The sequence below is a fragment of the Bombyx mori genome, chromosome 10, assembly GCF_030269925.1.
Source record: "Bombyx mori chromosome 10, ASM3026992v2".
NCBI classification, from domain to species: Eukaryota; Metazoa; Arthropoda; class Insecta; order Lepidoptera; family Bombycidae; genus Bombyx; species Bombyx mori.
In genome coordinates, this window is record NC_085116.1 from 4,662,853 (window position 1) to 4,891,136 (window position 228,284).

The 228,284-nt window shown below is 38.0% G+C and overlaps 3 protein-coding genes and 3 long non-coding RNA genes across 12 annotated transcripts; 3 read left to right on the forward strand and 3 right to left on the reverse strand.

Annotated features, from left to right (window-relative positions):
- Nucleotides 1-11,798: 11,798 nt before the first annotated feature.
- On the forward strand, nt 11,799-38,998 carry LOC101736241 (uncharacterized). Its single transcript, XM_004930355.5, has 5 exons — nt 11,799-12,249; nt 12,743-12,842; nt 12,971-14,049; nt 24,748-24,927; nt 38,275-38,998. Exons 1-5 carry the CDS (start codon nt 12,105-12,107, stop codon nt 38,643-38,645), a joined length of 1,875 nt encoding a protein of 624 aa, XP_004930412.1. The 5' UTR covers nt 11,799-12,104; the 3' UTR covers nt 38,646-38,998.
- Nucleotides 38,999-68,631: 29,633 nt separating this feature from the next.
- On the reverse strand, nt 68,632-227,902 carry LOC101738626 (leucine-rich repeat-containing protein let-4). Of its 4 annotated transcripts, XM_038013236.2 has the most exons (12): nt 227,670-227,902; nt 151,171-151,216; nt 91,205-91,307; nt 87,039-87,222; nt 85,953-86,121; nt 78,711-78,820; nt 77,569-77,681; nt 76,574-76,710; nt 75,847-75,999; nt 74,405-74,585; nt 73,306-73,445; nt 68,632-72,163 (listed from the first exon to the last, which is right to left on the reverse strand). In XM_038013236.2, exons 4-12 carry the CDS (start codon nt 87,210-87,212, stop codon nt 71,901-71,903), a joined length of 1,440 nt encoding a protein of 479 aa, XP_037869164.1. In that variant the 5' UTR covers nt 87,213-87,222; nt 91,205-91,307; nt 151,171-151,216; nt 227,670-227,902; the 3' UTR covers nt 68,632-71,900. The 4 variants fall into 4 exon arrangements, with proteins under 4 accessions (XP_037869164.1, XP_037869166.1, XP_037869165.1 ...); XM_038013238.2 differs by lacking the exon at nt 91,205-91,307 and having other exon boundaries at nt 227,670-227,901; XM_038013237.2 differs by lacking the exons at nt 151,171-151,216; nt 227,670-227,902 and adding an exon at nt 94,715-95,114.
- Nucleotides 79,711-83,084, reverse strand: LOC134199482 (uncharacterized). 2 transcript variants are annotated; one of them, XR_009973991.1, is made up of 4 exons: nt 81,883-81,990; nt 81,635-81,706; nt 81,058-81,178; nt 79,711-80,966 (listed from the first exon to the last, which is right to left on the reverse strand). It is a non-coding gene; the product is annotated as an uncharacterized LOC134199482 (long non-coding RNA). The 2 variants fall into 2 exon arrangements; XR_009973990.1 differs by having other exon boundaries at nt 81,635-83,084.
- LOC134199484 (uncharacterized) lies at nt 83,117-92,182 on the forward strand. 2 transcript variants are annotated; one of them, XR_009973994.1, is made up of 5 exons: nt 83,117-83,313; nt 88,343-88,466; nt 88,568-88,689; nt 90,671-90,752; nt 91,149-92,182. It is a non-coding gene; the product is annotated as an uncharacterized LOC134199484 (long non-coding RNA). The 2 variants fall into 2 exon arrangements; XR_009973993.1 differs by having other exon boundaries at nt 83,118-83,313; nt 91,225-92,182.
- Nucleotides 95,225-101,155, forward strand: LOC134199483 (uncharacterized). Its single transcript, XR_009973992.1, has 2 exons — nt 95,225-96,665; nt 97,155-101,155. It is a non-coding gene; the product is annotated as an uncharacterized LOC134199483 (long non-coding RNA).
- Nucleotides 190,998-196,064, reverse strand: LOC110386073 (piggyBac transposable element-derived protein 4-like). Of its 2 annotated transcripts, XM_038013233.2 has the most exons (7): nt 195,700-196,064; nt 194,992-195,162; nt 194,427-194,513; nt 194,249-194,323; nt 194,025-194,168; nt 193,863-193,933; nt 190,998-193,671 (listed from the first exon to the last, which is right to left on the reverse strand). In XM_038013233.2, the coding sequence occupies exons 1-7, from the start codon at nt 195,705-195,707 to the stop codon at nt 191,924-191,926; spliced, it is 2,304 nt and encodes a 767-aa protein (XP_037869161.1). In that variant the 5' UTR covers nt 195,708-196,064; the 3' UTR covers nt 190,998-191,923. The 2 variants fall into 2 exon arrangements, with proteins under 2 accessions (XP_037869161.1, XP_037869162.1); XM_038013234.2 differs by lacking the exon at nt 194,992-195,162 and having other exon boundaries at nt 195,700-196,063.
- Nucleotides 227,903-228,284: the final 382 nt, after the last annotated feature.

The window sequence follows — 228,284 nt, forward strand, 5'->3', positions numbered from 1 at the left end:
ATTACTTTTAAACTTAATCCTTATTTTTATTTTATGGTAGTATAGTTATATTTATTTTAGTTTATTTTATATATTTATTTATTTATTTTATTATAATAGTATAGTTATAGTTATATTATTCTGTTATATTTAATTTGTATACAATGGAATGTATTGATGATTCGTTTCTTTCTGCTAATGATTCTATGCTGTCATCTGATAACGATAGTTATTGTTCACTTCCCGATTCCCTTGGAGACTGTATACGGCAGACGTTTGATAAATCATCTGACTGCCTTTTAAATGTATGTCACATTAATGCTCAAAGTATACCAAGTCACTACAATGACTTATTCATTACTTTCACTAACACTAACGTTCATGCTGTCTTGATTTCTGAGAGTTGGCTTAAGCCTCATTTACCTTCTGCTATCTACCCTCTCGATGGCTTTACTTTAATACGGAATGATCGTATCGATGCCCGAGGGGGCGGCGTTGCTATATATCTCCGCAGTAACATTTCTTATAAAACAATAGCTTGCTCGTCTGCTGATTCTTCTACACCTGTGGAATATCTCTTTCTTGAAATTTCTATGAAGGGAGCAAAAATTGTTCTCGGTGTCGTATACTGTCCCCCCAACGTCGACTACTTCTCCAGTCTCGAGACGATTCTGGAATCTTTAGGGTCAGATTATTCACATCACATTATCATGGGAGATTTCAACACCAACTTCATAGCTCCTTTATCCTCTCGTTCCCGTAAACTTCAGGAAATCATTAGGTCTACTGGTCTTCATGTCTTGCCTCTACAGGCTACTCATCACAACATTAATGGCGATGATACTTGGCTAGACCTAATGCTGACCTCCACTCCTACCTCTGTACCCACTCACGGTCAATATCCTGCTCCTGGTTTTTCCCATCACGACCTCATCTTTTTATCCTATACGATTAAACCTCCTAAACCACAGCCCAGGGTTTTGTCCATGCGTAGTTTTGGTCGTATGAATAAGGAAAATCTATGCAAAGACGCTTCTAAAGTGGACTGGGACCAACTAATATCTTCACCCTCGGTAGATGAAAAGGTTCACATATTCAATGAGGTTGTCCTTGGGCTTTACAACACTCATGCGCCTATCAGAAAAGTTAAACTGAAACGCCCACCAGCTCCTTGGATGACTGAAGGTATTCGGATGGCTATGAGGCGCCGGGATCGGGCTTTTCGAAAATTTAGGAGGAATCGGTGTAATGATAACTGGACTAAATTTAAAGTGTCGAGGAACCGGTGCAATCAGATGATGCGTAACGCTAAACGACGCCACATTCTAGAAAACATAAATTCCGCTTCGCCTGCCGATATTTGGAAATTCCTTGGAACTCTGGGTATTGGCAGACAGCGTCACTCTGATTTTCAGGCGACGATAAGTTTGAATGACATCAACTTTCATTTCTCCTCTGCTACACCACTAAATAATCAAACGAAATGTCGCACCTTGAACTACCTGAATGGTTTGTCTCGACTTAATGTTGACTCCTTTGAATTTTCTTCGGTTGCTGTGGATGAGATCAAAAATATTATCCTGTCCATAAAATCGAACGCCGTGGGTTGTGACAATATAAGTCGCCGTATGATCGTCACAATCCTGGATCATCTTCTGCCAGCAATATGGCACATCACAAATTTTTCCCTATCATCAGGCACTTTTCCTTCATTGTGGCGTAAGGCTTATGTTCTTCCTTTACCTAAAATTCCTAACCCTTCCCTTCCAAATCACTTCAGGCCCATATCTATTCTTCCCTTTCTATCCAAGGTGATAGAGGCCTGCGTACACAAACAATTGTCGCAGTTTATTTTCCGGAACAACCTATTGAGCCCTTACCAGTCTGGCTTCCGACCAGGTCACTCCACCGTTTCCGCTCTCCTTAAAGTGGTTGGCGACATTAGGACAGGTATGCAAGACACTAAAGTCACAGTACTGGTACTAATTGATTTTTCAAATGCGTTCAATGCCGTCAATCACGATATCCTCCTATCTATTTTGTCCTATATTATGATCTCTCCTACAGCACTGGAATGGTTTTCATCATATCTTCGGGGACGCCAGCAGTGTACTCGTATTGATGACACCTCTTCAAGTTGGTGTAGTGTCAACTCTGGCGTACCCCAGGGCGGTATTTTGTCTCCATTATTATTTTCTATTTTTATAAATTTCTTAACACATAATCTTCAGTGTGCGTATCATCTGTATGCTGATGACTTGCAGCTTTATAGACAGACGACTGTGGAGTCTATTTCTCAGGCAATAAACCAGTTAAATAAGGATCTGGACTACATATGCAGTTGGTCAACTAAGTTTGGCTTAACTGTGAATCCAACGAAATGCCAAGCCATTATTGTGGGCAGTCCTCGTATGATCCAACGCTTAACTACTATGTCACTCCCACCTATATTCTATAATGGTACAGCAATTCCCCTAAGTTCCGTGGTTAAGAACCTAGGCCTTTACATAGACTCCACACTCGACTGGAAAGCTCAAGTATCTTACGTTGGACAAAGAACCTCTGGAATTCTTCGTGCTCTGTATCGCCTCAAGAATTTCTTACCATCAGCGACCAAGACTATGCTAGTACAAGCCTTGATCTTCCCTATAATTGATTATGGTGATGTGTGTTATTTTGACCTGAATGCAGACCTTCTTAATAAACTTGATCGTCTTCTTAATAACTGCATTCGATTTATTTTTAATCTTCGTAAATATGATCATATATCTTCCTATCGTGCTCAGCTCAAACTTCTACCGATTCGCCAGCGTCGTAATTTACGTGCACTGACGACTCTTCATTCCTTACTTATGTCTCCCGAACCTCCTTCCTATCTAACTTCCTATTTTCAATATCTTCACTCCAGCCATGAGCGGGCCCTACGTTCTCTCAATAGCCTATTAATTCGTTGTCCCACACACAGTTCTAGTTATGTTCGTAACTCTTTCGTCGTGCAATCTGTTCTGCTATGGAATGCGCTTCCTCTCGAGATCAGGACTATTACTAACCGCTGCACGTTCAAGTTAAGGGTTCGGCGAATGCTGTTGGAAAAGTTAGCGGAATCGTCATGAACTTGATGAAGTTATTTGTTAAGGAAATTTATTAATATATTCCTTTTAATACTGTATAAACTATTATATGTATGTATGTGTGTATATATGTATGTATGTATGTATATGTATATGTGATTTTGTATATATGTAGATATACTTTTTTGTATGTATTCGTTACCTAATATAAATTTCATTGCACCTACCACTTTTACTCTGCACTACCTTTGGTTGACTGGTAGAGAATGCCTTAGGCATTAAGTCCGCCAATGTAAATTTTACATGAAGTGTAATAAATAAAATAAATAAATAAATAAATAAATATATAAATAAATACATATGTTGATTTTAATAATTTAATTGCATTATGACGCAGAGTAAATAATGTTTTTGCACGTGAGTGTACCATGCGCAAACTTACCCCCACTACGTCAACAAATGCTCAAGAAGTTTGCCGGCTATTATACTTGAGATAGATTGTACTTTATTGTAGACTTATGTTTAGAATGATCCTTAATTACTATGTTATTGTGTGAAAATGAAATAATAATAGGATAGTGGTCACTTCCATAACTTAATTTTAATGTTTTCCAGGACAAAGACGGCACCAGAGATGGGGAGGAAATAGATATATCAGGAGCACTAACAATTTGATCAGGACCAGTTCTACGAGTTGGACTTCCAGAATTTAAAATACACAAATTCTGTTCATTAACAAAATCAAGAATTATATCTCCAAATTCATTAGATATTGAGCTTCCCCATGTTTGATGGTGAGCATTAAAATCACCCATTATTATGATTGGTCTAGGAAGATTCAAAATAATAGTTATAAACTCTTTGTAAATCTCTACAGAAGGGTGGGGAATATATACACTAACTATACATATATTATTTACAATGACCGCAATAATGGATAAACCAAAACTATGATCAGGTATATCTACAAGTTTAAAGCTAAGAACACTATTTACAAGAAGAGCAACACCACTGTACCCGTCAATACGATCTTCACGGATACAGGTATATCCTTTGATTTTGAAAGGATATATACTTTTCAACCATGTTTCCTGTAAAGAAACTATGATTGGAGAGTGTTTATTTATTAAGTGAATGAGATCAGACTTTTTACTTAGAATACTTCGACAGTTCCACTGAATCATCTTTTTTATTTGTGGAGCCATTGTATGTTTTGTTTAAAATTTGTCTTATGATATCAGCTGCGTTGGACGGTGTAGCGTTATTAGGAGCAAGTAAATTAATAAGAGCAATAATTATTTCAGCCACAGGAGATTCGGAATTTTCATTAAATTTTAAAGCACAGCCATTAGAAGGAGATGGAGCATCGTAATCTCTTGTAAGATTTCTATGGGCCCTTTGATCAAAACCTTTATCACCTTTAAAGGGAGATCGAGGTTTCATAAAAACTGTTTTTTTATATGACGATGGACTTTTACTGGCAATTACTGGGCTGGGGGCAATAGATTCATGAAACGTTGAATGATTCTTACGATCCGATGGAATTGAAGAAAGAACATCAGCATACGATTTATACACTGGAGGATGAAGTTTACATGCTTCCAAGTATGACACACAACTGTTCGCCATTGTCTGCTTTATGGCCCTTTGTCTTTCAAATTCTGGACATTTCTTATTTATAGCAAAGTGTAAGCCGTTACAAAGACAACAGGAAACATTTTCCTCCTCTACATTACAAGAATCTCCTGTATGATCTTGACCACATTTAAAACAACGCGGTTTCGATCTACACTGAGCTCTAACATGACCGAATCTACGGCAATTAAAACATTGAACTGTAGGATAAATGTATAAATCAACTGGTAATGATGTAAAACACATATATACTCTTTTAGGTAAAACCTGTCCATCAAATGTTATTACCACGGATTCTGTGTCAATAAAAGTTTTATTATCATTTACAGTGATTTTTCTTCTTAATCTCCTAATTTTTAGGATTTTTCCGCAACCTAACGGAACACTGATATTATTAATTATTTCTTCTTCAGACCATTCTGTAGGAATATTTCTAACGATACCCATGCGAGTAACTTGAAAGGTAGGAATGAATGCTCTATATTTATTCTTCTCTAAAATATCTAAATCCATGAAATTGTTAGCCGCATTAAAATTTTCAAATGTTAGTGATAGCCTGTTTCTACCAATTCTCTTAAGACTACCATTAACAATATTTTTAATAGAATAATTTTTCAAAAATTTGCCAAAAGAAATTGGGTGCAAAATGGTATTGTCATTAGATGCCTGTATTTGTTTTTGAATATGAATGACGTAAGGGGCAGCATCCGAGTCACAATATTTATGTCTTCCTATAAATCTAGGAGTGACATCATTACTTTCCATTTGAGTCGGATGATTAGGAAATATATTAGTAGACACTGGATCATGAACAGAGCTATTAATCTTTAAGGCTTTATTAGGACCACTTTCCTCACATTGGCACTGGCAGACGGTGTTGCCTTTCGAGTCACACTTGCTCCTTTTCCTATTGCAGTGTCTACAAATTCTGCGAGATGCACGTTTGCGATTTACAGATGTTTGATGTCCGGAGTAATCGGTATCTACAGTAGAATCGTCATGCTCGACAACAACATTATGCGCCACTGCGGGCACTGACGATAAGTCACATTCGTCATTTACTTGTAAAATATTAAAACTATTAGAAGCAAGAGTCCCCCCGGGATCTCCCGGGGGGTCCATTTTACGAAACAAGGTCAAAAAGACTTACCCGACGACGAAATTAAATACACTAAATAAAGAAAAATTAAATATATAAAAAATATGTACAAACTTATCCTAATCCAACTATACGATAATTAAAAAATTTTTTAAATAAAAAACACGACCGCCAAATTTTATGCTTCCCGCGCTTTTCCGAAATAAAATTATAAAACACCGCATGGAAGATTTTATGACCTGGTAACTAAGACCTTTAAGTCATGTCTTATTTTAATTTATATTCTTATTTTTATGAAAAATGATAATATGGAGTGAAATGAAATGAAGACGATTAATTTGAGACATTAGTCAACTTGGATGAAATTAAAAGAAATGAAATTATATGGGATGAAAATTAAATATAATCTTAGTAAAATGGTGGTCATTTACTGAGATTTTTTCAGTGGACTTTTTGGAGGATCCCGAGAAGCTATGTCCAGCGGCTTTGTTTCATTTTCCCACATTTGTGCACTTTTACAGATATTAAACAGTTAATAAACCACCGTTATTACACATTTAAACCTGAAGAAACACTAAATAAACAAAATAAAACAAATCACACAACTTCACTCCTCGCGTTCCCGTCAAAAAGTCTCCGCATGGAAGATACTGAAGATAGCACATTAGATAGGTAACGTTTGCTTATACTCTAATAAGGGTATCGTATTCTAATGCCGGCCACTGACATGCGCGCAAATAGTCGTACATTGTACGAATGTTTGCGCGCAAATATTCGTACATTGTACGAATGTTTGCGCGCATGTGAAGGGCCGTCAAACATTCATTCGCAAACCTAGCGGCTGTGCAAATGGGTTCGCATACTCAATTTGCGAACCCGTTTGCGCTTCCTCCTACATAGGCGGCACTGAAAATTTCGGGAATTAACGAAGTGACACAACGTTACTATTTAAAAATGTATTTATTGCTTTTCGAAGTATTCTCCGCGAAATTTGACACATTTTTCCATACGATGGAACCAATCATTGAAGCAACCATTCCATTCGGAAGTTGGGGTCTTCAAAATGGCCGTTTTGTAGGCGTCCACAGCTTCTTCAGGTGATGAAAATCTCTGTCCACGCGATTTATTCTTTATTTTAGGGAAAGTATAGAAATCATTAGGGCTTAGGTCGGGGCTTTTTTTTTTTATTGCTTAGATGGTTGGACGAGCTCACAGTCCACCTGGTGTTAAGTGGTTACTGGAGCCCATAGACATCTACAACGTAAATGCGCCACCCACCTTGAGATATAAGTTGTAAGGTCTCAGTATAGTTACAACGGCTGCACCACCCTTCAAACCGAAACGCATTACTGCTTCACGGCAGAAATAGGCAGGGCGGTGGTACCAACCCGCGCGGACTCATAACAGGTCCTCCACCAGTAATTACGCAAATTATAATTTTGCGGGTTTCACTTTTATTACTACACGATATTATTCCTTCACCGTGGAAGTCAATCGTGAACATTTGTTGAGTACGTATTTCAATAGAAAAATTGGTACCCGCCTGCGAGATTCGAACACCGGTGCATCGCTTCAACACGAATGCACCGGACGTCGTATCTTTTAGGCCACGACGGCTGTACGGCGGATGGTCTAATAATTCTATGTTTTCTTGCTCTAAAAACTCTTTTGTTCTGTGCGCGGTGTGAGAACTTGCATTGTCGTGATGGAGGATGATGCGGCGGTTGCAGTTCTCTTTACGGAGTTCAGAAACGACCTGTGGCAAACAAATGCTAGCATACCATTCTGCATTAACCGTTCTTTGTCCCCCAAGAGGAAGTGTCGTAAAATGGCCGGTTTTGGAGACAAACGTGGCCACCATTTTTTTTGCAACACTCCGTGAACGAACAATTTTTGTTGGCTTTAACTCATTTTCGAACACCCAAACTCGTGTGTGGTTTTTGTTTCGGGTTCGTACGCGTATATCCAGGATTCGTCACCTGATACAATGTTGTATACAGCATTTGAGGATCCTGCGTGGAATCTTTCGAGAGTTCTGACGCACCAAGTAACGCGAGCCGCTTTTTGCTCTTCATAGAGCGAATGCGGTATCCATCGGGAAAACAACTTTTTTACACCTAATTGTTCATGCAAGATTATTTGTATTTGACTCATGCCAATGTCTAAAGTTGCCTGAATTTCGCGGTATGTCACATGTCGATCTTCCTCAATCAGCTTACGCACAGCATCAACGTTTTCTTGGGTGACTGCAGTTTTTGGACGACCTTGACGGGGATCATCACTGAGCTTGACACGTCCACGTTGAAACTCAGCAAACCAGCGATAAATTGTGGTTTTGGATGGGGCTTCATCACCAAATGCAGAAATCATCCGGTCAACACACTGTTTTTGTGTTAAACTACTTCGAAAGTCATAATAAATCATCGCTCTTGAATTTTCTCGAGTCAATTCCATTTTCTCAACGACAAAACCTCGTGACAAGACCGAGAATCTTTTTTTAAATAAATAAATGGTATTCGATTTTTAAAACTAAGGAGTTTTCAATTAAAAAGATTTTAATATGACAGGAAAAGTGGAAATATTACATTCCCGATACTTTTAGTGCAGCCCTCGTACACTTGTTTACGAATGTCTCACGAATTTCTCCTCCTTTTTAATTCGTCAATAGAACATTGAAAAGAAAAAGATTTTTGAATTCTTTCCCAGACATCATTAACAGCCATGCTGATTTTATGGGATTTCTTTTGATGAAGATACGCTACACAGTAGACGTCACGAACTATGAAAATGGCGATACGTCCGTTACCTTCGCAATCGTCGTCGCAACTGGGCAAGCGAATGTGTGGGAGACTACGCGAAGGTTCGAGGCTCGCGCGCTTTGATGTCTGTTAAAAAACCGACACAGCTTGGAAAACCACGAATGCAGCGAAAACTTTGCATAATCATTCGCAAATGTCGTCCTACACTTGCGGGTTTGCGTATTCGTGCGCATGTGAGTGAATAATGATTGCTTATGTGTATGCTCTGTGTAGTGCCACCAGCTCTCAAAAACATTTACCTCTAAAGCTAAAATAAAAACACCTAATATTGCAACATTAAAAATTAAAAACCCGTCAAACAAATTTGTTTTTTTATTAATCTTTGTTTTTAAACTCTATGCAAATTTTAATATTCTTCTCGGTTTTTCCTTTAAAATGTTATATTTTGATTTTAAATTACATTGAATATCGTTACCTACCTTTGTATATATAGTGTTTGTTTTTATCTCTGAAGATTTAGTAATTAAAACAACGTAGTATAGAGAGAGACGTGCTTCCACTGTATTTCTAATTAGCACAACTATATTGTAAACATTAGAATCATTTATTTTCATTTAACTATGCATTCTTAGCAACGAAGAGCTGTACTAGGTTTACAACTATGTCATTAGCAGATTCAATTACGTCAGGGTCCAACATAACAAAAAGCTAACAAAAATATTAGTCGTTTAAAGGTTCCTTCTCACTTATTTAGCCCTTAGGTTTGGGGTAAAAACCACTTAGCTGGGAGCCCTAACTTTTTGACAAATAGGGCTGAGGATGTTTGGCTGAAAAGTGAAATTGAAAACTTTGACAATAATAATCATGTGTAATGAATGGACCAAACCAAAGACCAAACGTGTCTACAGTTAAGCCATGGTTTTTGAGAGCTAGGGCTAATTAGATGTTTCGGTCATTATGATCGTAAGAGTCCTTACTGACTGGGATTGGCTCATTAGCCATGGCATTCCATGTTAGCTAAAACATCTTAAGCGAGGAATGAAGTTAAGTACAATAAAATAAAATAAAATCAATGTGTATTGAAGAAATCACTTCGAGTAGGTATAGCATACCTACCAGCCCGCGTGAAGCTGAAATAGCCCCTAAGGCTACCAGTGAATAGGTAGGGAAATATTTTGTTTTTACTGGTGGTGGGGCCTCTTGTGAGTCCGCGCGGGTGGGTACCACCACCCTGCCTGTTTCTGCCGTGAAATGGATGGATTTTAATAAGCACGATCAACGTGCGACAGATGGTGCGCTTGTAGTTTCAAATAGTTCATGTTTATACGCAAGTCACGACAATCAATTTCATTTTTAACTATAATAAACAACAATTATTTTTATTTATTGCTTAGATGGTTGGACGAGCTCACAGCCCACCTGGTGTTAAATGGTTACTGGAGCCCATAGACATCCACATCGTAAATGCGCCACCCACCTTGAGATATAAGTTCTAAGGTCTCAAGTATATTTACAACGGCTGCCCCACCCTTCCAACCGAAGCGCATTACTGCTTCACGGCGGAAATACGCAGGGTGGTGGTACCTACCCGTGCGGACTCACAAGAGGATTCTACTACCAGTAATTACGCAAATTATAATTTTGCAGACTTGATTTTTATTACACGATGTTATTCCTTCACCGTGGAAGTCAATCGAGAACATTTGTTAAGTACGTATTTCATTAGAAAAATTGGTACTTGCCAGCGGGATTCGAACACCGGTGCATCGGTAGATACAAATGCACCGGACGTCTTATCCTTTAGGCTAGACGATTTCAAAACTTCTTTTAATTTAGGTACATACTTCGACTCCTTTTAATTTACATTGTAGGCACGCAGTTATGCGTTCCGATTTAAAGCGTACTACAGTATGCCTCAGTGTGGGTGGCGGCATTCACTTCTGATGTCTATGGGCTCCTGTAACCATTTTACACTATATAGGTGGGCCGTGAGCTCGTTACACCACTCACGCAATAATAAAACAAAATATTCTAAGATTATAAAATTTATTCTAAAGATATTAGTTAAAATGATTTTAATTATTATGCTCATAAAACACATAGTTTAAATGTTTAAAATGTGTCTAGCTTAGTAAATGCCATTGTTTTGAGTTTCTGTGCGTGTGTGTATTTTTTTAGTATTTCCACTTTTTGAATGGTTTGTTACGCCCTGAAGCTTCCGATTATTTGTTTAGATAAATTGTAGGTATTTAATTATCTATTCTATATGACTAGTTTACACACAACCATTGCGCACATCAATGAACTATAAAATATTATCAATTGACCAACCTTGAAAAACCATTTCCCGTAAATAGTATTTAAAAAATTTGAAACGCCTTCGTAGATCAATCCTAAGGAATCAAAATTTGGATTATGAGGTATAGAACAGGATCTCAAGACGTTGAAAATATTTACATATATTTATATTGGCATATTCTTGTTACGTCAATCTCATGGTATATTAACTGTTGCTTTGTGATGTGATGACACTTCATCTTCTTCGTGTTTTCAATAATGAATAAATTGGATATATTTGTACTCAAAGTAAAAAAAAATATCAAAAAAATATCCGTGATCTTATGTTTTGTTCTTAATCAAATATTATTAATCTTGTTCCTTCCAATTACTACAGGTCACTTCAAACAATTTCGTCTAACATAGTTAGGTACTTACGTTTAGCACGCTCGATCACTTTAAGTTTTTAAAGTGAAAAGCTTATCACTAGAGTATCTTTAATGAAATTTGAATTTTTTCAAATACTTTTTATTCCTATTTCGTTCGTTACCGTAAGTTACTGGTGTTTGAATGTAAGTTGAAAGGATTGGTATTCATAGATATTTAGGTATTAGCGCTTGGAAGCTAAATCGTATGTCCCTTTTATTGTTTGAGAATATTTTCCTGAGATTCAACTAGAATATTCAACTTGTATAATCTAGCGTATAGAATTTATCTTCTAGATATCAACAGTCTGGCATCAAATAGATAATTTAAAATTCTGGATACCAAAATTTAAATGTAAAAATTGAGTATATGAAAAATATAAAAGTAAGGTTCGAAGCATTACTTTTATCTTTATCTTAAACAGAATTACACATTCTGAAATTACATTCTCATCCAACAATTTTGTTTTGTGCTCAGCATGTGAGTTATTTTGAAGTATGTGCGTATGTATATGCCGTCGAATGGGAGAATATCATAATTGTTGCACAACATATCGTTACGCAACCTCATAGAGAGAGTTCATTCTTTGCCAATTTGTTTCTGAATACGAGGTCCAATCAGGGCTTCGAATTTTCGCCTCAGGCCTGCAGCATTCGTTGCAAAACAATTACTGTGAACTGACTGACTAGCCACATTACCAGTTACCAGTTGATGGTCGTCTCGCGTCGTCGTGCGCGGCACCGCTGCCCCACTTTACAAGCGCGTTCACAACTTTTTTTGAAAGGTTTCGCCATATAACGTACGTCATTCAAACATGTAAACAGTGACTCGTTACATGCAAGTTAAATTAAATATAAAATGGAGCCGCCGAAAACCGCGATGGAAGTGCACGGTGTGCCAGTGCAGAAACCAAATTACATGCTCATGTCCTTACAAAGGATATTAGTGCTTGTTATTATATTCGCATGCGTTCTAATTGTAGTGCGCTACACACCGATGCCTGGTAATTACGGTTTATGAACTAATTAGCAATACGCCTATGTCACCTTCACACTTTCACACTATTCATGGGACGTGCGTATAAAGCAGAAGTTGTCAACATTGAAAATAATTTCATAATTGAGAAAAGTTTTTTGTAGTACATATCCAATGAACACCACATTGATTGTCAAATAAAGGCGATTACCAAATCAAATATCAATTAAATGTCAATTAGATCAAATATCAATTAAATGTCAATTAGATCAAATATCAATTATCAACATTAACGAAAATGAAATTATATTTATCCGTGTTTTAGCCACGAAAATTTTTTTGTAGGTAAAGTTACGCAAACTAAGACCCTAACGTTGATTTATAAGCTGTCTGTATTTAAAATACACGTAAAGCTTCTGTATCCTTGACCCGGTTAGCAATTGTTACCTTAGAGTAATTACAGGTCATTAATACGAAGGTAAAGGGAAGATATTACTATAATTTTGAAATTTTATTTGCAGAAGAATACTTTGAAAACTGCGACAGAGAATGTCATGAATTAGACTGGCCAATGATTTGTCGTGTGAAACTAGTAATCGAAGTCTACAAAACTCTTAGCAAGTAAGTGTAAAATGTAGATGTAATTTTATTGTGCAACCACGTAACAGTGGCATTTAGAATTAATTGGCTTCGGAATCACTTTTGAGTTTATTTTACGGTTAATTCATAATTGTTATCTTCTTTCACAGATCTTGTGGCAATTGTACTGATAAAGATGGAACAGGAGAGTGTCCGTCCACGTGTATATCCGCAGACGGACGGGAGCGAGGTGTTCTCACAGCGAACCGTGCTTTACCAGCACCAACGCTTCACGTCTGTCACAACGATATCCTCGTAGTCGATGTAGTGCATAGAGCTCCGGCTCATGCGTTATCTATCCATTGGCGCGGTCAACCACAAAAGGAAACGCCCTTTATGGACGGAGCCCCAATGTTGACACAATGCCCGCAACCTGCATATACTACATTTCAATATAAATTCCGAGCATCTGCAGTTGGAACACATATGTACCACGCTCACTCCGCAGCGGACGCTGCTGATGGTCTTGCAGGCGCCCTTGTGGTCCGACAATCTCCTCGTCAAGACCCATTGAGGAAACTGTACGACACTGATGCTTCGGAGCATACAATATATGTTTCCGAATGGGGTCATTCAATGGGACCCTTGGCGGGTATGATGTCGAATGTTCCTAAAGCTGAATCGCTTCTCATAAACGGGAAAGGAAAGACCGTTGAAAATATAGATGCACCGTTAACTAAGTTTTCCGTTGAATATGGAAAGCGGTATAGATTTAGATTAGCATACGGTGGAGGATCGAAGAGTTGTCCTATTCAATTTTCTATTGAAAAACACGTTCTCACTCTGGTCGCTTTAGATGGAAATGGAATAGAACCGGAATATGTTAATTCTATTGAATTAGGTCGAGGGGAGCGTGTTGATTTTATACTAGAAGCCAAAAGAGCTCCGGGCGTATACAAAATGTCCGTTGTGGCGCATCCGGATTGTCAAGATAATTTAAAAGGTGTAGCTGAGTTGGTTTATACAAATAAAGATAAAGCAGTGTTAATTAAAGACATTGACGAGTTAAATAAAGTTTATCGTAAGTTTAGCACAGTGATTAGTGTGCAGTGTGAGGACGAAAGCGTCTTGTGTTTGACAGAGGCTCGTGGCTATGAGCAGATGCCCTCTGAACTGACAAAGACTCCCGACCGGACTCTCTATGTGCCTTTTAATTATTCCACAAGAAGAATATCAGCGAAGCGAGTCGGTAAGTGAAAAAATCTGTTTTGTTTCTTGAAGTTAACGCTTTGCAAATATAATTATTAATTTAGTTGAAAATTTCATAAAATAATTAGTTTTGCAGCTAATTTGAATTTAGGATAAAGTAAGAGGGTATCACGAGCGAACTTGGTGCATTTAGTAATTTTTTTTGCGTGTTAAGGCGTAGAATCACTTTTAAATGTTTATATTAAACAGGAAATTGTAATAAATTTATGATTTTTTCTTTGTGAACATCGAAATGAACAGGTTTCTAAAACTAGTTAAGTGTCGTTATGAAATTATCTTTAAAATCTAAATTATAGGCTGCCCAGTAGTAATTATATGTGAAACGCAAAAGAAAACGTAACAAAACACCCAAACATGATTTCCCGACATCAGAAATACTAAGATGAATCTTTTTTTTGCAAAAATCGTCCTTATCTGATTTCGTGTGTGTTTTTTGTTCTTTTTAATGTCGATAAGTCTATTAGAATCCACTAGTATTTGAAATAAATTAATTTCACACTGAAAGGTTGAAACCATTTTTTTTTGCTTAGATGGGTGGACTAGCTCCCGCCCAGCCCACCCAGTGTCAAGTGGTTACCGGAGCCTATAGACATCTACAACATAAATGCCGCGCCGCCCACCTTGAGATGAGTTCTAAGGTTTCAGTATAGTTACAACAGCTGCCCCACCCCTTAAACCGAAAGGCATTACTGCTTCACGGCAGAAATAGGAAGGGTGGTGGTACCTACCCGTGCGGACTCGCAAGAGGTCCTACCATCAGTAAAAAGCTAGCACAAAAACTCTAGCTTGTTACTTGGAACATTTATTGTAATAATATAGTTTGTAATATTATAGTTTTAGAATAACTTTGTTTATCAAATTATGGCTTTTTTTATGACTTTTCTTGTTAATGCTGCATTTGCTATCGATAACAATGTGTTTAACTACTTTTAAGAAGTAGCGTTCTTAAAACAAAATTCGTAAACCCTTTGCTTAGTCTTTTTTTTATAAATGAAACTAGTTGACCCCGTATATTTCGTAGTGCCTCAATCGAGAAATAAAATACCTAAACTTTTGTATAAAATAAACTTAAAACAAACAAAAAGAATCCGTCCTACGCGGGACACATCAAAGGGAAAACAAAATTGTTATTTTTAATTAATTCCGAGCATTTTCTTAATTATCTACCTTTTAAACCTTCTCTGGACTACCACAAATAATTCAAGATCAAAATTATCCAAATCGGTCCAGCCGTTCTCGAGTTTTAGCGAGACTAACGAACAGCAATTCATTTTTGTATATATAGATACAAAGAGAAAATAGAAAGATTTGTTATATATTGTTGCTAGCAGTTTCAGCTGTTTTTCAAAGTTTATATACTTAGAGCATATAGTTTATAAAATCTTAAGATGCGTTTCTTTTGGTGCTACCTAGTCGTTCGGAATCTAGACTGTCGGTATCACACGAAAGAGGTTGATTAGTTTTTCTTTTTTGATGAATTTCATCGGACCATATCGAGTTATTTTTGCATAGATTCACTGATAAAGACTTATGTAAAGATTGTTTTTTTTTTTTAAATCGTTTCATTATTTCAAGATTACTTCGAGCGAACTTGATTGGGATTCATAAATTTCATTTATAATGTAATTAATCAACGTAGATAACATTTCATAATTAATTAAATTATCGGACTGCTGAATCTATCTACCTTTTCAAACATGTATTTTTTTAATATTCCACATGGCCGATTGTCTAGAAAATCAGATTTACATTAATGTTTTCATACAAAGGTTAGTACTAACAACAGATAGCTAGTTCAAAAACAAGTTTATATATTCAATAGCCTATTCAATAGTCTTTCATAATAATCTCTAGTGTTCGTTAGCAATAGTTATAATGGTTTTTCTGTGATTTAATTTTACAGATTTACTTGTTATTGGTGGTATTGGGATTATCAATCCAATGTTTATATAAAATGTTTATCACCGTCCGTCCGTTCACACGGGATAGAAATGAAACTTTCAGAATGATCCTTGTGAATATGTTTGTTTCATTTAGTATCGCTTTTTCGTTTCATGTAGATTCAAATCACAATAATGCTAAAGATACATGGTATTCGACGATAAAGATACCAGATAAGAAAACAGTTAGATTCTATTAATCAAATAAATATCTTTGAAGATACTGATCTGATTCCCATTGTCAGTAGTCAGGTTCATCAATCACTAGAAAAATGACATGACCAATAAGAAATAATCGATACAAGATATAATAAGATTCATTATAGCTGTTATAAAAATAACTCAAAAGAGTCTTTAAATACAATTTGCTCGAGATTGTTTGACTTAAAAAAAACTTACACGACGGGTATTCGCCTTGACCTTAAAGTTGTTGTATTCTTGCTAATCGGAAATATTCGAATTTTTAAACTGACTCGATAAGCGTCATTAAAAGAAATCGTTTACAAAACGTTAAGATCTTTTCAAAGAAAATCACAGCGTAATTTCTTAATTTGTTTTCTCGTTTTTAAACGTTTCGACCCACTTGGCTTTTTTAACAAAGAAAATTACGATTACCTCTCAGAAAACAATAATGAGCAAAATTTTTTTTCGACTTTGTTTCTTAGAAAACAGCGACGAGCTAACCGATTTGCCAAATTCAAGTAGCAGTACTTGTACAATACTAATGAACCTTAAAAGAAAGTAATGAAATACATTTTTATACGAATCATAAAATCGCGTGAAAGTAAAAAAGAAGAAGTTTGCATTTTGCAACCATTTCGATTTGCATTCCATATCATGTCAAGAAATATATACTTTTTTCCGATATTCCTGAAATATATATACTAAATTTACTTAGACCTAGAATAGCAATCATTCTCTTATCATGAGTGTCGTAAAAAGCATTTAAGGTACATATTTACTGGGCGGCAGCGTTGCCTGGTTATCATACTAGGATGCTGCGATCGTCAGCCGGAATTTGTTGTATTGTACGCCCTGTATTGTAAGCCTGCACGAGGAGGCTCCACTATCTTCGGCCGCAAAGCAGCCATGTGTTCCAGTTTGAAGGCTTAGGATAGCAGCTATGCTGTATAATTCCGAGACGGCCGACGTAGAGTTATCGACTATCGCCTCGTTAACCCATAAGTCGGACGTCCTAGGGGTGGCGCCGTTATTTTGGTTCTACAACCCTACGGTTCTATATGGGTTCTGACCCAGGGCGGAGATCGGACGTCGAGTGAGAGAGTGCAAGGTGAGTCGTTTTGTAGGTAGGGCCATAAAACATCCTTGGGCCCGCGGTTTGGTCTCAACCTCTGTAGATCGTCAAGTCTTACATATCCCGCGCATCGCCTAAGCTCGGAAACTACGAATGAGGTTCGGCGCCCTGCCCAAAAAAAAACCAATGTGCTTTCTACGAGTACCGGTAATCACTTAACAATAATTTATAGTCTTATCTCTAATTATGGCTCCAATTATGTTTTATCCCTATTTCTGTTCTAACATTCGAACCTACAATCCTTGTTGCAAAACAAACAATATAAGCCAATTATTAGGGCTGCCTCGAGTTACACAATGACTTTTGTACGAGCGTGAGCAAAAAAAAACACTCATATCATAACATGCCGCGTTCCGTACCTACAATTATAATAGGACGACAAAAGGGTTTTAGGCAATGGCTTTAGGTGACTTGCATTGTAATTTGATTAATTTATATAACTTGTATTATTTTCGATTGTATTTCAACTCCAATGTTTACAACTACAACTACAGTTCTTATAGCAGAATAAACTTATTTCACGGCACTGTGTACTTAATAATAAAAAAATTATATCACCAAAAAGCGCAACATGTGTACCATATATTTGTTTCTTAGCTCACTAATGCCGACTTCTCGTTATCCAAGATAAGCGTTTCGTTTTGCAAGCTCATTTTTTGCCATTTTACGCAATTCTTTATTACGCTCTGTGCATAAGTTAGTAGTTGTAAGAAAGTGAACTAATCACCGTATGTATATGGTCACGTCCGCGCCGACCGCATGTAATGTTGTCTGATTGCTGCATTTGCGCCGGCATCTCTCGGAAACTTGTTACGTTTCCATTCCAGAGGCGGATCGAGTTTGACCTATAGTTATTTATAATGTAAACTTTCGCAATACTATGCATGTCATACAATAATAATATAATACTAAGTTAATTTCTCGACACCGACGGAAATGTAAACAAATTCTTACTGGTGGTAGGACCTCTTGTGAGTCCGCGCGGATAGGTACCACCACCCTGCCTATTGCTGCCGTGAAGCAGTAATGCGTTTCGATTTGAAGAGTGGGGCAGCCGTTGTAACTATACTGAGACCTACTCATATCTCAAGGTGGGTGGCATTTATGTTGTAGATGTCTATGAACTCCGGTAACCAATTGACACCAGGTGGGCTGTGAAATCGTCCACCCATCTAAGTAATAAAAAAAAAAAATGTACAGTTTGGCGAATCGCTTTATACGAATTGTTTGGTCGTTTTATTTTTGCTTTTTTTACTTTGATGTCTCTATATTCCCAAAATACTAGCACGACGAGCGACGATAGATACACTAAATCCACAAATTCATTGATATCCGATCCGACCTCTATGTCTCCAGGGTATCTCTTCAAGGCCGGTCTTCTAATAATAATATTCATTCAATTCTATTTTTTTAACTTCTCAGTAGCTTAAGTTCGATGATCGATATGTTTGACAAAAATAACAGACTTCAGGGTATTATTTTAAAACAGAACATAGCGTGAAAAACGACGACCAGTGCCGGTGAGTTATGTACGACACAATACACTAAAAATAGCGAAAATCCTTGAATAATATTTTTTTGCGATGCACGCAAAGTAACACAATTACAAATCAAATGACGTGTCGGATCAAGGGGTCGGGGCGTCCGCCCGTTTTCTTCGCTGCAGACAATTCACGAAACTTGACCTTAATTATTGAATATATTAAAACGACAATTTTGATAATTGTTTAGTTTTGCAGTTCTTTTTTTTTATTGCCCCTGTAGGCAGACGAGCACACGGCCCACCTGATGGTGAGTGGTTACCGTCGTCCATGGACTTCAGCAATGCCAAGATCAGAAGCCAAGCCGCTGCCTACCGCGAGCCAAGCCACTTCTCCACTTCTTTAAAACTTTTTTCTATTTTTTCTAGTTTTTCGATTTTCTAATACTCTATTTATTGTGTGTAGTATCGATTAAATTTTTGTAGTAAATGAAAACGTGTTACTGCCAATGTCATGATCGTGCGCCTTTTCGGGTAAAAAGAAACGAAATCGAACGCACGAACTCTACAAAAGTATTGAAGTCTCAGGCTTCTCTATAATGACTAAGCTAAACCCATATCCACTCTAGTAAAATTCCAGCCATGTCTGAGTTAGACTCGCACACGTTTTGTTACGTTTCAGATATCGATACTGGCAAGATATCGGTGCCAGAAATACTTTAAACAATTTTTTAAAATAATTCTATTTACTTTCTTTAGGGTTCCAATTATTTTTAAGATTTTCAGAGCTGTTCATTAACTTTTGTTAGTTAGTTATTTTTAAAACTATAATTTGAAAATATATTATATACTTTTGTAGGAAAACAAAATTACTGATACGTATTATTTAGGATGTGAAGTCTAGAAACAAAGTGAAATTTATTTTCATATAGTTATTTTCATAGAGTCAAATTAACATCGAGGCATAGCTTGGAATCACTGGTGGTTTCTAAAATAGCTCCGGGGCACCTACTTCTGCTATCATTAAAAAAAAAGTGTGTGTGTCCGCTCCGACGCACGACTGGAGTTTACTGGATATAAAAAATTAAACGAAACAATACGAGAAATAGTTCTATATTACGACAACACGATACACTACAGATTATTAACAAATTAACGAGACACAAAACAAACGACTAACAAATATATGAAAATACAATAATGAGAGAAACGCGCGATCAGTACGAGGCTTTGTGGCGGACTGCCGGCGCAGCAGCCCGGCGTCACCTGCGATAACGCGGCCGCGCGTTGGCTCCTGATTGGCGCGCGCACGCATCACGCAATCAGGAGCCAATCAGGCGCATAACGCATTTCGTGTGACATGCTAGTACGATTTTGGTCCCCATAATTTTCATACCCCGGGCCTATATATGTAAATCGATTCTAAAGGAGTAAACTCCAAAAATCAGATACAATTTCTTTCATGCCTAATTTAAAGATTCCATTTCCAATGGATGTATCCAATAGTTTTTGATTAATGAATTTGCGACTCTCAAATATGTGATAACAATGGCCACATTTGCGTTTATTATAAAAGTTGATTTTTTAAGCTAATACATAGCTTTTATCGAGGGCTTTGAGCGCGGCAACCGAATCAAGAAATTCCGTAATGAAAATAAAACCTAACACCCCCCACTCCGCCTAGCTCGCGTTCAACACATTCATACGTTGCGCTTGTATAGTGTTTGTGAATAAGCGCGCGGTGTGACGTCACACTGCATGCGCATCATGAAAAGTCTGCCCATCTCTCTCTCGCGCGGTCTAGCTTATGATTGTGAAGGGGACAGTTAATGTTTTGCTTTTGTTAATGTTTATAAATATAGCGTGGTCTTATTTTATTATTGTTTTAATATTAAATTATTATGGTCTAATTATAATTGTATAAGTTAATAAAAAAATGCAATAGCTTTACCGCGGCAGTCCCCGAGTGCCACACGTGCTTTTTATTTCTAGAAAAATAGACATTCGGAGTATGTAATATTAGATACTAATTGAAAAGTTTACTTGATAAAAAAATGACTTTTAATGAAAGATAATCGACCGATCTATAGCCAATCGCTATCTCCTAATCCGTACGTTAATAGCAGTGAATTGTTTTGTAACGTATTTACAGTTTAAATATTAAATGTGATGTAAATAAGTAAATGTGTACTATATATAATACCTGGGATAATCTGGATTGCGACCAACAAAGTAGAACTTGATTAATTATTACGCTCGAAGTCTCCAAGAGAATATGTTAGCGTTGTTGCATCGTAAAATATAGAGCAAAAGAAAACTTGTCACAGCACTTTAATGCTGTTTTATGGCTTTGCGTGTTAGAATATTTATTGCCGGTTCATGTCTAGGTTTCAAATGGAAATGAGACTGAAAACTATAAAAATGTTTAAGATTGTTCCAAGAAAATCATAAATATCGTAAAACTGATTTCAATACATTCAAACATCATATAGGCTTAGTTAAAAACGATTTTCAAATATCACTGAATTATTCGCTCTCGTTTTCTATGTGATCTTTCTAAAATTTTAAATGTAATGTCAAAGTGATTTATATATATGTACCTACTACAGATTTTTGTACGGCTTTATCTCGCGTTTATTATTTCATTTTATAATTTCCGACTTGAAGTTTCGATTAGTGTACTGTTTCAGGAACCGTTAAGGTGTCATTTTTCGAATTTTTAATGTTATGTTAACTGCCATCTAATGTATAATATATAATATAAAAATAAATTTTACCGTTTCCTTACACACAAAAAGAAGGAATAAATTGTATAATGAGATCAATAAATCCAAGATTAGGCAGTGAGCAGTTTTAATAACAATTTATTCAGGAAATCTAACTATAATATATTAAATTGCTTTCATTTAGTTTACCAGTATTGCAATTTGACGTTTTCTTTTTTAAATTTAACAAAGTATATCCGGATTTAATACTCGTATAATAATATCAAATACTTAACTATATTGCGTTGAAATATTAATGATGGGTATTAATTAAGCGGGCAATAAAAATAAATTTCCCCTTGTATTTTCTGAGATACGTGACCGACAGTAACCACTTTATATTTTATTGCTTAGACGGGTGGACGAGCTCACAGCCCACTCGGTGTTAAGTGGTTACTGGAGCCCATAGACATCTACAACGTAAATGCGCCACCCACCTTGAGATAAAAGTTCTAAGGTCTCAGTACAGTTACAACGACTGCCCCACCCTTCAAACCGAAACGCATTATTGCTTCACGGCAGAAATAGGCGGGGTGGTGGTACCTACCCGTGCGGACTCACTAGAGGCCTACCACCAGTAAGTACGCAAATTTTATTTTTTTGATGATGTTATTCCTTCACCGTGGAAGTCAATCGTGAACATTTGTTAAGTACGTATTTTATTACAAAAAATAATCATACACATTAATTACATTAATTAATGAATTACTTACAATAAGTTACAGCCTATGAGGTAACGAAATCAGCTTTTGTTGTATTGAATTCGCTTCAATGACGACATAATGTAGTGTTGGTAAATTTTAATGGTGATGGCAATTGCTTATTGTCACTTTTACAACATTTATTCGAAATAAATGCCGTCAATTACTTTTTTATTGAATAGGGAGACCAAGCTGTGTCCCAATTTGTCAGGTCATCGCTTATTGACCTCAACAACGCTATAGTCACACATTCAAGCTGCCATTTTTGTTACTCTTTAATATTATTATGTATTTCAGTGTTTTATTGTTATTAAAGATACTCTGAAAAATGATAAGACCGTTACGTAAATACGTCCTTCTTTTTACTCCATTACATTACATCATGATCATCTGCTGGTTGATGTTGTGACGTCATCTATGGTTATTGTTAGCGTTTTGTAGGGCTAGAGCTACGAATAAATAATAATAGAGCTTGGAATTAAGAGATAAACGGATTTAGCTCGCAAATCTAATGCCTCTGGTAATGGTTCAATTGCCGCAGGCTATGTATGTTGTTCCCGACTACGATGTGATCACAACTACGATAAACGTTTGAAGTTATATAACAAAATAATAAATAATTGTAAAAACGTTTGTGATATAGCGAAATAAATAGCTCTATTTATTCAATCAAATCAAATATGGTAGGCAGCGGCTTGGTTCTGTCCCTGGCATTGCTGAAGTCCATGGGCGACGGTAACCACTCACCACCAGGTGGGCCGTATGCTCGTCTGCTGTATATATCCAATAGTTTTTTATTTAGTTTTATCAGTTGATCAGTAGTTTATTAGAGGATTGAATAATGTGAATTCCTCACAAGCATCAAGGCATTTATGGTATAGAAGAAGTATGTGAGCGTTATAGGTGAAATTTTGCCTTGAAAAATTGAGTTACCTCGATGTATGTACGTATGCTCTTACTTTATAATTGTGTAACCTTGTTATAATTCTTTATAACATTAAAATCAGTTATATTAGTAAGTGAAATTGTGAATTGAAAATAATTAAATATTTAGTTCTGTAAATTAAGAAATGTATTATATTTATCTATTGCAAGTAATACAAATAAACATATTGACTTTATTTTATTTTTTTAGACTAGTAAATCTGATATACATATAATACATATCGACGCTTGAAAGGCAAACGTGACTAAGCGACAATAACTGCTTTGTACATATTATATGATAGGCAATAACCATATTCAATGCGCAAAAAATATATATTTCTAGGTCTATTGGAATCATTTCAATCCTACCGCTACTAGCTAGATTCTACTACAGCTGGATTCGTTTAAATAAATTTTGTTTTCAGGTATTTCAACTTTAAATTAGTCTACTGTAAAGTTCACGCATTGTCGCAACGCAACATGCGTTCTATAATGAAATACATATTTGTTGAATTTGCTCGTGCGCGCTCTATCGTACGTTGACCGTATTACCGTTGAAACATTTTCTTTAATGCCAACAAAAAAAAAATTACAAAGCTTTAAAACAAGGAATATGCGCATAAAAACAAATAATAATAAAAACTTTCAAATCAAGTGTAAGCTGAGAATGAAACTATAAAAAATATATATTTCATAATTATACAATAGATTTTTATGGACAGTTATTATCCGTGACCATAAAGCCGAATCCGAAACGAAGGAAATTTCAAAATTAATAGATGTAATAAATGCGAGGTTGTCCATAGAAGTGTTGTAAGTTGAGAATTAAAAAGAAATCAACAAGGTTCATAAAAATATATTTAATAAGGTGTTGTTGTTTTTGTCGCTGAAGATATTTGATGTATTATTCTATAGGCCAATATATATAAGTAATTTTGTACATTTACCATGAATCTCGACATATGACTGTGTTGATACTGATGAGTTTATCACTACCTCATCTCTTCCCGCCTATTTCTGCTGCGATGCAGTAACGCTTTCGATGTGAAGGATGGAACAGCCATTAACACTGGTGGTAGGCCTCTTGTGAGTCCTCTCGGGTAGGTGCCACCACCCCGCCTATTTCTGCCGTGAAGCAGTAATGCGTTTCGCTTTGAAGGGGGGGGGGGAGCCGTTTTGACTTCATATACTGAGACCTTAGAATTTATATCTCAAGGTGGGTGGCGCATTTACGTTGTAGATGTCTATGGGCTCCGGTAACCACTTAACACCAGGTTGCCTGAGGTCGTTCACCTATCTAAGCAATAACAAAAAAAAAACACTATACAATTGAAACTTGACCTCATGTCTCAAAGTGGGTGCCGGCGCTCACGATCTGATGTTTATGGACAACGTTAACCGCCAAACGCACGTTGGACTATGAGTTCGGCGAGTAATTAAACATTTTTGACTTGATGCGCTTAATTCCCGAAATACATAGATTGATAAATGCATGGTCATATTGTACGTTAGTGTTGGGTTTTGTTTTTAACAGAATATTTTTATTTCAGAGAGTTGGGGTCAATCTGACGGTCATCGTTTCACATATCCGGCATCTCCACTGCTCACTCAAGGAGGCGACGTGGGACCCAACACTTTGTGTCCTGAAGGGCCCGGTGAGGGCGACGAATGCGTCCATGTTAAAAATATTCCATTGTATTCTACCGTGGAAATTGTTATGTTTGATCAAGGTAAGCCGGTTCGCAAATTACCATTGTTTTCAGCTGTTTAGGTTGTTCTTTTGATTTCATTGCATAACGGAGTCCATAGACATCAAATTGGAACGCACTATTGCTTCGCGATCAACATAAGCATAATGTATCCACGAAGCTGACTTACAATATGCCCTATTACCGTGTTATTCTATATGTAACAATGATTGAATTCCCTATGAACTAGGTAAATTAGTAAAAATCCTAGTCTGGCTAATGTTAAGTAGAAATGGTCCGTTTAAGTACATATAAAGATGTAGGTATACTTTTTTATTATTATCTAAATTATATTAGTTTTTTTATGTATATACTTGTTCACATAAATTAAATACTTCATATTATATATACTACATAACATCACATAAAAAATATAAGTTTCTCCACAGAATTTCGACAGCTTAGCAAAGTGATTCGTAGTATTTAAATTCAAGTTTTGCGTCATTTAATGAATTTTATTCGTAAAGGCTCATATAAATAAAATGAAAATTATGAGTTAAAATGAAACAATTAAATTACTATAATTAATGTTAAAATATTAATGGCGTTAGAAAGTATGAAAGTATGTTTATTAAAGAAAGTTCTTTTTATATAATTTTAATTCATAAGTATTTTCTGTCCACCGGAATATCATGATATTCTGTAATATAGTACAGTACAGTAATTCTGTACCTATGGTTTTTCTATATGTCTTAACAAAATAATACAGACTAGAGGTCCCGCAGTAGTCGAAATTCGACTATAATTAATTGGAATTGTAAGTTTGCACACTATTATAATTGTATTTTATACTTCTATAATCACAAATTTTGCCAAGACTACACTATAAAAAATATTAACAAAGACAAACAATATTTAATCTATTTGACAACAGACGTCAAGAACAAAAGTTTGACAATAAATAGTATGCATGCGTGTGTGCATCAAATACATGGTATGTAGTATGTGTAATGTTTTCTTTATTGATTTAATGTGTCTTTTATGAATTATTTAAAAAAAATATTAGCATTGTGCACTTCTTCTCTATATTCTCTTATAAGTGTGGAAAATTTCATACTCCTCCGTCCACGCAATTTTCGTAAAAAGGGATACAAAGTTTTTGCTTCACGTATTAATATATAGATATGTAGTACCAATTCGTAATAGCCTGACTGACATATTTCTAGGAACTTTCTTAGTCCAGACCTGCGTTCAATCCGAAAGCAACACTTTCACAATCGATCCAATCATGTAACAGTACGAAAACACTAATTGAGTTATAGCCGTGAAATTAAGAATGAAAAGCATATTTCTATTAATAATTCGGTTACACAAATTACGACCGCAACGATTCCAAGGTCGTTGAATAGTAAATTTATTCATAACCGGTTTTCGATATGGAAATGACCTTGTAAATTGTTTGTTTTGTGTCGAAAGAATTAATTTGATAGTGGCATCGCTTAAAGTAGCAGCTTTGGCAATCCAATTGTTTGGTGAACTCAATGTTTGTTCAAAATAAGGACAAGGTTTTTGGTGCAATGAAAGGGAATTTGTATTGTATACTGACCGGTCTTACATATACTTATATATTAGATGCAAATTTAACTTTACTGGACACCTAAATAAGTATAATTAATTATTAATAATAATAAGTTATTGTAAAATAAAATTTAATTATAAATTATCATTATAAATATTATTATAATGAATATATTAGACTTGTCTCTGGCTTAATAACCGTCGACAAGTTTTATAAATTAAGTAACATAGGATCACCTAGTCCCAAATTAAGATTTACTGTACTGTGGGTACCAGAGACTGATATACATACTTATGTACATTTAAATATATACATTGTTACGCCGGTAAGAGTAACGCCATCTGTCGTCGAATAGTAGAAAAGAATATCAAAAGAACAATATATAGATAGTAAACACCCAGATAAGTCTCAAACAAGTCCTCCCTCCCTCCCCCCAACAATCAAGTCCTGTTCATCACACGAAAGTGTGCCCAATGTAGGAATGGAATCCACGATCCTCAGTGCATCAGTCAGGAGCTCTAACAACTGCACCACCGAGTCGGCCATTAAGTGAAATTACATTTCATTTTTCACTGCATAAAATTTTGGCGACGAACTCACAGGCCATACAATGTTAAGTGGTTACCAAAGCCGCGAGGTGGAAGTATCAACAACGTTGTACCACGTAATCTCTACCTCTCAAATAAAACCAATGGATGCTTCGCTGGTTTTTTTCCCCCCCATCTATGCTGATGGCCTTGAGAGGCTATTTCAGCTTCGCCCTAACGTGTGTAGGGCGAGAAACTCAGTGGGCTGTGTCTATGGGTTAATTCGCTCGTCGAGCCCTTCGTCGCAAGCGACGAGTTCGACGAGGACGATGACCGGTGCTTGTGGTGCCTAAAAGCACCTTTAATGGATTGGGGGGATCCGTAATGACGTGCTTTGAGCGACATCGACTGTTTACCATTCGGGCATTCGCTGCAGAAAAGAACATAATATATGTCCAGTCACGTGAGCTTACACCACGTTCTACAATTCTCATCATTAGGGCAAGAATGTTTCTAAAAAAAGAGGGAATACAGTATGAGTTAAGAATGCAATAGCAGCAGCAGTGAAATGGTCGGAGTCATGTGTTTATATCCCTAGTGAATCACTGCCGAGTAATGATGAAGAAGTATACCTAGTAATCCTTTGATATAATTTTATAGTATAGAATCGTAATATTATTATTTTTATTTTTTATTGCTTAGATATGTGGCCGAGCTCACAGTCCACCTGGTGTTAAGTGGTTACCGGAGCCCATAGACATCTACAACGTAAATGTGCCACCCACCTAGAGATAATTATAAGTTCTAAGGTCTCAAGTACTCGTATAGTTCATTCCGATTTGAGCTACCGACGCGCGTGGACGTGCTCATTGTTCGTTCGATTGCCCGACCTCGGTTCGTGGCACATCTGGCGTCCAAGTGTTTTGTCGGAAGTGACTACCGGTGATAATAGATCATTGTTCGTGGCACATCTGTGGCCCAAGTGTTTCTCGGAATTTGTACCTGCGCCTAATTACAAGGCATTGCCGCCCGGAAACTGTGCAGTGGTTCTATTCACTCTAATTCTATTCTATTTATTCTATTCACTAAAATTTCTAAAATTCCTAGAATCGCTTCGGCCAATTTAGTGTTACCGACGCAGGGGCCTCGCCGCAAGGCGAGCGCGTGTTTAAGTCCCGGGGCAGCCCCCCCTGGGCAGTCCGAAGAAATGGAGTTTTCTCCAACCAACACACTGCTCGCGGAATTCTTAAGCGAGAAATACCCGGCCCTCGAATCAGAATTTTTAGCTTACAAAGCTAAACGCGCCGTGAACTGTTCTGCCGTGCCCGCCGCGCCCGCCGTTTCCGCCACGCCTGCCGTTCCCGCGTCCCCTGCAAGCGCGCGCAAAACTCCCGCGCCGTACACCGCAGCCTCCGTCGCGCCCAGCACACCCGTGTCCCCCATACTGTCGCGAAAAACTCCCGCGTCTACCGCGGCAGCTTCCGTTTTACCTCAGCGATCGTCTGCGGCCTCCGTCGCGTCCGCCGCTCCCGCGCCTTCCTCCTCGTCCTCCGACTCTGACTCGGATATGGAGGTTGACCTCGTTCCCGCCTCATTAACAGATGGATTCACTCTCGTGCAAAAGGGTAAGAAGCGCGCCGCGGAGTCCCGAGCTTCCGCGGCCGCTAAAATAAGCAAAGCCGCGAACGCGTCGCGCCCCCGCCCTCCGACCCCCGTCGCTCCCTGTCCCCGTGCCACGCCGTCGCCGCGCCCGGTGGCACAAACGAGAATTCAGGCCCCTCCTCCGTTGATTCTTCAAGAGAAGGCTGCTTGGGACCGTATCTCCCTGGCCCTTAAGGCCAAAAACATAAATTTTGTCAGTGCCCGTAACCTCGCGAACGGGATACAGATAAAAGTAGCAACACCCGACGACCATAGGGCCCTCTCAAGCTACCTCCGAAAGGAGCGTATAAGTTATCATACGTATACGCTCCAGGAGGAGCGTGAGCTCCGTGCAGTCATACGTGGCATCCCCAAGGAGTTAGATGCCGAGCTCGTAAAGGCCGACCTACTCGAACAAGGCCTACCCGTAAACTCCGTGCACCGCATGCACACAGGACGCGGGAGGGAGCCATACAATATGGTTCTCGTCGCCCTCCAGTCTACCCCCGAGGGTAAGAAAATCTTTAACGTCCGAACTGTCTGTAGGCTTTCCGGAATCACCGTGGAAACCCTTCATAAAAAAGGCACTCCGAGCCAGTGCCACAATTGTCAGTTGTACGGGCATTCTTCCCGTAATTGTCACGCGCGCCCTCGATGCGTCAAGTGTTTGGACGATCACGCCACGACTCTTTGCACTCGCGATCAAAAAACCGCGACGGAACCACCTAGCTGCGTCCTGTGCCGAACACAGGGTCACCCCGCGAATTACCGTGGATGCCCTCGAGCCCCTAAAATAAATCGCCGCGTCGCGCGTCAAAACCGCCTCCGAGCTTCCGGCCCTGACATCAAAGCCACGGCACCCTCTGTGCCGAAGGCTAAGCCTGCCTTCGTGCCGGCGCCGGTGCCCAGCGGCTCGGCCTGGGCTAAACCGTTGCCGTACACGAACACGGCTGTAGCTCCCTCCCCCGCGATTCGTCCCGTCCCCGCGATACGTCCCTCCCCCGTGATTCGTTCTTCCCCCGCGACCAGCACTCCGACCGCGTCCGACAATCTCGCTCTAGCGATCGACTTTTTTCAGTCGATCAATTTTGAGCGTGTTAATGCTTTGGGTGACGCCATTCGCGCCGCCTCCACTGCACAACACTTCATCGCCGTTGTGCAAGAATACGCTGACGTATACGCGTCGTTAAATACGTACGTCCTCCCCTCGCTCCGCCGGTAATCAATGGCGTACATAAGTAGAATAAAGCCCCTATCCGTAACGATAGGATTTTTTAACGCTTACGGTCTCGCAAATCAACGTGATCAGGTTTGTGATTTTTTGCGTGACCATCAAATTGACATCTTTTTGGTGCAGGAGACCCTGCTTAAGCCCGCGCGCCGCGACCCTAAAATCGCGAACTATAACATGGTTAGGAACGACAGGCTCACTGCTCGTGGTGGTGGTACCGTCATTTACTATAGACGAGCCCTGCACTGCGTCCCACTCGACCCCCCCGCGCTTTCTAACATCGAAGCATCAGTATGCCGAATCTCACTGACTGGACACGCGCCGATCGTTATCGCGTCCGTTTATCTTCCACCGGATAAGATCGTTCTAAGCAGTGATATCGAGGCGCTGCTCGGCATGGGAAGCTCTGTCATTCTGGCAGGCGACCTAAATTGTAAACACGTCAGGTGGAACTCACACACCACAACCCCGAATGGCAGGCGGCTTGACGCGTTAGTCGATGATCTCGCCTTCGATATCGTCGCTCCGCTAACCCCGACTCACTACCCGCTAAATATCGCGCATCGCCCGGATATACTCGACATAGCGTTATTAAAAAACGTAACTCTGCGCTTACACTCGATCGAAGTAGTTTCAGAGTTAGATTCAGACCATCGTCCCGTCGTTATGAAGCTCGGTCGCGCTCCCGATTCCGTTCCCGTCACGAGGACTGTGGTGGATTGGCACACGCTGGGCATCAGCTTGACTGAATCTGATCCACCATCGCTCCCGTTGAGCCCGGACTCTACCCCGTCTCCTCAGGATACCGCTGAAGCCATAGACATCTTAACGTCACACATCACCTCGACATTAGATAGGTCATCGAAGCAAGTTGTAGCGGAGGACTTCCTTCACCGCTTCAAATTGCCCGACGATATTAGGGAACTCCTTAGAGCTAAGAACACCTCGATCCGCGCCTACGATAGGTATCCTACCGTGGATAATCGTATTCGAATGCGTGCCCTACAACGCGACGTAAAGTCTCGCATCGCCGAAGTCCGAGATGCCAGATGGTCTGATTTCTTAGAAAGACTCGCGCCCTCCCAAAGGTCTTACTACCGCTTAGCTCGTACTCTCAAATCGGATACGGTAGTAACTATGCCCCCCCTCGTAGGCCCCTCAGGCCGACTCGCGGCGTTCGATGATGACGAAAAAGCAGAGCTGCTGGCCGATACATTGCAAACCCAGTGCACGCCCAGCACTCAATCCGTGGACCCTGTTCATGTAGAATTAGTAGACAGTGAGGTAGAACGCAGAGCCTCCTTGCCACCCTCGGATGCGTTACCACCCGTCACCCCGATGGAAGTTAAAGACTTGATCAAAGACCTACGTCCTCGCAAGGCTCCCGGTTCCGACGGTATATCTAACCGCGTTATTAAACTTCTACCCGTCCAACTCATCGTGATGTTGGCATCTATTTTCAATGCCGCTATGGCGAACTGTATCTTTCCTGCGGTGTGGAAAGAAGCGGACGTTATCGGCATACATAAACCCGATAAACCAAAAAATCATCCGACGAGCTACCGCCCGATTAGCCTCCTCATGTCTCTAGGCAAACTGTATGAGCGTCTGCTCTACAAACGCCTCAGAGACTTCGTCTCATCCAAGGGCATTCTCATCGATGAACAATTCGGATTCCGTACAAATCACTCATGCGTTCAACAGGTGCACCGCCTCACGGAGCACATTCTTGTGGGGCTTAATCGACCAAAACCGTTATACACGGGTGCTCTCTTCTTCGACGTCGCAAAAGCGTTCGACAAAGTCTGGCACAATGGTTTGATTTTCAAACTATTCAACATGGGCGTGCCGGATAGTCTCGTGCTCATCATACGGGACTTCTTGTCGAACCGCTCTTTTCGATATCGAGTCGAGGGAACCCGCTCCTCCCCACGACCTCTCACAGCTGGAGTCCCGCAAGGCTCTGTCCTCTCACCCCTCCTATTTAGCTTATTCGTCAACGATATTCCCCGGTCGCCGCCGACCCATTTAGCTTTATTCGCCGACGACACGACTGTTTACTATTCCAGTAGAAACAAGTCCCTAATCGCGAAGAAGCTTCAGAGCGCAGCCCTAGCCCTAGGACAGTGGTTCCGAAAATGGCGCATAGACATCAACCCAGCGAAAAGTACTGCGGTGCTATTTCAGAGGGGAAGCTCCACACGGATTTCCTCCCGGATTAGGAGGAGGAATCTCACACCCCCGATTACTCTCTTTAGACAACCCATACCCTGGGCTAGGAAGGTCAAGTACCTGGGCGTTACCCTGGATGCATCGATGACATTCCGCCCGCATATAAAATCAGTCCGTGACCGTGCCGCGTTTATTCTCGGTAGACTCTACCCCATGATCTGTAAGCGGAGTAAAATGTCCCTTCGGAACAAGGTGACACTTTACAAAACTTGCATAAGGCCCGTCATGACTTACGCGAGTGTGGTGTTCGCTCACGCGGCCCGCACACACATAGACACCCTCCAATCCCTACAATCCCGCTTTTGCAGGTTAGCTGTCGGGGCTCCGTGGTTCGTGAGGAACGTTGACCTACACGACGACCTGAGCCTCGAATCAATTCGGAAATACATGAAGTCAGCGTCGGAACGATACTTCGATAAGGCTATGCGTCATGATAATCGCCTTATCGTTGCCGCCGCTGACTACTCCCCGAATCCTGATCATGCAGGAGCCAGTCACCGTCGACGCCCTAGACACGTCCTTACGGATCCATCGGATCCAATAACCTTTGCATTAGATGCCTTCAGCTCTAATACTAGGGGCAGGCTTAGGGACCCCGGTAACCGTACTTGTCGAACTCGACAAAGAGGTCGACGTGCAACCTAACCCATGCATCAGCCCGCTGAGTTTCTCGCCGGATCTTCTCAGCGGGTCGCGATTCCGATCCGGTAGTAGATTCATTCGCGAAACAATTGCTCTTGAGTTGTTAGGTCTCCTTCGGAGGCGCTCGGGCGGTTGTTAGCAAATCCCACCCCTCTTGGCTGAGCCTTTGCTCGCCCACCTGTCCTGGTGAAACTGGAAAGGCCTCCGGGCCACCAGTAATCTTTCAATCATAAAAAAAAAAAATAAAAAAAAAAAAAAAAAACTCGTATAGTTAGTATATTATCAGCCTATTTAATAGTGTCAGTGTCGTAATAATAATGACGCTTAATATTTTGACATAATGCCTGATTGTCGTAGTTTTTTTTTTTTTTAGCGAAGTATATTTTATAGGTAGCTTGGATTTCTATTGTAAAATATAAAGATATATTTACAGAAGGCGTTATAACGTGTCCGCGTTGTATGTCCACAAAATTTGAGTAAATCTTGTCTGAGTAAACACTTTAGATTCTTTAATAAACATTCTTCAAACCGCTCAGCTCTTTGTGATGTTTTGGCGTTAATATTTTTTAGGTGATTGATTTTGGGTGATTTTGAAAATCTTTAGTCGATATTTGGAAGTGATAGAGAGTAAAATTTATTGCGGCTTTTAAAAATACGGCTACTCATGGAAATTGATTTAATGTATAATAATTAAAACTCAACGCTCATCATGAGTAAATCAAAAGTTTCCTTGTGAATTTCGAATATGAGGTATTACTTTTTACTTTTAAAGATTCGAAGTTAATATTGGAGACAGTTTAGATCGGTTTGGGGTCAAGATACGTACGTGTCTTTGTGCAAACTACAAAGTTTCTCGGAAGGAAGTTTCTCGGAAACGCTTAATTCTCCATATATTTTTTATTGGTATAAAAGGCATATGACGCATGTGTGACCTGATCGAGAAAGACCGATCGCTTCTTATCACTAAACTAGCGACCCGCCCTCGCTTCGCTTCGGAAACATTAAAACACACAAAAAAAAATTAAAAAAAGTAGCCTATGTTCATCAGGGACAATGTCGGCTTCTAATGGAAAAATAATTTTTCAAATCGGTCCAGTAGTTTCGGAGCCTATTCGAAACAAACAAACAAACAAATCTTTCCTCTTTATAATATTAGTATAGATTCTTCCCAAATACTTGAATCAGAATATTTTGTAAAACGGATCACCTGAACATTTTCATGTGGAAATATTGTTTGGAAACAAAGAGAGGGAGAGGGTGTGATTTATTGTAAATAAAAATGCAAAACATGAAATACAAAAAAGTACAATGGGCGGTCTTATCGTTAAGAGAGATCTCTTTCAGACAACCGTCAGGTAGACAAGAATTAATTCAGGTAATAAATTACCCGCGGTGTACTTATCGATTGTAAATGTATATATGTACAATGATAATTTTGCTACTTTACACATAAAAAAGAATAAACAATTTACATACTGAACTGGAGGTAGTTGTAGATAAGCATGATGATTTTGCTAGGATAGTTGTTGCATAGGACGATGGATGAAGGAAATGTCATTTTATCGCTTGGAATAGACCTTGTGGAATAATATATAAATCATTAATGATAACAACTTGAATCCTCAACCGTATAAATAAATACGAAAATAAAGAATATTTTACTTGCACAATTCGTACTGCAAGGTTGAGTGGGTTCGTAGTATTGGGAGAGTGAATTCAATACGCAATATAAACTGCAATTTGAAGTAATATTTACAGACGAACCCATAATCACTGTTGAAAATTATATACAGTTGAAGATCAATGAAATTGATGCAACTTCAAGTTATTTTAATGTTTGTGAATTCGCACAGACGATGAAAAGTAAATATTTTTAACATCGTGTAGTATAGAAGTTCATTTATGTTTTCAAAATACTCATGTAGACACGTAAATGTAATTGAATGTTCCAATCTTAAGATCTTAAATGAGAAATGAAGACAGTAAATTCTCAGGGTAATGATTTCATTTTCTCTGCCGAAAAAAAAAAGAAAAATGGCTACGCTATCCTTAAAACTAATTTAAGACAAAAAATTCAATTCCATCGTTTGTACTGTACAAAGAAATCCTCCCGTCAAGTCAAAAACATTACTATCAATATGGCATATATTGGCCTTACATATAACCAATATTGAATAACCTTTCACAGTCGATGTTCTTGGCTAAGTAAGATAGATACGAAGATAATTTCTGTTTTCAAATGTATAAAAACTTAGTGAAAACAAATGTAGATGTCAAAAACGTTCGGTATGCAAATAAAAAGGTTTAAATAAAGATAACACGAAACCGCTTTTAAGCAAATCTCGTAAAAATAAAAAGTACTCATTATTAATAAAAGAGTTTTTTTTTACATTACTTTGTCACGCAAAAATGGTTTTCATTTATGTTTATAGCAGAAAAAAAGTAAATTCTTTTATTACAATAAATTTTAAATGAAACAGGAATTTTAATTGAAATACTAATGTATTCATTTTTAGAAGACACTTGATCTTTGAATTTTTCTAATTAAAGTTAACTAGACCATTTAACTTAATCATCTATCTTTACTACTATTATTATTATGAATAGGGATATACATATATGTATATAAGGATCAACTATACAATTTGAAAGCAACCGATTAAAATATGTTAATTTTTATCTCATTGAGCTGACAAGCACGCAGACCACCAGATGGAAAGTGGCCACTGTCGTCCAAGTACACCAGGGCACCGCTGCGCTTAAACAAGCAAGCTCAAGGAAAGTGTCATAATTTATAAGTGTGTAGGGAAGAATAAGACAGCGTTCCATACATGTCTTTCCTTAAGATTGTTTGAAGCAATACAGCTCGTTAATTTTTGAGACGTGTCGTAATTTTCAATAAATATCCATTGTAGAAGTTCTTAGACATATTATGAATAGGAAGCTGTCAATTCTGTCTTGTGAAACTTGATTACTATCTATAATTATTAATCTTTTACATTTACTCTCAGATGATTTAACCTAATTGCTTGTTGACGGATGTGGATGACTTGCAGCAATAGGAATTAATTAAATGCCAGACATCAGTTTTCTTATGTACATGTCGGCCATTTTTATTTTGCATACTAATCACTGATATTAGTTTTGTGATTTAGTATTTCCTTCAGTTTTAGGCAGTCATAGACATAATGAAAAAGAAATTTTCGGTTTAATCTCACATTTTTCGTGAGCACACATGAACTAAGGTGTTATAGGATTATATTAAGTTACAGTGGCTATAAAATAATTTTAAGGTTATATTAATAATACGACATACTAATATAAAGACAGCAAAAAAAAGTGATTAAGCCGTAAAAGTAATTTTAATTACGTTTATTGCTTTTAAAAATGATTTTCTTAAATTTCGAGAAATTTATAATAGTATTCATAGTTCGAAAATTATATTCGCATGTGTCTGCAAGTCTTTGAAAAAAATAGTATCTTTAATTTTTAAATTATTTCATAAATTTGAAACATACAATCACAGATAGTTGTATAAAATGCAAATTTTTGCAGTTCAACCTTTTTTTTTAATGAGTGATTTTTTTAATGTCAAAACATACATTAGTATTTTTATTTATTTGAAATTTTTAAAGTTGAAGACTTAAATTTAATTTTGTACATGTTTGAATCAATTTTACTATATTTTTGAACAGTAGGTACATATTTTGCATATGAGAGTAATTAATAATTAAGATTAGTTTGCATGCATCATCCTCTTCTATTGTTTTTTGTATTTAAATTTTACCAACAACTTTCTCAATACATGTAATGACTATAATCAAAACGTCTAGGCTTTCGTTTTTAGGCATCAATCATTTCGAACGCTCAGATTCTAATCAGTACAACCATTAATTTATGTCTTAGTTTTTGTTAATACATACAAATGAGTCGTCTATTATCAAAGGTGGCAATCTGTGCATTTGGACGAAAATTTTTTATTGATATGTCAATACAGATTTATTTGAATATAATCGTCTCCTTCAAAGAATACGGTTCAAAACCTGCATTAAATAAAGGTTAATAGTTAACCTCTTATTTATCTAAGATGTCGTTCCGAAGAGTTTTGTGACTGCCAATGGAATACAAAGTCAATAATTCGTTTTTCTGATTTACCAATCATCGTCCAAAAGTCAGATTGCCGCCTTTGATAATAGTCGACTCAAATACATGAAAAGAGCTGAGGTAATTTTTTTGAAATGGTTTTTCTTTTAACGCTCTAGAATAATTGCGATTCATCAAGACGCGTTATGTAATGTTACACAACAGTTTTGAATTACGCGTTTAATATATTTAAAATTACATAAAGAGGTTAGGCATTGAGGAGATGTAAGTCTCCTGAAATTTGATCTAGAAAAAGAATATTTTTAGAAATACAGCTTATAAACGTTGAAGATACGTATTAATAGTTAAAATAGCCTATTATTATAACATAACAGCTAATGCTTCTTACTTCTAAAATTAACAACAAGTTTTTAGAGTTAAAATAAATGCATTTAATTTTTTTATAAACTATGCTTCACTAATTTCTCTCTAAGTATGCTGAAAGATCACCGAATGTGGATCAATCAAAAAATTATATTATACAATACAATTAGAACGAAGTTGTTCATGATGAATTTATGTAGTTTTTAAATATCATGATCGTGATATAGATTATGTTAGATTTTAAAATGTTTGACATAGGTTTTTTTTAGCTTTGAACTTGTTTTAACAAATTCATGGATACAAAAAATTAAAATTTCGAATTATTTATTTTCATTTGTACGATAATGATTCACGACAACCTAGGCTAAAGATTTCGAAGTTTAGAAAAAAAACGCGGTACTGAATTGTACACTTTTTTAGATGAAGGAATTTCTGTTGATTCTGTCTTTTTCAGCTTCACCAGAACGACGGTTTAATCAGAGTTACGACTCACGAAAGTCTTAAAGCTTAGTAATAGTAAATGTATAACAACGTTGACACAGTATTACAAAAAAATAACATCTTCTTATTGAAACCGAAGTGGATTTATATTATTTAAAATAGAAAGCAATAGTAAAGGGCCGTATAATGTTGGAGAGGCTTATTGTGATTTGATAGCCGCTAGTGGATATTGGACATCAAGCCCGTAATGGAAATTGAACATTCGACATTAAAACAGCAATAGTTATCATTGTGAAAGCTTTTATGTCACATACTTGAGGGCTAGTTAAATTAGTATTTTAAAGACAAGGAATCGCTTCTGAGAATCGTATTGGAAGTCACATTGAATATAGATGTTTACTGAGTGTTGGATCAGCGCTCTCCAGTAGATTATTCATTTGAGACACAGATGTTCTGTAACATGGACCTGTTTGTGGTTTTCCTTTTATATAATGTCAACTTAAATAATTCACCTATACGATAAAAACATCGTTTAGTATTCCAAGCGAACGTTAAAATTGTACGAGCCGTGAGCTTCCACGAGGGACGCAATTAGGTTTGGATAATGAGGCAATTTCTTTTTATTGCAGGTGGCGAGTCGGACCACATTTTCCATCTGCACGGATACGGTTTCTACGTTACCGGAGTGAGGGAGTTTAACAGGAGTCTGAGTAAGGAAACAGTCATCAAAATGAACGAAGCGAACACGCTATTTATAAACAAGAATCTCATCAGACCCGTATTAAAAGACACTATCGTGATACCTAAATTCGGCGTAGTCGCGTTGCGGTTTAAGGCGGATAATCCGGGGTACTGGATGATGAGGGACGAAAGGTCGACCCACTGGACAAGAGGACTCGATTTCATATTAAAAGTGGGCGAACAAAGCGACTTAGTGCAGGCGCCTCCTGATTTTCCGAAATGTGGTTCATATGTCGGCCCCGAGTATTTTCTAATTTAAATTGTAAGCGTAGATATGCGTAAGACTTCGATGAGATAGTTTTGCTCAACTAATTTATTATTGTGATAATTTTAATGTTATGTAGATTTAATTATTGTTCATTTTGACAGTTGTCGTTTTTAATCTAATCAATCAAGTATGAAGTGTAGTTGTTCCAAGTATGTACTTAAATATCTTGTATTATTCGTGCTTTGCTCAAACTGATTTACGAGTAATTTAATAGTATAGTTTTACAACATTCCTAGAAATATTAAGTGCCGCGCCTTCAATCTAAAATGCTTAATTCAAGCAACAAAGACTGTATACGACATTTAAAAAAAATCTTTACATGTAAATAGATTATTGTTTTCAAATAATTGTTTTACTCATACCCTTTATACACTTTATAACAAAGTTTGTGAATGCGGAAGATTATAAGTTAATTGTATTTAATATTATTCTGATATTGGTTCTAAGTACAAGCTCACGATAAATTTGGTATTAGGAGATATAGGAACTCATAGAGAATACAGCTTAAAATAATTGCTAAATAATAGTATGTAGCTTCTTCGGCTTTCGGGAGTTGTAGACATAGTCGAAACCACAATAGAATTTACGGTTTAATCGGAGATCAAAAAATAAATAATAGCTTAAAAAAACTAACATAATGCGCTTTTATAGAAAATCAGACTAAAAAATAGAAAATAAATCTTAATAAATTTGAATTAAAAATAGTGTAAGAAAAAAAGATTTTTACACTAAAAGCGTGGGGTGCATGGTATCAGTAGCTATAAATATTTTATGAACAGATATGAGTAGAAGGGTTATTTTGATAATATCCTGAAAAGCACCCCACGCTTTTTTTACAATAAAATATTTTTTTCTTACTCTATTTTTAATTCACATTTATTAAGATTTATTTTCTATTTTTTAGTGGGATTGTTTATAAAAGCGTATTTTGTTAGTTTTTTTAAACTATTATTTATTTTTCCTTTTTTTGATGAATTTTAATTTTATCAATTCTTTTTTATGTTAAATTGTCATCGGTCCTTAATAATACCACATTTCGAGCTAATCCGACGTTTTGAAGGGGGTCAAAATCATGTTCAAAGATTCCGTTACAAACATACATACTAACATACATACGTCTGAAGCTAATAAAAGCGTATTAAAAAGAAGCGTAAATATTCAGAAATATTTTTATAGAAAATAAGACGGTAGTTAAACTCAAATGCACGAATGCTGAATAACACCTTAGTCGATCGTGACCAAGAAAACTGTAAAAAAAATCCAAATTTCGGATATAGCATAACGCGAGATTAATCAGTAAAATTATAATCGTTTTAACCGGGATGATCTTTACAGAAATGTAGTCACCGTGGCTCATAGGCATCAAAATATGAATTGGTACTGGTTAATTCTACAACCAATACAAAAAACTCATGGCTGTTTTCAACTTGGGTGTACCTCTAGTTTTGTCGTTATTCAGTTTGAAATCTTGAAGTGCTTGTGAGTTAAATAGTGCGTAATAAATCGATAACGTTTTCGGTGTACGAAGAAATCAAGCAAAAACAAATTGGCTACAATTTCGGCTGTCGTCTGACACTGTGAAAGTGTTCGTCATTGGCTCCGCTATAGCGCCGGCAAAGACGTGGTCAGTACTTTAAGCGATGCCTTTGTTACTGTGACCTCAATAAGCCGAAACTTGTTGCCTCTTTGCGAGACAGCAAGCTTGAGTAATTTTAATATTGTAATAAAGATTTAATCTTCTACAAGCATTTATTGAATTTGGAATTACATCGTAGTTCCGGAATGTGCAAGCAAATATTTTAATAACTGTGTGTGTGTTTAGAAGTCGTCGTGGCCTAAAGGATAAGACGTCCGGTGCATTCGTATCTAGCGATGCACCGGTGTTCGAATCCCGCAGGTGGGTACCAATTTTTCCAATGAAATACGTACTTAACAAATGTTCACGATTGACTTCTACGGTGAAGGGATAACATCGTGCAATAAAAATCAAACCCGCAAAATTATAATTTGCGTAATTACTGGTGGTAGGACCTCTTGTGAGTCCGCACGGGTAGGTACCACCGCCCCGCCTATTTCTGCCGTGAAGCAGTAATGCGTTTCGGTTTGAAGGGTGGGGCGGCCGTTGTGACTATACTGAGACCTTAGAACTATATCTCAAGGTATGTGGCGCATTTTACGTTGTAGATGTCTATGGGCTCCAGTAACCACTTAACGCCAGGTGGGCTGTGAGCTCGTCCACATATCCAAGCGATAAAAAAAACCTGAGGTCGATTGCGGTGAAGTCTCGGCTGTCCTATTAAGAATTTCGCGTGAGAACCATGATTGGTAAAAATGTGGTGAGTATAGGTGGTAGATAGTTTTTTAAATTGATAAGTAGGTAATGTTTCAAATCATTGTCCGGGTTTTCAGATATATTTCATTCCGATAGAGGCACCCGTCACGTGCGGACGTGCTCATCGTCCACTCGATCGCCCGGTCTTTGTTCGCCCGGCTTTTGTTAGCCCGGCCATTGTTCGCGCGGCCTGTGTTTGTGGTACATCTGCCGACTAAGTGCTCTTTCTGGAAGTTTTTATTTGTTTTGTTTCCTTTTGTTGTTTCTGTGTTCGTGGTACATCTGCCGACAAAGTGGTTTCCTGCAAGTATTTATTTGTTTTGTTTCTTTTCGTAATTTCTGTTTTGTTGTGCTTTTTCTTTGTCCTGTAGTAATCGCGCCGCATTGCCACCTGTGTTCAATAGAACCGCTCAGGTCCGAGAAGTTGGGGCCTCGCCGCAAGGCGAGTGTTTTCAAGACCCGGGGCCGCCCCACCTGGGTACTCAGCGATCATGGACGCTGTATTCGCGGAATTCCTCCGACTTCGCCACCCACAGCTCGCCTCGGAGTTTTTGGCCTTCAAGGCCAATCACACTGCGAGCCCTCTCGAGGACTCCGCCGCGCTCGCTGCTCCTGCGTCGCCTGTACCTGCGTGCAGAGCTTCTGCATTGAGCACCGCAGCCTCTGTCATGCCTGCCGCTCCCGTGTCGCCTATACTGGCGAGAAAAGCTGCTGCGTCGTCCGCCGTGACCATCGTTTCAGCTGAGCGATCATCCGCGGCCTCCGTCGCGCCCTCTAAAACACCTACACTTGCTCGTAGGTCGCCTGCACCCGCCTCCTCGTGCTCCGACTCTGACTCGGACATGGAGGTCGACCTCGCCCCCGCCTCATCGACGGATGGATTCACCCTGGTACAGAAGGGTAAGAAGCGTGCCGCGGAGTCTCGAGCTCCCGCGGCCGCTAAAATTAGCAAAGCCGTGAACGCGTCGCGCCCCCGCCCTCAGACTCCCGTTGCGCCCCCAGCCCGTGCCACTCCGTCGCCGCGTCCGGTGGCACAAAATAAAACCCAGACCCCTCCCCCGGTTATCCTTCAGGAGAAGGCAGCTTGGGATCGAGTTTGCCTGGCCCTTAAGGCCAAAAATATAAATTTCACGAATGCCCGTAACCTCGCGAACGGCATTCAAATTAAGGTTCAAACACCCGACGACCATAGGGCCCTCTCTTCTTACCTCCGTAAGGAGCGTATAAGTTTCCATACGTATACGCTCCAGGAGGAGCGCGAACTCCGCGTTGTAATACGCGGAATCCCTAAAGAGTTAGATGTAGAGCTCGTAAAAGCCGACCTGTTAGAACAAGGCCTACCAGTGAATTCTGTGCACCGTATGCACACCGGTCGCGGTAGGGAGCCATATAATATGGTTCTAGTCGCTCTCCAGCCTACCCCCGAGGGTAAGAAAATCTTTAACACACAGACCGTCTGTAGGCTCTCTGGTATCGCTGTCGAAGCCCCCCATAAAAAAGGCACTCCTAGCCAGTGCCATAACTGTCAATTGTACGGGCACTCTTCCCGTAACTGTCACGCGCGCCCCCGATGTGTTAAGTGTTTGGGCGATCACGCCACGGCCCTCTGCGCTCGCGACCAAAAAACCGCGACGGAACCGCCTAGCTGCGTCCTGTGTCGAACACAGGGTCACCCCGCGAATTACCGTGGTTGCCCCCGAGCCCCTAAAATAAATCGCCGCGTCGCCCGCCAAAACCGCCTCCGAGCTTCCGGCCCAGACATCAAAGCCTCGGCACCCTCTGCGTCGCAGGCTAAGCCAGCGTTCGTTCCGGCGGCGGTGCCCAGTGTCTCGGCCTGGGCAAAACCGCTGCCGTACACGAACACGGCTACAACTCCCTCCTCCGCGATTCGTCCCGCTCCCGCGACTCGTCCCTCTCCCGCGACTTGCCCTCCGACCGCGTCCGACAATCTCGCTTTAGCGATCGACTTCTTTCAGTCGATCAACTTTGAGCGCGTTAACGCTTTGGGCGACGCCATTCGCGCTGCCTCCACTGCACAACACTTTATCGCCGTTGTGCAGGAATACGCCGACGTATACGCGTCATTAAATACGTACGTCCTCCCCTCACTCCGCCGGTAATCAATGGCGTATATAAGTAGAATAAAGCCCCTATCCGTAACGATAGGATTTTTTAACGCTTACGGTCTCGCAAATCAACGTGATCAGGTTTCTGACTTTTTGCGTGACCACCAAATTGATATCTTTTTAGTGCAGGAGACCCTACTTAAGCCCGCGCGCCGTGGCCCTAAAATCGCGAACTATAACATGGTCAGGAACGACAGGCTCTCTGCCCGTGGTGGTGGTACCGTCATTTACTATAGAAGAGCCCTGCATTGCGTCCCGCTCGATCCTCCCGCGCTCGCTAATATCGAAGCATCAGTGTGCCGAATCTCACTGACGGGACACGCGCCGATCGTTATCGCGTCCGTTTATCTTCCACCGGATAAGATCGTTCTAAGCAGTGATATCGAGGCGCTGCTCGGTATGGGGAGCTCTGTCATTCTGGCGGGCGACCTAAATTGTAAACACATCAGGTGGAACTCACACACCACAACCCCGAATGGCAGGCGGCTTGACGCGTTAGTCGATGATCTCGCCTTCGATATCGTCGCTCCGCTAACCCCGACTCACTACCCGCTAAATATCGCGCATCGCCCGGATATACTCGACATAGCGTTATTAAAAAACGTAACTCTGCGCTTACACTCGATCGAAGTAGTTTCAGAGTTAGATTCAGACCACCGTCCCGTCGTTATGAAGCTCGGTCGCGCTCCCGATTCCGTTCCCGTCACGAGGACTGTGGTGGATTGGCACACGCTGGGCATCAGCCTGGCTGAATCTGATCCACCATCGCTCCCGTTTAACCCGGACTCTATCCCGTCTCCTCAGGATACCGCTGAAGCCATAGACATCTTAACGTCACACATCACCTCGACATTAGATAGGTCATCGAAACAAGTTGTAGCGGAGGACTTCCTTCACCGCTTCAAATTGTCCGACGATATTAGGGAACTTCTTAGAGCTAAGAACGCCTCGATACGCGCCTACGACAGGTATCCTACCGCGGAAAATCGTATTCGAATGCGTGCCCTACAACGCGACGTAAAGTCTCGCATCGCCGAAGTCCGAGATGCCAGATGGTCTGATTTCTTAGAAGGACTCGCGCCCTCTCAAAGGTCTTACTACCGCTTAGCTCGTACTCTCAAATCGGATACGGTAGTAACTATGCCCCCCCTCGTAGGCCCCTCAGGCCGACTCGCGGCGTTCGATGATGACGAAAAAGCAGAGCTGCTGGCCGATACATTGCAAACCCAGTGCACGCCCAGCACTCAATCCGTGGACCCTGTTCATGTAGAATTAGTAGACAGTGAGGTAGAACGCAGAGCCTCCTTGCCACCCTCTGATGCGTTACCACCCGTCACCCCGATGGAAGTTAAAGACTTGATCAAAGACCTACGTCCTCGCAAGGCTCCCGGTTCCGACGGTATATCCAACCGCGTTATTAAACTTCTACCCGTCCAACTCATCGTGATGTTGGCATCTATTTTCAATGCCGCTATGGCGAACTGTATCTTTCCCGCGGTGTGGAAAGAAGCGGACGTTATCGGCATACATAAACCCGGTAAACCAAAAAATGATCCGACGAGCTACCGCCCGATTAGCCTCCTCATGTCTCTAGGCAAACTGTATGAGCGTCTGCTCTACAAACGCCTCAGAGACTTCGTCTCATCCAAGGGCATTCTTATCGATGAACAATTCGGATTCCGTACAAATCACTCATGCGTTCAACAGGTGCACCGCCTCACGGAGCACATTCTTGTGGGGCTTAATCGACCAAAACCGTTATACACGGGAGCTCTCTTCTTCGACGTCGCAAAAGCGTTCGACAAAGTCTGGCACAATGGTTTGATTTTCAAACTATTCAACATGGGCGTGCCGTATAGTCTCGTGCTCATCATACGGGACTTCTTGTCGAACCGCTCTTTTCGATATCGAGTCGAGGGAACCCGCTCCTCCCCACGACCTCTCACAGCTGGAGTCCCGCAAGGCTCTGTCCTCTCACCCCTCCTATTTAGCTTATTCGTCAACGATATTCCCCGGTCGCCGCCGACCCATTTAGCTTTATTCGCCGACGACACGACTGTTTACTATTCTAGTAGAAATAAGTCCCTAATCGCGAAGAAGCTTCAGAGCGCAGCCCTAGCCCTAGGACAGTGGTTCCGAAAATGGCGCATAGACATCAACCCAGCGAAAAGTACTGCGGTGCTATTTCAGAGGGGAAGCTCCACACGGATTTCCTCCCGGATTAGGAGGAGGAATCTCACACCCCCGATTACTCTCTTTAGACAACCCATACCCTGGGCCAGGAAGGTCAAGTACCTGGGCGTTACCCTGGATGCATCGATGACATTCCGCCCGCATATAAAATCAGTCCGTGACCGTGCCGCGTTTATTCTCGGTAGACTCTACCCCATGATCTGTAAGCGGAGTAAAATGTCCCTTCGGAACAAGGTGACACTTTACAAAACTTGCATAAGGCCCGTCATGACTTACGCGAGTGTGGTGTTCGCTCACGCGGCCCGCACACACATAGACACCCTCCAATCCCTACAATCCCGCTTTTGCAGGTTAGCTGTCGGGGCTCCGTGGTTCGTGAGGAACGTTGACCTACACGACGACCTGGGCCTCGAATCAATTCGGAAATACATGAAGTCAGCGTCGGAACGATACTTCGATAAGGCTATGCGTCATGATAATCGCCTTATCGTTGCCGCCGCTGACTACTCCCCGAATCCTGATCATGCAGGAGCCAGTCACCGTCGACGCCCTAGACACGTCCTTACGGATCCATCAGATCCAATAACCTTTGCATTAGATGCCTTCAGCTCTAATACTAGGGGCAGGCTTAGGGACCCCGGTAACCGTACTCGTCGAACTCGACAAAGAGGTCGACGTGCAACCTAACCCATGCATCAGCCCGCTGAGTTTCTCGCCGGATCTTCTCAGCGGGTCGCGATTCCGATCCGGTAGTAGATTCATTCGCGAAACAATTGCTCTTGAGTTGTTAGGTCTCCTTCGGAGGCGCTCGGGCAGTTGTTAGCAAATCCCACCCCTCTTGGCTGAGCCTTTGCTCGCCCACCTGTCCTGGTGAAACTGGAAAGGCCTTCGGGCCACCAGTAAACTTTCAATCATAAAAAAAAAAAAAAAGATATATTTCACTAAATAGATAACACTTTATTTATTGATGTAAGCGTTATATTTTTCTTTATGTTTCTTATATTGATGTTACTATTGCGGAGTGTAGTTTATTATTTATATCTTTTTAAAATTCCTTATGATTCAAGTGCAAAACATAGAATAAATTATTTTCACAGTTGAAATTCGCCTGCATTATCGTGATTTGTCAAATAATAAAAATGATAGGTTGTATAATTTACAAGTTATTCAAATTGATTAACTTTGCAAAAACAAATAAATTTCAGGTATCTCTTATTAGGAATAACATCATCAGGCTACGTCATCCACTTTTGGACGAAGGTCTCCTCCCCAAAAGGGGTGGGTGCGGTTGCTATAGTCGCCACGCTTGACATGAGAGCAGACGATCATAGTGTGTTGTCATAATACTCCTGGAATACTGCTGTCAATTCTCCGGAGAATCCCGAATACTCAACGGGTGAAGAGTGGGAGATAATACTCTTTTTTGAGGCCGTCACAACATAGCCCGATTAGAAAATTAAATGTAGGTTTTTGAAACAATGCAGTTCTTATTATATTATCATCTTAACTTTTTTTTTTTTTTATTGCTTAGTTGGATGGACGAGCTCACAGCCCACCTGATGATAAGTGGTTACTGGAGCCCATTGAGATATAAGCTCTAAGGTCTCAGTATAGTTACAACGGCTACCCCACCCTTCGAACCGAAACGCATTACTGCTTCACGGCGGAAATAGGCGGAATAATTTTTCTTATTATTCTAAAGTCAATGCTGTCTATGTTTGCTCTATGATTTTTCTGTTCTCTTTTATTTCCCCGATAAGACAATTAAGTAAAACAATCGCTCATTATCAAACACTTTATGTAAGCCCCTAATTTTTCCCTTAAATTAAAATTCAATATTATGAAGATAAATTTAAATTTCGCATTAGCAAAATGAATTTACTAATAACGTAATATAATCCACAATCAGTATTCAAAGGCTTAGCCAACAAATTGACAATTATCGCCTGCTGTTGTAATTAATGCGAGCTCGATTGGATTCAGGCGGTTTGGTAAACCGAGCCTTTCTATGTTTTAGTTCATTTCACAGATCATTTTGTTTGTTCGAATACAGATTTAATATAATTCTAACCATAATTTAGATACAAGTGTGATAGTTTAAAAAAACAAAACAAGTAATTAATTATAAAAACCGAGAAGTTACATCGTTCTTTATTTAAGTAAGCGTAAAGCACATTTTTGCGTTTCTGCTTGAAGACATTATAAAATGTATTTTTTCTTTATTGAACTACGAAATATTTGTTAAATTATTATTAAAGGCCATTGTGAATTCATTTTTTCGCTTAATTTGACATTTTCCATATATAATTAATCATAGTATCTAAAATACTGTCTAACGCCAATAGCTGTTTGTGCCAATAGTGTCTGTTTGACTATTGTCGATTTTTAAAGATTGCTCAATTTGAAAAATTTCGAAATATCCGGTATTGACTAAAATAGCCATGCAAACATTTACTAACACGTTGTCTTTGTAACTAGCTCTCGTTTTGTTTAAATATATACGTATACGCATACAATATATGTTTAAAAGTATTTCGAAACACTCATTTTGTTTCCAATATATTCAGTGTATTTTTTGTTTGGATGGGTGAATGAACTTACAGCCGTTCGATTACTGTCCAACACAAGGTGGGCCCAGTCGTGAAATCATTGAAGTTTCATTCATTCATCATTCAGTGGAGAAGAGATAGTAGTAGAGAAAATTAATCGGAAAAACATCGAATTAGATACTTAAAAAGCTATCACGTTGTAAATTGTTTAATGGATTCAACTTATAATAGAAGACATGCGTATAAGACTAAAATATAGTTAGAGGTCGTTAAACTTTACGATTTCAATGATAATAATGAAAGTAACGAAAAGATAATGTTTAATTACAATAAAATCACCCGAGCGTCAGTCCGAAAAATACATAATGCAGCCATTTGAACAGACATTCAGATTATTACAGCAATACCGCCTTGAGACTTAGCCTTGAGGTTTCTACTGTATTAGCATAATATATAGTGGTGGATCAAGAGGTTCATAGATGTTCTTCATAGAGGTCAACAAATGAGCATTGGCCTTTTTTATTTTCGAAAAAACATTTCGAAGCTATCTGAATACAAATAACCAATTAACAATGAATAATAATTACAAGTATTTTTAATGCATTTGACCTTGCTTGACTTCAAAGACTTCACCCTGGGCTTTATTAAAAAATATACTTTGGCCTGTGTTTTTTATTACTCTGTGTCATTAAATATCAGTTTTGTTGGGGACTTTTTGGCGGGAACGCGAGGAGTGAAGTTGTGTGATTTGTTTTATTTTGTCTATTTAGTGTTTCTTCAGGTTTAAATGTGTAATAACGGTGGTTTATTAATTGTTTAATATCTGTGGAAGTGCACAAATGTGGGAAAATGAAACAAAGCCGCTGGACGTAGCTTCTCGGGATCCTCCAAAAAGTCCACTGAAAAAATCTCAGTAAATGACCAACATTTTACTGATATTATTTTTTATCCAATATCATCTCTTTTCCCTTAGTTTCATCCCTTTTCTTCAAAACACTCTTCTAATTTGAATTCAAAATATAAAGGTTATTACTTGAACACTTTTGAGAATCATCCATCAGTGTAGTGTATAACAATCCGAACATGTTTTCAGAGATATTGTACCCAGTTTGTGGTAAAAATAGAAATTCATTATTAAATGAATGGTTGACATTGATAGAAGGATGAAAAGGGTACCATGTCACAGGCTAGCTTTTTGAGATAACGACTACACTTTCCATTGATGATTAATACCATTGATGATATTGAATTTTATGTTATTGAAAAACGATAACATTTTCGATTAATTATATAAAAATAACTACTGTGGATATTTATAGAAATATTGGAATTAGTTTCCAAAATTCGTTGATATTTAAAAAAAAGAAATCGCAACTCATTTTTTTTAAACAATTGTTTAGATGCACAGATCGAAAACGTATTATTTCGTAGTCTCTTTAACGACACCATGGATTGCAGTTTATAGGAAGCATACAAATACGATTGCAATATTTAGGTTACATTTCTAAGGTTACACATACACATCGAGGGCCGCAATTACTCTACATAAAGTGAAAGGTACACATAATTATATTTCGTTCGAGCGTGAATTTAATCTTTTGTAAGAATGAAATATTTTTCATCAGAACCCTATTATATAACGCTAGATGCAAAGAATTACGTATCGTCCGCTGTTGCAACGAACTCCAAAACGTACTGCCAAATAACAGGGTTGTAACAAAGAAATTATAGGCGTACTATATTTCCAAAAATCCAAATCCGAAATAAATATCAAATAATTAAATTGAGTGATTGACGACTATTTTTAAATTCAGACTTCTTTATGTCTAGGCGAATGGGTCATCTCGTAAAATAATAACAAAAATTCTAATTACTTTCATTGCAGTTCTTATTATTAAGTTTTTTGCAATGGATTGATTGACTTCCACGGTGAAAGAATAACATCGTGTAATAAAAATCAAACCCGCAAAAATTATAATTTACGTAATCACTGGGGGTAGGACCTCTTGAGAGTCCGCACGGGTAGGTACCACCACCCCGCCTATTTCCGCCGTGAAGCAGTAATGCGTTTCGGTTCGAAGGGTGGGGGTAGCCGTTGTAACTATACTGAGACCTTAGAACTTATATCTCGAGGTGGGTGGCACATTTACGTTGTAGATGTCTATGGGCTCCAGTAACCACTTAACACCAGGTGAGCTGTGAGCTCGTCCATCCATCAAAGAGTGCCCTCGAATAACAATGCTATCCTCATTTCGAATACGTAATATTTACGGTACATAATATGGTAACCCTAAAACCAGAACGTGTTTCGTTTAACTTTCACTTAATAAACATACAATTACAACGCGACTTGATTTGTTGGTATTTGTCTTAAGTCGAGTTAAAATGATACTTGATTCGAACAAAAGAATGATAATTAGATGATTAAAAGGTGATTTTTTATGATAGTAGTCTTGTATGGCTGTCGTGGCTGATCTATTGTAATCAAATTGTGAATGCTAGAAGGTTCCTTATGTGTACTAGGATGGTCTCGATCAGGGAGACATTGGAGGAATTGTGAGGCACATCAAATATGCCTCCTTCGATACTACATGACATAACCAATTTGCTAATAGTGTAACGAATAAGAAGAAAATGTTAATGTCGATCTTCATAATGCAATATGAGATGAAAAGATTCAATCGTATTGTATCGTGCTCAATAATAATCCTCTTATGGTCGCTGCCATTAGTTACATCACCTACTCAGACGCCATGGCACTAGGCATGTTATTTCGGATTCTCCCGATCCTTTCTCGAAGATCGATGCCAGGCATCTGCCCGAGAGTTCGAAGTGCAAATTACTTCACGGACGCAACCCATAGATTTTCTCGTCGGATTTTCTCAGTGGTAGGCTTCTCTTACTAGGGCAGATGCTGGCAAACAATCTCAGGCTAAGCCCCGTGAGCTTGCCACCACTCACAGTGAAGCAAAAATAGCCCCTCAAGGCTACCGGCATAAATGTAGGCAAAACAAACAAAAATAATGTTGTATAGTGGCCGTTTCATTTTTCAAAACAAAATTTATGAATAATTAACAGCAGAAATAGGCATGAAGGTCATAAATAATCGTATAACTCACACCACGAGTAATTAAGCAAATTGATAAATTTTAGAAGTTACGCGATGTTATTTATGGTGAGAGTCGTTGATCAACACGTGTCAGGTGCGTATTTATTAAGAAAAGTTGATGTAGGATTTGAGCGCGTCGGCAGTCATTCCAATTTATGACAGTTTAATATAATTTAGACTTCTAGCTCACGGCTCACGACAGCATCGTTAACATTGTCATAGCTATAGGTTCTTGTAATCATAATAATAGAGAAGCCATCAGATCTATCAATTTACAGTAGTAGTTGAGGAATGTCGATCTTCACGACGATCTAAATTTAGAAGCGATACGTATATAAGTATCTAAAGGTAGTATCAGAACGCTACTTCGACAAATCGGCGTGACACCATAACTGCCGCCGCTAATTACATATCCGACCCAGGCGACGGGACAACACAAAGCCGCCGTCGCCCGAAACATGTCTTGGCGGATCCCCGGATAATCTCTCGGTAATTTTAGAGTCCTCAAGCACGGGTCACTGTCCTCGTCGAATTCGTCGATTTCGTAGAGTTTGACGAACGAACTAATCTACAGACACAACCCACTGAGTTTGTCGCTGAATCTTCTTAGTATGTCGCGATTCCGTTCCGACGTTTGATTCTGCGACGCACTGCTTTTGCTAAGGCTGGGGTTAACAAATTCTCTCAGGCTGAGCCTGTGAGCTCACCTACCTGTTCGCTTGAAGCTGGAATAGACCATTAGGCTACCGGCGAATCACAATAGGTATATAATCCGATGATAGTAGTATAATTTATGAAGTGTTCCAATAGTAGATGAAACGTAGCCGAATATGGATTTGAATGTATTTACAGTAGAAAAAAGGAATGTTCTGACACTACCTTCTCGGACGATCGATGGAATATCCGCACAAACTAAAGTGAATTAATCCATTTAGGCAGAATAAGTAATAAGGTAGCATTAGAGATCTTTTAACAATTCTGTAATTGTTTACGAATAAAGTAAAGAATACGAAAAGTTCTCTTATCGCTTCTTACATTAAAATCAAATATTGATGTTAAGCACACATTTCAGTGCCCATTGTAGAAAGCACTCGTTTGAGAATTTATAAATTAAATAACCAAAAAGTTGACATTCAAAGATAATGCTGTATGATTCGATGCAGTTTATTTTATTGGTATAGCTGTACATAAACACAGTAATTTGAAAGTAAAAGGAGGAAAGCATAAAGTTTCTTAAGTTTATTGCCGTTTTTATTACATTCCGACACTACGTTGTACATCCCATTGTGCAAACATCAAAATTTAACCTTTGACATCAAGGAAATATTGCAGCTTACACGACAATGGTTGGATGTTTCGCAATGTATGAAAAAGCCACGTGAAATGTACAGTTGAATGCAGTGGACGCTGTTTATTAAATTCGAATTGAAATTGTAATAACAATAAGGTAAATTATAAATTATTAATCCAGAAGAAGGCCGTTGGGATTGTCAACAAATTCAATCTCATGTATCGTTTGGAACCTCTAGAACTATGGACGGTCTTCGGTTCTCCCTGTGTTATGTGTTCCATGGAAAGTTCTGAGGAATTATTTGTAATAATTTGTATTTGTATTTAATCGTATCTAAGTTTATCTTATATTGTATTTATTTTTCACATGTGTATATAAGTATATATTTTTATGTAAGTTTATTAAGATATAGTATCGTCCAGTTCACTTATTCCTCTCCCTGCAAGGTTGCCTGGAAGAGATCGCTTTCAGCGATAAGGCCGCCATTTATACCACGGACTTTTGTTTTATTAGCTTACTCTGTACATATGGTGTTAAATAAAGAGTTGTATTATATTATTATTATTCTGTTATCTTTTTTCTAACATCACCCCGCACAGCACCGGAGTAGAGTTCATCTATATTACCTAGAATCACAGAAGCGATGCGTTCATCTACAGTCCGCTATGAACGCATTCGACCTAAATCGCATACATAACAGATTTTCATTACCGTCGTCCACCTGATAATAATAAAATAATGTTTTTATTTGTGGTAAATTGTATTGTGATCCCTCATGGGATTTTCAGTTCCATGATTTTATATTTATCAACGTTCTGTTATTGTATTTATTACTTACTATTAACTGCTGACTTAAATATTACTAGTAGGTAATACCATTGAATCCATTAATTTATTTTATTATGTGGTTGTAGAAACGTAATTTAATAAATATTTAAGCAACCATCTGATGATTTAGAAGGTCTTTCATTTATGACATTGATAGTACATCCATTTAGTTTGTTTAGAGAATATATTGTTCTCTTAACAATAGGCTATTAGTTGATTTTTTTTGTCTATTTTACATTTAACACAGTTCTATCACATTTATTTTGTCATAATGCACTTTCTTACAAATTCATATGTTGTACACGCACACGCCGCTTCTTTTTTCACCTAAATATTTGTATGGACTCTTATTAATTTTCTATTAAATTACGAACTTTTACTGACGATCATACTCGTCGTTGCGCGAGTGGTATACCAGTTTTATGAACAAATAATTTAGAAGAGTGCCTTGTCAAGTCGTCAGGCCAGCCGCCGCCATTACGCGTCGTCCAGCAGTGACGTTGAATTCTGCAGCCTGTAAGAAGCTAGCGACGGGTTAGCAGGTATGTCTACTCCTCATAACCTAGCCTCGGCCAAGCCCCTCTTTTCTGCATCTTTAGCGATACTCGCCCCCGCAAAAACTTTCTTCCAAAAATATAGAACCAGCGCACCGCTGTGGTGAAAATTTGTAAAGAGTTTTTCCCACTAAATATAGATTGCATCTCATGTTAATTTGTCTGCTTAAATGCGACTCAGTAAACGGGTCATCCTGCAGATCTAGTATAAAAAAATCCTGTTAATAACATCGTTCGACTCGGAAGAAAGATGAACCAACTGTTGAATTGATTAAAAGCTTCCACCGAAGTTAATCGAATAACAACAAGATCTGAAGGTCCCTTGTCTTTGAGACAAATTGCTTATGTTGTCTCAGAGTTCTGGTATCTGTTGTTTTTGACATCAATTTTTGATGTATCGAGGATGAAAACAACATGACGTTGATAGGAAGATTGCAATGATATATTTGTTTATTGAAAATTAAAGCGTATAGCGCAACAAAGATTTATTTCTTAAGATGTTTGCTTGTGTTGTATAAATCTAATATGTGTAATATAAATACTACGCACACTAGGTCGTGTATTGTTTTCAGTATTTTGATGAATTTTATGTAACACACTATTATGATGCCCAGTTTTAAAATTCCTTGATAATTTCTATGAAAATTCTTCTTCCGTGAAGCAGTAATGCGTTTCGGTTTGAAGGGTGGGGCAGTCGCTGTAACTATTCTGAAACCTTAGAACTTATATCTCAAGGTGGGTGGCGCATTTACGTTGTAGATGTCTATGGGCTCCAGTAACCACTTAACACCAGGTGGGCTGTGAGCTCGTCCAATCAGCTAAGCAATAAAAAAATGCCGATAATCGTACCGTATGACTTCAAGAACTAAGCCGAACTAAGGGCATTTCATTATTTACTTGTCATCAGTCAAGACTAATCTATGCACTAATTTATGTGTATTATCTATGTCTATGCCGATAAGTCATGTATAATACGTACATGATACATGAATAATTGAGAAATCCCGAAACTATATATGCTTTTGCTGAAACCGGATTTGTGAAAGTAGCTGAATTATTAATAGATAATCAAACGGGTATAGATACGAGGAAGCCTTAACATAATAATGCCACTCAAATATGGACCCTTTCCTCGAAGGATTTGGTTTAAAGCACGTTTGATCTTTTCACTTGTTGTCGGAATTGTATTCGTCGTCTACAATGTTTTCGTGTTTTGGGTATCATGTGGTTAAGCCCACGTTCGGTCGAAGGAGCAAAACTAATATTATCCGGAATAAACGCGGCCACCGCTATTGAGTCGTGAGAGCGAAACGTGTTCTGCGATCGCATTTTACTTTTGCCTTGTATGTATTTGATGTTTTTTTTTTCATTCGAATTCGCATCAAGAGAAAATTTACTTGAAATCGTGAATTGAAGTGAATTATTATAAAAATAAGCATCGGGTTTATGAATTGAATGTAGATTGAAATATACATACATATAATATTAAATAATTTCAAAAAATTGTTACGGTTTTCTCTCGGGTTTTTAATTGTTACTAACTGACCCGGCAGACTTTGTGGTGCCTCAATCGATAAATAAAGACCTAATGTTTTGTATAAAATAAATTTAAAAAATCAAAAAGAATCCGTTCGACGGTGGACACATCAAAGGAAAAACAAAATTTTATTTAATTCCGAGCATTTTCATATTTATTTAGGTACCTTTTAAACCTTCCCTGGACTTCTACAAATAATTAAAGACCAAAATTAGCTAAATCGGTCCAGCCGTTCTCGAGTTTTAGCGAGACTAACGAACAGCAATTCATTTTTATATATATAGATTATATTGTTTGCGGCGTTTCGAATACTCCACAATTTTCGTGGTCACGGAGAGCCGTATTAACAAGTTCGTAATGGCAATATAACGCGGGGTTATGCCGTAAAAATAGTTTTAATTTTGTCTATGACCCGTAAAAACCGAAGTAAATACGACATACGAGTATATCATGTGTTACGGGGCCTAGAAGACTTCATCTTTTCTGTATCATCATACTGCGTATTTCTGCTGCCTAGTCATCACAGATCCAACTTCTTATTATTACTTTTGTTCCTACCTAAGCTGGTGGTAACCTAGGGGATTATGCCGGCGAAACTGAGCGAGTAGGTGAGCTCATGGGGCTTTAACTAGAAGACGTTGCTTACACTGGCCCTAGCAAGATCAGTGCTTCGCAGAATCTACCACCGGATCGGAAACGTGACCCACTGAGCCTGTGAAAGCAAAGGAAGGAAGGAAAGAATATTAAATTGTATCCCATAATAACCATCGCAGGTGAGATATCGCCTGCGTATTCCAAGCTGGCAAGCGTTCGTGTAATGATGCTTAAAGGCGATGTTCACTAGATAAGCCGTAAACGCGTTGAAAAAAATGTATTTAATAATTCCATACAATGTGACATTAGAAAGTTTGAGACGATTCTTTTAAATGCAGACAAATATTATTAAAAAAAAAACACTTATCTTCCATGTATGCGTCAAAAATAATTAGCCACATGCAAACTTTGTCTAGACTTCAGTTGTGAGACAATTAACCTAGTTCATGTCACCAGGGGCTTACTGTACGTGTTCCACGCTTAGATTAGACTACTATAAGGTAAGTAGGCACAAAACTAGACTTAATGCTGATGGCTGGTTTGGCCCATGAATATTAGTTTTTGTATTTATTTTATGTTCACTTTGAACTACGTTTTGGGAATCGGAGATAAATTCACAAAAGGTGGCCTGACTTGATGCAGTCAATCAAGTAAGTCCCTTAGGACAAACGCCAGTATGCCGCTGCTACTTTCCGTTCTGAGATATATCTCCCTTTATATTATATTTAAATATATCTGTTTCTGAGAAATATCCAGTGCTGGCCGGCCGGTGGAATCTTTGTCGTATATTGAAATTCATTTAGCAATAATCTCAAAACTTGAAGTGATCTTCATGTAGATCTTAAATAGTGTATCCATTCATTTATTTGTCTCCCTATTAGCTTAATTGAATATACAATTTCGAAAAGGGCACATGTCACATATTTTGTCAAATACGATTTTTCATATACATGTAGTTTCGAGGTTTACCTACACCCATTTTATAATAATTCCAGTAATTTTCAATTGCTAATTAACACTAAAATATATCTCAAAAGTTAATTTTTTAAATTTTACACTGCTTTAGAAAATAGTCAGTTTTATTTTCATTTCCTGAACATTTTACATTTTCAGAGATGTGCCCTTTTCGAAATTGCATATTCAATTATTTTTAAAATGAAAACAATAAAGGCGAGATTATCAACTGAAACGAGAGTTGACGAAAATTTATTCGTAAAGGCGAATTGCTGAAACCAAAGAAGTATTATACTCTAAAATAAATGTGTACTAAGCTGTTAAATCGAAAGTGAATGTCTGTGTTTCAAACATTTCATTCTGAAGATTGCGACGTCTTAATTAGAAATTTACTTTTTTTTGGTCAATCAGATTGCAGATTTGAATTTTTATGGTGACAAAACTGAATAAATATGTAGTTTATTTATGCTTACTACCTAATGTAAATAAATAACATAAAATTATCAGTTCCTTTCCTTCTTTATAACTTTCATAAAAGATTCGTCATCTTGCAATCTTTTCAATTCAAACACTAAGCTCTGGCTATTGACCTTTTGAGCCCCTAATCTGCCGTTCACCTTTATCACAATCGATCAATCTAGTGAGAGGTCGCTCAATACTGCCTTTCGTAAAATGACAAACTATACTGAAATGATCTTTAGTTATTTTCTGGAAACTTCCTTCTTTCTCATTAATCAACAATGTTAAAAATATGAGTATAGATTAAAATGTTATTTTTTTGCGAACACTACTAGCATGTTCGTAAAATAGCTTATTATTTTATATTGTAAATTGTATTGTGTAATAGGCGTGCATCTTTAAGCACAATGTATGTAAACTTAAAACTACTTACAATCTCGGGTTAATATTAGCTATTCGAAATTTACGACGTTTCGGTACCTTAACAGTACCTTATAGTATAGTTAGTCGCAACAAACAAAGTATGTGATGCCAGCATTGTATGTCATATCATGTCAGCATTGTATGTTAACCAGGAATATATAAAAGTTGGCGTTTATTTAAGACATTACGGGATCTCATATATTGGAACGCTAAGGATTTCACCTTGAGAATTTCCTTTGGAGACGCTCGGGCAGCTGTTAGCAAATCCCACCCTTCCTGGCTGAGCCTTTGCGCGCCCACCTGTCCTGGTGAAACTGGAAAGGCCTCCAAGCCACACGTAATGTCTAATTCATAAAAAAAACTTTGAGAGTACAATCGGTGAACATTTTGTGGAGCTGTCTACAATGATGAGAAAAGGTCCATCTAATCTCGAGCATATCATGGCCAGGATTCCAGCCAGGCCATGGCCAGGTTATGCGGTACACGCAGGGCGTTATACTTCCTTTGTGTGTAATTAAGACTACCGGAGTTGACAGACATCGTAACGTAAATGCCATCACGAACTTTGAGACACGTAGTCTATGTCTCAGTTGTATAGTACTTAATCCGGGTTAGACATGTTGTTAATTTTTCGTTGAAGTAATTTATAAAAATGTGTTATAAGCTATTTAATTAGAAGAATTAGTCATCATCCAGCCATCCAGGATTTGAACTTTGAATTTGAATATAGTCGCATAGCGCATGTATCGAAAGCGTTCATCAAGAGTTTAAAAGAGTTCTTTTCGATTAAGAACCAGCCATTCAAGGACCTAAACAACAACGAACTACAAAAAGCCGTTGTCCTCTGTACTGATATTTTTAAATGTTAATTCTGTAAGAGCCGCTAGCTGTGCATATCATAATGCAAATTCGGGTAAGGCATCTGTCCTGTGCCAAGATCTATATTTAAATAGGCAAAGATAAAACAGTTCTGTATGTTTTTCTCCTATATTTGTCAAATGATTTTCTTTTTTTATTATTATAGTTATTGACTAAGTTGATAATGACATCACATAATTTTTTGAAAAAAAGGAAAAGTAAACATTAGTTTTTGCCGCTTTCATAAGAAAAATAAATAAATAAAAAACAAAACAGAAAATGTAGGACACAAAATGAACTGAAATCTAGAGGGGCTATCAATTATAGTCGAATTTTGACACTAGTTATTATACTCATTCAAACCACGCTTAAAACTCGATCGAATGAATTAATCACACAAGTCATTTTTACCGACGCAGCGATATCAACGAAGCCGACATTAGCTTACGTAATTGAAACATAATATAAAACGCAAAACCTAATGTTACTCAACACACATTAGAAACATGTTTTAAAGTCATAATATTTTTTACGGTACAGACTTGCGGTATAGACGATCGGTAACTTTATGTAATAGATTGTAATGATTCGTTATTCCTAAATTGGGTCAGTAAAGATTGAGTCACGTTTGTTGCATTTTGTATCGAGTCATTGCATTATTTTAAATCGCATTAGGTACTGTTGGAAATCAATCGGTTTCAGTCATTGGACTTGAAGTTGACTGACTTCTAGTATTGATGAAATTTTTGTGAAACAATAAAATCATTCTACCATAGGTACTCGTTAGCAGTTTAAGCGCTAAATACATACATCTAAGACTTAATTATCCTAACTTCTACATCTTACTCGGGGCGCTCACTTACATTATTTATAAATTTATCAATGAATATTTTATCGATAAATTTAATGTTTATTTATCGATAAAACTGTGGTTTATGAATAAATTAATTTGGTGATGTGACATTTAGTGATGATGACTATATAATTTCCAATATTTATGTAGAATTGGGATATTGGTAAATAAAACTAAACTGATTTACTGGATTGTAGTTTTACTGTTCAAATACCAAAATTTCCCTGTCATTATAACTAAAATATAATTGACACCTGTTTTACAAATCGCCATTGTATTTTTTCTTCTATATTTTATTATTTCTGCTGCTGCTTCGTGATTTGCATCTACTACTGGATCGGAATCGCGACTCACTGAGAAGGTCCTCCGAGTAACTCAGCGGGCTGAGTTTATCTGATTGGTTTCACGTAAAACTCTTCGATGATTTCGACTAGTACGGTTACCAGGGTCGCTATGCTTGATTCTAGTATTGGTACTGCAGGCGTTTAATAAAAGTGGATCGGGTCTCGATGGGGACTGGTTCTTAATTAAGCCGATTCCGGAAAGTAGTCGGCGGTGGCCACGATGATGCGGCATGATAACCACCCCATCGTAGCTACCAGGGACGTCTTAAACTAGGCTGCGGCCCTTGGGCACACAAGAATTTGAGGCCCTTTTGGCAAGTAAAAAAAAGCGAATTATAATAAAAAATTTTTACTGAGTATGACCATTTATCATAGGTAATCAAATACAGTATGATATAATAATATTAATGATAATGGAATGCTGCTGGTTTTTTGGTTACGATTACGATAATGGTTTCTTTCGGGATTTCTGTTGAGCAAAATATTCCATTATATCTTTAAAGTCAATTTTTTGAAGGATATCACTTTCTGTGCCAATTGACAAATTACTCAGCCGTTCTTGTAACATTGTTGTTCGCAATTCATTTTTTATGCTCTTAAGCTGCGAAAATGACCGCTCTTGACTACAATTGGTAACCAAATTGTCGGTTCTTCGGGGCCCCCTGAGAATGGGGGCCCTGGGCACGGGCCCCGTGTGCCCTTATAGTAAAGACGGTATTGGTAGCCACCACATAAGCATAAGCATAAAATATACGACTTGTTAAATCAACGGTTCCTACAAATGTTTAATAGCAAACATTTACAGATGATGCATTGAAACAACCTACATTCAATTAACGTTATTATTGAATTTAATATTTAAAATCAAATTACAATCAAGTTGTTAATTAAGAATTATTCAAAAGGTCGGCGTTCGTGTAATTAATTACACTGACATTTATTGACGTTTGGTAATTAAGTTAAATAAAAAATTCCGAGATATTTTCATAAATTGACTTCATGTTTTAACAAAATGTTTTTTTTTTTTCAATATTTTTTACGCAGGTAGGTAAAAGAGCTCATGGTCCACCTGGCGTAAGCTACCTTGAGATCGACGTCGAAGCCTCAATTGTTCAGTAAAATGGTTCTTGGCTATCTATTTACAAGTGATAATAAGCAAAGACAAACGATACCATTTTCTTCTCAAATTGTCAATCGATTTTTTATTGCTTAATGGTAGAGCTACGGACGAGGTTTACTGGTAAAAAACAAAATGGAAAATGCAATTCCATATTTTCTTCAAGTAAAATACACCGGCTAAATATCTATAAAGTTTATAGTCATCAACCTCTTTCATTTTGCTCAGTAGTTACAGATGAAATATTTTGGATAGCTTGGAGATTAAAACGTAATGAAATAACAATGCAATATATAACGTTATTCTAAATATTGAGATGTCGTGATTTTAGTCGAATTTTGATCAGCGGGCTATCAGTAAAAGTTAGTGCGATTTTTAAGAGCGTTTTAGTTGTTTACTATGTATTCCTTTTTCACCGGCTATAATGGATAGACCAGCTCACTGTTAACCTGGAGTTCACAGCTATCAGAGCGTGAAAGTCTCTGCGAATCTTCGGACATTAGAATGAATTTTGTTGGAATGACATAAAGTCTATATTTCGTCGTTTATACCAGAACTCATGACTACTTCATGACTGATATGCGAGGTCGCCCAGGCTGTAGGCGCTCGTGTCACTGTCTGTGCTTATAATAGGAACCAAGAAATCAGGTATCAAGGATTTTCATTCGAAAATAGACGAGGGTACAGCTGTACGGACGAATAATTATCATAAAATCATCATTAAGATCTTCTTACCTGAACCGTAATAGACGCCCAATGGGAAATTTCCGAATGAAAGTAACTAGAAATATTACATTAATTTGTTTATAGTCGAACGATTTGTTTATAAATATTCCATTTAAAACAAATTGTTCTTAGAATAGCAGCTATATTTGCAATGTTTTCATTGGGGAAAATTGGTATTCGCCTGCTGCTTCGATTGTGTGTATCTTAAATTACAATGAATACTAAAGCCATGTTGTTTTTGATTAAGGTTTTTAAGACGTTACAATAAGCACGACTTTCACGAAGAAGGAATAGCATCGTCAATGAAAACAGCAATATTAATCAATTTGCGTATTGGACATATTACATCGGCAAGCATCCTGTCTATTTCTGGCACGAGACAGGTGTTCGTCAAGCCAACTAGTGCAAGAAAAACCTCATAACTTTTGACTGGGTGAATCGATTTTGATGATTCTTTTTTTATTAGAAAGCTGACGCTTCCCGTGTGGTGCCATTTCAATTTAGTCTAGTTCTGATAATGGTATCCATGAGAAAACCATATAAGCCTTAAATTTGCATTAAGTTCGTGCGCGACAAATTAACTTAACTAGAGGTCCCGCAGTAGTCGAAATTCGACTATAACTAATTGGAATTGTAAGTTTGTACACTATTATGATTCTATTTTATACTTCTATAATCACAAATTTCGCCAAGACTACACTATAAAAAATATTAACAAAGACAAACAATATTTAATCTATTCTCAATTTGACAACAGACGTCAGTACTAAATAGGCGTAAACAAATTCCGACCGGCGCCCTCTTCTTCGACATCGCGAAGGCGTTCGACAAAGTCTGGCACAACGGTTTAATTTACAAACTGTACAACATGGGAATGCCAGACAGACTCGTGCTCATCATACGAGACTTCTTGTCGAACCGTTCGTTTCGATATCGAGTAGAGGGAACTCGTTTTCGTCCCCGTCAACTGACTGCCGGAGTCCCGCAAGGCTCCGCGCTCTCCCCGTTATTATTTAGTTTGTATATCAATGATATACCCCGGTCTCCGGAGACCCATCTAGCGCTCTTCGCCGATGACACGGCTATCTACTACTCGTGTAGGAAGATGTCGCTGCCTCATCGGCGACTCCAGATCGCAGTAGCCACCATGGGACAGTGGTTCCGGAAGTGGCGAATTGACATCAACCCCACGAAAAGCGCAGCGGTGCTCTTCAAAAGGGGTCGCCCTCCGAACATCACTTCGAGCATCCCACTCCGTAGTAGGCGCGCAAACACCTCCGCCGTTAGTCCCATCACTCTCTTTGGCCAGCCCATACCGTGGGTCTCGAAGGTCAAATACCTAGGCGTCACCCTCGACAGAGGGATGACATTCCGTCCCCATATAAAAACGGTACGCGACCGCGCCGCGTTTATACTAAGACGACTCTATCCAATGCTTTGTAGTCGAAGCAAACTGTCCCTCCGCAATAATGTAACTCTCTACAAAACTTGTATACGCCCCGTCATGACGTATGCAAGCGTAGTGTTCGCTCACTCAGCCCGCACCCACTTGAAATCCCTTCAGGTTATTCAATCACGATTTTGCAGGATAGCCGTCGGAGCGCCATGGTTCCTTAGGAATGTGGATCTCCACGATGACCTGGAGCTCGACTCATTTAGTAAGTATCTACAGTCGGCATCGCTGCGCCATTTTGAGAAGGCGGCACGACATGAGAACCCTCTCATCGTAGCCGCTGGAAATTACATATCCGACCCAGTAGACCGAATGGTAAAACGTCGCCCAAAGCATGTCATTACGGATCCTCCTGATCCATTAACGGTGCTTTTAGGCACCACAAGCACCGGTCACCGTCCTCGTCGAACCCGTCGCTTGCGACGAAGGGCTCGACGAGCGAACTAACCCATAGACACAGCCCACTGAGTTTCTCGCCGGATCTTCTCAGTGGGTCGCGTTTCCGATCCGGTGGTAGATTCTGCAAAGCACTGCTCTTGCTAGGGTCAGTGTTAGCAACTCTCCGGTTGAGCCCCGCGAGCTCACCTACAAACGTTAGGGTGAAGCTGAAATAGCCTCTCAAGGCTATCAGCATAGGCAAAAAAAAAAAAAAAACAACAGACGTCAAGAACAAAAGTTTGACAATAAAAAGTATGCATGCGTGTGTGCGTCAAATACATGGTATGTAGTGTGTGTAATGTTTTCTTTATTGATTTAATGTATCTTTTATGCATTATTTAAAAAAAATATTAGCACATTCTTCTCTATATTCTCTATAGGTGTGGAAAATTTCATACTCCTCCGTCCGCGCAATTTTCGTAAAAAGGGATACAAAGTTTTTGCTTCACGTATTAATATATAGATATCACGCCAACCGATTTCGATGATTATTGTTTTTAATGCATATTATTATAATTTTTTTAGTTTTTCTATTTTAAGTCGGTTTTTGTTAAAGCACGTCTATTTACAATTTTCATATTCGTTCTACTTAATGTATTAACTAGTACTAGTACACGTCGTGATGTTACTCTGGATCCCGTCCCGACGAAATGGCGGCAAAGTAATTTGGTATACAATATTTTATTCAGTGCTCTCTCGTATAGTACAATATGGACGTCTACTGTTGATCTTATTCGGAAATCGATTTTTAAAAAATAGCGTTGAGGATTTTTTTCTCTACTGAATATTCATGTATTTCAAACACGTTTTTGCAATTCAAAAGGAATGAAACAGACACTACTACTATTACTTCTACTGTGTGGTCGATAAACTACAAGTCGTGTTGTCTTTTTTAATCAAGTATAGTAATCAGCCGTTGTAGCTATATTGAGACCTTAGAACTTATATCTCAAGGTGGGTGGCGCATTTACGTTGTGGATGTCTATAGATTCCAGTAGCCGTTTGGCACCGGGTGGGCTACGAGCTCCACTACCCATCTAAGCAAAAATAAAAATAAAAAAAATTATAGTACTACGGCTGCCCCGCCCTCCAAACCGAAACGCATTACTGCTTTACGGCGGAAACGGTCAGGGTGGTGGTACCTACCTGTACGGGTACACTAGTCTCCCTACCACCAGTGATAGCGCAAAATACAACTTTTGTGGGTTTGATTTTCATTACACGATGCTCTTCCAGTAATACGGTCCGGTTTGAAGGGTGTACAACTGTTAAACAATACAATTGAAGTTTTGGGTCTTGTGGTTAATATCAACAGTCACGTTGTGATGTCAATGTACTCTGATAACTATTGAATAGTACGTGAGTGGTGAAGTCCACTTATGTCCACCATCCGGCTTTGGAATGAGCTCCACGGTGTTTCCCGAGAACTATGACATATCCTTCTTCAAACGAGGCTTGTGGAGTTTACTTAACGGTAGGCACCGGCTTGGCTCGGCTCCTGGCATTGCTGAAGTCCATGGGCGACGGTAACCACTCACCATCAGGTGGGCCGTATGCTAGTCTGCCTACAAGGGCAATAAAAAAAAAATTAAAAAAAATTACGGTTGGCAGCGGCTTGGCTCTGCCACTGGTGTTGCTGAAGTCCATGGGCGTTGGTAACCACTCACCATCAGGTAGGCCGTATGCTAGTCTGCCTACAAGGGAAATATAAAAAAAAAACTCGTGGAGCAAAAGAAAATAATCACAAAAAATATTCAATGTAGTAAGTACCAATTTTCCTATATAACTCATTTTAAGTACCAACATATAAAATTGCGGTCTTTGAGCACGGCTTGCACGCTACCGCAGCTCAGAGTCACGCGCGCTTTTGCTGCATTTGTATTTAAAAGAATGCATCCGTGATTTTAACAATTCTATATTTAAATATCAAGTATGTAGAATTATTTTCATGTTTTCTACTAATCCCCACAAGGCTTAATGGATTATCGATTTTTTAATAGCCGTGGCTCATAAATATTTAATGGTCATAACATCACCATTGAATTTATAATATCTACATCGTTAGCTAAGTGCTTCCGTCGTACTTTTCATTAACCAAATTGAATAAGTGTATCTAGTTTTCATTCGTCGGCCAGTCAGTCAAGTGATTTGTTTTTCTTAAGTGGACAAGTGGTTTCATCCCATGTTTTATTAACTGATTAAAAGTTGAATTTCATTACTAACTTAGAGATGCGAATCGAAGCTTTAACCGCATCCGTAAATGATGTACGTAGTTTGAAAACACACAATAACAAAAACATGCTTAAACAGTAAACCGAATTAACGATTGATTTCATATTTTTTAATCTTAATGATACTAGCATATTACTGCTTTACGGCTACATATGTATAAACTCCATGTCTTAGAGCGAAGTTGTAGAATTATTGTATTGTCATCGGTCCTTGATGCGTGTGTAAAAAATGACGTTGAAACAAAAAACAAACATATTTGACGTAACCCTAACGGATGACTGGATCACAGCAGAGACAGACATATGAGTCGTCTATTATCAAAGGTGGCAATCTGTGCATTTGGACAAAAAAATGTTATTGATATGTCAATACAGATTGATTTGAATATAATCGTCTCCTTCAAAGAATACGGTTCAAAATCTGCATTAAATAAAGGTTAATACTTAACCTGTTCCTTATCTAAGATTTCGTTCAGAAGAGTTTTGTGACTGCCAATGGAATACAAAGTCAATAACTCGTTTTTCTGATTTACCAATAATTGTCAAAAAGTCACATTGCCGGCTTTGATAATAGTCGACTCATATACTGGCTGGTTACATGCCCTATACATATTAAGAATTATATGTGTATTCTGCAAATTAAAATAAACCATGGTTTCTGAATTTTCAAATAACTGGGAAAGATTTTATGAGAACCAACGTCTGTTTGAGGAGACAGTCAACTGTCGTAACAGACGTACGACGTTACATACGTAACGTTATTTATTGAATTAGGGGAGACAATTGAGGAGCGAGGCTTAGGAACAAAGATATAAATATAGGAAGAATATAAATATAAAAAAAAACAAAGGAACAAAGATAAAAATATAGATCAGTGTTTGAATAATTGCCAGTAAAGCTACCAAATATTTGACACAGATCATTTTTGGGTTATTTAAGAGTCTTGGCGAGGGACTTTCCTACCAAACCTCTAAATTTACGGAGTGTTTTGTATTCCTCGTAAGAATGGGAATGAAGGAATCGTATTCTTCTTTATGAATAATATTGAGAGCATCGAAATGTATATGGGACAGGTAACTAAATTAAATGGTCTATGCTTGTTCCATTTCGAGTTAATTAAAAACCTGACATTTCAGAAGGATTTTTAAAATTGTTTCCAAGTTTTGTATTCATAAACATAGCGTTTCGCACAAAAGCGGTAGTAACAATAAAAATTACGTAAAACGCAACAACAATAGCCACCTTAAAGCAGTAGAGTTAAGGTACAAATTAAAAATAGCTGGCAGGAGTTTAAGAGTGCTCTGTAGATTGTAGCGTTTTTGCTCAAGTGGCCGCCATTATGTCACAGTCGAGTTTTACCAAAAAAAAGTCTCGGCTACGAGATTTTTTCCTAGCTCTACATTATTTGGGGGAAAACTCTTTTAAGTTGAACAGGATAGAAACTTGTTTATTTTGGATTCCTCGAGAAGATCTTTTTGTAAGTATTATTATAAATTGTGGTTAGTGTGATGACCCCCCCCCCCCCCCTATTTAAATCTCCTACCATATTTACATTACACGACTCCGCTATATTCGAGCTGCTACCGCCACGTCCTCATCACTCTTGCGTAAAAACACTAACCCCAAAGGTGGTAGGACGTTTTTTGAGTCTGAACGGATAGGTACCACCACTCTGTCTATTTCTGCCGTGAAGCAGTAATGCGTTTCGGTTTGAAGGGTGGGGCAGCCGTTGTACTGTAAAAACTGAGACCTTAGAACTCGTATCTTAAGATGAGGGGCGGCATTTACGTTGTTGATATCTATGAGCTCCAGTAACAATTTAACACCAGGTGGGCCATGAGCTCACCCACCAATATAAGCGATTGTTAGAGCATGTTGTAGTAACAGTTCCTAGCACATTTTTAATTCTTTTATTAATCATCATACCATCACCTACCTTGAGACATCACTTATTTCGTACAACGGCTCTTCCACGTTTCAAACCGGACTGCATAATTGTTTTACGCCAAAAATAAGCAGGTTGATGAGAAATTATATAAATCTGTCACGAGGCATTTTCTCAGATTCGTTCAATGAACTTGTATAACAATTATTCTAATTTAACTTCGATATAATGTGTAAAGTTAGGGCGAAATGTGTTGAGTGAACTCATGAACGTTTATCTCCATATTGACTGAACTAATATGAATAGGTTTGTATTTAGATAAGTTTATGCAAAATGTTCACTTTCAGGTACGTCTAATTTTCTTTAGTGAAACCTTGTATATTATGTATGGTCTCATCGTATATGCAAACTGGGTTACGGGTTAAAGTTTTTAGTTTTTACAATAAAAATGTTTTATACAACTGAAATACTAGTGGTAGGACCTCTTGTGTGTCGAAGCAGTAACGCGTTTTGATTTGAAGGGTGGGCCGTCCGTTGTAATTATACTGAGACCTTAGAACTAATATCCCAGTAGGGTGGCGCATTTACGTTGTAGATGTCTTTGGGCACCAGTAACCACTCAACATCAGGTGGACTGTGAGCTCGTCCACCCATTTACTCATCACATTAAACTACAAATTCACATTAAAAACATAAATAATTATATAACAAGATCGAAGCCGTGGCGGTCTTCAAATCTCAAAAAATGTTTTCAATTATTTTTATTTATTACTATCTGACCCGGCAGACTTCGTAGTGCCTCAATCGATAAATAAAAGACCTAAACTTTTGTATAAAATAAACTTAAAACAAACAAAAGTAATCCGTCCGACGCGGGACACATCAAAGGGAAAACAAAATTGTTATTTATATTTAATTCCGAGAAATTTCATATTTATTTACCTTTTAAACCTTCTCTGGACTTCCACAAAAATTCAAGACCAAAATCAGTCAAATTGGTTCAGCCGTTCTCGAGTTTTAGCGAGACAAAACGAACAGCCATTCATTTTTATATATATAGATTACGACATCTAGTATGTATTTATTTTATTATATTTAAGAGTTCAAAATAACACAAGAACAATATTTTTTAAATTTTTATTTAAACATAATTTAAACAAACGGGGTCTTACATAAAAAATTAAATAAACTTAAACGAGTTATAGTTACAATATTTTAATAACAAATGTGACTATAAACACAATTAGATCTTTGGTGCAATGGAGTTAGTAGGATATATTAATATTGCACATTCGGATACACTTAAAGCACACAAATCTAATTATTGCTTATAATATGATGTTTTATTATAACTAATTTATTAATTCCGAACATGGAAATTATTACTACTGCTTGATTAACACCACAGCGCGCTTTGATTATTAAATTTTGATTTAATTATTATATATTATAATATGAATAAACTTTTACTAGCTATAAGTATAGAGTAATGTCATACACACGACGTAAAACAGTAAATGATCAACAGTGAATATCATATAATATACCACACAACGACGATTAAACGCGATTAAAATTACTTAAATTCTATATTGATATGCACGATTTTAGGTCAACGGTGCAGGACTAAGACGTAAATGCGCACCGTCGCCTCGATATGTTTTTTATTGGTTCATTGGGTAATTACCAATTTTAATTTACATTTAAAAAACACGTGTGGCACTCGGGAACTGCCGCGGTAAAGCTATTGCATAGCATTTTTTATCAAGTTATGCAATTATAATTAGACAATAATAATTTAATATTAAAATAATAATAAATAAGACCACGCTATTTTTATAATCATTAACAAAAGCAAAACATTAACTGTCCCCTTCACACTCTTAAGCTAGACCGCGCGAGAGAGAGATGGGCAGACTTTTCATCGTGCGCATGCAGTGCGGCGACGTCCGCCGCGCGCTTATTCACAAAAACTTCACAAGCGCAACGTGTGAATGTGTTGAACGCAAGCTACATGGTAGGCTGAGTGGGGGTGTTAGGTATTATTTTCGTTACGGGATATCTTGACTCGGTCGCCGTGCTCAAAGCCCGAGATAAAAGCTATGCAATAGCAATAATAATAGATTCCAATTTAATCATATTTGAAACGCTCTAGTAAATAATTTATATTAAAAGGTGCTCGAATAATTCTTCGCATCTGATTCTATATTTGCAACGTAATTTATAAATAACCAATATTAAATTAACTTTTTCTTACCTATGCCATTCAATATGGGTTTTATGTAGATATTTTCTTACTTAGGACTGAGTTTGCAATCCCGAATAGTAAGATGTATAATCTTAACTTGCGTCAGATAAATGAAAGCTAGGGCCGAAATAGAATCATATATAAGAATAATATCTAGAATATTATGATATAAGATAAGATTTCAAATACGTTATAGGAATCCCAAATATTATTGATTTTCGAAAAAACGTTCTAGAATAAGATAGATATTCCAGTAATTTGTATTGCAATTAGTACATCCTTCAATATTAATTTACTTCATTAATAATAATTATGAAAGTGCATTAAAATTTAAAGAATTCAAGTGCACGTAGTGAGTATACATTTTAGAATTTTGATCATTTATAATATAAACATTTTAAATACATTTATTTTGAAATGTAATAACGAATGTAAATTGAATATATTAATTCAATCTCGCGTCTACAAACATTCTACATTTCAATTATAATAATTTTACCAATCAATCGTCAAAATGTAAATTTTAAAAATATTCTAATTGTTTACCAATTTTTCAACATTCATATATAATAATAATCTTACATCGTATTTCTTATAATGTATGCTATGAGGCTAAAGGATATGTTTTAGGTTACAATTTATCACTTATTCATTTAAAAATCGAATGAAGTTTGAAAAAGCAATTTTATGCTCAGTTGCTAGCAGTTCTGTGCACTAGAAAGCAAGCTAAAAATTAGTTAACATTTACAACATTAATTGATAAAGCAAAGAAATTATATAAGCTAGTTTAAAGTCACATTTATTATTCTAAAATCGAAATAAGAACTAATATTGAAAGAAGTTGAGAAAAAGGCTTAATTAAAACTAAAGCTTCATGCACTTAATAAACTAAACTATAAAATAACTAAAATCTCTTTGGAATTGCAAAATAAATTAAAATAACAATAACTTAAACAAGAATAAAACGTACATAAAATTTACTAACTTGTTAATACTAGGTTTATTATAACATTTATGAATTTCTATAATATTGAATAATCAAGGTTATGTAACTTTAGGATAAACTGTATATATTATATTATTAATTTGATAGTACAAGAATTATAGAGCGTCTTTCGACTTTAAATTGGGTTTTGATATACGTAAATCCATTAGCGATCGACAGCAAACTGAATATAGCCGAAAGTCGAACTATGAATCTCATATTCAGGGATTTTTGCACTCTCAATGCTTTCAGCATAATTCTTAACACGCAAAAATTTCTTTTAAGAAATTGTTCGCCACCTTACGAGAGGCTAAATAGACATTGTCTGTGAAAGGATTAACCATAGCCACACGACGAACCATTTATTTAATCTTCTAAAAAATCTAAAAGTATTGAGTGTGCAAACGAAAGTACAACATTATCAAACGGGTTATATTATATTTTAATGGCTATTATATATTCCATATAAATATACATAAATATTTAGATGCGTAGATTCATGAAACAATTAATAACGTATTATAATATGAAACAGTCAACATGGTAAATACTCGTAGGCTTACTAATACAATTGAATACATTATACAACGCGGGGTAAACGATAACAAAATATACAAGGATTCTTCTTAGATCTAAAGGGAATTAAGGTTTCAAAATAAAAGGTAAGTAGCTTTGATTGTCGTGATGGTTTTATTAATTTTGGAGAACACAGTTCTATTAATACTATGAATTATCCGAAATTCCAATTCATTAATTAGTTTACTGATGCTGGGTGGTAGATTAATTGAATTTCCAAAAGTTTCCGTTTCAAGCATATCGGTAACATTACCTTAGTAAGGCCAAAACCATTAGCTAATATATTTTACGGTAAAACTAGCTTACCTGACGTTATTATATCGGAAACGTCACTTATCAAGCTACCGTTCCAAAAATGTAAGGCTAATTTTCTTTAAATTTTCAGCCCAAATTTGATATGTATCGTAGTTTGTAACACAAATTCATCACGTTTTTTTTTCTCCTTTAAATTTGAAATGGAACAAATAGTACGAAACACATGAGGGACACGTCGGTTCATCCGGCCACAGCTGACCCGACGTTGTTCCCACACCGAAATAAATAGGACGAACTTAAAATTAGAAATAGTTTTGAGTAATCAAATCTATAGCAATGCAATCGTGACTATACAGATCATGGTGGCCCGGAATTTTTTGAGTGTATCCGCACCCGATGTTCGGCCGTAGGTGGGTTTTCTTTTGCAGCTCATCTTTTCGAGCGGCATTTTAGAGACGCTGTATTCGCGATGCTCGTTGAGCATGGTACATACTGTCCGTTTCTTCTGCATCATCTCATCGTCGCGGTCGCGGAGTCCGGCCAACCAAGCTTCGTACCAAGCCAGCTCACAGTCACAGATCAGAGGATTATCTGTTCGAAGACAAATCAATTGGTTTTCTTTAAATATTTTTTATTTCTTCTCACGGCCCACCGGGTGTTAAGTGGTTACCGGATCTACAACGTTAATGCCGCCATCCATATTGAGGTATGAGTTCTAAGGTCTCAGTATAGTTAAAACGGCTGCCCCACCCTTCAAATCGAAACGCATTACTACTTCAAGGCAGAAATAGGCAGAGTGGTGGTACCTACCTTTGCAGACTCACAAGAGGTCCTACAAAATAAAGCCGCTGCGTTTTCAAACGAAGTATTAATTTTTTTCCCCTCTAGGTATATAAACGTGAGATCTTAACTTGTATAGGCTATTCCACTCTTCGGAGCGGGATGCACGGCTAGTTACTGGTAGAAATGGGCAGGATGGTGGTAACCACCAGTGAGGGCTGGCACTATTGTTTTATACATATGACATTCTTAAAGCACCTCCTTAAGCTATGGTACCTACATACATCTCAGTTTTATCCCGATCCTACCCATTTCTACCCTGAGGAAAAATATTGTTACTATCTTGATGCGAGCGGAATAATTGTCCGGTATCTGTGTGGTTAACTATTTAGCCCTAATTAAATAAAAAACAAGTCAAGTAACCACAATATATTTCATAATGTATACCCGTAATAGGATACTAAAAAAGGCTTATTTGATCATTGGGGCGTTGAAATGAACTTTGGTCATACAAAGTTATACGTACACATAGCTTTCTAAAGTGCGCAAAAATGACAACGGTAATTATAGTAATAATGTCGTAAATCATTTGTTGAAAAGATAAGCGTGCTTTATCCCAACAATGTAGATGGATTTCAAAAAATATATATGTAATGAATGATTGAATGTCAATCTGTCATATGACAATTGATAGTTGTTTAAATAATTTTTCGGTTAATGGACGTTGTGAAATGTGTGTTAAAGAATTATTGAAGAAAGGGCATTAAATGTTGTTTCTTGTTGTTTAGAAGAAACGCAATTTCGTCTTTTCTTATTTAAACACCGTAATTACCATTATATATATTTCATTTAATATAAATTGAAGAAACGTAGTCAACATTCATTTAAAAAGATCATAATATGTTGTAAGAACGATTTACAAAACGGAGAGAAGCTGATTGACTGTTACGTACCCATTATATCCACGACTCGTAATGTATCGAGTATCGGCTCCATTATTTCCTCAGGAATATGCTGTAGTTTATTGTTTTGCAGGTTCAGTGTTTCCAGGGAGTTCAGATTATCGAAGCCCATTGTTGGCAGCTGATGAATCCTGATTAGAAATCACTCCTTATCAATGAATACGTTCATGCATTATGTGAGTATGAATTCCCTTTTTTCCGACATCCAACAAAACAAAGCTGTTTACAAGATCTTCAAATGTTATTGTAACAAAAAGAATGGTCTTTACGAACATAAGCAAAATTCGGCATTGTTAAACTGTTGTTACAAACAAGCCATACAACGAACATTTCAAGTTTAGAGAACAAAAGACCGTTTTTATGTGTGAAATGTACGCGGAAGTGTAAACCTTAGGTATTTTGTTGCTCAGTATATAATGTACACCCCTTTTGTGTATGTAAGGAATGATTACGGAAACAATTCGTTTCTGGTCAATCAAGACGAAATTCGTTGTCTTGAGGGACTCAAACGTTGCGCTCCCCAGAAATTAATCAAAGCTTCATACTGACGGGTTTCCTCGTTGACTTTGAAATATTTATTAGTCGTAAACCGGCAAAGCTTCTCGCACAGAATATGTACCCAAAATGTTGAACAATAACTTGTTGTCGAGGTTTATTTTCGTATTTAGACGAGCTGGATCATATTATTTTTGCCCGTATTTTTAATTCCCGCTTTACCCTAAAGGCCTAGAGAACGGACGGATGGCCGGAATAAAATTATTACCTCGTTTCAAGGATAATTTTACGACAGGGTGTAATTTGTATCTTTTAAGAGCAAAATTAATTACTTGGAACAAACGTTAGGCTAAATCGGTTGATTAGTCTTGTAATCGTGATTTATCGGTACATTATACAATTAGAGTATTAATTTTTTTTTTGTTCACAAAAGTATTTTAATGATTTTAAATTACAAAGATGCTCGATTCATGGCTAATGTTTTTGTTTTTAATTCTTCGAATGTTCATGATGATTTCTTTGATTACAGTTAAAAGTAACATGATATTCAGGTCTGATTGCATGAACAACAGTCTCTTTTTTATTTGATACTTACATATTCTTTTGCATGTTGAGGAACGTGATGGAGTCTCCGTAGCCAGTGAAGGCATCTTCACTGATGTATGTTATGTTGTTGGATCGAAGGTCCAGATGGCGGAGACGATGCAGAGGACGCAGTGCTTCAGAGGGGATCTCATGTAGGCGGTTGTCGCCAAGACGTAAGTATTGCAGATTTTCTGGACAAAACGTAGGGCATACGTAGATTTCCATATAATTTCCAAAAGCATTAGGCAACCGGAAAAGAAGTTTTAAGTAGTGTAAATGATCGATACAATTTCACGACTGGTCAGGTTTTATTCGAGCCTTTTAGACATCAATGCTAATTTCGTTATCTACTTTGAATTCTAAAGTCGAAGATTTCTTAGTTTGAACTAATAACTATCCTATCTTTTAAAATAAAATATTGTGGTGGGAAGCCCCAAGCGGTTTTGTGTCAGAAATAATCCGGTTGATCTTATATCCCTTGGTTCTACTACCCTGCTTACTTCTTACTACGAGTTTTTATTTAAAGGGCGAGACTGTCGTTATGTAATAAAAAACTTTGATCTCATGTCTCCAGAACTAATCTCTTCACATTGAAATGTCTATGATCTCTGGTAAATAATATGTATTTACCAGGAGTAAGATGTCTAGCGTTGGAGAGGAGTCATCTAGTTGTTAACAGCAATAAAATAATCGGTAGGTCGAACAATGAATATTAAGTCTGCCCATTTTTTGACTAATTATTCCCAGTCTTCCTCCGGAAATTCCAAGCTACACATTGGTAGAAAACAACACCGGACTGCAAGGAATGCCGTCTCTTGGCATTAAAGGACAAGATCCAATTCCGGTAGTTGCGCCAAGGCAGTAATTTAGTACTCATTCTATTTTGTAGTCAAAGCCATTTTGATTTTTTGATATATGTACATATCTACTACTTCAGTCCAGATAAAATATCGCTATGGTTGTAGCATTTTAAACTAAATCTACACCTTGCATAGTACTAAATTAGAAACCCCAATATAAAATTATTAAGACCCTCTCTAATCTCAATTTGAAATGAGCCTTGTACTCTTTCATTGGCCTTAACGAATAGTTGAAAAGCTCGTATCATGTTTGATGTTGCGCCTGAAGTGGTAATCTTTTTAAGGCTAATATTGAATTAAGCGAAGCTTGTAAATAAATTTCGTCAATCTAATCATACATTTAAGAATATCTTTCCAAAATAACCTTCTTTCTGAGCTTCCAATGTTGACACTTAAATTTTTTATTAAAATGTCTGGTTCGTGAATTGACCCCAGACTAGATTTTTTTTTGTAACCTACAATATTGTTTGATGTTATTATTATGTTATTTTTATCATGTCAAACAAGGTGATGTACAGCATCCTTATTTTATAATCAGCGCCAAGAAAGTACTAAAATTTCTTTTTTTAACCAGTATTTCAATTAGGCTCACCTTCAAGTCCAGCAAAGGCTTTCTCGTCAATACGTTGAATCAGGTTTCCCTCCAACTCCAGTGAGTTCAAAAACGTAAGGTGCGAAAACACTTGAGCCGGAACTTCGCGAAGCTGGTTATGAGCTAGGCCTAAAGAATCTAGGTTACGTAACCCTGTAAAATTATGTTTTTATCAAAATTGGCTTAAAAACCAGCGGCCAATTTATGTAGATACATTTAAAGTACGTTTATTTCACTTTGTTTTAGGCTGTAGCGTGCAACATTTGGTTGCACTCGGGCGTCATCGGTCGCGATCGGAGTTCCCGAACGCGCAGGTGTCCCGTGACGTCATGCTACGAGATTCGCGCGCGTCGATTTAAGTTTATTGTAAAAACGTAATTTTAGTTTCAATTCGTATCTGGTAGTGCCTAGCGTTGCTTACTCTTTTTAGTTATAACATTGTACACATTATATATATTGTTGAATTGATGTGTTTGACTTTTATATGATCAGAGTAAAATATTCCGCGAAAGCGAAGGACAAATAACAAACCACAACGCCATAAACGATGGTGTGAGATCTTACTTCAAAAGCTAGATCCTAATTGACTATCACAGATTATGTATTTCAAATTGTACTAGCATAATTTAAAAGTAAATTAAATTTACGTAGAGAATATTATACTGATACTTTGCATAATACTTTTTTAAAAATACATGGTTGCCTTCGAAAAGAAAAATCTTATTACCTGCAAAGTCCCCTTCTGAAATAGAAGTAATCCGATTTTCTTGCATTTCAAGTTTTTTCAAATTCTCGAGAAGAGCCAGCGCTTTTTGCGGGACCGCCGTCAATTCATTGCCTCCAAGATTTAATCGCTTAAGCTTCCTAAATAAATTAAGCACACCAATTAATATTAAACGAGGCCCTCTTTTAAAAGCATTTTTTAATATTGCTTTTCTAGAATGTTCTCACTTTTTTTAATCCGAACGCAATCTCAGTAGGTATTATTTTTCTCAATAAATTATAAAGGAACGTTCTAACTTGAGTAAATAGCCTACACATAAATTTTAATGAACATAAAATAGCTAAGCGGTAACGGAATGGATTGCGGAGCAAAACGGTGATTTACATGAACAAAGCGTGTGTAATTTATTCTGGAAGTTTCCGGTGTGCTACCAAACAATAATTTCTGAAGCGATTGAGCAAAGTCCCTGCTATTAGGCACAATATGCAATATTAAAAGTATAATTGGATACTTTCGGATATTGCTATTAAAATTATCTATTTTTCTTTATCTTATCCGAGTTGCTGTATTTAAATTATTTGAAGTTTAGATTTATGAAAATTTATGTTAAATTGATTCAAGATGTTATTCGGGAATAATGACAGAGATATTGGGTTTCATATGTACTGTTGTGTTTTTAGCTGAAAATAAGAATTTGTAACTAAGAGCACGTGTTTATGTACAAATTTTATTATTAAAATATTATGTTGTACTCCTATTTCTGACGATTCGTATCTACCGAATATGAAGCACTGATGTAGCGAAGTAAATCACTGTTTATTTTATTCGCAGAAAAAAAAAAATATTTCAGCTTAATATTTTGCAAATGATCAGTGGTACTAATCACGATCTTTCCACTGATTGTTTGTGATGGTGATTTAGAAATTTCCAAAATCATTCATTGACAGAAATTTTCCGAATAGTTCCAAAAACATCTTTAGAGTTATATCGGTACTTACTTTTCCAATCCTTTGAAAGCCTCGCCATCGACTACCGAAATCCTATTTTCATACAGAGTCAGTATCTCTAGGGTATCAAGTCCGACGAATGCTCTGTTGTGTACCGCGGTCACCTGCATTCAAAAATACCTTTATTTATACCTTTTCCGATTAAAAAAGTTTCAAACCACCGAATACCAAAAACTCTACAGCGAATATACCTAAGATCTCTACAGGTAATCGCCAAAACTTTTGTTTTTAATTTTCAAAGTAATTTTATTATTTTTTTTATTATTTATTTCCCAATTAAATATAAATTAATCTTAAGCAATCAATCAAATGTAATCAAATCTTAGTGTTTTGTTGTTGTTATTAATGCACTGTCGATTGCACCTATAATTGAGGTGACATCTGCCATGAACTTTTGTCAATTTGCCAATGTTTTGTATTGATGATCACTTTGTTGGTGCAACTTAATAAATAAATAAATAAATATGAATTGTTCATAAAAATAAAGGTTGTGTAATTAACAAAATTGTAATGTTAAGTAAATATATAAACTATGTTCACGTTGAGAATAAATTGTAAATTCAATGTTGTGTTTTATTCGAAAGCTAATTTTTATTTTACAGAAAAGCTGCAATACCGCTATCGTGTAGTAAATGATAAAATTATTGATTTAATACATTTTCGTGATTTAAACCGATATTGCTATTAAACTTTAAAGAGATCGTCCGCTTGAGTGCTTCCATAAAGTATAATTTTATTAAATTAATCCATTAGCTTACGAACAACTTTGATATTAGATTCTTAGGTGTATCATAGTTTATTTTTCAACAAGTCTCTTATGGCTAATCCGTTTTTATTTATTACATTAGCAGTAGTATTTTGGAATGTCTAACGGTGTCAATTTTTAGAAGCAGTTAATCGTTCCAAAAGGTGGTCATTAAATTAATTGAATGCTATTCTATCTTGTAATGAGGGAACCTCTTCATTTTTTTCTTATTTAATATGTATAACTTCAGACCCTAGGAACTTTAGACTAAAATTATACTTATATCTAATTCTTGAAAATATTGAAGCGCCCGTCTGGAACGCTATATATAAAAACAATAACAGCATTCCCACTATCGTTTATCTCGTGTATTATAATCGTTATTTACCTTGTTATGATTCATGTTCAGTATGAGCAGGTGGTTGAGATGCGTGAACGAAGATGTCGGTATTGTGGCCAGACTATTCTGGGAGACGTCCAGCTGAGTCAGCTTGTTGCCTGAAAGAAATTATTAATGAATCGATAGCTAGAACTAAGCTTTATTGTGCTTGAGTGCTACGCGAGTTCACGGCTCAGCTTATCCGGGTGGTTATCCGAGCCTATGGGCATCACAACGTGATTATCGCAAACTACCTCAACAAGAGTTTGAATATCGATTATACCTTATAATTTTACTAATTTTAGGATATTTTTTTAAATGAAATTCCTTATGGCGCACAATACACATAATTAATAATAAAATAGTGAAATATATAATATATAATTTTTCGCTATTATTCCCGAAATTTAACTACAATATAAGACTTTATTCACATTTTATGATTCGTTTAATTTGCCGATAAATTTACAATATGGTGGCATTTACGCGCCCATAGTGATCATTACAGCTAGATTACACTCTCAGAGTTAAAAATAAGTATTGGCTAGCAATGTTATTTTTAAACAAAGCGAAACCGAGCTATTGGTATTGGAAAAGCCAGGAATACGGAAATACAATAAAGAGGTCAAGAAAGCTTCGAAGCTTCTTCGTTCAAAACCATTTCAACATCAAAGGTTAAAGGTTGTTTGTCTATTATCATAGATTATACACTTAATATATACGAGATAGATGCGCAACTCTCATTTTTATTTTTGCTTTAGTTAAAGCCCGGTCCAGCAGGCGACGCTACGGTCGATTATTAGTCTCCCTACCCCCCACCAGGTGGCTTTTTTAGTAATTTTAATATTTTTAATAACTCTCTTTATGAAAAAATCTTATCGTTTAGAATCGCTGAAATTCCCGGTAGTACTTATGAGATATTAAGGAATGTTTGATTGTGTTCAGCATTCTAATCGATAAGATCTTTTCATACAGAGAGAAAACAGTTTTTTAAAATAAAAAGCTGTAATTCTCTGTAAGCTATTTAATTTCCCTATATTACAAACAATTTTCTGTTAAAAGATTGTATGAACGTACAATTGTATAAAATTTCGAATAACAATAATTCCTCTAGATTAATCCTACTAGCGTACTTATTAACATTAAATCGAAAGTTATCTAAAAGTTAATTAAGTCTAGATAATCAAATCATTCTATGTCAATTAAGTCATTTGTGCGAAATATAAACATGTCAGCTTTCCATTACAAACATAGTAGACAATTTGAATTAAATTTAATAAATTTGTTTCTTAACGATAGCAGTTCTTGCTTAAAGTTGATCGTGACAGATCATGATCATGATCATCTTGTATGAAAATATTACATCTATAAACACTACCTGTGCTTCGTCATACAATAATTGTCATTTAAACTAGCATTGTAGAGATAATACACACACTAAAGTGAATACTAAATTATTCTTAGCATTCTTATATTTGGTAATACTAGATGAAACAAACAGCAGATTGAAAGAAAATCATCTTAAAGTTAATTACATTCATTACAAACCATTAGTTTGCATTTTGTTACAAAAGAAACTGATGTTCGTTACATGCAAATGAATTATAAACATACACATGCAAACATAAAATGTAAATTTATCTTTTAACCCAAATTAAATGTACATTAATATTATATCTAAATAATAGAAAGGGTTTCGAAAATTTTTATTGGACTCAACAGCAGACGAGCACGCAACCCGGCTCATGATAAGTGGTCACCAGTGCTTATAAAGTTCAGCAGTGCCATAGGGGTTGCTGTCTATCACTTAAGTTTTAATAAATTATTAATATACTCAGTCACAAGCATATTGATTTCACATAATGAAAATGTAAGAAACATAATCATGTTTGGGCATTTTCATTTATATCTGCTCATACAGAAAACACAACTTAGTAAAAATATATTCCACAGTTAATCTAAATAATTGCAAATAATGCTTTTGAAGACCGTTGACTTTTGATCATTAATTAAAATCATCTTCTCGTAGAATTTACAAAAGGTTATTTACAAAAATTTATATCAGTATTTTCATATATTACTAACTTACTAATTATAACTATTCAAACGTAATACTATAAGAACTAAACAACCTATTTTAAAACAAAATTGGCATCAATTTAGTTCTTATGAACTATTTCAATTATTAATTTATAAATTATAAACATATTTAAAAAAAATTAAGATCCTTGAGAGTTCACGTTCCTTGCTGAATCAGTTTCTCTTCTGAAACGGAGAAACAAAGTATCATAAGTATGTAACAAATATTGAAAAAATACGACCATGAAAAATTTAGTGATAATGTAATCATACTTACAAATTAATATATTACATAACACGTTCTGGTTCAAATATAGTGCATCAATCTTTTCATGTTTCAGACATTTTAGTGCTCCTTATAATTTTTCCATAAAATTTTGTCATTATCAAACCTTTGTCTACAAAAATAAAAACATTATTTTATATTGGGTAGAAGGATGAACGTGGTCACAGACCACTTGGTGTAACTTAGTTATCAAACACCAGGAAACAAAACGTGAATGCCATCATCTAACTTTGGATGTGAGATCAATTGTGCTGTATTTTATTTAAACAGGAAAGCATGACTGATTGATCATTCCAAAAAACTAGTTCGGGCCCACTTGACAATAAGCATATAATACGCTGAGTTGCAAAACATAAATACTTCCACCCACTCGAGACAATTTTATTATCTGAGGTGTGTGTGTGATAGTACGAGACTTAATACCGACTGTTTTGATCAAAACTTAACATATATGATAGCTAGGCAGCAGAAATAGGAAGGACCATTAGTTGGTGCTAATTAATTTAATTATATTATGAATAATAATTCTGTTAGCAATTAATATACCAGGAAAATAGTCTAAACTCACCGTTATCAAGGCATCCGAAATAGCATTTCATTTTCGATCTTCGAGGCATGCTGATTTTTAATAATAAACTTTCTGTAAGAAATGAAAATAGTTACACAGGCTTACGAAACGCTAACGAAGAAAAAAGTATTGGAGCCAAGTTATGTCTAAAGAGAATTCGAAACAGAGTTTCTCAATGTCTAATCGTCTAATATTCTCATAAAGCTAAAAGTTGCTCTAAATTAATACTACAACGTAAAATAACTCACACCAAGACCAAAAAAAAACGATTTAAAAAATTAAAGCGTTACGACATTTTGAAAACTCTTTTTTTTTTGAGGTTGTTTTACGGCCCTGGAATTTTGAAAACTTCAAAGCAGTGTTTCCAGTTACGTTTTTTTTTACCACATTTTACCCTAGTTTCTTTTGAATTTATCCCTAAAATTTCCTAAACAACTTTCATAAATCCTTTATATAGAAAGCATAAATAAAATACAGAAAATAAACCACAGCATATTATTTAATGTAGGTATATATAATATAAACGCCCCCAGAAGATCATAGATCTATAGGATTAGAATTTTCAAGGAAGTCGACGCATTGCTTTTATATTCTTTTGCTGCACGCAACCTAACACTGTTCGGTTCTAAAATTGAGCAATTGTTTGCTGGCAAAGTTGGGAACTTTCTATGAAGCAAGCCGTTCAGGGTTTCATTAGAAAGCCTGTTTCTTTTGTCAGTTTTTACATTTGAGAACACTGAATAATCTTTCCACCTCAGTCTTTGAAGAAGGAACTGCTAGCAAAAGTGAAATGACAATTACAAGGTTTTCGTAAATGAAATTACCATGATAATCTTTCATGGTACATGAAGTACCTGTATATTACAATACGAGTAAGTTCTGGTGACATCAACGAAAACAGGTAAATAAAAATTTGGCGGATTTATACTTATTGGGATTCTGGGGAATCCCTAAGAAAAAAGCAGTGGCTTAATCTATGATTTACTTTACTAGAGGGTTACTGTTGAATCAAACCTTCTTTATAGTTTTTATACACAACTCTGTTTTATTCTTTTACTTGTCAACTCGACTTAATGTCATTCTCTCCATAAAATAAAATGTTCATTGTTTTACTTTAATTATCGTTTATTTTAAAATTCACAACAGTTACTAGTATAGGCTTTGCTTTTTACCCAGAAATATCCTAAATCCTGGAATTTTTTAAATTGTCTTTATCATCCAAAATATCAGCTATTTTTCCCTAAAAAAGAGAGAATTCCCTAAAAGTGGAAGCACTGCTTCAAAGTACGCTAACCTTTTTTATTGAGTCAGAACTCGTATCTGCCATCTAGTGAGTTTATTAGTTCATTAAGGCCAAAACGTTTCAAAAATGACCTCGCCGGTTCCTAAAGATGACGCTAGTTGAATGTTCTTTTCCTTTGTATGGGAGTTGCACCCCCCTGTATTATTTAGACTTTTGATTGATCATTGATCATAGATTATACACTTAATATATTCATTGATCATTAAAATATGTGTCACATGTGAATCCTACTAATATGATAAATGTGAAAATTTGTAAAAATATATGGAGTATGTTTTTCACGTAAAACTGCTGAATTGCGGATTTTGATGAAACTTTACAATAACATAGCTTACACATCAGTGTGAATTACCCAAAATAAAACCATAAGTGACAAGTAAGTAGAAAAAAAAATTGCCATCTGCGAACTATTTACCGCATCTAGTAATTAAAGTATACAAGTTTTGTCTTTTACATTAACATCATTTGGAAAAATATTTGAAAGCAACCGAGTGCGCGATATCAGGAAAGATGAAGATAGAAAATTCAATAAGATCAATAATAAATTAAAGTTCCCGAAGCGAAGTGCGGGCGGGTATCTAGTATTTTAATATAAGATCGATCTGAGTCAATTGATCGCAAAAATACAGTCTAGACGAGAGACCGCAAAAAAAATCCGAAATATTTGTGACCCGACTTAAATCTTATGTAAAAAAATTGTTGGTACGGTTTGTAGGTTGGGTAACATTATTATGTGAATGAACGATAAAAGCATTATTAGACTCGGAGTCCTTTGTGAATTCTGAAACATACCTCATAAATGGATAAACATCAGGGTGTTATTTATGACAGCATTTTGATACCAGATCACGCGGGAATTTCGCACTATCGCGTAGCCATTTGTGAAACAATCGTATTTTGGATATTTACGAGATAATAATACGTACGACACTAGAATTTTGATTAAAAATATTTTGAAAACGCTTAATAAACAAACACATTAAATGGAAGACTCAAACACTCTGGAACAGCTATTGGGTAAAAGATAATAAAAGCGCTTTATATGATATAAGAAAATCAATTTTCGAAAGAAGGAAATTTCAGATTAATATTAGAAAAGATCAAGTAGTTTTAAATAGGTTAAGAATAGGTCACTGTAACATTACCCACATCCATCTTATTACAAAAGAAGAAATAAAGAAATGTAGTCGATGTGATAGCAATATATCTATTAAGCATTTACTAATTGAGTGCCCAATGTTTAATACAGAGAGACATAATGCTGCCTTGCCTATGTGTTTGTTTGACTGTTTAAATAATAATGTAAAATGTACTTTAAAATTCCTGAAAATTATAGATTACCATAGATTAATTTAATTATAAGGTTACAGTGGTCGTTAATGACCATTGCTGTTAAAAAGCGACCTTAAATAAATAAATAAATAATAATAAATAAATCTTATTATAATCGGTTCAAGTTGACAAAATCATCAAAATGTGTATACCTACGTTAACGCAGTAGTAATTTTTCAATGCCCTGCTTGAACATATTATTTTACACAAAACATATACTTATACATAGTCAGGTCATAAATTCTGTCACATGTTTAATGTAAAATAATTGAAACAAGTTTATTCATTATGTAACCATTCATATACCAAAATGAACTTAACAAAACATAGATTCTTATGACACTAAAGTTTATTCAAAATGACCTCCGTGATTTTGAATACAGGCCTTCAATCTGCGCGGCCAGTCGTCTATCGCAGCACGAACGAGGTCCATGTCAATATCGGCGGCTGCCTTAATCAAGGATGTCTTGAGTGACTCCAAATTGGGATGAGGCTTTAAGCACGCCTTTTCCTCCAAGTGTTGCCATATCTTGTAATCTAACGGATTCAAATCTGGACTGGAGGAGGGCCAGTCTTCGTGCCGGATGAAGTCGATTTCACGCGCCGCCAGCTAGTCTTGTGTGCTCTTCGCTCTATGAACTGGCGCCGAATCTTGTTGGAATAACCAGTGCCTGTTATTGAACATGGTATGAGAAACAGGTACCACAAGGTTCGTCAGGACTGTATTTTGATACACAACTGCATTCGTTTTTACACCTTTCTCACAAAAATGTACCTCTGTTAAGCCCCAATAAGAAACTCCCAATCATACCATGAGCGAGGATGGAAAATGACCTCGTTGGACACGCGGAATACGGTTGCTCGCTTCTTCATTACTGTGTGCGTACACCTTATCATTTTTTTTGTTGTAGCTCTCTTCTACGGTAAAAATTATTTCATCCGAAAAAAAAAAATTCCCGATATTTTTTTCCCGCGTACCGCTTCAACAAAGCGCGGCATCTCTTCAGTCTCAGGTCCATTAGACGAGCATTCAAACGATTTCCTGTTTTTCTTCGATATGCCCGAAGCCCTAATCTTCATTTAACACCCTTTTCACCGTGGTTCTGCTTAACCCCATCTGAAGGGCTAACAGTTTCTGCTTACGTTTGGGATTTCTTTGAATTCGCGCCTTCACAGCTTTTATCACTGCTGGAATCCTAACAGACCGAGGGCGACCACTTCTTGACCTGTCATCTACACTAGAGTCTTCATTGTATCGTTTGATGGTACGATAAACGAATCTTTTGGCTATATTCAAATTTTTCAGTATGTTAAAAATTTGAATTGGCGCGTAACCGCAACGATGCAACGCAATAACTGCAACACGGTCTTCTTTAAGCGTCCACTCCATATTTAAAAATGAGTAAAATTCTAAATGTATACTATTTTTATTTTCATGAACAATTCGAAATTCGAATTCAATAAACTTTTTTGTGGCCAGCATTCTAAAAGAAAAGTTTTTACTGTGTGACAATACTTATGACCTGACTAGGTATACTAAAAGTCAAAAATAAATTATCGAAAAATAACAGAGTAAATTTTAATCTAAGTAATATGTCATATTTGTCCAACTATGTATGGACGTGTAAATTCGGGGTGATTTCAGTCAGAATTAAAACATTTATGATCAGATTCTAAGCTTACCGATGGAGCTTAGTGAAGAATCCTCGATGACCGCTAGGCTGCTGTTGTGAACAGTGAGATGACGTATATCGAGCCCCAGGAATATGTAAGAGGGCAACTTAGCCAGGTTGTTGTGACGTAGCTTCAGATAAAATATAATCATTGGCTTCGAACGCAGCGTGTTCATTGCCTGAGAATTATTAACAAATTAGTTTTGCAATTTGGTTTATTTTGTGATTTTCATATAGCTCGTACGCCTTAATGTTTTGACGCTACCATTTGAAATGGTAGAACTGAAGTCCCATAATTTTGAATGTTAGCAACATCTGATAATTTGGATAGATCAAATATGGTAGGTTAATTTAAAGGTACATACATGTGTACACGTGACTTTTTTATTTCGGGCCGGGGCCCGAACCTTCTACGAGGTTCTTGGGCGCGTGGGTTTATGTGGGACTTGACGATCTGCTGATGTTGGGAGCAGATCGCGTGCCAAAGGAGCTTTAGGGCCCTACCGCACTAAACGACTCCCCTGCACTATTACACCCGAAGTCCGATCTCCGTCCGGGGTCAAAACCCGGTCAGAGTAGGGGGGTTCCCGCGGTTAATATGTATATATATGTAACTAACTTAACTTTAAGTAGACTTGTGTTTGGTGAGTACATCAAGATCTATTTATTACATTTGTTATGTCCTTCAAGTTTAATCAATTTAGATAGTAAAGTTTGTCTGGAAACAAAACAGCAAAGGCACGTCTAGATCGAACCAAAAATTAATATAATCTAGTAATCTGGGAAAACATCAGTTTAAATATATATATAAATGAATTACTGTTCGTTAGTCTCGTTAAAAGCTGGACCGATTGGGCTAATTTTGGTCTTTAACTATTTTTGGAAGTCTAGAGAAGGTTAAAAAGGTAGATAAATATGAAAATGCTCGGAATTAAATAAAAATAACAATTTTGTTTTCCCTTTGATGTGTCCCCAGTCGGACGGATTTCTTTTGTTTGTTTTAAGTTTATTTTATACAAAAGTTTAGGTCTTTTATTTATCGATTGAGGCACTACGAAGTCTGCCAGGTCAGGTAGTCAAATGATAAATAAATTACCTTTTGTATATGTTGCTGTTCAGTGAACTCGCAGAGTATATCCAAGCCGTTTTTCTTGACCGTGCAGCTGCAAGGTGTCATGGTGTTCGGAGCGGGGCACTGCTGGGCGCCTTGTGGGTGTACTGGCCGCGCGTATAGCACCACCAAGCATAATAACAACCAGCGAGGCCACATATTTGATAATCTGTTGAGAAAAAAGACTAATTTATTTTTTAATGCGTGGTAGGACCTCTTGTGAGTCCGCATGGGTAGGTATCACCGTCCTGCCAATTTCTGCCGTGAAGCAGTAATGCGTTTTGGTTTGAAGGGTGGGGCAGCCGTTGTAACTATACTTGAGACCTTAGAACTTATATCTCAAGGTAGGTGACGCATTTACGTCGTAAATGTCTATCCGTACCTACCCGTGCGGATTCACAAGAGGTCCTATCACCGCTAATTACGCAAATTATAATTTTGCTGGTTTGATTTTCATTACACGATGTTTCCTTCACCGTAGAAGTCAATCGTGAGCATTTGTTGAGTACATATTTCATTAGAAAAATTGGTACCCGCCTGCGGGATTCGAACACCGGTGCATCGCAACAACGAATGCACCGGACGTCTTATCCTTTAGGCCACGACGACTTCTGCAACTGAAGTCAATGTCGCACAAGTGAACGAAATATTGACTGAATGAGGCTTCATTCAAGCTTGAGAGAGATACGTAGCTGAAGTTTTTGTGTCTCAATAGTCGATCATGTTGCCGCTCGGCTGGTACCAAAATATATCAATTTTCTCTAAAAACCCAATCGCATAAGAATCGCAGAGGATATATTACGAGTAGAACGAATCAATTACCACACAACATTCACGAAACGCATTGTTATTATTGACGAAACGTGGGTTTACGAGTTTGACATGCCAACTAGTCGACAAGCTTTGGGACAGCGACTTCCAATTGAACCAAAATGAAAAAACTACGCCAAAGTCGATCAAAAGTCAAAGCCATGTTGACTGTTTTCTTTGACTATAGCGGTGTTGTGCATTCAAAATTTTTGTTGAAAGTTCGAATGGTGAATAAAGAACATTATTTGAGCGTTTTGCGGCGTTTAATAGAGCAAATTCGATGAATAAGGCTAGATTTTTGGAAAGAAAATCCATGGATTTTGCTGATGCAAAATAAAACAAAATGATTTTTAATGCGTCTTCGCACAAGGTCATCGTTGTGTGCGACTTTTTTACCAAAAACTCGACAATTAGCAGCGCGTAACCACCATATTCACCAAATATGGCTCTAGCCGACTTTTTCGTTTTCCTAAACTCAGATTATCACTTCGTGACACCCGTTTTCATTCGCTCGAAGGCATACAGGAGAATTGGCGCCGAATACTGAACTCAATTCCGGAAAAAGCGTTTAAGAAATGTATTGATGATTAGATTATTTTTGTCGTAAGTATATCATTTCTCAAGAAGTATTATACTCTGCTGAAGCTGTTTAAATAAATTTGGATGCATGTATTATTGGTCGTTTCCCGGCACTTTCTTGACAGAGCAGCAAATATCACATTACCAAATATTGACGATTAACATATTCTTTAGTCTTTAACGACCACGAAGACTATGAAAAATGAAATAAAGTATTACAAAAATAAGGACGCTATTAATCCACCAAGTAAGTTATTTTAGTTACACCAGATATTACGATTATGTTATATCGATACATTATATAGATATAAATATTTTACTTTTATTTTGAATCCCTATTGCCATAAAATATCTGTTATATAGCCATTTACCAATAAAATACTCGCTTAACTTCGTTGTAAATATTTACCTTTAGCTAATTTTACTATTGGGAAATCATTCTAAGGAAACATTTCGTAATAAAACATCAACGTTTTCAATCGTTCCTTTTACTTAACGGCTAGTGCTGAGGACATGTCGATGACTCTCGATTGCTCCTTCATAACATCGATGTCGATACCAGCTATCTCTATGTAACCGAAGTTAGATGCTACCAGCCCATTCACGCCTAAATTTTAGTTGCTCCAAAACTAGCGGATACAATGAGCGTAGCCGATTTGACTAATGACAAGCCAGATCAAATCGATGCTTGCTATACACTGCAGTGTCAGATTAAATTTGTAGGCAGATAAGAATCTTCTTAAGCTTTCAAGTGACCCGTGATGTAAATTTTTCGCTGCGTTATTTTTTAATTGCGTTAGGTCGGTAAACGGTTCATAGTGGAGCTTAAGTTTTATTTATTTATTTATTGTTTAGATGGGTAGATGAGCTCACAGCCCACCTGGTGTTAAGTGGTTACCGGAGACATCTACAATGTACATGCGTCACCCACCTTGAGATATAAGTTCCAAGTTCTCAGCATAGTCACAACGGCTGCCCCACCCTTCAAACCGAAACGCATTACTGCTTCACGGCAGAAATAGGCGGGGTGGTGGAACCTACCCGTGCGGACTCACAAGAGGTCCTACCACCAGTAATTACGCAAATTATAATTTAGCGGGTTTGATTTTTATTACACGATTGGTTACCAGAATCCATACAGATCATAACGTAAGTACCACCGTTGGTTCGCAAGAGACATATTTTACCTACCAGTTAGGACGCAAATTTATTTATTTAGAGAGTTAAATTTTTATCACACGATATATGGTTATAGCGGCAGTGTCATGGCCCGCATGGGTTTCACCACCATTAAAATAGCCGTGAAGTTCAGGCAGTAAGTAGTAGGCAGAGTAAGCAGTAGTTCAGTAATCCGTACATGGGTTCCCCAGCGTAAAAAAAATATGGATTTGGTGTTGAAATGTCAATGACTTCATCGTAGTACTTCAGACAATACCAGAAAAACAAAAAAAAACGGACCAGAAGATTAATGTTTCCGTACATTTCTATTGAACAATATAAAAGTCTTATTTCTGTAACGCCGACTAGAATATTCTATTGCTGAATGTACGGACGTCGAATACTAATCTCAGGACCTTTAGTAAACTTCTCTGACTTATAATGGCAATATTAGATACTGTTGTGATAAAAGCGCTCTATTGTGGCGCATTTTACGAGAAAGCTAATAACTTCATTCAGTACATAATCATATATCTTTAAACGAGCAATTCTTGTATATAGAGATATAAGTTCTAAGGTCTCAGTATAGTTACAACGGCTGCCCCACCCTTCAAGCCGAAACGCATTACTGCTTCACGGCAAAAATAGGCAGGGTGGTGCTACCTACCCATGCGGACTGACAAGACGTCCTATCAGTATCCCAGTAAGTTTACGATAATTGTACCTATAAAAAATTAAATATAGGCCTCATTTGAATTCAAGAAAACTGTATTTCACTGTAAAAGCGTAGAAAAGAACAAATCTGTCCAAGGGTACTTACTTTCACGTCTGTTGTTTGAAATATACGATTATCGAAATTAGAAGTAACAAGAGGGTCGCGAGGTTATCACTTATTAGTTATAGATTTTACGAATGCTTAAAACGATTTATATGTTAGGTCCTTAGCTAAGTTTTCGCTGTTTTTTTAACTAAAATGTAACTTTATTGTGCTTATTGTTTATTTATATGCTTTCAAATGAATAACTCAAAGTATTGCCCATTACTAGCCATAACTTTTTCGATGTTTCTAGCAGAGTCTATATACCTTGACTGTAGAAGTTTTCGTCTTTGGAGAATATCGCGAATTAAGCCATTCTTTGACGCCTGTACAAGGTACTTGTAAATAATTAGCTTGTTTTACTCAGTAGATGTGAATCCCGTGCCCCACGGTTCCATAGCAACATTCATCTTACGATGTCGATGAATTATTTCTAGCAGCTTACGGAGCATTTAGATTTAGCTGACAACATTTTTCACAGGTGAAAGTCAAAGAGGTAATAAGGTGATCAATGTCAGTCACGAACATCGACGAATTTGAATCATACATAATTATGGACTGTTATGACGTATTTTTTAATTATCGAAATTTTTATCTTACAACGCAGCACAATATTGTGAGAACGATACTGTCATATAATATCATATCAGATCAAATGACCCTCTGTTTAGAAATAATATGCGGAACAAGCGTAGATTTGTTAATTAAACTGCCTTGTTCCATATTTTCAGAAAAACACGATGTATCTCAACGCGTTGACGTCATAACTATTTATATGAATACTCACTTATATGTAACGTGCGTCAGGTTGGCTGGCTATGGTATCGAGACGTGGGGAGCGCCGCTGTCATGGGGCACTAGGTCATGTTCACGACAGACCCCGATCCACCCTGTAGAGGATTAGCTTATGTTAATATGTTGTGGACACGGAACATAATTTAAGCGGTGCTAAATAACCCTCGAAAGAAGTGGACGCGATGAGAATTATTATTTTGGAGACATTTTTACGGTGTAAAAACGTTTTATTGTTCGTAGCTGAGTATTTTTCTGGATTATGTTGATTTATTTGCAGCTGTTTTATGTGACTTTGTTTAGAGCAGTGTATAAATATGTTTACGAAACCTGTAACGATTATGATAAAAAATAGTGATCCATCAATAAAAATTATCGTTACTAAAGCTATATGGTCATTCTGTATTAAATATTAAACCAAACTTAATATCTGTCTGGGTAGTAAATTGGTGCTCCATTTCAATTATTTTATATCAAAATTTATATCATTTATATTTATATTACTATTTATATTATTACTTTAGATTCTACGGGGTGTTTATTTAATAAAATAAACTGCGATTTATTCTTCAGGTTTGAAAGCGGCTGCCTGTATTTTCATTGTAATATATCCATGCCTTTCCTACAAATTTTTTTTCCTATGAATGCATTGTAATTTTATTTATTGGAGTTTACTCCTTTAGAATCGATTTACATATATAGGCCCGGGGTATGAAAATTATGGGGACCAAAATCGTACTAGCATGTCACACGAAATGCGTTATGCGCCTGATTGCGCATGTCACACGAAATGCGTTATCGCAGGTGACGCCGGGCTGCTGCGCCGGCAGTCCGCCACAAAGCCTCGTACTGATCGCGCGTTTCTCTCATTATTGTATTTTCATATATTTGTTAGTCGTTTGTTTTGTGTCTCGTTAATTTGTTAATAATCTGTAGTGTATCGTGTTGTCGTAATATAGAACTATTTCTCGTATTGTTTCGTTTAATTTTTTATATCCAGTAAACTCCAGTCGTGCGTCGGAGCGGACACACACACTTTTTATTTATTTTTTATTGCTAGATGGGTGGACGAGTTCACAGCCCACCTGGTGTTAAGTGGTCACTGGAGCCCATAGACATCTACGACGTAAATGCGCCACCCACCTTGAGATATAAGTTCTAAGGTCTCAAGTATAGTTACAGTTTATAGGTTTGGATAAAAAATTATATACATTTTATAGTTTCGAGGCTAAAGATAGGCAACATTAGACTTTAGTTCGGAGAGGTTTTGTGGTTATTTGAAAGTTCAGAGTAAATAAGACGCGTCTAACGTTTACTTAGGACAGTGTGTACAAAGTACGGAGCGACTTTAATTCTATTTATTCAAACACTTACGTGCTTTGCTTACTTGTCGCAATTCCGAGCCATTAACGAATTAAAAGGTAAAGGTATTTTAAATTTATTACCTTTGCTGGCTTTGAATAGCTTTGTTTTAAAAAGTTCTGAAATACAATTTCGTTGCTAAATTTCAATTACATTTGAAACATGCTAAAGTGTCGTAGATCTTAGTGATATCCATGATTTCTTTCCCTCCCTATTCGCTGATAATCTAAAGGGCTATTCCGGTTACGCGTGGACGGCTAGGTGAGCTCACGGGCTCAACCTGAGAGAATTGACTAACACTAGCCCTAGCAAGAGCAGTGCTTCAAGAATCTACGTCCCTATCGGAATCACGACTCACTTCGAAGGTCCGGTGAGAAACTCAGTGGGAAATCCCTGTGCATCCAGAAGATGAGCCTAAATTTTTACCTGCAAATTTGAGTAATAAAGTTTCAAGAAATTATTGTAAATATAAAATAATACGAGAATTGATAATTAAATTAATTACCGAAAGTACTATCTGATTCGATTGTCGTAATGTCTAATGACTATGTTCTAGTTATAATAATAATAATTTAGCTATTTATTGGGAAACGTTTTTAAGATACCTTGCTATTTAATGGGACTGGATCAAGGAATTTACTGGTGGTAGGAGGTCTTGCGAGTCCGCACGGATAGGTACCACCGCCCTGCCTATTTCTGCCGTGAAGTAGTAATGCGTTTTGGGTTTGAAGGGTGGAGCAGTCATTTCACTGTAAAAACTAAGGACTTAGAACTATATCTTAAGGTAGGTGGCGGTATTTACGTTTTTGATGTCTATGGGCTCCGGTAGCCGCTTCGCACCAGGTGGGCCGTAAGCTCGTTCACCCATCCAAGCATGAAAAAATGCATGTACGAATCACTATTATTCATTAGAAATCGTATATATCTATCACTATATCTCCTTTGCCTATGTCAGGTATTAAAAACGTATTACGTAGTATAGAAACAATATATTTGTACTAGTTGTTTAGCTTATAGCGTACATTACAGATACGTTCGACAATTTTAACCACTTTATTTGATATTACGGTTATCGAGAGAAAACCCGATTCAATTCGAAGAGCACTTGAACATTTGGAACTACTGCTCAATTGGGAATTTAAATTTAAGAGAGTAATTAATATTTGAAGAGCATATCCAGTGTGGCCTTTAACTTTCCGAAGTGCTTAGAGCTAGTAAGCAAATTAACTTTGAAAGTTGAAATTGTTTAAAATAAATCAAACTATTAACAAATTTTGATTATAATTCCGAGTAGTGTCTCCGTTTTTAAGTACATTAAGTGTCTTCTTTGAAACTAAAATATTGAATTTAGATCAATATTTTATTTTGTGTTAGTAAAGACGAAAACCATTTTTTGTATTCATATTAATTAAATCGTTTCGAACACCTACAGTTTGTCCTGCTCGTTTTTATTGCGAACGAAAGAGATGTACATAATTTTTTTTTTGTAGAAGAACCCTGTTACTTTATCGTCCAAATCAAAAAGGTTTCGATTGAACATTTTCGTTGAAATTATGTCAGAATCGGCGCGAGTTTAAATAAAGAGTACGTGGGTGGCGGTCTGGGGCCTGACACGAATATATGCATCGTGTGAACAATAACGTGGCGCTTTTATGACGTCGTACAAATGTGAATGCCAATAAATATTTACGAGGTAAATCTTTCTTGAATTTGTATCGTGTTTCAACATTTTGGCGAGGTTATTATTTATCAAATATTTGTTTGAAATTAACACAACATAAAATATGTATATATGAGTTCATGGAAGGTTTTTAATAAGAAAGAAACCTATTAGTAAGAGAGGATTGATTTTTGCGTTTGAATGGAGTGTGATATTCTTTGACATTATTGATTCATTTTCAATCATATCTATCTACATAATTTAAATGATATTGGACATACAATTAGACACTAATGAGATATTTACTAACGAAAAGAGCTCATAAATACATAATACTTATATGACCATATATATACCCAAATATTTTTTGCAAAGCCATATTTATTTTAAACAATTAGTAACTACAAATACATACAATTTTCCAAAATTTAAATTTAGATTTTTTTTTTGGTAAATTACTTTTAAATCATTTTGCATACCTACTTATTAGTTGAAGTATTGAGTTACAGGGATTTCTGTGACTGGTTCTCTTTGATTCGCAATGGTGGGGCATAAATTTATTTGCTAGCATTTACGGTAATTATTTTAAGCAAAATTTTGTAAATGTTTTAATGTCAGTTTTAGACAGTGTTATTTGAATTTTACTACGTCACTTCACATACTCCACTTCTTCACTCACACAAGAAAACGGGCGTTCAGTTACGTAACACTGCCCTTAAAACAAATTTTCACCAGGAAATCATCCATTATATTTCACGAGCGAATTCACGCACGGTAATGATCACTTAAAATAACTGTGGGAATATAAATTATTGTTTCCATTTAAATATAGAACTTGTGCGCAGAACGAAATCCGTCCGTCCTGGCCCCTTGATTCGATCATATTCTATTAAAGTTTGATGGGCTATCTCCGCTCAAGAGTCATTGTGCGAGGGAGTGCTCCAGCGATTTGTTGGCCGGTTCACGTGTACAACTCTAAACGCGCATAACTCAAAGAACATGGTCGGTGAACTCAAATGACTTTATAACGTAAAACGTACGAATAATCTGATCTACGGATATTTGAATCTACGATTGTGTAATGTACAAAAAATTGTGATATATATCTATATATATATAAAAATGAATTGCTGTTCGTTAGTCTCGCTAAGACTCGAGAACGGCTGGACCGATTTGGCTAATTTTGGTCTTGAATTATTTGTGAAAGTCCAGAGAAGGTTTAAAAGGTAGATAAATACGGGAATGCTCAGAATTAAATAAAAATAACAATTTTGTTTGTCCTTTGATGTGTCCCCCATCGGATGGATTCCTTTTGTCTTTTATTTATCGATTGAGGCACTACGAAGTCTGCCGGGTCAACTAGTCGTGTATAAAAATCAAATCCTTATCAACAAAGACAGCAGATTACGTTTTTCTGTGAATTTTCTCAGAGATCCCAAAGTGATTTGAATGTCGTTACCAACATCAAATGTGTTTTTTTCTGCAAAATACTATAATATGTGCGTAGTTGTATTACTAGTATTAACAAGTAGAGTCTTCATTTGATTTATTAGAGCAAGGAAGTTCTCTTTGAGTTCAATTTAATGGCGCAACAATAAAAATAAGGTGAAGGCCGTGACATGAAAAATGCCTAAAGTAACAACCGGAATTTGTTTTATTGTATTCGAAGACATATGATGGTGATGGTGGTGAACGGTCACCGTCACTTATGGGCATCAGCATGTCAGAAGTGCAGCCAAGCCACTGTTTATCGCACAGAATAAGAAGAAAAAAATGTTTTAAGAAAAAAAAAATTGATTTATGGAACCACTATGAAGAGAAGAGTTCATTTCCTAGATGGTACTCGTCAAAATTGATATCTGAAATAAAATAATCTCTATCGTATTTAAGCGATACAGGTCATCTATTAGTTCCTATTAAATTATACGCAGGTTTTACTATGTCTTCTTACATTTGGTTACAAGCTGTTACTGATTCCAAATCTGTTAAAACTCGACCACATCACTACTCATATTAGTATTGTTATTATTAAAAACTCCCGCAGGTTCGAGAGTATAGACATCTATGGAACTAAATAAGATCGCGCCGCGATTTTATAATGTAGCAGTAGCGTTAAATATTATCGAAAACACAAACAGGTAGTTTGCATACAAAGTTGTCCACTATCGAGCAGGTTTGTTACGAAAGTAAATTAACATAACGTGAAGTGTAAGTACGAGATTTAAACGTGCCTGAAGGACCTAGCCGCACGAAACGAAAATAAAAAATGCTTTGTTTGTAAGGGCAGTGACCCTGAGAGTTATATCGATGCTAATACATAAATGTATTACAGGCAACAAACGGTAATCGGAGATCATATGCATACAATCTTAACATGAATACTGCCTGCGTCTTAAGACTTACTGGTGGTAGGACCTCTTGTGAGTCCGCGCGGGTAAGTACCACCGTCCCGCTTATTTCTGCCGTGAAGCAGTAAAGTGTTTCGGTTTGAAGGATGGGGCAGCCGTTGTAACTATACTTGAGACCTTAGAACTTATATCTTAAGGTGAGTGGTGCATTTACGTTGTAGATGTCTATGGGCTCCAGTAACCACTTAACACCAGGTGGGCTGTGAGTTCGTCCGCCCATCTAAGCAATAAACAAAAAGATTTGTGTGAAAATTTCACATGTATTTTTTAAGGGCTATCACAGCCTTTAGATGGAATGCCATGACTGTTTTGCCGCAGAAAAAATATTGACTTGCACTATCTTATTTTTTCAGTCTTCTTTTTCAGTCTCTATCAGTGTCTTTTATGAATATTTGTTATTTCATTTTTTTAATTGTTATCTAATATAATAGCAGTAGAATATTACCTAAAGAAAACATGTTTTATTTTTTTGTTCATCATGTAAATTTACCAACGATGTTGTTCATGTGTAACAGATTCCTACCTGATGTCTTAATCGTGACTGCGGTTAAGTCAACTGCTTTAATAGCCTCTGCGAAATATATTGAAGTGAACTACTTTAATAACGTGATTTGAAGACGGATGAAACCAAAGAGCGACACTAAAAAGGTATAAACATGCAGACTTATAGAATTTAGCCCGCGAAACAATCAAACGAGTACTTTATTTTAAGGGTTTTTGTGATCTGGTAAGTAAGACCTTTAGGTCAAGTCTTATTTTAATACATATTTGACGGCGTTAACGATATTTATGTTATATAGCACGTGCAATAGGAGTGACTCACACAATCCAGGCGCGCCGGCCGTGTCGTTCCACTCGTAAACAACAGCTGCAACAGAAGTGACTCATAAGCCAGCTGCGCCGGCTAGTATAAAAAGGCGGAACGTGCCTTGAAATGAACATTCGTTGGACTGCGCTTGCCTGGTGCACTTACTATATCCTTGTTACGTTGTGTGATTCAGTGACTGTTGTACGTACTGGTTAAAGTTGGACAAGTGTTAAAGTGAATTGTTAAGATAACATATTGTTGATTAAATCAGGAATCAAAAAGTGACATCGTTTTACTTGGTGTTCAACAAGATAATGTCTACCCTCAAGCTTACATCAGAAGTGAGATCAGGACTCTACTCTCACTGGCGTGACGTGTTTGAACATGTTCGAAGTACAGCAAAAAAAACATGATGCAGATCAGAATACTAGTAGTGGTACGCCACAAGAGCGTGAATGCAGCATACGTAAGTCGTGTAATAACGTCTCTGTTACCTCGATGGAAGATCTGAGCCACGAAGAAATCGTCACATCTTACGTTCTGGCTCATGTTGCCCAGTTTGACTGTCGACTTCATCACATGGCATTTACTAACGGAAATACAACACGTAACAAGCTATTGCAAGAAATTAAGGCAAGTGCAAATCTCAAGTGAAACTTCGATCGCAATAATGGATCTGTCATGACGAGTGGGTAGTTCCGACACGAATCGTTTTTAAGCCAATGACTACTGCTAGAGTTACATGGCACTAGTACAGTAAACCAGGACATGAGACTGTGAATTGTCGCTGAAATTTTAGAATCTACTCTATTCAATACCAATAACACTACACGTTCGATGACTTCGGGCTCCAGCAAGCAAGCAAACAAGAAAGCAAGCAAGTTTCCGTGGGGAAGAAAAATTGACACATCTGAAGTCGTCGTGACCTAGACGTCCGGTGCGTTCGTGTCTGGCGATGCGGCGATGTTCGGGTTCCGGCTGGCGGATGCAGGTTTTTCCGGTGAAGTGCGTGCTTGTGCGTGCTTGACAAGTGTTCGCGGTTGGCTTCCTCAGTGTGGGAGTAACATCGTGTAAGAGAGGTGGAACCCGTAAAATTGTAGTTTGCGTGGTGGCTGGTAAGATTTGTTGCGGTAAGAAGTTTGCATGGTGGTAAAATGTCTTGTGAGTCTGCACAGGTAGCCGGAGGTGAGACTTCCGCGGTCGCGGCCCACCCAGTCCGCGAGAACCGGGCAGATCGCCTCGACGGTACGGAGGCCGGCCGACGGGTCCGCCAAACGACGAGACCACGCCTCCAGCACGGACTGCCGATATTGGAGCCCCCGCGCTCCGGCTGCACTTGCGCTAGGGTGCGCCGCCTCGTAGGAGACTGTGAGGTATCATTGAATAACTGCGATCGCGCGCTGCCGGCGTCGCAGCGCGGCGACGTTCTCGTGGGTAAGGACGTGGCACCAGACGGGTGCTCCGTATAGTGCCATCGACCGCACGGGTACCATCACCCTGCCTATTTCTGCCGTGAAGCAGTGGTGTATTTCGGTTTGGAGGGTGGGGCAGCGGTTGTAACTATACTGAGACCTTAGAACTTCTATCTCAAGGTGTGTGGTGCGTTTACGCTGTGGATGTCTATGGGTTCCAGTAACCACTTAACACAAGGTGGGCTGTGAGCTCGTCCACACATTAATACGAAGAGCATAATCAAACGAAATTAGATACGAAGTTTAAAGGGCCGTTTAAAGTAGTTGAAGTATTGGATGGTGTCGATTTAATTTTGACTCTCACACATTCGCTTAAGGCTCGAGCTACTACTTGCCTCACAAAAATACAGCCTGCATGCAAAACCTGAACAACCTCCTCATCCGTGGGCGCCCGGCTCTCGCCTGCAAGTCGGCTGTTACGTGTGCGGTGATGCGAGCCATGTAGCTTCTGGGTGTTCCATGCGCTACAAGAAGAAAAACGACACTGCTCCAGGTGCTGTGGCAGGTCCAACCAGAGACGTCAACGTGTGTTCCAGAGCTTCAGTGTGTTACAGATAAGTGGTTTTGGCTTCCCGTTTATGTTCCATTCAGGGTCAGAATGTAGTCTTATAAAACAAAGTCATAGTAATTTATTCAATGGTAAGCGGTTTCATGAACAAGTCACTCTTTGATCTGAAAGTAACTTAGACCAATCATGATGGCAAGAGCACTTAGGGGATATTCAACTCGCCCTTAATAGTGCACGTTGTCGAGTAAAAGGGTTTACTCCAATAGAATAGACGTTTGCCGTTCAGGGTAGTTCACTTGAAATATCTAAAGTTTCAACAGAGTGATAATCCCTCTAGATTAGATCTTGATTTAGCACGGTCGAAGACCGGCGAAAACATAAAAAAGGGCACAAACAGAAGCTTGGTTTAGTCGAGGCAAAGCTAAAGTCAAACTCTTTGCCGCTGGGGATTTTGTTTTCGTAAGTTGACCGAAAATGTAAAGGTCCCTTCAACATTACTGCAGTTTTGGAAAACGATAGGTATAAATTGAGACATGTAAATAGTTCTAATAGAGTGTACAAATTTCCCCATGAAAACTTACGTGAAATACCTCGAGGCCCGTCAGGCCTACTAGAAATTTCTAAAAATTATAGTGACGATGACGTGACGGCGTACACAGATGGGTTAATTAATCTTGTTCATGAAACTGATCTTAATGGTGACGACTCTATCACTGACAATAGAAGCGACATTTTTGTCCGCAAATAGCGATACAGCAAACATAGTCTGTGGGTAGTGATACAATGTCTGTAAGCTCAGGCACCTCAGGTGCAGGTGTTGGAAATGTAGAAAACGATGGTCGGTCTCGCACTATTTCTGAAGAAATTCCGTATAAATTTTCTGGTTTAAGAAATGTTTTAACAAACGCTACCGTACACGCAGATTAAAAAGAATTGTATGTGGCTAGAGAGATGTTAATCCGGACTAGCAAAAAAAAAAGAGAGGAAAAAAAAAAAGAAAGTGTGAAGTCATTGAAGGGTCTGTCCGGTCCAATGGCTTGGCTATAGGGATTTTCATCCAGATTAGCCACAACAATTAGCTACAGGGATTGCGATTCGGTCTAGCATTATCCGGTCCAGTTCGAAAAACTGAAGGGATAACAATTCCGGTCTAAGTTAAAAGGGACATACTTACATACCTGAAGAGTTTTAAATGAACTGGCCCAGGTATGTAAGCAGTCTGAAGGTTATTTATAGCCAGTATAGGATTTTCTGAAGAATTATGCGAACCGAACCGTACTAGATTGTTAATATCATAGACCACGTTTTAAGTTGCATCCGTTAATGTCAGGATGAACGAACACGTTTGTTGTTCACAGACATACCATAAGAATGCGCGCACGAGGACGAGCGCACGTCAGTATGGCCGTGACGGCGTTAACGATATTTATGTTATATAGCACGTGCAATAGGAGTGACTCACACAATCCAGGCGCGCCGGCCGTGTCGTTCCACTCGTAAACAACAGCTGCAACAGAAGTGACTCATAAGCCAGCTGCGCCGGCTAGTATAAAAAGGCGGAACGTGCCTTGAAATGAACATTCGTTGGACTGCGCTTGCCTGGTGCACTTACTATATCCTTGTTACGTTGTGTGATTCAGTGACTGTTGTACGTACTGGTTAAAGTTGGACAAGTGTTAAAGTGAATTGTTAAGATAACATATTGTTGATTAAATCAGGAATCAAAAAGTGACATCGTTTTACTTGGTGTTCAACAAGATAATGTCTACCCTCAAGCTTACATATTTATATTTTTTTATGAAAAATGATAATATAAAGTGAAATGAAATGAAGTTCATTATTATGAAACATGGCATGAAATGAAGTAAAATGAAATGAGATGAGATGATATGGTATGAAATATAATCTCAGTAAAATGGTGGTCATTTACTGAGACTTTTTCAGTGGTCTTTTTGGAGGATCCCGAGAAGTTACGTTCAGCGGCTTTGTTTGATTTTCTCACATTTGAGTACTTTTACAGATATTAAACAGTTAATAAAACCACTCTTCTTACGCATTTAAACCTAAAGAAACACTAAATAGACAAAATAAAACAAATCACACAACTTCACTCCTCTCGTTCCCGCCAAAAAATCCTCAGACGAGTACTTTTAAAGATTTCACTTCTACCGTCTATATTAAACACATGTTTTATTTATTTATTTTGTCTCATGGAGAACAGCAGACTCGTGTAGTAAATAAGTAAACAAGCATTGCTTTTCGAGTCATTTACGTTTCATCAAGTTTCAAATCACAACTTAACTTAAAAAGTTTTCAGTCCAAAAACGTAATGTAATACAAAAAATAACAAAATAAAGCATGCAATCGACCACCTCGAGTAAACACGATAAATTTTGTTTTACATAACAGATTTACCTTATTAATAACGGACAACAAGACCTTCGGCGTTGTAATATAAGTTTGGTTGAAAAGATTATGATTGCGAATACGAAATATATAATCAGTGGAATTTATATATTATTATGTACAATTTATAGTTAAGACTAGAAGTTTCGTGCAACGTAATTATTACAATTATCTTAGTTAGTCAATTAACAATTTTGTTAGTTGTCTTGATGATAATGATTACCGAAAAATACATTATATGTTTAATATTTCTCATAAAATATATCTAAACATAATTGATTGAAACGATAAATATGTCTATCACTAAGAATATAAGGCGAGGTTAAGCCGTAAAAGCAATTTTCATTATGTATAAGACTCACAAAAATGTGCATTAATGTACATTTTTATGTACATTATATACAAAATAAATGAATGCATCTAGGAGGCCTATGTCCAGCAGCGGACGTATTTTTTTTATTGCTTAGATGGGTGGTGGGGTGGTTAATTTAGAAAAAAAAATATTCGCCCTTTTTTAGGTACATTGCTTAGTGATGCTGTTTTATTATTGAACAGAACATATTATATTATTATATTATATGTAAAATTAATATATATAAAATTAATAAATAATCTGCCAACGAGGAATGGAGCGAAGTCTGCTGAACATAAGAAAAATTCATAAAATCAGACACACAACAATTAGAGAAAAAACAAAATCTATAGATGCTCTTGAGTATGTCAAAAACTTGAAGAAGAAGTAGGCTGGTCATGTAGCAAGACTTAAGGACCAGATGGACTGCAAGAATAACTGCATGGGAAGGGCTACAAGGGAAAAGAAAAAAGGGTCGCCCGATATCAAAATGGGAGGACGATATAAAAGCTATTGCTGGCCCTCTATGGATACGGGTAGCCCAAAATAGAACCAAATGGAAGGACTTGGAGGAGGCCTTCACCATGTTTAATGGGTTCCTGTCAAACATTAATGAAGAAAACTAAAATTATTAAATACCTATTTACTTTGTATTTTAGCAGGAAATAAAATGCTTTTTAATTTATTATTTATTTATGTAAAATTAGTAACAGAAGTATCTAGTGAATTTCGCGTGGTTTTCTAGATTCGATTTTTTTTTGTAAAAAGTACTTTTTTGCTGTATTATTGAATTTTTTAATTTGCGTTACGAATGTGTTTCGCGATCATAATTTACAATCATAGTTACACTAATTTAAAGGGAACGACTGTCTCGAAAATAATTATAGTGGGCTTTGACTCAAAAGTGGTTTTTTTTTTTATTTTATTTTTATTGCTTTATTTGGGTGGACGAGCTCACAGCCAACCTGGTGTTAAGTGGTTACTGTAGCCCATGGACATCTACAACGTAAATGTGCCACCCACCTAGAGATATAAGTTCTAAGATTTCAGTATAGTTACAACGGCTGCCCCACCCTTTAAACCGAAACGCATTACTGCTTTACGGCAGAAACAGGCAGGGCGGTGGTACCTACCCGCGCGGACTCACAAGAGGTCCTACCATCAGTAATTACGCAAATTATAATTTTGCGGGTTTCACTTTTATAACACGATGTTATTCCCTCACCGTGATAGTCAATCGTGAACATTTGTTGAGTACGTAATTCATTAGAAAAATTGGTACCCGTCTGGGATTCGAACACAGGTGCATCGCTAACACGAATGCACCGGACGTCTTATCTCTTATGCGGAGTTTACATTACGAAATTAGTAACATGCATGTTGAGCTCAGTTTCACGAAAGTAGTTTCGATATATGCGAAAGTAATTTCGTTAAAAAATTAGTGTCGCGAAATCCACAGTATCGCAGTAACCATGGCGCCGTCAGCATCAAAGCTATATTTTGCTATATTCAAAGTAGCTAAAGAAATGCTTATATATATGCTTTATTGACATATTGCATCTCCATGGTTTCCATAATTATTTTGTAGGCCGCATCTCGGGCGTCCCTATTTTTATATTGTAGGTGTTTCGGGTCCCAAAGACACTCTTGTCGCTGATATTCATTAATGAATTGCATTTTTTTTTCTGTACTCCATTGTTAGTTTGCCATTTTCAACGTTTGAAGCGCGTCCGAACTAACAATACACACGTCCGCATAGCGCAGGCCCTTTCGCGACATTAGTTTCACGTCGCGTCTACACTATGAAATTAGTTGCATGCCACTAATTTCACCAAAAAATCGCGCAGGACACGAAACTTATTTCCATGCATGAAATTAATGCATGCATTACGAAAGTATTAAATTACACGCGAAACTGTTGGTAAAACTAATGTCACGAAATTAATGTCATGCCACTAATTTCGTAATGTAAATTCCCCTCTAAAGGGGAATTTACATTACGACGACATCAAAGTCGATTCGATCTTCAAGTTCAATTTCATATCGAAGCAACTTACAACATTTAGTTATTAAATTTAGTGCAATAGGAATTTACTTAGATGTTACAATGTGGATGCTACTGTTGTCGAGTTGAGTCGAGGTCGAGATCGAGGTCTCAGTTCTATTATTAAGTATATTTTCGCGGAAAAAATAGGCGTGATGGCAGTACTGACTCGTTTTTGTTTGCAGGAAAATATTTCATACTTCCGGAATAGCTTGCCGGGTCAGAACTGTTTACTTGGGTATTCTTCGCCGATTCCCAAGCCGGTGCTCAATTTTATTTCGGTAGGCAGCGGCTTCGCTATGCCTCTGGCATTGCTGAAGTCCATGGACGACAGTAGCCACTTACCATCAGATGGGCCGTACGGTACTCTACCTACTAGGGTAATAAAAAAACTATGCGAAGAATGAATACTATTAAAAATTAAGTTCTATGAGTGATTTTAAAGCAAAAAATAATACAACAAAGTTATTTTAATACATATTCAGTAAACCAGTTTTGCAATGTTTTCAACACTGAAGCTGCCATATAGGCGCAAGCATCATGGCTGTGACATTAAGTTACAGACGCTTTCGGATAATTTTAGAGATGGAGCACGACGAGGTATCGATCCGACGATTACGTGCTACGCCGTAGACCGTCTACGGAGCTACGGCCCACCGGGGGTTATTTTGTTTTATATCCTTCAAAGCTAACAACGAGATTTGATTAATGATTCAAGAAATTTTCGACGAAAGATTAAGCGGAAATTAATTTCTTGTTCACAGGTTTTCAGTCTAAAAATATACGTGTATTTTATTTAAAATGGCTTTCTTCATTTACATTTCTACACAATTGAGAAATTCCTTAGATATGGAATTAAAAAAAATACATTTGTTATTATTTAAATATATGTTCATAGTTCAAATAGTTTCAAGTCAGTAGAATTCATACTTCGGCCTAGTGTCAGAATGTGGATCGTTGCCTTGAGGTTATGATATTTATTGATTCCGATAACTTGACACTAATTGGTTCCGATAAATAACAATTTAAATATGTATTAAGTAAACAAATACAAGGCTAGCCTGTTCCATCAATTAAGCTGATATAAGGATTCTACCGATACCCTACGTATGCAAATATGTTCAGGCATTTAAAAATGTATATGAAAGGAATAAATAAACTCACATACATGAACCCTGAAATCATTACAGTTCTTTTTTGGGTAGCCGTGTAAATTACTATGTTATGAATAATTTACTTTAAAATCAGGCTATTTGTGATTTCGATATACTATAAACACGTTATTCACACACATTCGCCCACAGAAGAATAGGTTACTGTTTTCCATAGGCCTTAAAGGGACATGTGTTATCGAAATGTGAAGTGTGATTTTTAGGAAAATGCAACAACAAATTGTAAGTGATACATTTGGTACTACCTGACTGTTTATTACCTAAATGATATCTAAAGTGGCTTTTACTGTATACATTTGAACTGAGGCTACCCTTTACCTAGTTCGACACAAAGGGGTCTAATCTAAAACTGGGAAACTATTTCAAAACAGTTCTAGTTATATTATTATTACCTTGGTAATTACATATTATGCTTGTAGATACAATGCAGTAAAATTGTTTATTAATTTACGAAGAAAATGATTAAAAAACTTTTTTAGATATAAATGAAATTTTTAAATTATTCGCTATTTTTAATAACGTCGAACTTGCTAGTTTTAATTAAAAAGAAAGTTTCGCAAAAAGTTATTCAATGAAGTATAACTAAAGTCTTTCAAACTCTAGTAATTTAAAAGGGTAATTTCGATATTTAACTCAATCTTAACTTGTTTTAGGGATCCATAGCTAAATTATTTAATACAGAATCATTTTGAATGCGTCGTCATGACAGTGCAAAAGAAATTATAAACGAATAATTTTAAACTAACATAATACCGTAACGAAATTAGGAAAAAAACTTTACGCTACTCAGAGAATTACTGTGGAATAAATAAATATTGTACGTTTACAGATTTCGTTAGATGGGTATTAAAATTTTGAAGTCGTCGTGGCCTAAAGGATAAGACGTCCGGTGCATTCGTTGTTGCGATGCACCGGTGTTCGAATCCCGCAGGCGGGTACCAATTTTTCTAATGAAATACGTACTCAACAAATGTTCACGATTGACTTCCACGGTGAAGGAATAACATCGTGTAATAAAAGTCAAAAACCCGCAAAATTATAATTTGCGTATTCACTGGTGGTAGGACCTTTTGTGAGTCCGCACGGGTGGGTGCCACCGCCCGGCCTATTTCTGCCGTGAAGCAGTTAATGCGTTTCGGTTTGAAGGGTGGGGTAGCCGCTGTAACTATACTGAGACCTTAGAACTTATATCTCAAGGATGGGTGGCGCATTTGCGTTGTGGATGTCTATGGGCTCCAGTAGCCACTTAGCACCAGGTGGGCTGTGAGCTCGTCCACCCATCCAAGCAATAAAAAAAAAATAAAAAAATTGAAACAGATTTTTTAAAATGATTTCTCAATTTGTGATTTGGTGAAATACCGTATTTGTTTCTAGAGTGTCTAAAAGCTATCCATTTTGGTATATTAGATAAAAAGTTCTGGAATGAGTAGTAATGAGAGTACGAACTTTATCGATTCAAAGTTTTTCTTTTGAATAAGTCATTTTGAATAGTGAAATACATACTATATTCACTTACACGCATTAAACGAAAAATTGCATTAATCCTTTTTGCAAATTAAATTCATAGATTAAACTTTATTTTTGAACCAGTTAATTTTTTGTTAAGTTTATTAACAAATCAGTTGTGAAATCCAATTTTCTAACAATAAAATAAAATATAAAATGCACCGTTTAATATGATATACGATTTAGAACTCTAAACCTACACATGTGTTTAATGCAAAAGTTGGTATACCATAAATTGTAATTCAAAACTTGAAAAAAGCATTTTTTGTTTGCTTTGACTTTCGACGGACGTTTTATCTGGGCTCACATTTTATTATCTTTTAATCGTGTGTTCTCATTATCTTTTTACTTTCACGGTAATATATAATATAATATAATATTTATAATCCGTTTTGTTAAAGCCTATATAAATTTACCACATGGAAGTAGTGCCAGCTTTAGGGACTTACTAGGGACCCGATTGAATGGTGATGTCAAAAAAAAATTAGCGTAAGAGTGTTACCACACTCTTTGGTAGGATTGGAACAGCGAAATGAATGTGCTACAATTTCTAGCAAACGACTCGTCCGTAAGCAGTTGGCAATTGCAGACTATTCGCAAATGAAGTGCGCACGTTATTACACCCTATTTAGTTCAAAGTAAGTTCTATATTTTTATTCATTGAGTAATTTAATTTTTGGCATAGTTACTTAAACAAGAACATTAAAACAAAAACTCAACTCTCGACTCTACAAAAACTCTACATTTGATTGATTGGTTTGATGCTCGATCAATACATCGTATCACACAAGTAGTATTCTGTATGTCTAGTTACCACGCAAGAAAACACAAAACCTGTTTATCATCAGTTGTTGTTTTATCATCAGGAAGTTGGATTACATTTGGGAGGGCTATAATAATATTTATTTTATTGCTCTTCTCATCGAAGATGTAAGGTGTAAAAATGAGTGCTTGTGACTTCGTTCGCTCAATCAAATAATATGCGTTCTCGCATCATTTGTCTGAACGAGTTGAGATTTTTTGTAAATGTAAAAAAATTGGACATTCTATATTTTGATTTATTGAAAGAAAAGAAAAAAACAGCATGCATTAATATAGAATATCAGTCAATAAAGCAGCGATGCAGTATTAGTGTTTAGAACTGTGAACCAAATTACCTACTACAAAAATATACTTTACTAGCGGCCCGCTCCCGCTACGCTCGGGTCTTTAACAAAAGTTTTAACGATAAGTCGTAGTACATTATTTTATTCTATCATCAATAGTTTTCGCAGGGCATGCGATGTAAATAATATTTTAGGTAATTTCTTTACATCTTGGGTTACATTCTTGGAGTTATAGTAAGGATCCCTAATTTTTTTCAAAAAAGGTTATAGCCTATGTCACTCGGGAATAGTGTAGCTTCCAAAGAGTGAAAGAATTTTTCAAATCGGTTCAGTAGTTTCGGAGCCTATTCGAAACAAACAAACAAACAAATCTTTCCTCTTTATAATATTAGTATAGATTAGTATAGATATGTCGTTTCTTTGTTTTTACAGGTTAGTACAGTAGTAGTAGTAGAAGTTTCGTATTATATGTCCACAGTAAAATCAAGTAAAATAAAATACTTTCTTCTTACAGGGCAACATATTGAATTCTTATTTGAGATAAAAGCAAAAGGTGCTATTAGACGTTTAAAGATATGTATACATTGTATACTTGCAGTTACCGGTGGCAGGACCTCTTGAGAGTCCGTGCGGGTAGGTACCACCACCCTGCTTATTTCTGCCGTGAAGCAGTAATGCGTTTCGGTTTGAAGAGTGGGGCAGCCGTCGTAACTATACCTGAGACCTTAGAACTTATGTCTCAAGGTGGGTGGCACATTTACGTTGTAGATGTCTATGGGCCTCAGTAACCACTTAAAACCAGGTGGGCTGTGAGCTCGTCCACCCTTCTAAGAGAAAAAAATACTCGCAGTTGTTGTTGGCATTTTAGAAGCTTTTCTTAAAGTTTTAATGTCAGGTAGCTAGCATGCGAGTTATTTCAACAAGTGCATCTATTTTTAACTTTTACATACTGTTGAACTGGGGGCAAACTCGTGTTTTATAATAATATTATTGTAACGTAACCAGAACCATCTGAAAACTGTAGTGTACACGGCGTAAATACATATTAACAGTTTAATACTTGCCAACATTTCACTAACAGCGAAAGACCAATTTAAACTTGTAATATGAAATTTAATGACGCCGGCCCGTGGTTCCGTCGAGGTGTTAAATGTAAGTTTTTGTCTAGCGTCCTGAGCCGGGGCCTCCCGGAGATTTACAACTCATCTTGATTTATTATTAAAGGAACGTATTTCCGGGACAAAGTTGTTTTTTATGTTTCATTGTTCTCTTTTGAACGGTTTTTTGTTTTGTTTTCGAGGCTATTGTTGCTTGTTTCAGTACAACAACACAGGTGTACTGGTACAGGTGTACTCTACTGGTAATGTTAAAATTGAATTAATTTCACTTCTTGAAGCCTTTGAAAGATGCAAGAATTTTATGTGTAAATAATACTGTAATATCTATCTGCTGCGTGTTGTTTAGTTTAATTCTTATTTAATTGCGTTAAAAGGGGTAGATCTGTTGAGATATCCTCTAATGATAAGTAGTTACCGTAATTTGTTGACACGTGATTGCTGCTGATCATGTCATAAATATTGAAGTTATATTGTCATTGGTGTCAGTTATATTGAAAAAATGGCGCTGACTAATTATACAAGCTTGCAACGTACTTCACTAAAAAAAATTAGGTTAAGAATTTCGGCTCTACACATAGAAAAATCGGTAGTACGGCTACTTCGGAAGGTACAAAGGGAAATTGAAGGCGTAGCTAAAGCAAAAAACTGTAAAATACTTATTTCTTCAAATTCACACTCCAACAGACTATTAGTCTTTAAGATCATGTAAATAACTGAAATTGAAAAATAAATATTTTATTATTATTGTAACTAAGCCAAGAAAAACAACAATAATAAGTCATGAACTTCCAATTCGAATTCCTGAAATAAAAGCATTCCAACCTCAGCGTTCGTTGAACACGTAACCGCACATTCATTAAACACTCCTATTATACGGGCGAGCTGCACAATAGCCTAATTAACTAGTCAGATGCGGTTATGAAAAGGCATAGCGTGGACCGCGAAAGGCCTGCCTTGATGTGAAAATATTAAACGGGGAACTGTGCTGATACTGTGGAGTGTATTTTTTTGAGTCGTGGCTCAAATCTCCACAAAAAAATCCTAAATAGCGCGCGATTTAGGGGAGTCCCTCTGCTGAATCGGGGGTCACCGAGGTGGTTTAAGGGAACCAATAAACGACCCCCCTGCACTCTCGTACGGAGCGTCTGGGCCGCGCCCGGAATATACCCCGGGAGAGGGAGGTCATTTGTACCTGGATTAACATTATGTAGCTGTGGCAGGAGGGTTGCCTTATTACGTTACTGAGCTAAAGTTGCAAGGTACTCGTACGCGTGTTGTATGTGATCAATTCTAATGTGATCTCTTTGAATTATAAATGACATTTCTGCTTAGAGAATGTACCTATAATTCTATAATAATAGCGCAGATAACTTTAGTTCGTTTAACATTCATCATAGTGCCACATTATTTTCAATTAGCTAATCTAAAGATTTATTTATTTACGTTACTAGTTCCGGAAATGTATGGCCCGGTCTAAGTGTGCTGGAACCCTTTCTGACTGAAGGGACCAGGCATATCTGTTGGCATGAGCTCACGCTCATCGTGGCCCGGTCTAAGTGTGCTGGAACGCCTCCTGACCGGGAGGGGGGAGGGGGGGGGGGGCTAGGGTCGTTGGCATGAGCTCGCGCTCATTGTCTCTGAAGTCCTTTTTGAGTTCTGTTGCATGCAGAGCACGAGCATTGGAAGATGTCAGCGTTTCGCTTCCCATTCCACCTCACAGTCTCAACACGTGATCTGGAAATCCAGCCTCCAGGCTCAAAAGAGAAACCAAAGTTTAAGTCAAATCAAATCATAAAACGAACATCTTCATGCTGCTCTGACCAGTGTTACCAGATTATATCTAATATCTCAAATTCTCGAGTCGCGGTGTTTGTTGCCAAGCTTCTCCAAAATGGCTCAACCGATTCTCATAACATTTCGTGTGCATATCGGGTAGATCTGAGAATCGGTCAACATCTACTATTCGAAGTCGTCATGGTCTAAGGAATAAGACGTCCGGTGCATTCGTGTTGAGTGATGCACCGATGTTCGAATCCCAGGCGGGTACCAACTTTTCTAATGAATTACGTACTCAACAAATGTTCACGATTGACTTCCACGGTGAAGGAATAACATCGCGTAATAAAAATGAAACCCGCAAAATTATAATTTGCGTAATTTTAATTACAAAAAATATCAAAATATCGATTAGCCTCGAAAAAAGTTCGAAGGTAATACATAAAAATATAGCCTAAATAATTAAATATAAATGTTCCACTTTTTTGAAGTCGGTTAAAATACCACTCATGATAAACGTTTTACGTAAGTTTTTATGATGTAAGCTGTATGTAAGAAAACATTTTTTTAAGTCCATAATAATTACGATTTGAGATTAAAAACAGTTTTCATAAGTGTTATTCAAGCTCACTCACTATCTGCACCTGTTGCGATAAAAGATGTGATATAAAAGTTTATTGATATATTAAAAAAGTTCGACTTCTAACCGCACCTGGCGGAGATAAAGACTAGAAATAAGAGTATTTTGTATGTAAAGGAGTATTTTAAAAATGATAATATACATAGAGTTACACTATTCCAAAGTTCAAAATTTGAGTCCGCGCGGGTAGGTACCACCGCCTTGCCTATTTCTGCCGTGAAGCAGTAATGCGTTTCGGTTTGAAGGGTGGGGCAGCCGTTGTAACTATACTGAGATCTTAGAACTTATATCTCAAGGTGGGTGGCGCATTTACGTTGTAGATGTCCATGGGCTCCAGTAACCACTTAACACCAGGTGGGCTGTGCGAATAAAAAAAACAGTTCATTATTTCAATATAAACTGAAACGACTATCACAAAATGCGTATTAAGAGTGGTGTAAAAGTTTGTGTTCATAATAACGGTGGAGAAGGCCATCTTGAAATGTCTTTTTAGTGGTTAATTAAAGCACAGGAGCGTTCGCAGCAACCGCTTCGTCATTTTACGGTTCCTTTACAACATCTGGTTTTCGTAGCTCTGTATTTTGCGGAAATATTTCCTGGCTCATTAAGGGATATTGTGAACAGAAGGCTCTCTTCTGAAATATGTCTTATTGCTAATATTTCGATGAGCTATGTGAGATTGCTGGTCATTCAGCATACTAGCTGCTGATTTATGGTAGGCTAGCTATTCGTTCGCGCGTTTACGTGAGATTACTAAATTGTACTTAATTAAGTACCATGTTGTACATTTTAATGCCCAAGTAATATGTTATTTAGCGATGATTAATAGAAGCTAAATTACTTGAGACGCGGTCGGTGCGTGTGTGTTTTTTTGCGTTTAAAAATTTAATAGCACCCGAAGGCGGTAGGCAGCGGCTTGACTCTGCCCCTGGCATTGCTGACGTCCATGAACGAAGGTAACCACTTACCATCAGGTGGACCGTATGATCGTCTGCCTACAAAGGCAATAAATAAAAAAAGCATTTGAAGTTTATAATTTTATATGTTTTCATTGTATCTAAAATAAAATTAAAAAATTTGATAACCCGCTAAAATAAATGGTAGAAAAAAGTTTTCTCAAAAAGCGATTGTCACTTGTCTGCCGAGTTTAGGCAACTACAAACACTTGTATCTAAAGGGAACTTGTGTCATTCCACTTTGGAAACTTTTCGCCGCCGCCCGGAGAATTTGGCCCCTGTGAATCTTTGTTATGTTAAAGTTCTAAGAATCTTGAAATTGTAAAGTTTTTGAATCGAAACATTTGTTCTTTAAAATGTTAAATTAACTTCAGAAGTTATGGTCGAGAGAAAATTAAAATAATATCAATGCTTTTGTGTAAGGATACAACAGTCTACCTACTAATTATATCTATACTTTAGTTACGAGGGGGTTTTGTCTCTAATATAAATGTAATAAAAATAAATATTCATTAATTTTCATTAGTTTTTTTTTTCTTTCTATTTTTATCTGCAATCGGCTATATAGCCATAATCAGATGTGTTCCAAGGGGTTCGAGTTGTGGATGACATTACATTAAATGTCATCAATTACAGCAGTAAATTTAATTTCTTCGGTCTAAGTTTAAAATTTATCATCTTTTTAAACGTTTCACATCTCCAATTGTGTCTAACAGGTACCTTGCCAATTCATTTGAGTGCTCAATTAGTCTTTCTTTGTATCTCTTGCTGTTCTTTTTGACTTCCTCTCTATCAGTCAGCATTTCCAAATATTCGCGAATCTCACTATTTCTTACATTATTTCTTTATTCCATAAGTCCAGGCAGGTTTTATAATCGCTTTGTAGACCAAGAGTTTGTTACTTAGTGATAGTGGGGACCGGCGTCCCAGTAACCAATTTAAAGAGAGAAATTGCAAGTTCACTTCTTTTTTTTTTGCTTTTATATGATTCGCCCAGGTTAATCTTCTGTCGAGGTGTAATCCCAAGTATTTCACAGAGTCGGCATTTGGTAGGGCTTTACCTTCCAAGAAAACAGGGCAACAGACACCCTTCCGAAGGGTGAATGTTACCTGTGTTGATTTTGTTACACTAGGTTTTAATCGCCATCTCTGTAACCAAGCATCCATTTTATCAAGCTATACCTGTAGTCGTAATGATGCATTATATGGATCTATGTCACTTGCCAGACAAGCTGTATCGTCAGCGTAAGTCACAGTTACAACATCTTGGGATTGAGGCAGGTCTGCACTGTAGATAGAAAACAGGATCGGACCAAGCACTGATCCCTGGAGTACGGAGGCGTTAACATTATACAGCTTCGAACAGTCTTCTCCAAGTTTGACTTGGAATTTTCTGTGTTTGAAGTAGGAATTCAGGAGCATGAAAAAAGAATTCGGTAGGAGGATTTTGAATTTATATAGTAATCCCTTATGTCAGACTTTATCGAATGCTTATCTTATGTCAATAAATGCCGCAGAACAGTATTCCTTCTTTTCTAAGGATTGTCGAATCTTGTGAACTACTCTGTGTACTTGTTCGACAGTAGGATGCTTCGTCCGAAATCCAAACTGATGATCCGGTATGATCTTTTCCTGGTCAAGAAGCGGCTTCAGTCTCTTTAGAAATACCGTTTCAAACACCTTAGACAATACAGGTAGAAGACTTATGGACCTATTAAGAATTATTTTGAACACAATTGATTTAATGTCTGGTCGTACGGTCAATAGACTACTGGCTCATTAAAGTTAGAAAAGATCTCACAGTCCTCGAAGTTTATAAGCGGCATTGATTAGTAGAGAGTCAATACAAATTTAGTTTTCTTATATGTATATGAGAGACCAAACTCCCTCGTATCTAAATTATAGATAATTACTATGTGGTAGAAGACTGCTTCCTTATACAAAAACTTTGATATTATTTTAATTTCTGAAGTTAGTTTAACATTTTAAAGAACATATGTTTTGATTCAAGAACTTTACGTATTTTGATGGTTACAAATTTTATCATGATAATCATTTATTTAACTACAACAAAAACGTATAAAAAGTCACCAATAACATTACTTTACTTAACAAAATTCTCGTCGGAAAATAAACAGGCTATTTGGAATGAGCACGACCCTTCATAACTTCAATTTAATACCAACCAATAATGTTTCCGATGGTCTTCCGGTGTTTTCAAATATCCGATGAAATACGTAAAAATGTTTCCGTTGACAACACGCATATGTAGGGTATGTTTGAAATATTGAGGAACATCGTTTGGAGGCTTGCTGAACTTGGCGGTCGATGTATTTAGGGTCAATATAAACTTTTATGAAGGTCAAAGCAAAGCACGACTTTTTGTTGCATCCAATTTAGTGTTAATTATAATGAAACTGCTTTACCATGAGATATTTTTTTTAAAGTAATCTCTAAAGTTTCATGCTCGATTTTTTTTTAAATTCCTTTGATGGGTGGACGAACTGACAGCCCACCTGGTGTTAAGTGGTTACTGGAGCCCATAGACTTCTACAACGTAAATGCGCCACCCACCTTGAGATATAAGTTCTAAGGTCTCAAGTCTAGTTACAACGGCTGCCCCAACCTTTAAACCGAAACGCATTACTGCTTCACAGCAGAAACAGACAGGGTGGTGGTACCTACCCGCGCCGACTCACAAGAGGTCCTACCATCAGTAAATCGATTTGAGAATCCGGTTCGTTTTAACGTATCTCTAGATATATCATCATGGCGCACTCGGTGATCGTCCTCGTTGGAGATGGAGATCGTCGATGGGTGAGCGACAAAGACGATGTCATCATTCTATAGATTTTGTAATAAACAAACAAAAATTCAACTACAACGTATTTTAACTCGGTTTTCACCTAGACTAAAAGGCAAACTTGCTGTAGTTGATTCGTGAACTTAAATAAATAACAGCCAATTATTCGTAAAATATGCCACAACTGTGCCACAGATTATACATATATAGAGAAGCTAAAGTTAATTATGAAAGTATTTAGCTTAACTTCGAAGCTTTAAACCGCTTTTATGTACGATTAAAATGGTGTTTCAAGGATGTTCACGGTACATAACGCTATTAATAATCCGTGACCAGAATTACACGGTAAATGAATTACGTTTTCACAACGCGATTGTGAATTTACACTTAATAAGCGCCCAGAACTGAGTTTAGACGAGTATTTCGGTAGTTTACGGAACTTTGAGAGCTTACGGTCTATCGATTTCAAGAAGCGTACGGGTACCTATTCGAAGTTTTATCGTCTAACTTTGTTTTGTCGAAAATAAATCGTTCGGATTATCTGAAAATAATTTTAAACGATTTATCCACAGATGAATTTCTTTAATTTGGAAGTAAGAGCTAATGGTCAAGGAGAGCTTTTGACCACCTTAGTAAGTAGCATCTTAAAAAAATTAGGTTTTTTTTTAAGCTATTGCATAGCTTTTATCGCGGGCCTTGAGCGCGGCGACCGAATTCATGAAATTCCGTAACGAAAAAAACCTTACACCCCTCACTCCGCCTACCATGTAGCTCGCGTTCAACACATTTACACGTTGCGCTTGTGTAGTGTTTGTGAATAAGCGCGTGGCGTGACGTCACACTACATGCGCATCATGAAAAGTCTGCCCATCTCTCTCTCGCGCGGTCTAGCTTATGAGTGTGAAGGAGACAGTTAAGGTTTTGCTTTTATTAATGTTTAATATAGCGTGGTCTTCTTTTATTATTGTTTTAATATTAAATTATCATTGTCTAATTATATTTGCATAAGTTGATAAAAAATGCTATGCAATTACCGCTGCAGATCCCGAGTGCCAGACGTTTTTTTTTATTGCTTAGATTGGTGGACGAGCTCATAGCCCATCTGGCGTTAAGTGGTTATTAGAGCCCATAGACATCTACAACGTAAATGCGCCAACCACCTTGAGATATACGTTCTGAGAGCCCTCAGCAAATAAATAAAAGTTTAAAAAAAAACATTACTCCTATCCCACTGTGTTTAATATCAAATTTCACAACTGAAACAGTTCCGTTCGCCAAGTTTAGTAACCACGCTTGCACTGCTCTCGGTGCAAAATTAAAGTGAACAGTTGCGAACTACACTTTGAGTGCTATTTTAGTGGCAACTGGCCTTTGACTTGTTTACGTTGTGGTTGTTGTTCTACGGTAGAGGTATTTCAATAAATTCGAATATAGTTTGATATAGTTCATTTACATAATTAAAAGGCCTGACCGCTTTTAGTGGTATTGATACTTACAAATGGAATGGAATCCAATTTAACTTTATTTGTATTAAAGCGAGGTCTATTTAAGTTTAGTTTCAAATCCAATTTTGATCCGTAAAACTATTAGTGATAGAAATTATATTTGTTTTGTAAGCTGTCGTCGAGTGGTTATCGCCGTCTAAGACCATCGGCAATTATTGAGGAATAGATAGGCCGCGGACTACGTTGGAATATTTTTAAATTAGATTTTTAACAAAAACATAATGGATGCTTTGTTGAATTTTTAAATATTAAATTATAATATATTAAATATAAAATTTTTAAATATTAAGTTATAATATATTATTATAATATATTAAATACGAGTATAAACCAACGACTTAAGTGCATTACCAAATATAGCCATAGCCCCGAACGGTGAAACAAATTCAGCGACCTTGTCCTTATTTTAATATTGTTAATTAATAAAATGATATATTTCTGAAATACTTGTGTTATTAAGATGGAATTATAATAAAATTATATTTTTTATTTTTATTTTCTTAGTTGGTAGTAATCGTAAGCTTGTTGTAAAACACACATATGGACAGCCTTGAAAAAAACAAACTCATCACTACATAGTATAAAACAAAGTCGCTTTCTCTGTCCCTATATCTGTCTGTCCCTATGTATGCTTAAATCTTTAAAACTACGTAACGGATTTTGATGCGGTTTTTTTAAATAGATAGAGTGATTAAAGAGGAAGGTTCATATGTATAATAACATCCATTAAATAGTGGAGAAATCAATAATAAATTACAGTTTCCCAAGCGAAGCGAGGGCGGGTCGCTAGTTTCATAATATATTCCAGCCACCAAAAAGCATCAACCAGCCTATGTTTGTTCCTACTTACATACTTTCTGCGTCTCGGAAATTCTGGGGTAAGTAGGTAATCTTTTTACGCTCCATTATTTACTCTTACGAGGTTATAAATTTAATTTCCTTGAATCCATTTCATAGGGTTCCCCCGAGTGCACGTTATGAATAGCACGAGCAGTTCTCGTCTGCAGAGTCATAGCCGCGTCGACACTACTCCAGTGCTCCTTAGAAAAATGCTATAGGACAAAATCTAAGTATATATACAACGAAACTGCCGTATCTAATTTCGCATATGCTCTATCTACACTGTGAGTAGTGTTTTTTTTTTTTTTTTTTTTATTGCTAGATTTATGGACGAGCTCAAAGCCCACCTGGAGTTAAGTGGTTACTGGAGCCCATAGACATCTACGACGTAAATGCGCCACCCACCTTGAGATATAAGTTCTAAGGTCTCAAGTATAGTTACAACGAGTCATAGTCAGTCGAATAGCTTTGTAAAATAAAATACAATATTTGTTGTACGTTAACATTCTGAATTTATCTGTACATCAAAACGTTCATTCATGCACGTGAGGCGCAACACATTCCCAGTTGCCAATGAATACGTTGGATCACCTAATGAACGGACTGCAAGTATTCTCTAATGGTTAAATACTCGATTGTGCTCGTTGCATTGGTAATGCAATAATAATGAGGCACGTTGCAATGCGGGTTTCCCCGTGCAGGAAAACTAAGAGAAATGTACGTGGCACTCGCGGGCCGTTTGTGGTCACAAATTGAGATTAATGCTTCCACGCTTTGACTGTAATTGTGAAGAATGGATCTGTGATTATCGAAGTGCAGTTCGGTTATGGTATGTTTTTTATCGTTTTGTTGAAATAAACTCAATTATTACTGTGAGGTGGATAATTTGATCATTTATTTCCAAAACAAAAATAGCGGTAGTAAGTATGTTGTTAATGTATCGTCTGTGTAGTTTTTTGTTTAATCCTTTTAGTTAATTGTTAATAACTTTTGCAATTTTTGCATGCGGAACTTCATTTTTTATTCAAAAATCATATAGATACCATTTCGTATCGAATGACACCTCAAACATAATTTTCGGAGACTGCTGAAAAAAGTTGACCAAAAAGGCACTTGAGTCGTCTATTATCAAAGGTGGCAATCTGTGCATTTGGACAAAAAAATATTATTGATATGTCAATACAGATTGATTTTAATATAATCGTCTCCTTCAAAGAATACGGTTCAAAACCTACATTAAATAAAGGTTAATACTTAACCTGTTATTTATCTAAGATGTCGTTCAGAACAGTTTTGTGACTGCCAATGGAATACAAAGTCAATAATTCGTTTTTCTGATTTACCAATAATTGTCCAAAAGTCACATTGCCGGCTTTGATAATAGTCGACTCACTTGTTGACTAGACTATAAGCTGTACATCGGTAGTACTTTTATGAACAAGTAGCCCCAAGATAAGAAAATAAATATGTAGCCGATCGAGGCTATGATACTTTTTTTGGCTTTAGGTGACTGGACGAGCTACTCATCCGGTGTTAAGTGCTCAACGGGGCTCATAAAAATAATTGGTAAAGTCCACCTTGAGCCATGAGGTCGAAATTCCAAATAAATATTGAATAACTGTTGCTCTATCCTTCGAACCGGGAAGCATAATTGCATCGAGTCATATATAGGCCGTGTTATCGTATCTACACGTACATATTTAAAACTAGTCGCCCGCTCCGGCTCCGCTCGGGTCTTTAACATAAATTTCCACGATATTTGACTTTATATTTTTTTTTTAAATAAAATAACACTTATTGCGGCGCAACTATTGTAGTTAGACACAGTGTCGCGACACTTTTTGTAAATAATAATGTGTTCTACAAAGTCTTAGTACATTATTTTATTTTATCATCAATAGTTTTCGCAGGGCACGCGATGTAAAGAATAATTTAGATAATTTTTTTATACCTTGGGTTACATTATTGGAGTTTTATTAAGGCTGCCTAATTTTTTTCAAAAAAGAATATAGCCTATGTCACTCGGGAATAGTGTAGCTTCCAAACAGTGAAATAATTTTTCAAACCGGTTCAGTAGTTTCGGAACCTATTCAATACGAACAAACAAATCTTTCAGAAGTACCTACACCTCGGAAATCTTATACTATTTTAAAGGTATTATGACTAACGCTGATTTCAATCATAAAATATATTTATTTTACATCATTCAGTTTTCGAATACTCTAGAAGTGCTTAAACTTTATTAGTCGTTCAGAAATACAAAGTTTGATTAACAGCAGCAAAAGTATCAACTAAAACATCGATAAAAGCAACAAATCTATTTGTGGCGACGAGAAACATTTTCTGTACATTCAAAGTTACACAGCCAACTCGGCGCCCTCGATAAACTAAATGTTGCTGAATGTAAACTTCAAACATCAACTGTCGATTGAAACATTTTTGCTGCTTCGATAAATAAAGCGAGATGCCGTTGAAACAGTTCGAAAGTTAAATAATTATCGAATGTAAAAAAATATATTAAAAAGAACGAATTAACATTTAATTCGTTCACGATTTAAATTCGCATTTCTTCTTTTCGTAGATACGTAGCATTAAACAATCCTTGTCATCCTATTATCCAGTTAGATCTAGAGCTCAGAAGTAAAGTCCGTGCTACTGTATATGAATTGGAGTAAGCCGTCACTGGATATAGTAATATATTTTACATTGTACTACATATGTAATTAATACATTTTAAATAATATTATAGACGCACTAGACGGAAACTAGACGGAAACAGTCACAGCGAATTGAAGCCAGATTTTACTAGTTTATATGTAGTAAAGAAAGATGGCGTGTTCATGCCATCAAATACCATAATAACCTTTGTTGAAGTCGGTAGCCCTAAAAACGTACCTTCAAGCGACCCACCGAGCGGTTGCATTTATGAGTATAATAAACTCGATTACAAACTGTAAAAGTAGATTTAATCCGCAGAAAATCAAAGATAATAAATACTACATAATTAAATGTGTTCTAATGAGAAATCGCAAATACTTGTCCAACAAGTCCCATTGCCGGGTCCCATCTAGGTCGGATTTTCCTCGGGAAAATTCCGAGCACGTCGTGGTAACTCGATTTCCTTCGCCGGGTAAAGCAATTATGTTTTCTCTTTGTCCAAATGCCACCACTCATATTCATACGCGAAGAAGCCGGCATACGGTTTCAGGAAAAAATTGACGGGTTTTCATTGTTATATTAACTAAAGCTGCAAATTTGAGCGGCTGCATTACTGCTTCAGCTTAGGATAAATTTGAATAGCTTCGTGATTCTAATTTTGAGTTTGGAATAAATATCGTTTGAATGTTCGGTGACGATTGGATAATAATAGTATTTAAAAAAAGTGGACCATTCGGTATTTGGTAGAGCCCACAACGTGAGTGTCACCGCTCGCTTTAAGACTAGAGTTCTTATTGAAAAATTGGTAGTGGTCTGAAAACAGCTTCGAAATTCAAGCCCTTTTACAACCGCGTCACGTTACATCCTTGACAACTTTCTTATTAGGCTATAGAAAACTAATAATCAAGAAGGAAGTATTAGTACGAGAAAAGCTGAGGTAACCCTTCTGTCTTCTCGACTTGTAGAATAGGAGTGACAAAGAGATATCCACTAACCGAGAAGCCACTAACTGAGCCTTTGCCCTTACTTTTTGTGTTCTTTTTGTAATAGCTGTATAGACATGCGATCGGTAGTACTTCCCACAAACTTTGTTTGAACAATAAACATCTGATGGAGGGTTTGATACTCGTATTATCACAACCCTTCAGAGACATGTTTGCTAGAAATTCTCTCATTTTCATTTCGTATCTTTTGATACTAGAGTCAATTATAACATAACTAGACTAACATTAATTAGTATTTGTATGATGTTGAAAATTAATCCTCATTAAAATTTACAATATTAAGCGAATGTACTTAACACAAGATCAAAATACTGTAATAATAGCTACAATATAATAAAATTATGTACCTATTAAAACACTGATAGTGTTTTCTGAAATTCAGTAGAAATGCGAAGCGTATTTTAAATTAACTCCAATTTCAAATCCAATGAAACTTCGACGTGTGATATTCGTACTCGAAAATATATATTTTCGTATCAAATTTTACTACATACAGCACACAGACATTCTGACAATTTTTTTTATTACCAGTTCACTGGTGGTAGAGCGTCTTGCGTGGTACTACTGCACTACCTATTTCTGCCATTAAGCAGTTAATACCTTGCCGGTTTCAAGGGTGGGGCAGCCAGCCTCAGAATTCATGTCTCATGTTAGGTAGCGGTACTTATCTTTGTTAATATTTATGGGGGGTGATTGATTAACACCAGGCGGCGCAGGCTTCTACTCCATCTAAGCAATAAAGAAATAAACACTCGTGGACTGCCGCGGTAAAGCTATTGCATAGCATTTTATATTAACTTATGCAATTATAATTAGACAGTAATAACTATTAAATATTAAAACAATAATAAAATAAGACCACGCTATATTTATAAACATTAACAAAAGCAAAACATTAACTGTCCTCTTCACAATCATAAGCTAGACCGCGCGAGAGAGAGACAGGCAGACTTTTCATGATGCGCATGCAGTGCCACGTCACGCCGCGCGCTTATTCACAAACATTACACAAGCGCAACGTGTGAATGTGTTGAACGCGAGCTACATAGTAGGCGAAGTGGGGGTGTTAGGTTTCGTTACGGAATTTCTTGATTCGGTCGCCACGCTCAAAGCCCGCGATAAAAGCTATGCAATAGCTTAAAAACTGTAATATGTATTGAACATGCTTACTTCAGTTTGTCCACAAATATATCTACCTATTTCCGACGCTAAATGCAATCTCCCAATCGTGAGTACTCGAGAAAATACTTGAAGTTTCATTCGGATTTTAGCAAATTGTAAATGTATTTTTACGGAATCAGTTTCGATTTTCTAGCTTTCCAGTTGAGCGCGATGCCGGTGCGTCACAAGTGTTGTAATTACAGCAAAATTAGTTAGCCGAGAGTGTGGTTTATCCTGACTCGAACATAGAGTGTTTGATGTGTCAGAATTGCAGCACTTAACTATGTAAATTGGTTGCCGATTCACTTTGACGCAAGAGTGAATCGAAACCTGATTGTTAGTAGGAATCGGATTTGATTTATAATTGTATAGATTTGTTATTTGCACATCCAAAGAGACGTTTCATTCAAAATTTCAACGTGCAGTAATTAGGCGGTATTTTATTACACAGCCGTCCGTAGCTTAACCGGTAAATGGTTATCGAATGACACGATTCTTTTGAGTTCAAACCTTTACGGTATTTTTTTTTCTAGTAAATTTTAATCATGTATTCTACAGATGTCACAATGAAGAAACAATTTCATCGTGCAGATTTTTTTTGCGTTATTATTATACGGATACATACTGACGTCTTGCTAACCAGTTACAATATTATGGAATTAGATGGAGAGCAAAATAAGGACATGAGGATGATACTTCTACAGATTGTTCCTTTCGGAGTATCTTGAGATATCTGAAGTCGTACATCGTAACTTTAGAGTATTAGCCGGACAAACGCGCTCAGATTCCGGTAAGACATTCAATTTGAGTCCTTATTTACAGGTATAATTGTTACAGGTGAAAGCCATTTTTCGTTCGGCGGATTTTAACAATAAATCGTGCTGCCTTCAAAGCCAAACAAATGCAGCATTTCAAACCAATTGGTGAAATAAAATTCAACCAGATAGCATGAATATTTTTGGGAAAACTCGGCGAAAAAGTCAGTGAGCGTGAAACGTAAAATTCATACGATCACGCTTCTCACTGGTGTGAAGTGTTAGCTAGGTTTTTTTGGCTTTTATCGCCTAACTTAACGTTGCGAGGAAAAAGAGTGACAATCTTGAGAAACTACTCATCAGCGGCAAAGTGGAAGGAAAGAGCCTTGATCCTCTCCAGCGTAGTCCCATGCGCTGGTACGATCAAATTAAGACGACGTTGGACTCCAGCATCGATGTCGCTATCTACTGTGCAGAGGACAGGAAGGAATGGAGGAACATAGTTCAAACAAACAAACACAGTACTCCGTGCTTCAAACATAGTGCTCCGTAAAGGTTACGACCGTCAGTACTGAGGAAAACGACGCAAGGAGGAGGATCGACTAACTAAAGGTTGTGCCCTAACCAAATTTCAGTAGCTGGTGGTAGGACCTCATCTGAGTCCGCACGGGTAGGTACCACCACCCCGCTTATTTTTGCCTTGAAGCAGTAATGCGTTTCGGCTTGAAGGGTGGGGCAGCCGTTGTAACTGTACTGAGGCCTTAGAACTTATATCTCAAGGTGGGTGGCGCATTAACGTTGTAGATGTCTGTGGGCTCCAGTAACCACTTAACACCAGGTGGGCTGTGAGCTTGTCCACCCACCTAAGTGAAAAAAAAAGTTCAAAATGATCCGTGTCACAGATAGCTATCGCATCACATTAAAAATATACTTATATATAGCTTAAATTACTTATTTGTCTTATGTTTTTAGTATTATTAGCATTGTATGATTTAATATATTAATTGATCTCACTTAAGCCCTATCCAATGAATAATTTAGATTTACAGTTTTACAACACGTTAGCATTAGCGTAAAACCAATAGAACTAAAAGCTTGAGGAAGTACGAATTTAAAGATTAACTAGACAAACATTTATAATGTTTTGATTGAATTCAAATTCGAGATTTTTTCTTTTTTGCATTAATTGAAAATTTTATCATAAGGTGTGTAAGAAATTGACAAAATTTGGTAATTTATTTTTTAAGTGTCGAAATTAACTAGAAATGCGTAAGTCATGAGTTCCTCACCTTGAGCTAATACAAACTCGCAACATTACATTTTTGCAAATTCGAATGAAATTGAAGTCGTAAAATACTATTATTAATTACAATAAACTTTGCATTTTAAATCATATATTTAAGTACAGTAACGTATTAAATACATTATGTATTTACTGTAAAGAAGTGAACTGAATAAGTAATGTGTCTCATTAAATATCATCTCCAACATAGTAAATAAGAACAAAAATTAGGAAAGATATTTCTGAGAGATCCGTGTGAGACAACGTAACACAAGTACGTAACAGTACACTAATGAGCTTATTACAAAGCAACAACATGAAAATGTATAAGAAAATGAAGAGAAGATATATCTTGAGATGTCTTAATTAAGAAACAGAATCTAGTAATTCAGTTATTGAGAAGCATGACCCTAAAAAAGAGTGTAATTATTGTTTTATTTGGTTGTTGTAATATATAGAGAAAAACATAATTCATACATATTAATAGAAAAATTATGCTTATTGTTTTAGAAGCCTTTTCATTTTCATCTTTTTCACTCTCACGTTTTGATCTCGCATTTAATGTTTTATTATTAATTTCAAGTTTTCAGAAACTATAACTTTCGTGTTCACGACCAGTTTTATCGACAATAATAATATTAAACGCGATATCAAACTCAAAAAGGTGTTTTAATCATGCCCATAAAATATATAATAATTCTTCTTTCTTCCTATTCTTACACTCTTGACAGAGTGGTCGTGGTCATGCATCGATCGGATACAACCTGCTCATGACTCTCGTGGGAAATAAGTGCAGTGGTTTCCCGTTGCCTTCTGCACCAGCATTTTAGGGGGTATTTGATCCCCAAGGCTTCTGACGCCTCTTCCGTACAGGTTGCCCTGACGGGTGTGTATGGCTATACCGCCATTGTTCGGTCGCCATTGCCCCGTTGGTTTTCTAGCAGGGAGCACCACGGCAACGTACTGGTCGCCGCTGCCATCCGGCGCGTGCAGGTGGGCTTGACAATAGGGCCGGGGAAGGTAACTCATATATGAATTAAACCAGACAAATACACCTACCTAATAGTTACTAAGAAAGAATATTGAATAGTAATTTTGAGGTCGAAGAAACATTGAATTTATTGATATTACAAAAAAAGCAATAAGTCGAAAAATCGTTTTATAATATTATAACATCGTAATATAAACACAGAGGGTGTTTCATGGCGCGTCAATTAACGTCGGGCTCGATCAGAAGCCATTTGTAGCAATTTATAATTAATACAAGTAGGTACAAGTAAATTCTTTTTTTTATTTCTTTTTATTGCTTAGATGAGTGGACGAGCTCACACCCACCTGGTGTTAAGTGGTTACTGGAGCCCATGGACATCTACAACGTAAATGCGCCACCCACCTTGAGATATAAGTTCTAAGATCTCAGTATAGTTACAACGGCTGCCCCACCCTTCAAACCGAAACGCATCACTGCTTCACGGCAGAAATAGACAGGGTGGTGGTACCTACCCGCGCGGACTCACAAGAGGTCTTACCATCAGTAAATTCGCAATAAAATCGCGAGATATCTGTCAGTACTCGGAGCTGTTGTCGAAAATTTCATGTTGTCGAAATTTATTAGTAGGTAACGGCTTAGCTGTGTCCCAGGCATTGCTGATGCTATATAATTATGATAAAAGCCACACACTACCAGGTGGGCCATATATTGCCTTTAAGGGCAATAAAAAATCCATTAGAAATGGTTGAATTTTTTAGTAACTACATGTTTATTTATTTTCGCTTTCCAACAAAAGATTTATATGCTATTTTTCTTAATTGAAAAGTGTTAGTTACTGCTTAGCATACCTACTCCTATAGATGCATTTTATTTTATCTGTTACATGTATGCTTAAACGTTGCCAATAACCGTGTTACTATTTGTATTTCTGTAAAATGTAAAGTGAAACTATATATGTATAATAATTTAAAGTCATGCTATGTTAAGAGTAAAATCATTGTTTTATTCTTTACAATGTTACGTGCATTAATATAATTCGAAATCGTTTATGCATACATACGACAGTTTCGACGGAATATGGGGTTGAAAAATAAACTTTAAAAAATGATAAATTATTTTTACTCTACTTACACAGATACGTTTTTTTTTTTTTTTTTTTTTTTTTTATTGCCTTTGTAGGCAGACGGGCATACGGCCCACCTGATGGTGAGTGGTTACCGTCGCCCATGGACTTCAGCAATGCCAGGGGCAGAGCCAAGCCGCTGCCTACCGCTTAATACTCTCCACAAGCCTCGTTTGAAGAAGGACATGTCATAGCGCTCGGGAAACACCGTGGAGGGGAGCTCATTCCATAGCCGGATGGTACGTGGCAAAAAAGACCTCTGGAAACGCACTGTGGATGATCGCAGTGGCTCCAGGTAGTATGGATGAACTCTACTCCGGTGGCGGGCGGTGCGATGGTAAAAACGAGATGCTGGTATCATCTCGAACAATTCCTCAGAGCACTCCCCATGGAACATACGGTACAAAATACAGAGGGAACCGAAGTCCCTCCGCAGACCCAGAGGCTCCAAACGATCCGAGAGAATGGGATTATCGACAATCCGAACGGCCCTCCTCTGTATGGAGTCAAATGGAAGAAGCTGGTATTTGGGAGCCCCAGCCCAGAGATGGGAGCAGTACTCCATGCGAGGCCGGACTTGTGCTTTATAAAGCAAAAGTCTTTGTCCAGGCGTGAAGTACCGCTTCGCTCTGTTGAGGACTCCCAGCATTTTGGACGCCAACTTGGCTTTGCCTTCCAAATGACTCCGAAACTGGACATCGCTCGAAATGTCGACCCCAAGTATCCCGATACTCTCGGAAGGTTGCAGGGATACTCCTTGGAATTGCGGCGCCATGACAAAGGGGTCCTTCTTCGCAGTGAACGCGCAAACTTGTGTCTTTATCGGGTTGAATTGAACCCGATATTCAATTCACCCCATTCGGAGACTCGCCCCAGAGAGTTCTCCACTTCAGACACAAGTTTTGATCGTCTCTCTTGCACCACGCTCCGAGAGAGACTCTGATGGCCGATATATCGCGCATCCCCCGTGCTGTCATCCGCATAGCAATGCATGCCATCAATAGACAGCATGTCATTGATATACAGGATGAAAAGCGTGGGGGAGAGCACCGAACCTTGTGGAACGCCAGCGTTAATGGTCATGGTATCAGAACAGTCACCGTCTACAACGACCGTGATGCTCCGCCCATCCAAAAAGCTAGCGATCCACTTGCAGAGACCCTCGGGGATTCCGTAAGATGGTAGCTTCGACAGAAGTGCCCTATGCCAGACCCTGTCGAAGGCCTTCGCGATATCAAGGCTCACAGCAAGAGCCTCGCCCTTGCTCTCCAAGGCTTCAGCCCACCTGTGAGTAAGGTATACAAGAAGATCGCCAGCTGAGCGACCGTGACGGAAACCGTACTGTCGGTCACTGATCAGCTGGCGATCCTCCAGATACTTCAGGAGTTGTATATTAATTATTCGCTCCATCACCTTGGAAAGCAAGGAAGTTATCGCGATAGGCCTATAGCTCGATGGGTCCGACCGGTCACCCTTCTTGGGGATAGGGTGGACGTGGGCAGTCTTCCATGAAGACGGAATCCTGTTAGCGCAATAAGAGATGCGATACAAACGCGTTAGCGCAGGCGTCAGCTCAGGGGCGCACGTTTTCAGAACCACTGCAGGGATGCCGTCTGGCCCGCTCGACTTATGGACGTAGGACGGCTACGTTGATTTCTGTCACTAAGCATAAGCAAAAGAAACATCAACCGTATATCTCATAGCGGACAATATAGTTAATGCTCTGGTACTTACCATCAGATCAAGAAAAAAGACAACAGTTAAACACAACTTGACTCCAATCTCACGTTTGCAATTCAACTCAAATCTGCAACTAACCAAAACTCTTATTAAGTGCTACTATATTGTCCGTTAAGAATAGAATAGTAAGTTCATTGATGTTATAGTTCGTTTATTTCCCCTTACATATTAAATATCGACACTACGTTATAAGATTATAAGATTGAAATTCATGCTTCGAATCTGGGTAATAAATCTTAGCATCAACGTTCCTTCTACTACGTTCAAAAAACACCCGGAGATCAATTCAATTTGCGTAAGAAAAGTCTCAAAAGAATATTGTTCCCGGGATTCGGTCTCGTTTTATTCAATTTCGTACTGTTTTCTCGAATTTATAGATTTTTTATCTATTCGAATTTATATCTTATCGAAAGTACTTTAGGAATGGAAACATGATTTATGTAGAAGCGGATATAGATGGCTGGATTTTTTCCTCCCACCCTGTGTTTATGGAATATGATATGGACTTTAAAATGGAAATGCTGTCGTCTATCTCAAGAAAGGAATTAGTATGAAGTATAGAATTGGAACAGTGAATTTGAACTCTTTAAGCTGCAATAATAATTTCTTCATCAGATTTACCTGTTTAGGTGGTCTGATAGATACGAATAAGTATACCTGTCTCTTCTTTTTTCTCCACCTTATCCCACTAGGCGGGGTCGGTACAGCTTATTTTCCTCTTCTTTTCTCTTCTATCAGTCGTTATCTCAACACTCACTCTTTTCTCTCTCATATCGTCATTCACACACTCCATCCACGTCTTCTTCGGTCGACCTCTTCCCCCTCTACCTTGCACTACCATTTCCATACGTCTCCTAGTCACATGCATCTTCTCTCTACGCATCACATGTCCATACCATGCTAACCTGTGTATATGTGTATTCGTTCGTAATGTATGCCCGCGTATGTTTGATGAAACTAAGTTGAAACTTTGCATACGTTCGTTGAGAGTTCAGGAAAAGTTTTTGTGATACATAGTACAACTAGAATATAAGAAGCGGCAAAGACTAAGGCTGGCTAAGGATACATATTATTTTTAATAATTTTGTAAATATAATTTTCAATTGTCTAGACAGCGGATACGTACTTGAGACATGAGTCTCAAATGTGTTAATTAATGACTGTTCTACCCTTTGATTCAGTATCCATAACAGCTTCGCGACAGGAATGGGCTCACAAGACGCCCAACTACCAATAAAATTATTTAGCAACAGTAAAAGCGCATCATGGCAAGTTTTAACTATCGTGGTGTTATTCCTTCACTATGGGAGATGTTCGTGAACACATGTTAGGTATAAAATTACTTCAAACTGGTACCTGTTTCATTAGCGCATTCACATACATGTCTTGCAAACGAAGGGATACAATAAACGAACACGTGAAAAATAAACAACGTGATACAATAACGGCTACATAGGCAGCGGCTTGGCTCTGCCCCTGACATTGCTGAAGTCCATGGGCGACGGTAACCACTCACCATTAAGTGGGTCGTATGCTCGTCTGTCTACTAGGGCAATAAAAAAACAAATGCGTGCAGGTTTTGCTATTTATGTCCAGAGGGGATCGGACACTTGGATCTAAAAGGGTGGGGTTGAGTACTCGTACCAATCCCTTACTTTTTTATCTGCCATTACACAGACCTAACAGAGCGGGCGATGATCCAACTACTACGAGACCACAAAATAGTCTATCGTTTCTATCTATTAAGTTTTAAAGCTAGATTTTTTTTGTCTGAAATCTTTGTTTAGTTAGCATTTTCGTAATATTAGTATTACATATTTATAAGAACAAAGCCTTTAAAGACGGCTAATTAAGATGCATTAATTCGTAAACTTATTTTGGAAATGTTCTCTCTTTCAAGTTAATCAATGAATAATCATTGCTTGCTTTAATTTGTAAGCAAACTCCGAATGTTATTTCTGTACAAATAGTTTTGCAGAATCGCCCAGCTACAAAAGCTTACAGAGTACTAACAGGGCGTGTGATGATTCAACTACTACGAGACCACAAAAAAGTCTATCGTTTCTATCTATTAAGTTTTAAAGTTAGAATTTTATTCTCTGAAATATTTGTTTAGTTAGCATTTTCGTAATATTAGTATTACATATTTATAAGAACAAAGCCTTTAAAGACGGCTAATTAAGAATTCGTAAACTTATTTTGGAAATTTTCTCTCTTTCAAGTTAATCAATGAATAATCATTGCTAGCCTTAATTTGTAAGCGAACTCTGAATGTTATTTCTGTACAAATAGTTTTGCAGAATCGCCCAGCTACAAAAGCGATAGTACAGTTGTGGATTTATGTTTGCCGACTAATATTTGAATTTAAGAGCTGTTTTTGTCTCGGTCAAACAATTAAAACGCTCGCTTTGTTTTAAAACTTGAACAATCATTCATCTCGATGCGGAAATACTGCGGCGTTTAGGTGAATTACTGTGAAACAACTAATTAAAATTCTTTGCACGAGAGGCGCGTAAGTTCTTTGTTTATTTACTAATGGACTCTAAACAAAGGTTACAAGCACTCGAACAGCGAGAGCAATGAATACTAAATACATTTTATGCGTTTGAAAAGTCAGCTTAATGAAAATTGAGACTTTAATTAATATTTCAAAGAAAACATTTTTTTTTTTTTTAATAAATAAATATTTACTAACAGTCACGCCACGTTAACTGGTCCCGTGATAAGTTCGTAAAGAACTTGTGTTACAGTTACCAGATAACGGAAATAAATATAAGATTTTTATTATACACATACACATATTTAATAATATACATCCATAACCCTGGAAAAGACATTTATATTTATCATACAAATATCTTCCCTTGGCGGGATTCGAACCCGCGACCCCCTTGTGTAGTGACCATGTCACTTACCACTGCACCAGACGGCCGTTAAACTTAGATTTTTAGTTAGATTGAATTCAAGAACGAGTTGATTATTTTTAGAATACTACAAAAATACAAATAGAAAGAAACTTAATTGACAGATCGTGTCCTAAATGTATGCTTTGCAAACATTTGACATTTACACGGCACCTAAATAATAGTTTTCTGTTATTGATTTTATAATTAGGACATATTATCGTTTCTTACACTTATCAAAGTGTATTTATTAAACATGCCGTGAATAAAAGGGTAATGTTATATAATACTTAAGGCGCTAATTTTAAAATATTGTCTTTCTTAAAAGCTTCCAGAGCTCCGAGCTTGAATTCAGAAATGCTTTTAGACCGCTATTTGTTTTCTTTTAGTATGAATACTATAAAGAGGTTTTTTTTTCCGAGCTACCTTTCTAATCCCTTGCTTGCAGTCAGTAAATTAATATTATATTATGGATGATACTATAATATGTACGGCGTTGAATGTTATGCATATGTATATTATAATATATTTTTCATTAAAATTTTTACACCTACCATAGCTATCTCAACATCACGCTTGGTTGAATGCTAGAGAATGCTTTAGGCATATTAATACTGCGACTGTACTCTTCGTTTAAAGTTAAAAATAATTGGATAAAGGAAGTCTTACTGGATTAGGCGAGTATATATGTATGTATAGATAAGACATAACTGATACCATAAGCATTATTTATTGCTCAAAATTTACGTAATATATTGTGTATCGATAGATTATTATTAATAACACGCACATTCATAGAAACCGATAGACAAAGTTTTACAAGTGAAAAGCATAAATCTGAACCATACTACCTTCAATGCATACCATCATATGTATTGATGGTGGTAAAGTGATACAATACGTGAGGCCGCACTGGTAGTTACCATCATCTTGTCTATTTTAGTAGCGATGCAGTTATATGTTCCGGTTTGAAGGTTTGAGCAGCTATTGTACCATAAAACTGAGACTTAGAACTCATGTCTCAAGGTTGGTGACGGCTTTTACGCTTCTATGTCTATAAGTATCCAATTAAAGCCAGATGGGCCGTAAGCTCGTCAGACTATATCTATATATCTATCTATATATATAAAAATGAATTGCTGTTCGTTAGTCTCGCTAAAACTCGAGAACAGCTGGACCGATTTGGCTAATTTTGGTCTTAAATTATTTGTGGAGGTCCAGAGAAGGTTTAAAAGGTAGATAAATATGAAAATGCTGGGAATTAAATAAAAATAACAATTTCGTTTTTCCTTTGATGTGTCCCCCGTCGGACGGATTCCTTTTGTTTGTTTTAAGGTTATATTATACAAAAGTTTAGGTATTTTATTTATCGATTGAGGCCCTATGAAGTCTGCGGGGTCAGCTAGTGAGTAATAAAAATGGTAGTTTCTATTAATATTCAATTCAGACATCGATTTCAAATTTCAACGAGAGTGCTGAAGTTCAACATTGTAAATGTCCATAGCCTACAGTCGAATTAATACGTATATAGGATATTTTCACATAAAATAAACATAGTAAAAACTGTATTTTTCACTTGAGATACTGAAGTCATTAAGTGACCCCATAAAATCGTTACCAGAGTTTATAGCAAACGATATAAAATGTAAGACGGGATCGTGTTAATGGTACGCCATCTTGGACAAAGCTGCTGCGTTTTTTCAAAGTAAAGAAAACGGAGAAAATCTTACGTCGGTACTATTTTTTATGTTCGCATTTATATTGTTATCTGTTAAGATGTTTGCTTTAATTATTGTTGAAATACATCATATCATAATGTATTCATAGTTCTATTCTAAATTTATGATGCTTTAACATTATGATGTCGTTGTGGCTTAAAGGATAAGACGTTCGGTGAATTCGTATTGAGCGATGCACCGGTGTTCGAATCTCAGGCGGGTACCAATTTTTCTAATGAAATACGAACTACACAAATTTTCACGATTTACTTCCACGGTGATGAAAATAACATCGTGCAATAAAAATCAAACCCGCAAAATTATAATTTGCGTAGTTGCTGATGGTAGGACCTCTTGAGAGTCCGCGCGGGTGGGTACCACCACCTTGCCTATTTCTGCCGTGAAGCAGTAATGCGTTTCGGTTTGAAGGTTGGGGCAGCCGTTGTAATTATACTTGAAACCTTAGAACTTATATGTCAAGGTAGGTTGTAGATGTCTATGGGCTCCAGTAACCACTTAATACCAAGTGGGCTATAAGCTCCTCCACCCATCTAAGCAATAAATAAATAAATGTGTCGTCTATTATCAAAGGTGGCAATGTGCATTTGGACAAAAAAAATTTATTGATATGTCAATACAGATTGATTTGAATATAATCGTCTCCTTCAAAGAATACGGTTCAAAACCTGCATTAAATAAAGGTTAATAGTTAACCTGTTATTTATCTAAGTTGTCGTTCCGAAGAGTTTTGTGACTGCCAATGGAATACAAAGTCAATAATTCGTTTTTCTGATTTACCAATCATTGTCCAAAAGTCAGATTGCCGGCTTTGATAATAGTCGACTCAAATAATGATTATGGACTGCGACAATTAATGAAAGTCTCGTAGACCGTATGCTCCTCATTTGCGCTACAGAAATAATAGTGATGTATAAATTTCCCTTAAAATGTTTTCTCCTTCTTGCCTTGATCCCACATTATGCGAAATGGATGCAGCATGCCTTCTTTTTTCATTCTGGTCTTACTTTATATCTGCACTTACACCTTCCTCGCGCATATCCCCACACACAGTCCATCGAAGTCATCACATTTCCGTAAAATTTCATCTTCATAAAATATTACATACAACATACAAATCAATAAATGGCGCCAGATTAACACATCGATACGATCGTAATTCGTCACACATTAAAATGGTCATTGTGAAACCACAAGCTGCGATGCTTCACGCAACATCCATTCACAGTTCACAAAAGGCTACCGAAGCTGTTCACGCCCTGATATGAAGCCTATTTGTACTACGCTGACAGATTCAACAATGCCACCCGTAATTATACGGTAAACATCGCCCGGCATCATTTGTGGTATTGTGTTTATGTCGACCTGTCGTAAATACCCCGGTGACTTTGAAATATTATGGGTTTAATGTTTCAAATTTAATGTTTGTTTCGTATATATCTCGATGGATATTTATCAGATGCTAATATATAGAATAATAACTAAAGAAAGGGTATTAATGCCGTTGCTGTCCCACGTCTCAAACCGAAATATATTATGCGCGGCCGAAATAGATAGGGCGATGATGCTTGACTGTACAGGCCCACAAATGTACCTCAATAAAGTGGCCACCTATATCTATATAACTATATATATAAAAATGAATTGCTGTTCGTTAGTCTCGCTAAAACTCGAGAACGGCTGGACCGATTTGGCTAATTTTGGTCTTGAATTATTTGTGGAAGTCCAGAGAAGGTTTAAAGAGTAGATAAATATGAAAATGATCGGAATTAACAATTTTAATTTCCTTTTGATGCGTCCCCTGTCGGACAAATTCCTTTTGTGTGTTTTAAGTTTATTTTTTACAAAAGCTTAGGTCTTTTATTTATCGATTGAGGCACTACGAGGTCTGCCGGGTCAGCTAGTATGCAATAAACATAGTTATTTGTATAATAATGAGCGCAAAATTACTGTTTTTTTGGTTTAAAAAATATTAATATTCTATTCTATACTGAAAACAAAACTTTCCCTCAGTAATATATATAATAGGGAACTGTAGTTTGGGTCGTTTGTGTTGGGAGTATTGCAATAGTAAGATTATCCTTCGGATTATGTTACCTAGGAAACGCGGGTCCGACAGTCCTCGTTGGAAACTTGCATCATATATTATATGGCTTTGCCGGAGCTGTCAACATAGCGATTTACAACAGAAGCAAGCTAATGCAGACTAAATTAGGAAACACACGAGATTCGAACTAATCTATGTGAAATAAACGGAAAAGCTTACTGTATGCTGTACCTACGTGGGTTGAATTTAGCCTTCCTACGTTCGTAGGTACCTACTAATGTCGTTTGAGCTGGAAAAAAAACACACATTTTTTTAACCTGTCTAAAGTATATAGGAATTAAAATTAGAACGTATCTAAAATCGAATAACAGTAAATTCATTATGAACAGGTAACAATAAGAATTGGAAAAAGTTCGCAATTCAACATAATACTAGTTCAGATCTGTGACGTCATTGACAGATACATTGTGCAGCGCTTAAACTAGTGTAACAAAAATAGCTTTGACAAGATAGCCTAAGCTAATTTTAATATACGCGGCATTGTCTCAGGGAAACAGATAAGTTTTCAAGTCGCAAGAGCAACCTATTTTTTTCTTTTATTTTCGGGCCGGGTACCGATCCTCCTACGAGGTCCCCACAACTAGTGGGCACGCGTACGTGGGATTTGATGATCTGTAGATGTTCGGAGCAGATCGAAGGGCCAAAGCCCCAGGGAATTTTTTTAGGGCCCTACCGCACTAAACGACTCCCCTGCACTGTTACATCCGAGATCCGATCTCCTCCCGGGGTCAGAACCCAGTCAGAGTAAGGGGACTCGCGTAGCTACCCCTAGGACGCCCGACCGACGGGTCGTTGGGGCGATAGTCGACGACCAACGACGTCAGTCTCCGCAGTACGGCGGCCCTACCAGGCCGCCCGGGCGATGCCGCTAGTGTTTCGGGATACCCTGCTAGGTTAGAACTAGCCTGCCGAGTTGGAACGCGTTATATCGCCGACCGGGTTCTTTTTCGGGACGGCAATGCGGACCGCTGCCGACGACGCCTAGTCCCTTTCTCCTAGTGCCAGCACGTTAGAGTGAGGGTAGCGTGCGATGCAGCTTCGACCCCCTCAGGCTCATTCCCCTTGACCATCATCAGGAGGAGAATGCCTCCTCACAGCGCCAGAGTAACCTACATTAACTTAAATACCCAATTATATTAATTTACGAACAAAAGACAAATATGATTAGGTTTTTTTTGTATCGGTTTGTTAAAAAAATTGTATTACATACATACAATTTTTTTATAGCCTTGATGGGTAGACGAAGCTCACGGCCCACCTGGTGTTAATAAACATATTTTTATTTAATGTTATAAAGGCGTACCTAGGGGGCATGTCTGGTTTATTGTCTACGCATTCACATTCTAAATTGATTCATTCATGAGTGATTAATATGAGTGGTTTAATGTGTAAATAATAATATTTTAGTTACCTTTGACGGTTAATTTCATCATATCGCACTTTTGTGACGAGGTCCGCGTGCAGTTTTCAATATGAACAGCACTTATGAATCGTGCAAAAATATCATCATAAATCAATGATATAAAAAAGACATTTACCTGAATTATAACAAAGCTCTTAGCATTGTTTGCTATATAATACAGTTACGTGATTGACCGTATCTTTTCATTTGATTGTCACGACGGTAAGCGACTGTTAAATAAATACACCATAGCTTAATCTTGGCCAATGTTCCGTAATTACATTTGTACGTATTTAACCAACTTTACATGTAAATCATCGTATATCATCATCATCATCATTATCCTGCCCTTCTCCCAGTCACCTGGGCTCGGCGCAACATGTTTGCTCCTTCCATACTCTTCTATCATATACCATTTCTTTGCTCACTCCCCTCTTACCCATATCGTCTTTCACACAATCCATCCATTTCTTCTTAGGTCTACCTCTTCCTCTAAATCCTTCCACATTCATAGTTAACACTCTCTTAACAACCTCATTTTCATTTCGTCTCATCACATGTCCATACCATCCCATAGTAAATCATCGTATTAAAATATTATATCATTAAAATTAAATTAAAACCTGTTTCAAATGAATAATTGTGCGTGGAAAAAGCCGGCGGCCTAAATTGAAATGAAACCCGCTATCTTTTGTCGATCAAATGTCAGTGAACATTGTAATAGAGCCCGGCGCAACAAGTACCATTCTGCAGACTCCTTTGGGAAAACAAAGTAAATGCAGATTATACAGAGCCGTTTGTTAACTGAAAAAGATTTATATTTTTTTTTTATTTCGAGAGTGAATTTCTGCAAATTGATACTTTAGTTTCAACCGTTTATTAGTAAGGTTATTGGTACATTATTGGTTTGACATGTTTTTTATGTTTTTTTTTTATTGCTTAGATGGATGGACGAGCTCACAGCCCACCTGATGTTAAGTGGTTACTGGAGCCCATAGACATCTACAACGTAAATGCGCCACCCACCTTGAGATATAAGTTCTAAGGTCTCAGTATAGTTACAACGGCTACCCCACCCTTCAAACCGAAACGCATTACTGCTTCACGGCGGAAATAGGCGGGGTGGTGGTACCTAGCCGTGCGGACTCCCAAGAGGTCCTACCACCAGTGACAGTTACATGCAGTGTTTGTTTTATATATTTTCCGGATAGTTTCGTGAAGGAGTCCATGGTTTACCTGGTATTAAGTAGTTTTTTTTTTTTTTGCACTGGAGTTCTTAATTTTCACAACGTGAATACCGAAACCCACCTTGTATCATGACGTGGAAGTTCCAATTTTATTGTGCAAATGATTCCCACTCTTCAAAACAAAATACAGTTTAGTTCCTACCATACTGGTCGGTAAGACGGCAGTTTCTACCCGTGTGGCTTACAATAAGTCCCACCACTAATATAAGTAGTAGAGTGGAGTATACTTCATTTCACACCAAGAAAATAACTACAAAATAGATTTTGAGCAGCAAAAAAACAGCAATAAATTCTTACTGCTTAAGGCGATCCATTTCAGATATATGTAATTGGCTAAATGTTATTATGGCAAAAGTCAAGGTTGTCTGATTTCTTGTAACTAAGATAACTAAGCTGTAACTAAGTAATCATTAAAATAACTATCTTATTCTTCAAACCGAAACGCGTATAAGAAAATTTGTGCACGCGCTTACTTAGAATTCTGTACACCTTATCTATTTCCATTTAAGACAGCTTCCATTTGCCCGTAGAGAATTTTCTGCAAATTAATTTACTTTAACTATATATATAAAAATGAATTGCTGTTCGTTAGTCTCGCTAAAACTCGAGAACGGCTGGACCGATTTGGCTAATTTTGGTCTTGAATTATTTGTGGAAGTCCAGAGAAGGTTTAAAGAGTAGATAAATATGAAAATGATCGGAATTAACAATTTTAATTTCCTTTTGATGCGTCCCCTGTCGGACAAATTCCTTTTGTGTGTTTTAAGTTTATTTTTTACAAAAGCTTAGGTCTTTTATTTATCGATTGAGGCACTACGAGGTCTGCCGGGTCAGCTAGTATGCAATAAACATAGTTATTTGTATAATAATGAGCGCAAAATTACTGTTTTTTTGGTTTAAAAAATATTAATATTCTATTCTATACTGAAAACAAAACTTTCCCTCAGTAATATATATAATAGGGAACTGTAGTTTGGGTCGTTTGTGTTGGGAGTATTGCAATAGTAAGATTATCCTTCGGATTATGTTACCTAGGAAACGCGGGTCCGACAGTCCTCGTTGGAAACTTGCATCATATATTATATGGCTTTGCCGGAGCTGTCAACATAGCGATTTACAACAGAAGCAAGCTAATGCAGACTAAATTAGGAAACACACGAGATTCGAACTAATCTATGTGAAATAAACGGAAAAGCTTACTGTATGCTGTACCTACGTGGGTTGAATTTAGCCTTCCTACGTTCGTAGGTACCTACTAATGTCGTTTGAGCTGGAAAAAAAACACACATTTTTTTAACCTGTCTAAAGTATATAGGAATTAAAATTAGAACGTATCTAAAATCGAATAACAGTAAATTCATTATGAACAGGTAACAATAAGAATTGGAAAAAGTTCGCAATTCAACATAATACTAGTTCAGATCTGTGACGTCATTGACAGATACATTGTGCAGCGCTTAAACTAGTGTAACAAAAATAGCTTTGACAAGATAGCCTAAGCTAATTTTAATATACGCGGCATTGTCTCAGGGAAACAGATAAGTTTTCAAGTCGCAAGAGCAACCTATTTTTTTCTTTTATTTTCGGGCCGGGTACCGATCCTCCTACGAGGTCCCCACAACTAGTGGGCACGCGTACGTGGGATTTGATGATCTGTAGATGTTCGGAGCAGATCGAAGGGCCAAAGCCCCAGGGAATTTTTTTAGGGCCCTACCGCACTAAACGACTCCCCTGCACTGTTACATCCGAGATCCGATCTCCTCCCGGGGTCAGAACCCAGTCAGAGTAAGGGGACTCGCGTAGCTACCCCTAGGACGCCCGACCGACGGGTCGTTGGGGCGATAGTCGACGACCAACGACGTCAGTCTCCGCAGTACGGCGGCCCTACCAGGCCGCCCGGGCGATGCCGCTAGTGTTTCGGGATACCCTGCTAGGTTAGAACTAGCCTGCCGAGTTGGAACGCGTTATATCGCCGACCGGGTTCTTTTTCGGGACGGCAATGCGGACCGCTGCCGACGACGCCTAGTCCCTTTCTCCTAGTGCCAGCACGTTAGAGTGAGGGTAGCGTGCGATGCAGCTTCGACCCCCTCAGGCTCATTCCCCTTGACCATCATCAGGAGGAGAATGCCTCCTCACAGCGCCAGAGTAACCTACATTAACTTAAATACCCAATTATATTAATTTACGAACAAAAGACAAATATGATTAGGTTTTTTTTGTATCGGTTTGTTAAAAAAATTGTATTACATACATACAATTTTTTTATAGCCTTGATGGGTAGACGAAGCTCACGGCCCACCTGGTGTTAATAAACATATTTTTATTTAATGTTATAAAGGCGTACCTAGGGGGCATGTCTGGTTTATTGTCTACGCATTCACATTCTAAATTGATTCATTCATGAGTGATTAATATGAGTGGTTTAATGTGTAAATAATAATATTTTAGTTACCTTTGACGGTTAATTTCATCATATCGCACTTTTGTGACGAGGTCCGCGTGCAGTTTTCAATATGAACAGCACTTATGAATCGTGCAAAAATATCATCATAAATCAATGATATAAAAAAGACATTTACCTGAATTATAACAAAGCTCTTAGCATTGTTTGCTATATAATACAGTTACGTGATTGACCGTATCTTTTCATTTGATTGTCACGACGGTAAGCGACTGTTAAATAAATACACCATAGCTTAATCTTGGCCAATGTTCCGTAATTACATTTGTACGTATTTAACCAACTTTACATGTAAATCATCGTATATCATCATCATCATCATTATCCTGCCCTTCTCCCAGTCACCTGGGCTCGGCGCAACATGTTTGCTCCTTCCATACTCTTCTATCATATACCATTTCTTTGCTCACTCCCCTCTTACCCATATCGTCTTTCACACAATCCATCCATTTCTTCTTAGGTCTACCTCTTCCTCTAAATCCTTCCACATTCATAGTTAACACTCTCTTAACAACCTCATTTTCATTTCGTCTCATCACATGTCCATACCATCCCATAGTAAATCATCGTATTAAAATATTATATCATTAAAATTAAATTAAAACCTGTTTCAAATGAATAATTGTGCGTGGAAAAAGCCGGCGGCCTAAATTGAAATGAAACCCGCTATCTTTTGTCGATCAAATGTCAGTGAACATTGTAATAGAGCCCGGCGCAACAAGTACCATTCTGCAGACTCCTTTGGGAAAACAAAGTAAATGCAGATTATACAGAGCCGTTTGTTAACTGAAAAAGATTTATATTTTTTTTTTATTTCGAGAGTGAATTTCTGCAAATTGATACTTTAGTTTCAACCGTTTATTAGTAAGGTTATTGGTACATTATTGGTTTGACATGTTTTTTATGTTTTTTTTTTATTGCTTAGATGGATGGACGAGCTCACAGCCCACCTGATGTTAAGTGGTTACTGGAGCCCATAGACATCTACAACGTAAATGCGCCACCCACCTTGAGATATAAGTTCTAAGGTCTCAGTATAGTTACAACGGCTACCCCACCCTTCAAACCGAAACGCATTACTGCTTCACGGCGGAAATAGGCGGGGTGGTGGTACCTAGCCGTGCGGACTCCCAAGAGGTCCTACCACCAGTGACAGTTACATGCAGTGTTTGTTTTATATATTTTCCGGATAGTTTCGTGAAGGAGTCCATGGTTTACCTGGTATTAAGTAGTTTTTTTTTTTTTTGCACTGGAGTTCTTAATTTTCACAACGTGAATACCGAAACCCACCTTGTATCATGACGTGGAAGTTCCAATTTTATTGTGCAAATGATTCCCACTCTTCAAAACAAAATACAGTTTAGTTCCTACCATACTGGTCGGTAAGACGGCAGTTTCTACCCGTGTGGCTTACAATAAGTCCCACCACTAATATAAGTAGTAGAGTGGAGTATACTTCATTTCACACCAAGAAAATAACTACAAAATAGATTTTGAGCAGCAAAAAAACAGCAATAAATTCTTACTGCTTAAGGCGATCCATTTCAGATATATGTAATTGGCTAAATGTTATTATGGCAAAAGTCAAGGTTGTCTGATTTCTTGTAACTAAGATAACTAAGCTGTAACTAAGTAATCATTAAAATAACTATCTTATTCTTCAAACCGAAACGCGTATAAGAAAATTTGTGCACGCGCTTACTTAGAATTCTGTACACCTTATCTATTTCCATTTAAGACAGCTTCCATTTGCCCGTAGAGAATTTTCTGCAAATTAATTTACTTTAGAACGTTATTTTTTGCCTACGAAGGTAGACGTGTTTTGGGTCGCCCGACGTTAACTGGCCACCGTTCTTACGAGTAACTATAGCAAAATATCATTGGTGTCATATTTATTAATATAAACACAAATGTAAAAAAAAAAATCTGCTGTTGATTAAAACATTGGTCGTTATAAATTATAAAGTTGATACTAAAAAATTTTATTTTTATTTCAGTAATTTTTTTTTATTGCCCTTGTAGGCAGACGAGCATCTACCTTTTAAACCTTCCCTGGACTTCACAAATAATTCAAGACCAAAATTAGCCAAATCGGTCCAGCCGTGCTCGAGTTTTAGCGAGACTAACGAACAGCAATTCATTTTTATATATATAGATTTTATATTGCCCCTGTAGGCCGACGAACATACATACGGCCCACCTGATGGTGAGTGAGATTACCGTCGCCCATGGACTTCAGCAATGCCAGGGGCAGAACCAAGTCGCTGCCTACCGCAAACCTAATTTCATCAAATTGGTTCGTTTAAGTTGACCAGTGATAATATTACAAATCTGATGCGGTTTCAATTCCACCAATGTTAAGTTACTTTTAAAACAAATTCAAAGTTAGACGATCTGAAAAACTGAAGTTAAAACCCAACGAATTTGCGCTACAAACAAAATCGAATAAATCCTTCCAACAGATTTAAACATTGGCTTAGTGTTTAGAAAACAAACAACAACAAAAAAACAAATAACAAAACGTTTTATCGTGTTTTATTTTATTATGAATGGCGAACGTTAAAATTTAAGCATACGAGTATATTGTGTTGAGAGTCGTAAAAGTTCAATGAATTTATGTGAGAAAAACTAGTCTGCAATGCGGGGTGATTTGATGACGCTCATATTTTAGTTCTTAACAATTGACAAAATTATTCATAAAGAGTTTTGCCGGAATTTTACTCACTTAATGTTATATTGGCTGCAGGGCGGGATCGATGGAGACAGTTGGTTGACGAAATCGGACTGAGTCACGATCCTCAGCAGTGAGGAACCGATCGAAGAGAGAGAGAGAATGTTATATTATATTTATTTATTGCATAAAGGGGTGGACGAGCTCACGGCCCACCTGGTGTTAAATTGTTACCGGTCCCATAGACGTCTACAACGTAAATGCCGCCACTCACCTTGAGATATGGGTTCTAAGGTCTCAGTATAGTCACGACGGCTGCCCCACCCTCCAAACCGAAACGCATTACTGCTTCACGGCTGAAACAGGCAGGGTGGTGGTACATACCCGTGCGGACTCACAAGAGGTCCTACCACCAGTAGAAGTAGTCATTATAATACAAATAATCAAAAAGGTAAATATTTATTTCATGATATGAGATAGAGCAGTCAACTATTTCCAAATAATTATACATTTTAATTTTAAAATAACCATTGAAACATCACTGGTTTTTTGTTAAAAGACACACAAGTTGCTGTTTTTTTTCTTAATTATATAGACGGCCTATGAGGTATGAACAACCTCACGGCTCACCTGGTGTTGAGTGGTTACCAAAATCTTAACGTTAATGCCGCCACGTACACTGAGATATGATGTTTAAGTCTCACATGTACTTGTAAATCGCGAAACATCTGTCTCTTCATTGTGTATTGTAGACGTCTCTCCCTTCAAAATGGAGCGCATGACGCTACGCGGCAAGAATAAACAGGATATTAAATCTAATTTCCCGACTTTATTACGTTTCTCTATTTTGAATTTTGAATGTAGAATTTAGTTTGTAGGCAGCGGCTTGGCTCCGCCCCTGGCATTGCTAAAGTCCATGGGCGAAGGTAATCACTCACCATCAGGTGGGCCGTATTTTCGTCGGCCTAGAGGGGCAATATAAAATAAATAATAAAATTAACCTCACAACTCTCTTGAAGGTTTAATTTTGGAAATAAAATTAGGCGTAAAAATTGATTATTTTTTACGAGTTTAATTTTTATTAATCAACTACCTGACCCGGCAGACTTCTTAATGCCTCAATCGATAAATAAAAGACCTAAGTTTTTGTATAAAGTAAACTTAAAACAAACAAAAGGAATCCGTCCGACGGGGGACACATCAAAGGGAAAACGAAATTGTTTATTTTTATTTAATTGCGAGCAATTTGATATTTATCTACCTTTTAAGCCTTCTCTGAACTTCCACAAATAATTCAAGACCAAAATTAGCCAAATCGGTCCAGCCGTTCTCGAGTTTTAGCGAGACTAACGAACAGCAATTCATTTTTATATATATAGATAATTGCATCACTCAATCCAAGAATATCGACTGCTTAATCCGTTGGATTGGGTGCTTCAGAGATTGTGGACTTGTTGAAAACTTTACACCGAGCAAGGTATTTTAAACCATACAGCGTGTGCCTTAAAGTAAGATACAAGTAAGAAACTTCATCTTCCAGAATTTCTCACGATGTCAACTGATTTTGAGCTATGTATGTCTTATATGTAAAATTTCAAGTCTCTTTTGATTTAATAACAAAATTAGACCAGAACAATCATATAATAAAGTAAATTAGTAGAAGACAAGGTAGAAACTAAATTTATTTATTTATATTGTACCTATAACCTAAAAGTTGAAAATCGCATAAATTCATGGTACTTTGAGTGATGAATTTTTTCACAGATCACCTATTTGAACGTTTAGTAAAATAAAATTTATAAGCACAATTATCAAACCTACTATTAGTTACCACGCTTTTAAGTTGCAATAGGACCCTGATATTTGTAAAACAAAAAAAAAACTGTGCTATGAACCAATTCACACACGAAATAATACTTGTCAAATTACATTTCCTTGCATTTTAAACAAGCATGGTAGAATTCCGTAATCAGCAGGATGACGTCAGAGCTCCGTAATGTAAACAGTTGTCTTAGTATAGCGACAGTCAACAGTGGCGTTTGTCTAGTGCAGGCAACGCGAGCGTTGGGTAAACAGCCACTCTCTATATTCAGAATATTAATTAAACTTTTTCATATATCATTCAAATCATTCCAATTTTTGTTATATCTATTCAAAACGATCCAATTCAAAATATATTGAAGACGAAAAAAAAAAAGAAAGGGTGCGTGTACTTATTTTACTGGTGGTAGGGTAGGTAGGTACTTTACTGGTGGTAGGACCTCTTGTGACTCCGCGCGGGTAGGTACCACCGCCCTGCCTATTTCTGCCGTGAAGCAGTAATGCGTTTCGGTTTGAAGGGTGGTGCAGCCGTTGTAACTATACTGAGATCTTAGAACTTATATCTCAAGGTGGGTGGCGCATTTACGTTGTAGATATCCATGGGCTCCAGTAACCACTTAACATCAGGTGGGCTGTGAGCTCGTCCACCCATCTAATCCATAAAAAAAAAGTACGCGCGTAAGAAGTTTTACTTTATTTTTATTTTATTTTATTTTTTTATTATTTAAATTATACTCAATTTGAAACAAAAATCGATTAAACAACATCATCAAACACGCGTATATATTGGACATCCCTTTTCTTGACATCGTATAAATTCGGTAATTCTCGGTACGGTTCGGAAAGTTCACCTGCGGCTATATTCAGACTCGCCAAGTTACGTCGGTCGTATTGTAATGAGAGATTTAGTGGGCAACTTCATTCTGTTAATTTTGTGTCACGGTGCGCGCGCATCGTAAAATTTCACTCTCATCAATTTTTCATAACGCGCCTAAAGAAGTATAACTTCAAAAAAAACAAAGCGAGTCGATCATTCGTAAATTCTCGACGATCGTATAGACCTCGTCTTTTAAATGAACGAAATTGTACCGGGAACATAACAAAGATCAGTTACAAGGCTCCGCGTTCACTGATACAAGCTCCCGGGGTGATTTTGTCTGTCGAGTCTTCTTGAATGCGTGCCAACTCATCAATATTCATTTGAGACGCGAGTACTTAACTTTCAATCGAATAACAGGCTCCTCTGCAGTGTCGTGATCGCAACAGGTGACACCCCTCATTTATCAAGCATCTCGACCTTATTGTCAAGTCTTGCTCGCCAATAACAAGAGACGCAAGCTTACATAACAGAGGACTTTCGAATTGAGATTTTTTCCCGCAGTCCGCGATTTTCTCGTCGAGATTAAGATGAAAATTGCTTTATGCTCCAGTTATGTTGAATGAAACATGACCGATCTGTCATGAAGTAGCTGCTATTAAAAGTCGCATCGGGAATACGTTAAATGATTCCTTTTCGATAATTTTTGGTTTAAGTCTGTAGTAATAGCACTCTGTCATAATCTGTTTGCTCGTTATGTTGCGGATTCAATAAAATGAACAATAGATATGAGATGGAGATGATTGCAGGAGCGCTCGCATGTACGCGGTGAAATGTCAGTAGCTTCATGAAGCGCTTTAACTATACTTGAGACCTTAGAACTTATATTTCAAGGTGGGTGGCGCATGTCTATGGGCTCCAGTAACCACTTAACACCAGGCGGGCTGTGAGCTCGTCCACCCACCGGTCCGCTCCGGTGACTACTTAATACCAGGTAGGCCGTAAGCTGTACCATTAAGTGGTTATCGACGGGCATCTCAACATGAATTCCACCCTAAGTCTTGAGACATAATATCGAAATCTAAATCGTGATGTATAATTGCTGTGCCATTAACCAATCCGGAACGCATGACTACTTCGCGACATAAAGAAACAAGCCGATTGTGCCTACTAGTACGAGTTTACAATACATCCTTATCATCACAAAATGCCAATTGGCGATCGCGGTACGCTAGTATCAGTGCGGTATATGGTGTGGTATATAGGTTGGGCCCAGAGGACGCTGCTACAAATTTTCTGATGAAACATTACACAGACGATGTTTGAGTACGCTAGTATCAGTGCGGTATATGGTGTGGTATATAGGTTGGGCCCAGAGGATGCTGCTACAAATTTTCTAATGAAACATTATACAGACGATATTTGAGTACGCTAGTATCAGTGCGGTATATGGTGTGGTATATAGGTTGGGCCCAGAGGATGCTGCTACAATTTTTCTAATGAAACATTATACAGACGATGTTTGAGTACGCTAGTATCAGTGCGGTATATGGTGTGGTATATAGGTTGGGCCCAGAGGATGCTGCTACAAGTTTTCTGATGAAACATTACACAGACGATGTTTGAGTACGCTAGTATCAGTGCGGTATGTGGTGTGGTATATGGGTTGGGCCCAGAGGATGCTGCTACAAATTTTCTAATCAAACATTATACAGACGATGTTTGAGTACTCTAGTATTAGTGCGGTATATGGTGTGGTATATAGGTTGAGCCCAGAGGATGCTGCTACAAATTTTCTGATGAAACATTACACAGGCGATGTTTGTGATTGTTAACATCATTTATTAGGAATACACTAGTAAATCTCAAACGAAAACTAAGAATTTACGTTATTTAAAGGTGAATCAATATGTTGAACAAAGTAATATCCAAAGAAGAAATTTAATTACAAGGGTCTGGATCAAAAGGCAATAGCACTATTATCGAAGGCTTTGTGGAACAATTAAGTATGCAAGAGTGAACGAGAAAAAGGGGCCTTTTGTACGGCAAGCTGAAAAGCGCTGGAAAAGCCGACATCCTACAATTATACTTGACATAGTAACGAGCCCTTACGTAGTGGAATTCTGGTATTACGTATTCATTTGGGAATAGCCAGTTGGAACGGGAAATTAAATAGTAAATCCTCTTTGATGTGTCGTGTTTTATAACAAGCTTATAGAAACTTCGTAGAAAAAAAACCTTCATGAATAATAAATTTGGGAGAATTTTATATGAATAGAAATGTTAGGAATAAAATTTGAGATATAGCTATCATGCTATGCGTCCAAAAAAATGTGAAGTTTCTAATAAATAATGCATTTAATAATCGGCATGCGATTCTCTAAAACAAAGTTTTTTAAAGCTACTTTCAAAGGGATTTTTACTGATTAAAGGGCTTGCTAGTAGATTCCATCAATCTTTTTATTACTGCCATAAAGCAACTGTGTGTTCCGAATAATAGTTATAAAATATAATTATTATTGAATCATCGACCTGGTCGGGTACGTGGTGGCAGTCACGTTGTTATTTCCAAGTCGTTCCTTCACTAATAATGATCGTGGCTTCAACAAAAATGCGCTTGCGACGAAGGGCTCGACGAGTAAAATAACCCACAGACACAGCCCACTGAGTTTCTCGCCGGATCTTCTCAGTGGGTCGCGTTTCCGATAAGGTGGCTCGGCCGAACGGCTCTTGCTAGGGTTCGTGTTAGCAACGTCGTCAGGTTCAAGCCCCGTGAGCTCACCTACTAGTTAAGGTTACGCTGAAATAGCCTCTAAAGGCTATCAGCTTAAGTAGGAAAAAAATGCTTTGGCAAACTCCCACTTCCACGAGTTTCATGTTCACAGCCTCCTCTTTTGTCGGTAACTACGCCAAGTTATTGGAATTTTTTGACAGTTTCATACCCGTCTAGCAATGCTGTATTGAATCAAATCTGTCAAATACTATCAGCTTGGTCTTGTTTTTATTTAAGACCAAGTTCTTCGCTAGCCTACTCTATTATCTGTGGAGGATTCTTCGTCTCCATTTTAAAGGGGCTCCATTTTTAAGGCTCCATTTTTAAGGCTATCATCAGCGTATATTCTAAGCTCGGGAATTCATACACCAACAATTTTGACTCCTCCTTCGCATTCTTTTAGAGTTTTGAGCAAAGTGCATTTTACATTTAAGTATATGAGAAGATTGGTAATTTTTAGTTATAATTTGCATGTTCTTTTTAGTTTTTATTTTGTTCATATTGGCAACTACATTTTCTTAGAAAAAGGATGAATGTCAGTGATCGGTTTTTAGTACGATGTTACGAGCGCGCGCAGTGTTTTGAAATAATGATTTTGGTGTTAAAATCCACTAGTTTTCGCCCTAAAAGCCCACATATGTATGGATATGTTAAAGAGTATGAGAGATAATACACAGCCTTGTCTTACTCCTCTCCGAGACTGAAACCGCGTTATGTATCATGTAATTTTAATGAGTCACATGAGATATTGGCTCGTGCAACCCTGAACGGTCAACAACCACTGCAACACCATATCTATATTGCTTTATTTAGTAACTCGGACGAGTTTAATTGAATTTCACGAATTTTTCTTGTCAATTTTTATAAACTATTAATTATTATACACAATAAATACAATTATTTTAGGTTTATAAATTACCATAATACATTGAATCATGTCAATCTACTGTATTTTTAAAGGAATAGTTTTGTGGAAAGGCTTCAATGACGAAAGGAAAGATCTTCCACCGAGCCGGTGATATTTGCTCGGTAGACCGACGGTCCAAATGATGTTGTTCGGGACTTGTATATATGCAAGCTTATCTTGAAATTGTCGTAAGCAAGATTCAGGCATCTGTCAAATATCTTGTGTTGTATGATGGCTACCCGCCATAGTTTCTTCAACAAATGTCATAAGACATAAAAAAAAAATTAGCTCTATTTGTTATTTATCGTAGAAGCTAATTTTATACAACAAATTTTATATTTTTACCTCCTCCAAGACACACTTGTGAATATTTTTTTTCTTTTCTTTTTGTGACTTTGTATATATACAATATGTATGTATATGTATATATTTATTATCTTGAAGCAAAGTGCATTAAATACACCAATATCCGAAGGAGAAGTATAAGGAATAAGAAATAATGTTAACATCAAGCTTAAAGCTTAGTTTAAGGTATAAGGCGTATTGTGTAGTATATGTAAGGTATATTTAATTCGTAAATGGTATATTAAAAATATCTAGATCATTCTCGAATTCACAATAATTTGTTTTAGTGAAAAATTTACGTTTCAAAGAGATTGAATCAAATATTATACAGAAACATTATCATTAAGTTCAGATGACGTTATCAGACTGCCAACGTTGCTGAGAAATGAAATTTATGAATGACATTCACGTTTTATCACCAAGAAAATCTATTCTAACAGAGAAGCGTTAAACGGATATATATTATACATTCATAGGCTGATGTCAAATTTCTAATGTTACCGCAAATTGGCATTACACGTGAACAATCCGCTGTAAGCGTACCTGAGGTAAAAATAGGCAAAAATTTTCATGTTACTTATCTCTAAAAACTAAAGTTACACACACGGCTTAGGAAAAATTATAAGCGAAAAATACTAAAAAGGATATGTGGTGTCGTGGGACACCGGATAGGAACGAAGTTCCTTATTATAAAATTATTAATTTTAAGTTTTATTCGAGGTATAAAGATAATAAAACTGGAGGTTTCGCAACAACCCACGGTCTTTCCGTAATGTGCGAACTTATTGTGGTACACTTTATTCACGGTTGTTTGCATAAGACTTAGTGTATTGCGCAAACGAACACTCTGAGATCGTGGTCAATGAATGATAAAAAAATATGTTATTTTTTGTACGTTATTACAAACTTAAGTCGTAGGTACACTGTGTGCATTACTAATAAAAATCTTACGTTACGGACGTTTTTTCCCGGTTAGGGTGCCCTCCGCATCGTCCCATAAGGGACTTCGTTCCAAAAAAGACAAATATTAATGGTATTTTTAAAGACAAATAAGTCCTAATATGCTGTTACCGTGATATATCTTAAGACAGCAGAGATCGGCATGACGCGACAGAACGGCTGCCTCACCTCTCTAAACGGAACGCGACTGCTTTAAGGTAGAGATGAGCACCAACTCATGCAGACTAATAAATACACAATGTTCTATCATCGGTAACCTTTGAGTTAGCGGTGCGTATTACATGTATGGGCGTGTCAGATAGGTTAATAAAGGCAAGGTCAATAGGTAGCGTTCCGTTATTATTTTTATAGATATTTGATGCGCGAAATGCGTGCGTGACGTCGTTAAGCTGATAATATGTATAAACCATTTCTATTGTATTCTGGTGCTCACAAATCGGCAATATGACAAATAAACGTTTCATAGCTATATTTAGTATAATAGTTATAAACTGAAATGCAGAGGTTATAATTTTTTTTTAACTCTGAATAAATTTCCCTAGTTATACTAATTGAATCATTTGAATTTAGACCCTTCTAAAATTCAGAGAGTTTCTAGAACTAGAAATAAAACCAGTGATGCTTACAAATTAATTAATAAAAGAAATAGTCATACCTTTATACAATTTTTCGTAGAACCGGCTTGTCCTTTGTAAGGTATTCTGGAAAGATTAAAAATATTCAATTACAAAGGTTCGTTCATGTTTCGTACAGTATTTTATTTAAATATAAAAAGTAAAACAAGGGCGTTGTTCTCATATTTCGCATTCCCTTATTATATTCGGCTGTTATTTATTTTAATGATAAAAAACACGTTAATACATATAAACATAAAGAATGGAATTAAATTAATTATTGTACTTTTGTTGAAGGATACATTTTTCATTAAAGTCTCGTGTTTTATAATTTGTAGTGATTCTATACAATGGACAACAACACTAAACTATACCTATTTATTATTATTACTACTGGTAACTATTATTATTACTGGTGGTAGGACCTCTTATGAGTCCGCACGGGTAGGTACCACCAAGCAGTAATGCGTTTCGGTTTGAAGGGTGGGGCAGCCGTTGCAACTATACTAAGACCTTAGAACTTATATCTCAACGTGGGTGGCGCATTTACGTTATAGATGTCTATGGGCTCCAGTAACCACTTAACACCGGTGGGCTGTGAGCTCGTTCACTCATCTAAGCAATAATAATAATAAAACCTGTATATATTATGTCATGTTGTAGTGTCAAAAAATGCTTAGATCATTATGAGACATTTTTATATAATTTCTATATTAATAATCCACAATAATTATGCATTGCGTGTTGACCTATCATATTTAAAAAGTAATTAAATATGGTTAACAAATTAGTATATAGCACGAATTGTGTCAAGTTGGTTCAAAAAGCCAATGAATAACGAAATTAACTTACACAAAATAAACCGGTGAAAGACGTTATTAGAGGAAATTAATTAATTATTTTGTGAAATTTTAAGTCGTTTTTCATGGAACGATTTTCTGAATCAGTTTAAGGATTTTGATTATTTTTAACATTTATTATTTAAATTGCGTTCTGTGGTTTTTGAGAATTTAAAGCAGCTGTAAGTATGGTTGTTTTTCAATAATATAAACGAGGTGTGTTCAATCCAATCTGAGACGAATCGTCACATTCCGGACACAAACTCCGCGCTCATAACGCATCTCGCCCGCCATATTTGTCTACACATCCGGTCCCTTAGTAACCGTTAACCCAAATTAACGTTTTAATTAATTCATCACTGTATCACATTACCCATCCCGTCCGTAATGTTCTGTATTTAGGCATTAATGTATGTGCATCTCGTGTAGTAGGTACCCCGATTCTGGCGGTCGGATATTTCCCCCCTCTATATGAATTTTTAAGTCTCCGCGAGACCGCTTCAGCCGTGGCACCGAGAAATATATGCGTTATTGCGTTGGAAATTAGATTTATAACGCTGTAAAACGCACTACGGATTCAGTAGCTGAAACATTCAAAATTCCAGTAAATTTTGACGCATAAATTGTCATTACAAAGTTTTAATGCGTTCTCTGCGCGGTTTTGTTCGCGGTATGTAGTTTTTACGGTACCGTCGTTGACAGCCGTTCCACCACCTAGGTCGTGAATAGACAAAGTTGCTTATGGACATCAACAGCGCCAAGGGCATAGCTAAATCAAGTAGTTCAGTCAATAAAGGATTCATTCAAAGAAACATTTCTTTTAAGGATATAAAAATTGACCCAAATTTACGGACAGGCAACGTCTCGATAGGTCGATATCCTATTTTCTCGGAAAAGCCCTTACCTCGGATTATGTAAACAGCGTTACATAGGTAAATAAGCACGTGCGAAAAACACCGCCTTTTTCGCTCAAGCCCGATCGAATATTCATAAAATAACAACGAGAAAAAATCTCAAAAAGGGACGAAACGACCGCATTTTCGACTAATTGGGGGCAGTCAAGCACGTAAATAATTGGTAGAAGTAAAATTTTGAATGGCGCACACACGGCAGAAACAATGTTTTCGTCCGAGATATCAAGGTTACTAAAAAAACTTCGTGAGTATGTAAAATTTTGATTAATACAAGATCAATACATTTAGTTACCAACATTTTGTCGTACAACGTATCCGACAAATTAACGCATTGCAAGGTAACGTCCTCACTGGAAGTTGAAATAATAAAAAAGTGTTTTCAGCTTTTTGAAGTTATACTTCTTTAAGCGCGTTATGAAAATTTGATGAGAGTGAAATTTTACAATGCGCGCGCACCGTGACACAAAATTAACATAAATGAAGTTGCCTACTAAATCGCTCATTACAATACGACCGACGTAACTTGGCGAGTCTGAATATAGCCGCAGGTGAACTTTAGCGCATGTACACTTGTAAAAAAAAGTGTTATTAGTATTCATTTTTTAGTAATATAAATGACAAAATTATTATTTAATATAATTCATACTAAATATTATGAAATTATTAACGTTAAATATTTATTATAAATTACTTAATATAAAAAAAAAGTATAACTTCTTACGCGCATACATAAGTACACGCACCCTTTTTTTTGTTACCATTTCCCCGAGATTTCGTTTTTTATTGTTTAGATGGGAGTACGAGTATAAGGTCCACTTGTGGCTCACAATCCACCGGAGCCTGTATACATCTACGACATAAATACCGCCACCCACTTTGAAACATGAGTTCTAAGTCTCAGTTTTAAATTACAACAGTAGCCCCAACCAAAATAAATTACTGTTTAATGGCACAAAATGTCAGGGTGGTGGTAACTACCTGTGTGTGCTCACAAGCCGTCGTACCACCAGTAAAGACGTCCTGTCACCAGTAACCTTAAACACCATCACCATCTGTTTTAAAATATAAGAGCTTTTTTTTTTCTTTAAAAATTAATTAAAACCTGAGGACGAGGTATTTTAATAAGCAAACCTGACAAAACGAAACGCATTAAAACTTGGTGGCTGAAATAAGCGGGCCAGTACCGTTGCGAGCTCACAAGATGTCCTAACTCTAGAAAATTCCCGTTGGAGGTCGCAGTGGGCTGGTATAATTCTCAGAGAGCACTGCTGTCCGTTTTGAGGTTACTTCGCAAGTCGCCTTTTACAGTGTCAGTGGGAAGCTTTGGGACAATGCTATTCTAAAGCATCACATAGTCAAATAAGATACTCTACCATCAATTAACGTAAAGGTCTTTGTTGAGACATTACTTAGATAAATCCGAATTATGTAGGGAGGGGACGGCCGTGCGACTCATAACTAAACTAAAATTTCGGTATGGTTAGTAAATTTGAATTTATGGAGTCATTATTTCATGTCTCAACTTGGTTTTGTAAAATAAAGCCTGCGTATATTCAAAGAATGGCTTATTTAATGTTAATAGAGATGTATGTCACTGGACTGTTCTGGTTATCTCGAAGCGTATCTACCATTGACCTGCGTGGACAAGTGTCTTCAGAAATCATTGTCGAGAATTAGATAAGAGTATAGAACTAAAACGGGACTTTTATTACAATGTGATTGAGGTTTTATTATAAGCTGAGAAATTTGATAAAAAAAAAATCTCATATCAAAAACTCTTCATTTAAACAGACTTTAAACATGCTTTGTAAAACCCCTGTCTTATAATATTAAGAAGTTGCCACTTGTTTTCTTGTTCTGTTCTGTCCAGTAAAGATAATTACATATTTTTTTTGTGTCACTCCTTTCTTTCACTCTTTATGTATTTGTTAAAAAAAACTATGACTCAGATCATAATATTTGATTGAAGACAATTTTGTTGTATGTTGCAAAACCTTTTCCAAATTAAACTTTCTCTGATCACGTATGTGGATACTAAATGCAAGTAATATTGGTCTTCTTCTTAAACGTCCCCTTATCCCACATCATCGGGGGTCAGCGCAGCATTTATCTATTTCACTCAGGTCCATCATACGTCACCCTTTTCAATCATATCCACATTATGTTCATTATAATCACATCCATCAGGGTTTTTTTAGGACGCAACATCCTCACATTACGGCTAGCTTTCATACCCAGGATCTTTTTGGCCACATGATAAACCTCTCTTCGCATACTACGATTACCTTTCACTTTTATTTATATTTTCTCTGTCATTGGCGCTTCTTTCAGACTTCCCCTTAAATACTCATTTCTTAATTTACCTATTCTTGTTACTCCACACATGGATCTTAACATTCACATTTCTGCTTTATATATTATTTTTTCATCCATGTAATACACATCTATCTATTTATCTATGCAAGTAATATGGATCTATCTTATTAAATAAATAAATAATACGAGTATGACTATCGAGACGGATAAATGGTTGATACATAGAATTTTGACGCATTCCGATAGAGGCACCCGTCACGTGCGGACGTGCTCATCGTCCACTCGATCGCCCGGTCTTTGTTCGCCCGGCTTTTGTTAGCCCGGCCATTGTTCGCGCGGCCTGTGTTTGTGGTACATCTGCCGACTAAGTGCTCTTTCTGGAAGTTTTTATTTGTTTTGTTTCCTTTTGTTGTTTCTGTGTTCGTGGTACATCTGCCGACAAAGTGGTTTCCTGCAAGTATTTATTTGTTTTGTTTCTTTTCGTAATTTCTGTTTTGTTGTGCTTTTTCTTTGTCCTGTAGTAATCGCGCCGCATTGCCACCTGTGTTCAATAGAACCGCTCAGGTCCGAGAAGTTGGGGCCTCGCCGCAAGGCGAGTGTTTTCAAGACCCGGGGCCGCCCCACCTGGGTACTCAGCGATCATGGACGCTGTATTCGCGGAATTCCTCCGACTTCGCCACCCACAGCTCGCCTCGGAGTTTTTGGCCTTCAAGGCCAATCACACTGCGAGCCCTCTCGAGGACTCCGCCGCGCTCGCTGCTCCTGCGTCGCCTGTACCTGCGTGCAGAGCTTCTGCATTGAGCACCGCAGCCTCTGTCGTGCCTGCCGCTCCCGTGTCGCCTATACTGGCGAGAAAAGCTGCTGCGTCGTCCGCCGTGACCATCGTTTCAGCTGAGCGATCATCCGCGGCCTCCGTCGCGCCCTCTAAAACACCTACACTTGCTCGTAGGTCGCCTGCACCCGCCTCCTCGTGCTCCGACTCTGACTCGGACATGGAGGTCGACCTCGCCCCCGCCTCATCGACGGATGGATTCACCCTGGTACAGAAGGGTAAGAAGCGTGCCGCGGAGTCTCGAGCTCCCGCGGCCGCTAAAATTAGCAAAGCCGTGAACGCGTCGCGCCCCCGCCCTCAGACTCCCGTTGCGCCCCCAGCCCGTGCCACTCCGTCGCCGCGTCCGGTGGCACAAAATAAAACCCAGACCCCTCCCCCGGTTATCCTTCAGGAGAAGGCAGCTTGGGATCGAGTTTGCCTGGCCCTTAAGGCCAAAAATATAAATTTCACGAATGCCCGTAACCTCGCGAACGGCATTCAAATTAAGGTTCAAACACCCGACGACCATAGGGCCCTCTCTTCTTACCTCCGTAAGGAGCGTATAAGTTTCCATACGTATACGCTCCAGGAGGAGCGCGAACTCCGCGTTGTAATACGCGGAATCCCTAAAGAGTTAGATGTAGAGCTCGTAAAAGCCGACCTGTTAGAACAAGGCCTACCAGTGAATTCTGTGCACCGTATGCACACCGGTCGCGGTAGGGAGCCATATAATATGGTTCTAGTCGCTCTCCAGCCTACTCCCGAGGGTAAGAAAATCTTTAACACACAGACCGTCTGTAGGCTCTCTGGTATCGCTGTCGAAGCCCCCCATAAAAAAGGCACTCCTAGCCAGTGCCATAACTGTCAATTGTACGGGCACTCTTCCCGTAACTGTCACGCGCGCCCCCGATGTGTTAAGTGTTTGGGCGATCACGCCACGGCCCTCTGCGCTCGCGACCAAAAAACCGCGACGGAACCGCCTAGCTGCGTCCTGTGTCGAACACAGGGTCACCCCGCGAATTACCGTGGTTGCCCCCGAGCCCCTAAAATAAATCGCCGCGTCGCCCGCCAAAACCGCCTCCGAGCTTCCGGCCCAGACATCAAAGCCTCGGCACCCTCTGCGTCGCAGGCTAAGCCAGCGTTCGTTCCGGCGGCGGTGCCCAGTGTCTCGGCCTGGGCAAAACCGCTGCCGTACACGAACACGGCTACAACTCCCTCCTCCGCGATTCGTCCCGCCCCCGCGACTCGTCCCTCTCCCGCGACTTGCCCTCCGACCGCGTCCGACAATCTCGCTTTAGCGATCGACTTCTTTCAGTCGATCAACTTTGAGCGCGTTAACGCTTTGGGCGACGCCATTCGCGCTGCCTCCACTGCACAACACTTTATCGCCGTTGTGCAGGAATACGCCGACGTATACGCGTCATTAAATACGTACGTCCTCCCCTCACTCCGCCGGTAATCAATGGCGTATATAAGTAGAATAAAGCCCCTATCCGTAACGATAGGATTTTTTAACGCTTACGGTCTCGCAAATCAACGTGATCAGGTTTCTGACTTTTTGCGTGACCACCAAATTGATATCTTTTTAGTGCAGGAGACCCTACTTAAGCCCGCGCGCCGTGACCCTAAAATCGCGAACTATAACATGGTCAGGAACGACAGGCTCTCTGCCCGTGGTGGTGGTACCGTCATTTACTATAGAAGAGCCCTGCATTGCGTCCCGCTCGATCCTCCCGCGCTCGCTAATATCGAAGCATCAGTGTGCCGAATCTCACTGACGGGACACGCGCCGATCGTTATCGCGTCCGTTTATCTTCCACCGGATAAGATCGTTCTAAGCAGTGATATCGAGGCGCTGCTCGGTATGGGGAGCTCTGTCATTCTGGCCGGCGACCTAAATTGTAAACACATCAGGTGGAACTCACACACCACAACCCCGAATGGCAGGCGGCTTGACGCGTTAGTCGATGATCTCGCCTTCGATATCGTCGCTCCGCTAACCCCGACTCACTACCCGCTAAATATCGCGCATCGCCCGGATATACTCGACATAGCGTTATTAAAAAACGTAACTCTGCGCTTACACTCGATCGAAGTAGTTTCAGAGTTAGATTCAGACCACCGTCCCGTCGTTATAAAGCTCGGTCGCGCTCCCGATTCCGTTCCCGTCACGAGGACTGTGGTGGATTGGCACACGCTGGGCATCAGCCTGGCTGAATCTGATCCACCATCGCTTCCGTTTAGTCCGGACTCTATCCCGTCTCCTCAGGATACCGCTGAAGCCATAGACATCGTAACGTCACACATCACCTCGACATTAGATAGGTCATCGAAGCAAGTTGTAGCGGAGGACTTCCTTCACTGCTTCAAATTGCCCGACGATATTAGGGAACTCCTTAGAGCTAAGAACGCCTCGATCCGTGCGTACGATAGGTATCCTACCGCGGAAAATCGTATTCGAATGCGTGCCCTACAACGCGACGTAAAGTCTCGCATCACCAAAGTCCGAGATGCCAGATGGTCTGATTTCTTAGAAGGACTCGCGCCCTCTCAAAGGTCTTACTACCGCTTAGCTCGTACTCTCAAATCGGATACGGTAGTAACTATGCCCCCCCTCGTAGGCCCCTCAGGCCGACTCGCGGCGTTCGATGATGACGAAAAAGCAGAGCTGCTGGCCGATACATTGCAAACCCAGTGCACGCCCAGCACTCAATCCGTGGACCCTGTTCATGTAGAATTAGTAGACAGTGAGGTAGAACGCAGAGCCTCCTTGCCACCCTCTGATGCGTTACCACCCGTCACCCCGATGGAAGTTAAAGACTTGATCAAAGACCTACGTCCTCGCAAGGCTCCCGGTTCCGACGGTATATCCAACCGCGTTATTAAACTTCTACCCGTCCAACTCATCGTGATGTTGGCATCTATTTTCAATGCCGCTATGGCGAACTGTATCTTTCCCGCGGTGTGGAAAGAAGCGAACGTTATCGGCATACATAAACCCGGTAAACCAAAAAATCATCCGACGAGCTACCGCCCGATTAGCCTCCTCATGTCTCTAGGCAAACTGTATGAGCGTCTGCTCTACAAACGCCTCAGAGACTTCGTCTCATCCAAGGGCATTCTTATCGATGAACAATTCGGATTCCGTACAAATCACTCATGCGTTCAACAGGTGCACCGCCTCACGGAGCACATTCTTGTGGGGCTTAATCGACCAAAACCGTTATACACGGGAGCTCTCTTCTTCGACGTCGCAAAAGCGTTCGACAAAGTCTGGCACAATGGTTTGATTTTCAAACTATTCAACATGGGCGTGCCGGATAGTCTCGTGCTCATCATACGGGACTTCTTGTCGAACCGCTCTTTTCGATATCGAGTCGAGGGAACCCGCTCCTCCCCACGACCTCTCACAGCTGGAGTCCCGCAAGGCTCTGTCCTCTCACCCCTCCTATTTAGCTTATTCGTCAACGATATTCCCCGGTCGCCGCCGACCCATTTAGCTTTATTCGCCGACGACACGACTGTTTACTATTCTAGTAGAAATAAGTCCCTAATCGCGAAGAAGCTTCAGAGCGCAGCCCTAGCCCTAGGACAGTGGTTCCGAAAATGGCGCATAGACATCAACCCAGCGAAAAGTACTGCGGTGCTATTTCAGAGGGGAAGCTCCACACGGATTTCCTCCCGGATTAGGAGGAGGAATCTCACACCCCCGATTACTCTCTTTAGACAACCCATACCCTGGGCCAGGAAGGTCAAGTACCTGGGCGTTACCCTGGATGCATCGATGACATTCCGCCCGCATATAAAATCAGTCCGTGACCGTGCCGCGTTTATTCTCGGTAGACTCTACCCCATGATCTGTAAGCGGAGTAAAATGTCCCTTCGGAACAAGGTGACACTTTACAAAACTTGCATAAGGCCCGTCATGACTTACGCGAGTGTGGTGTTCGCTCACGCGGCCCGCACACACATAGACACCCTCCAATCCCTACAATCCCGCTTTTGCAGGTTAGCTGTCGGGGCTCCGTGGTTCGTGAGGAACGTTGACCTACACGACGACCTGGGCCTCGAATCAATTCGGAAATACATGAAGTCAGCGTCGGAACGATACTTCGATAAGGCTATGCGTCATGATAATCGCCTTATCGTTGCCGCCGCTGACTACTCCCCGAATCCTGATCATGCAGGAGCCAGTCACCGTCGGCGCCCTAGACACGTCCTTACGGATCCATCAGATCCAATAACCTTTGCATTAGATGCCTTCAGCTCTAATACTAGGGGCAGGCTTAGGGACCCCGGTAACCGTACTCGTCGAACTCGACAAAGAGGTCGACGTGCAACCTAACCCATGCATCAGCCCGCTGAGTTTCTCGCCGGATCTTCTCAGCGGGTCGCGATTCCGATCCGGTAGTAGATTCATTCGCGAAACAATTGCTCTTGAGTTGTTAGGTCTCCTTCGGAGGCGCTCGGGCAGTTGTTAGCAAATCCCACCCCTCTTGGCTGAGCCTTTGCTCGCCCACCTGTCCTGGTGAAACTGGAAAGGCCTTCGGGCCACCAGTAAACTTTCAATCATAAAAAAAAAAAAAAAAAAAAAAAAAAAAAGAATTTTGACGAAACCATTACATTATGCTTCGTTTATATTTCGTCTCTGTTTACGATGCTTTTTGGTCCAGACATAGACGACGACCTTTTGCCATCAACCCTAATGCAATATAGTTGTGAGTACACTGTCCTTACGAAACGACCCGTCCTTCGCTAAAAATAAATATATGTAAAACTTACCTTACTTTAGATTTAGTTTTTAGATATTAGATATCTTTTTTAGATTTAGATTAAGTGAGGTTACAAGGTTACAAGCACCTTCCGTGGGTGTCAAATTTGGCTAAGGGATTCATCGGAGGATGGGCAGCGTTTTCTGTAATTGCCAACTGGCATTTTCTAGTAGTAGAACGTATTGTCAGCTGGCACGGAGAGCCACCGTCACTAATTCTGACGTAAATTTGTCGGTTCGATTGGTTGTTCCGGTTTAAAGGATTATAATTAGAGCTTACTATATGCCCTATCACCGGTAGCAAATATCATTATCATTTGCGGACAAAAGTCCACTGCTGGACATAGGTTTTTTCGGAAGAACTAAGAACTAAGAACGGGGCGGGGTATACGAGACTGGACGGTCCGCAGATGATAGCGAACCGCAGGCTTAAGGGTAGTATTTAGGGCCTCACTTACTAATTCCTCTGTACTCTCATCCAAGCGTCCGATTCCCCCCGAACGCTCCACAGAAGGATCCCTGCTAATTTCAAGGTTAGCACTACAATCAGACGAGCCCGCAGTTCCCAAGAACGCCGATCGACGGAGTCTTCGAGTATTTAAGGGAGAGAAATGTTTAAATTTACTTATGAGACTCACAAAATTTTGTAGTATATTCATTATTAAAATTCATAAATTGATTAAGTTCAAAATGAAAAGGAACTTGACATGAATGTTATTTTACAAGGGAGCTGTAACTCCAAAGTCAGCCAAGGGTAAATATAATTTTACGTCAAATGTTTATTCATTTAGACTTCTCATTGAAAAAGGGTATTCTTGAATAAATTTTATCGTGATCCCTCAATACCATCCTTTTGCCGTTTGGGTCGAACCCCCGTATTTTAGTCAGTCAAAATTGAAAACCCAGAACGCTTTTCGCATACAAAGTACTGTGTCTATTCATCTTAATTATATGAATTGTTGTTTAAACAAGAGATATTAGTTTGTTAACGATATTAGATTTACTTGAAGCTTCAATTATTTAATTATGTATAAGTAAAAGTGAATCATTATTCTACGTATAACGATCAGTTTTGAAGTGAAGTAACTCAGTCCTTGTAGGATTGTACATATATCATTGTTTATAGAGAAACTGGAATGTGATTTCAATATGTGATTATTTATCATTGAACTATACGTGTAATAACCATACAAAGATAAAGTAATTAATTTTTTTATATTTTTTCATAATTTACTCTTAAAGACTTAATGATTTGTCGTTAGCGACTAGTAACTTTGAATATGTGAAAAATATGAACTATATATGTGAAATATTTAAAAATATGAACTAGTGTGTCAAAAGTTTTTTTTAAGCCTATCCTCACAAAACACACCAGGATTTACGAGGGATAATTGTGATTAAAAATGGATTTCTTTCTAAAGAAAAGTAAGCTGTGCAGAATATCGAAATACCGTGAAATTTGTCTTTATTTGCTTTGGGAAGACACTCTTTTGGCGCACCCCTCGGTATTGAACCCCATAGACGGCGAAAACTGAAACTGGGACATAATGTCGAAATGTTCAATGTTGAACGTCATTGTAAAAAAAGTGTCAGCGGGCGACGTCCGCCATGACACTTTTTCTCTTTAAAATCCAGCCATCAAGAGAGACGCAGTGTTTTTATATATTTTTTGTATTAAGAATTTAATTTGTTGCTCTTCGCGGCTGAAAAAAGCAACACCGGCTGGAAAACGCAACAGCGGCTGGAAAACGCAACATTATTACTATGTATAATAACTGTACTTCCTATAAAATGAGAACGCATGACGTTGAAAGGGCCTATACTGTAATGCCTCAGCTATTCAAGTGTCAATTGGCCATGCAGCGATTTTAAATATTAGTAATTAGCGGACCCGGCAGACTTCGTAATGCATTATACATCAAAGGAAAAACAAAATTGGTATTTTTATTTAATTCGTAGCATTTTCATATTTATCTACCTTTTAAGCCTTCTCTGGACTACCACAAATAATTCAAGACCAAAATTAGCCACTTCGGTCCAGCCGTTCTCGAGTTTTTGCGAGACTAACGAACAGCAATTCATTTTTATACATATAGACTAGCCGACCCGGCAGACTTCGTAGTGCCTCAATCGATAAATAAAAGACTTTTGTATAAAATAAACTTAAAACAAATAAAAGGAATCCGTCCAACGGGGGACACATCAAAGGGAAAACAAAATTGTTATTTTTATTTAATTTCATATTTATCTACCTTTTAAACCTTCTCTGGACTTCTACAAATAATTCAAGAACAAAATTACCCAAATCGGTCCAGCCGTTCTCGAGTTTTAGCGAGACTAACGAACAGCAATTGATTCTCATTAAAATCCTGAAACTCTTTTTAATAACGTTTTACTATAGCCAGTTTATTGGTAAACCTAGCGACCCGCCCTCGCTTCGCTTCGGAAACATTAAAACACACATGAAACCAAAAAAAAAATGAAAAAAAAATTAAAAAAAGTAGCCTATGTTCATCAGGGACAATGTCGGCTTCTAATGGAAAAAGAATTTTTCAAATCGGTCCAGTAGTTTCGGAGCCTATTCGAAACAAACAAACAAACAAATCTTTCCTCTTTATAATATTAGTATAGATATAGATGAAAGTTATCGAGACTTGGTTTCGAGAAGTGCAAACAATGTGTTTTCAACAGGGAATCATTGTATCAGAAGCTTCATCGCAAACAAGAGTGGAACAAAGCGTTCGAAAGCTTCAAGCGTTGGCAACAATGTTTGTTCCCGTGATTGGTTTCAAAGATTAACGCGATCCGAACGAGGTTGTGATCGACGCGGATGCTGTTTACAAGATAAGACCTTCAACTCTAGCGAGTTTGTAAGATCATTGGATAACAAATATTTTGTAAAATATATTCTATACTTTATAGATTAGTTTTCTCGGTCAATTGTTTTAGGTTCTAAAAATTTTCGTTCGTTTAGAAGAGCTACACACGCGCACATAATTTTAAAAATTCAGGATTAGTATTTTATTTAACAGGCTCATATACGAATCATATGGAAAAGCTGATGGTAACAGGCAAGGTATGCGGAAGAAGGCACAGAGGCAGAAATCCAATGCGCTGATCGGACCAAATACGCTCCACTCTCAATACCTCCACGTTGCTATCCACACAGCCGAGGACAGGCAGGAATGGCGCAAGCTGATGCAGGAGAAAGATATTAGAGGAGGCCACGACCCTCAGCACTGAGGATTATCGACGTAAGGAGGAGGGGGATATACGAATTATGGCAAATCCTTTTCGAGAGTCGTAAATACAGTTCAAATTATGTTTTTTGGGTGGTAAAGACAAAGGAAGATTTTTCACCAAGTGGTTGATATTTTACCGGTAGGCCCACTGTCGATAATGCTGTTGTTCGGAATTGTTTATTGTTAAGCTTATCTTGAAAATGTCGTTAGCGAGTTTCATATATCTGTTGGATATCTATCTTGTTTTCTATGACGGTTACCGCCTAGTTTAATTTTGTTTGGACTAGACTGGATTGGAATGGAATTGGCCCAAAAATGTGTAATTCGTCAATATTAATTACGTTTAACTGTTTCCAAAAAAAAAAAAAATTAGAATAATTATGTTAGCTATGTATTTTTAGTGATAAGTATTATGGTCATAAACATGATATATTCCAAACCTTTGCATTTTTAAATTTTTCTTCTAAAAATCAACACATACATAAGTTTCCATTAATATTTTCTGAATTTTTTTTGACTGTATTAAAAAAGTACATTTTTTACAAAATATGAGAGTACGTATTCAAGGAATAAGCCCAAAAACTAAATATCCCATTAATTTTCATCTACACTCGGTTGTGGCCCAACGTCGTACCTGTATTTCGTAGAAAGAAGCCGAGGGGTAAAATCGATCGATATTCGATAAAGCTTATAATTCGACGCTTCGTATATGTGACGCAATTCAGTTGAAATGACGCGGGAGCGGGTGTTTATATTTGGGGAAACTAATTTAGATTTTTTTTTTCTTTTTTTTTTTATTGCCTTTGTAGGCAGACGAGCGTACGGCCCACCTGATGGTAAGTGGTTACCGTCACCCATGGACTTCAGCAATGCCAGGAGCAGAGCCAAGCCGCTGCCTACTGCTAGCCAAGCCGCTGCCTACTGCTATTATTTCGTTTTTGGAATTATGGCTTATGTAACAGTCTAGTGTATTAACTGCGTTACCTCACTGTAATTTACGCTAAGGCCATTTGAACAAAACATAATTGAATGGCTGTGATACGTTGCTGAAAGTAATTAAAGGTCAATTAACAAGTACTTTTTTGTTACTCTGGGAATGCGTCAGTTGTGAACGTACTTTACGCTTCACCAGTACAAAGTAAAATATTATGTTTTCAGTTTCAAGTTTTCTTTTCACTAATAAAAGCATCCGAAGAAATAAGCACGCCCATAGCCCGCCCTCATAGCAATCGGGTAGTCTGACGGCGGCGTTTTCAAACAATAAAATACAAACATGCTCTTGGGTTTTTTTTTTAAAATGACTAGTTTCATGAAATGTATTCAATAAACGTAAAAAAATCACAATTAATAAATATTTGGTAGTATGGCTTATTCTGGCGATGTCTTTTAATATATCAAAATAAAAATTTTATACATGTGTTTGATCGTATTCTAATTAAAACGTTTTCGCGCCTCATTTATCCAAACGAGTCGAACCTTTAAATCTTTAATGATGGCGTTTCAGGGTAAACACAGATAGGCGTATTTTATAAAATTGACTATGGGCTCTGGGAAACATGACCGTATTCACTAATACAAATCAAAGACAAGTTTACAAAAGTCTCTCTCGATTTAAATTTATCGATGACGCTACTAAGTTGTTTTTGTTTTACGGTAGACTCTTATAGCTATTAAGTCTTGTGGTAAACGACAAAGAAACATTACAAAAACACACTTCTTCTTTTTTCTCCACCTTATCCCACTAGGTGGGGTTGGCACAGCTAATTTTTCTCTTCCATTCTCTTCTATCAGCCGTCGTCTCAACACTCACTCCTCTCTCTCTCATATCGTCATTCACACACTCCATCCATGTCTTTTTCGGTTGACCTCTTCCCCCTCTACCTTGCACTACCATTTCCATACATCTCCTAGTCACATGCATCTTCTCTCTACGTCATTACAAAACATTACAAAAACACACGCGGTACACATATTGAAAGCCTCCTTACTATAAAAGATACGAAACGTCAGAATGACCAGTAGTTGATAACATCAATAATTTCTACGACTTAATCCCGAATTTATTACTTTCATTTTATATTTTCCGACGCGGTCAGGCTTAGTTCGCAGTCTTCGTGGTCACGGATTAATGTCGTTGTTTAGTTAATTGACTTGGCGAAAATCGTAGATGATACAATGTAAATTCTAAATACATCGATCTCTGTGATTCTTTTGGTGCCTTCTACTAAAGATTTTGGCGATCATCAGACCTAAGCCAGCGCTTTCCACTGTGACAAATGTGTGCGAGTTTTATATTTATTTAACTTTATGCACAAGAGTATAATGTCGGACTTAATGCTTAAGGCCTAATGATTTCTTAATAAAAAAAAATCTCTACTTTACACATAACATATCATTACATACACATTACAGATGCCATATCGTATATAGCACCGCATTTAAATAATTTACACATATATACATTTCTATGAATTGCTGTTCGGTAGTCTCGCTGAAACTCGAGAACGGCTGGACCGATTTGGCTAATTTTGGTCTTGAATTATTTGTGGAAGTCCAGAGAAGGTTTAAAAGGTAGAGAAATATGAAAATGCTAGGAATTAAATAAAAATAATAATTTAGTTTTTCCTTTGATGTGTCCCCCGTCGGACGGATTTCTTTTGTCTTTTATTTATCGATTGAGGCACTACGAAGTCTGCCGGGTCAGCTAGTTTATAATAAAAAAATGTAAATTGATTTATTTTTTATGTTTTGTCCTACCTATTGCTATTAGCCTCGAGGGGTTATGCTAGCTTCACGGAACGTGTAGGTGAGTTCACGGAGCTCAGCCTCAGAGACTTTACTAAAATCTGCCCTAGCAAAGGCAGTGCTTCGATAAATCTATCAATGTCTTTGAAACGCGACCCACTGAGACGATCCAGCGAGAAACTCAGGGGGCGTATTTTACTTGTAATGATTAAGTGATAGTACACACATTCAATCGGTAATCACAAGGCTTCTAAGAGGTCATTTTTTTTCCCAAACTACAATTAATAGGCCAAGGGCGGTACAATTGTTTTTCACATAGATAATAAAGCCTAAAAATAATTGCTAATTGATTTTTCGTAGAACGTATCATTATTGTCTGCACGAATTGGGAGCTAGAAACTCCAGAAACACTGTAGCCAATTATCTACATTCAAACATCGACTTAACTTATAAAACCTTGAAGCACTGTTTTAAAAACGCTTTTTTTTACGATCTCTTTTTATTTTTTTTATTTTTTTTGTAAAACACCATTTCTGTTTTGTTTAATAGAAACTGTTATAAAAAGTTTACGAAAGAAGAAAAAAAAATCTTTTGAAATGAGAAAAACTTGAACCGTATCTTCAGACAATATTTTATTCTCTAGGACCATCCAATTATGCTAAGAGCTCAGTTTCAATGAAAGATATCGATTAACGAAACTCTTTGCAAACTGAGATATTTTTAAAGAACTAGAATCGATATTTAAAATTAAATCGTTTTTCGAAATCGTAAAACCTTTGATGCTCTAAATTTTTAAATATCAATATTAATATCATATAAATCATATTAATATAAATATCAATATATCAATATTTAAATATCAATTTTTACTGGTGGCAGGACCTCTTGTGAGTCCGCGCGGGTACGTACCACCGCCCTGCCTATTTCTGCCGTGAAGCAGTAATGCGTTTCGGTTCGAAGGGTGGGGTAGCCGTTGTAACTATACTGAGATCTTAGAACTTATATCTCAAGGTGCGTGGCGTATTTACGTCGTAGATGTCCATGGGCTCCAGTAACCACTTAACATCAGGTGGGCTGTGAGCTCGTCCACCCATCTAAGCAATAAAAAAAAAATCGTCTGGAATAAAAGCCATCACTTATCGCTATACCAGCTTCACGAAGTTGCAACGACAGACTTGTTATCTGGACTTTGTTCTCGACATTGTTCGAAGTTTTCGAAATTCCAGTGACACAGCGCTGTTCCAACTGCAGTCTGATCGTTGTCTAGATTATTCAAGTAATATTTTACACTGACTCTTCGAGTTAGAGAACCTAATTTAACTTTGGAGATCTGAAGAATCGATTGTCGCCTTAAATAGCAATATGTTGAAGTTTTTGAAATCAACGGACAGCATTGCATAATGCCATCCAATTTCCCGATATACAATCGTACGTAATTGAACAAAGCATATAACAACTAGATCAGTAAAGAGATGTGCAACGAAAATTACATATTTTTTAAAAACCTATTCTTAATCTTGTTACGATTTTTACTTACTTCTTGGACGTATGCCCTGAACGGTGGCTCCGGCTTGACTGAGCACGAAAGGCGACAAAAAGCTGACTACCCACCGTCTCCTTTCTTCCGCAAAGCAATTTTTCCACTACGACAAATGTCGACACGTAGTGTGTGACTCACGAAGGCATCCGCATTTTACGGATGCAAGACAATTTTATTAACTGCCAATAAGCCGTCCGTTGCTTGAGCTAGAGCTAGCTAGCGCTGAGCTAGAGCTGATAAACTCTATAATTTTATTTATTTCCTTCCAGTTTTGTGGATATGTGCTGAGTGGGTGGATACAACGATACCTTAGAATTACTCATCGAAGCGTAAACATGCGTGTTTAGTAGAAGAGTAATGGGTGGTTCTGATATCCGTGAAGCGTGTCAAACTTTGTCAACTAATCGTTGTGTATGAATGGAAACGCAAGCCTGTATCGTCTTGTCACGTTCGATGTAGGTATACGTGTGAAACGTAATGTTGTTTAATCTTTGAACCGTCACCTGTGCTCTCCTGGGCTCCGTTAAACATGATGGATAGATAATTCTTGTCAAGGGATTCGCCTTGTGCTCTTTATGTGTATTTGAGCCCCAATCACTAATGGCTTTTATCTACGATCAACTGTTGATCGAAGGTTTTTATGCTTGCAACATGGAAGTGTTTTTTTGGTGTAATGTTTGTCAATCGCATATTCATTTATTTAATTATTATTATTATTTATTTAAATCTTATTAATTACATAATATCTATAAAAAAGATATTAAAAATACAATTTTTAAAAAACACTATATAAAAATAGATTGCCGCTGATGGCGGTGTCACCAGTGGCCAGAACTCCAGAGTGAGAAACCTCCTCACAATGCGTGCAGTATCGAGGATAGCTGCTTTCTGTATTAGGCCCTTAACCCAGCTGGATAACGAAAGTTTCTTAAGATGTTGATCGAAACTTTTCGCCATCAAGCCGTGTACCGACACAACTATTGGAACAATGATGGTTGAATCAACATGCCACATGGCGGTAGTCTCGTGGGCCAGGTCTAAATATTTTATTAATTTGTCCTTATTTATTTATTATTATTATTAAGCTTTACATTGCGTGGGCGGAAACTCATGCTAAGCAGTGGGTTATAGTATTTCATTTCAGGATTCGAACTATTTCCATATTGAATTCCGTCAGGTCAGGTCAGGTCAAAATAGGTTCAGTAACTTGATCGTGAAAATATAACAGACAGACAGAGCTATTTTCGTATTAATGATAATAACAGCTATGTAAATTATAAACTCTGATACTATAAAGGTTAATTCTAAAAATTAGTTGCATGAAAATCTGTTCAGTAATTCTGGTGATGTGCGTGGTAAAACAAACAGCTATACAGACAAGAACTTTAAAATGCTGGTTTAAGTTCTATTACTTTCTTTGGATAATCCCTATTATTTTTATATTTTTTCTCGAATGTTCATATATAAACGATTAAAGAGATAAATAGTAAAATTATTGAATCAATATTGAGTTTTATTTACCAATGAAATAGTTTACAAAAGAAAATAAAATGACTCAAGTGTTATATTTCAAATGTACTAGTCGAACTAGATACGCTCTATTCTCAACACCGCAGTCCACGATGCCATCTGCGCATCCGAGGATAGGCAGAGCTGGCAGAAGATAATCCAGAAGAAAGTTACTACGGTGGGCCACGACCCTCTCAGCATTGAGGATTATCGACGTAAGTAGGAGATTTTATGACATCCTCACAAAAATATAACAGTTTATTTTCATTCAAAGACGTGATAATATTCAGGTTGACTGATTCTTCGTTGCTAGCGGCATGGATCGAATACTTTCAATTACAGCGAAATGTTTTTTTTTAAATACGTTTGTAATAATGTTTTTAAGTCGTCGTGGCCTAAAGGATAAGACGTCCGGTGCGTTCGTATGAAGCGATGCACCAGTGTTCGAATCCCGCAGGCGGGTACCAATTTTTCTAACGAAATACGTACTCAACAAAATTTGTTTAATGTCCACGATTGACTTCCACGGTGAAGGAATAACATCGTGTAATAAAAATGAAACCCGCAAAATTATAATTTGCGTAATTATTGGTGGTAGGACCTCTTGTGAGTCCGCACGGGTAGATGCCACCGCCCCGCCTATTTCTGCCGTGAAGCAGTAATGCGTTTCGGTTTGAAGGGCGGGGCAGCCGCTGTAACTATACTGAGACCTTAGAACTTATATCTCGAGGTGGGTGGCGCATTTACGTTCTAGATGTCTATGGGCTCCATTAACCACTTAACATCAGGTGGGCTGTGAGCTCGTCCATCTATATAAGCAATAAAAAATAAAATAAAAAACCGTCTTATGAGAAGATTGCTTCATTTATCTACTGCTCTACCTCTCTTATTCTTGTGATGTTTCCGGCATCCATTAAAGTAAAAAAGAAATTCAGGCTTACAATATGAAATGTTTATTGTATTTGAAACTGATATTCGGAAGTCGTGTTCGTAAAGATAAAATACCCGATGTACGCATATCAAGCGATGCGCTTATACCGGTATTCAAATCCTGCGGGCGGGTAGTAATTTTACTAAGGGAATACGTATTTGCATTAATCCTCAACATAAGCGCTATAAATACCGTTATAGAAATAACTCAAAACTTTTCCATTACAAAGGTTGTATGCAAAAAAAAGACGTGGTACTCGGGGACTGCCGCGGTAAAGCTATTGCAAAGCATTTTTTATCAACTTATGCAATTACAATTAGACAATAATAATTTAATATTAAAACAATAATAAAAATAACACCACGCTATATTTATAAACATTAACAAAAGCAAAATACTAACTGTCCCCTTCACACTCATAAGCTACAGCGCGTGAGAGAGAGATGGGCAGACTTTTCATGATGCTCATGCAGTGCGACGTCACGCCGCGCGCTTATTCACAAACACTAAACCAGTGCAACGTGTGAATGTGTTGAACGCTAGCTACATAGTAGGCGTAGTGGGGTGTCAGGTTATTTTCGTTACGGAATTTCTTGATTCAGTAGCCGCGCTCAAAACCCGCTAGAAGCTATGCAATAGCTTAAAAATGCACAGTGACATTATGTTAGATGTGCAGCGATAATTAATTCAACGACAAACAAAAAAAGTGACGAGATATTTTTAATTTATATCTCAGAGAAAGTTCTGAAATAAGCCATTAGTTTCCAACGGGAGACGTGCTCAGCATTAGAGCTTTGGTCACAAACGAATAACGAGCTTACAAACTTTTATATCGCACTTCTAATTTATGTTCAAAAGAAAATAACGGTGAATTGTGAAACTGAAATGTTCAGCTTTGTAATTAACATTAGCATATTAATAAAACCAAGTGAATAATGTATTTTAATTCTCCGAGAAATGTTTGAGTAGTCCTATTTTATTTGTGTTTTTTTTTCTGATTACGGGGCTATGATAATTGAAGGTATTGATTACGAATTGCTCAAAAGATTGACCTTGATTTGACCTTAATAATAAAGAAGGTCCTTTTATATTTCTTTAATGGCCTCACTAGACGGCGACCATCATTGTCATCCATCTTGAAATACGGGGGGGATTCCCTAATTTAATAGTACAGTGACTGTCCTACCATTCAAATCGGAGGAGACGACTACTCCGTGGCAGGAATAAAGAGGATTCTGGTACGCTTGTACCTCATAATGCGGTTCACCACATTTTTTTTTTTTTTCCTACCTATGCTGATAGCCTTGAGAGGCTATTTCAGCTTCGCCCTAACGTTAGTAGGTGAGCTCGCGGGGCTCAACCGGAGAGTTGCTAACACTGACCCTAGCAAGAGCAGTGCTTCGCAGAATCTACCACCGGATCGGAAACGCGACCCACTGAGAAGATCCGGCGAGAAACTCAGTGGGCTGTGTCTATGGGTTAGTTCGCTCGTCGAGCCCTTCGTCGCAAGCGACGGGTTCGACGAGGACGGTGACCGGTGCTTGTGGTGCCTAAAAGCACCGTTAATGGATCAGGAGGATCCGTAATGACGTGCTTTGGGCGACGTCGACGGTTTACCATTCGGTCTACTGGGTCGGGTATGTAATTTCCAGCGGCTACGATGAGAGGGTTCTCATGTCGTGCCGCCTTCTCAAAATGGCGCAGTGATGCCGACTGTAGATACTTACTAAGAGAGTCGAGCTCCAGGTCATCGTGGAGATCCACATTCCTAAGGAACCATGGTGCTCCGACGGCTATCCTGCAGAATCGTGATTGAATAACCTGAAGGGATTTCAAGTGAGTGCGGGCTGAGTGAGCGAACACTACGCTTGCATACGTCATGACGGGGCGTATACAAGTTTTGTAGAGAGTTACCTTATTGCGGAGGGACAGTTTGCTTCGACTACAAAGCATTGGATAGAGTCGTCCTAGAATAAACGCGGCGCGGTCGCGTACCGTTTTTATATGGGGACGGAATGTCATCCCTCTGTCGAGGGTGACGCCTAGATATTTGACCTTCGAGACCCACGGTATGGGCTGGCCAAAGAGAGTGATGGGACTAACGGCGGAGGTGTTTGCGCGCCTACTACGGAGTGGGATGCTCGAAGTGATGTTCGGAGGGCGACCCCTTTTGAAGAGCACCGCTGCGCTTTTCGTGGGGTTGATGTCTATTCGCCACTTCCGGAACCACTGTCCCATGGTGGCTACTGCGATCTGGAGTCGCCGATGAAGCAGCGACATCTTCCTACACGAGTAGTAGATAGCCGTGTCATCGGCGAAGAGCGCTAGATGGGTCTCCGGAGACCGGGGTATATCATTGATATACAAACTAAATAATAACGGGGAGAGCGCGGAGCCTTGCGGGACTCCGGCAGTCAGTTGACGGGGACGAGAACGAGTTCCCTCTACTCGATATCGAAACGAACGGTTCGACAAGAAGTCTCGTATGATGAGCACGAGTCTGTCTGGCACTCCCATGTTGTACAGTTTGTAAATTAAACCGTTGTGCCAGACTTTGTCGAACGCCTTCGCGATGTCGAAGAAGAGGGCGCCGGTCGGGATTTGTTTACGCCTATTTAGTCCTATCAGAATGTGCTCCGTGAGGCGGTGCACTTGTTGTACGCACGAGTGTTTAGAGCGGAATCCGAACTGTTCGTCTATGAGAATTTTGTTCGCGGTAACAAAATCCCAGAGGCGTTTCCTAAGGAGCCGTTCGTAAATTTTTCCTATCGTCGAGAGGAGACTAATCGGACGGTAACTAGAAGTTTCGTTTGTCGGTTTGCCCGGCTTATGTATACCGATAACGTTCGCTTCTTTCCACACCGCGGGAAAGATGCAGTGCGTCATAGCGGCATTTAAAATTGTAGCCAACATTGCTATCAGTTGGACTGGCAAGAGTTTTAGCGCGCGGTTATGGATGCCGTCGGAGCCGGGTGCCTTCCTAGGTTGGAGGTTGTGGATCGCGTCTCTAACTTCGTCAGTAGTAATGGGGGGTAACGCGTCCGAGGGCGGCAGGGAAGCTCTGCGCTCGACCTCCCTGTCGACTAACTCGGTGTGTTCGGGATCCGCGTGTTGAGTGCTGGTGGTGCACTGTTCTTGCAGTGCATCGGCCAGCAGCTCAGCCTTGTCATCGTCATCGAATGCCGGTGGTTGGCCTGAAGGGCGTACGAGGGGAGGCATAGTAGCGGTAGTTTCGGATTTGAGAGTCCTAGCTAGTCGCCAGTATGCTTGGTGGGAGGGCGCGAGTTGTTCTAAATAACTATGCCAATTATCGTTACGCGCGTCGCTTAAGCGGGAGTGGACTTCGCGTTGTAGACGACGCATCTGAATCCGGTTTGAAGGCGTGGGAAGACGATCGTAGGCCCGGATTGCCGCGTTCCTAACTCTTAAGAGATTCCTAAGATCGGGGGACAGTCTGATGCGGTGGAAGCTGTCCTCCACATCGACTTCTTTTGAAGATCTAATGATCGCGGAAGAGATGTGATCGGTAATGATGTTTATGGATTCGACGGTGTCCTCGGGGGATGGATTCGAATCCGGGCCGTAAGGGAGGATTGGCGGAGCGGCGTCGGCTAGGCACGTGCACAGCTTATTCCAATCCACCATGGTCCTCGTAACAGTGACTGGGTTGTGAGGGCGACCGAGCTGCATAACGACAGGTCGGTGGTCTGAGTCGAGCTCTGACATTGCTTCGATGGAACGCAAGCGCAGAGTTACGTTCCTAAGCAATGCCAGGTCTATAGTGCTCGGACGGAGCGCGATGTTATACGGATAACATGTTGAAGTTGGGGGACCGACTATTTCAAAGGTGAGGTCGTCTATAAACGCGTCAAGACGCCTACCGTTAACGTTTGTACGATGGCAGTTCCACCTAGTGTGGTGGCAATTTAAATCGCCTGCCAGGATGACGGAGTCTCCCATGCCGAACAGTGACTCGATGTCACTGCTCAGGAGGGGCTTGTCCGGGGGGAGATAAACGGATGCGATGACGATCGGCTGGTGTCCCGTCAGCGAGATACGGCACACTGACGCCTCGATATGTGAGAGCGAGGGAGTATCGAGAGGGACAACGTGCAGGGCCCGCCTATAGTAAATGGCAGTCCCGCCTTTGGAGGCGGTGAGTCTGTCATTCCTAACCATGACGTAATTCGCGACTTTCGGGTCGCGACGCGAGGGCTTCAGACAGGTTTCCTGCACTAATAGAATATCTACAAGATTATCGCGGAGGAATTCAAAAATTTGATCGCGTTGCCGCGCGAGTCCGTTAGCATTATAGAATGCTAACGTAAGGGAATACGGTTTTTCTCTACCTTTTTGCGCCATTGGTTACCGGTAAAGATTTTTATAACGTACGCGACACGGACTCGTAGACGTCCATGTGATCGAATGCGGCCGCGAGCCGCTGTTCGGGGGTTACCGACCTACGTATCGCGTCTGCGAACGATCGCAGACGGTCGAAGTTCACCGCAGTGACGAAGTCACGCACGAGCGCGAAGTCGTTGACGGCAGAGGGTTGCGGGGGACGGAACGCGGGCGCGGGGCGAGGTGCGAGCAGGGGCTGGGGCGCGGGGCGTGTCACGAGCGGGGGCGGGGGTGCGGTTTCCGTTCCCGCCTTCGTATACGGCAGCGGCTTTTTCCACGCCGAGACCGTGGGAACTGCAGCCGGCACGAAGGCGGGTTTCGGCACTGAAGGTGCCGAAGTCTTTGGGCCGACGGTTCGCGGAGCTGGGTGGGTTGGGCGTTTTCGCGGAGCCCTGGGACATCCACGGTAGTGGCCGCAGTGGTATGTGAGCCGCATCGTGGGAACGTGCGCTCGAACTTGACGCGGCGGCGGGGGGCGCGCGGCGTGCCTCCGAGGCACGGTTGAGAAACGCGGCGACGGACGCGGGGGGGGAGGGATTGCCACGAGCGGCCCTATAGCTGAGATACTCGGCCCTAATTGACGGGTACCTATCCCGGAGGAACCCGACAATGTCCCTAGCACTTTCACTGTCACACACAAAATCTTCGCTCATCTTCGGTCTTCTTGCCCGGGGGGGGCGGCCCCGGGACTTTTGTTGAACTCGCCGAAAGGCGAGGCCCCGGATAGGATTTGTAACCCCCCTGTGCTGCAGTACAGCAAGGAGCAGGGGGGGGGAATGCCTATGCCGTGAAAACGGCAATCGGCGGGGAAAAGGAAAGGAACCCGCTCGGGCTGTATAGTGCTACAGCAGGCAGAATCGCGAGCGGGGGTCTAGTCTTGAAAAAGACTGTTGTTTTTGGGAAGGGTTAGGAAATCGCTAGCCTGTGAGTGCCACAGGAAGCCTGATCGTAGCGATTGGTTGCCTTGAAAAAGACAGTTGGTATGAGGTGGGTATTCACGGTCACAACACTATCACGCACAAATGTGTATTCCGATGCGTAGGTCGCAAGCGGCCAACGGATTGGAAGGCACGTTCACACACAACCGAGTCGTAAACGAGAATGTATTCACGGTCACTAAACTGTCGAGCACAGCTGTGAGTTCAGAGACGCAGCTCGCAAGCGGGCCACGGATCGGAAAGCACGTCCGCGCACGACCGAGTCGTGAGCGAGAATCGGGGTTCACCACAGTTAATTAGGCTGACTTATATCTTACTCGAGATCTGGTCACCTTCTGTTGTGCTAATTGTATAAAATTATCCGGTGGATTTTCTAAAGAATTCTTTTATACGAATCATGTCGAAATGTTGAATTTTATAACACAACAGAAAATACCATCTGAGCCAAACCGGTAGGGGCCTTCGAAAGCTACGCCGTCATACACGAGGTAATTGATTTTTATACGTAAATAGATTGCATGATGCTCTAAATCTTTATCACGGAAGTTAAAAGTCAACATGTAATAAATATGTACGTAACGAAAGCCTCTTCTTTCAACTGTCTTAAAACATTTAAACTAATTTAGTTGAAACTTTTATATTTGAAATACGTCAGTTAGACTTAAGATCTGGATCCGTATGGTAACTATAAGTTTAATTACAATAAAGTAAAGTGATTCGACAGCTTAATCATAAACAGTGAGAGAAAAAATATTCTATCTTTCAAGTCTGTTTTATAAATTGTATTATACGGAATAGTATATGCTTTAACCCATTATTAATACTCTAATTATAACTCCAAATATAAAAGTTCATAGAACAAGAAAACTCGATATGGGTAACTTCAGTCTATCGCGGGAGCAATTATCTACTTCGAGCACCTCAAACCGGGCGAACTTCTCGAAAGTTCGCGCAAACCGCGCAAGATTACAACAGGAACATTGCCTTCACACCTTCCATCTAGAGGTTTCTTTTTTGTTTTCATAAAAATAAATTTACCCCTGAATAGGTATGAAAGAATTTCTAAAACCTCGTCCGGGGGAACAAGGATGTGGGTGTTTGCCGTCTTTATTGTGAAAGTTGGCGAGTTTTAAATTTGAAAACGTGTTTGAGTTTACGAGACGAGTGTTCTGTTTTTCATCTGGAATAAGTACTGAAAATTTTTCTCTGCACGTTCGAGTCGTTAAAGTTGCATTCCGAATGGCAAGCGAACGGCGAGCCATTTGGAATGTGGAAATTATAACAGAGGAGTAATAAAATGTGAAGCATCGACGATAAATATAAAACTATACTTCGAAAAAGAAGTTTTTATTATTATTCATGGACGTCAGCAATGCCAGGGGCAGAGCCAAGCCGCTGCCTACCATTAAGTACTCTCCGCAAGCCTCGTTTGAAGAAGGACGTCTTAGCGCTCGGAAAGCACCGTAGAGGGGAGTTCATTCCAAAGCCGGGTGGTACGTGGCAAAAAAGATCTTTGGAAACGCACTGTCGATGAACGCAGCGGTTCCAGATAATATGGATGAACTCAGCTCCGATGGTCAGGATAGTGTCACAATAATTTATAATTGTTCAGTTCAGTTTTATTACTGGTGGCAGAACCTCTTGTGAGTCCGCGCGGGTAGGTACCATCGCTTTGCCTATTTCTGCCGTGAAGCAGTAATGCGTTTCGGTTTGAAGGGTGGGGCGGCCGTTGTAAGTGTACTGAGACCTTAGAACTTATATCTCAAGGTGGGTGGCGCATTAACGTTTTAGATGCCCATGGGCTCCAGTAAACAACTTAACACCAGGTGGGCTGTGAACTGTGAGCTCGTGCAACCATCTAAGCAATAAAAAAAAGCTCGTAACATTCTAAAATCAATTCAAAATATATATACAAAATAATGATGATTTTAAGAAACAGTATAGGACAAAAGGTGTACATTGTTCATGGTTTTAATGGCTATCCTACTCTTCAAATCGGAACGCATGGCTGCTTCCTTTTAAACCCTTTTAAATAAATCCTGCCTTTGAAATGTAACGTACTGGCTAATACGTTTCAACGTAGAATAAATATTTACGTCAGATTTTCTTTGCGACTGTAACCCCGGCTTAACCTACAATGTTCATCGCATTCTTTAATATAACAAAAGAGAAAAATCTGTCTGACATAGGTAGGCTAGGTAGCTTTGTAGATTTTTCTCAAGACGTTATTTTGCTCTCTTGAGATAGTCGAGACGTACAGAAGTGAGGAAATAATGATGTACTAACATCAAATTATTATTAAATAAGTAGCTATACCCGTCCGCTTCGCTGGGCATTTAAAATTAACATTATTATTTATCACCCCCACAAAGATTCCCATCATTAACGCCCCCGCAACTGGTGCAGGAAGTCCAACACTCATATAAATATTAGCCTATCCATTAAGTACATGTATTTTCTACATGGATACCAAGTTTCAAGTCAATCGGATGCATGGTTTAGTAGTTATAACGGAACATCTGTAAAAATCACTGTAGATTTATAAATTAATATAGATTAGTATAGATATTCAGTATTTCAATACGCATTATAATAATAATAATAATAATAATAATAATAATAAGCCCCCCGAAGTTCCAACCATACGTCCGAATCGACCATCAGATTCACGTGGGGGGCGGACACGTGATATGAAACTACTGGCACGGCTAACATGGCTCTGGCAACCCATTAAATATGGAGACGCGCTTAAAAAGTAAACGTATAGGGCCGCTACCCGGGGGTGATCGCCGGGGCGCACCTGGAGCTGACGCTGGGTGTGGCAGCATACGAACCGTCAGCGGAGAGGAGCTGAATAGGCGGGCTCCCTCCGGGTCACTCGAAAATGCTACAGCCAATCTGAATTCCGAACAACAAACTGCACCTATAGCCACACCTGCCTTAGATGTTGCGCAGGGGGTGAATACCCTTTTACCTGCGTCCACTAAGGCTGGTAAACCACGTGTACGTATGAGATGGACAGAAGATGTAAACATATTCATCATGCGTACCTACTATCGCGTCACCAAATTAGGAACAGATATGACCACATATAGGAAATTACTACATGAACATTTTTTAAGACAGTACCCCCACGTTATGGTTTCAGAACAACGAGTTTCAGACCAAAGGCGAGTTATTATTAGAAATAGAATGCTTACCAATGAAAAATTAGAACAAATAAAAGAAGAAGTTAAGCTAGAACTAGAACAAGTAGATATCTCCCTACATACACAGCCATCACTTGCCGAGCTGCAAATAATTAACAGTACAGACCAAACTCCGCGACAAACAGTGGTAACAAGTACACAATCACCCTACAACTACCTAAATGCAACCGAAACACAAACACCATTTAGTACTCACGTATCAACGCAAACTGAAACTACTATACTATTAATGGAGACTGAAATAGAAACTTTACAGACTTCAGTCCTCCCAGATTCATCCACGGAAAAATTCAAAGAAAATTTACAAACAGCTATAATAGAATTTGCGGGTTTAGATCCTACACTCAGACCTCGACTCCCTAAGCTAAAATATAGTTTGCGTCTTGCCAAATTAACTCAGTTTTTTAATAATACCTTACTACCTGAGTTTTTCACTGATGAATCACAATTAACCGATATTCATACACTTATATATTGTAGTGCCCTAGTAATAACACGAGAGCTTGGATATAACACCGAATCACAACCCAAACCCCAACGCATTAATAAAAAGCCAGCTTGGCAAGATAGACTGGAAAGAGATATAACGCAACTTAGATCCAATATCGGTAGACTAACACAATATTTAAATAATAATAGATCAAAAAAGATAGTAGATACGGTGAACAAAATTATAACTAACAATAGGATACACACCGGTCATGACAATAACAATAAAAGACCCGAAGACGCTCTGGACACACTAAAACAAAAGTTAGCACTAAAATCGCACAGACTAGCTAGATATAAAAAAGCACTTCAACGAAAAAACGACAATAAACTGTTCCATACCAACGAAAAAATATTTTATAGAAACCTGAATACAAATAAAGAAAACCTGACAAATAGTAACATAGAAACTCCAGCAATACATAATTTGGAAGAATTCTGGGCAGGTATTTGGGAGACAGAAGTACACCACAACGAGGAAGCACCATGGATAACCGAGGAAGAAAGAAAGTGGGAAGGCATAGATGAAATGCAATTCAAAGACATAACGGAATCTGATATAAGATTCGTCACAAGCAGGTTACATAACTGGAAATCACCAGGAATAGATAGGATTCACAATTACTGGTACAAAAAATTCACTACACTTCACAAAATAATAGCAAAAAATTTTACCAGCATTATTCACGGACAACAAAGCACACCCCCATTCATAGCTAAAGGTATAACATACATGCTACCTAAAGGCAAATACACATCACAACCATCACAATATAGACCCATAACTTGCTTACCTACAATATACAAAATTCTCACATCAGCTATAGCCCAAAAACTTACCACTCACATAGAACAGCACAGTATTCTCGCTGAGGAACAAAAGGGGTGTAGAAGAGACAATATGGGATGTAAGGAGCAACTTATTATCGACTCTGTAATTCATAGACACGCAGCTACCAATAAAAGAAATTTACACTGTACATATATAGATTACAAAAAAGCTTTTGATAGTATTCCACATTCCTGGTTACTATACGTTCTAAAAATATACAAAATTAACCCTGTTATAATAGACTTTCTCAAAAACATAATGCCTCTCTGGAAAACGACACTTCACCTAAACACAATCACTAGTAGAGAAATAGTAATAAAAAAGGGTATATATCAAGGTGACTCCCTGAGTCCTCTGTGGTTTTGTCTCGCCCTAAACCCTATATCACAGATATTGCAGAATTGCAACGCCGGATATAGATTAAAGCATGATAGCACTGAAACTTGTATATCACATTTAATTTACATGGATGACATAAAGCTATATTCAAAAACAGCAAAAGAAATGAAATCACTAATAGACGCTACGGCTAATTTTAGCAAAAACATCGGTATGCAATTTGGTTTAGATAAGTGCAAAACTATTCATATAGCAAAAGGAAAGATCCAGCCAGGCAATTACACAGTAAGTCGAGATGAAATAATTACAGCTATGGAACCGAATGAGTTGTATAAATACTTAGGATACCAGCAATCAAAAGGAATAGACCATAATAAATTGAAAAGCTCTTTAAGGGATGAGTATAAGCATAGGGTACATATTTTAAGTAAAAGTAACTTAGCTGCTAAAAACTTAATAAAAGCAATAAACACATATGCGATACCTATATTAACCTACTCCTTTGGGATCATAAAATGGACTAAAACAGATATCAATAATATACAAATAGCAACAAGAACTATACTTACTAAACACAATTGCCTACATCCAAAATCTGCCATAGAAAGAGTGACAATCAAAAGACAGGATGGAGGAAGGGGCCTTATCGACATATTTACCCTATGGACCACACAAATATCTAAATTACGATCATTTTTCTTTGAAAAATCTAGCAGTAGTCAAATCCACAAAGCAATAGTTAGTAATGATCTGAACCACACACCGCTAAACCTAACCCAAAATTTGGAAGTAGATAATGTAGAAAATAACTCTGAAAACTGTAAAATAGAACAATGGAAAAAGAAAACACTCCATGGCCGACATCCTCAAGATCTCGAACAACCGCACATAGACAAATCAGCATCAAATAAATGGCTCACTCTTGGATTTCTATTTCCAGAAACTGAAGGCTTCATTATAGCAATCCAGGACCAAATCATTAACACTAAGAACTATAAAAAACATATTATCAAAGACTCTACAGTAACAGACGATAGATGTAGAAAATGTCACAACCAACCAGAAACTATTCAACATATCACTGGAGCATGCCCTAATCTTGCACAAACAGACTACACACATAGACATAATCAAATTGCAAACATTATACATCAAAGACTAGCTCTCAAATATGAACTCATCCCGGACACACATACACCATACTATCAATACACTCCTAAAACAGTTTTGGAAAATAGCACTCATAAAATTTACTATGACCGCGCAATACTAACCGATAGAACCATACACTACAACCGTCCCGATATTACCGTACGAGACAAAATAAATAAAATCACTTACCTGATCGATATAGCTGTCCCTAACACTCACAACCTACAAAAAACAATAGCAGAAAAAATACACAAATATGCAGACCTTAGGGATGAAGTTTTAAGAATCTGGAAACAACAAAAAGTATACATTGTCCCTCTAGTATTGTCCACAACTGGTGTTATTCCAAAACATATACATCATGGTTTGAAGCTCCTTGACCTAAAACCTAACACCTACATACTTCTTCAAAAAGCTGCTATATTAAACACGTGCAGAATTGTACGAAAGTTTCTGCAAATAGAATATGATCAACCACATAACGCAATAGTTAGCCAACCCCAAGAAACCGTGACATTTACTTGACCGAGTCCGTAAATGTCACTAAAGTACTACCAGCATAAGCTGAGAAAATAAAAATTTAAAAAAATAATAATAATAACACATTAATAATACGTATTGTAAACTAAATATTATGCTTAAACAGGATGAGTTTTTCTATTACGCTCGAATTACTACTTAATACTGTGTATATTATATGATGTTATATGTAGTAGAGGGCAAGGTTGAACGATCCGAAGGGTCGAGGTGTCGCAACACTTGCCCCAGCCTCTACAGTGCAAGATAAGATCTATTGAATTACCATCATTCCTGGAGTAACAGAATGTTAAGCGGAATCGCCGGGTTCATTTTGTTAAAAAATAAAACTGCACCATTCGGTTTTTCGAGTAAGTTTGATTTTGAAATAAAATACAGTTATGACTATAATCGTAACTACTCGCTCATTTAGTCGCATTCATATTTTCGTATTCCATCGTTAAATATAGTTTTAGAACATAAATAATACGTGTTTTTATGTTATTAAACGCATTTGAAACAGATAATTTTATTTCATTTATTATCTATATAAATAAATATAAATGAATTGCTGTTCATTAGTCTCGCTAAAACTCGAGAACGGCTGGACCGATTTGGCTAATTTTGGTCTTGAATTATTTGTGGTAGTCCAGAGAAGGTTTAAAAGGTAGATAAATATGAAAATGCTCGGAATTAAATAAAAAATAACAATTTTGTTTGTTTTAAGTTAATTTTATACAAAAGTTTAGGTCTTTTATTTATCGATTGAGGCACTACGAAGTCTGCCGGGTCAGCTAGTTATTTAATATATTCTTTTGTACGATTCTTCATAGGAACTTTTAACTATGCTAAATATCACACATCCTGTAATTGCAATGTCCTTAGGGTTATCATTTTGTTTTCTCCACGTATAAAATACTGCCAAAAGAATCCCCGGTCAAGTTCTAGGTAAGTAATAAGGCAAACTAAACAAAAGGCGCTTACTTAGTTCTATAAAATGTTCTGAGCATTTCCAGTTTACGTCTACGGATGGAAACTTTTAGAACGTTATTGTAAGAGCTACTTTCATGAACAGATGAGAGCTAATGTATTAGCTTTTTCGCTTCACTGTCGTTCGGGTCGCGTCTGGTTTCTTTTGCGGCGCTGTCACGGTTATTAGCAAAATGATTATTCTTGTGTGTGTAAGCTTTGAGAGATTAATGTTTTTTTTTTTTTTTTTTTTTTTTTATTGCTTAGATGGGTGGGCGAGCTCACAGCCCACCTGGTGTTAAGTGGTTACTGGAGTCCAGAGACATCTACAACGTTAATGCGCCACCCACCTTGAGATATAAGTTCTAAGGTCTCAGTATAGTTACAACGGCTGCCCCACCCTTCAAACCGAAACGCATTACTGCTTCACGGCAGAAATAAGCGGGGCAGTGGTACCTACCCGCGTGGACTCACAATGTGTGTTCAAGCTGTATTTTCGATTCGTTCTTGTGGCCAGTGATAGTATTTTTTTATTATTATTGTTGATCAATGACTCCCACCATAAATAACATCGCGTAACTTCTAAAATTTATCAATTTGCTTAATTACTCTTGTAGTGACTTATACGGTTATTTATGAGCTTCATGCCTATTTCGCTGTTAATTATTCATAAATTTTCTTTAACAAATGGAACGGCCGTTATACAATTTTATTTTTATTTGTTTTGTCTACATTTATGCCGGTAGCCTTGAGGAGCTATTTTTGCTTCACTGTGAGTCGTGGCAAGCTCACGGGGCACAGCCTGAGATTGTTTGATAACATCTGCCTTAATAAGAGAAGCCTACCACTGAGAAAATCCGAAGAGAAATAATTTGCACTTCAAAATCTTGGGCAGATTATTGGCATCAAGCATTGGGAATGGATCGGGATGATCTGTTTTTTTTTTTTTTCATTGCTTAGATGTGTGGACGAGCTCACAGCCCACCTGGTATTAAGTGGTTACTGGAGCCCGTAGACATCCACAACGTAAATGCGCCACCCACCTTGAGTTATAAGTTCTAAGGTCTCAAGTATAGTTACAACGGCTGCCCCACCCTTCAAACCGAAACGCATTACTGCTTCACGGCAGAAATAAGCGGGGCAGTGGTACCTACCCGTGCAGCCTCACAAGAGGTCCTACCACCAGTAAAACAGGAGACAAGTTTCTGCTTTAAGATACAAATGTATATGCTAATATCATGTCATGACATTTTATTGATTCCAGCATATTGTAATTGATGTTGCCGCTTGTTAATTTCCCACAAAATATTATTGCAAAAAGCAGCAGAAAACAAAGCTAATATTTTTGTTTGTTCAATCGGTGAGCAATTTAATGAGGACAACATTATTATTATTGTAAGCGAGATTCAACTGTAGATGTAGTTGTTATTATGTTAACTATTTAGTAAAACCCTACAAAATGGTAAACGTTGACAAACAAAGGTAAGTAATATTTTATTATAATAATTATTAAATATAATTATATATTTATATGTACCTATAAAAACCAAAAATTTTACATTTCTAGAATTTTTTAACTGACAATAAAACAATTCTATGAGTTTATCTTCGGATATATTAAATAATATCTAGGTACAAAAAAAAAAAAAAAAAAAAAAAAAAAAAAAAAAAAAAAAAAAAAAAAAAAAAAAAAAAAAAAAAAAAAAAAAAAAAAAAACCGTGAGCTCGCATTGTTTTCAAAATAATTCACAAGTCTACCCACTAACCATTCAGATGTTTCGGCTCAGATATCTGAAAATAGCAAATCTATTAACACCTCGTGTGGGCGTTTCTATTAAGCATAGACTGCTACAAATATATAATACATAGAATACAGTTAATACATTTTCTTCTAAAAAACATATTATATAGTTTTCTTTTTCATTAATTTGCATTACAGTGTATATTTTACGTTTGTATTTTATGGTTACAGTGTATATTTTTGTCAAATCGTGTAGGTTCAGTAAGTTAATAAATAGTATCTAAGCAATAAATATATTTTGTTTATTTTTCCAAACCGGTAGACTAGCTCACGATCCACCTGGCATTCAGTGATGGCCGGAGTCCATAGACATTTCATTTTAGGCAAATTCCATTTATTGCAATGAAAATATCAGATGGGGTTGCTAATGTTCACGATACATGCAAAACTGGTTCACAATTTAAACACGCATTAAATAATAAGTAATAAATAATAATAAGTAGTAAATAATATAGATAATAAGAATATGAAATGCTATTAAATTGACAGAGTTTATTGCTATAGAGACAGGATTCTATTAGAAGTTCGGTAGGACCAACTGCATTACAGATTGCCAGATCTCCATCTCTTTTTTATTTTACGCGTTCATTAGCTTATGAGCTAGCTACGTTTGAGTTTTACAACTATTTTACTTTACGTAAGAATTTCACCACGAGTAATTTTTTTATAAAAATACCCACCCCTGCTCAATATAGCAGGGAGCTCATACCCGGGTAGAGAGAGGAGCTCACGCCGAGGTCTGTTTTGTGTAGCACGATGACCCAAATGAAGAATAAAAACACAATAAAAAGGAAATAATGGACGTTGGTTAAAAAAATACGTATACCTACATTGACAGACAATTTTCTAAACCACTTGAAAAAACTAAAACAACAAATCGTGTACTTTAAGATACTAAATATAATCCTATATTTATAGTTTGTACACTCCTTTGCGAACGATTTGCGTAAAAATATTCTTTTCTGTACCGTTAAAAATACATGCTCATACACAACGTATGTTATGTAGATTAACCTTTAGAAACATGCTCTAGATACAGCATAAATACATACGTACTAGTTCTTGAAATAGAATGAATATTTAAAAATAGAAAAAGTATTGTGTTTATCTGTGATATATGGTAATCTGAGTTACTGAGCTGTATTCATTCAGTGTATTGATTCAGTGTTAAAACATCATTAACAAGAGTTTGTTGATCCCGTGATTAAAAAAAATTTTTTTTGTATTAAAAAGTTAAACATTTTTATTTTAATTATCGAAATAGTCTCAAACTACTAAATAAAATAAAAATAAAATGAATAATATTAAAAAGGTGAATCTTTGCAAAAAAAAGGCTTAACTGTCAAGAAGCTACAACCAAATTTTAATGGTGTTGAAATGAATTTCCCCATGAATTTGTCCTACTGAAATTAATACTAATAAGTTCATTCGACTGACTTATTGTTTTCGATCACTTAAATTAACAAAAAATTATAAAACACATAAATTACATACTTTAGAAAGACGTAAATTTTAAAAAAATTCATAAAGAATAAATGATTAAAGGTATATTGTTTTTTTTTGTCGTTACTACTTGTCCCGGTAGACAGCGGCTTGGCTCTGTCCCTGGCATTGCTGAAGTCCATGGGTGACGATAACCATCACCATCAGGTGGGCCGTGTGCTTGTCTACAAGGGCAATAAAAAAAAGAAAGACGTTACAACTTGCCCCTAGCACGAGGTAAGTTGTAACACCGCACTTCTTCTAGAAAATAATTGATTGTAAAATAATGACCAACAGTTATGGTATTATATTTACTTGATTTGGTAGAGTTACAGTATCCACCCATCTTTATTTAGTAGCAATTTCATAAATGGATCTTAATAAATATTAGTTTTCATGAAAACTGTTTCAACAAGCCCCTCGCTCCCCTACATACCTATTCAGGTCATAAATTCTGTCACATGTTTAATGTAAAATAATTGAAACAAGTTTATTCATTATGTAACCATTCATATACCAAAATGAACTTAACAAAACATAGATTCTTATGACACTAAAGTTTATTCAAAATGACCTCCGTGATTTTGAATACAGGCCTTCAATCTGCGCGGCCAGTCGTCTATCGCAGCACGAACGAGATCCATGTCAATATCGGCGGCTGCTTTAATCAAGGATGTCTTGAGTGACTCCAAATTGGGATGAGGCTTTGAGCACGCCTTTTCCTCCAAGTGTTGCCATATCTTGTAATCTAACGGATTCAAATCTGGACTGGAGGAGGGCCAGTCTTCGTGCCGGATGAAGTCGATTTCACGCGCCGCCAGCCAGTCTTGTGTGCTCTTCGCTCTATGAGCTGGCGCCGAATCTTGTTGGAATACTCAGTGCCTGTTATTGAAGATGGTATGAGAAACAGGAGCCACAAGGTTCGTCAGGACTGTATTTTGATACACAACTGCATTCGTTTTTACACCTTTCTCACAAAAATGTACCTCTGTTAAGCCCCAATAAGAAACTCCCAACCATAATACCATGAGCGAGGATGGAAAATGACCTCGTTGGACACGCGGAATACGGTTGCTCGCTTCTTCACTACTGTGTACGTACACCTTATCATTTTGTTTGTTGTAGCTCTCTTCTACCGTAAACATTTTTTCATCCGAAAAAAGAATTTTCCGATATTTTTTTCCCGCGTACCGCTTCAACAAAGCGCGGCATCTCTTTAGTCTCAGGTCCATTAGACGAGCATTCAAACGATGTCCTGTTTTTCTTCGATATGCCCGAAGCCCTAAGTCTTCATTTAACACCCTTTTCACCGTGGTTCTGCTTAACCCCATCTGAAGGGCCAACAGTTTCTGCTTACGTTTGGGATTTCTTTGAATTCGCGCCTTCAGAGCTTTTATCACTGCTGGAGTCCTAACAAACCGAGGGCGACCACTTCTTGACCTGTCATCTACACTAGAGTCTTCATTGTATCGTTTGATGGTACGATAAACGAATCTTTTGGTTATATTCAAATTTTTCAGTATGTTAAAAATTTGAATTGGCGCGTAACCGCAACGATGCAACGCAATAACTGCAACACGGTCTTCTTTAAGCGTTCACTCCATATTTAAAAATAAGTAAAATTCTAAAAGTATACATTTTTATTTTCATGAACAATTCGAAAATTTAATAAATCAGAATTCAATAAACTTTTTTGTGGCCAGCATTTTAAAAGAAAAGTTTTTACTGTGTGACAATACTTATGACCTGACTAGTTATAAATTAAACTTGCATTATCAAATAATTAGAGCAATAAATACAATTTAGAATAACATTTACCTTAATTCCAGTACCTGAAATTGTTAATAAACAAAAATAGCGTTTAAAAAAATTCGTAACTAATGTGGAGATACATATTATTCTAGCCATAATAGAAATACAAATGCCCTCGCAAGTTGTTTATTATTGTAGTAACATAGTCATCCTGCATATGATTCCGTCTCGGTATTCCCTTTGAGCTTACAATCTTAATACGTATAACTAGACCGGAGACATGTTCGTTCGAGTACACAACGCAGGCGGGTAATGTGTGTTGCTTGAGAATGATTTGAATAAGATGACGCGGTTGGAAAATCTGTTTTAATGGGGTATTTTTTGAGACCATTTCTACTGTTTGAGATTACAATGCATGGAATATGAATGTCTAAGTGAACCACGGTGTTCTTACCAAAGCTTTTTGTAGCTTTGTTTTTGCTCTAAGGCTGTGTTATTTTAAGGAATTTAAGAACGCGTGGCCGGAACTCACTATTTCCTAAACTCGAAGCATTTTTTCTACAAAGATAAAGTTTTACTGTGTTATTTTTATTTTTGATTTTAATTTGTCCTACTTAGATTGCGATAAAATAAACTAAATACGACGGTGTGAACGTCTTTAGCTGCAGCTAATGTTTTAAGTAATTATTTCAAAATTATTTTTGAGGTTGAGGGAAATTTTTATCTCAAGGTTGTATAAGCATTTGTTTGTTGAGAGATTTCTTTGCCGTAAATACGGTTGAAGGCAACAAGAGAATAATTCTTGTTTTAAATTCAAATTTTTTTTTCTATTGTCCCCCATATCACCACCGATATTGGCACAACACAAGACGTTACTTTCTTTTAAAACAATACCCAAGAATAACAATTTCCTAAGTATACTTTTACAAAATAGTAATAGGTCCGTATATTCAAAATTGATTGATAAATGGTGTTCTACGGTCAAAATTATACCTGTTTGATCAATTGTTTACTATAAAATATTATAATACATGGTTCCATCGAGAATCACTTGTATTAAGTTCCAATGTTAATTATTCATATGAAAACATGTACACATAATCTTGATATCACACAAAGCAAATAAGATAAGCTTTCATTTCAATTCTCTCCTGTTTAATTCCAAATTAAACGGCGATGGTACTGTGGGAAACACTTATGCATTTACACATGCATTGATACTAAGTACAAAACCTATGCTTTTCAGTTTTAGTTTCAAGATTAGCATTTGAGGCATGGTATGGTTTCGAAACTACCAGTAACTGATGCTAGGACCACTTGTGAGTCAGAGCGGGTAGGTAGCACCACCCTGTCTATTTCTGCCGTAAAGCAGTAAGACGTTTCGGTTTGATGGGTGGGGTAGTAATTGTAACTATACTTGAGACCTTAGAACATATATCTCAAGGTGGGTAGCGCATTTACGTTGTAAATGTCAATGGGCTCCAGTAACTACTTAACACCAGGTGGACTGTGTCGTCCACCCATCTAAGCAATAAAATAAAAACTCTTTTCTAATACCGAGATACAAAGTCTCAGAAATAGCGATAATGTCTGCGTAATAACTATTCCTAGCATTTTCGTTTTAATTGTATAATCAAAGGCTAACCGACTGGAGCAGATCGCCGAAGCAAGAAAAACCATTACTTTTAATGTAATAGAAATTCTGTGTCAGGAATAGAATACAAATGCTCTTGAGCTGTAGCAGCGGACTCCGTTAATGCCTGAAACTAATGAGGTTCTGTAATAGTTTGAATTAAATGAGCATTTACGGTTAACTATTTTCATTTGCCTTAATATTACTATCTCTTTGATTTTAATAACATCAGTTTTGTTATTATTTAAACCATTACTTTTAATGTAATAAAAATCCTGTGTCAGGAGTAGAATACAAATGTTCTTGAGCTGTAGCAGCGGACTCTGTTAATGCCTGAAACTAATGAGGTTCTGTAATAGTTTGAATTAAATGAGCATTTACGGTTAACTATTTTCATTTGCCTTAACCTTTCGTATGGCAGCGTCCCGGTCCGGTCAGCTATATTATCTGGCGGCCGCCATAATGGAAAAAAAGCCTTGTCTGGCAGAGGTCTATCTTCCCCCTTAATTCTAGAAGATACTTTTTAGAAAAACTGTAATTAAACTGCTTTATTGTTCAAAACCAGTGCATTATGCTATAGGTTTAGAATCACAAAGGACGAAGCTATTATATTTTATACTAATAATAACTGCAAAGGTGTGAAAATAGTAAATTAATTTAAGTCAAATATGCAGATTTAGATTTTGTTCCAATTTTAGGTATAAATACTGACAGAAATATTTAATAAAACAACTAAGCGATCATATTTGTATTTAATTTGCTTTGACAAACACTATTTCAAAACATAATCCTAAGAATTACACATCATTCTATACAAAAAAATATCAGTAGAACGTTTACAAAAAATCGGCCGCAGTGGTAGATCTTGCGCCGGATGTTGAAAATAGCTCATGTTACAAGCTTAGTTCTGAGAAATATATTGATCAAGTGAGATTGAAATGTATGTTTATATTGATGTTTGGTTCATAATCTCAATTGTGTTAAATATTTACGTCTGAAATATGTAAGATTATAAAGATATTAAGATTCAAATAAAACCTGTGTAAACTAAGAAAAAATAGGTATATTCAAACAATGATCTGTACTGTAGTATTCAATTATTTTTATGAGTTAATAATGTATTTCCTAAAACATGAATAAATTTGCAAAAGGCTTGTAAGATATAAAGATGGTGTTTTCATACAACATTTATTAGAAAATGATGAAATAAAACAACAATTATTTACTAAGATGGCACGCGAAAACGGCTGTCTTAACGTGGATGCGACTTTTTACCCTCCGTCTGGCGAATGACCGGGTCCGGTCAGTTACTGTATTTATATTATTTCTGTTGTTTCAGAATATTATTTATTTGTTCTTAGAAAAAAAAATGTATAAAAAGTTTTTTTTTCAGATTATTAAATCAAAAATCAAATTCAAATTCTCTCTCTAAATCAAATTTACTCTTACAAAAAATGTACATACAATCAGACAAAAAAATACTCTTAAGAACTTAAGACGAAAAATTTTAAGACAAAAAATCAGACAAAAAATAAACTCTTGAAATATGTCAACAATGTTTTGATAGTCTTAAAAAAAGTTAACATGTAGGCTACTTACAATTGAGAAGAAATAATAATTAACATAGGTACATAAAATTATTTGGCCTTACCCTATTATTATATTAATTGTGAAGTTTCACAAAACATGTGAATACGCACACAGGTTTGTCGCAACCTACGCAATACGTTACCGTGCGCTTGCCGCACACTTTACATGGGTGGCGATGGCGATTTGTGCTGTTTAATGAAGTTAGCCGCGGATATTCGGCGGGGTGATGGCGGCTCACCTCGAAAATGGTATCTTGTACCCTGGCAGAAAAGACATATGGCTGCATTTTCATTGAATGCCTACGCAAAAGGGATTCTACCAGGTTTTTTCTAAAGCCCCTGTGGTCCAAGACCTCCGTGGCGGTCTGTTTATGTATGATATAGGCATTCAACACAGAAACATTAAGTAACCTTTTAAACAATTTCTTGTACCAAATTTGTGTCCTCTTGCGTTCAATTGGGAATGCAGCCAACATTTGATCTTTTTTATCCACGCCACCCATGCAGATGTTGTAGTCACGTATCAAAATAAGTTTTGTTACTCCGTTTTTAGTGGAGACGGCATTGCCATGGTACGTTGAGATCGTCGCTACGCGGTTCTGATCTCTCCATATTATGCAATCGACATCTCCACTGGTATAGCCTACTACTTGCCCGGGCTTCATCTGAGATTTTTTCAGATTGGTCAGTTCCGTCGGGACATACTTGCGGTTTGTCCGCAACGTACCGACACAATCAAACCCAATCGACTTGAGTTTTCGGGCAAGTGCTGGGGAATTGTAGAAGTTATCCATCCACAACGTGTACCCTTTGTGTTCTAAACCTTTGATAAGGTTAAGAACCAACGCCGGTGTACTCGCTGTGAATGGATCAGCCTCTGAGACTGTAGGCGAAGCCTTATGGGCATGGATTTTAAATCGCCATAAATACCCCGTCTGCGACTCACATATTTCGTAAGTTTTTATGCCCACTGCTGCAGCTTTGTTTGGAATAAATTGGTTGATGTTCAACCAACCTTTCCACTGCAGCAGCGATTCATCTAAAGCAATGTTCTGCTTCATTATATATAATTCCGTGAACTTGGAATTCAAATGGCTAATCACAGGCTCCACTTTAAAAAGCTTTGCCTGTGAGGGATCCAGGTTGAGGTTTCTCAAGTTCTCGGAATTATTAAAATGTAAGCACCTGCTGAGTAACTGGAACCTCCTAAGCGACATATATACTTTGAAACCTGGAGTGGAGAAGATGTTTTGTTCCGTATTCCAGTACTCTTCAACCCGGTTCTTTATGACGATTCCCATCGCCAGTAATATTCCGAAGAACACCAATAACTCGTCTACATTGGTTTCTTTCCATTCTGTAATCCTACTGGAGGCCTGTAATTCCCCGCCGTCCAACATTTCAGCAGCTAATTGTTGGGCATATCTATTTGTTTCCTGCACAATAAATTCCATGAACTCCTGGTCCCAAATTAGTCTAAAAATCTCGTAAGGGTCACTTACAGCGACAGTGGGACCAGAGTGTTCCTTAAAAGATTCACGCCTTTCTGTTGGCGGTATAGGAGAGTCAGGGAAAGTTCCCCAGTCAAATTCAAAAAAATGACTAGGCTTCATACCGGTATCACGAGCTGGTGATGTAGGTGCTGAAATGATGGAAGGCGAGGAAGATGTCACAAGAGGTTTAGTTGCCGCCGCCGTGTCAATCTCAATCTCCTCGTCGTCCGGAGTGTCCATCAGTATTCCAGCTGCCCGGGGGATAATCATGGGAACGATTTCGTCGTTATCATTCTGGCTCTCATCATCGCTGTCATCGTCGTCACTTCCTAATTGAATATAATAGTACGTTTAGGTCTTGAGAAAAGTAAGCTTGTGCTTGTGATTACAAAAAACTTTGCGTAAGATGTTATCAATAGCTAATTTGAAATCGCCCTATGCCCTATACTAATTATTTAGTAATTTAGTGCCAACATGCACATAAATTTACATCGCAAATTTACATTTATTAAATTCTTACCATAGTGCAACAAGTAGCAAATTTCAGAGTCTCGTAGCGGTCGACGTAGCGATGAAATAGAATCTCTGTTCCTGTGTAGTACAATAGTATACATTTAGAATCAACACCTTCCTCTCCCATCATCGCATTCTTCTACATTGAAATATGAAAAATACCACTTACGTAATATCATGTTCTTGGTCTGGGCAAAGCGATCGACGCACACGTTTATGTGACGGCGAAGGACTACGGCTGCCATGTACAGAAATCTGTATATTATATCTAGAAGATGGCGTGCTCGTACCACTGCCGCCACATTCAACGTACCTGAAACATCATACGTTATAAGTATTATAAAATCAACTATCACGATATTAATAATAAATTATTATGATAAAAAAATATACATTGCCGGTGATGGCGGAATCGCAGGTGAAGACAAAATTACTGGAATGTCCTCTCCGTCAGGTTCATAATTTCGGCTGAAAATAATAATGTATTGTAATATTGACAGTTAGCTAAATGATGATGGTGATAAAGTTGGCAAATAAATCAAAAATAAATTGGGTGAGGATTGATACTTACGGGTTCCATGAACGCTTACTTCGCTCCGTCAATGCCTGCTCTATCGGTTCCCCAGCGGGCAAATCCTCAATTGCAATAAGGTTAAATCTGTAAATACAATCACATTTATAAGACAATGAAGATCGCGTCATGGAGGAGAGGCTTTTCTAGCAGTGGATTCAGGCTAATTATGATGATGAAATAAATGCACATTTACTCATGAGATGCAGTGTCACTACATAAATATAAAAAAACTGGCTAATAAATATAAAAAAAACTTAAAAAAGTGCGAATCGGCCTCGCACACGAAGGGTTCCGTACCATTATTATTAATATCGAGCAAAAAGTAACAAAATATCACCTATGTTGTATGCGAGCCCCCCTTAATAATTATTTTATTTTGTTTTTAATATTGCAGCCACAGAAATACATGATCTGTGAAAAATTCAACTCTCTAGCTATCACAGTTCTTGAGATACAGCCTAGTGACAGACAGACAGCGAAGTCTTAGTAATAGGGTCCCGTTTGGGTACGGAACCCTAACAAGTACTTAAAATTGAAGTTCCATTAAAAACAAAATACTAACGCGCAACTTGCCGACGGCCTCTGTTCAACAGAAGACCGCGGGCACCCCCTTCCTCTACCTCGTACCCTTCCTTTTCGTGAACCACCACGTGTGGCAACACTCGAACGACCTCCGCGAGTGCGCACGCCTGTTGCTCTTGCACTGCCTCCCCTCACCCGCAAACTTCTCTCACTATGAAAATCCAATCAAAAGCGCAACATAAGCCACATGCAGTTAACTGGGTGCAGGAAAAAGACATTCAAATTAGTTTTAAATAAAGCGCAAGTGCAAAAGAATAAAAAAAGAAAGAAATAAAAAAAAAGTTTTCCAAATTATTTGTCAAAGCAAACCAAACACCATATAAAAGTAGATCCAATAGTCTTATCCATATTATGATAGCGAGCGAACAAAATGGCCGCGTTGCCCGAAATAACCTAACTGTCATCGTCCCGGTCCGGTCAGTGGAGGGACGCGTGTTATTTTATTCGATATTTCTCTAATTAATGAAAGATTTGAATAAATTTACAATTTGGAAAAGGTTAATAGTTAAGTAATTATTTCATTGTTTCCATAAATTACACAAATCTACCAATATTTGGTGCTAAATGAATGGTTTGTTTGGCCGACATGAGCGTGTGCTAAGCCTGAGTAGGTGTTAGATATCAATGTTTTACCACGAAAAGCGTGTCAAAACACGTACAAAAACAAAGAAATATGCTTATTACATACCTTTCCATCGCTTTTTCAAAACTTTATCTCGTTATACTGTCGTCAACCACTTAAAAACACTTGAAAATAGACGCACAAACACTTCCAACTACTCCGCGTTAGCAAGTCCGGAACAATGAGGTTTTTTTTCTTAAAAACATATGTAAGTTTACTTAAGAAAGCGTCTATATTTTGTCTTTGTTTAACGTTCTAGCAGTTGTATGCGTTAGAACACTGCAGAACGTGTTTTAAAGTGCGCTTTTCGAATGAAAACAGCGGCATCAAATTACTGACCGTTCCGGTCGCCTGCCAGCTAAGCGTTTATTTTATCATGACCGGAGCGGGAGGCTGCCACCATGGCACATTTTTTCCGATGGCGTCTGCCATAGGAAGGGTTAATACTTTTTGATTTTAATAAAATCAGTTTTGGTATTATTTAAACCACTAAATTTAATGAAATAGAAATTATGTGTCAGGAATAGAATATAAATGTTTTTGAGCTGTAGCAGCGGACTCCGTTAATGCCTGAAACTAATGAGGTCCTATAATAATTTAAATTAAATGAGCATTTACGGTTAACTATTTTCATTTGCCTTAATATTACTATCTCTTTGATTTTAATAAAATCAGTTTTATTATTATTTAAATCATTACTTTAAATTTAATAGCAATTCTGTGTCAGACATAGATTAAAAATGTTTTTGAACTGTAGCAGCGGACTCCGTTAATGCCTGAAACTAATGAGGTTCTGTAATAATTTAAATTAAATGAGCATTTACGGTTAACTATCCTTAATATTACTATTTCTTTGATTTAATAAAACCAGTTTTGTTATTATTTAGTTAATAAACCCTATTACATTGTTAATTCATAAAACGACCTCCGTAATGTAACGAATCGTGAAACTTTGAATTTGGGATATTCTATTAATAACGAATATCTACAATCGAGGTTGTCCTAGTCCCAGAAGCTTAATTGAAGCTTTAAGCGCTGTACGTGAGGTTCCATTGGAACGTTTAATATCACGCTTGGTAACATACACTTGTACGTTAAAAACAACAGGATTCCCAGACTGATAGGTGCCTCGGTTTAATAAGTTTATTTTGTTGCATGCGAAATACGCCTTATGTTTGGTGCTAAACAAGGCAATATTGTTGTATTGTAAATACATACATAGTGACACGTAGATAGAACCGTGATAGAACTAGTGATTTTTTTTTATGGCCCACCTGATGTTGAGTGGTTACCGTCGCCCATGGACTTCAGCAATGCCAGAAGCAGAGCCTAGCTGCTGCCTACCAACAGAGCTTAGCCGCTGCCTGCCTGCTATCGAAACAAAAAAGTCATGTACAATGGACTAGCTCGGTGGTGCAGTGGTTACCTCCTCACTGTTGCGCCGAGGGTCGTGGGTTCGATTCCCAAACCGGGGTAACCATTGCGTGATTGAACGAAGTGAACAAATTAGAATTTCATATTAAAAGGAAATACAATGTGTGTAAATAAACGATGAACGCGTCAAGTAATATGCATAGAAGCAACATATACTACAATATGCATCCACACAGGCAAGCCTCTCATACCATCATGCTATTTACAGTCACTGCATACAGATTGATTTTATTGCCAAGACACGCGTACAACTGTTTCACATTAAAAATTATAAAATTAAAGCATATAAAATAAAATAAAATTATTATATTATTTATGATATATTATATTATAAATTAAAATATATAAATCATTAAATTGAAATTTTGAATAAGAAATAAATAACTTGTATGTTGAAGCAGTAAATTGGCAATAGGCGATAGAATCTTGTATCGTTAGAATTCTTAGAAATTAAGACTAAACTAAAAATAGCGTTTTTGGGTTTCGAAATTCTGAGTAAGCTAAGCAACGGCTTAGAAACTATCTTACACAGTGCATTTGTCAACGAAATAAATCTATCTTCTATCTCTATTATATATAAAAATGAATTGCTGTTCGTTAGTCTCGCTAAAACTCGAGAACGGCTGAACCGATTTGGCTAATTTTGCTCTTGAATTATTTATGAAGTCCAGAGAAGGTTTAAAACGTAGATTCATATGAAAATGCTCGGAATTAAATAAAAATAACAATTTTGTTTTTCCTATAATGTGTACCCCGTCGAACGGATTCTTTTTGTTTGTTTTAAGTTTATTTTATACAAAAGCTTAGTCTTTTACTTATCGATTGAGGCACTACGAAGTTTGCCGGGTCAGCTAGTTGTTAATAGAAATGCTCTAATAACATATGAATGCAACTAGAAAAAAATGATTGTCGTAAATAGAACAACATCCTCATAACTCTAACAAATAACACTCAATTTGTTTTGCATACAGCGAAGTATACAACGAACACTTTACAGAAGAAAAAAAAAACACGTCCATTTCATTCTGTCGTGGGAAGTGTGAGTTTGCGTACAAATGTTTACTCGAGATGGAAAAAAATGTCGCTAATACGAGACTCGACAGACGTGTTGAATGGAGTAAATTGAACGTCGGTATCTAGTGAAACGAGCCATTTAGCGGCTATACAACTGCGCTTCCGTATGCCTAGAACACTTAGAACTGTTTTCCTACTCTAAAATTACATTCTTGGTATAATAATACAATATATAATTTTGGTTGATTCAAAGTAAGTAAGTAAAATGAATGGAATATTTAAATGTTTTCAACTGATATTTATTTTTAATAATGTTTTTTTTTTATTTGTTTTATCAATTTAATTATGTTTTCAATGATATACATACATACATATGGACTTATTGTTTTCTGAAATAAATAAACCATTCATTCATTCATTCATTCGTTCATTTATTCATTCATTCAATCATTCATTCATTCATTAGAGATGCAGCCCTCTCGCCACATTTCAGTGGCTGTCGTTCGTGCCATTACCGTGCACTTACGGACGCATTTAACGACCCACTGCAGAATTTGCACTGCATTTGGACTACTGAAAATTTGCATTGAGTGTTTCCCAAAAAACTCTTTACACTAAAGCGAAATGGGTTTCTCAGCAAAGCAGCTGTCCGCAGTTCTCCTTGTCCATTTCTAGGTAACAGGAAAATAAAGATTAAGCTCGGCTCGTAAAAGTGTAATACGTTTCAAAAAACATGTAAGTGCATTGTAGAGGTGATCCAAATTAAATTCAATTGTTATTTAGTCCTAAGTTATTTTATTTGCAATGTAGTAAATGAAATGACGAACCACAGATATAAAAAAAAAGTGCGTGCGTACAAAGTACACATGTCAGAAGTGAAACTTTTTTGGCAAACTAATTTATAAGTCTTGCTTATATTTATAGAAATCTAAAACTTTAGATTTCCGAAACTTAGAGGAAGGGAAAATAGAAGATATGTTCCCGCCAAAAGTCTGTCAAATGTCAATCTCAAACCTCAGTGTTGACAGTCACATTATGTTTAGATTTCTAAATTGTAAATGATTATTATTTTGCTAATTGAATTGACTAATTTAATTTCATGCTATTTGATTAATGTTCCAAATTCTTTTCATTTCATTTCAATTCCTATTAACATTTTTCACAAAAAAAATATAAAATATTAGGCTGTATGGTATGATACATGTGCCTTTCCACTTGGAAAAGTACAACAACTACTACTACTGACATTTGACAAGTACTTAATTTCAATAGTAGTTTGATGTCACTTCCGTTGCATACCTGCGTGACGTTCTGTAAAAATTTAACCCCATGCGCCTAAAGAAGTTTCACTTCAAAGACCTTTTCATTCACAAAAAGCACGAGATATTGAATTAACAAATAAATATAAAACACTTCTAGAGATCACGCTATTTATATAACGTTTATTTACAACAAAAAAAATATCATTCTACAATATTGCTTTCAATGAAAATTTCGGAAGGCAAGGTAAATTTTGTCTAGACCTGGACATTATATTATCCGATATTATCTGAGACTTGATGGGTTTGTGGGTTTCTAAATTAAATTTACTAATCTACGTAATGAAACTGTCCGACTTCAGACTGTTTATTATCAAAGTTAGTTCTATCTGTAGGAAACAAGTTGTTGGAGTCAGATCTCTGAACTGATTCTTATCATTTCCATCACATAAAATCTGAAGTAGCTTGTGATATTCCGAGTTCAATATCTTGTCATACGTTTGCTGCATACGAGTTGTCACTATACCGATTTATTTATTTTTGCTTAGATGGGTGGACGAGCTCACAGCCCACCTGGTGTTAAGTGGTTACTGGAGCCCATAGACATCTACGACGTAAATGCGCCACACCCTGAGACATCAGTTCTAAGGTCTCAGTATAGTTTTTAAGAACAGTAAATATATAATGCAACAATAGTGCAAAAGGCACTTCGTTGATTTTCCCTAAATCAGGAAGTATCTAAATGGTTTGCCTGCCTCGCTTTCGTGATTAACATAGAGCGGTGTAATTAACGAAGCTTCCGTATGGCGGCTACCCGAATCAATGCGGGCACATCGGGCCGTGTGGGAGCCAATTTTCGAGACACCTGTACCGACCGGAATTCCACTTAATTTTACGATAAATGCTGTGCAATTTTAGAGGTTATTTACCCTACAACGGCCGGATGAGTTTTGTAGTAAGCACGTGTAGAAAGATATGTAGTAATTTAGTGTTAGTTCTAAATTCTAAAATAGTCTAAATTCTATAAGATTTTTTGACATCGACAATACGCAGTGTATATGTGTATGTATGTAACGGTATTATCTATCTATACTAATATATAAATCTACAGTGGTTTTTACGGATGTTCCGCTGAACCGTGCATCCGATTGACTTGAATCTTGGTATTCATGTAGAAAATATATGTACTTAATGGATAGGCTAATATTTACATGAGTGTTGGATTCCCTACATCAGTTTCGGGGGCGTTAATGATGATAATCTTTGTGGGATTGAGAAATAATAATGTTAATTTTAAATGCCCAGCGGAGCGGACGGGTACAGTTAGTGTCAAATATAATTGTTACAGCTTTTATAAATGTTTGAATAACTGATTTATTTCATAGTAGATTTTCAGTCGTCCGCCACTGCAAAAACTGAAAAGTATTCGATACTTAGGAAATAACAAAATAAAAAGAACAGGTGCGAGATTCAGGCAGTAGAAGTAGTTTTAATTATAAGTTTATACTTCATAGCAACGGATATTTTTATCTCTTCACTTAATTATACCGTTGACACAATTGCATCTTAATCTTCAACTTGTAATGTTAATTTATATTTCTATAAATTATCACCAGCTTATAATTTTGAAAAAAGTACCTGAAAGTAGTTTTAGATTTCAATTTCATGACGTAGCTGTTCTGTGTAAATGCATGCCATTAATTTCTTGAATTAAACATTTTAGTTAGCATATTCCTCACTGAGGTGAATAAATGTGAATGTGGTACCGAAGATTTATATGTCGAGCCAAAAAACTGCTTAAAATTCTACCGGAGTATTCCTGCATTAGAAAAATTGATTACAATCGATCCCTGCAATTAAGCGTTCCCGGAAAAGGTCACATCGACACACGAAGTTCCTGAACTTTTTAAATATATTTTTGTATTTAATTGAACTGTGTTTATTATTCTGAATCAATGTTTGGAGTCCAAATTGAAAATAAAATAAAATTTTGGGTTTGTGATAAATATACATTCAGTACCCTTTGGTAAGAAATAATTGTATAATTCTTCTACTCTATTGGAAACTAAAATAATTGTGAGCTTGTCATCCAGCCGTAATAAAATTATATTCCCATGTTTCCAACTATCTCCATGAAGAACAGGATTGTAGAATAGGAATAGGATTGTACAAACAATTGAGATATGCTCCTTGTGTTTCAAGATAGTGTTGGTTTCTTGTAATTACCATAAACTCGTTCACGTTTTGGTAGCCCTTAAATATCAAGCAATGAGTCTGTATGTCCGTTTTAGGTACCAAAAATGAAGAATACATAACAGCTTAATTTAAAGCAAAATTACGTAGTTTCAGATTAAAGATTAAGCAAATGGTTAATACCAAAACTACGAGTTGAATGAACCTGCAACTAGATCGCGGTCGATCTCAGCATTTTATACAGTAAACATTGATGGTAACCCTTCACCCTGTGCCAGACCTTTTCCTTTCTACATCGACCCAATAAAATCAAATGACGAGCCCTCGCAATTAACCTCAACCCGTGGGATGGCTCGACTAACGATTTCTATGGCAAGATACACTTTTGTCCACATTCCTTTGATGTACCTGTGTTTTGAATAAGTCGAAACAGATAGATTTGTTTACATGAAACCGTTGCATGAGAACTTCAAATAAAATTTTATCATTTATTTCTCACAAACTTTTCTCAACCAATTAAATTGAAATTTGAGCATAGGGATTCGGTTCATAGTTTGTTAGTTCGAACCGTGTATATCCCGTATAACGCATGTTCGTGAAATTAAATTTTATACCGACAGCATTAATTATTCTCAAATATTATGATTTTTCCATTAACATCGCCCGTGATTTTTAGCTATATGTAGATACTGTATGAAAATGGAATTTAATTTACATTACTTTGAAAAAAAAAAGTTAAATTTGGAACAACAAAATGTGAATCATTGAAGGTACTATTTTCGTATCAGTCACGCTTTGTGGTCAAAGGGGTAGTTTGTTCGTCTTAGTCTGAATGGGCAGGCAAGGCAAGTTAACAGTCCCACATATCCCGCGCACCTCTCAAGCGCATGAATCATTCCGATAGAGGCACCCGTCACGTGCGGACGTGCTCATCGTCCACTCGATCGCCCGGTCTTTGTTCGCCCGGCTTTTGTTAGCCCGGCCATTGTTCGCGCGGCCTGTGTTCGTGATACATCTGCCGACCAAGTGTGTTTCCTGGAAGCTTTTATTTGTTTTGTTTTAGTTATTTTTGTGTTCGTGGAACATTTGCCGACAAAGTGGTTTCCTGCAAGTATTTATTTGTTTTGTTTCTTTTCGTAATTTCTGTTTTGTTGTGCTTTTTCTTTGTCCTGTAGTAATCGCGCCGCATTGCCACCTGTGTTCAATAGAACCGCTCAGGTCCGAGAAGTTGGGGCCTCGCCGCAAGGCGAGTGTTTTCAAGACCCGGGGCCGCCCCACCTGGGTACTCAGCGATCATGGACGCTGTATTCGCAGAATTCCTCCGACTTCGCCACCCACAGCTCGCCTCGGAGTTTCTGGCCTTCAAGGCCAATCACACTGCGAGCCCTCTCGAGGACTCCGCCGCGCTCGCTGCTCCTGCGTCGCCTGTACCTGCGTGCAGAGCTTCTGCATTGAGCACCGCAGCCTCTGTCGTGCCTGCCGCTCCCGTGTCGCCTATACTGGCGAGAAAAGCTGCTGCGTCGTCCGCCGTGACCATCGTTTCAGCTGAGCGATCATCCGCGGCCTCCGTCGCGCCCTCTAAAACACCTACACTTGCTCGTAGGTCGCCTGCACCCGCCTCCTCGTGCTCCGACTCTGACTCGGACATGGAGGTCGACCTCGCCCCCGCCTCATCGACGGATGGATTCACCCTGGTACAGAAGGGTAAGAAGCGTGCCGCGGAGTCTCGAGCTCCCGCGGCCGCTAAAATTAGCAAAGCCGTGAACGCGTCGCGCCCCCGCCCTCAGACTCCCGTTGCGCCCCCAGCCCGTGCCACTCCGTCGCCGCGTCCGGTGGCACAAAATAAAACCCAGACCCCTCCCCCGGTTATCCTTCAGGAGAAGGCAGCTTGGGATCGAGTTTGCCTGGCCCTTAAGGCCAAAAATATAAATTTCACGAATGCCCGTAACCTCGCGAACGGCATTCAAATTAAGGTTCAAACACCCGACGACCATAGGGTCCTCTCTTCTTACCTCCGTAAGGAACGTATAAGTTTCCATACTTATACGCTCCAGGAGGAGCGCGAACTCCGCGTTGTAATACGCGGAATCCCTAAAGAGTTAGATGTAGAGCTCGTCAAGGCCGATCTGTTAGAACAGGGCTTTCCAGTGAATTCTGTGCACCGTATGCACACCGGTCGCGGTAGGGAGCCATATAATATGGTTCTAGTCACCCTCCAGCCTACCCCCGAGGGTAAGAAAATCTTCAACACACAGACCGTCTGTAGGCTCTCCGGTATCGCCATCGAAGCCCCCCATAAAAAAGGCACTCCTAGCCAGTGCCATAACTGTCAATTGTACGGGCACTCTTCCCGTAACTGTCACGCGCGCCCCCGATGTGTTAAGTGTTTGGGCGATCACGCCACGGCCCTCTGCGCTCGCGACCAAAAAACCGCGACGGAACCGCCTAGCTGCGTCCTGTGTCGAACACAGGGTCACCCCGCGAATTACCGTGGTTGCCCCCGAGCCCCTAAAATAAATCGCCGCGTCGCCCGCCAAAACCGCCTCCGAGCTTCCGGCCCAGACATCAAAGCCTCGGCACCCTCTGCGTCGCAGGCTAAGCCAGCGTTCGTTCCGGCGGCGGTGCCCAGTGTCTCAGCCTGGGCAAAACCGCTGCCGTACACGAACACGGCTACAACTCCCTCCTCCGCGATTCGTCCCGCCCCCGCGACTCGTCCCTTTCCCGCGACTTGCCCTCCGACCGCGTCCGAAAATCTCGCTTTAGCGATCGACTTCTTTCAGTCGATCAACTTTGAGCGCGTTAACGCTTTGGGCGACGCCGTTCGCGCTGCCTCCACTGCACAACACTTTATCGCCGTTGTGCAGGAATACGCCGACGTATACGCGTCATTAAATACGTACGTCCTCCCCTCACTCCGCCGGTAATCAATGGCGTATATAAGTAGAATAAAGCCCCTATCCGTAACGATAGGATTTTTTAACGCTTACGGTCTCGCAAATCAACGTGATCAGGTTTCTGACTTTTTGCGTGACCATCAAATTGATATCTTTTTAGTGCAGGAGACCCTACTTAAGCCCGCGCGCCGTGACCCTAAAATCGCGAACTATAACATGGTCAGGAACGACAGGCTCTCTGCCCGTGGTGGTGGTACCGTCATTTACTATAGAAGAGCCCTGCATTGCGTCCCGCTCGATCCTCCCGCGTTCGCTAATATCGAAGCATCAGTGTGCCGAATCTCACTGACGGGACACGCGCCGATCGTTATCGCGTCCGTTTATCTTCCACCGGATAAGATCGTTCTAAGCAGTGATATCGAGGCGCTGCTCGGTATGGGGAGCTCTGTCATTCTGGCGGGCGACCTAAATTGTAAACACATCAGGTGGAACTCACACACCACAACCCCGAATGGCAGGCGGCTTGACGCGTTAGTCGATGATCTCGCCTTCGATATCGTCGCTCCGCTAACCCCGACTCACTACCCGCTAAATATCGCGCATCGCCCGGATATACTCGACATAGCGTTATTAAAAAACGTAACTCTGCGCTTACACTCGATCGAAGTAGTTTCAGAGTTAGATTCAGACCACCGTCCCGTCGTTATGAAGCTCGGTCGCGCTCCCGATTCCGTTCCCGTCACGAGGACTGTGGTGGATTGGCACACGCTGGGCATCAGCCTGGCTGAATCTGATCCACCATCGCTCCCGTTTAACCCGGACTCTATCCCGTCTCCTCAGGATACCGCTGAAGCCATAGACATCTTAACGTCACACATCACCTCGACATTAGATAGGTCATCGAAACAAGTTGTAGCGGAGGACTTCCTTCACCGCTTCAAATTGTCCGACGATATTAGGGAACTCCTTAGAGCTAAGAACGCCTCGATACGCGCCTACGACAGGTATCCTACCGCGGAAAATCGTATTCGAATGCGTGCCCTACAACGCGACGTAAAGTCTCGCATCGCCGAAGTCCGAGATGCCAGATGGTCTGATTTCTTAGAAGGACTCGCGCCCTCCCAAAGGTCTTACTACCGCTTAGCTCGTACTCTCAAATCGGATACGGTAGTAACTATGCCCCCCCTCGTAGGCCCCTCAGGCCGACTCGCGGCGTTCGATGATGACGAAAAAGCAGAGCTGCTGGCCGATACATTGCAAACCCAGTGCACGCCCAGCACTCAATCCGTGGACCCTGTTCATGTAGAATTAGTAGACAGTGAGGTAGAACGCAGAGCCTCCTTGCCACCATCGGATGCGTTACCACCCGTCACCCCGATAGAAGTTAAAGACTTGATCAAAGACCTACGTCCTCGCAAGGCTCCCGGTTCCGACGGTATATCTAACCGCGTTATTAAACTTCTACCCGTCCAACTCATCGTGATGTTGGCATCTATTTTCAATGCCGCTATGGCGAACTGTATCTTTCCCGCGGTGTGGAAAGAAGCGGACGTTATCGGCATACATAAACCCGGTAAACCAAAAAATCATCCGACGAGCTACCGCCCGATTAGCCTCCTCATGTCTCTAGGCAAACTGTATGAGCGTCTGCTCTACAAACGCCTCAGAGACTTCGTCTCATCCAAGGGCATTCTCATCGATGAACAATTCGGATTCCGTACAAATCACTCATGCGTTCAACAGGTGCACCGCCTCACGGAGCACATTCTTGTGGGGCTTAATCGACCAAAACCGTTATACACGGGAGCTCTCTTCTTCGACGTCGCAAAAGCGTTCGACAAAGTCTGGCACAATGGTTTGATTTTCAAACTATTCAACATGGGCGTGCCGGATAGTCTCGTGCTCATCATACGGGACTTCTTGTCGAACCGCTCTTTTCGATATCGAGTCGAGGGAACCCGCTCCTCCCCACGACCTCTCACAGCTGGAGTCCCGCAAGGCTCTGTCCTCTCACCCCTCCTATTTAGCTTATTCGTCAACGATATTCCCCGGTCGCCGCCGACCCATTTAGCTTTATTCGCCGACGACACGACTGTTTACTATTCTAGTAGAAATAAGTCCCTAATCGCGAAGAAGCTTCAAAGCGCAGCCCTAGCCCTAGGACAGTGGTTCCGAAAATGGCGCATAGACATCAACCCAGCGAAAAGTACTGCGGTGCTATTTCAGAGGGGAAGCTCCACACGGATTTCCTCCCGGATTAGGAGGAGGAATCTCACACCCCCGATTACTCTCTTTAGACAACCCATACCCTGGGCCAGGAAGGTCAAGTACCTGGGCGTTACCCTGGATGCATCGATGACATTCCGCCCGCATATAAAATCAGTCCGTGACCGTGCCGCGTTTATTCTCGGTAGACTCTACCCCATGATCTGTAAGCGGAGTAAAATGTCCCTTCGGAACAAGGTGACACTTTACAAAACTTGCATAAGGCCCGTCATGACTTACGCGAGTGTGGTGTTCGCTCACGCGGCCCGCACACACATAGACACCCTCCAATCCCTACAATCCCGCTTTTGCAGGTTAGCTGTCGGGGCTCCGTGGTTCGTGAGGAACGTTGACCTACACGACGACCTGGGCCTCGAATCAATTCGGAAATACATGAAGTCAGCTTCGGAACGATACTTCGATAAGGCTATGCGTCATGATAATCGCCTTATCGTTGCCGCCGCTGACTACTCCCCGAATCCTGATCATGCAGGAGCCAGTCACCGTCGACGCCCTAGACACGTCCTTACGGATCCATCAGATCCAATAACCTTTGCATTAGATGCCTTCAGCTCTAATACTAGGGGCAGGCTTAGGGACCCCGGTAACCGTACTCGTCGAACTCGACAAAGAGGTCGACGTGCAACCTAACCCATGCATCAGCCCGCTGAGTTTCTCGCCGGATCTTCTCAGCGGGTCGCGATTCCGATCCGGTAGTAGATTCATTCGCGAAACAATTGCTCTTGAGTTGTTAGGTCTCCTTCGGAGGCGCTCGGGCAGTTGTTAGCAAATCCCACCCCTCTTGGTTGAGCCTTTGCTCGCCCACCTGTCCTGGTGAAACTGGAAAGGCCTTCGGGCCACCAGTAAACTTTCAATCATAAAAAAAAAAAAAAAAAAAAAAAGCGCATGAATCTCGTAGGAGATTCGGCCCCCAAACCGAAAAATAAAGGTGAAGCAAGTACAACCCGTAGATAAGACTCAATAGCATTGGAGTAACATCTATCCAGTTCTGTAGAGTCACATTCGACGCTTGAAAGGCAAACGTGACTAGCGACAATGCGTGAACTTTACAGTAGACTAATTTAAAGTTGAAATACCTGAAAACAAAATTTATTTTAACGAATCTAGCTGTAGTAGAATCTAGCTAGTAGCTGTAGGATTGAAATGATTTTAATAGACCTGGAAATATATATTTTTTGCGCATCGAATATGGTTATTGCTTATCATTTATGTACAAAGTAGTTATTGTCGCTTAGTCACTTTTGCCTTTCAAGCGTCGCATTGTAGATTGTTTTGCAACAGAATGAGACTCATAATGTTTATTTTTATAGCCTTTGTAGCCCACAGTACTTGCTAACGTCAGCAAAACGTATTTTAAGAAAGCTGTAGTACAACTCTAAAATTCCTTGAACCTCTTAACATGTAAAAGACGCATTTCAAATTCCTATTTGCGTTCTCTCTACGAATGACATTTCATTTAAACCTATTGAAGCTCGATGTAGATCTTCCAACGTTAATTGGATTGGCAGTCGCCGTGTCAATGTTAATTGTTTAAGTTTCCGGTTCCGTGGAGCTGTGGACAGCACTACGGGCGCCGGACGTCCGCTGTAATTGCTCGGTGTACGTGTTAAAACTTCATCAATTGTGAAATATTTGAAATTTAGAGAATCTTCACGAGTCAGACTGTGCATTTTTACAATTCATTAAATTGTTTTTGGAACGAAGTTCCTTATGGGACGATGCGGAGGGGTACCCTAACCGGGAAAAAACGTCCGTAACGTAAGATTTTTATTAGTAATGCACACAGTGTACGACTTAACTTTGTAATAACGTACACAAAATAACATATTTTTATTATATATTTTTTATAAATCATCACTTTGTGAAGTAGTTTAATTTTTATTTTATTAATAAAAAAATCATAATAAAAAATGTATACCCGAATAATTATTTTCTTTATACCTCGAATATAACTTAAAATTAATATTTTTGTATAAAGGAACTTCGTTCCTATCCGGTGACCCACGACACCACACATCTTTTTTTTATACATTGGGCGTATTAATTATATAAATATGACCATAATCAATGGTATCTTATAATTTAGATTAATTTTGTTTATTAGATTTCTGTTTTTGTAATTGATAATTTTCCTGTAAATTTAGAAAGAAGTTCATGAAATAAAGCTGCTGAAAATGAAATCGGTTGACAAGCAAAGGAGAATAAGGTTAGCTAATTAGCTGGTTGAAAAACGAAATGGCTAGAGGTAAATACATAGTACCGACGCATAATACACCTTGCTACAGGCATTACTACTACTGCCACTATCATCAAACTTCTTTTGCCCTCCAATAAGTATTTGGAGTCTACACGGATTCCACTTTACTGCTCAATTTAAAGGAATATGTGTTCTAATTCGAAGCGACAGCTTAGATAGTCTCATGAAATTGACAATTCACAAACATTTTGTATTGTAAGTGATCTTCTTTCCGAAAATAAGACATTCTCCGAGTTTATTCCGGCTTCACGTGAATCTTTAACGAAGTTATGTTTGCCTTTGCTCAGCTAGATAGTTATTCTCAACTAGTGCTTCGCAGGTTTAATATTTGATCACCGTCAGCTGGTAGAGGGAGATGTCATGTATGTGAGGCTTTTTAGATTGATCTAGCTCTCAGTTCATTAGATGTTTTGTGGTAACGGACATTAATAATAGAGGATTCTCCTTAAGATACGGAGTTTTAGACCTGTCGCACTTCTTACGCAGAGCGCAAGATTGCTTTACTGCAGAAATCGGTAGGATAGTAATATTTTCTTGTACCAGCTCACAATGTTGCCACCCTCGTAGTAATATGTTGACGACCGCAATGTTTTTATACATATAATACTCAAAAAATGCTGAAACTTATCTGTAAATCCCTTACTCACCTTTTATGAAACCTTTTTGAAAAGGGATGGTGGAGTGGTATCAAGGTGCTATTTTGCAAGTACCCTTTTTTATAGGTACATGAATAAAATATCTAGAAGTAACCGATCTTAGGTCGGTACAAAAAATACTCTACAGACTATAAGTATTCGTTTCATTTCATTTCAGAATGAAAATAGTCCTTGTGTTAGTATACCGTAAAAGTTATTTTAACTATAACAAAGGCCGCACATAGGATAGGTACCATCATACAGCCTAATTTTTCCGTAAAGTAGACATTAATTGCAGTTTATAGAATAGATTGGCGCGGTGTTTTGTGATCCCGCACGGGTAGGTTTCCATTTAAAGAGTATGGCAGCCGTTGTACTATACATTTAAATTATTCATAAGCTCTGGTAAATAACTATTTAACACCAGACGGGAAGTGAGCTCACTTTTTCATCATCATAATCATCCTAGCAGTCCACTGCTGGACATAGGCCACTCCAATTGTTCGCCACTGAGCATGATCCTCGGCTTCTCTCATCTCATCTCATCTAAAAAAAGGATAAAAAACAGGTATACAACCATGAGTTTGGTCTCCTGTTTCTAGATATATGACGACTTTCCGTTCACATTTATCTAAGCTAAGCCCAATCTAAAGCAATGGGTTTTAGTAAAAAGAAAAGATTTGTATTCAAATTCGTTTCATTTTCGCTAGAGCTGAACGTATTGCGTCTCATTTGCGTGAAATCTTAAACAATGAAATTAAAGAACCAACTTGGATATATTATTATCAAAAATATACTATTAATTGTATTATAGCTAGCTAGCTAATTGTATTATAATCAACAATCCTCACAGTTTTCAATTATCGCCCCTTATTCCATTCTAAATTACCTACAATGTAAAAATTGTGAGTTGCTATTAGTTGAATTGCCGCGATACTATTTAGAAATAAAATATTCAAACGGGTCAGTATTGTCGTCAGGGCTATTATCGAAATCGATTTGAAGATGATAAATACAGGGTGCTTGTATGATTGACCGCTAGACCTAATATTTTGTTTTAGGTTTCTACCGCTTACTAGCAATCCTTACATACGTTATCAGCAGTAAGATAATGGCTGTCATAATGGAATTGCGCCTTCACCGTCATAGTCTACGGTGGGAATTGTCTTTCACTTTATGGTGTTTATTATATATATATATTTGTCTATGGGCTCTGATAGATGCTCTTTGCGCGTGTGATAAATGTAATATTTTAACTTTTTGGTATTTGACAATCTAAATTTTAGTGTAAATTTTTATAATGAACAGAGGAACACAAAAAAAACGAGTCTTCCTCTATTGCACGTTGCAATGGATATACCACTGGAAATACTCGTATAACCCAAGGAGGGTTGACGCTAGCTACGCGACCGGTAGTAAAACTGCCAAATACCAATGCAGCATGATAAGAGTAAATGCCGTCCCACATAATATAGAAACAAGTAAGAAGTACTGTGATATCTGCTTAATACCAGGCGGGTCGTAAGCTTATATATTTTCGCCAACATACGCTACCACCTCACCTACTTCTGATGTGCAACAATTGCACAAGATTTTAAGAGCAGGCGTCACATAACACAGCTGAGGGTGTGGTCGGTTGGTCTCTTGGAGAGGAAGTCTTTGGGTGCAATAGCCACTGAATATCAGATGTTACCCAACCATAACCAAAATGATACCCATGATGATACCCAACGACAGCAATAAAATAATAATAAAAAAACCTTCAACCTCATAACAACCAATTATTTTTGAAAGTGCTTTACGTGAAAGAAAAAGCGTCTTAGAACCGAAAGTTGATCGATGATACTTCGAACGACATTCAAAAGTATCCGGAGAAAGATTCTAATCTGGTAAAACGAGTCAAAAAGTTCGTAAAGATGAAATAAACTCCCGAAGATTCTATTAAACCGGCGTTATAAAACATAATATCATTCGAAAGGTACCTCGGCAGTTCTTACTGAGTTAATTCATGAAGTTTTCCGGGAGCTATGTCTCCCGCGGGATGGAATAGCTTAATACGTTAATCCAATTCCGACCTTTTATGTAAGCCTGCAGATTAGTTACGGATGGAATATCTAAAGAAGTTTCACTGGTTTCACGTTGTGTTCAAATATGTGATGTGAAGAGTTAGAAGTCTAAATCTGTACCGGTCTTTTGGTATAAATAATCCTTAGATGGATTTTATCATACACTGCTATAGTATGCTATACTAAAACACTTTTTGCCCCGCGAAAGTAAACGAGCATGCCATATTATTTTGTGGTAGGACCTCTTGTGAGTCCGCGCGGGTAGATACCACCACCCCGCCTATATCTGCCGTGAAACAGTAATACGTTTCGGTTTGAAGGGTGGGGCAGATGTCGTAACTATACTTGAGACCTTAGAACTTATATCTCAAGGTGGGTGGCGCATTTACGTTGTAGAAGTCTATGGGCTCCAGTAACCACTTCACACCAGGTGGGCTGTGAGCTCGTCTACTCATCTAAGCAATAAAAAAAAATACGAATGTCCATTTTATGAAGAGAGTTCCAGTTGGTCATCGCCGTCAGCCAATGCTAGAGATACATTTTAGTACAATACCCATAGACACAGCCCACTGGTCGCGTTTCCGATCCGGTGGTAGACTTCGCGAAGCACTGCTCTTGCTAGGGCCAGTAATAGCAACACCTCCGGCTTGAGCCCCGAGAGCTCACCTTCACGCTAGGGTAAAGCTGATATAGCCTCTCAAGGCTATCAGCATAGGTGGAAAAAAAACCTACACTAAGCTCTACTTAAATATGTTGCTGATTAAAAATGAATGTCAGTTAAAATTATGTTAATTAAAATGCCTTTCACTTGAAATGGAATGTGTATTTGACTTAAGTAGTATTAGTTAAACAAAAAGCAGTGTAAGAAAAAAACCGCTCTTGCTATAATATGTATTATACATATATAGCCTTCCGCCCGCAGGTTCGCCTGCGTTAACTGCAAATTGTATCGCGTGGGTGGAGACCTGTGTCCAGCAATGGGAAAAAGGTAGCCAATATTCATTCCCAAGCTTCAAAGTAATTCCAAACTGAATTTCGTTAAAATCGATTCCGTAACTTGTAACAAAACAAACAAAATTACTTTCATATTTAATCACTACATAGAATAAAACAAAGGCGTTTTCTCTGTCCCTATATCCTTATGTATGCTTAAATCTTTAAAACTACACAACGGATGTTGATGCGGTATTTTTTAATAGATAGAGTGATTGAAGAGGAAGGTTTATATGTATAATAACATCCATTAAATAGTGGAGAAATCAATAATAAATTACAGTTTCCGAAGCGAAGCGAAGGCGGGTCGCCAGTATAATTTAAAACTAACAAGAGCATAGAAATAAAATTAAAACCCTTTAAATGGTTTTTCACTACATCTGATTTTAAGGTAAGAGAACATGCTCCAAATAAATTTTTGTCTAGCTGTGAAATTACGAAATCCATTCAGCACTTATGGAGGATGTGTGCGAACAAACAGACACATTCATAAAATAATTCCAAAAAGCGCTGGTTTATATTCTATCACTCTTCTTGAGTTACCCCTTTTTATATTTGTTGTTATCTTTTTTCAATTCACAGACACATCGGATTGAACTTTTTTACTAAATGTATTGATTGGTATTCATGATGCGTTGTCTCTAACATATTACATTTACATTTATGTAAACGGATTAAACTCTGGATAATATTTTTCAAGCAACACATAAAAAACACATTAGTTCCGTGTCACGCAAAACTGAATCATAAGATAGTAGTGTTTGATAATAGTGTAATAGTATTCATTCATTAATATTTATTGTATTTAACTACTTTAGAAAACAAAATAAAGCTTAAACATATGTAGCTGCTAAATATCACATTAACTTTGAAGAAACTTTGCTGGAACGCATTCATTATACCGATAATCTTTTTCATTCATACCACTAGATAATATTCTGAAGTAGATGCTACAATAAAGCAGCAGGAGGAGAACAAGAAAACTTATTTAATTTTCTGAGTTAGAACGTAAAACTTAAAGAATCCTCAATAATCAACTCAAGCGTCTTAGATTTAGGATCTTTTTTTATATGCGACCTCACTCAGACATTCCGTTTTATGTACCATCAAATTCCTTCGTCATTTTATTGTGTGATCTGTATGGCTCTAGAACACTTTGCGACGTGAATGCGTCCCTAGTTTCATTGTTAAGTAGATAATAAACTGCGTGTCCTTGAATGACTGGTACAGTCCGACTTCTAATACTTTGATGACAAATTTGTTTGTGTAAATCTTCTTGGTTTGAACGGATTGGATGAGGATCGATTTTCGAAATGTTGTTATAATTACGATGATGATAAGTTAGATGATTTTTAAAATTGTACGCTCATATTAATTCGCTGCTGTATTAATGTATCTCAAGGGACTACAACAGAGAAAATTAATTAAGCCCGAAGCTACGTGAAACTGAAATCATAATAATTGAAACGTTTCTAGAAACACGAAAAGTTAAAATAATAATAATTATGTATGTATGTAACAAAAAGTAAGCGATTAAAATTATAATAATGTTTTAATGTTTTGGTTATATGTTAAAATCATATTATTTAAACTACTGTTGCGGTTTAATTTCGCGTTTTTATTTTTATTATTGCCATTTTAAGCTTATTTTCTACTTTGTTTTCGTACCTACTCGCTGCAGCTTAAATGGCTCTTCCAGCTTCACGTGGATGGGTGGGCGAGCTCACGGACTCAACCTGAGAGCATTTGCTAATACTAGCCTTAATAAGAGCAGTGCTTCGCAAAATCTACCACTGGATCAGAATCGCGACTCACTGGAGAAGATACCGCGAGAAACTCAATGGGTTAGTTCATTAGTCGAACTCTTCGTCGTAATCGATGAGTTTGATGAGGAAGGTGGCCGGTGCTTGCGCCTAAAAGCACCGAGAATGGACACGGGGGATCCGACAAGAGATGGTTTGGGCGACGACGGCTTTGCTGTTTTCGACGTTTCGAAAATATTACAGTTTTTTTAAATATGAAGTCGTCGTGGCCTAAAGAATAAGACGTCCGGTGCATTCGTATGTAGCGATGCACCGGTGTTCGAATCCCGCAGGCGGCTACCAATTTTTCTAATGAAATACGTACTTAAGAAATGTTCACGATTGATTGCCATGGTGAAGGAATAACATTGTGTAATAAAAATGAAATCCGCAAAATAATAATTTGCGTAATTACTGGTGGTGGGACCTCTTGTGAGTCCGTACGGGTGGGTAGGTACCACCACCACCCTGCCTATTTCTGCCGTGAATCAGTAATGCGTTTCGGTTCGAAGGGTGGGGCAGCCGTTTTGACTAAACTGAGATCTTAGAACTCATATCTCAAGGTGTGTTGCGGCAATTACGTTTTTTTTCTATTTCCCTTGTAGGCAGACGAGCATACGGCTCACCTGATGGTGAGTGGTTACCGTCGCACATGGACTTCAGCAATGACAGGGGCAGAGCCAAGCCGCTGCCTACCTACGTTGTAGATGTCTATGGGCTCCAGTAACCACTTAGCACCAGGTGGGCTGTGAGTTTGTCCACCCAGATCAGCAATAAAAAAAAAATTATAATGACAATAAAAAAAAGTGAGATAAAAGTAGTTTTAGTTACGAATCTGGCCCGCGGAAACCAAATAACATAGTATAATGACATTTATTTTTAAGACGTACCAACATAAATGCAGTACTTAAGCCGAATCATTTCTAATTTAATATGCACTGAGCAATAAAATTCTTCTACATACGAGTATGCTGGTACTACAGTATGCAAAGTTATTTGCATTTGTGTTTTGGCGGCAAATGTGCAGCAATCGTAAAGAGGCTTGACCGCAGTACATATTCATGTTTATCTATCTATGTAAATTTAAATCAGCGTAGTATTTAAACCGCACAACATTTTTTTTTAAACCGTTTCTTATAAAACAGCACGTATGTATTATCTCCGAAGTCGAATTTTCGTTTCTATTGTATAAGGTTGTTCTATGTTTTAGTCCGTGCGGGATCACAATACGCCTTTGCCATTATTTTTTTATTACTTAGACGGGTTGATAAGCTCACAGCCCACCTGGTGTTAAGTGGTTACTGAAGCCCATAGACATCTACAACGTAAATGCGCCACCCACCTTGAGATATAAGTTCTAAGGTCTCAGTATAGTTACAACGGCTGCCCCGCCCTTCAAACCAAAATGCATTACTGCTTCACGGCAGAAATAGGCAGTGTGGTGGTACCTACCCGTGTGGACTCACAAGAATTACTACCACCAGTAGTTAGTAATTGCGTATCAGTTTCGGAGACTTTAGTTTTATTATAGTATTGAATAATAATAATAATTGGGGGACAAGGCGCACACGGTCGGAAACTAGAATTCCCTGTATTATGGAAACCAAAGACTTATGACACCCAAACGAAGAGCGAACAAATATGTTTATCACACAAATGTTTGCCCGATGTGGGAGTCGAATCCATGCATGACCTTCGGCTTAGCGATCAGCGGGGCTAGCTAACTTCAGTCTAGATTATATGATATTATTCTTACATCGTAGGATTTGTAGGTGAATATTTATTACATATTTACTGGTGGTAGGACTTCATGTGTGTCCGCACGGGTAGGTGCCACCACCTTGCCTATTTCTGCCGTGAAGCAGTAATGCGTTTCGGTTTGAAGGGCGGGGTAGCCGTTGTAACTATACTGAGACCTTAGAACTTATATCTCAAGATGGGTGGCGCATTTGCGTTGTAAACGTCTATGGGCTCCAGTAACCACTTAACACCAGGTGGGCAGTGAGCTCGTCTACCCATATAAGCATATAAGCAATAAAAAAATCTTTAAAAAAAGGGGATCTTATCATTTAGGCGACGTACAATATGCATAAAATAGCATTTTTTACATAGACACGAATTATCTGAACACCATAAAGATTACGTTTCGATATTCAAGCAACTCTGAGCCCTATTACATTGACTTGCAGTCAGGAGATAAAGCCGATGTTTTGACGGAGTTTTCCCGAGCAACAGTCCCTGCGGGTTGACCCAACAATAAGTACGAAAACTTCGTATCTCTTCCAACGTGACTTATGCTATTCTTTGTGCAGCCAAGTTCTCGAACTTATAAAACTTGCACATACACACACTAGAGTTTTCCTTCAATGTTCAACTCTGATCGAACTCTTCAAACGAGCGACGTACAAACTCGATTTAGTATGTTCGATAAACGACCACTCACGTAACTTTCTATCGATTTTACCTTGTTATTAGGAATAGTTTCCGTGAATAATTTTGTTTGGGTGTATTTGTGATTTCACGACGCTTCTCAAAGTGTACGAAATTCTTGAAGGGCATGTCGAAATAGTTTGGGGCTGAACACGCAAAGTGTCTTATTGGAAAATTTGAGAGTACGTTCGTGTCAACCTAGGTCATTTTTTTTTAATGCTTAGTTGGTTGGATGAGCTCACAGCCCACCTGGCGTTAAGTGGTTACTGGAGCCCATAGACATCTACGATGTAAATGCGCCACCCACCTTTAGATTCAAAGATCTCAAGTATAGTTACAACGGCTGCCCCACCCTTCAAACCGAAACGCATTACTGCTTCATGGCAGAAATAGGCAGAAATAGGTGGTACATATCCGTGCGGACTCGCAAGTCGTCCTGCCACCAGTATATATTAATTCATTCTCGATTCATACATATGGCGCCAAAATAAATTAATTTTGTATTTTCTTCTAAATTTGTCTATCGTTCTCAATATGAGAATATTTCTATCGTGAAGTAGTAATGGTGTGACGGGTAGCCATCATACAACGCAGATAATTGACAGATGCCTGAATCTCGCTTACGACATTTTCAAGATAAAGCGCATATAATATACAAGTCCGAACAACATTTGGACCGTCGGCCCGTCATGACCTATGCAAGTGTAGTGTTCGCTCACGCGGCCCGCATACACTTAAAATCATTCCAAGTCATTCAATCCCGTTTTTGCAGGATAGCCGTCGGAGCCCCGTGGTTCGTCAGGAATGTCGACCTCCATGACGACCTGGACTTAGAGTCCATCAGTAAGTATCTGCAGTCGGCGTCAATGCGCCACTTCGATAAAGCGGCACGACACGAGAACCCTCTCATCGTGGCCGCCGGTAACTACATTCCCGATCCTGCGGACAGAATGGAAAGCAGTCGACGTCGCCCAAAACACGTCATCTCGGATCCTCCCGATCCACTAACGGTGCTTTTAGGTACTTCAAGCACCGGTCACCGTTCTCGTCGAACCCGTCGCTTGCGATGAAGGGCTCGACGAGCAAATTAACTCTCAGACACAGCCCACTGAGTTTCTCGCCGGATCTTCTCAGTGGGTCGCGTTTCCGATCCGGTGGTAGATTCTGCGAAGCACGACTCTTGCTAGGGTTCGTGTTAGCAACATCGTCAGGTTTGAGCCCCGTGAGCTCACCTACTAAAGTTAGGGTTACGCTGACATAGCCTCTCAAGGCTATCAGCTTAGGTAGGAAAAAAAAAAAAAAAAAAAAAGGACCGTCGGTCTACCGAGCAGAATATCACCTGCTCGGTGGAAGATCTTTCCCTTTGTCGTTTATATATCTCTCCAAGCTGGTATTTGAAGAAGTAAACGCATTTATTCATTTTCTTGGCCACCTCAAGATACATCTAAGAAATAGACGCACCATTCCGTCATATTCTCGAGTCCAGATTTTCGAGTGTCTGAATATTCTTGACCTTTGAAGTGAAAACAAAACGACCTTAGTGAAATTGGGTTTGTTTGAACAACTAATGTAACGTAAATAGTCAATGAAAACTGAGAGACCCCTTTTAGTGTATTTCTAGTAACGTCTTCCTCTCAAGCAAAGGCTTTAGTTAATTGAAAAGCCACGAAACAGAGAAATGTTTGAATGTTGTGGATTTTAGTAAAAATCTTTACACGTTACAAAATAAATGTAAGGGGGAATCGATGTGCGACGATACGACACTTTAAAAGGAATTTAAAATGTGAATACTAAATGAGCCATGAAAAAAAATCTCGTAACATAATTAAAACTTACGGTGTAACATAATTTTTTTTACTTTCGGAATACATTACAGTTTTTGTGGCCATGGATGACTGTGTAATCTTGTATCATAAAAATTGTTTTAATTATGTCTACATCTCGCGAAAACTGATAAAAATACAATAATCCTATTATGCTCATTCACGTCATAGATAGAGAAGTTTACGGCTTATCTCATGGTCTGAGCTTGTATTTTCTCGAGGACATCGGTAATACCATTGGGACATCCTGCACAGTTCATCTACAGTCCGCGACTGTAATTAAACTGTTACCATTAAATTCTAGTTATTATACCAAGCTATTCGCAAATAGTAAATTGTACTTTACCTTCGTTTATTTTCTGTTTGTTGCACTTTTTTAAATGTTGCTTCAAAAATTCTATCCATCGTTTTTTCATCCTAATTTCTGCTTCTCCTTTAGAAATGCAAACAACTACTCGTAAATATTAAGATTGATATTTGATAGCCTATAAAACAATTATAATTATCTTTTAATATTATTTTGGCTTAATACGATGACGGGTCTCATCAGCATTAGAAAAAAAAATCTAATTAAGAAGTCAACAACGTTACTATGCAGCTTCGTTAGTGTGATCAAGCTTTGTGACTAGCTTCTAAGACTTAATAAGAAGACGATGTTTGATTATAACTTAATAAGACTCGTTACTTGGTACACTCAGGCTGATGTTTTCGTAGCTTTTTCAGAAAAATATGGCTCAAACACTTTTATAGCTAACACCAAACCATTACTAGAGCCGGATAATGCTCACCTTGTCTTTTTTCAACTCATTATGAATCTTCTTTAGAGTTTTGCGAATATCTTCGTCATTCTAGTAATGAAGTTATTGCTCAGTAATAAAAATGTTCTTATAGGTAAATAAACCAGTAATCTTTCAATTAAAAAAAAAAAAAAAAAAAAAAAAAACCAAACCATTACTAGAGCCGGATAATGCTCACCTTGTCTTTTTTCAACTCATTATGAATCTTCTTTAGAGTTTTGCGAATATCTTCGTCATTCTAGTAATGAAGTTATTGCTCAGTAATAAAAATGTTCTTATAGGTAAATAAACCTCATTGAAGCTGCTACCCTTGTTATTCGGCCTCTTCTGGGGGCGTTTGGGCAGCTGCTAGCAAGTCTTCCCCTTCTAGCTAAGCCTTTAAGTACACCCAACTGTCTTGGTTATGGTATCTTTAAGGTTTTTTGGAACTAATAATAATATTACGATACATATTAAGTAGCTTTTAAAGACAAAAAAATCCAATCGCTGTCAATCGATCCCAAAAAAAGCATCGTGGAAATTAAACACTCAAGATTACAGCCAACCTAAAGTGCTACATTATTATAGAGTAAATATCAAGGCGTAATAGGTACCTCAAATATACCAGTTTTTCTCTTATACTAATGCAAAGTTATCTTTGGTTCTGAGCCTTATTAGCACTTTGCTCGATAAATTATGTTGATTTTGAACAGGATTTCATGAGATTATTTCCTTCACTGTTCTTGGTATGAATAATAGGTAGACAAGTTAACAAACAAAGGAGATACAAATAAATGCCTGGTACACAAACATTCGACTAATTCAAGCAGATAGAGTTTAAAATATTGCATTTGGTGGCATACCTACTCTGTGTACTACTGTCACAACGATTCGATTCTTTTTCTCATCTCACTCCGTTATAATATCAGAAAAATAGTTAACAAAGCTTGGTACGTAAATGAGAAAGCATAATGAATATTCACAATTTCAGAACGATAGATTCCATTGCAATCCAACTCATAAATAATATTAAATTTTTTAATGTGTAATGGTAAAATTTATATACTGTTTTTATAATAGTCATATTGACATTTAAAGGGATCGTGTAAGCTACATTTAATAACAATTGAAAATACATATATTTAAAGAGATCGCACCTTTTTTTCTTTCGCTACATTGAACGTAGTGGCACCCCTATTTTTTATTTGTCAATTCGCTAGCTACCCTTTTATATTATTATATTCGCTTGTACGAGTGGGTTCATAAAAAATATATTCTAAATTTAAATTGTATAGAGATCGACTCTGTGCAACTACAATTGTTTAGATATATGACGGATATGGGCACGAATGAACAACACGACATTATAAAGAACTAAGTTTTTTAATTTTTTGTAAGGGTATCCCAAATTTTGCGTAAATAAAATAAAAAAATACTTAAAAATATGACAATGATTTAATTTAGGTTGTTTCGTTTACCAAAAAATCGACTGTTTACGAAATCCGAATTACTTGATTCGATTTTCTTTAAACAGAGTCATGCTTCTATAAGTATAAACGGCCGTCTGGTGTAGTGGTAAGTGACATGGTCACTACACAAGGGGGTCGGGGGTTCGAATCCCGCCAAGGGAAGATATTTGTATGATAAATATAAATGTCTTTTCCAGGGTTATGGATGTATATTAAATATATGTATGTGTATAATAAAAATCTTACATTTATATCCGTTATCTGGTACTTGTAACACAAGCTCTTTACAAACTTATCACGGGAGCAGTTAACGTGGCGTGATTGTTTACAAAAAAAAAACTTTTTGTTTTCAACAAAAATAATGTTAAAGCTTTCAGACTAACTTAATCATCGTGGAATGAATCTAAAACAGATCTATTTGTGGATATATAGTATATCTCCATGAATCTATTCAAGTACAAAATTGATATTCGTTTTATAGGGACGGATCGATTTTATTGTATGCTCATGAATAAGATCTGAACGGTTTCACGAATTTGCATAATTGAATACATATCAGCGCAGCCGGGAGATGAGTGAAATCGTGAACAATGCGACATGTTTTCGTTCCATTAATGCATGAGCCGCGCGTGCTACTAAATAACTTTTCAATATAACATGTCAATGTTAATCTTCAGACAGCATTTGGTTTAAAGTCAATTCTCGTGGAAGTTCTATGGACCGTTGGAACGGTGACTATATGTCTAAAGAGTAGGATCGTTTTTTATTTTTAGTAATTAAGTTTCGACTTACAGCGTCTTCAATCCAATTTGCCTATCTAAATCATCATCATCAACCTTTATCTGCCCACTGCTGGACATAGGCCTTCCTCAATGCCTTCCACAGAATACGGTCCTCCGCCTTCCGCATCCAACGACTTCCCGCCGTGCGCACTAAGTCGTCAGTCCACCTGGTTGGAGAACGCCCCACGCTCCTGGTACTCATCCCTGGTCTAGATTCGAGGACTTTCATCCCCCACCTGCCGTCGTTGGTTCGACAGACGTGGCCTGCCCATTGCCACTTTAGCCTGCTGACTTTGAGAGCTATGTCGTCGACTTTGGTTTGTCCGGATTTTGTCCCTTAGAGAGATACCAACTTAGAGAGATATTGGAAGCAACAAATTATAATAACCAATCCAAATTACGAACTTTAATTTCCATCCGTAATACATAAAACGTGAGAGGACGTGTGTTGAATTTCGTTAAATAGATAATTTACGTCATCCGGAGCAGGAATCCGAACAGAGCAGATAATTGAGAAAAAAGGCCCGTAATTTCGTCAGTTAATCCGTGTATGGCACGATAACACTATCTCTCTCCCCCCCGTTGTACTCACGAAGCCTTTTATTAGATTACAAATAAACCCATATAAATCCGGCAGATTTTCGCTTATGTTACTGAACTTAATGAAAGTCCGGTTTTATCGCAGCAATTTTCAGGCAGAACGCCTTTGATCCCCTTGCAAAATTAGTTCGAATATTATCTGCGCAGTCGAGCGTTAATGGTGCAGCTTTTGAATACCTCCCATGATTAAAATTGAAAATTTATTTACAGCGCCGAAACCATTGTGGTATAAATTTAACGGGTTCGGTATAAAGGTTTTACTTTTAAATTAATTTGGTTTCACACTTTTCACATTTTTACTTTACGCATTGATTTGGTTTCTATACATATTTACTGCAATGTGTAATCTAAGCCACGCCTGAATCATAATTTACTTTGGAATGTACCAAACGGAAATTCTAACTAAAATACTTTAGTTTTTTTTTTTTATTGCTTTTATGGATTGACGAGCTCACAGGCCATCTGATGTTAAGTGGTTACTGGCGCCCATAGACATCTACAACGTAAATGCGCCACCCACCTCAAATTTCAAACAATTATACTAAATTTATCTTTTTACGTGACAGTATTACCTACATTGTCTTTGAAAAGGTTTTTTTTGGTTCAATATCAAGTTTTTTACGTGCGAACGTGAAACGTGTGGCGGGGCGAAAGTATTTCGCCTTTTAATGGCTTGGGGAAATTACCTATTTCGCGCTTAGATGGTCTTGCTATTAGTCACGCGTACTACTAACATTACTTAGCTAAACTAGAATACGTTACTTACAAACTGGTTAGAGGGTGATTTCGATAAGTTTATAGATATAGTATAGTATAGTATTTAAGAATGTTGAAGTTTATAGCGTGAAAAAAATATATCGGTTGTCTCTAAAGTCGGTTTACTGACGATAGTTGAACGTGACAACGAAAAGAAAAATTTAATTTTATTTGTTTGATAGATATTTTGTATGGATATAGAGAAGGAGGTAAATGGAAATCACTATTGAATTGATCAAATTACATTTATTTGTACGTATAAATACAAATCATCGCTCACTCAAGTAGGAGAGAGACAGATGTCGAACGCTGCCGAAAGCGGAGGCCGATTGTGCCTCTTTGTCGCTCGTTGCGCGCTCTCGCTTGCACTTTAAGCCTTAAATGGAACGCCTCAGAGCGAGGTAACGCCGCATGAGTCATGTTTTTTCGTGCGTGCAGCCGGCTCCATCGAATTATAAGACGTTTTACTGGTTTACTGGTGGTAGGACCTCTTGTGAGTCCGCGCGGGTGGGTACCACCACCCTGCCTATTTCTGCCGTGAAGCAGTAATGCGTTTCGGTTTGAAGGGTGGGGCAGCCGTCGTTACTATACTTGAAACCTTAGAACTTGTATCTCAAGGTGGGTGGCGCATTTACGTTGTGGATGTCTATGGGCTCCAGTAACCACTTAACACCAGGTGGGGTGTGAGCTCGTCCACTCATCTAAGCAAACGTTGTCACGTCAAAAAATTCGTTTTGTGATTACGATTTTATTTTTGAACTGATAATAATTTAACGAAAACATATTGAGTGATTGGCCTGTTCTCTGTTTCGAAGTTCGACTTTGACTTCCCCGTCAAAAGGGAAAAAAGAAATTTCTATTAACGCAATTAACAGGCTATCTTTAATACATTTTGTATAACCGTAGTACGCAAAGACAACTTAAAGTTCAATGAAACTGTTTTTTTAGTTGAATTTAACTAAATTCTTTAGTTTAAAGGAAACATATTCGAAAGAATAGTACATTCAGACCCAAAATGCTAAGTATTTTGAAAGGTATTAAGATGAACGGAAGACTCTGGCTAAGAATGGAACCAAATCCCCGTGGACAGTGTCATTAACCTCAGAATTATCCAGGTGATGTTTAAAGCGTGTTCAATCTTGACAGAAAATACTCTTTTTATATATTATTAAAACAGATGGCAGCTATATTAGAAAAAGTTTATTTAGGACAGAGGATCATAGTGATATTATTCATCCTCACTAGCAGAAGATATAGATAGAAAATGGAGTGGCACTTACCTAAATCAATTTTCAATCCTGGCTTCTTTTATTTTTTCTTACTCTTAACATTGAGCAAAAACGTCAAATAAAAATTCATAACAAAAAAAGAGAACTTAGCAAGAAAAGTGTTGTAATTTTTTATTTGCAATGAAACGAAGGAAAAGTCGAGGCATTGAAATGTAAGGCGAGCATTTTCATTTTCAATTACGTATTTCTTAGAATTCACAAAAATAATTTCTTAAGGAAGGCCCTTCTTAAGTGAATCATGCAAATAACTTGCACACGGAATAAGAAAATTAAGTAACTGCGTGAATATATTAAATTTCACAGATTTTCCAAGCATTGCGTTGGGGGACGTCGTGACCTAAGAATAAGCTACATTGTTGTGTTCGCATCGATCGTATGTTGGTGTTCAAATCCCGTAAGTACCGATTTTTAGAGACGTACTTAGATACGTACTTAAAACATGCTCACGAACGACATTTCCGATAAAAAATAACAACATATAAAAAAGAAAACTGCATATTTTTTTAATTTGTGTTAGAACAACTTTATTAAGTATGAATAAGAATATAGCATAATTCTGCCTATATCTGGCTCGAAGCAGTGATGCATTCGTTCCAGGTTGAAAAATGGGCTTGTCGTTTTACAAAATATATAACAGAGAATTCTCAATCACGTCTCAAATGGGGTGGTGGAATCCACGTTGTAGTGTTTATAGACCCCATTTTCTGTTTATGAGGTTCAGTAACAATTAAAGACCAGATTAGTCGTGAATTCGTTCAAATTTGTAAAAAATAATTAATTTTAGCTGAAATATCCAACAACAAGCCTTCTTTTTTTATTTTTTTATTGTCCTTGCAGACAGACGAGCGTACGGCCCACCTGATGGTAAGTGGTTACCGTCACCCATGGACTTCAGCAATGCCAGGGGCAGAGCCAAGCCGCTGCCTACCGCCTTCAGGGTGCTATTAACTTTTTAAACGCAAAAACCACACACGCACCGACCGCGTCTCAAGTAATTTAGCTTCTATTAATCATCGCTAAATAACATATTACTTGGGCATTAAAATGTACAACATGGTACTTAATTAAGTACAATTTAGTAATCTCACGTGAACGCGCGAACGAATTTCTCTGTTATCGAATTTTGAAACGAGAATATAAGGTAATTTATGAGCGCCTATTTTTCCGACAGTGTCTTTCATTGCGATATGAAAATCAGCGTTTCATTATGATAAATTGTTTTACGGTGTACGCCAAAAAAGATTATGAATATGAAACGTCAGATGGATCATTTCAATGATAGAAACCAAAACATTGCATTATTATAACATTAAGCCGTCGGTAGGTAGCGAATTAGCTCTGCCCCTAGCATTGCTGAAGTCCATGGGCGAAGGTAAGCACTCACCATCAGGTGGGCCATATGTTCATGTGACTATAGGGCAATAAGAAAATAAAATTCACTCATTATCGTTACCCTGACAGTGTTTTTAAAGGTAGACTTAAAATAAACATTTTTAGTCTGCATGGGTGAATACCGTCGTGTCTATTTCTGCCATGAAGCAGTCATGCGTTCCAATACGAAGGGTGGGACAGCCGTTATAGAGTACAATAGGGACTTCGACCTTAAGTATCAAGGTTGGTGGAAGAATTCGCAAACGTATTTCTAAAGTATCTCTATTTCGCAAATAATAAATATGTCGTTGATAATGATTTCAGAACTCATCAATCAATAAGCAGCGTGTGAATTGTAAATTTAGAGCAAAATATAAATCCTACTGTATTGCTGTGTTTATTATCAAGGTTAGGAGTTATATCTTTTTATTATTACATTGCCTGTTTAACCCTTGTAAAGAAGAACGGTATCAACAATCGATCACTAAGACAATCTGCTTCTGAAATCTTGACCCGTCAAGCGATTCCTATCTAAGAAAATAACAAGGCCCCTCAAAAGAATTATTCAGATTTTGTAAAAAAGACCGAGTTTTTTTTTCAACCAAGAGACCCTTGACATGGTTCAGAATTTTTTTTCAAGGTGAATGTTGTGAAATGCTAATGTTGCGCAATCGAAATTTTCCGACCATTAAAAAGCTTACTTGGTAAAAAGTGATTTTTACAACGTGACGAGAATTCAATAGAACATATATTAGCAATCGTAGTAGAAATTAAATATAACATCATCACGTTGACTTTGTTATGAGATTTTCAAAATTCAGATTAATTTAAGTTGAACACATTTCGCTAATATTTTTCCGGGTATTTCCATTTCAAAAAGTAAATGCTAAGATCTTGAATTTTTTTACAAAGTTAAAATATTTATATTAGAAATATCGTCGAAGATAAAAACACGAATACGTTGTAGTCAAAAAGAGCCTACTATATTTCCGAGAAAGAATATTCTATGTATTTATGTAACAACACATCCACCCTGTCCAGCGGCGGTAAGCTTCCCTCGGAATAAATTATCCCGGACCCGTCGTTTCCTTTGTTTCACAACATTTTATTTCGACGATGTCCGTGGCATTACCAAGTTATAACGAGTTCAAGACATTCTGGCTTGCTGCGTACTGTATTCTCTCGGTAATGGGCATTTCGAAACTTCTTATTTAACTTGTCATCGAATCTGTATTTGAAGGGTTAATTATTTACTCTTAACTTAAGTAATGTTTTATGAAATATGTATGAGATTCTAAAAATATAACATTTCATTAACAGTCCGCCTTTGTTGCCTCATACTTCTCAACGATTGTAAGGCAATCAAAGCAATAATTAGTATTAATGTATTTGTCGATTGAATCCGTAACACGAATGCTGCCAAAAAAAAAGCACAATCCAGTGTTTGACTACTTTTATTTGCATTTTTTAAACGTTTATTCCGTTATTCAATACATTACAGAATTATATAAAACCTTTGTATGTAAATTCAACGGGTAGAACTCGCTGAATTATGAAGTTACTATGAATAACTGACAGGTTAGCGGGATTACAATACAGAAGACAAATTAAACCTGAAACGGTCTCCCACGGCGAGGCTTAATTTAAATTAACCGACGAAGATATCTGACATTACAGAATTATATGACGCTATCTATTCTTCTTTGAATAGTTCATGATATTCTAAAAGGTTAAATTTTAATGCAATAGTTTCAGAAGCATTACTCAAATATTTTCATAAATATTTTATAATATCTATTATCATTTTTAACCTTAAAAAAACCATAGAGAAATGTTACAGCTGAATTAGACTCAAAAAAGTTACAAAATATTTTTTAATCAAGATTGAATATTAAAAAGGTACCTACCCAAAATCGTTGAACCTGTAAGGACGCGGCCTTGAGAACTTAAAGAAAAGTCGGTGATCACGTCACGGTAACGCAACAGGAAAACCAACTATATGCAATTTACAGAACTAATCAAGAAGATTTTTTTCACACAACAATTTCGCTTTGTTCCTGTTATTTTTATGTTCTTTAAGGCGGCCGCGGTTCGACGGAGGTAGCGCGGCGTTCGCCCGCCGCTGTCGCGCGCTATTCTGAACTCTGCCCGGGGTGACCAGTGTTATTTCAAATTTAAAGTTTTCGTGTAAAATGTTAGGAATTTACCGAAATCGTGGTTTTTAAATTTTTTTTTTTTTTTTTGTAATGAATTTAGCAAATGATCAGTTAGCTAATACAAGAAAACATACGTGTTTAGATTTAATTAATTAATAAGCAAATAATTGTTCAGCTCCAGTAAGGAAACGAAGTTAATATCATGTACAATATCAACGATTTATATTTTTTTTATTACTGTTGATCTGCAGCGATTTTAAGATCACATCAAGTAAAGTGTGAAATAGCTACCGGAGCGTATATACAACGAGGTCCATTTTATCATTACGACTGTTTTATCCATCAAAATAGAAATTACGGCTGAGC

Bases quoted from the DNA above. Each gene is read 5' to 3' on its own strand.
- LOC101736241 (XM_004930355.5), top strand. From the start codon at position 12,105: ATGGAGCCGCCGAAAACCGCGATGGAAGTGCACGGTGTGCCAGTGCAG. The intron at 14,050-24,747 runs GTAAGTGAAAAA...TTTTTATTTCAG, and splicing joins AATATCAGCGAAGCGAGTCG to AGAGTTGGGGTCAATCTGAC. The intron at 24,928-38,274 runs GTAAGCCGGTTC...TTTTTATTGCAG, and splicing joins AATTGTTATGTTTGATCAAG to GTGGCGAGTCGGACCACATT.
- LOC101738626 (XM_038013236.2), bottom strand. From the start codon at position 87,212: ATGTGGCCTCGCTGGTTGTTATTATGCTTGGTGGTGCTATACGCGCGG. The intron at 78,821-85,952 runs GTAAGCTTAGAA...AATTTCTTTCAG, and splicing joins TTCTTCACTAAGCTCCATCG to GCAACAAGCTGACTCAGCTG. The intron at 72,164-73,305 runs GTACGTAACAGT...GTCTTCGAACAG, and splicing joins ACGAGTCGTGGATATAATGG to ATAATCCTCTGATCTGTGAC.
- LOC110386073 (XM_038013233.2), bottom strand. The intron at 194,324-194,426 runs GTAAGTATCAAT...TATTATTTTCAG, and splicing joins AGTAAGCGTTCATGGAACCC to CCGAAATTATGAACCTGACG. The intron at 194,169-194,248 runs GTATATTTTTTT...ATGATGTTTCAG, and splicing joins ATTCCGCCATCACCGGCAAT to GTACGTTGAATGTGGCGGCA.